The sequence below is a fragment of the Heptranchias perlo genome, chromosome 18 (assembly GCF_035084215.1).
Source record: "Heptranchias perlo isolate sHepPer1 chromosome 18, sHepPer1.hap1, whole genome shotgun sequence".
In the NCBI taxonomy this organism is placed as follows: Eukaryota; Metazoa; Chordata; class Chondrichthyes; order Hexanchiformes; family Hexanchidae; genus Heptranchias; species Heptranchias perlo.
This window is the reverse complement of record NC_090342.1, coordinates 21,692,734-21,957,135: the sequence shown is the minus strand read 5'-3', so window position 1 is coordinate 21,957,135 and position 264,402 is coordinate 21,692,734. Positions and strand designations below refer to the sequence as shown.

General features: G+C 41.6%; 2 protein-coding genes and 4 long non-coding RNA genes across 9 annotated transcripts; 4 read left to right on the top strand and 2 right to left on the bottom strand.

Annotated features, from left to right (window-relative positions):
* Positions 1 to 28,885: 28,885 nt before the first annotated feature.
* LOC137334661 (uncharacterized) lies at positions 28,886 to 148,644 on the bottom strand. 3 transcript variants are annotated; one of them, XR_010966201.1, is made up of 5 exons: positions 148,457 to 148,644; positions 146,074 to 146,226; positions 142,694 to 142,797; positions 84,518 to 85,301; positions 28,886 to 28,954 (listed from the first exon to the last, which is right to left on the bottom strand). It is a non-coding gene; the product is annotated as an uncharacterized lncRNA (long non-coding RNA). The 3 variants fall into 3 exon arrangements; XR_010966199.1 differs by lacking the exon at positions 28,886 to 28,954 and adding an exon at positions 60,566 to 60,886; XR_010966200.1 differs by lacking the exon at positions 28,886 to 28,954 and adding an exon at positions 81,822 to 81,951.
* mdm1 (Mdm1 nuclear protein) lies at positions 30,620 to 70,140 on the top strand. Of its 2 annotated transcripts, XM_067999499.1 has the most exons (15): positions 30,620 to 30,747; positions 33,567 to 33,681; positions 35,625 to 36,016; positions 39,735 to 39,869; positions 50,005 to 50,181; positions 50,709 to 50,857; positions 53,583 to 53,673; positions 54,040 to 54,078; positions 54,386 to 54,561; positions 55,017 to 55,307; positions 58,296 to 58,459; positions 59,306 to 59,439; positions 60,689 to 60,935; positions 62,382 to 62,450; positions 69,686 to 70,140. In XM_067999499.1, exons 1-15 carry the CDS (start codon positions 30,730 to 30,732, stop codon positions 69,799 to 69,801), a joined length of 2,313 nt encoding a protein of 770 aa, XP_067855600.1. In that variant the 5' UTR covers positions 30,620 to 30,729; the 3' UTR covers positions 69,802 to 70,140. The 2 variants fall into 2 exon arrangements, with proteins under 2 accessions (XP_067855600.1, XP_067855601.1); XM_067999500.1 differs by lacking the exon at positions 54,040 to 54,078.
* LOC137334663 (uncharacterized) lies at positions 84,606 to 85,440 on the top strand. Its single transcript, XR_010966202.1, has 3 exons — positions 84,606 to 84,686; positions 84,782 to 84,844; positions 85,153 to 85,440. It is a non-coding gene; the product is annotated as an uncharacterized lncRNA (long non-coding RNA).
* A 13,285-nt stretch (positions 148,645 to 161,929) lies between the features above and the next one.
* Positions 161,930 to 163,919, top strand: LOC137334659 (interferon gamma-like). The gene is made up of 4 exons (XM_067999501.1): positions 161,930 to 162,522; positions 162,790 to 162,861; positions 162,952 to 163,152; positions 163,245 to 163,919. The coding sequence occupies exons 1-4, from the start codon at positions 162,292 to 162,294 to the stop codon at positions 163,359 to 163,361; spliced, it is 621 nt and encodes a 206-aa protein (XP_067855602.1). The 5' UTR covers positions 161,930 to 162,291; the 3' UTR covers positions 163,362 to 163,919.
* Positions 163,920 to 177,421: 13,502 nt separating this feature from the next.
* Positions 177,422 to 207,972, bottom strand: LOC137334970 (uncharacterized). Its single transcript, XR_010966286.1, has 4 exons — positions 207,928 to 207,972; positions 207,004 to 207,179; positions 196,786 to 196,978; positions 177,422 to 177,885 (listed from the first exon to the last, which is right to left on the bottom strand). It is a non-coding gene; the product is annotated as an uncharacterized lncRNA (long non-coding RNA).
* LOC137334969 (uncharacterized) lies at positions 199,193 to 202,583 on the top strand. The gene is made up of 3 exons (XR_010966285.1): positions 199,193 to 199,234; positions 202,305 to 202,361; positions 202,456 to 202,583. It is a non-coding gene; the product is annotated as an uncharacterized lncRNA (long non-coding RNA).
* Positions 207,973 to 264,402: the final 56,430 nt, after the last annotated feature.

Below are 264,402 nucleotides of genomic sequence, written 5' to 3'. Positions count from 1 at the left end.
TATGTAGGCAGTCCTGCCTATGAAGCTGCATCTTGCAGTTTGGACAAACCCGCATCTAACTGGTACTTTAAACGTCTGACTCTAAATACAATTTTATCTTCTTTCTGCTCTCACTGTTATTTTAAACACAGTGGGGGAGAAATTGGTTCCTGTCACACCCGATTTCTGGGCGAGAAGTAAGAGTTGGGGGAATCAATTTCTGGGCACGTGAGATCACCCGGAATTGGCAGCCAGTGATTTCCGAGTGCCCGCCTAAAACAAACGGTGAGCCCTTGAATAAATAAAACAAGTGAGTTAGACGCAGAAATTCAGCTGAAAGGGTATGGTTTGGTAGTTATTACAGAAACCTGGCTACAAGCTGGGCATATTTGGGAGCTAAATATTCCAGGCCATAGGATCCTTAGAAAGCACAGGGAAATTAGGAAAGGAGGAGTAGTAGCAAGATTGATAAAGAACACAATTAGAGCAGTAAAAAGAAGGGATTTCAGTAATGGTGATCAGGCAGTGGAAACACTATGGGTAGAGTTAAGGAACAGCAAACAATGCAAGACTCTAGTAGGAGTTGTCTACAGATCTCCTGATAGTAGTGGTGTGGTGAAGGATGTATAAATACGGACGTCAAGGAAGCATATAGCAAAAACAATATGGTTACAAAGGGAAGATTTTAATTTTCACATAGACTGGGAGAAGCAGAACAGCTCAAGTAGTAAAGGCAATTAATTTCTAGAATGTATTTGGGACAGTTTTCCAGAACAATATGCTTTAGAACTGACGAGAACAGGCCATACTGGATTTAGTGATGAGTAATAAACCAGAATTAGTTAAGACTCTGACGGCAAGGGAAATCTTGCAAATAGTGACCATAATATGTTTTAATTTAGTTTTAAGTTTGAGAGGGAGAAGGGAGACTCACAAACAAAGGTTTTAAATTTATGGAGGGCAAAGTTTGAAGAGATGGGAAATGAAATGACCAGAGTAAACTGGGCTGAAATGTTAATGGGTAAACCTACAGACAAATGGTGGTAAATATTCAATGAAGTATTTGGTACAATACAAAACCAGTACTTATCCCTAAAAGGAAACGGCTTCACTCATGTAGTTGAACAACCATGGTCAATAAATAAGGTAAGAGACATTATTGAGCTAACAGAAAAGGCTCACACAAATGCATGGAAAAGTGGAAATCCAGTGGACTGAGAATGCTATAAAAAACAACAAAGGGATACAAAGAAAGTATTAAGAGGTGCAAAAAAGGATATCAAAGGGATTTCAAAGCTAATAGCGAACGTTTTTGTAAATATATTAAAAGAAAGAAAGTGGTGAAGGGGAATGTATGCCCATTAAGGACAGATGCAGGCAAGACTATATTGGACAATAAGGAAATGGCAGACTTCTTAAAAGAGTATTTTGTATCTGCTTTCACAGTAGAGGAAGAGGACAAAATACCAGAGGTGCAAGGGAACCTAAAAATAAGTCAAGGAGAGGAACTTAGTGGCCCTAATATAAGTAAAAAATGGTAATGGAGAAAATAATGGGACTTAAAGTAGACAAATCTCCAGGACTTGATAGTTTCCACCCCAGAATATTAAAATAAATAGGTGTGCAAATCGTAGGTGCGTTAGTCAGAATTTTCAAAAGTTCTCTAGATTCAGGAACTGTCCCTCTAGATTGGAAAATTGCACATGTCACTCCGCTTTTTAAGAAAGGAGAGAGAGGGAAACCATGGAATTATAGACCAGTTAGCCTACAATCTGTTGTGGGGAAAATACTGGAGTCTATAATTAAGGATAGGGTGACTGAACACCTTGAAAATTTTCAGTTAATCAGAGAGAGCCAGCATGGATTTGTAAAAGGTAGGTCGTGCCTGACAAACCTGATTGAATTTTTTGAAGAGGTGACTAAAGTAGTGGACAGGGGAATGTCAATGGATGTTATTTATATGGACTTCCAGAAGGCATTTGATAAGGTCCCACATAAGAGACTGTTAGCTAAGATAGAAGCCCATGGAATCAAGGGAAAAGTACGGACTTGGTTAGGAAGTTGGCTGAGCGAAAGGCGACAGAGAGTAGGGATAATGAGTAGGTGCTCACATTGGCAGGATGTGACTAGTGGAGTCCCGCAGAGATCTGTCTTGGGGCCTCAATTATTCACAATATTTATTAACGACTTAGATGAAGGCATAGAAAGTCTCATATCTAAGTTTGCCGATGACACAAAGATTGGTGGCAGTGTAGATGAAAACATAAAATTACAAAGCGATATTGATAGATTAGGTGAATGGGCAAAACTGTGGCAAATGGAATTCAAGGTGGGCAAATGTGAGGTCATCCACTTTGGACCAAAAAAGGATAGAACAGGGTACTTTCTAAATGGTAAAAAGTTAAAAACAGTGGATGTCCAAAGGGACCTAGGGGTTCAGGTACGTAGATCATTGAAGTGTCATGAACAGGTGCAGAAAATAATCAATATGGCTAATGGAATGCTGGCCTTTACATCTAGAGGACTAGAGTACAAGGGGGCAGAAGTTATGCTGCAGCTATACAAAACCCTGGTTAGACCGCACCTGGAGTACTGTCAGCAGTTCTGGGCACCGCACCTTCGGAAGGACATATTGGCCTTGGAGGGAGTGCAGCGTAGGTTTACCAGAATGATACCCAGACTTCAAGGGCTAAGTTACGAGGAGAGATTACACAAAATGGGGTTGTATTCTCTGGAGTTTAGAAGGTTAAGGGGTGATCTGATCGAAGTTTATAAGACATTAAGGGGAATAGATAGGGTGGATGGAGAGAAACTATTTCCGCTGGTTAGGGATTCTAGGACTAGGGGGCACAGTCTAAAAATTAGAGCCAGACCTTTCAGGAGTGAGATTAGAAAACACTTCTACACACAAAGGGTGGTAGAAGTTTGGAACCCTCTTCTGCAAACGGCAATTGATGCTAGCTCAATTGCTAATTTTAAATCTGAGATAGATAGCTTTTTGCCAACCAAAGGTATTAAGGGATATGGGCCAAAGGCAGGTTTATGGAGTTAGATCACAGATCAGCCATGATCTTATCAAATGGCGGAGCGGGCTCGAGGGGCTGAATGGCCTACTCCTGTTCCTATGAGAAACCAGGTAACTACAGACCTGTCAGTTTATCATCAGTTGTGGGGAAGTTACTGCAATCGATCATCAGGGAGGGAGTGACTGAGCACTTGGACAAGTATGAGTTGATCAAAGGAAGGGAGCATGGATTTGTGAAGAATAGCTCATGTCTGACTAATCTAGTTGAATTTTTTGAGGAGGTCACTAGCATGATGGATATGGAAGTGTCTATGGATGTTGTCCATATGGTAAGAGGCAATTGATAAGTTTTTCCACAAGAGATTATTAGCAAAAATGAAAATGTGCAGAATTAGAGATAACCTTGTGACATGGGCTAGTAATTGGTCGGGAGCTAGGAGACAGAATGTAGGGTTCAAGGGAATGTTCTCTGATTGGCAGGATGTGACAAGTGGCGTTCCCTAGGAATCTGCACTGGGGCCTCAGCTTTTCACCATATTAATAACTTGGATGAAGGAATAGCGCTGTATATCCAAATTTGCAGATGACATTAAGTTAGAAGGCACAATAAATTGTGTAGATGGGAGCAGAAAGTAAAAGGGAGAAAGACAGACTAAGTGAGTGGGCAAAACTATGGCAGATGGAGTTCAATGTGGGGAAGGGAGAGGTCATCCACTTTGGATCCAAGAAAGATAAATCAGAATATTTTCTTAACGTTGAGAGACTAGGAGCTGCAGAACACTAAAAGCTAGTGCACAGGTACAAAAAGTAATCAAAAAAGTGAATGGAATGTTGGCCTTTATCTCAAGTGGATCGGAATACAAAAGTGAGGACGTAATACCCAAATTGTACAGAGCCTTGGTCAGACCCCATCTGGAGTACTGTGTTCCATTTCTGGGACTGAACCTCAGGAATGATATATTGGCCTTGGAGAGGGTACAGCGCAGAATAACTAAAATGATATCGGGCCTTAAATGGTTAAATTATGAGGACAGGTTGCACAAATTTGGCTTGTATTCCCTTGAGTTTAGAAGGTTGAGCGGTGACCTAATTGAGATGCTCAAAATGATAAAGTGATTCGATAGGGTAGATACAGAGAAACTATTTCCTGTGATGGGGGAATCCGAAACAAGGGGGCATAATCTTAAAATTAGAAAGGTAGAATGTGGTTGTAGATGGATTGGATCTGCTTGGAGATCGGTCATCAGTGGTGTCCTGCAGGGATCCGTGTTAGGACCGTTGCTGTTTACTATTTTTGTTAAAGATCTAGTTGTAGGTGTTGCAACTACAAGTTGCAAGTTTGCAGATGACACCAAGATATGTGCAAGAGTCAGGACTATAGATGATGCTCTACTACGGGCAGATCTAGATGTGCTGGGGGATTGGGCTTGTGTCTGGCAAATAATGTTTAACTTGGAAAAGTGCAGTGTTATGCATATGGGCAGGGCGAATGCTGAACATATATACACCCTTCAAGGAAAAGTACTAAAGCCGTTGGAGAAAGAAAGAGATCAGGTCGTTCTAGTGCATAGATCTCTACAGGTTCATGACCAATGCTCTGAAGCAATAGCTACAGTGAATAGAGTGCTAGGGTGTATTTATACAACATTTCACTATAAGACAAGCATGCTATTTTGTTCTTGTACAAGACCTTGCTTAGGCCTCAGTTAGAATATTGTATCGAGTTTTGGTCACCTCATATGGTGGGTGATATACTGAGGCTTTGGAAAGGGTGCAGAGGAGGGTCACAAAATTAATTACCTGTTTAAAGCATCTTAGTTACCAATGCATCCTAGGTTGCTGAGGGAAGTAAGGGTGGAAATTGTGGAGGTACTGGCCATAATCTTCCAATCATCCTTAGATGCGGGAGTGATGCCAGAGGACTGGAGACTTGCAAATGTTACACCCTTGTTCAAAAAAGGGTGTAAGGATAAACCCAGCAACTACAGGCCCAGAACAGGACACAACACTCCAGTTGTAGCCGAACCACTGTTTTATAAAGGTTCAACATAACTGCCATGGCTTTTATACACTATGCTTTCCATTTCTTTCCCCCAAATTAGCCTGGGTTTTTATCTGGTTTTTCGCATCTCCCAGGAGATTACATGGCGTTCGGGTGGGGTGGGGGGTGTATATATTGCGAGGCACAAGGCATCGCAGTTGTGTGTGGCAGGCTGGATGGGCTAGTGGATCTTTTCCTGTCTGTCATTGCCCATATGTTCTTAGAACTTGGCCATTTAGGAAGCACTTTAAGGAGTCAAACCAAATTTGATTGGTGACTTGAGAGATAATTACACCTGATGAGGGTTACATTGGATAGCCCCCGAAAACGGGCGCTGGGATCGTGGTGCGCAATTAACCTGTGTCCAGTTGTAGGGACGCAGGCAGCACGTAACATTCGTGCTGCCTGATGATTTAAATGATTGCTGTGCACAGCCAGCGTCACCTGCGCTGGGATTGGCTGCATGCATCATCAGGGGGCCTCGATATCGGGAGTGGCTAGCATTACTTAAAGGCGGTATGTACCCTTAAAGGGGAGGTGCAATGTGGCTGCGGGCAATCCTTTGGGAAGTAACTCTGTGCTGGAAGATGGTAAAGAATGGCTAAGCCTGCGAGAAAGCGTGCACCAAGGTTCTTGGACGGTGCACTAGAGGCCTTGGTGGAAGAGGTGGACAGACGGAGGGGCATCCTATATCCGCAGTGGGGGCAGGAAGCCCTCCAGGTATATGCTCAAGAGGCAGTGGGAGAAAGTTGTGCACGAGGTAAATGCCAGGAGCACTGCACCATGCACATGGATGCAGTGAGGAAAAAGTTCAATGATTTGACGTGAGTGGTCAAGGTGAGTGAGTTCAACTGTCAAGTGGCATATCCTACCAACTGCACCACCAGCCTCATCCACTGCTCCACACACCACACCCCCCCACCACTCACCTACCAACAAACTCTTTCAATTGGTATGCAACCCTTCGAATCAGATGCTGCATCTCACCCTCACACATTACCACTCTTGCAAGCTGCACACCCACAACTCACAGGTCACACACACTGGTAACTATTCAACCATGACATGACAGGCACATCACCCAAACTCTTGCGAGTCACTCACTGACACACTTCCCTCTTTCTTGCAGGAGAAGGTGGCGCACAACAGTAGGCAGCAAGGAAGAACTGGGTGGGGGAGGACAGGCACACCTACACATCCTCACCCCATGGAGGAGACAGTGCTGTCCATCATTGGACAGGCCATCGCTGTGGCTGTGGCCACTGGCGGTGCTTGAGGTATCGATGATGAGGGTCTCTGCATGCCTAATCCTCCTTCTCGCTTCCCACTTCTTCCTCGGCCCACAATCTTTTCTGACTTATGTGCTGCAGATAGTGTAAGCATGCAAGTCTTACTTTCTCCTCTCCTCGCACCACAACTCAACCCGTGTCCCTTTGTCATTTCAGATACCCAAGAATTGGAACCAGCACAGTCAGAGGAGGCAGAGGAAGATGACAGTGATGAGGCAGACACACTGTCATTCGATCTTACACTTGCAGCCACTAGCTCAGATACTGACACTGCGCATAGTTTAGTGGCTAGGATAGAGGAGGGATCTGCACGTGGTGAGACACCGGGCACAAGTGCGCAGGAGCCGGGGCGGGGGGTACAGATGCCGCAGGTGCCAGCTCATCGGAGGGCGGAGTCGCTCACTAGTTCTGCTGCAGAGGAGTCAGATGATGACTTCGATGGGCCAGGCTACAGAAGAAGGCTGATGGGCGTACACAACCAAATGCTTGGTGCACTGGAAAGCCTGTGCACTATGTCGAGCATGGAGGAGTCCAGCTCCAATTTGGCACAGGACTTTGCACAGAGCTTGGAGCCTATCCTTTCTTACATGGAGCGGGTGGTCACCTCCATCAGCACTCCTGTGGAACCCACCATGGTGCAGCATCTGATGATTGATGTCACACCTTCCATTGCAGCACAAACATCTGCCATCAAAGGTTTGACTGTTACATTTAAAGCTCAGACTGCTGCCTTGGAGGCTCAAACTGCTGCTCTGGGTCCACTGTGGAACGGGGCTTCCAGGGCATCACAGCAGTCCAGCAATCTGTTCTCCAGCAGATCACCAGGAGTGCTCAGGCGCCGCCCCGGGAGAGTGGCAGTGGCTCCATGGAAGATGAACCTGCTGTCCTCTCTCAGGATGACAGCATTCCTGCTCCCACTCCGCCAGTGCCAGCCCAGAGCTGCTCTAAGGCCATCTGCACTCTTCTCCATTGAAGGTCAGCAACTTTCCACCACCCATGTTCCAGCCACTAGGCATGCATCTCGTAGGAGCACTAGGAAAGGTAAAGGCACGCGAAAGACAGGCACTAAGGGAATGCACAACACTGAATAGTATCGGTTTGTTTGAATCATTTCATGTGTAAATCTATAAATGTGGTTATGAATTTGTATTTGGTGTTGGTTTTCATTTCTGCGATGAACTGAGGGAGGAAGCAATGTGTAATCATAAGGAGGACGATTTGATGGTCATCTGGGAGAGGAAAGGTAAGGAATGCGGGACTGTTGGTGAATGGGGAGGTGTCGTTGAAGTTACTGGTATCACTCTTTAATAATCTGATCACGCAGAGCCTTGGCAGACAGGGCCTATCTACCCTGTGGCCTCCCTGCCGCTTCCTCCAACGTCTCCTCCTCCTCCTCTTTTTCTGCCTCTTGCTCAGGATCTCACCAGATAGGCGGTGGCAAGGCTGTTCCTTCATAATAGCGAGGTTGTACAGCATGCAGCATACGATGACAAATCTTGATATCTGCTGAGTGCCGCAGGGATCCTCCAGAGCAGTCCATGCAGCTGAAGTGTTGCTTAAAGATGCCTATGGTATGCTCTATGATGTTCCATGTGGCAGCATGGCTCTCACTAAATGCCTGCTGTGCACATGTGCATGCTTTCCGGACTGGAGTCATGAGCCACTTCATGAGGGGACAACCCTTGTCGCCCAGTAGCCAGCCTTTGACTTGCCGTGCTGGTTGAAATATAGGTGGCACGTTGGACTGCTGCAGAATGAATGAATCATGATTGCTGCCAGGATAGCGGGCATTCACCTGCATGATGCCCTGCACATTGAGGGAGTGGAATCCCTTTCTGTTCATGAATATGGCCAAATTCTGATGTGGAGCACGCATGGCAATATGCGTGCAGTCAATGGCACCCTGCATCACGGGGAAGCCTGCAATGCAAACAAACCCTTGTGCTCACTCATGCTGCTTGTCTGTGACACAAGGGAATGAGATGAATTTGTTGCAGAGTGCGTACAGAGCCTCACTGTTCTCCCTTATACAGTAGTGCACTGAAAACTGCAAGATTTTGCTTATATCTCCAGCAGCAGCCTGAAAGGAGCCAGAGCCGTAAAAATTAAGCGCCACGGTTACCTTGACAGCCACAAGCAATGCTGTCCTTGCCCTGCTCTGAGGCTACAGTTGTGGCTGCAGCAGTTGACAAATTTCAGTCACGACCTCTTTAGTGAACCGTCGGATGCACTGGTCATCGCTGAAGTTGAGGTAAGAGAATTGGTCCTTGAAGGCCCTCATTGGATATGGCCTTCTGCTGAGTGCCTTGCGCCTCCTCCTCCTCCTCCCTCTTCTGGCAACTTGTCCTGCTCTGCGTGGTCTCCCTGCATGTTCTCAGCCATGTTCAATTCCCAGATGAAGCTCTAGCAGGCCACCCATGTCTGGAACTTTGGTCACACACTATTTTAAATGCCACTAACAATACTGCAAGACCAGCCACACTACTCGCTATAGAATATTGCAACTTTCTCCATGTATAGGAAACTTCCACAAACACGCATAATTGTACCCGCAGCCGGAATAACTAATCCAGCAACTAACCTGTAACTCCTGCATGATCCCTTTAAATAGCATTGGGGGGAGGTCCTTCATGCCATTTAAGTCCTGTTCAGCTGTGCGACTTTAAGACAGTGCATTGTCTGAAGCGTGGAGTTACAAAATGCCGTCGGCTGCTTCAAATCAGTGTTGCACACTGATTTACGTCATAATCTTCCTACTCTACACACTGCCAGCATTTGTTAGGTGCGCAACCACCTTTACCAAGATAGTGTCCTGTGCACTTCACATCGGAAGTGTGCACGCATCTCAGACGCCATTTTCGGGCTTAGGAATCCACATAGCGCCTACAAAATGGGCGCTACACGGCCCAATTTCACCCCCATTACATCTGATGTTATATATTTATACATATATGATTCCATTTAGTTCTATATCTTGCCACGTAACTGCCAGTTAAGAGAGCTACTTAAGAATTCATATCACTGTGACAGACAGAAATATATTTGTAGAAGTATAGCTTTAGGAAAGTTTGAATGTGCTACGGTGATAGACACTGCTACTGAATTCAATTTTTTGCACACAATATCCAGTTGAGAAAAGGCTGACAATTAACCGAATCTTGAAAACAAGGAACGTGCGGGTGATGCTCTCGAAGGGAAGGCACACGTTGTGGAATACTGTCAGTAGTGAAGTTCCAGGAAGAGGATTTTCCATGAAGAGAATTTCAAATACACACTTAATTTGCATTTTTATAATGTCAGGAAATCCAGCTACCGGACCATAACACACATTAATTTTATGTTAGACTTCAGAGACTAGAAAGATATTAACATCATCTGTAAATCTCACTATGATACAAATTTCATAGCATGGATTCAGGAATTATGAGAGATTATATAACTTGATAACGTTTCATGAATAATAAAATAAAAACTAGCCGTATGTAAGAAAAAATATGGGCTACATTATACTCGGTTTATGAGGCAGAGATAACAGACATTAAAATGAGTAAATAAAAGGAAACCTTAATCACTCCCATCCTCTAATTACTTCAGAGTAGTACATGTTAAATTCAGTCCAAAAATGTTCTTAAATTGCAGTTGCAAGTATGCAAGTATGTTTGCGACAGGTTGAGAATTTTATAACAAGTTTATATTACAGTTGAGTTGGCATAATGTTAAATAGCCTATTGTTATAATCCGCATAATGTTATACTGATGGCTGGTCTCGGCTGTGCTTGGTATGTTTTATACGCATTTGAGTTTGTGTATTATTATAGCCATATAATGTTATAATTTGTCTAATGTTAAGCAGATTTACGATCCTGATCAATAAAAGGTCGAATAATCTTATACCGTATTTCAACCAACAACTCACATTGTGGAGATTAGGAGAGACATTTTCTGGTCGTAAATAGAGGACCATCCCCCTTACTCCAGGGGCCTTGTGTTGGATGGATCAAAAAATTGTTATACTCAATACACTCGGTACCCAAATGTTACAATAAAATGTTACAATATCTAATTAACCAACTGTCAGCCCACAGGTGCAGAACTTCACTGGATCATCAACCCCACCAAACATTGAAGCACCCACAAAGCAAGGCCCATAAACCCAACAGAAGTTGTGCTTTTTTTAAAAGTGAGTCTCCCTCTGCGGGTTCAGCGGGCAAAGGCACCGGTCCTTGGTCTGTTCTGATTCCCTGAAGGTTTAAAGATACCTCAATGCTTAGCTCTGATTCGGTGTATAGCTCTCTCTCTGTTGGCGTGTAGCTCTTTCTCTTTGTCAATGTGTAACCCTCCAAAGTTTTCATTGCATGTTTAAATTTTAATGCCTGCAGATTGGCCTGACCAGACTGTTTGCTCGCAATTGCTTCTTACAAGGGCAGGGCTTCCTGTGAAGGGTGGTTATTTAGGATAGGCTGATACAGTACAGTATTTTAACACCCATGGTGGCTGTTATTTTGTGAAAATGGAATTAAATGAAGAAATAAAGTGCACAGATCTGAATTTGAGCCACAAGTATAAAATTATCATTTTAACCGAACCTTCTGGGTGGGTTTGGGTCAGACGCCCGTTACACCCTGCTTCATTTTACTTTCCATTGACTTCAATGGAGAATAAAGTAGGGCAGGCTGTAAAACGAGCAGCTGACCCAAACCCGCCCGTTTCCCACCCAACGGGTTAGGTTAAAATTATCCCCGCAGATTGAATTAGCAAAAGAGTATGGTGTCACTCAGGCAGCCATCAGCAAAATCTACAAAGAATAATGGGATTCTGTCTTAAAAAGGGTCAGAAGCAGAGATTTCAGAAGAACATAAGAACGTAAGAAATAGAAGCAGGAGTCGGCCAATCGGCCCTTCGAGCCTGCTCCGCCATTCAATAAGATCATGGCTGATCTGATCCTGACCTCAAATCTAAATTCATGTCCAATTTCCTGCCCGCTCCCCGTAACCCCTAATTCCCTTTACTTCTAGGAATCTGTCTATTTCTGTTTTAAATTTACTCAATGATGTAGCTTCCACAGCTTCTTGGGGCAGCAAATTCCACAGACCTGCTACCCTCTGAGTGAAGAAGTTTCTCCTCATCTCAGTTTTGAAAGAGCAGCCCCTTATTCTAAGATTATGCCCCCTAGTTCTAGTTTCACCCATCCTTGGGAACATCCTTACCGCATCCACCCGATCAAGCCCCTTCACAATCTTATATGTTTCAATAAGATCGCCTCTCATTCTTCTGAACTCCAATGAGTAGAGTCCCAATCTACTCAACCTCTCCTCATATGTCTGCCCCCTCATCCCCGGGATTAACCGAGTGAACCTTCTTTGTACTGCCTCGAGAGCAAGTATGTCTTTTCTTAAGTATGGAGACCAAAACTGTATGCAGTATTCCAGGTGCGGTCTCACCAATACCTTATATAACTGCAGCAATACCTCCCTGTTTTTATATTCTATCCCCCTAGCAATAAACGCCAACATTCCGTTGGCCTTCTTGATCACCTGCTGCACCTGCATACTAACTTTTTGATTTTCTTGCACTAGGACCCCCAGATCCCTTTGTACTGCAGTACTTTCCAGTTTCTTGCCATTAAGATAATAACTTGCTCTCTGATTTTTCCTGCCAAAGTGCATAACCTCACATTTTCCAATATTGTATTGCATCTGCCAAGAGACATGAAACAGTTCCGCATTTCTAAACTCAATGACGTTGGAACAGAGCTTCGTAAATGATTCAAAGCAGCGTGTGATAAAAACCTCTCTGCAATTTCAGAACAAATTTTTATTGGAAAAGGCCATCAAAATCGCAAAAGAAATCGGGTTTAGCGATCTCTCTAAAGTCAACCTGAGATGGATCAAGAGATAGAAATAAGTTCATGCCTTAATTCATAAGAAAATGGTCAGAGAAGCCAATGAAGTGACCCCTAAATTGATGAACAAATGGCTTTCATCAAATCTGCCTGCATTACTTCAAAAGTGCCAACCTTGTGAAGCGGGATTTTTCTAGAAGTTTCTTCCAGGGGGGCTTGCACCTTTTGCGAAAGGAAGCGCATTGGTGGGAAATAGAGCAAGAAGCACATGGCTCGTCTTCTGGGCACTAATATGGATGGATCTGAGAAGCTGCCTCTTCTGTTTATTGATAAACGTGAGTGGCCAAGATGTTTCAAAAATGTTTGATACTGCCCTGGAGGCGAGATTTACCATTGCAGTTGGCGATCTTGGATGACTTATGATTTTTGAGGAGTATTTTTGACCTCTGGACAGAAAATTTTGAGCTCATTTTCTATGAAGAGAATTTCAAATACACACTTAATTTGCATATGTATATTAATTATTATGGATAACTGCCCTGCGCATCCTGAAACCGCTGGTCTAACAAATGTGGAACTTGTCCATCTTCCAAAGAATCCCACTTCTAACCTTCAGCTAATGGACGCTGGAGTTATCAAGCTTTTCTAGGGTCATGATCGGAAGTTTCTGTAAAGAACATACAAAGCCGAGACTGAATTCTCGATCAGTTTGCTGGTTGCTATGAATTTCATTGCTAGAAGTTGGGATCTTGTGATTGCAAACTACATTTGCTATGCGGGTAAGGTCAGCAAAGAAGTGCAGAACTTGGTGGAGTTCAAAGAAATTGAAGCTGACCTAGAGCTGCAGAGCATATGGGAGCGACTTCAGCAAGCAGGACTGATCCCTGCTGACTATAGTCTGACTATATCGCAGTTGATGACTCTTTGAGCACCCGAACAAATATTGGAGCTTTGAGCCCACCTGAGACAGAATGAAATAATGAAATGAGTGGGGATAGTGAGAATTTTAAAGAGGATGGCATTGCTCCTGATCGTCCGACTCCAGCAGCATCTCTCAAGTTGCTTTTGGAGATTATACACAATGCTCATCTAGCGATTTGTTTGACTCAAAAATGTTGTCTAGTTTGGCAAAAATTAAAGAAGCATTTGGTCGTGATTCAATTTCAAAGATAAAACAGTCCAAAATAACTGATTGTTTTAAAAAAGAAACCTTATTACAGTGAAATTACGTTAAATACTGGCTTTTTGTTTTTTTTTTTCTTATCCTTGAAATTGTAAACTCTGAAAATGTTCATAAGGAAAGATCCCCTATTGTTATAGTATGTATAATGTTATAATTTTGACTGGTACGACAGAGTATTACATAAGGGCGGACTGGACTAATTTGGTTTTTAGAATACTGCAAACTATATTGTTTGCTTGAATAATTTTATATTATATATGTCTGGAATTAAGAATATATGTATATTTTTGCACCTTTTTACTTATCAGACTGATTGTAAAAACATTTTTTAACTACTATTATCAAACAGAATAACTGTATAAATGAAAATGCAATCGTAATGTGTTGATTTGGGGAGAAAAAACATCACCATGGAAACTATAACTGCAGATAAACCGTCATTATGCAAAATTAAGAAGCCAAATTGTTGAGAAAAGTTTGAGTATACTTAAGATATAAGATAACAGCAAAGCAAAATGATAAATTATTTTCTAGAAATGATTTCACCATATAAGTATGTTTCAAATTAAAAGCAAAAATACTGTGGGTACTGGAAATCTGAATTAAAAATAGAAAATGCTGGAAATACTCAGCAGGTCAGGCAGCATCTGTGGAGAGAGAAACAGAGTTAACGTTCAGGTCAATGATCTTTTGTCAGAACTGGAAGAAGTTAAAGATTTAACAGTATTTAAACAAGTTAGAGACTTAATAGTTTTTAAACAAGTACAGAGCCAGGGAAAGAAGGAGGAGGGGAAGGAAAGAACAGAAGGGAAAGTCTGTGATAGAGTGGAGGGCAGGAGTGATTAAATGACAAAAGGGATAATGGTACAAGGCAAAGGGGGTGGAAATGCGACAATTAAAGGAACAAAAGATGGGTTTGTAGGAGCTGTAAATGGCAACAACAGAGTCATTACCAGCAACTGCTGTCTGAAAAAAATGGAAGCAGTGGTTATGATCTGAAGTTATTGAAATCAATGTACTCACTTTTCCTGACCTGGTTAGGTCATTGAAACGCATCCTGCACTGCACCCAACTGTGGGAGATGTTGCCACTGCTGGTCACCTCCTCTGCCATCTCGAGTCAGGCCTTCTTGGTGGCAGAGCAGGGTGCTTCCTCCTGTCTGCAGGTACAGCGTCTCCCTCCTCCTCCTCACCCTGGCCGGTAGCACCTCAAGTGAGGAGTCACTGAACCTGGGTGCTGGCTTGCTCCTCTGTTGCTTCATCTCCTTCAATATCTTCTTTCTCCCACAAAAGCCATTCTAGCAATGGTTCTTTTAATACTCCAGCTGACAGCATGTCATTCGGGTGCACAGTGTGCCCGCTGCGCAGCTTGGAGGCGCCAAACCCAGAAGCCACATTAATGGCCTTCAATTACGTTGCGATTGCTGGAGAAAAGGTAGGAAAACTTTTTCCAGGTTTCCCACGCCGCCATGCTAAAATCATGCCCCTGGCTGCAAGCTGTCATTAATGTATATTCTGTAGCCATATTGGGGGAGGAATTCCAGTGCAAAACGGGCAGCGCAATTGGAACGTGCGCCCGAAGATGTCGACCTGAGGTCCGATTGAAATTGGGCCTCAGGCCTCATTTGCATTAAACAGGTAAGCTGTGAATGCAATCGGGTGTCCTGATGTAGCTCATCAGTTAGGGCCTAAACAATTCAGGCCGGAATTTACAAATGACTGTACTCTGAGGAGTAAAAATGCAAATTTAATCAAGTAAAATTTCAGTATGTTTGTTTAGTGTATACAGTATGTAAGTTAATTAATGTAGATGCAGGATATCACACCAAAGACGATGCTATATGGGAGTTTTCACAAGTGATAACCACTGCAACCAATATGTGCCAAAGCCAAGAGGGATGCACGACTGAATTTCTCATCACAATAATATTTTTACCTTTACTGGAACCAGTCATCATTTTCTCAACTACTGAAAGCACCACTAACATCTAAAAAAAAGTGGTGTAAAATTAGCCTTGGAACATAACTGTTAGAATAACATGAAAATAATTGTTTATTGTTATCTGCTGAGTTCAGGGTGAAAGATCCTTTGGCTGCTTATGAGATTGCAACTTCCTGCCTGTTTTGGAACTTTAGCACTCAACACACCATTAAATAGAGTGGTACTCACTCCCTGTGTAAATTTCTAAATGATCATCTGACGTATCTCAGAGTTCTAAGAATAATATCTTGGGGCCGATTTTCAGATGGCCGAGCGGGTGCGTTGGGGGCGGGGGGCTTCCTAAAATGGCGGAATCCCGAAGCGGGTTCGGAGCCCGGCTCCAACCCGCTGACTTCTGGGTTCTGCAGCGACGCGTTCAGATGCGCGCGCAGCTCCTGCATGCGGGATTCCTACCGGCAATTAAAGCCAGCGGGATGCTACTTTACATCGTTATTTAAATACTTGAGGTACTTGATAGACCTCATTGAGTGGAGATTTTGGTAGGGGTGCAATTTTGAAGGATCCTCAGCATGTTTCCTGTGCAGTGGGAAACACTCCCTGTTGGAGCAGACGTGTTTCAGCTAGCAACCAGTGGGAGATGCAAAGGATTATTTGACAGGTGGGGGAAAACCTCATGTATTGCAGCAGGGCACTCTGTCACTTCAGACAAAGTTTTGGCTGCAACACTTTTGTCTTTCCGCTCAAAATTCTTAATTTATACCCAAAACTCTGCTGTGCAAACACATTTACCTACTTTGCAGACCCCCTCAAACGCACACGTCAGGATCGGGGGGACGCCATAGCTGCATTCATCACTTCATCCGAGGACGAGCAACATCACCAGCCTTGCCACGCATGCCGTCCACCTCCACCACGTAGAGTTCCACAAAACAGTGCTGCGCCACAGGCACCTGCACAAAATAGTCGTGCAACTACACATGCACCCACTATAGGGTGAACCAATAGGTGGCATCAAGTGTGGGTGTTCATAGTGAACCTCATGAAAGGGACTTATTACACAAGCCAGTCAAGAATGGCCAAGACGTGGCAGTAGTGGTGACAATAATAATATTTAATGCGCCATTAACAAAAATCAAATATAAATAAAAAATATGACAAACCGTCAAACACCCTTGTGCATCCCCTTTGTGCTCACAAAACCTTTGCCTTACGCTTACGAGTACTCCTGCATGGTGCTTCCCCTGTGGCTGCAGCAGAGGTAGTGGCAGGTTGCTCTTGTTCATACCCTGACCGATTAGATGTTTTGGGCCTTGCCCTCTGGGTTTCGGTGCCCATGAGGGCCCCTCCAAAGACTGCTTCACCTGCACCTGTGCAGGGGAAGACTTGGCCACATGGAAAGGAGGCAGCATTGCTGGTACTGGTTGAGAGGGAGGCAACGGGTGAGACGTGGGAGCGCTTTGAGTGGCGTCCCCACTTCCATGTCCTCTTTCGCCATCATCCCTCTCCTGGGCCAGGCCTACATCACTCCTACCACCCTGCTGGACGACAGTTTGGAGGGCATATGTGAAGTCTTTTAAGACCAGTGCCAGAGTATCTGCCTGCCTGTTTAAGGCAGCAGAAAGTTGCTCACCCTGAGTCCGAAGGGCCATTGTCAGGGCCTGAATGGACTCATTGGTGAGCCGTGCTTGAAGCCTTCCCTCCATTGCAGACATTCCCGCACTTACCCGCGACACTATCTCAGAGATGCCCTCACGTCTCTGTGACAGTATCTCAGAGATTCCCTCCTGTACCTGTGCCACCATTCCACTCATGCAGGAGTTGGACTCCTCCATCCTCTGCACGATTGTGGAGAGTGCGCGTGGCACCTGTTCCAGCACCTCGCAAATGTGCTGCTGCCCCTCCATCATTCTCCTTTTAAAGGATGGCCCCCAGGGTTCAGCATCTGTGTCCACCTGAGCAGAGCCTGGAGAAGAGTGCTCCCACCAACGCGGACTCTCCACAGCTGTCCCTGCCACCAGTGTCTGTTTGTGCTCACGTGTGTGGTGACCCAACTAACTGAGGACAGGGACCCACCGAGGTGTGTGTAGCTGCGCTGGTGGATGGCTCGCTCAGATGTGACGGTGCCCCCTCAGAGGCCGGCAGGTCCTCTGAGGAAACTCCCTCCGCCGTCACAGCAGTCGCTGAAGGCCCTGTAAGAGAACAGAAGGCAATATTAAGCATGATGACAGATGTTGAGGTGCTGAAGATGGCAAGGCATGTTAACATCATTTGCTATTGTGAGTGCTGAATGTTAAAGTTCTCTCACCAGCCGTTTGTCGGGTGGCAGTCTCAGTGTCCCCGACAGACAGGCACTTGAGGGTGCAGCTTAGTTAAGGAGCCTCCTGCTCCGTGTCTGTAAGAACGACTGATATTGCGGCCCCCTTCTGGTCTTCGCCCTCTCCCGTGCATTCTGGGCTCTCTTCTCCTATAAGGGGAGAAAGTAGAGAGGTGTGAGTGAGGAATGGTGACGTGGCAAACTGCTGAATGCATTCGTTTGGGTGAGGCTGACCGTGAAAGAGGTGCATCAGAGGGTATGAGACAGAGGCACGACATTGTAAGAGGATTGGGTTGAGTGGTAGTGGTGGGATGAGCACTGGGGAGGTGAGTAAGTGTAGGTAAGTTGATGATGAGGTTTGAGTGGGTGTGAGGAGTGATGTGATAGAGTAGTGTTGGCAGTGCAGAAGGAGTTGTGGGGTGGGGGCGGTGATGTGGAAGACGGAGTGTAGGAGAATGAGTAAGTGTACTCACTTTGGCTGACCTAGTTAGGTCATTGAACCGCTTCCTGCACTGGATCCATGTGCGGGAGATGTTGCCGCTGCTGGTGACCTCCTCTGCCACCTTGAGCCAGGCCTTCTTGGTGGCAGAGACAGGCCACTTCCTCCCGTCCACTGGGTAGAAAATATCCCTCCTCCTCCTTACCCCATCCAGTAGGACCTGGAGTGAGGCATCAGTAAATTTGGGAGCAGCCTTTCCCCTGGTCTGCTCCATTCTGTATTTTTGGTTGTTAGCTGCAGGAGCAGCTTTGGAGGACTGCCCCTTTAAATAGGGCTCCTCCAGCTAACAGCCTGTGATGCGGGTGCGCAGTCCGCCCACTACGCAGATTGACGACGGGAAGCCATGGTAAGTGCCTTCAATTTATCCGCGATCGCGTGGGGAATGGACCGATTTCACTGGGCGGGTTACCAACGCGCCCAGTTTCCCTCGCCCCCCCCCCACCCCCCCGCTGCCATCCTGCCTCCCTCGTAATATCAGGGCCCTTCTGTGAAAAGTAACAGGTGGCCCTTTAAACTTTTGTTGGCACTGGCCAGAAATTGCTCCCAAAATAACGGAGGATTTCAACAGCGCTTTCAGCTTTTAGTGGTGAATTGAAGGAGCACATTCCTGCATTTGCACATGCTGTGGGGTTCAAAACCCCTTTAACAAAAGGCATTTGAAGGAAAGGGTCAACTGTACCCCTTTAAAACAAAGACATTTGAAAACCTGCAAACACAGTAATGAGGTAAACTGTGTTCTCGCAAATCCTGTTTTTCCCTGACCTGATGGCATTGGACAAGTATGAGTTTCGGGATCGAAGACATTGTACTGCGGATAGATATCTAGATTATTAAATAAATAAGCTAGATGGATAATATTGAGCTTAAAGCATTGTCGGGCTTTCAAAACATAGGCTTTTGAAGCACAAGCTTTTCAACACAGCAGGGGTAATGTAAGAAAACGCAACAAAGGCTTCGGATCAGGAAAGCAATGATAGGTGCGAAATAAGCATGGGCCTCTCATTCCAATCTGGTAATCCGTCCAAAAGAACTGGGATTTGTAAACCATCAAATAGTATTGCACCAGCATATGGTCAAATGGTATAAGCAATCAAAATTGGAGACGTAAGGACCATTAAGAATGTCTATGCATAGAAATGAAAGGGGCTATACTCTATATGAAAGGCCATAAACAGAGACAGTAAAGGGGCCTTTTACAACCCATCGTTCAAGCACACGGTCTTTTCTACATCAAAGTGTCTCCAGTCACATGATCAAAGCCTAAACTGTCAATCATCGAAGTATGTTAATGATTGAGGCATTGCAACAGGGAACGATTGGACAAAAAGAATGACCCTCCCCAATCCTACGTCCTATTGGTAAAAAAAATATAAAAAGAAGACTTTGAGAGAAGAACAGTTTCTTCTCTTCTTCACCACCCGCCAGTCACAAGGAACGCACACTGCAGTTGAACATTATGCAAGAAGAAGAGGACCTCGAGGACTGAAGAACTGATCAACGTTCAGGCCCAATGAGCAAAAGCCTTGGTTTAAAGGTTGTATATGTATTAATGATTTGCCTGATGTGTGTATGAATTGTTAAGTCATTACATAATAATGTTGCAAATTATTAAGTGTATAACGGAATTTTATAGAGGAAAGTCATATGTATGGTTTGATTTTGCTTCATGAATGCTCGTATGAATGATAACAACATTAAATAATTACCTTTGATTAACGAAGCTACCGTCAGTGAGGGTGACTTTCTTTGCTTGACTATTCGTCCAGTGTCCAAGAATCACACAAAATAAGGAATTCCCTACAATGCGCAGTAAAAGGTGGAAATCATGAACTTGCTCCTAGTGGTTCACCGGCGATATGACAGCTTTGAATTAAAGGGATATTGCACGCCGCAATCATAGAAATCATTGAAAAAGCGCAAACTTGTATATCTGTCAAGCCGGAAAGTAACTAATTACGCCACCAAAAGATACGCTTAAAAATACCTGGTCTAAACTAAGTTTTAAAAGCACAGTTAGTCTTAATGACGGCCAAACAACTAAAAATTAACTTTTAAAAATGTGGAGTCTCATATTAAAAATGATGTAATGTAAAATTAAATTAAAAAAAAAAATTTTACCCTTCTGTCTCTTTAATTTAATTCAATTATTTCTTTGGCTTTTTATTAAAAAAATGTAAAATTTTCGTTTACAATGACATCCAGAACACTAACTTTAAATGAATGAAGTCTGCTTGTCTGTTTGAGCAATGCAGCCTGAATCTGTGGGCGTGACTTGTCTTCCTGACAGATTTTGTGGGCGTGTCTTTTCACAGACGTTTCCAGCCGTGTGGCAACTCTCACTGCTCAGAGGCTGGGTTGATAGTGCACGTTTTGTTTAAAGTTCAAATTCAAGCAATTGGACGCCACAGAATCCGCAATAAGTATTTTTGTTAATTAAATTCACAGGAGCTGCGGTGATTTCTGGCTTTTTTTAAATGGAGACTTCCCATTGAAAAGAAAGAAAGAACTTACATATAGCGCCTTTTACATCCTCAGGACGTTCCAAAGCATTTTACAGCAAATGAATTGATTGTTTTTAAGTGTACTCACTTTATGTGGGTAAACAGTATATATTTTTTTTAAAGTTGTTCACCAGACCCTGGCTTACTGCAATGAAATGCTACTAAATAGATAAGTAGACTGTAGTCTTCCTCTTGTGCCAGTGACAGAAGCACAATGGAAGTTGATAATTGAATACATTTCTTTACATTATTGGTGCTGATTCTTCAACTGTATTTTAAATATTTCCTAACATTCAGTACAATAACATCCTGCACTTATACAGTGCTTTAAACAGAGTACAATTTCCTAATGTGCTTCATAAGGTGACGATTGAACCTAAACAGAGGTAGGGAGAGAAGTTAGGAAGGTGGCTGCAGGTATGGATGAAGAGGTCGTATTTTATGGAGGCTTCACAGAGATGAACAATTCATTGAATGGGTATTTATTAAATTAATTCAATAGAGCAAAAGGAACCAATGAGGAAAGAATCATGAGAACATACCATGGGTGGGTGTGAAGGATACCTAGGGGTGAATTATGGTAATAACAGTTAATACACACACAAGTGGTATTTTCTGCTTTAGTGAGTGCAGTAATATTGGTAAATTAATTCAATCAATCAAATGCTCACCAAAATCAAACAAAATCAATAAATTTCACACCATTAGCCATCGGACCTATCCACTGGTGATATAAAAAGTTAAAAAAGGGTAAAATACTACCCACCAGAAAAAAAGCATGTCTTTGGAATCCTGAACAAGGCCAGTTTGCTAGGAATGTTTTAAGAAGGTGAAATGGTAGGAGACTAGGCGCTACAATGCGTTAGACACTTTCACCTCACTGGCCTAGATTCGACTCCAGACCAGATTATAGGGATGAGATCTTCCTCTATGTTGGCTGTAAATATCCTACCTGAATTCAGTTTAGGCAGCCTCAGTTTGGTTGCTTACATGAACTTCCTCTAATTTGGCACTGAATGGACAATATAAAGGATAAATAGGCACGGTGTGGGAACTGGAAGAATGTCACATTGCTGCAGTAGAGGATGCTCTTCTGTCGTTGGGGCCGAAGTACGTTGTTGAGGCAAAGTAGAGAGATCTTTACTCTGCATTAATGATGCTGTACCTGTCCTGAGACTGTTAACAGTTTGTGCCTGAAATGGGAAAATGATCCATTTCCCAGCACCAATAACATTCACCTCGAAGAGCAGAAAAGGCACACAAAAAATCTACGCCTAGAAATTAGATCGCGTTGCGTTCATTTTTCAGACCTGAAACAGGTGCCTAAGGGTCTAATCTTCTATTGATGACACTTCAATTGGCTGTGATGGGCGACCTTGAATGGCTTTGGGCTTTGAGAGTCCGGCTGCAGACTGCAACATCTCTGCAAAGGCCAGGGCAGTTTGGCCCAACTGGCTGTGTGGAACTGGCAAGGACACTGGCAGAGTGTGTGGCAAGACAGCAGGTACCTTTCTCATGGAGCCAAGGCCACTCTCCTGGTGTTGGGCCTCAGGACTCCTACTGCTCTGCGTGAGAACACAGTGCAAGAGTGATGTGGTCCTCTGGAAGCCCCTGTCAGTGCTGGACCCCAGGCCCACAATGTCTGCAGTCCATCGCAGCAGCGTAAATGAACATTGACATCTTTGTACATAGCAACTGATTGAGGGCAAAAAGTTGTCAAGATTTGAGCCCGATGTTTTGTCCATTGTTTTGCCAATGACACAAAGATAGGCAGCATTGTAAGCAGTGCAGATGGAAGCATAAAATTATAGGGAGATATTAATAGATTAAGTGAATGTGCAAAACTGTGGCAAATGGATTTCAATGTAGGCAAGTGTGAGGTCATCCACTTTGGACTTAAAAAGGATAGATCAGAGCACTTTCTAAATGGTGAAAAACTCAAAATAGTGGAGGTCCAAAGAGACTTAGGAGTCCATGTACATAGATTATTAAAATGCCATGGACAGGTACAGAAAATAATCAAAAAGGATAATGGAATGCTGGCCTTTATATCTAGAAGACTTGACTACAACGGCGTAGAAGTTATGCAACAGCTATACAAAGCCCTGTTTAGACAGCACCTGGAGTACTGTGTTCAGTTCTGGGCATTGCACCTTAGGAAGGATATTGGCCTTGGAAGGAGGGCAGCGTAGATTTATTAGAACAATACCTGGACTCCAAAGGTTAAATTACAAGGAGAGATTACACAAATTAGGATTCTATTCCCTGGAATTTAGAAGATTAAGGGGTGATTCAATCGAAGTTTTCAAGATAGTAAGGAGAACTGATAGGCTAGATACAAAGAAACTGTTTCCGTAGGTTGGGGAGTCTAGGACTCCCTTTGCCGGCCGTGTGTAATTAGACATGCATGGCTTAATCTTTGAGACAAGCATATGCTACTGGCAGGATCAACCAGGTCGCTGAACCGCACTTGCAATATCACAGACATCGAGCTAGGACTTGCAGGAGTGAAGTTAGGAAACACTTCTACACACAAAGTGTGGTAGAAGTTTGGAACTCTCTTCCACAATCAGCAATTGATGCTAGTTCAATGGTTAATTTTAAATCTGAGATTGATAGATTTTTGTTAACCAAAGGTATTAAGGGATATGAGGCTAAGTTGGGTATATGAAGTTAGGTCACAGATCAGCCATGATCTCATTGAATGGCAGAAAGGGCTCGGGGGGCTAAATGGCCTACTCCTGTTCCTATGTTCCATTGACTATGAATGGGCAAAAACAATCTAGCACTTATGTTAATTAAAAGAAAGAACAGTACTCTTTAACTATTATGAATTTTTTTGTTTATTCTCATATCTCTTGTTTTTTTTGTAATTTGGACAAAATATTTTAAATATAAATCTTAATTACGATATGGAACTACTTAGCCTCAGATAGTTCAGTAGTTCCGAGATGGAGGTGCTGGTAAGCCTGTCACCACAAAAATGGGGTCAGGTTGCAGCTGGCCATAAGTTTGCAGCTGCAGTGTCCGCAGCAAGCCTATATTAAAGGCGATAGTCCCGGAGGAGTGCCGCGTGAGCTCTTTATATTATTTATTTTTAATTGAAGCTACTTTAAAGAAAATATGCTCATGGACGAAATTGCAGTATTATCCACTGCACTGCAATGGCTAATGCTACAAATTTCCTGTCTATGGTATACAGCTCCTTCCTTACAGCTTACTATGAAATGCCATTTTTCCTTTGTATCATCTGTTGGGTAAATTAAATTCCACAAATAGAAACCTATGAACATTACAAACCAACTAGATTCAATGACACAGCAACAGGATGAGGTTCAGCTGAGTAAAAATGTAATTAGAGGAGTGGAGCACTATTAATATTGAGTGCCTTGTCTTTTAATCCAGCTTCGTGCAGCTTTTAATCATTGCTTGAAGACAGTAATTAGAATTACAAATTCAGCAAATCTATTTTGGAGTCCATATTTAAGGCACTTCTGGTAAAGAGGTTTACTAATATCTAGGTAGCTGTGAATATGCATTATTAGCAACCACCTGAATAAAACATCCCATTATGATTAAAGATCTTAAAACTATCACTTGAAGTAATTTCAATATCAATGCATTTTCAGCCATTTTAAACGGTTTTGGACACTTTTCATAAGAATGCAAAAATTCTTAGGAACAGGAAAAGTCTATTAGGTACAACCACCCGATCCCTTTTCTGGCAGCTTGGCCTATGAATGTTGCCATAGAAACAAAGTTATAGTGCAGACGAGACCAGCTATCATAAATTAATGTGGATTCAACTAAATGACAGAGAGACATTTCAATAATGGTCAGTGAAAAGTAAGCTCATCACATGAATGTAAATTTAGAGATTTATGAATGGGATATGCACTCTTTTAGCTTATGTACTGAACGAGACGACATTATATACTCCTATTGAAAGTTAATTTAATTCTGTAATAATTTTTTTTAAAGTTGTAAAACTCAAAAACTAAACAAAAAGATAACTATTATTGAGTACAAAGAATATAACTATTATATTTTTATATTGTTGTACAACTTACAATCAAAACAACAAAAAAATGATGCTGCATGCAAAAAATGTTATGCTGGTATCAGGATTACCACCAGAGAGAAAAGATAATAATATACTGTACAAACAGCAGTTACTTTTGCTGCACATCAGCATTAAACTGAATAATTTAGCATTTAACGGTAAACAAAATTAGCATCACAAGAAGAGAAAAACTCCGTACACTGTATATATTCACAATATTTTATATTTTAAAAAATACGTTCACACCCTGCATGATAGCCTAACTTTAATTTTCAATTGAGTTTAAACTTTAAAAAACTGAATTAGAATCAGAATGGTTACAGCACAGAAGGAGGCCATTCAGCCCGTTGAACCCATGCCGGCTCTCTGCAAGAGCAATCCAGCTCATTGCACTCCCCCACCCTTTCCCCATAGCCCTACAAATTTTTTCCCTTCAAGTACTTTCCAATTCCCTTTTGAAGGCCATGATTGAATCTGCCTCCACCACCCCCTCAGGCAGTGCATTCCAGATCATAACCACTCGTTGCGTAAAAAAGTTTTTCCTCATGTTGCCTTTGGTTCTTTTGCCAATCACCGTAAATCTGTGTCCACTGGTTCATGACCCTTCCGCCAATGGGAACAGTTTCTCTCTATCTACTCTGTCTAGACCCCCCCTCATGATTTTGAACATCTCTATTGAATCTCCTCTCAACCTTCTCTGTTCCAAGGAGAACAACACCAGCTTCTCCAGTCTAGCCACATAACTGAAGTTGTTCATCCTTGGAACCATTATAGTAAATCTTTTCTGCACCCTCTCTAAGGCCTTCACATCCTTCCTAAAGTGCAGTGCCCAAGTCCAAGTCATTCATATATATCAAGAAAAACAGTGGTCCCAGCACCGACCCCTGGGGAACACCACTGTATAGCTTCCTCCAGTCCAAAAAACAACCGTTCACCACTACTCTCTGTTTCCTGTCACTTAGCCAATTTCGTATCAATGCTGCCACTGCCCCTTTTATTCCATGGGCTTCAACTTTGCTGACAAGCCTATTGTGTGGCACTTTATCAAACGTCTTTTGGAAGTCCATATACACCACATCAACTGCATTGCCCTCATCAATCCTCTCTGTTACCTCATCAAAAAACTCAATCAAGTTAGTTTCACACGCCTTGCCTTTAACAAATCCGTGCTGGCTTTCCCTAATTAATCCACACTTGCCCAAGTGACTGTTAATTTTGTCCTGGATTATCGTTTCTAAAATTTCCCCACCACCGAGGTTAAACTGACTGGCCTGTAGTTGCTGGGTTTATCCTTACACCCTTTTTTGAACAAGGCTGTAACATTTGCAATTCTCCAGTCTTCTGGCACCACCCCCGTATCTAAGGATGATTGGAGGATTACGGCCAGCACCTCTGCAATTTCCACCCTTACTTCCTTCAGCAACCTAGGATGCATCCCATCTGGACCGGGTGACTTATCTACTTTAAGTACAGCCAGCATTTCTAGTACCTCTTCTTTATCAATTTTTAGCCGATCCAATATCTTAACTACCTCCTCTTTTACTGTGACTTGGGCAGCATTTTTTACCTTGGTAAAGACAGATGCAAAGTATTTAGTACCTCAGCCATGCCCTCTGCCTCCATGCGTAGGTCTCCTTTTTGGTCCCTAATCGCCTCCACCCATCCTCATACTACCTGTTTACGATTTATATCCCTTTAGAAGACCTTTGGATTCCCTTTTATGTTAGTTGCCAGTCTATTCTCATACTCTCTCTTTGCCCCTCTTATTTCCTTTTTCACTTCCCTTCTGAACTTTCTATATTCAGCCTTGTTATCACTTGTATTAGCAACCTGACATCTGTCATAGGGCCCCTTTCTCTGTTTCATCTTACTCTCTGTCTCTTTCGTCATCCAGGGAGCGTTGGCTTTGGTTGCCCTTCCTTTCTCCCTCGTGGGAATGTACCTAGACTGTACACGACCCATCTCCTCTTTAAAGGTCGCCCATTGTTCGATTACAGTTTTCCTTGCCAATCTTTGATTCCAATTTACCCGGGCCAGATCAGTTCTCAACCCACTGAAATTGGCCCTCCTCCAATTAAGTATTGTCCTTTTCCATAGCTAATCTAAACCTTATGGTACTATGATCACTGTTCCCTAAATGTTCCCCCACTGACACTTGCTCCACTTTATAAAACACTGGTTAGGCCTCAGCTGGAGTATTGTGTTCAATTCTGAGCACCATGCTTTAGGAAGGATGTCAAGGCCTTAAGAGGGTGCAGAAGAGATTTACTAGAATGGTACCAGGGATGAAGGACTTCAGTTATGTGGAGAGATTGGAGAAGGTGGGGTTGTTCTCGTTAGAACAGAGAAGGTTAAGGGGAGATTTGATAGAGGTGTTTAAAGTCATGAATGGTTTTGATAGAGTAAATAAGGAGAAACTGTTTCCAGTGGCAGATGGGTCAGTAACCAAAGGACACAGATTTAAGGTGATCAGCAAAAGAACCAGAGGCAACATGAGGAAACGTATTTTTTTAACGCAGCAAGTTGTAACAATCTGGAATGCACTACCTGAAAGGGTGGTGGAAGCAGATTCAATTGTGACTTTCACAAGGGAATTGGATAAATAACTTAGGGGAAATAATTTACTGGGCTGTGGGGAAAGAGCAAGGGAATGGGACTAATTGGATAGCTCTTTCAAAGAGCCGGCACAGGCATGATAGGCTGAATGGCCTCCTCCTGTGCTGTACCTACTATGATGCTTCATACCCCAGAACCAGATCCAGCAATGTCTCCTTCCTTGTTGGACCAGAAACGTACTGATCAAGAAAGATCTCCTGAACACGCTTCAGAAATTCTTTCCCCTCTCTGCCCTTTACACGAACACTATCCCAGTCATAACCGAATTATGTCATTTTGGAAAATAGTGTTTAATTCAGTTAATTTGTTAGTACACCCAGCAGCTTTTAATTAGTTCTTAAGTGTTGCAATGCTGAACAGAAAATTTAGTACTCAGACTTATCACAGTAATCAAAGGCAGCACAAAAAGGATAATCTTTTCCCAGCAGATAAGCTCATAATATAAAACATGAATAGTTAAATTCTAATTAAAAAGTTATAGACACCAAATACCATTCATTAACAATTGATTTCATAACTGTACTACTTCATTTAGCATGTGACATTTCAACCTATTAACCTGGCTTATGGTTTACTAATCACATAGTGTGTAGAGCTTGACCAAGCCATTAGGTTCATAGCAATCCATAGCTATACATGTTCTTGATGACTGGATATGACAGGGATTATTATTCATCTCTTTCTCATGAGATAATATTGGGGGTAATCATGATCCTGCTTTGTCCAGGAGTGAACAGGAATATAATACATTTTTATTTTGGGGTGGGCAGCATTCTCCAGTGGCTTCGTGGAACATAAATCCAACAACAATCAAGACACCCAAGAATACTGGTGAAAAGAAATGAGGAGGTGCTTCCAGAGTGTTTTCCTAATGAACATACTTTTATTTTTTTAGTTTTAACTGTTCAAATTGCATTAAGGGCATTGATCCTATTTTTGTTTATACTAAGGTTTCAGTAAGTACATTAGAAATTAAACACACATCAATCATTTACTAAAACATATTGCAATAAACAGTCACTGGCCCTGAATTTTCTGGATTGACCTACACAGAAATTACACTGAAATTTAAACTGGTTTTTGTGCCAATCTTGCCAATGGGAACTTACGCCAACACTTCTTGCGAGGCTCATTTGCCTACGTCACAACGCAGATATAAAGTATTTTATAAGCTATTTTTAAAATGGTGTATTTCTCTCAGAAAATACTGTATGTGTCTGTATTGCTATTTAGTGGATTTTTGGTAAATTCAGGAAACTTGCATGTGTGGAGTGTGAAATAGAGCATTTTTGACATTTCACAGCAGCAGTGTTGCATCATTTAATGGTCTGGCAGGAACCATTTGCATAATGAAGGGAAGTGTGAATCTCAGTTGTCCAGTTGAGATTCCTGACATTTTACCACCAGGCCAACTGGAGAGGGACTTATTTCTGGTTTAGACTTTCATTTCTACATGCAACTGAAAACACAGCGGCTCCATTGCCATGTCCAGTACAATGATTAATTTGCACAGTTTTACCATGGTGTCAATCACCCAACACTAGTGTCAAAAAACCATTGTTAACATTGTTAAAGTCTACGTTATTCAGAATTACCTTCTGAGGTTGTTTCACTTGAGTGATACTGGCCATGAACCAGAGTACATAATACCTATTTTTTTTCTGTTTAACAGATGGAGGAAAAATTGTTAATTTTCACATAGGCAACATGGACAGTTTGCACCCAATTCAGTGTATATTTTGGTCTACATATCCCAACAGGAATATACATACACCATCACTGTTTTGAGGCTGAGCATCTAGCAGGTCAATAAACAAATTAAAAAGCTTTAATAAAATGCAGATATCCATTCAACAAAAATGCACCCAGCAGAATTGATTTTAGGAGTGTAAATAGAAATAATACATTAGAATTGCAATAGCTTGTAATGTATTCAATTACATTCCTCCTAACCAGAGGCAGCGTGGTTAATTCAATTGTAATTTATTTTGTTAAATTATTTCCTGAACAGGACTTACGCTTTTCATTTGGAATACTTAGCCATCACTGAAAGTTAATGCTATCTATTTTATGTATAATAAATTTTATTATGTTAAATAAATATGAAATAAGAAACAAACTGGACAAGCTAGCCAGTAATGAGTCCTGCAACATGTTCCCTCTTGATAATTTTGACTCAATGTCACAAAGTTTAAATTGCCAGTTTTGCTTACTTAAAAAGATCAAGGCGGCTTGTTTGTTTGTTTGAATTAGCAGCAGTGTTCTTTTGATGTGGAAGATCTATTTTGCTCTATTGGATAGATTTTGTCTATCCATTATATGATATGCTCAGATCTTTGCATTATTTGACATTGTATTCAGTGCATCTGTTTTTCCATTGTCAATTGTATGGCTTGCTTTTCCATTAGAGATTATCTACATCAAAGGAGTTAATGCAAGTGATGGCTTTGACACCTGCAAGATTAAATGCTGGAGTTTGAAGCAGAGCTGTAGTTTTTCTGAATTATGGTATCAGATGAAAGGCAGAGTTTATTTCCCTATTTGAGGAGGGTAATATGATATGATTTGCCAATCCAAAGTTTTAAGAGATGAAACTGACTGAGGGAGTGCTGCATTGCCAGAGATGCCATCTCTCAGGTGGATGTAAAATATCCCATGGCACTATTTTGAAGAAGAGCAGGGGGGTTCTCCCTGATCAATATTTATCACTCAACCAACATCACTAAAATAGATTATCTGGTCATTATCAATTGCTGTTTGTGGGACCTTGTTGTGCACAAATTGGCTGCTGTGTTTCCTGCATTATAACAGTGACTACACTTTAAAAGTATTTCATTGTCTGTCAAGCACTTTGGGCGCCCTGAGGTCGTGAAAGGCGCTATATAAATGCAAGTCTTTCTTTTTCTGTTTCACAATGGACAAAAAATGAAAGTTTTAAAAAAAGTTGCAAAATAAAGACCAGGTCTTATAGCTGTTTCACCATTTTACCTTTCAACAGCCATGAACCGTCATCAAATAAAATACTGCTTTACCAAGAATAAACTTTATTCATTAAACAAAGCAAAATATATACAAATATAGTTTTTAAAAATCTGTACGGTCTTAATCATAGTTCAAAGGCACTTCTGAGATACATCATTCCCGGTAGTGTTGGCATTGATACACTCAAACAATGCTGGATAAATAACAAACATTGCTGGATAAATGACAATGAACCAAACTGTGCCTTGTGCTGGCGGCGGTCCCTTTAAGAGCGAGGCTCGCAGAAATCCGGCCGTTGATTGGTTGAAAGTCGGACCCGCTCTCAGTGCGCCTGCGCGTGTCGAGGGACGCTGTATTCGTCAAGGAAACGGGGAGAGGAACAGACGCAGTAACGGGTGAGGTCGGCGGGATAGAGACATCAACACACACAGCCCTGGCAGCGGCAGCAGGGAAAATGCCCGTGCAATTCAAGGTGAGATCTCTGCTCTTTGATTTTAAAAAAGTCGGATTTTAATAACACGGCCACACAAACTGGTGGAGAAGGTCCCGCGGCCGTGCCGTCCTCCAGGCCCTGCCTGGCAGGGGTTTTCTTTGACATCAGTGTTTTATTGTAAATACATGTAGTAATCCCGAAGGAGCACGGCTTCCAAATTGTGTCATTGTATTGCAGCAGTGTTTGTTTGTGTGCTAACAATCAATGTAAAACATTTTTTTTTTGCACAATGCACGAAATGGTTATTCGCATTAATACAGCAAGCCTGCCAGAGGTTAGCAGACCCAATTTGGGATATTTAAGCAGGCGATAGAAAAGCTCCAGATGTCTTGGAAGGGATTACAGACATCAGCCAGTACCCACGAAAAAAATAAAGAAAAATCAGTTTTCATCCCCGGTTTTAAAGAAAAAACACTTCCTATAATCCTGCAAAAAAATGCCTCTGCAGATGAGGATGATTATTGCTGTGTGCAGGATTATGTAAGAAGCCCAGCATGGATTCAACGCTAAATATGTTACTGTTGCTACGTAATACCTATATATACACACAGACCATCTGGCTATACTTCCGGTCTAATGACAGATTTAAATTAATAGTTTGGATTTGATCTCAAAGGTGATTGTTAAAACAGATTCCACCCGAATATTTCACAAATCTTAATTTAACTTTCCATTGCACCTTACGAAGTGGTTGAGCCACTTATACTGGACGGAATGTGGGGAGAGTATTAGATTTAAATAATATTTATTATTGACGCCTTTGAAGACAAATAAGGTCCAATAGACGTTATGTTCCTATCCTAAACTGAGATCAGGATTATGAATGTATCAGGATGTCTTTGCACTACAGATTAAAATGGAAATTGTCATTTTAAAAAGCAAATTCATCAGAGCATGATTTACAGCTTGGCTTAGTGGTAGCATCATAGATGCTGGAGTCAAAAGGCTGTGAGTTCAAGCCCCACTTCAGGGCTTAAATACATAATCTAATACTTTACTGCAGTACTGAGAGAGTGCTGCATTGTCTGAGCTGCTGTCTTTTGGATGAGATGTTAAACTGAGGCCCTGGCTGCCTATTCTGATGGATGCAAGATCTAAATGGGGTAGACAAGCCGAGGGATCTGGGGACACAGATACACAAATCACTAAAATTAGCGATGGAGATTAATAAGGCCATAAATAAAGCAAAGCACTGGGGTTCATTTCTAGAGGGAAAGAATTGAAAAGCAGGAAAGTTATGTTAAACTTGTAACCTTGGTTAGACCACACTTGGAGTACTGTGAACAGTTCTGGTCTCCATATTATAAAAAGGATATAAAGGCACTGGAGAAGGTACAAAAATGATTTACTAGGATGATATCAGAACTGAGAGGTTATACCTATCAGGAAAGATTGATCAGGCTGGGACCGTAGAGAAGATGTTTCCACTTGTGGGGGAGACCAGAATGAGGAGCCATGAATACAAGATAGTCACTAATAAATCCAATAGGGAATTCAGGAAAAACTTCTTTACCCAAAGAGTGTTTAGAATGTGGAACTTGCTATCACAAGGAGTAGTTGAGGTGACTAGCATAGATTTATTTAAGGGGAAGCTAGATAAACACATGAAGGAGAAAGGAATAGAGGGATATGTTGATGGGGTTAGATGAAGAAGGATGGGAAGAGGCTCGTGTGGAGCATAAACACTGGCATGGACCTGTTGGACCGAATGGTGTGTTTCTGTGCTGTACATTCGATATAATTCTATGTAAAGAGATCACACAGCCCAATTCAAAGAGCAGGGAAGTTCTCCCCGGGGTAGTCAACCCTCCCGGATTGTCCGGGAGTCTCCCAAAATTGAGAATTGATCTCCTGGACTGTGCTGCGTACAATCTGGGAGAAAATAGGGAAAATAGAGTTGATGCACACACTAGTGCACCAATGAGAGGAGACAGAGTTTTGACAGGTGGGTGCAGAGGCCAGTCCTTGGCAGTGCTGATTTAGTGCATGTGAGTGGGCCAGTGAGCTGCACTAACGTGGCAGTTATCAAGCAAAACTGTAATTTAATATATCCAAGTGGCGTGAGCAGAGCAGCCCGTCACTCACGGCCTGGGATGAAAGAACGCATCTCTCGGGGGAGGTGGGGGAAATTGGGGAGCGCATCTCTCGGGGAGATGAGGGATTATTCATGGGGCACTCAGAAAATTTCCCGATTTTCCCTAAACCCATTATACCCCTGCCAGTGAGTAAAAACACTTTTATAGGTTCACGGGGAGCAAAGATACAGGGGACCCAACCTTTGTAAGGTAAATGCAATAATGTTTGAAAACTGTGGCAAGTGTCCTGTGATCAACTCTCAAGGAATATGTCTAACCAGAGTTGGCAACCCTAGTTCTCCTGGTGTCCAGACCGACATATATCCTTTAATCAACGCCATCAAAAACAGACTAACGGATTGTTCATCTTATTGCTGTTTGTGGGACCTAGCTGTGTGTAAATTGGCTCCCATTTACCTACATAACAGTAGTGACTACACCACAAAAGTAATTCTTTGAGTGAGATGAGTTTTGGGACATCCTGAGGATGTGAAAATGTGAAAGGTGCTGAGTTCTTTCTTGCACCTTTCTTGACAAGTCATTGTTAGCGACCATTAAAATCTGTTTTTAGATTGTGATAAGTGTTAGGTATTTTTGGTCCTTTACATAAGCAACTTCACTTGAGAAAAAGATTTTAGTTTTTCCAGTAATTGAAACAGAATTCCAACTTTAGCTGAATTTTGAAGATTCCACTAAATTATATTTTGTCTACTTACTTCTTAGGGTTTAAGTGAATACAAACGAAATTTCAAATGGAATGACTCCAAGAGATCACGCTCTTGTAGTCCTTTTTCTGAGCAGAAATTACCATGGGCAGGTCTGCCTTCAGAACAGCTGGGTAAGCCTGAAATATGTAAGATGTTTTCCAATAACCATTTTTTGTCATAGTAACCTAAATTAGTTCAAAATTGTCCATCCAGGGGTGTATTGTAGTGATTCAGTGTGATTTCTTCTCTCCCACTACCCCTTCCTCCCTATTTTCAAAATTTATATAAATAAATTGCACACTGGCATAAGAAGAATGATATTGAAGTTTGCTGATACCAAATTGGGGGGTATAGCAAGCTACGGGAAAGAATGCAGGACACTGACAGGTTGCCAGAGTGGACAGATACATGGCAGATGTAGTTCATTGCAAAGAAATGTGAACTCATACATTTTGCGGGGGGAAAGAGAACAGTGAAAGGAAGTATACGCTAAACGGTAAGATTCTTAACAGATTGGAGGAACAGAGAGATCAAGGGATGCAGATGCATTGATAAGGTGGGTGTGCAGGTAGAAAGGCCATAGAAAGAGTAAATGGGATTCCTGGTTTATATATAGGAGGAAGTGATGTTGAATTTGTATGAGATATTGGTTAAGCCAAATTGGAGTATTGCCATCCTAATATAGGAAGGATATTAGAGCTATGAAAAGGGTACAGTGAAGATTCATTAGAATAAGGTTAGTTATGAAGAAAGGCTTGAAAAATTGTTTACCCCCTCCCCCCACACACACTCACTGGAACAGAGAAGGTTAAGGGGGATCTAGAAGAAGTTTTCAAAATTATGAAAGATTTTGAAAAGGTAAATAAGGAAACAACAACAACAATAACTTTTTGCAATCATATAATGTCTTTAATAGATAAGGTCCCAAGGCACCTCATAGAGGCGTAATCACAAATAAATAGGCGCTGAAAAAAGGGGGATATTAGCATGGGTGACCAAAAGCTTGGTCAGAGATGGGTTTTAAGAAGGGTCTTCAAGGAGAGGGAGGAGGAGAGACAAAAAGGTTTAGGGAGGGAACTCCAGAGCTTGGGACCTAGACAGTCTAAGGCACACCAATGGTAGGGTGAAGGAATGGGGAGGATATTCAAATGAACAGAGAGTTTGAGGAGGGGGGAAGGGAGATAGTTGTAGGGCTGGAAAAGGTTACAGAGATGGGAGGGGGTGAAGCTATGAAGGGATTTAAACACAAGGATGAGTATTTTAAATTTGAAACATTGAGGAACCAGGAGCTAATGACGGTCAGAGAGGCCATAGGTGATGGGTGATCAGGATTTGATGTAAGAGAGAATACATGCAGCAGGGTTTTGGGAGTAGCTGAAGTTTATGAAAGGCGGAGGATGGGTGATCGGCCAGGAAAGCATTGGAATAGTCGAGTCTGGTTGTGACAAAGGCATGAATGAGGGTTATAGTGGCAGATAGGCTGAGGTAAGGGCAGAGGTGGGCAATGTTCCGACACCGGCTCGCTGGGCCGAATGACCGCCTTCTATGATTCTAAGTGGAAGTAGGTAGTCTTTGTGATGGACAGGATATGAGGTCAGGTGCTCAGCTTGGGATGGAATTGGGCGCTGAAGTTGCAAACAGTCAGGTTCAGCCTGCAACAGTGGCTAGGGAGGGGGAATGGAGTCAGTGACAAATTTGTAGGAAGGGTGGAAGTCTATGGCTTTGCTCTTCTGATGCTTAGCTGGAGAAAATTGCAGTTCATCCAAGACTGGATTTTAAGATGGAGATTGAAATCATGAGGATGAGGAGTCACTCAGTGCAGAGGCTGAGAGGATATTTCGGGGAGAAACTTTGGGTGTAAAGATTGTTCCGGGGTTAGTAAATCAGCCACAAAAGTACATAAATTCAGGATTATCTCGAGATGAAAAAAGGGGAGGGGGGTAGTTAAAAGCAGTTTTTGCCACAGAACATTGTTATGCTTTAATGCCAATGGCTATTGAGGGAGAATCTATAGCATGATTTAAAATGGAATTGGTTATATAAAAAAGGATTTAAAATATCTCTTGTATTTCAGGGAATCCAAGGGAACCAAGTTTCATCTCAAAGAAACGAGTGCCGTACTACAGACCTCAAGTTTCACAATCTTTTCACTGGGACTGGAGCAGTGATTCTGGAAGCAAATTTCATGAACCAATACCCAAAGTGTCTGAACTAGTGAAATCACAGACTTCTGTTTTCAATGAAAGAGTGACTGAGAAGGCTCAAGAGGCCCAGGAAGAATGCAAAACTCCTAATGCACCCCGAATATCTAAAGTTGCCAGATCACGGTCTGCAGACTGCCGTTTGCACTCAGTGTTAGAACCATCAGTGGCCAAAGACAAGCAATTGGCTTCAGATGCTCAGAAAGAAAAGGAAGACAACATGTCTTCTAGAAAAGAAGGTGCAGATAAGGCAGTTGGTAATGGCGTAAGTAGGAACAATGATTATTAAAGAGATGTACTACTGTTTTTTAGTCCTCTCGTGTACGTTATATTTGATAACTGTCAATGAAATTTCTGCAACTCTTACCTGCAATCATATTCTGGTCCTTCTGAAAATTTCAAAAGCAATGTTCAAATATTTTTAAATTAAAAAAAAACAGAATTAGTACCATAATACCTTGATGGAACTTGGTTTCATTTACTTTGAGCTTAATAAAAAGTCAAGATCATTTAAAGCAACTGTACATCTTTATTAAAGGTGGTTAGTGGTAGAATTATTAATATTATGATTATTCCACCAGTTAGATAATCAGCGAAACTATTTTGCATGTAGCCAGGTTTAGCATTCTGGCTTTGCACTCCTGCCCACCATTAACCTGATCCTATTTCTCAGGCGCACACCTATTAGAGTTCAAAAATGTGCTTATCCAGAGGAAGGCAGGATGGCTGGATCATGAATAGATTCCCTAACTAAACCATACTGTCATAAAGAATGAGAGACATTTATATTGGAGAGACATTTATATAGAGTACCAGTTGGTTTTCTAAACTCACCCATTATTTTGTAATTGCAGGGTGGATTCACAGCACTAAAATAACTATGCATGTGCAGTTGCTCAAAAAGTCAGGTTCTTGACTAAGTTTCTGGGTGGAAGGTTCTTGCAAGCCAGAAATGTGAAAACAACTTTGTTGGATTGTATGGGTGGATTGAAAGTTCAGCTTGCCCTAAACATTTGATATCAGAGACCCTAATCCTGTTATATAAATACAGTACAAATTTACATTAAAAAAATCCAGGATGCTCTTAAAAAGAGTTTTGCATGTTTGATATGTTTAGATCATCAAAAAAAAATCAAAATATTGTATACAGTATGGAATAAAGATACATCTTTTCCAGTTTCACTGGGTTCCACCACATGGATGTAAAACACCAAATTCATTGGTGAACTTTTACTAGCTAATCCAAGATCATGATTTGAGTTATCATAATCAAGCAATAACATGCTCACTTTAGATTGACATTTAATATAAAATAAAAGGTACTACACAGATTAGTCAGAATTCTGACCATCAATCTGTGGGCTTGTTTTATAAGCTATTAATTATTATTCAAAAAGACAGGTTTCTATGTTAAGCATCTAATCTTTGTTCACAGTACAGTAGTTAAGTGGAATCTTTCATACAACTAATGGATAGCTGTAGAACACTAAAGTTGCTGAGGTACCTGAAGACACATTGGGGCAGAAATTGCTCCCGAAATAATGGAGGTGCTCAATAGCGCTCTCTGTTTTCTGTGGCGAATCAAAGGAGCAAGTTGCCGTATTTGCACATGCACAGTAAAATGTGGAAATCGCGAACTTGCTCCTATCGGTTTGCCGGTGATTTGACAGCTGCGAATTAAAAGGGACATCGCACGCTACAATCATAGAAATCACTGAAAAATCGCAAACTTGCTCATCCGCCCAGCTGGAACGTAACTAATTACGCCACCAAAAGGTACGCTTGAATATACCAGGCCTAAACTAAGTTTTAAAAGCACGATAACTCTTTGACTGCTAAACAACTAAAAATTAAATTCCGAAAATGGAGTCTCATATTGCTCCTTATTTTAATAGTTTTTGGTCATTTACATTTTTTTTTAAATTTAAAAATTAACTTTTTTTTTTACTTTTCCCTTCTGTCTCTTTAATTTAATTATTTCTTTGGTTTTTTTATTAAAAACATTGTTGTTTACAATGACTTCCAGAATACTAGCTTTAAATGAATGAAGTCTGCTTGCCTGCACGTGGGCGTGACTTCTCTTCCTGACCGATTTTGTGGGCGTGTCTTCTATTCTCACAGACATTTCCATGTGAATCAACTTACGCTGTTCAGAGGCTAGGTTGATTGTGCACAATTCTTTAAAAGTTCAAAATCATGCAAGTTGATGCCACAGAGCCCGCAGTAAGTACAATCATAAATTTATTTTGCAGGAGCTGCAGCGATCGTTGCCACACCACTCTGCGCAAGTTCTGGCCCATTGATTGATCGGAACTGACCAATAAAAAATTAGTCTTACCCACAGTGGTTTGTGATTGGTTGGTACTCATGAGTTGTGAGTGATATTTTAAAAGGGACACAGCTGCAATAAAGAATATTTGGCAATCTTTTTGTACACTCACAATGTGATGATTTAAATTGTTTTGAAATGCATCATCATACCACTAGCAAGTGATGCCAAAGCAATGAAAATGCAAACATTTCTTCCCCAGTCCACCCCCCCTCCCCCCATCAAAATGGATGGGAGGAAAAGTTTGCAAAGTACTTTTTCAACAAAGACAGTGCCTTTAATTCAAATCTCTTAGCCGGAATAGCCCAAGAATTCCAAATCAGTTCCATTTTCAAATTACAATTAATGACTGTACATTTTTGTACCTTTTTACTTTTGATTTGCCATTGTTTTTACTTTTGCAGAACATTGCAACTGGTTGCTTATTAGAAAATAGTATATATGGAGCAGTTTGGCACCTGGTACACAGTTATGAGTGCCTCATGGATGATCCTGAGAGTCATATTAATTGTTGACAGTTATATTGTTATTATGGGACTAATGATTTCATGAGTCTTTAGGAACCTTTGGACCTACTTATATACTTCGTAATGTAAAAATAAAATAAAATCCCTTATTTCATCTCTGTTCTGATAGTAGTAAATGGGCTTGGAAATTAAAAATTAGTAGCTATACCTCAGAGACAGACACTACTAATTTTCTATATTTTTGTTTATCTTTCAATCTCTTTCCCACTTACTGTGCCCTTTTCTGGTCTTTTCCCTTTTCTTTCCCATTTTGTCCATTTCCCCCTCTAGCATTTTGGCATTCTTTAGGTATATTCTTTGCTTTTTCTCTCTCACTACATTTCCCACTGCTAACTAGCTCCCACATGGCTGCATGTTATGATTGTCCCCATTTCATTTGGCCATCGTGGCTCCTTATCCCAATTATTGCAGGACATTTCCCAGTGAGGGAATTTCCTTAGCATTGCTTGGTGCTCGCTGCTGGCATCATAGTCATATGCTGACAACAGCAATGATTTGCCAAATATACTACTTTTGTTTGTCTTCTATCCAGCTGCAAATCATGGCTCATTAACTTCTTGGCGACTACTGCTGTCATTAGCAGTGTCATTTTTAGCTTGCTGTTAAGAGTCACCAGAAGTCAGAACTCCTTTCAGTTGTGGCTACACTAAAGAGAACTCCCTTCTTGTTTCCCCATTTGCAGCTTCTGGCTAGGGAAGCATTTTTCAACTCTAGGGAAGGGAATTCTTCACCCAGACCCTACATTGGTGGCAGGTCAAGTCCTCTGTAACTCCTCTGGCATTAACAGGTAGGAGAGAGAGGATGGAGGCTAATTTTAGTTTAAAGTCAATATAACAAACTCATTTAGAAATATATTTAAGTAATGGGGAAGTCATTTTAATTTCAATTTTAAATTAAATGTAGGGAAAAGGAGCACTTATATTAATGTGTGGGATAAGAAATATAAGCAGAAAATTTAATTCCATCATAACACAACTTGAGGAAACAAAGACTTTTAATTTACTGTCTATGGTTCTCTGTGCGCAGTGACTCAGATTTCCCCTTTAATAAGTAAAGTTTCCTATGGATGCGTTAAAATGAGAAAAATCTGCCTTCAACATTAAAGATGGTCTTCCTGTAATCGATAGGTTAGCTATGTACTTCAGAAAAAAGCAGGGTTGAAGACTGTACCACGGAAGAGTTTAGGGAGAAGCTCCGAGTACCAGAGACAATTCGCTTGGAAGAATCAGATGGACAATTCCCCATTAGTGGCTGCAGAACAGGTATTGTTCATCTTGTTTTCTGTTTCATAGAGCAGTCTAGTTAGTAAATGTCCAAGGAAGATAGTAATAACTTCATTCAATTAATGTACAGAGCCCACGAAAATGAAAACTAAAAATGTGCTCGTAATATAACCTGGTCTAAGAAATATGGCAGTCAATCATCATACCACATCAAAAAAAATGTTATGTATTATAATTTTTATCTACCATAATTCTTTGAGGTTAATTTTACTTTACACTTTTTAACAAAAACAGAATGGATTTCTAAATTCAGTTGGCCCTGTAACTAGGTCAGCTGGATTGACAGCTGTGATGATGAGCTTATGTCTATAAATGTACAAAAAGCAATATTTGAAACAGGGTCCAGTTGCAGATGAGTGGTAATGTGCTGTTTCAGTCTGATCATCTCTGTAACATACGTTAGATTTTTGAAAGAAATGCAATATTTGTACCAAATTAAGAAATACAGCTCCTTAAGTTGCAATAACAATAACATCTTGCATTTATATAGCACCTTTAACACAGGAAAACATCCCAAGGCACTTCACAGGAGTGTAATCAGCCAAAGAAGGAGCTTTAGGAGGCGTTACTAAACGCTTGGTCAAAGAGTTAGGTTTTAAAAAGTTGCAATTATATAGCATCTTTAATATAGTAAACCATCCCAAGGCGCTTCACAGGAGCGTTATCGAACACAATTTGACACCGAGCCACATAAGGAGGTATTAATTAGGACAGATGACCAAAAGCTTGGTCAATTGGGTTGGTTTTAAGGAGAGGTTTAGGGAGGGAATTCCAGAGCTTAGGGCCAAGGCAGCTGAAAGCACAGCCGCCAGTGGTGGAGTGATTAAAATCAGGGATGTGCAAGAGACCAGAATTGGAGGAGCGCAGAGATCTTGGAGGGTTGTAGAGCTGGAGGAAGTTACAGAAATAGGGAGGGGCGAGGCTATGGAGGGATTTGAAAACAAGGATGAGAATTTTAAAATTGATGGGTTGCCGAACCGGGAACCAATGTAGGTCAGCAAGCACAGGAGCGATGGGTGAACGGGACTTGCTGCGAGGTAAGATACAGGCAGCAGAGTTTAGGATGAGCTGAAAGTTATGGAGGATGGAGGCCGGCCAGGAGAGCATTGGAATTGTCAAATCTAGAGGTAACAAAGGCATGGATGAGGGTTTCAGCAGCAGATGAGCTGAGGCAGGGGCGGAGACGTGCGATGTTACGGAGGTGGAAGTTGGCGGTCTAGGTGATGGAACGGATATGTGGTCGGAAGCTCATCACAGGGTCAAATAGGACGCCAAGGTTATGAACGGTCTAGTTCAGCCTCAGACAGTGGCCAGAGAGAGGGATGGAGTCGGTGGCTAGAAAAGGGAGTTTGTGACAGGGGCGAAAGACAATGGCTTTGGTCTTCCCAATATTTAATTGGAGGAAGTTGTGGCTCATCCAGGACTGGATGTTGGACAAGCAGGCCGAGAACAAAGAGGCAGTGGAGGAGTCAAGAGAGGTGATGTTGAGATGACTAGTGTCGTCAGCGTACATGTGGAACCTGACGTCTTGTCTTCGGATTATGTCGTCGAGGGGTAGCATATAGATGAGAAATAGGAGTGGGCCAAGGATACATCATTGGAGGACTCCAGAGGCAACAGTGTGGGGGCAAGAGAAACCATTGCAGGAGATTTTCTGGCAAAGACTGGATAGGTAAGAGTGGAACCAGGCGAGGACAGTCCCACTCAGCTGGACAATGGAGCAGAGGCGTTGGAGGAGCATGTTGTGGTCAACCGTGTCAAAGGCTGCAGAGAAGGATGAGGAGGGATGGCTTATCACAATCACAGTCATGGAGGATGTCAATTGTGACTTTGATTAGTGCCATTTTAGTTGGAGAGGTTCAAATATGGAGTTGCAGGAAAGATAGGCACAGATTTGGGAGGCAACAACACATTCAATGTCTTGAGAGGAACGGGAGGTTGGAGAAGGGGTGGTAGTTTGCAAGGACAGAGGGGTCAAGGGTAGGTTTTTTGAGGAGGGGGGGTGAAGATGGCAGAATTGAAAGGAAGGACGTCAATACTTGAGGGAATCGTTTACAAGATCAGCTAGTATGGGGCCAGGAAGGGAAGCTGAGCGGTCAGCAGTTTAATGGAAATAGGGTCGAGAGGGCAGGAGTTGGGTCTCATGGACAAGATGAGCTCGAAGAGGACATGAGGGGAGATAGGAGGGAAACTAGGTGTGTGCCATATATGTTCACGTGCCCCTTGTACTTAAGGGAGTGAAGATGGGGTCCACACCAGGGGGGACGAGTAAGGATTTTACAGGGGACAAGGGCATCAAAGGCGGAGGTGAGATTGTGATTGAGCAGATCCAAAGCGATAGAAGTATCATGGCGAATGAAGGGCCAAAGGCTAGACAGTTCAGAGTTTGAAAGTGTCATTGTAAGTGACTTGGGGGAAGAGTTTCTTTCAGGGGCAGATGCAGAAGGAAGTGTCGTTGCAAGGGGTAAGGGAGATGTGAGTGGTGAGGTGTTAAAAGGAAGTGATCAGAGATAGCCTTGTCTGTGATGGAGACGATGAGAATAGAGAAGTCATGATAGATGGCAAGGTCGAGGGGTTCGCTGTGAATATGGGTAGGAGAATTTATATGGCTGGAGAAGTTCAGAGAGGACAGGGAACTCAGAGGAGAGAGGGCAAGGTGAGTCGAGATGGAAATTGAAATCAGCAAAGATGAGGAGTCACTCATACGGAGACTGAGGGAGAAATGGACTGAGGATATTTGTGTGAGAAACATGGGTGGGCGGTCGAGAACAAAGATTTTATAGCTGCTTCCTCTGTGCATTGAGGTTTCAGTTATTGTAATTACTATTTTTGCTTTAAACTTAAAAAAAATTGTACACGGTAAACTAATCACATAGAATGCATTAATAGTGGTGGTGGGGGAAATGTTTTGAAAGCATCCTGGATCGAAGTCTATATATATTTGAATCCTAATTCAGCAACAACAAAAACAACTTGCATTTATATAGCGCCTTTAATATAGTAAAACGTTCCAAGGTGCTTCACAGGAGCATTATCAAACAAACTCTGACACCAAGCCACATAAGGAGATATTAGGACAGGTGATGATTGAAGAGAAAGGTTTTAAGGAGCATCTTAAAAGGAGATAGAGAGGTGGAGAGGTTTTGTGAAGGAGGCCCAGAGCTTAGATATACAATGGTGTTCCCCAGGAGTCGGTACTAGGACCACTGTTTTTTTTTATATATATTAATGATTTGGACTTGGGTGTACAGGGCACAATTTCAAAATTTGCAGATGACACAAAATTTGGCAGTGTAGTAAACAGTGAGGAGGACAGTAATAGACTTCAAGAGGACATAGACAGGCTGGTGGAATGGGCGGACACATAGCAGATGAAATTTAACACAGAGAAGTGCAAAGTGGTACATTTTGGCAGGAAGAATGAGGAGAGGCAACATAAACTAAATGGTACAATTCTAAAGGGGGTGCAGGAACAGAGAGTCTTGGGGATATATGTGCACAAATCTTAGAAGGTGGCAGGAGAGGTTGAGAAAGCGGTCAAAAAAAGCATACGGGATCCTGGGCTTTATAAATAGAGGCATAAAGTACAAAAACAAGGATGTTATGTTGAACCTTTATAAAAGACTGGTTGGGCTACAACTGGAGTATTGCGTACAATTCTGGCACCGCACTTTAGGAAGGATGTGCATGCCTTAGGGAGGGTGCAGAAAAGATTTACTAGAATGGTTCCAGGGATGAGGGACTTCAGTCACGTGGATAGACTGGAGAAGCTGGGGTTGTTCTCCTTAGAGCAGAGAATGTTGAGAGGAGATTTGGTAGAATCATAGAAAGGTTACAGCACGGAAGGAGGCCATTCAGCCCATCGAGTCCGCGCTGGCTCTATGCAAGAGCAACCCAGCTAGTCCCACTCCCCCGCCCTATCCCTGTAGCCCTGCTATTTTTTTACTTTCAAGTACTTATCCAGTTCCCTTTTGAAAGCCATGATTGAATTTGCCTCCACCACCCCTTCAGGCAGTGTATTCCATATCCTAACAACTCGCTGTGTAAAAAAGTTTTTCCTCATGTCACCTTTGGTTCTTTTGCTAATCACCTTAAATCTATGCCCTCTGGTTCTTGACCGTTCCGCCAATGGAATCAGTTTCTTTCTATCTACTCTGTCTAGACCCTTCATGATTTTGAATACCTCTATCAAATCTCCTCGCATCCTTCTCTGTACCAAGGAGAACAACCCCAGCTTCTCCAGTCTATCCACGTAACTAAAGTCCCTCATCCCTGGAATCATTCTGCACCCTCTCTAAGGCCTTCACATCTTTCCTAATGTGCGGTGCCCAGAACCGGTATTCCAGTTGTAGCCGAACCAGTGTTTTATAAAGGTTCATCATGACTTCCTTATTTTTGTACTCAGTGCCTCTATTTATAAAGCCCAGGATCCCGTATGCTTCATCAACCTGCCCTGCCAACATCAACGATTTGTGCACATATACCCCCAGATCTCTCTGCTTCTGTACCCCTTTTAAAATTGTGCCCTCTAGTTTATATTGCCCCTCGTTCTTCCTACTGAAATGTATCACTTTGCATTTTTCTGCGTTAAATTTCATCTGCCACCTGTCCGCCCATACCACCAACCTGTCTGTATCGTCTTGTAGTGTAAGGTGATGGATTAGCTCTGTTAATAAAGGATGAAATTAGTACAATAGTGAGAAATGATTTAGGCTCAGAAGATCAAGATGTAGAATCAATTTGGGTGGAGGTAAGAAATAGCAAGGGTAAGAAATCACTGGTGGGAGTAGTCTATAGGCCTCCGAACAATAGCTACACTGTAGGGCAAAATATAAATCAAGAAATAATGAGGGATTGCAAAAAAGGTAATACAATAATATTGGGCGATTTTAACTTTCATATAGATTGGACAAATCAAATTGGCAAAAGTAGCCCTGAGGATGAGTTCATAGAGTGTATGCGGGACTGTTTCTTACAATACGTTGTGGAACCAACCAGGGAACAGACCATTTTAGATCTGGTAATGGGTAATGAGACTGGATTAATTAATGACCTCAAAGTAAAGGATCCCTTAGGAAACAGTGATCATAATATGATGAATTTTACATCCAGTTTGAGAGTGAGGATCTTGGATCTGAAACTACTGTACTTTTTTATAATTCGTTCATGGGATGTGGGCGTCGCTGGCAAGGCCAGCATTTATTGCCCATCCCTAATTGCCCTTGAGAAGGTGGTGGTGAGCCGCCTTCTTGAACCACTGCAGTCCGTATGGTGAAGGTTCTCCCACAGTGCTGTTAGGTAGGGAGTTCCAGGATTTTGACCCAGTGACGATGAAGGAACGGCGATATATTTCCAAGTCGGGATGGTGTGTGACTTGGAGGGGAACGTGCAGGTGGTGTTATTCCCATGTGCCTGCTGCCCTTGTCCTTCTAGGTGGTAGAGGTTGCAGGTTTGGGAGGTGCTGTCGAAGATGCCTTGGTGAGTTGCTGCAGTGCATTCTGTGGATGGTACACACTGCAGCAACGGTGCACCGGTGGTGAAGGGAGTGAATGTTTAAGGTGGTGGATGGGGTGCCAATCAAGCGGGCTGCTTTGTCCTGGATGGTGTCGAGCTTCTTGAGTGTTGTTGGAGCTGCACTCATCCAGGCAAGTGGAGAGTATTCCATCACACTCCTGCCTTGTGCCTTGTAGATGGTGGAAAGGCTTTGGGGAGTCAGGAGGTGAGTCACTCGCCGCAGAATATCCAGCCTCTGACCTGCTCTTGTAGCCACAGTATTTATGTGGCTGGTCCAGTTAAGTTTCTGGTCAATGGTGACCTCCAGGATGTTGATGGTGGGGGATTCGGCGAAGGTAATGCTGTTGAATGTCAAGCGGAGGTGGTTAGACTATCTCTTGCTGGAGATGGTCATTGCCTGGCACTTGTCTGGTGCGAATGTTACTTGTCACTTATCAGTCCAAGCCTGGATGTTGTCCAGATCTTGTGCATGCGGGCACGGACTGCTTCATTATCTGAGGGGCTGCGAATGGAACTGAACACTGTGCAATTGTAAACCTAAATAAGGGCAAATTACAATGGCATGAGGACAGAATTGGCTAAAGTGGACTGGGAAAACAGATTAGAAGGTATGACGGTGCACAAGCAGACATTTAAAAGGATATTTTATGACTCAACAAAAATATATCCCAGTAAGGAGGAAAGACTCCACAAGAGGGGCTAACGAAGGAAATTATGGATGGTATCAAATTAAAAGAAAAGGCATACAACGTGGCAAAGATTAGTGGTAAGCCCAAAGATTGGGAAAACTTTAGAAACCAGCAGAGGAGGACTTAAAAAATAAAGAGGGAGAAAATAGATTATGAGAGTAAACTGGCAAGAAATATAAAAACTGACAGTAAGAGCTTTTACAAGTATATTAAAAGGAAGAGAGTAGCTAAAGTAAGTATAGGTCCTTTAGAGGATGAGACTGGGGAAATAATAATGCAAAACAAAGAAATGGCAGAGGCATTGAACAGATATTTTGTATCCGTCTTCACAGTAGCAGACACTAAAAGCATACCAATAATAGCAGATAATCAAAGGGGAGGGAGGATCTAAAAACAATCATTATCACTAGAGAAAAAGTACTAGGCAATCTAATGGGTCTGCAGGCTGACAAGTCCCCTGGACCCGATGGCTTGCATCCGAGGGTCTTAAAAGAAGTGGCTACAGAGATGGTGGATGCATTGGTTGTAATCTTCCAAAATTCACTAGATTCTGGAAAGGTCCCAGCGGATTGGAAAACCGCAAATGTAATGCCCCTATTCAAGAAAGGCGGGAGACAGAAAGCGGGTAACTATAGGCCAATTAGCCTAACATCTGTCATTGGGAAAATGCTAGAATCGATTATTTAGGAAGTAGTAGCAGGACATTTAGAGACTCAAAATACAATCAAGGAGAGTCAGCATGGTTTTATGAAAGGGTAATCGTGTTTGACAAATTTATTAGAGTTCTTTGAGGAAGTAACGAGCAGGTTGGATAAAGGGGAACCAGTAGATGTAGTGTATTTGGATTTCTAAAATGCATTCGATAAGGTGCCATATAAAAGGTTATTGCTCAAGACAAGAGCTCATGGTGTTGGGGGTAATATATTAGCATGGATAGAGGATTGGCTAACTAATAGAAAACAGAGAGTTGGGATAAAGGGGTCATTTTCAAAATGGCAATCTGTAACTAGTGGGGTGCCGCAGGGATCAGTGCTGGGGCCTCAACTATTTACAATATATATCAATGACCTGGATGAAGGAAGCGAGTGTACTGTGGCCAAATTTGCTGATGATACAAAGATAGGTGGAAAAGTAAGTTGTGAGGAGGACACAAAGTATCTGCAAAGGGATATAGATAGGTTAAGCGAGGTGGGCAAAAATTTGGCAGATGGAGTATAATTTGGGAAAATGTGAAGTCATCCACTTTGATAGAAAGAATAAAAAAGCAAAATATTATATAAAAATGGAGAAAGACTACAGAATGCTGCAGTACAGAGGGATTTGGGTGTCCTCGCACATGAAACACAAAAAGTTAGCATGCAGATGCAGCAGGTAATTGGGAAGGCAAATGGAATGTAGGCCTTTATTTCAAGGGGGATGGAGTATAAAAGCAGGGTAGTCATGCTACAACTATACAGGGTGCTGGTGAGAGCACACCTACACTACTGCGTACAATTTTGGTCCCCTTATTTAAGGAAGGATATACTTGCATTGGAGGCGGTTCAGAGAAGGTTCACGAGGTTGATTCCGGGTATGGAAGGGTTTTCTTATGAGGAAAGATTGAGTAGGTTGGGCCTATACTCACTGGAGTTTAGAAGAATGAGAGGAGATCTTATTGAAACATATAAGATTCTGAGGGGGGCTTCACAGGGTAAATGCTGAGAGGATGTTTCCCCTCATAAGGGAATCTAGAACTAGGGGGCATAGTCTCAGAATAAGGGGTCGCCCATTTAAGACAGAGATGAGGAGAAATTTCTTCTCTCAGAGGATTATTAACCTTTGGAATTCTTTGCCCCAAAGAGCAGAGGAAGCTGTGTCGTTGAATATATTCAAGGCTGAGTTAGACAAATTTTTGATGAGCAAGGGAGTCAAAGGATATGGGGAACAGACGGAAAAGTGGAATTGAGGCCAGAATCAGATCAGCCATGATTTCATTGAATGGCGGAGCAGGCTTGAAGGGCCAAATGGCCTACTCCTGCTCCTATCTCTTATGTTATGTTCTGTTCTATCACTATCCTCCTCACTGTTCACTACCCTTCTGAGTTTTGTGTCAAATGCAAATTTTGAAATTATGCCCTGTACACCCAAGTCCAAGTCATTAACATATATCAAGAAAAGCAGTGGTCCCAGCACTGACCCCTGGGGAACACCACTGTACACCTCCCTCCAGTCTGAAAAAACAACTGTTCACCACTACTCCCTGTTTCCTGTCACTTAATTCTGTATGCATGTTGCTACTGCCCCATTTATTCCATGGGCCGCAATCTTGATGACAAGCCTACCATGCCATACTTTATCAGATGTCTTTTGAAAGTCCATATACACCACATCAACTGCACTGCCCTCATCTACCCTCTCTGTTACCGCATCAAAAAACTCTATGAAGTTAGTTAAACACGATTTGCCTTTAACAAATCCGTGCTGGCTTTCCCTAATCAATCCACACCCGTCCAAGTGACTTAATTCTGTCCCGGATTATCGTTTCTAAAATTTTCCCCACCACCGAGGTTAAACTGACTGGCCTATAGTTGCTAGGTTTATCCTTACACCCTTTTTTGAACATAGGTGTAACATTTGCAGTTCTCCAGTCCTCTGGCATCACCCCCTTATCAAAAGGAAGATTAGGGCCAGCACCTCTGCAGTTTCCACTTTTGCTTCCCTCAGCAGCCTAGGATGCACCCCATCCAGACCGGGTGCTCTATCTACTTATCTACTTTAAGTACAGCTAGCCTTTTTAGTACCTCCTCTTGATCAATTTTTAGCCCATCCAGTATCTCAACTATATCTTCCTTTACTGAGATTGTGGCAGCATCTTCTTCCTTGGTAAAGACACATGCAAAGTACTCATTTAATACCTTGGCCATGCCCTCTGCCTCCATGAGTACATCTCTTTTGTGGTCTCTAATCGGCCCCACCCCTCCTCTTACTACCCGCTGGTAGAAGTGTTCAAAATCATGATGGGTTTAGGTGAAGTAAATAAAGAGAAACTGTTCCCATTGGCGGAAGGGTCGACAACCATAGGACACAGATTTAAGGTGATTGGCCAACGAACCAAAGGTGATATGAGGAAAAACCTTTTTACGCAGCGAGTAGTTATGATCTGGAATGCGCTGCCCAAAAGGATGGTGGAAGCAGATTCAATTGTGGCCTTCAAAAAGAAATTAGATAAATACTTGAAGGGGACAACATTTGCAGGACTATAGGGAAAGAGCAGGGGAACGGGGCTAAATGGATTGCTCTTACAAAGAGCCGGCACGGGCTTGATGGGCCGAATGTCCTCCTTCTGTGCTGTAACCATTCTACAATTCTATGATTCTAGGGCCTAAGCAGCTGAGGGCACGGCCGCCAAAAGTGAAGCGATTAAAATCGGGGAAGCGCAAGAAGCCAGAATTGAAGGAACGCAGAGATCTCAGAGGGTTGTAGGGCTGGAGGAAGTTACAGAAATAGGGAGGGGCGAGGCAACGAAGGGATTTGAAAACAAGGATGAGAATTTTAAAACTGAGGGGTTGCCGGACCAGGAGCCAATGTAGGTCAGCATCAGAGGGGTGATGGATGAAGGGGACTTGGTGCGAGTTAGGATACGGGCAGCATCAGGGGAACTATTGTCTGAATGAACAGTGTGATGACATTGAATACACTAACAGCTCTGCATCAGCTATTCTAGTTAGGCCAAACAAAACCAATACTTTTGGTAATATTTCTGTCTCAATAGCATTTAAGTTAGCTAGATCCATGTGTGCATCATATCGAATAAAACTTTAATTTATACTTAAGCAAGTTAGAGCTGTATTTTTATTAGAAAATTCCTTGAAATGCAGCAGTATTCCAACTTTATTATTTATAACATTAAGAAATATTGTCCCTGTTTCCAGATTATTCACAGCAGAAATAAGGAACTTCCTCCGTTTAAATTGGGTAAGGTGTACAGTGAAACAGAATATTCAAGTCAGTTTAAAGGTATGCAACCACCTAAAGGACCACGCTTGCGTAAAGATGTTGAAGGAAAAGAAGCTTTAGCATTTGAACTGGAAAGTCATTCCTCACTAAAGGTAATTGTCTGTTTGTGGTCAAAAAGAAAGGTAATCTATTTGTGAACCTGCTGAACATGTCTCAAAACGTCTCTTCCTGTTTATTCTTTTGTCACCATTCCCCAGCTGGGAAGGTTGACAAGCAAAGTGCTGTCAGCTCTCTGTAATTGGCTATTAGATGATTCCTTCCTTGCAATTTTCAACTCTTTCCTTGTAAGGAAACAGCTTTGACCACATGTTGTTCACCAATGTACAGTGCTGCCTACACAAAATATGTCACTCGTATGATCGAATTCTTTTGTATCTATTCTTTAAAAGACACTCACAAATACATCAAAAATATTTAAAATATTTGAAATCTATTTGAAATATTCTTTCATCAAAATCATGTTTTCAGCATTTTCTCCCTTTTTTCCAAAAACATTTTGGATATATTGTAAGACAGTATCAGAATAAAAGGAATATAACTTTAATTTTTTCAGAGTTGTGAAAAATCAGCTGTGAATCCTTTGTTGTCTGCCTCTGACTTTGAATTTTCATTTATTCAGTGTAATAATCTGAAGCCTGCCCACCCTAAATCAACAGGCTCAGCCTCAAAAGACCAGCAACAGGAGGCAGAGGTACAACCATTTCAAGACAAACAGCTTCTAAACCAACAGAATCCACAGAAACCCTTTTTCTCACACAAAGGTCTCAGGTATGTAATAAGGGAACAGCTATAATTATGGGGGATTTTAACTATCATATTAACTGTACAAATCAAATTGGGCAGGGCAGCCTTGAGGAAGAGTTTATTGAGTGTATTAGGTATGGATTTCTTGAGCAGTATGTAACTGATCCTACAAGGGGGCAAGCAACCTTGGACCTGGTCCTGTGTAATGAGCCAGGATTAATTAATAATGTCCTAGTTAAGGATCCCCTTGGAATGAGTGACCATAACATGGTTAAATTCCATATCCAATTAGAGGGTGAGAAGGTTGGTTCTCAAACAAGCGTACTGAGCTTGAATAAAGGAGACTATGATGATATGAGAGCGGAATTGATTAAAGTGGACTGGGAAAATAGATTAAAGGGTAAGACGGTACATGAGCAGTGGTGTTCATTTAAGGAGTTATTTTACAACTTTCAAAAAAAAAAATTCCACTGAGGAAAAAAGGGCGTAAAAGAAATGACAGCCATCCATGGCTAAGTAAAGAAATTAAGGATAGTATCCGACTAAAAACAAGGACATATAAGGTAGCCAAACTTAGTGGGAGGATAGAAGATTGGGAAGTCTTCAAAAGACAGCAAAAAGTAACTAAAGGATTGATTAAGAAAGGGAAGATAGATTATGAAAATAAATTAGCAAAAAATATAAAAACAGATAGCAAGAGTTTCTACAGTTATATAAAAAGAAAAAGGGTGACTAAGGCAAACGTAGGTCCCTTAGAGGATGAGACCGGGAAATTAATGGTGGGAAACATGGAGATGGCAAAAATGCTGAACAAATATTTTGTTTCAGTCTTTACGGTAGAGGAAACTAAGAATATCCCAACACTGGACAAACAGGGGGCTCTAGGGGGGGAGGAGCTAAATATGATTAAAATCACTAAGGAATTGGTACTCAGTAAAATAATGGGACTCAAGGCGGATAAATCCCCTGGACCTGATGGCTTACATCCTAGGGTCTTGAGGGAAGTGGCAGTAGGGATTGTGGATGCTTTGGTAATAATTTTCCAAAATTCTCTGGACTCAGCAAAGGTCCCGGCAGATTGGAAAACTGCTAATGTAACACCCTTATTTAAAAAGGGTAGTAGGCAGAAGACTGGAAATTATAGATCAGTTAGCCTAACATCTGTGGTGGGTAAAATTTTGGAGTCTGTTATTAAGGAGACAGTAACGGAACATTTAGATAAACATAATTTAATAGGACAAAGTCAGCATGGCTTTACGAAGGGGAAGTCATGTCTGACAAATTTGCTTGAGTTCTTTCAGGACATAACGTACAGGGTGGATAAAGGGGAACCAGTGGACGTAGTGTATTTAGACTTTCAGAAGGCATTCGACAAGGTGCCACATAAAAGATTATTGCTCAAGATAAAGAATCACTGGATTGGGGGTAATATTCTGGCATGGGTGGAGGATTGGTTATCTAACAGGAAGCAGAGCGTTGGGATAAATGGTTCATTCTCGGACTGGCAACCAGTAGCCAGTGGTGTTCCGCAGGGGTCGGTGCTGGGTCCCCAACTCTTTACAATCTATATTAACGATTTGGAGGAGGGGACCGAGTGTAACATATCAAAGTTTGCAGATGATACAAAGATGGGAGGGAAAGTGGAGAGTGAGGAGGACATAAAAAACCTACAAGGGGATATAGACAGGCTGGGTGAGTGGGCGGAGATTTGGCAGATGCAATACAATATTGGAAAATGTGAGGTTATGCACTTTGGCAGGAAAAATCAGAGAGCAAGTTATTATCTTAATGGCGAGAAACTGGAAAGTACTGCAGTACAAAGGGATCTGGGGGTCCTAGTGCAAGAAAATCAAAAAGTTAGTATGCAGGTACAGCAGGTGATCAAGAAGGCCAATGGAATGTTGGCTTTTATTGCTAGGGGGATAGAATATAAAAACAGGGAGGTATTGCTGCAGTTATATAAGGTATTGGTGAGACCGCACCTGGAATACTGCATACAGTTTTGGTGTCCATACTTAAGAAAAGACATACTTGCTTTCGAGGCAGTACAAAGAAGGTTCACTCGGCTAATCCCGGGGATGAGGGGGTGGACATATGAGGAGAGGTTGAGTAGATTGGGACTCTACTCATTGGAGTTCAGAAGAATGAGAGGCGATCTTATTGAAACATATAAGATTGTGAAGGGGCTTGATCGGGTAGATGCGGTAAGGATGTTCCCAAGGATGGGTGAAACTAGAACTAGGGGGCATAATCTTAGAATAAGGGGCTGCTCTTTCAAAACTGAGATGAGGAGAAACTTCTTCACTCAGAGGGTGGTAGGTCTGTGGAATTTGCTGCCCCAGGAAGCTGTGGAAGCTACATCATTAAATAAATTTAAAACAGAAATAGACAGATTCCTAGAAGTAAAGGGAATTAGGGGTTATGGGGAGCGGGCAGGAAATTGGACATGAAGCTGAGTTCAGATTGGTCAAGGCCCTGTGGGTGGCGGAGCGGGCCCAGGGGCTGAGTGGCCGGGTCCTGTTCCTACTTCTTGTGTTCTTTAGATTTGAGGTTAGGATCAGATCAGCCATGATCTTATTGAATGGCGGAGCAGGCTTGAGAGGCCAATTGGCCTACTCCTGCTCCTGTTTCTTATGTTCTTATGTAGGTATGCATCATTATAGTTATACTGTACATTTTAAATGTAAAATATGATTTATCACATTCATTTGTACAAATTATAATTCTTATAATTTTGTGTATTTTTCAGAAACATTAAGTCTGAATATAAGACTAACTTTCGGTCTCCTGGTCAGTATGAGTACAGGGAAGGAGAATACAGAGCAAGTAATCCTGAAGGGGTAGGTAAATGATGGATTGCAGCATTGCTATCAGTGCTTGTTTCTAACACTAGTGTGTGAAATTAATTGCAGCCTTTTATAAGGTCAATTAATTTGCAAATTGCCTAACCTTTAGAAGCAAATACCTCATTCATAGTGATGAGTATTAATACAAATGAATTTATCTACTCCTTTTGAAGATTTGAATTCACCTCAATGTATTTTTAAAAATGGCCTTTAGAGGGCGCTATTGCATGGTAGTACAATTCCTCAGTCAATGCATATTGTGAATTCTTGTTGCTTTGTTATTTTCAATTTTGAATATATATTCTATTGGATTTTCAAAACCAAACCATTTTAAACTTATCTTTACCTTCTTTTTTGTAGGGTACCGAAAGCAACCTAAATTCCCCTTGGTATGCTGAGGTTGGTTTTTAGATTGCATTTTTAAAAAAAATGCATGTTTTTGTTTTTATTCATTCATAGTTAGCAAGAATTTTTTTAAAAATAAAGTAATTATAATTAGCAACTACCTTGCACTTTAGTAGCATCTGCAGTTTCTGTGGCTAAAAAGGCAGCAACTGTTTTCTGTACTTAGCAAAAACAGTTTGCTCTTTTGTAAGTAGATTTTAAAACTACACCATATTGAGCATAACAGGAGCAGAACAATTTTAAAATTAGAAAAAAAAGTGATGAGAGCTACTTAAGTTTTTCTTCTGCTCTGATGTGACAGGTGAAAGAACTTCGAGAGAAAGCTGAAGCCTATAAGAGGAGAGCACTGGGCACTCACTTCTCCCGGGATCACCTCACTCAAATTCTGTCTGACCAAAATAAGTTCTGGGAGGTGTCCTCGACATCTGATACTGAAGAATCAGTCAGTGATAGTGTCAAAGCTCTGGACCTTGCAAGGTACAGATTAATGAGCAATGATCCTGGACAAGTTCATTAAAAGTATTTTGTACATATCAACCAATAGATCATATTTTTCAGAATCTTTTCCATGCATGCTGTCACAGCAGAAGGAAAATTAATATGTTTGAATAGTCTAAATCTTTTTGGTGGCAGTGGAGTTTTGTTTTGAAAGCATCAAACGTGGATTGATTTTCATCCATCATTATATGAATATTGCAATGCTTTCTTGTGCAACACTGCAAGAGTCTGGTTGCTCAACTTTGAAAATCTTTCAAAAAATATTAATGTTAAATGCTCTTACTATACATATGCAAAGAAATTGTAGATTATCTAAAACATGCCATGTAACTGTTGCTGCAATATCCAGCTAAATGACACACAAATCATTTCTTCATATTGCTAGTGTATGGAAGATATTCCCTGGGCAGTGAAATATATGTTCATATTTTTAGAGCAAGAGAAACTCAGAATATTTCTAGCACAGAGAGACAAGAGACCCAATCTGTCTGCGTAACAGAAAGTACTACATCCCCACAAAAGACCACACCAAAATACAATGATACGGGAGAAAATGGTATGTCAGATGTTCCTACCCTTCCAGTCAGCAGAAAATTGGCATGGAATGATGAGAAAGAGAAGTCATGTGCAGCAGAACTACCAGAAGGCAACCAAGAACAAAATGATGAAACTGAGAAGGAAATGGGAGTTGAGGGAAATGCAGAAATGGAAGCAGTTGTTGAAAGGTAACCATTAGTTAATGAAAATGTGTATTAGATCAAAGGGAGGGGGGTTGAAAAAAAACTATTAAAACGAGGCCTAAACTTTGGAATGAATTTAGCTAAAATATCATCCTTTTATATAGTCAAGATCACTTGACTCCTTTCAAATGTAGACAAAAAATGGTCATTATACTTCCATGCAAGTGATCTTTGTCTTTATCTCCCCACTTTAGACCTACTCAATTGGAGGAGGGCCAATTTCAGTGGGATGAGAACAGATCTGGCCCGGGTAAATTGGAATCAAAGGTTGGCAGGCAAAACTGTAATTGAACAGTGGGCGGCCTTTAAAGAGGAGATGGTTCGGGTACAGTCTAGGTACGTTCCAACGAGGGAGAAAGGTAGGGTAACCAAAGCCAGAGCGCCCTGGATGACAAAAGAGATAGAGAGAAGGATGAAGCGGAAAAAAGGGGCGTATGACAGATGTCAGGTTGATAACACAAGTGAGAACCAGGCAGAACATAGAAAGTTCAGAGGGGAAGTGAAAAAGGAAATAAGAGTATGAGAATAGACTGGTGGCCAACATAAAAGGGAATCCAAAAGTCTTCTACAGGCATATAAGTAGCAAATGGGTAGTAAGAGAAGGGGTGGGGCCGATTAGGGACCATAAAAGAGATCTACTCATGGAGGCAGAGGGCATGGCTGAGTTACTAAATGAGCACTTTGCATCTGTCTTTACCATGGAAGATGTTGTTGCCAGAGTCTCAGTAAAAGAAGATATAGTTGAGATACTGGATGGGCTAAAAATTGATAAAGAAGAGGTACTAGAAAGGCCAGCTGTACTTAAAGTAGATAAGTCACCCGGTCCGGATGGGATGCATCCTAGGTTGCTGAGGGAAGGAAGGGTGGCTATAATCTTCCATGATGTGGAGATGCCGGTGATGGACTGGGGTTGACAATTGTAAACAATTTTACAACACCAAGTTATAGTCCAGCAATTTTATTTTAAATTCACAAGCTTTCGGAGGCTTCCTCCTTCCTCAGGTAAATGTAAAATAAATAAAATTGCTGGACTATAACTTGGTGTTGTAAAATTGTTTACTATAATCTTCCAAACATCCTTTCGATAAGGGGGTGGTGCCAGAGGACTGGAGAATTGCAAACGTTACACCCTTGTTCAAAAAAAGGTGTAAGGATAAACCCAGCAACTACAGGCCAGTCAGTTTAACCTCGGTGATGGGGAAACTTTTAGAAAGGGTAATCCAGGACAGAATTAACAGTTACTCGGACAAGTGTGGATTGATTAGGGAAAGCCAGTATGGATTTGTTAAAGGCAAATCGTGTTTAACTAACTTGATAGAGTTTTTTGATGAGATAACAGAGAGGGTAGATGAGGGCAGTGCAGTTGGAGTGGTGCATATGGACTTCCAAAGGGCATCTGATAAAGTACCGCATGGTAGGCTAGTCATCAAGATTATGGCCCATTGAATAAAGGGGGCAGTAGCAACATGGATACAGAATTGGCTAAGTGACAGGAAACAGAGAGTAGTGGTGAACGGTTGTTTTTCGGACTGGAGGGGGGTGTACAGTGGTGTTCCCCAGGGGTCGGTGCTCGGACCACTGCTTTTCTTGATATATATTAAATGACTTGGGTGTACCGGGCACAATTTCAAAATTTGCAGATGACACAAAACTTGGAAGGATAATGAACAGTGAGGAGGATAGTGATAGACTTCAAGAGGATATAGATAGGCTGGTGGCATGGGCGGATACGTGGCAGATGAAATTTAATGCAGATAAATGCAAAGTGATACATTTTGGTAGGAAGAACGAGGAGAGACAATATAAACTAGAGGGCATAATTCTAAAAGGGGTACAGGAACAGAGAGATCTGGGGGTATATGTACACAAATCGTTGAAGGTGGCAGGGCAGGTTGAGAAAGCAGTTAAGAAATCATACGGAATCCTGGGCTTTATAAATAGAGGCATAGAATACAAAAGTAAGGAAGTCATGGTTCGGCCACAACTGGAGTACTGTGTCCAGTTCTGGGCACCGCACTTTAGGAAAGATGTGAAGGCCTTAGCGAGGGTGCAGAAGAGATTTACTAGAATGATTCCAGCAATGAGGGACTTTAGTTACGTGGATAGACTGGAGAAGCTGGGGTTGTTCTCCTTGGAACAGAGAAGGTTGCGAGGAGATTTGATAGAGGTATTCAAAATCATGAAGGGTCTAGACAGAGTAGATAGAGAGAAACTGTTCCCATTGGCGGAAGGGTCAAGAACCAGAGGGCTTAGATTTAAGGTGATTGCCAAAAGAACCAAAGGTGACATGAGGAGAAACTTTTACACAGCGAGTGGTTAGGATCTGGAATGGAATGAGGGGCTGGTGGAGGCCGATTCAATTATGGCCTTCAAAAAAGGAACTGGATAAGTACTTGAAAGGAAAAAATTTGCAGGGCTACGGGGAAAGGGCGGAGGAGTGGGACTAGCTGGATTGCTGTTGCATAGAGCCGGCGCAGACTCGATGGGCCGAATGGCCTCCTTCCGTGTTGTAACCTTTCTATGATTCTATTTATATTAACTGTGGTAATTACTGTGTTGCAATTGTACTGCTAATTAATAAGCATGGAATTGCAGGTTCAGATATTTGTTCCATGTACTTGGTTGAGGAGATAATGCAAAGCTATCTGTGGGTCTTTTACTGAAGATCTCAAAGTGAGAATGGTCCTAATTAAAGTATTTTAGCTTTATAGAAATTAAAAATAGCTTGCACATGTATATTAGTGCAATTTACTTAATTTAATTAATTGTTTGCTCAATATAAGTTTGGAATTCTCTATGTAAAATATAAGGTTTTTTTCCCATTGGCCGTTAACAACTGCACCATTGGGAAAACTCATCTTTTAAAAAAGTTATTTTATTTTATTCTTGCACAAGTTCCTTTCTTGTCAATCAAATGGACCGATTGTTTAATATTGTATTTTATACAGTTCTTAAAATTCATTAAATTTCTAGAGAACCAGCCCCTATAAACAGACAAGATGTGCCAACAGTAAATTCAGGCTCCAATGAACAATCAGAATTTGGTTCTGATGCAGGTGGACGACTGCCTACCCCAAAGCTGAAGACAACCGGTGGAGCCCAACGAACTCATCATGATCTGACCACACCAGCTGTTGGTATGACCATTTCTTAATTTAATACAAATAATATGTTTTGTTTACAATAACCGTAGATATTCAGTTTTTTGTTGCACATTTAGGTGTGATTTCAAAAGTTGTGGAAATCTGTATATGTAATAAAAGCTTTGACTAACACTTTTCCACTAAATTAAAAGGTAGTTTTGTATGCTATTTTGGAGCATCTCATTCTAAACTTAGCTTGCTCTGCTGCCTATCGTGCTTTGTTTCTGCTGCCTATCCCAGCTTGCTCTACTGCCTATCGTGCTTTGTTTCTGCTGCCTATCCCAGCTTGTTCCTCTCTTCTTCCTCACTCTGGCTGCTTCTTGGACCATGTTTCCACTTCTTCTTGCTTTCTAGGCCAGAGTTGTATTCTGGGAAGTAAGCATATCCATACTGGCTAGCATTGGCTTACCACTGTTCAGTTGCATGAATAAATCTCATTTTTATTAGTGGAATTCTGAATCCCCATCACCTAGAGAATCATCAGAAATGAAAACAGAATGTGAGAAGTAGTCGGAATGAGCAGAAATATGGGCAAGAGAGAGAGAAGTGAAGAAAGCTTGGAGGACGTTAGAAAACCAGCAAGATTGCATCGGGACAATAAATTCTAATGATAGGCAAGGTCTTCTGAAAGTAAGATAGATGTTCCCTGGAATTCTGGATTGGTATAAAACGTTTTGTGTGTATTGCCATTTCTAAAATTGTAGATATTTTATGTACGTGGTCCGGTCGGGTTGTGGGGGGGGGGCGTTATATAAAGAACCTAAATCTCATCTGCAAGCCTCAACAGCCTAAACATCTGATAATTATTAAGTCTTCATTTTAATAATTTTTCTCCACCAGGGGGTGCTGTATTAGTTTCTCCTTGTAAAGTCAGATCACCATCACCCCATCGTAGAAGGACCCAGCCTCCATTGGGAAAATCATACTCGCCCTATAAATATTTATCAGAATCACCAAGCAAAAAACTTACAAAGGTACAGAAAATTCAGAACTTTTATATGAGGGACATATTAGCTCCCAGTCAAATTTAAAGGGTCACCCTTACCAGTTCCCTTGACAGCTTAGCTGGTTAAGACAGTGAATAGCTGAATTACACAGTCCAGATGGTCCAAGGTTCAATCCCATCTGTGACCAGTCAGCTGATCTTAGTTAGTGTACCAGTCAGGGAGATTGAATTGAAATCAGTGCTCCTTGATTAGGGAAGGGCATGTTGCTAATGACTTCTGCTGGAAGTCTGCATGTGTGGCCAATAGTGAGGACAGATTTGGGAGACAGTGATTCTCCTGTGCTCAAATAGCCTGCTGAAACTCTGGGTCTAAGCTCACATACGAATGACCCCTTGGGCAAGGTATTAGAGGGCATCTGGTGCCCGTGGAACTGTTTCAAGAAGGGAAAAACAGTAGTGCTACTCATTTTTTTTCCCCCTTTGGAGAATGGGGATTGGGGATTTTAAAAAAAATGAAATCCCTGCTCCAAGGGTTTGGCTTCAGACCATCATTTTATATTTACTGTAGTGTAAACTATTCAGATGTGATCTTCACATGGCTATTTTAAGTTTTAAACTAAACTTCTTTTAAATGTCTGCTTTGATGTCATTGAGTCATTTCAAGCTTCTAATTTCAAACATGGTAAAACAACATGAAAGGTTAAAAGAAGAATGAGGTCCCTTTTTAATACTGTTTGAGATATGACAATTATAAATAGTTTTAATTAAAAAGTAGCACAGGAGACTACAATTAGTAAGTAAATATGGTTTAAGCTAAGATACACATCCTCTAAATGTTCTATCCATTGCAACCAAAATACTTGTATTCAGCTGGTATCTAGACAAGTGACTCTTCTTCCCATGATCTTAACTTGCATGAGTGCCTGCAAGCTGTTTGACTGCATCATAGCCAAGCCCAATTTTATTCTTAATACCCACACGCTTTCCAGCAAGAGTTATTGGATAACAATCAGAAGTGGGAACCCCAGATGATTTCCATCCCCTCCTGCTTAGCCACTAAGCCATTGTCGTGCCCAGCTTGCTGTCCAGGATGAAGTCAGATAACCTGGGATCTTCTGGCCAATATGGCTCAGCATGACACTATTTACCCACAAAGTCACCGAGGGAAGCTAATATATCAGATAATTCTGTAATCTTTGTTGTTGCAGCAACATTTTTATACAACATATGATTTGAATAGTACATAACAAAAAAAATGGTCTTTCTGTACCACTTAGACTGAATCACTACAACAGTCCCCAGCAGCTGGTGTTAAGACTTGTGATCCTATTCCTTTGAGGGAAGAAGACGGGCCTACAAATTTCAGTAGTCCATCTCATGTAAAGACCGTACCTTCTATTCTAGCATCACTGAAGTCCCATCCTGCTTTTGATCAAAATTCTGCTTCAGTCACTGTTTCACCATCGAGGAGCTACCTGCATCGGATACAAGGAACACTTAGACATCCAGAGTTCCAACACAATGGTAACATGTTAAACTATCAATATTCAGAAGGACATAGACAGACTGCTGAAATGGAGAGGCAATTTAAACTAAATGGTACAATTTTAAATGGGGTGCAGGAACAGAGAGGCCTGGGGGTTACGTACAGAGATCTTTGAAGGTGGCAGGACAAGTTGATAAGGCTGCCAGAAAAGCATATCGGATCCTGGGCTTTATTAATAGAGGCATAGAGTACAAATGCAAGGAAGTTGTGCTAAACCTTTATAAATCACTGGTTATGCCTCAGTTGGAGTATTGTATCCAATTCTGGGTACCACACTTTAGGAAGGATGTCAAGGCCTTAGAGAGGGCACAGAGGAGATTTACTAAATTGGTATCAGGGATGAGAGACTTCATGGCGACATCAGAGAAGCTGGGATCATTCTCCTTAATGCAGAGAAGTTTACAGGGAGAGTTAATACTAGCGTTTAAATGGTGAAGGGTTTAGATAGAGTAAATAACGAGAAACTGTTTCCACTGGCAGAAGGTCGGTAACCAGAGAACACAGATTTAAGGTAATTGGCAAAAGAGGTGAGATGAGGAGACTTTTTTTAAAACACAGTGAGTTATTATGATCTGGAATGCACTGCCTAAAAGGGTGGTGGAAGCAGATTCAATAATAACTTTCAGAAGGGTATAGGATAAATACTGGAATGGGAGAAAATTGCAGGGCTATGAGGAAAGAACAGGGACGTGGGACTAATTGGATAGCTCTTTCAAAGACCCGGACAGGCACGATGGGCCAAATAGCCTCCTTCTGTGCTATAAGATTCTATGATTCTAGAAATTTTTGTCAACTGTAATGTTTAAATTTTTGAAACATTTACTAGCCGTCAAAACCTGTTTTATCTAATGTGTAAATTGTAAAAACAAAATTGAATTAGGGTATATAGTATATTTAGGAATCAATCAATGTCTACTATGCTGGAGAGGTGAAGATAGACAAGTTGAAGAATTTAACATTTGATCATGTGCTTCCCTGTGGTCTTGTCCTTCAGTTAGGCTAGAATTTTCAGTTCCCTAGTATAGCACAATTACAGGTAGCTGTCCAATCATTCTTACCTCTTAATGTGAAGTTGATGATACAGTGCCTTGTTCTCTAGAGACATAAAAACTCAGTTCTTTTGTAAACTTTGGTAGTGAATGTGATGTGTTGGTTGCGGTAGTGTCCATACTATGAATTGAGTAAGATTGGCCTGTATGTTCTTCTGTATTAATATATTTGTTAGGAATTGTAATGTTTCTTGCAGTAAGAGCACTGTACTTGAAAAAGTTGCAAGGAAGTGTAGATATTTCCTCCAAAAGTATGCAGTATTGCTTGAGGGTTATGGGGGTTTAACAATCTGAAGAGAACTGTATTTATTATTTTTAAAGCCTGGCTGTGTATTGGGAATCAATATTAACTTCCTTTTTTAACTCCACTTGAAGGCAATACTGGAGGACTAAGGACCAGTCTGCTGAGGACACAATCAACAGACCCAACAGCTGCTGATAATGGTATTTATATGGTTTTCAACTTAAAACAAAAAAATTGCTTGCTATGAACTAATGCCATGTCAGAACCATCTTATAGAATTCAAGTTAATTATGACTCAAAAACCACAGCTGTAATCTCACTTCAAATATGATTCTCATAGAAGTTATGCTGTTGTCTAACAGAGCTTATACAGAGTTGTATCTGAAGTGGTATTTGTGACTGTTAATTACATTCAAATAGCTTGGGGAAGAAGGGGAGGGAAAGATTAATTACATAAGTCCATCTACAGGAAACAGGAAACATTAAAGATGAGTTTATTCAATAAAGAGCAGCTCGAAAAACAAATAGAATTAGAAGTTTTGAAAAAACAAAACCTGGAGTAAGCTAGCATTTTGGTGGATGATGCTTATCTTGAAATGCGTCAATGCGTCAAGATATTGGTTTCTTTCATTCTGTCACAGTACATAAGGGGTTAAAAACCCCTCACAGAAAAGGTAAAACTTACTTTGATACATAACCAAACATTATTGTTTAGGCCTGGTGTCTGAGGAGGGCCAAGCCATTCAATTCAAATACAAGCATCTTGCAGATTTGCACAATATTGATCGGCAGCTCTTTTGGAATTTAGCATAGACATATTTAAATTGTTCCAGTCATTTGTGATGAGTATTTTTAAGCATGTCTTGTAAACCTGAGTGGTCTGTCTGAAGCTATCAGAAAGGAATAGATAGGCCAGAGAGAGATTCCGTGGACTGTCAGCAACAAACCCCCATGCAAAGATTAATAACGAAGAACCAGTTAGCTTAAAATTGCAGTTTAGTGTAGCCAACACAACTGTTACTTTTGTCTTAAAAGTAGGGATAATCAAGTCTTTATCTAATGCAAATTTACAGTGTGTCATTGTATCTGTTCACTTAGCCATTTATTGTTTAATAAATCTGTTTGGCAGTTTTTAACCTAAGCCGCCATTTGGTGAAGTGTCTTCTGCACTGTCTTCTGAAGTCAAGGAAGATCACATGATATAATCAGTAAGCTGAAATACAATGAAGAGGGTTCTCTGTTTGACCACTGAGCTTGCTACAGATTATTTAGATATTAGGAAGGTAGAGGTACATTCCAAGTCATAGAGGGTGAGAGCTGACCTACGGGAGTGATCTAGATATTTTTCTCAGCTTCAGCATCTCAGAATAAAAACCCCAAAAACGTACAAGTTTGTTCACCATCACATTTTAGCCTCACCTTTTTTTCCCACATATCTGTATTTTTGGTATTAGCTTTTATTAGGACTATCTTGAACTAGACTAATGGAGAGGCAGTGGGATAACCAAATAAGAACATAAGAATTAGGAGCAGGAATAGGCCATACAGCCCCTCGAGCCTGCTGTGCCATTCAGTAACATTATGGCTGATCTTCGACCTCAACTCCACTTTCCTGCTAGATCCCCATAGAGTCCAAAAATCTGGCGATCTCAGTCTTGAATATCCACAGCCCTCAGGGGTCGAGAATTCCAAAGATTCACAACCCTCTGAGTGAAGAAATTCCTCCTCATCTCAGTCTTGAATGGCCGCCCCTTTATCCTGTGACTATGCCCTCTAGTTCTAGACTCTCCAGTCAGGGGAAACATCCTCTCAGCATCTACCCTGTCAAGCCCTTTCAGAATCTTATATGTTTCAATGAGATCACCTCTCATTCTTCTAAACTCCAGAGAGCTTAGGCCCATTCTACTCAATCTCTCCTCATAGGACAACCCTCTCATCCCAGGAATCAATCCAGTGAACCTTCATTGCACTGCCTCTAAGGCAAATATATCCTTCCTTAGGTAAGGAGACCAAAACTGTACACAGTACTCTGGGTGTGGTCTCACCAAAGTCTTGTACAATTGCAGCAAGACTTCCTTACTCTTATACTCCAACCTCTTTGCAATAAAGGCCAACATACCATTTGATTTCCTAATTGCTTGCTGTACCTGTATGTTAACTTTCTGTGTTTCGTGCACAAGGACACCCAAATCCCACTGAACACCAACATTTAATAGTTTTTCATCATTTAAAAAATATTCCGTTTTTTCCCCACATTTCCCCACATTATACTCCATCTGCCACCTTCCTGCCCACTGACAACCTGTCTATATTCCTTTGCAGACCCTGTGTCCTCCTCACAGTTTCCTTTCCCACCTAGCTTTGTATCATCAGCAAACTTGGATACATTACACTCAGTTCCTTCATCCAAGTCATTAATATATAGATTGTAAATAAAGGAGGCCTCAGCACTGATCCTTGTGGCACCCCACTAGTAATGGCCTGCCAACCTGAAAATGACCCATTTATTCCTACTCTCTGTTTTCTGTCCGTTAACCAATGCTAATATATTCCCCCCCAACCCCATGAGCCCTTATCTTGTGTAACAACCTTTCATGTGGCACTTTATCAAATGCCTTTTGAAAATCCAAATATACTACATCCATTGGTTCCCCTTTATCTACCCTGCTACATCCTCAAAAAACTCTAATAAATTTGTCAAACATGATTTCCCTTTCATAAAACCATGTTGACTGCCTAATCATATTATGATTTTTTTAAGTGCCCTGTTACCATGTCCTTAATAATGAATTCCAGCATTTTTCCAGTGACTGATGTCAGGCTAACTGGCTTGTAGCTCCATGTTTTCTCTCTCCCTTCTTTCTTGAGTAGCGGTGTTACATTTGTTACCTTCCAATCCACTGGTTCTGTTCTAGGATCTAGGGAAATTTGGAAGACCACAACCAATGCATCCACCATCTCTGCCGTGACCTCTTTTAGAACCCTAGGATGTAGGCCATCAGGTCCAGGGTATTTGTTGGCTTTTAGTCCCTTTAATTTCTTCAGTACTTTTTCTTTACTAATATTAATTACTTTAAGTTCCTCACTCTCATTGGACTCTCGGTTTCCCACTATTTCTGGTATGTTTTTTGTGGCTTCCACTGTGAAGACAGATACAAAATATTTAACATCTCTGCCATTTCCTTATTCCCCATTATAATTTCTCCTGTCTCAGCCTCTAAAGTGACCCACATTTACTTCCGCTACTCTCTTCCTTTTTACCTACTTGTAGAGCTCTTACAATCTTTTTATATTTCTTGCTAGTTTACTCTCTCATTCTATTTTCTCCCACTATCAATTCTTTGGTCATCCTTTGTTAGTTTCTAAAACTCTCCAATCCTCAGGGTTACTACTTATCTTGGCACTATTATAAGCCTCTTCTAATCTAATACTATCGTTAACTTCTTTAGTTAGCCACGGATGGATCACTTTTCCCGTGGAGTTTGTTTTCCTCAATGGAATGTATATTCATTGAGAATTATGAAATATCTCTATAAATGTTCACCATTGCTTATCTACCGTCATATCTTTTAATCTAATTTCCCAATATACCTTAGCCAACTCATCCCTCATACCTATGTAATTGGCTTTGTTTAAGTTTAAGTCTCTAGTTTTGGACTTCAGTACATCACTCTCAAACTCAATGTGAAATTCTATCATATTATGATCACTCTTCCCCAGAGAATCCCTTACTATGAGATTACTAATTAACTCTGTCTCATTACACAAGACAAGATCTAAAATAGCGTGTTCCCTGGTTGGTTCCACGATGCATTGTTCTAGGAAGTCACCAGGGCCGGATGGATTGTTTCCTAGGCTATTGAAGGAAGCCAGGGAGGAAATAGCGGATGCTCTGAGGATCATTTTCCAATCCTCACTAGATATAGGGGAGGTACCGGAGGACTGGAAGACTGCAAATGTAGTACCATTGTTTAAAAGGGGTGCGAGGGAAAGGCCGAACAATTATAGGCTGGTCAGTCTTACCTTGGTGGTGGGCAAACTATTAGAATCAATACTGAGAGATAGGATAAACTGTCACTTGGAAAGGCATGGTTTAATCAGGAATGTTCAGCATGGATTTGTTCAGGAAAGGTCATGCCTTACAAATCTGATTGAATTCTTTGAGGAAGTGACAAGGAGGATTGATGAGGGTAGTGCAGTGGATGTTGTCCACATTGATTTTAGTAAGGCATTTGACAAGGTCCCACATGGCAGACTGGTCAAAAAGGTAAAAGCCCATGGGATACAGGGAAATGTGCGAATTGAATCCAAAATTGGCTCAGTAACAGGAAACAGGTTAAAAGTTGATGGATGTCTTTGCGAATGGAAATCCGTTTCCAGTGGTGTGCCACAGGGCTCAGTGTTGGGTCCCTTGCTGTTTGTGGTATATATTAATGATTTGGACTTGAATATAAGGGGCATGATTGGCAAATTTGCAGATGACACAAAAATTGACCGTGTAGTTGATAGCGAAGAGGATAGCTGTAGACTCCAAGAAGATACCAATGGGTTGGTGGAGTGGGCGGAAAAGTGGCAAATGGAGTTCAACCCGGAGAAGTGTGAGGTAATGCACTTAGGGAGGGCAAACAGTAAAAGGGAATATGCAGTAAACAGGAATATATTGAAAGGGGTAGAGGAAGTGAGAGACCTTGGAGTGCATGTGCACAGGTCCCTGAAGGTGGCAGTACAGGTAGATAAGGTTATGAAGAAGGCATACGGAATGCTGTCCATTATTAGTTGAAGTATAGAATACAAAAGCTGGGATGTAATGATGAAACTGTATAAAACGCTGGTAAGGCCACAGCTGGAGTATTGTGCGCAGTTCTGGTCACCACATTACAGGAAGGACGTAATTGCTCTGGAGTGAGTGCAGAGAAGATTTACAAGAATGTTGCCATGGCTTGAAAATTGCAGCTACGAGGAGAGATTGGATAGGTTGGGGTTGATTTCCTTGGAGCAGAGGAGGCTGAGGGGAGACTTGATTGAGGTGTACAAAATTATGAGGGGCCTAGATAGAGTAGACAGGACTTACCTGTTTCCCCTAGTGGAGAGTTCAAGAACTAGAGGACATAGATTTAAGCTGATTGGCGGAAGGATTAGAGGGGACATGAGGAAAAACTTTTTACCCAGAGGGTGGTGGGTGTATGGAATTCGCTGCCCGAATTGGTGGTAGAGGCAGGGACCCTCAACTCTTTTAAAAAGTACCTGGACCTCCACCAAAAGTGCTGTAAGCTACGGACCCGAGTGCTGGAAGGTGGGATTAGAATGGGCACCTGGTTTTTCTAGAGCTGGCGCAGACACGATGGACCAAGTGGCCCCCTTCTGTGCTGTATTTATTCTATGGTTCTATGGAAACTGTCTCGAATGCATTCCATGAACTCGTCCTCCAAACGACTTTTGCCAATTTGCTTTGCCCAGTCTATATGAAGATTAAAAGTCCCTCACGATTATTGCATTACCTTTGTTACAAGCTCCTCTTACTTCTTGATTAATACTCTGTCCAACAGTGCAACTACTGTTAGGGGGCCTATAAACTACTCCCACCAATGTTTTCTGCCCCTTGATATTTCTTATCTCCACCCATACTGATTCTAATTCCTGATCTTCCCACCCAAGATCCTTTCTCACTGCTGTCCTTATGTCATCCTTTATTATCAGGGCTATTTCCCCCCTCCTCCTTTTCCATTTTGTCTGTCTTTTCAAAAAATCAAGTACCCTGGAATATTTAGTTCCTAACCTTGGTCACCTTGCAACCACGTCTCAGTAATGGCTACTAGATCAAACCCATTTATCTCTATTTGTGCCATTAATTCGCATATTTTGTTACAAATGCTTTGTGCATTCAGATAAAGCGCCTTTAATTTTAACTTTTTACTATTTTTCTCTGATTTGACTTTATTCGCTGATGCACTATTACCGTTAAACTCTGCTTATCAATACCCAAATCGCTACACTGCTCTGTTGCCTTAACTTTTCTCTTTAGATTTATAAATTTCCCCTCACCTGAACCCCCAATTCTTCTCTTCCCCCCCCACCCCCCCCACCTTTTTAGCTTAATGCCCTATCTTCAGCCCTAGTTATTCGATTTGCTAGGACACTGGTCCCAGCCCGGTTTAAGTGGAGCCTGTCCCAATGGAACAGCTCCCTCTTTCCCCAGTACTGGTGCCAGTGCCCCATGAATCAAAACCCCTGTCTCCCACACCACTCTTTTAGCCACGCATTTAACTCTCTGATCTGATTGACCCTCTCCACGCTTTATATCCGTGGGCCCCCACGCTTTATATCCCCACCGCTCTCGCTTGTTCTTGCCACTTTTAATACCACCAGGACAAAATCTTCACTACAAGTGCACCCCCTCATGGGGTGGACACGACAATACACCACAAACATAAATGGCTCACCCAAACTAATGTATACAAGATAAAAGTAAATCTAAAACATAATCTGGTTTCTTGATTTGATGCTACACAGGTCACGGAAAGCTTCAATTAAAACCAAAATGTTCACCCATTTCTAGTCATTTCTCCTGGGATGGTAAATACAAGGTCTTGCATACTGCTCTTTCCATCGCCTTACATCTCACATTGTTAAGATGGGTGATGATTAAGAATGCATACGTAAGCAGTATTCACTGTTTCCTTGACACTTTTGGCTTTCACTTGAATGTGTTCCATTGAAAGACTGCGATAATACATTCCAACTATGATTTTTTCCAGTAAACTGTATTTGTTTTATGATTATTTATTCATGTTGTGTTATAGTACAGTGATAAGGTTTTGTCCAATGAACAAAGCAAAAAAATGAATATTCGGGTTACAGTCCACACATTTTTCCAATCAAATACAGGGAATCTCTCAGCCATTTTGAAGTCAGCAATAGTAATGTCTATGGTACTATGAAAAGAAAAATGTATAAGTGCAGTAGAAGTGAAATTATCTACCATATTTTAATGTATATGGAAATGGAATAAGTTTGAAAGACATTAGATTAATTGTTGCACAGAGTTTCCAATGTATGCGATAATAAGGAGCAGTAGGAAGTTCGATGCTGCTGTGTAGGTTACATAGAGTCTACAGCACAGAAACAGGCCATTCGGCCCAACTGGTCTATGCCGGCATTTATGCTCCACATGAGCCTCCTCCCATCCCTCTCCTTTTTTTTGGTTGATTCTATCTCAGGTCCTGACTCTAATCCATGTTCAGATAACTTAAATTGGTGTAACCTAATAAAACTGAGATACATTACTTTAAGGCAACAGAGTGCTGATTCGAATCAGGACTCTGCCATTTTGTCCAAAGATATGTTCTACATGAATTTGTAGAAGTAAAGGTGTTTTAAAACTATACTACAAAAAAAACTAAAATGTGATTCAACCCTGCCTTTTGCTGTCTTTCAGATGATGATCGAATGTCACAGATATCTGCACGATCAGCAGCATCCAGCTCACTTGCCTCTCAAGTTCTTGAGCGTGCTCAGAAAAGGAGAGATAATTTCTGGGGCAAGAGGCCATGAATTAAACTTTCAAACAGTGTTTGTTACCTAGAGGGATGTGTAGGTTTTGTTGAGGATGTGACTTTTTTTTATAAAAACATGAAAAATTTATTCACTTCAACTTTAAATATGAATGTTTGTTTTATGTGTGTTAAATGTTATCTTTTTTCCCCTTTTATTTGTTATTTAAAAAATGTTTGATTTATGTTGATCCATGTGTGTTCATGCTGAGAGCTAAAATTCAAGTTTTGATGGCTGCCAGTATTTTACTGTAAAATACATTGTGTAATTAACAATGCACACAAGCTAATTTCTACTACACAAAGAATGGAGAGAACATTACTAAGTATTACTGTCTGTACAAATGGAATGTGTATACAGTAATTTTAATAAAGTATTTTAAAAAACATATGAAGGTTATTTGAAAATAATTCATTAGTAATCTTGTATTAATGGCCATCTTTATGTGGGAATTGGTCTTTAATGCTAGTTTGACACTACTGTTGTGACAGTGCCATATTCTCTTGGACACTGATTACATTCTAAAAGTGCACTATAAAACTGACAAATGTATACTGATGCTGAAAGCTGCACCTGCAATGAGATGACTAGAACCAAGGGTTTTGCACCAATAATGACATCCACCAGCTGCAGTGTTAAGGCAGCCAGTTCCAGGACTACTTAAAAAAAAAGGTGAGTATTTAAAAATAACTAGTGGCCTGCTATGCTGCCATTTACACTTTGACAAGAACTGATAAATCTTTTTCAATAATTAACAGCAGCAGATGGCAACCAGTGAACAGAACTCTTATTCAGAGTTCTGCCTCTCCTAACTTCATTGCTGTTGAAAATGGAATTGCTACTGTACTCAGTGCAGTAGAGAAGGTACAAAACAGCTCCAGACCTATCAACCGTAACTAACGGAATCCAATGCAGAATGTGACTATTATACATAGTTTAGATTGTAGAACCACTTTATGAAGCTTCTGCTTACTGTGGAAACTGCCCTGTTGAAAGTGTTGGGCAACATTACCCAATTCCACTTGCATCACATTTGTTTTAAAGTTGCCAATAGCAACTACTTATCCAGGGACAGGTACTTTTCCCAGTGTTGCCACTGGACTTATGTATTAGTATCAACGTGCTACAGCAGGAGTGACCAAGCTTTTTATTTTTGTTAGATACTTGGGTGCATATCAAGGGGAGCCTCAGGGCAGCCATATTTAAAATTTTAATCTATGTTCCCATTAATTTGCACATATTTCAAATTGTTGATACTATCAGAGGATTTATCCACCAATTGGGCAACAGCAGTAGGAACAGGCATATCCAAGCCTCCAGGCACAGGAAATTCAAACAGAACAAACTAGTAAATAATACAAGCACAAATAGAACAGAATTACCTGGGCTTACATAAGAACATAAGAAATAGGAGCAGGAGTAGGCCATATGGCTCCTCGAGCCTGCTCCACCATTCAATAAGATCATGGCTGATCTTCGACCTCAACTCCACATTCCCGCCCGATCCCCATATCCCTTGATTCCCTTAGAGTACAAAAATCTATCCATCTCAGCCTTGAATATCTTCAATGACTCAGCATCCACAGCCCTCTGGGGTAGAGAATTCCAAAGATTCACAACCCACTGCGTGAAGAAATTCCTCTTCAGCTCAGTCTTGAATGGCCGATCCCTTATCCTGCGACTATGCCCTCTAGTTCTAGACGCTCTAGCCAGGGGAAACAATCTCTCAGCATCTACTCTGTCAAGTCCCCTAATAATCTTATATGTTTCAATGAGATCACCCCTCATTCTTCTAAACTCCAAAGAGTATAGGCCCATTCTACTCAACCTCTCCTCATAGGACAACCCTCTCATCCCAGGAATTAATCTAGTGAACCTTCATTGTACTGCCTCCAAGGGAAGTACATCCTTCCTTAGAAAAGGAGACCAAAACTGTATGCTGTACTTCAGGTGAGGTCTCACTAAAGCTCTGTACAACTGTAGGAAGACTTCCTTACTCTTGTACTCTAACCCCCTTGCAATAAAGGCCAACATTATGGGCTGGAAATTATAGGCCAGTTAGCTTAACATCTGTGGTGGGTAAAATTTTGGAGTCTATTATTAAGGAGACAGTAACGGAACATTTAGATAAGCATAATTTAATAGGACAAAGTCAGCATGGCTTTATGAAGGGGAAGTCATGTCTGACAAATTTGCTTGAGTTCTTCGAGGATATAACGTATAGGGTGGATAAAGGGGAACCAGTGGACATAGTGTATTTAGACTTCCAGAAGGCATTCGACAAGGTGCCACATAAAAGATTATTGCTCAAGATAAAGAATCACGGGATTGGGGGTAATATTCTGGCATGGGTGGAGGATTGGTTATCGAACAGGAAGCAGAGAGTTGGGATAAATGGTTCATTTTCGGACTGGCAACCAGTAACCAGTGGTGTTCCACAGGGGTCGGTGCTGGGTCCCCAACTCTTTACAATCTATATTAACGATTTGGAGGAGGGGACCGAGTGCAACATATCAAAATTTGCAGATGATACAAAGATGGGAGGGAAAGTAGAGAGTGAGGAGGACATAAAAAACCTGCAAGGGGATATAGACAGGCTGGGTGAGTGGGCGGAGATTTGGCAGATGCAATATAATATTGGAAAATGTGAGGTTATGCACTTTGGCAGGAAAAATCAGAGAGCAAGTTATTTTCTTAATGGCGAGAGACTGGAAAGTACTGCAGTACAAAGGGATCTGGGGGTCCTAGTGCAAGAAAATCAAAAAGTTGGTATGCAGGTGCAGCAGGTGATCAAGAAAGCCAACGGAATGTTGGCTTTTATTGCTAGGGGGATAGAATATAAAAACAAGGAGGTATTGCTGCAGTTATATAAGGTATTGGTGAGACCGCACCTGGAATACTGCATACAGTTTTGGTCTCCATACTTAAGAAAAGACATACTTGCTCTCGAGGCAGTACAAAGAAGGTTCACTCGGTTAATCCCGGGGATGAGGGGGCGGACATATGAGGAGAGGTTGAGTAGATTGGGACTCTACTCATTGGAGTTCAGAAGAATGAGAGGCGATCTTATTGAAACATATAAGATTGTGAAGGGTCTTGATCGGGTGGATGCAGTAAGGATGTTCCCATGGATGGGTGAAACTAGAACTAGGGGGCATAATCTTAGAATAAGGGGCTGCTCTTTCAAAACTGAGATGAGGAGAAACTTCTTCACTCAGAGGGTGGTAGGTCTGTGGAATTTGCTGCCCCAGGAAGCTGTGGAAGCTACATCATTAGATAAATTTAAAACAGAAATAGACAGTTTCCTAGAAGTAAAGGGAATTAGGGGTTATGGGGAGCGGGCAGGAAATTGGACATGAAGCTGAGTTCGGATCGGTCAATGCCCTGTGGGTGGCGGAGAGGGCCCAGGGGCTATGTGGCCGGGTCCTGCTCCGACTTCTTGTGTTCTTTAGATTTGTGGTTGGGATCAGATCAGCCATGATCTTATTGAATGGCAGAGCAGGCTCGAGGGGCCGATTGGCCTACTCCTGCTCCAATTTCTTATGTTCTTATGTTCTAACATGCCATTTGCTTTCCTAATTGCTTGCTGTACTTGCATACTAACTTTTTGTGTTTCTTGTATGAGGACACCCAAGTCTTTCTGAACACCAACATTTAATAGTTTCTCACCATTTAAAAAATATTGTTTTTCTATTCTTTGTACCAAAGTGAATAACCTCACATTATATTCCATCTGTCACCTTCTTGCCAACTCACTTAATCTGTCTATATCTCTTTGCAGACTCTGTGTCCTCCTCACAGCTTACTTTCCTACCTAGCTTTGTATTGTCAGCAAACTTGGATATATTACACTCAGTCCCTTCATTTAAGTCATTAATATAGATTGTAAATAGCCGAGGCCCAAACACTGATCCTTGCGGCACCCCACTAGTTACAGCCTGCCAACCTGAGAATGACCCTATTCTGTTTTCTGTCCTTTAACCAATCCTGTATCTGTGCTAATATATGTTACCCCCAACCCCATGAGCTCTTACCTTATGTATCAACCTTTTACGGGGCACCTTATTGAATGCCTTTTGAAAATCTAAATATACTACATCCATTGGTTCCCCTTTATCTACCCTGCTAGTTACATCCTCAAAAAACTCTAATAAACGTCAAACACAATTTCCCTTTCATAAAACCATGTTGATTCTGCCTAATCATATTATGATTTTCTAAGTGCCCTGTTACCACTTCCTTAATAATGGATTCCAGCATTTTCCCGATGTCAGGCTTATTGGCCTGTAGTTCCCTGTTTTCTCTTTCCTCCCTTCTTGAATAGCGAGGTATCATTTGCTACCTTCCAGTCCACTGGGACCATTCCAGAATCTAGAGAATTTTGGGCTTTGAGGCTGCACTTTGAACACCCTTGCACAATAGCAAAAGGTGACACATGTGCCCATACACTTTAATATTGTACATTACACGCATGTGATACTCTTGTAGTGCATTTATACTGTAACTATAGACTTGTTGGTTTGCAGCAATATATAAGAGACCGTATAAAATGCAACTGGTTGGGACCTGATTTGGGAAGGAAGTGGTGGTGACCTCTGGGAGGAAGTAGTTGTACCTCTGCTTCGGGTTGACACCAAATGGAAAATTGCCAGATTTAACAGTGCTGTGGGTCTCTTTGTGCCTAGACACTTTTTAAACTTGCTCAAAACTTACCTAAATGCAGAGATCATGGGTGTTGCGATCCACATTCTTAAAATGTAAACAACCAAATGTGGCACTGTGTGTATGGAAGTTCTAATTCGACCATGCAATATAAACATAGTTTTGGCTGGGTGGAACCTACAGTGTAGCTACTGGTCTCAGACAAGTGTTATAACCATGAGGGTACAGTAGTATAATGGTTATGTTACTGGACTAGTAATCTATAGAACACGAGGTCAAATCCCACCATGGCAGTTTGAAAATTTGAAGTCAGTTAAAACAAATCTGCAGAGGAAAAGCTGGTACCAGTAAAAGTGACTACGAAGCTGTCGGATTATCATAAAAACCCAACTGGTACATTAATGCCCTTACCCAGTCTGGCCTATAGGTGTCTCCAGTCCCACACTGATATGCTTGACTCTTAACTGCCCTCTGAAGTGGCCTTGCAAGCCACTCAGGGTGTTTCAAATCACTAGGGATGGGCAATAAATGCCAGCCTTGCCAGCGACACACATCCTGGGAATTAATTTTTAAAAACCCTCAAAGTGCTCTCTTTGCAAAGCTCTGAAGGGCAAAATCTGTAACTGTGCTGCTGGGTGTTTTTAAAAATAATTTGTGAAAACAATGCTTCATCAATGGCTAGAGAAGCTTATGTATAAAGCAACAAGAGCAAAAGGGTTTTGCTGCCTTTAAAGGGCAAGAATGGGCACTTCAGCCTCTCACATACAAGCAGCAGAAAGCTATCTCCAGCAAATTGCTCTTCATTTATTCTGTTGTTGAACACAAAGAGTGAAAGCACTTTTTCCAATGGTGCATACTGACTACTGGCACTACTACCACCAGTTGCCACATTACGACATTGTCAATCTTCTACCTTCTCTGGAGCTTTTGTTGGCTGCAGTGACAATATAAGTGAGCCACAGTACAGCTTGCACTGTTGGAAATAACAATAGTAATAGCCAATATTTTGCTGCAGCAGGACATCCAACAGCACCTGCCATTAGATTTGTTTGTGCACGTTTAGGTTTTAAAAATGTTTGCGTGGCAAGTTGCTGGAAGTGCGAGCTGATAATGGCGCAGCGAAGGAAATAGAGCATCTGGCACTTGAGTGAACAGGACAAGCAACTGTGTATCTTTTTAATCAATGAGATTGAAGGATTGAGAAATAAACAGTGGAAGGAATGAGAAGGAAGTGTAAATTAGATTGGGTGAATTCAATGTCAAGTCAGGTACAGAAAGAGAAATAAAGAATGAAAGAAAGATTGGATTAAGAGAGAGAAAAAAAGAGGCCTAAAGGAAAAGTAAAAAAAATTAATACATTTTAAAATTGATATTTTTAATATCTCCAACAACAATTAATACCTGAAGGAATGAGACTTCACATTTGTAATAGTTAACTTTCAGTGCCAGAGGTTGATTGGCAGTAATTAACACTTATTGGCAGTAATTAATATTTAGACCTCCAATCAGGTTTCCACTCCTGCCACAGTACTGAAACGGCCCTTATCAAAGTCACAGATGACATCCTACATGACTGTGACCATGGTAAACTATCCCTCCTCATCCTTCTCGACCTGTCTGCAGCCTTTAACACTGTTGACCACACCATCCTCCAACGCCTCTTCTCACTTGTCCAGCTGGGTGGGACTGCTCTCGCCAGGGTCCATTCTTATCTATCTAGTTGTATCTAGAAATCACCTGCAATGGCTTCTCTTCCCACTCCCGCACTGTTACCTCTGGAGTCCCCCAAGGATGTATCCTTGGCTCCCTCCTATTTCTCATCTACATGCAGCCCCTAGGCGACATCAACCAAAAACACAATGTCAGGTTCCACATGTATACTGACGACACCCAGCTCTACCTCACCATCACCTCCCCCGACCCTTCCACTGTCTCTGATTTGTCACACTGCTTGTCCGACATCCAGTACTGGATGAGCAAAAATTTCCTCCAACTAAATATTGGGAGGACTAAACCCATTGTCTTCGGTTCCTGCTACAAACTCCGTTCCCTAGCCACCGACTCCATCCCTCTCCCTGGCCACTGTCTGAGGCTGAACCAGACGTTCACAACCTTGGCATCCTATTTGACCCTGAGATGAATTTCCGACCACATATCCGCTCCATCGCCAAGACCGCCTACTTCCACCTCTGTAACATCGCCCGTCTCTGCCTCTACCCCAGCCCACCTACTGCTGAAACCCTCATCCATGCCTTTGTTACCTCTAGACTTGACTATTCAAATGCTCTCCTGGTTTGCCTCCCATCTTCCACCTTCCATAAACTTGAGCTCATCTAAAACTCTGCTGCCCGTATCCTATTTGGCACCAAATCCGGTTCATCCATCACCCCATGCTCGCTGGCCTACATTGACTACAGGTCCGGGAACACCTCAATTTCTCATCCTTGTTTTCAAATCCGTCCATAGCCTCGCCCCTCCCTATCTCTGTAACCTCCTCCAGCCCAACAACCCTCCAAGATCTCTGCGCTCCTCCAATTTTTGCCTCTTGCGCATCCCTGATTTTAATTGCTCCACCGCTGGTGACTATGCCTTCAGCTACTCAGGCCCTAAGCTCTTGGAATTCCTTCCCTAAACCTCTCCGCCTCTCTACTTCTCTCTCCTCCTTTTAAGGCACTCCTTAAAACCTATCTCTATGACCAACCTGTCCTAATATCTCCTTATGTGGCTCATTATCAAATTTTGTTTGATAATTGCTCCTGTGAAGCACCTTGGGACGTTTTTACTACCTTAAAAGGCATTATATAAATGCAAGTTGTTTTGTTGTTAAAAGGGTACTTATGCATGTAATGACATGACATTTAACTTTCTGTGACGAGTTTAGTTCATATCCATGCACAAATACAGCAACTTCACAACATTCAATGCATGTCAATGGTGACGCTGTTGGCAAAATGCCATTTTCATGAAGCTAACAGCAGAGCCGCGAAACTCGGACACCAACTTTTGTATATTGGCATTTAACCACGCACCTGCCTCTCGCCTGAAGTTGCTGTACTATTTACGCATAAATAAAAGGGAGTGCAATTATCCTCACTGTTACTTTGACAGCAAAACCTGACCCAATATAATTCTCAACAGTTATAGAAACCAATTCTTTTTTTTAAAAAAAGTCAACAGATCAAAATTGAATACCAGCATACAATAGCAAATTTGTTATCTCGAAGGAGTTTTAGAAAAAAAAGGAAATTAATTTCAGATGTCAACAGTTCTAGTCACAGATTAATTGGTGTAGTATTTTATTAGTGACCGCATCTTTCTCTAAAGTACAATTTCAGGTTTAACCGAAGCCAAAACTGAAAAAATAACATTTTAAAAAATGCTTATTTTTAAATTCCTGTATACGTGCATCTTATAATGTCGAGAAGTGACGCTTACTTATATAATTCGCAAATATAAAACAAAAAGGTGTTTTTTTTCCATGCTTGCAACTATAGAGATTTGCATACTCGCTAAACAACTTTCCAGGAAAGCACTGCGACTCCCCTGACGTTTCCTCTGTCAGCTACAAGCAGTGATCGAAAGCTGTGTGCTTTGGTTTAGTGGAGACTGCCCTGCGGTACACGTGCAGCTCATTTGGAAGCGCTACGTTTACAGGGAAGACTGGGGAACTCCGCTGCGGGGCTGGGTTCGAATGGCCAGCGGTTTCCTATTGGTATGGCTGGGAAGGTTGCAGAGCAGCGCCGAATGGACAATTGACATAAACTGCGGACAAAGCCGGGGAGTTTCAGCATCGGATACAAACACATGTGCATATAAACACGCACGTGCACAGACAGAGCAAGGCACTGAAATAGTTAATCCAACCTACGCACAGAGCATGTGTGTGCTCGCCTACAAGATCAAATTTCAGCGCCCTTGCTCCCTTTAGAGGCCACTATTCAAACATTTTCTATGACAGACATTGTTCACAGGTTGTTAATATTAAAAATGTTGGGAGTGACATGTTGGTATAATGGTTACAAATTTGTTGGAACGTAGAGTTGTTTATTTTAAGAGCCATTTACATCAAAATAATTTTGTATCCATAATTGTATCAAATTTCTAATACATTGGCCCAGAATTTGCATCTCGTGGCATGCCCGTTTGTTAGATTTTTTTCCTCACCCTTTTGCTTGAAAAAATTTTGCATCTCAAATTGCTGGACATGCAAGCTGATTACCATGCCACCGTTTCAATTGTTCCCTTTCTGGGCTGGAGAGGTAGAGTGGCATTGCAGGAACATAAATCTCATCATCAAAAGGGTCCATACATCGTTAAGTAGCAGCCCCAACTTTCTGCGGGGAGTTTAATTCATTTCAACAGCGCAAAGGCAGCAATTTCTTGAAACTCATGGGGTGGTTGGCCGCCAGCTCCCATTATCGTGAGGCTAATGGCAGAGTGGAGCAATTCGTCCAGATGTTTATGGCATTTCGCAACTCATGGCGTATCTTTGCCATAAATTGCTGGGTTATTTTCACATTAATAACAGCGTGCGCATTAAATTCACCGTTATTTACCCAGCAAATTCAGGGCCAATACCTGCTTTTAGAATGATGCAAATTGCTAGCATTGAGTTATATTGCCTTGTTTGCACTGTGCTGCAGTCACGAAAACCAAAAAAGATTACATTTATATCGCACCATTTCACAACCTCAGAATGTCCCAAAGCGCTTCACAGTCAATGGAGTAATTTTTGAAATGTAGTCACTGTTGTAATGTAGAGAAAGGTAGCAGCCACTTTGTGCACAGCAAGGTCCCACAAATAGCAATGAGATAAATGACCAGATAATCTGTTTTAGTGATGTTGGTTGAGGGATAAATATTGGTTGTTCCTAGCATCAAGACTGTTCAACATACCAGTTGATCTTTTAAGACAACCAGTTAAAGATTTAAAAAATAGTAAAGAGTAGCTGCCATTTTAAAAGAAGATATGAATACCAGATTTGAACGAACTTGAAGGAAAACATACAGCAGGGTTTTACTCGTGGGTCTCAGACAGCTGCTGAAATTTCTGATGTTATAAAAGAGTCCATTGAATAATCTACTCTTTTTTGATATAATTGTAGTTTAAAAATTGTTTAGCTGATGACCTAAGCTCTTTTAAACATTATTAATTAAAACATTGGTTTCACATTGGTTTTAGTTACTGCATCCAGTGAAGACAAAGCAACTTGAGACTTTATCCTCAAAATGGAATTACACCCGATATATATATTTTTTATATTAATTCTTGGGAAATGGGCATCGCTGGTAAGGCTGGCATTTATTGCCCATCCCTAGTTGCCCTGAGAAGTTGATGGGCCACTTTCTTGAACCGCTGCAGTCTGTGCAGTGAAATGCTGTCACAATGATGTTAGGTAAGGTGTTCTAGGATTTTGATCCAGCAACAATGAAAGATTGGCGATATATGTCCAAGTCAGAATTGCATGTGATTTGGACTGCAGCTTGGAGGTGGTGGTGTTCCCATGCACCTGCAGCCTTTGTCCTTCTAGGTGGTGGAGATTGCGGATTTGAAAGGTGCTGCTGAGAAGCCTTGGCAAATTGCTGCAGTGCATCCTATAGATAGTACACACCGCAGCCACAGTACGCCAGTGGTGGGGGGGGGGGGGGTGCCAGGGGAGAGGAGGGACGTTTAAACTAGTGAATGAGGCACCAATCAAGTTGACTGCTTTGTCCTATAGGGCTTCTTGAATAATGTTGCAGCTGCACCCCTCCAAGCAACTGGACAGTATTTTATCACACTCCTGACTTATGCGTTGTAGATGGTGGAGAGACTTTGGGGAGTCAAGAGGTGAGACACTCTCCACAGAATACCCAGCCTCAGACCTGCTCTTGTAGCCATGCCATTTATGTGGTTGGTCCTGTTGAGTTTCTGGTCAAATGGTAGCCCCCAGAATATTGATGGTGAGCGACTGGGCGATGGTAATACCATTGAAAGTCAGGAGGATGTGGTAAGGTTCTCTCTTTTTCGAGATGGTCATTGCCTGGCACTTGTGTGGCACGAATGTTATTTGCCACTTATCAGCCCAAGCCTGGATGCATGTGGGCTTGGACTGCTTCATTTATCTGAGGAATTATGAATGGACCTGAACATTGTGTAATCAGAGAACAGCCCACTTTTGACCTTATGATGGAGGGAAGGTCATTGATGAAGCAGCTGAAGATAATTGGGCTGAGGAAGCTGCCCTGAGGAACTCTGACACCAATGTCCTGGGACTGAGATGATTGACCTCCAACAACCACAACCATCTTGCTTTCTGTCTGGTATGACTCCAGTCATTGGAGAGTTTTCCCCCTGATACCCATTGAATTCAGTCTTACGAGGACTCCTTGGTGCCATACTCAGTTGAATGTTGCCTTGATGTCAAGGGCAGTCATTCTCACCACATCTCTGGAATTCAGCTCTTGTGTCCATGTTTGGACTAAGGCTGTCTTGAGGTCTGTAGCCGAGTGGTCCTGGTGGAATCCAAACTGAGCATCGGTGTGCAGGTTATTGGTGAGTAATTGCTGCTTGATTGGACTGTTGACCTTTCCTTCCATCACTTTGCTGATGATTGGGAGTAGGCTGATTGGGCATTAATTGTGGGCAGGATAATCCTGAGCAATTTTCTACATTGTTGGGTAGATGCCTGGATGTAGTTGCACTGGAACAGCTTGGCTAGGGGCGTAGCTATTTCTGAAGCTTTGGTATTCAGCATTACAGTCAGTTGTTATCAGGGTCCGAATCTTTTGTTTTGTCCAGCGCACTCAGCCATTTCTTGATTTCACATGGAGTTAATCAAATTGGCTGAAGACTGGCACTTGTAATGGTGGGGACTTCAGGAGGAGGCCGAGAAGGAATATCCACTCAGCACTTTTGGCTGATGACATTTCAGCCTTGTCTTTTGCATTCACATGCTGGGCTCTGCCATTATTAAGAATGGGGATGCTCATGAAGCCTTCTCCTCCGGTTATTTGCTTAATTGTTCATCACCATTCATGACTGGATGGGAATAGGACTGCAGAGCTTTGACATGATCTGTTGGTTGTGGGATCGCTTAACTCTGGTAATGGAGGAGTGATGGATGGTAATGGACGAGTGATGGATATGTGGGGCCATGAGGTTACAGACTGTGGTGATGTACAGTTCTGCTGCTGCTGATGGCCCACTGCGCCCAGTGGATACCCAGTTTTGAGCTGCTAGATCTGTTCTTAATCTAAGCCACTTAGCATGGTGGTAGTGGCACATGATATGAGGGAGGACGTCCTCAGTGTGAAGATGGGACTTGGTCACCACAAGGACTATGCAGTAGTCACTGTCATGGACAGCTGCATCTGTGATGATTAGGTTGGTGAGGACAAGGTCAAATTGGTTATTCCCTCGAGTTGGTTCTCTCCACATGGCTACCCAATTGGGCAGCAGTTACACTTCATCTTGTGTCGCTCTGACATGGAAACTATTTTGCAGTACTGCAAGATATGCAATAATAAATGTCATAATAAATGAATGATTGTTACTCATAGTAATACTATGTAGGTCTGTAATAAACGTAGAAAATGCTGGAAATATACAGCAGGTCAGTCAGCATCTGTAAAGAGAAAAGACAGGTTATGACATTTTGGTTGTGTACCCTTTCATCAGACCTGTTGAAGGGTACACACCCAAAACATCATAACCTGTCATTTCTCTTTACAGATGCTGACTGACCTGTGAATTTACAATATTTTCTTGTTTTATCTCAGATTTCCAGCATTTGCAATTTTTCTTTTATTTTACTAGTTATGTCTGCGTTCATTCTCTGCTACAATTTCTAACAAATCATGATTATTGATCTAAAATGAAAGAATTATATACTTTATTGCAGAATAAAACAGAGTTTAAAAATAGTTTTTTAAACAGAACTATTTAAGGATTTTTCCATTAAAAAAACAATAATCAATTAACAGCAACTTGCATTTATACAGCATCTTTGGTGAAGGTAAACAGTGAGTTTTGGGAGAACTAAGTGCACTGCTGGGTGGTGATGATACACTTGTCGACTTTAGAGAAATTTTTGAAATGGGGCAGTAATTGGAGAGGATGGATGGTTCAAGGGTGGGTTTTTTGAGGAGAGAGGTAATGACAGTGACTTTAAAAGGAAGAAGCACAGTGGCTGAAAAAAGGGAGGCTTGAACAATGTTGACAAGCACAAAGGCCAGAAGAGGTAATTGATAAGTGGAGAGTTCAATAGGAGGAAATTGAGGGAGCAGGAGCTGGGTGTCATGGAAGAGTTCAGAGGGGGTTGAGGGAAAGAGAAACTGCAGAATGATATAGGATTGGATGGAGGGTGGGTATGGGAAGGACGATAGGACAGTAAAAAAGGAGAGAAGAGGGATTGGTAGTGAAAGAGGCAGGCTGCACAGATGGTCTCAATTTTAAAGATGAAAGAATCTATGAGATTTTTACATTTGGTAAGATACTTTGTTGGAATCGGTCCTTATCTAAGCTACATAATGTCACAGTATATGTCTCCAATTGACTCTGCTGTGACTGTTGCACCACATAATCTGGTGATAGACCTTCTAATGCAAAAAGTGTTGGGTTTAATTTTGCAAATAGGTGTGTAGTAGAAAATTCTTATCTTTTGTTGAGGGGACCCAGATGAAACGTGAACTTTCATTGTCTTATGCCTTTCTGAACCAAATCCAACAATGGGATTTAATATTGCTCACAATTAACACTTAGGATGGCGAAACCTTTTGAAAACGTATCAAGTTTATAACTACCACGTTTAGCCCTTCGTTTCAACCGCTTACCATGAATGCAAATAGAACCTTTGGGAAGAAAACGATGCTAATATCTACAAACCCTTCGATGCTTTGGTGAAGATCCCGGTGGGAAACATCGAATATGACAGTTATTCTGCCTGTCACTAAGGAAAACGTTAGATTGATACATTGTCTTCGAAAATTAGATGGCAGAGGATCAAGGACGATTTGTTTTTTTAAGTCCGCCTGGGGGCTCTCTAGACTTACTACAATCTGTAGGACGGCCCATGTGATCAGCTTTTAAATAATAAATGTTCGTGCATTTCGTTCAGGGTGTGATATATGTATAGTAAGAGACTAGTTAGAAAATATACCATTACAGGTCAATAATTCAAAATAATCAAACACAATATCTGAATAGTCCTTTTTTCAATTAAAAAAGCTGACGTAATGACCTTACTCGAACACTATGAATTTGCACATTCAAAAAATCCGGCATATTACCTGCAAGAAAGCGGAAACTTGCTGAGTAAATGGCATACGTCATTAGGTCAGGGAAATTTTGTACTACCTAAGGAAGATATATAAACAATGCAAGTCGGTGATAGATGCAGAAAAGTAGGAGGCGAGGAAAACTTGGTAGCTTTACGATCTCTTCACTTTGGTTGTCAGCCTCATCTCAATCGTGACTACGTGCAGAAAAGTAAAACTCTTTTGATTTGCAAGTGCTAGATCTGTCTGGTAGATTACTTTCACAATGTATTCCCTCAAGAATATAGCAGTGTTGGTGCTTGGTTATTTTGCAATCATGGTTAATTGTGCTCCATGGTTGAAATCAAAGCGATCTAACATGGTTTGCCATGTGGAAGAACACTTACTACGACATGTGAGACACAAAGTCCATGCCCTGTCTAAAGAGGTAAGTAAAGGTTTCTGTCTTTCAATATACACCATGCAAACCATTGTTGTGTGGCCTTTAATGATATTAATTCAAATTAATCATTTGCACAGGCTCAGAAGTTCGACAAAGATACTAGCACGAGACTGATAGGAAAGGATCTATTTCAAGGACTCGAGGTATAACTGCATTGCTACTAATGTTCTTTAAACTGATTGAATACGAGTTCTTTTTTGGAGAGTAAATAAAAGATTCATGGTTTATTTTGCAGGGACCTGGTGGGTGCTACGTGCTCAAAGAGGTGATTGACTTCTACCTTGGAAACGTTCTGGCATCCAAAGAATTGCATAACAAATACTCACATCTAAATGAGGTCACGGAGTTTCTTACCATTCTGATGAAACGGCACATGTCTGATTGCGTAAGTGTTTCCTGTTCTGATTGACACACTTTTGCAGAACATGTACTAGACACTGTCAGCTTCTTCAAAAGAAAAGTAAAATAGGTAGCGTCATGATACTCCATTTGGAGGAGAAAATGCTCAGATCGAGATACTACGGTAAAAAATTCAGAGGGTCGATTAGAAGTAAGACAAACTATAGCATAAATTGTACTGACTGCATGTAATTGAATTGATTGTGTCCTCCTTTCCAGGATGCAGAAGATAAAACGCAAGCAAGCGACAACATTAGACTACTGAAGCAGAAACTGAACAAGGTAAAGGTTTAAACAATTTATGCACATTTTGCATATTCAGATAATTGGCATAATGCAATCATGTCGATATTTTTAATTCTCCCCACTTATGACAGTAACCATTTCTACATATCTGATTATTTTACCTTTTAGGTCCATTACTCTTAACATTAACATTCGTATAAGACCAAGAGTCAAAATAGAATTGATCTCACCAGAGTTCAGCTGTATGACATTCAGTCACCTCAGTTCTATGCTCTATGTAGAACTGCTTAATTTTCGCCAGTGAATTCCACTGATTGATTTTTCTTTTTACTGACTTCTTCCAGCTCGGCGAGACGAGGGAGGCTAAGGTTGTAGGAGAGCTATTCATGTTGCTTCAGGAGATAGGTGCCCATTGCTCAGCACCAAGCACGAAGAAACCGGACCACCAGAGAAAATCAGGAGCTGATGAATGATGGAAGCAACGCAAGGAGCCCTGTAAACACCATCAAGAAGCAATAATAGTTTTCTAAGGATGCATTTTCTTAATTTAACAACGAAGAATATTTATTTCGGATATATTTATTGTGTGTAATGTTATACACATCATTGTATTTACTTACAGTAAGTTATGTGTAGCAATCAGCATTGCCAATGGACACTTGGAATATTACATTGTTACACGTGTTTGGCAGAAAATCGAAGATTGTGTTTTTAAAACTTTTAATAAATATTTGTAGTAAAACAGGCTACGTAATATGTGTTCATTTTTTCTAAGTTATGTCGTGGAACTGTTTTCTGCAGAAAATGTTCTCTATGCAGCAAAACATGTCCTATGAAGCGTTATAATTTTTGTTGCAAGCTCAAAACTTCCTATGGAGAACTGTTTATTGTAATACTTTACAAATAATAAATTATCACTGCAGAAAATAAACTGGTATACAATTTTCTGTCTTAAAATTGGAAGGCACTATTAAACTGAACTCCAGTTGAATTGAGAAAAGATCCCATTTCTTGTATTTAAATAAATTTAATGGTAAATAATCTGAATGTGGTCAAATCCGCTGAAACACTTAGGTTGTGTCAATCACAACTTGCGAAAAATGCTCATATCTTCTCCGTTAAACCTAATTGCTAAGACATGTATAAAGCGAATGATTAAAACTGTTTTGAACAGTTTCTTAAACGAATTCCCTTTTTTTCGATCTGAGCGATTTTATAAGTGCTCAATGGAATAGGAGTCTTTAAGGAATGATTCCTTCCTGTCTACATCATTTGTAATCATTTTAAAAAATAGAAGAACCAGTTAATTAGAACCTGTAAAAAGTACAAGGATTCTTTGATTATTTTAAAACATATCTATTCTTTTGCCATCTACAACACAAATAACGGTAATCATATTTTATCAAGCGCATGTCTTGGATTGGATTTCAGCAACCGAGACAGTGTTTTCACTACATAAGTACACACACACACACAACACACACAACGCGTTGGAAATACTCTTGGAATTAAAATGATGTCACAGATAAAGCTCAGTGGAGTCATAGAATTATTCCTAAAGTCGCAGGCCGGTAGAAGTATTCCAACAATGATGACACACAATAAATAATGGAAAGATACAGTTTGACTTCATGTTTTCAGGTCACACAACACACAGAACCCAAAAGGATGAATTTATGCTCATTTATATGTGCAGAAGGAGGACAGGAAACATGAGGGAAGGTTTATTGCGATTATGTAATAGAGTGCATTTTAACCATTTAAAAGGGCACCATCTTCATTATAAAGTGTTGGGCAAAGCTTGCTCTCTTCAACATAACCTGACAACTGAAATCATGCACATACACTGATGCTATTGCTTAATTGAGCAGCCACTCGTCTGTATTTGCAGAAAGATTGCCATTCCTAATGCAGTCATTCTGTGTACAAAAGATACAACTGTTTCAATATCATTAAATTGTGTGATGCCCACATAAAACATGGCAGTATCATGAGGAAAGTCATGGAGAGGTGGCTGGGTTTCTTCTTGTTCAAGATGGTCATTATGTGGCGCAAATGTTACCGCCTTGTGTCCGCCTAAGTTTGGATGTTATACAGGTCCTCCTGCTGTAGGCTTGCATGGACTGCTTCATTAGAGGAGTTGTGAATGGAGTTGAACATTCTGGAATCATAAAAACATCAAGAAATAGGAGCGGGAGTAGGCCATACGGCCCCTTGAGCCAGCTCCACCATTCAATAAGATCAGGGCTGATCTTCGACCTCAACTCTACTTTCTGGCCAGATCCCCATATCCCTTGATTCCCTTAGAGTCCAAAACTATATCTATCTCAGCCTTGAATATACTCAATGACTGAGCATCCACAACCTTCTGGAGTAGAGAATTCCAAAGATTCACAACCCTCTGGGTGAAGAAATTCCTCCTTATCTCAGTCTTAAATGACCGATCCCTTATCCTGAGACTATGCCCCCTAGTTCTAGTCAGGGGAAACAACCCCCTCTCAACATTTACCCCGTCAAGCCCCATCAGAATCTTATATGTTTCAATGAGATCCCCGCTCATTCTTCTAAACTCCAGAGAGTAATAGGCCCATTCTACTCTATCTCTCCTCGTAGGACAACAATCTTATCTCAGGAATCAATCTAGTTAACCTTCATTGCACTGCCTTAAAGGCAAAGATATCCTTCCTTAGATAAGGAGATGAAAACTGTGCACAGTACTCCAGGTGAGGTCTCACCAAAGTCCTGTACAATTTTTTTTTTCTTTATTCGTTCATGGGATGTGGGCGTCGCTGGCGAGGCTGGCATTTATTGCCCATCCCTAATTGCCCTTGAGAAGGTGGTGGTGAGCCGCCTTCTTGAACCGCTGTAATCCGTGTGGTGAAGGTTCTCCCACAGTGCTGTTAGGAAGGGAGTTCCAGGATTTTGACCCACCGACGACAGAGTATGTGCAACTAGGGACTAAATTAAAAAGCAGAACCACAAAGGTAATAATCTCCGGATTATTACCTGAGCCACGAGCAAATTGGCATAGGGTAAATAAGATCAGAGAGATGAAGGTGTGGCTCAAAGATTGGTGTGGGAGAAGTGGGTTTCAATTCATGGGGCACTGGCAATAGTATTGCGGAATGAGAGAGCTGTTATGTCAGGATGGGCTTCACCTGAATAGGAACATAGGAACATAGGAACAGGAATAGGCCATTCAGCCCCTCGTGCCTGCTCCGCCATTTGATAAGATCGTGGCTGATCTGTGATCTAGCTCGTTATACCTGCCTTTGGCTCATATCCCTTACTACCTTTGGTTGCCAAAAACTATCTATCTCAGATTTAAATTTAGCAAATGAGCTAGTATCGATTGCCATTTGCAGAAGAGAGTTCCAAACTTCTACCTCCCTTTGTGTGTAGAAATGTTTTCTAATCTCACTCCTGAAAGGTCTGGCTCTAATTTTTAGACTGTGCCCCCTACTCCTAGAATCCCCAACCAGCAGAAATAGTTTCTCTCTATCCACCCTATCCGTTCCCCTAAATATCTTATAAACTTCGATCAGATCACCCCTTAACCTTCTAAACTCTAGAGAATACAACCCCAATTTGTGTAATCTCTCCTCGTAACTTAATCCTTGAAGTCCGGGTATCATTCTAGTAAACCTACGCTGCATTCCCTCCAAGGCCAATATGTCCTTCCGAAGGTGCGGTGCCCAGAACTGCTCACAGTACTCCAGGTGCGGTCTAACCAGGGTTTTGTATAGCTGCAGCATAACTTCTTCCCCCTTGTACTCCAGTCCTCTAGATATAAAGGCCAGCATTCCATTAGCCTTATTGATTATTTTCTGCACCTGTTCATGACACTTCAATGATCTATGTACCTGAACCCCGAAGTCCCTTTGGACATCCGTTGTTTTTAACTTTTTACCATTTAGAAAGTACCCTGTTCTATCCTTTTTTGATCCAAATTGGATGACCTCACATTTGCCTACCTTGAATTCCATTTGCCACAGTTTTGCCCATTCACCTAAATCTATCAATATCGCTTTGTAATTTTATGTTTCCATCTACACTGCTTACAATGCCACCAATCTTTGTGTCATCGGCAAACTTAGATATGAGACTTTCTATGCCTTCATCTAAGTCGTTAATAAATATTGTGAATAATTGAGGCCCCAAGACAGATCCCTGCGGGACTCCACTAGTCACAAGCTGCCAATGTGAATACTTACCCATTATCCCTACTCTCTGTCGCCTTTTCCCTCGATTCTATGGGCTTCTAACTTAGCTAACAGTCTCTTATGTGGGACCTTATCAAATGCCTCTGGAAGTCCATATAAATAACATCCATTGACATTCCCCTGTCCACTACTTTAGTCACCTCTTCAAAAAATTCAATCAGGTTTGTCAGGCATGACCTACCTTTCACAAATCCACGCTGGCTCTCTCTGATTAACTGAAAATTCTCAAGGTGTTCAGTCACCCTATCCTTAATTATAGACTCCAGCAATTTCCCCACAATAGATGTTAGGCTAACTGGTCTATAATTCCCCGGTTTCCCTCTCTCTCCGTTCTTAAAAAGCGGAGTGACATGTGCAATTTTCCAATCAAGAGGGACAGTTCCTGAATCTAGAGAACTTTGAAAGATTATAGTTAGGGCATCTGCAATGTGCTCACCTACTTCCTTTAAAACTCTGGGATGGAAACCATCTGGTCCTGGGGATTTGTCACTCTTTAGTGCTATTATTTTCTTCATTACTGTTGCTTTACTTATATTAATTTTATCGAGTCCCTGTCCCCGATTCAGTATTAGTTTACTTGGGATTTCCGGCATGCTATCCTCTTTTTCTACTGTAAATGCTGACGCAAAGTAATTATTCAACATGTCCGCCATTTCCCCATTGTCAATGACAATATCCCCACTTTCAGTTTTTAAGGGGCCAACACTGCTCCTGACCACCCTCTTTTTCCTAATATAACTATAAAAGTTATTCGTATTGGTTTTGATATCCCTTGCAAGTTTCTTTTCATACTCTCTTTTTGTAGCTCTTACTATCTGTTTTGTGACCCTTTGTTGATCTTTGTATCTTTCCCATTCGCCAGGATCTGTGCCATTTTTTGCCTTTTTGTATGCCCTTTCCTTATGTCTTATACTGTCCCTTACGTCTTTAGTTGTCCAATGCTGTTTTTTTTGGAAAGTAGAGTTCCTGGCCTTCAGGGGTATAAACCGGTTCTGTATCTCGTTAAATGTTTCTTTAAACATTTCCCACTGATCATCAGTCGTTTTACTCATTAACAGATTTGCCCAGTTTACTGTGGACAGTCTCTGTCTCATCCCATTGAAGTCGGCCTTACCCAAGTCTAGAGTCTTAGCAGCTGATTCACTTTTTTCCCTTTCAAACATTACATTGAACTCGATCATGTTATGATCGCTATTGGATAGATGTTCACGCACAGTTAAGCTGTTAACTAAAGCTGGTTCATTATTCATTACTAAATCTAGTATGGCTTGCCCCCTTGTTGCCTCTAGGACTGCTGTAGAAAACTATCCCGGACACATTCAAGAAATTCACTACCTTTCTGACAGTTGCTAGTCTGCTTTCCCCAATCTATGTGAAGGTTAAAGTCCCCCATTAAGACCACTATGCCTTTCTTACATGCTTGTCTAATCTCTACATTTATACAATCTAGCACTTCAGAGCTGCTGCCAGGGGTCCTATACACAATTCCCACTATAGTCTTAGATCCTTTCCTATTTCTCAATTCAACCCATAAGGTCTCTGTTGGCTGCTTACCTCTCATTATATCCTCCTTTATCATTGAATTGATTTCATCTCTAATCACTAAGGTTACTCCTCCCTCTCTTCCATTTTCCCTATCTCTCCTGTAGACCTTATAACCCGGTATATTTAGTTCCCAATCCTGACCATCCTGCAGCCATGTCTCAGTAATAGCTATCATGTCATACCCTCCAATTTGAATTTGAACCTGTAGTTCATTTAATTTATTCCTTATTCTCCGTGCATTTGTATATAGAACTCTTAGTTGGACCACACACCCTAGCCTGACCTTCAGCTTTGATGCTGGGTTAATCGCCTTACGCCTTCTAGTTTTCACTTTATCTGTAGTGTCTAAAGTACACTTTCTTTCTGCTGCTCTATGCTTTTCCCTTTCACTTGTTCTTGAACAACCGTTTGTACTCTTTGTATTGTAAATTTCCCCTGGGTCTTCCCCTCTCTTGCTGCTCTCAACTTTATTCCCTTCTGTCTCCCCACTCAGGTTCCCATCCCCCTGCCACTCTAGTTTAAACCTTCCCCAACAGCATTAGCAAACACCCCCGTGAGGACATTTGTCCCGGTCCTGCTTGGGTGTAACCCGTCTTGCTTGTACAGGTCCCACCTTCCCCAGAACCGGTCCCAATGTCCCAGGAATCTAATCCCTCCCTCCTACACCATCTGTGCAGCCATGCATTCATCCTGTCTATTCTCCTGTTCCTATTCTCACTAGCATGCTGGGACTAGTGTTCTGGTGAATCAAATAACTAGGGCTACAGATAGGGCTTTAAACTAAATGGGGGATGGGGGGAGGGTCCAGGTGGGGGGAAATTTAGAATGTTGAAGAGAAAGGCAAAGAAAGTAGTACAGGGAAGAGATAGGGGTAATGACAACCAGAGTGTGTTAGGAAGGGACAGAGCGAACAAACATCAGAGTGCACCAGCAAATGGGGTCAGAGTAGGAAAAAATGGTAAAAAGACAAAATTAAAGGTTCTTTATTTGAATGCTTGCCGCATTCGTAATAAGATAGATGAATTCATGGCACAAATAGAAACAAATGGGTATGATCTCATTGCCATTACAGAGACGTGGTTACACAGTGACCAAGGTTGGGAACTGAATATTCAGGATAGGAAGAAAGGAAAAGGTGTTGGGGTAGCTCTGTTAATAAAGGATGAAATTAGTACAATAGTGAGAAATGATCTTGGCTCAGAAGATTAAGATGTAGAATCAATTTGGGTGGAGGTAAGAAATAGCAAGGGTAGGAAATCACTGGTGGGAGTAGTCCATAGGCCTCCTAACCATAGCTACTCTGTAGGGCAAAATATAAATCAAGAAATAACGGAGGCTTGTAAAAAAGGTAATGCAATAATCATGGGCGATTTTAACTTTCATTTTGATTGGACAAATCAAATTGGCTAAAGGAGCCCTAAGGATGAGTTCATGGAGTGTATTCAGGACTGTTTCTTGGAGCAATACGTTGTAGAACCAACTAGAGAACAGGCCATTTTAGATCTGATAATGAGACAGGTTTAATTAATGACCTCAAAGTAAAGGATCCCTTAGGAAACAGTGATCATAATATGATGAATTTCACATCCAGTTTGAGAGTGAGGATCTTGAATCTGAAACCACTGTATTAAATCCAAATAAGGGCAATTACAATGGCATGAGAACAGAGTTGGCTAAAGTGGACTGGAAAAATAGATTAGAAGGTATGACGGTGGATAAGCAGTGGCAGACATTTTAAAAGATATTTTATGACTCAACAAAAATATATCCCAGTAAGGAGGAAAGACTCCACAAGAAGGGTATACCAACCATGGATAACCAAGGAAGTTAAGGATGGTATCAAGTTAAAAGAAAAGGCATACATTAGTGGTAAAGGTTAGTAGTAAGCCTGAAGATTGGGAAAGCTTTAGAAATCAGCAAAGGAAGACTAAAAAAATAATAAAGAGGGAGAAAATAGATTATGAGAGTAAACTGGCAAGAAATATAAAAACTGACAGTAAGAGCTTTTACAAGTATATAAAAAGGAAGAGAGTAGCTTAAGTAGGTATAGGTCTCTTAGAGGATGAGACTGGGGAAATAATAATGGAGAACAAGGAAATGGCAGAGGCATTGAACAGATATTTTGTATCTGTCTTCACAGCAGAAGACACTCTAATCATACCAATAATAGTAGATAATCAAGGGGCAAAGGGGAGGGAGGATCTAAAAACAATCACCATCACTAGAGAAAAAGTACTAGGCAATCTAATGGGTCTGCAGGCTGACAAGTCCCCCAGACCTGATGGCTTGCATCCAAGGGTCTTAAAAGAAGTGGTTACAGAGATGGTGGATGCATTGGTTGTAATCCTCCAAAATTCACAAGATTCTGGAAAGGTCCCAGTGGAATGAAAAACCGCAAATGTAATGCCCCTATTCAAGAAAGGAGGGAGACAGAAAGTGGGTAACTATAGGCCAATTAGCCTAACATCTGCCACTGGGAAAATGCTGGGATCAATTATTAAGGAAGAAGTAGCAGGACATTTAGAGACTCAAAATAAAATCAAGGAGGGTCAGCATGGTTTATGAAAGGGAAATTGTGTTTGACAAATTAGAGTTCTTTGAGGAAGTAACGAGCAGGGTGGATAAAGGGGAACCAGTAAATGTAGTGTATTTGGATTTCCAAAAGGCATTTGATAAGGTGCCACATAAAAGGTTACTACTCAAGGTAAGAGCTCATGGTGTTGGGGTAATATATTAGCATGGATAGAGGATTGGCTAACTAACAGAAAACAGAGAATTGGGATAAAGGGGTCATTTTCAGGATAGGAACATTGGAATAAAGGAACAGGAGTAGGCCATTCAGCCCCTCGAGCTTGCTCCGCCATTGATAAGATCATGGCTGATCTGTGATCTAACTCCATATACCTGCCTTTGGCCCATATCCCTTAATACTTTTGGTTGCCAAAAAGCTATCTATCTCAGATTTAAATTTGGCAATTGAGCTAGCATCAATTGCCGTTAGCGGAAGCGAGTTCCAAACTTCTACCACCCTTTGTGTGTAGAAATGTTTTCTAATCTCACTCCTAAAAGGACTGGCTCTAATTTTTAGACTGTGCCCCCTACTCCTGGAATCCCCAACCAGCGGAAATAGTTTCTCTCTATCCACCCTATCTGTTCCCCTTAATATCTTATAAACTTCGATCAGATCACCCCTTAACCTTCTAAACTCTAGAGAATACAACTCCAATTTGTGTAATCTCTCCTCGTAACTTAACCCTTGAAGTCCGGGTATCATTCTACTAAATCTACACTGCACTCCCTCCAAGGCCAATATGTCCTTCCGAAGGTGCGGTGCCCAGAACTGCTCACAGTACTCCAGGTGCGGTCTAACCAGGGTTTTGTATAGCTGCAGCATAACTTCTGCCCCCTTGTACTCTAGTCCTCTAGATATAAAGGCCAGCATTCCATTAGCCTTATTGATTATTTTCTGCACCTGTTCATGACACTTCAATGATCTATGTACCTGAACCCCGAAGTCCCTTTGGACATCCATTGTTTTTAACTTTTTACCATTTAGAAAGTACCCTGTTCTATCCTTTTTTGATCCAAATTGGATAACCTCACATTTGCCTACACTGAATTCCACTTGCCACAGTTTTGCCATTTCACCTAATCTATCAATATCCCTTTGTAATTTTATGTTTTCATCTACACTGCTTACAATGCCACCAATTTTTGTGTCATCTGCAAACTTAGATATGAGACTTTCTATGCCTTCATCTAAGTCGTTAATAAATATTGTGAATAACTGAAGCCCCAAGACAGATCCCTGCGGGACTCCACTAGTCACATCCTGCCAATGGGAGTACCTACCCATTATCCCTATTCTCTGTCGCCTTTCGCTCAGCCAACTTCCTAACCAAGTCCGTACTTTTCTCTCGATTCCATGGGCTTCTATCTTAGCTAACAGTCTCTTATGTGGGTCTTTATCAAATGCCTTCTGGAAATCCATATAAATAACATCCATTGACATTCCCCTGTCCACTACTTTAGTCACCTCTTCAAAAAATTCAATCAGGTTTGTCAGGGACGACCTGCCTTTCACAAATCCATGCTGGCTCTCTCTGATTAACTGAAAATTCTTGAGGTGTTCAGTCACCCTATCCTTAATTATAGACTCCAGCATTTTCCCCACAACAGATGTTAGGCTAACTGGTCTATAGTTCCCTGGTTTCCCTCTCTCTCCTTTCTTAAAAAACTGACTGACTTGTGCAAATTTCCAATCTAGAGGGACAGTTCCTGAAACTAGAGAACTTTGAAAAATTATAGTTAGGGCATCTGCAATGTGCTCACCTACTTCCTTTGAAACCCTGGGATGGAAACCATCTGGTCCTGCTGATTAGTCACTCTTTAGTGCTATTATTTTCTTGGATGGCAATCTCCAGCTAGTAGGGTGCCACAGGGATCAGTACTGGGGCCTCAAACTATTTACAATCTATATTAGTGACTTGCATGAAGGAAGCGAGTGTAATGTGGCCAAATTTGCTGACGATACAAAGATAGGTGGAAAAATAAGCTGTGAGGAGGTCACAAAGTGTCTGCAAAGAGATATGGATAGGTTAAGTGAGTGGGCAAAAAGTTGGCAGATGGAGTGTAATGTGGGAAAATGTGAAGTCATCCACTTTGGTAGAAAGAATAAAAAAGCAAAATATATAAATGGAGAAAGACTACAGAATGCTGCACTACAGAGGGATTTGGGTGTCCTTATACATGAAACACAAAAAGTTAGCATACGGATGCAGCAGGTAATTGGGGAGGCAAATGGAATATTGGCCTTTATTTCAAGGGGGATGGACTATAAAAGCAGGGAACTCATGCTACAACTGTGCAGGGTGCTGGTGAGACCATACCTAGAGTACTGTGTACAGTTTTGGTCCCCTTATTTAAGGAAGGATATATTTACATTGGAGGCGGTTCAGAGAAGGTTCACGAGGTTGATTCTGGGTATGGAAGGGTTTTCTTATGAGGAAGGATTGAGCAGGTTGGGCCTATACTCACTGGAGTTTAGAAGAATGAGAGGAGATCTTGTTGAAACATATAAGATTCTGAGGAGGCTTGACAGGGTAAAGCTGAGAGGATGTTTCCCCTCATAGGGGAATCTAGAACTAGGGGGCATAGTCTCAGAATAAGGGGTCACCCATTTAAGATGGAGATGAGGAGAAATTTCTTCTCTCAGAGGGTTGTGAACCTTTGGAATTCTTTGCCCTAAGAACAGTGGAGGCTGAGTCATTGAATATATTCAAGGCTGAGTTAGACAAATTTTTGATCAGCAAGGGAGTCAAAGGATATGGGAAACAGGTGGGAAAGTGGAGTTGAGGCCAAAATCAGATCAGCCACGATCTCATTGAATGGTGGAGCAGGCTCTAAGGGCCAAGTGGCCTACTCCTGCTCCTATCTCTTCTGTTCTTATGTTTAACCTGCTTATCTACCTGTTCTGCTACCTTCAGGGATCTGTGGACATGCATTCCAAAGTCCCTCACTTCCTCTACACCTCTCAGTATCCTCCCATTTATTGTGTATTCCCTTGCCTTGTTTGCCCTCCCCAAATGCATTACCTCACACATCTCTGGATTGAATTCCATTTGCTACTTTTCTGCCTAACAGCTTTCCTGCAGTCAATAGCTTTCCTCCTCACTATCAACAACACGGCCAATTTTTGTATCATCTGCAAACTTCTTAATCATGTCCCCTACATTTAAGACCAAATCATTAATATATACCACAAAAAGCAAGAGACTTAGTACTGAGCCCTATGGAACCCCACTGGAAACAGCCTTCCAGTCACAAAAACAACCACTGACCCTTTGCTTCCTGTCACTGAGCCAATTTTGGATCCAACTTGCCACTTTCCTTTGGCTCCTATGGGCTTGTACTTTTTTGACCAGTCTGCCATATGGGACCTTGTCAAAAGCCTTGCTTAAATCCATGTAGACTACATCAAATGCACTACCCTCATTGACTCTCTTTGTTACCTCCTCAAAAAATTAAATCAAGTTAACAAATCCATGCTGACTGTCTTTGATTAATACGTGCCTTTCTAAGTGACGGTTTATCCTGTCCCTTAAAATTGATTCCAATAATTTGCCCACCAACGAGGTTAGACTGATTGGCCTGTAATTATTCGGTCTATCCTCTCTCCCTTTTTAAACAACGGTACAACATTAGCCGCCTTCCAATCCTCCCGCACCATGCCTGTATCCAGGAAGGATTGGAAAATGACAGTCAGAGCTTCTGCTATTTCTTCCCTTGCTTCTTTTAACAGCCTGGTATACATTTCATCCAGGCCTGGTGATTTATCTACTTTCAAAGATGCTAATCCGCTTAATACTTTTTTCTGTCACTATGTTTATCCCATCCAATATTGCACACTCCTCCTCCTTAACTACAATGTCTGCATTGTCCCTCTCTTTTGTGAAGACAGACGCAAAGTATTCATTAAAAACCATGCCAACATCTTCCGCCTCCACACAGAGGTTACCTTTTTGGTCTCTGATTCTAACTCTTTCCTTAGTTATCCTCTTGCTGTTAATGTATTTATAAAACTTGTTGAAGCTCTTAAAATTTGTTTTTATATCTTTTGCTAGTTTACTCTCATATTCTATTTTCTCCCTTTTTATCTTTTTTTTCCTCTTCCTTTGCTGGTTTCTAAAACTCTCCTAATCCTCAGGCTTACTACTCTTCTTTGCAACATTATAAGCCTCTTCTTTTAATCTAGTACTATCCTTAACTTTTTTCGTTAGTCACGGATGGATCACTTTTCCTGTGGAGTTTTTATTTCTCAATGGAATGTATATTCGTTGAATATGTTGAAATATTTCTTTAAGTGTTTTCATTGCTTATTTACCGTCATACCTTTTAATCTAATTTCCTAATCTACCTTAGCCAACTCATCCCTTATACCTATGTAATTGGCTTTATTTAAGTTTAAAACTCTAGTTTCGGAGTTATGTATGTCACTCTCAAACTCAACTGAAATTCCATCATATTATGATCACTCTTTCCCAGAGGATCGCTTACTATGAGATTACTAATTAACCCTATCTCATTACACAAAACACAATCTAAAATAGCCTGTTCCCTGGTTGGTTCCACAATGTATTGTTCTAGGAAACTGTTTTGAATGCATTCCATGAACTCATCCTCCAGGCTACCTTTGCCAATTTGATTTGTCCAGTCTATATGAAGATTAATGTCCCCCACGATTATTGCATTACCTTTGTAACAAACTCCTATTACTTCTTGATTAATGCTCTGTCCAACGGTATAGCTATTGTTAGGGGGCCTATAAACTACTCCCACCCGTGTTTTCTGCCCCTTGTTATTTTTTATCTCTACCCATACTGATTCTACCTCTTGATCTTCCCAGCCAAGATCCTTTCTCACTACTGTCTTTGTGTCATCCTTTTCCATTCTGGCTGTCTTTTTGAAATGTCAAGTACCCTGGAATATTTTGTTCCCAACCTTGGTCACCTTGCAACTATGTCGCAATAATGGCTATTACATCAAACCCATTTATCTCTATTTGTGCCACTAATTCATCTATCTTGTTTTGAATGCTTTGTGCATTCAGATAAAGCGCTTTTAATTTTTAACTTTGTCCCATTTTCCCCTGCTTTTGACCTTATTCGCTGATGCACTATTACCATTAAACTCTCTGAGGGAAAAAATTGGATAAGGCCTGTATTTGGGCGGGGATAGCGCGATCCGCTGTTACCCCGTGTCCAACGGCCCCTACGCAGGCAGGACGAGACTTTCGTCATGCCTGAGGACTTACCTGCAATCTGCGTTGGAAATCAGCATTGAATGAGGATTTCATGCAATTCACACTTTCCACCAGCAGGGTGAAGCTCCAATCTCTTAAAGGCAGGCTGCATGCTAGCAATCTCTTAAAGGTAGCTGGTACCTTTGATTTGCTGAAAATAACAGTCTGCTGTCTGCACGGAGTCTGAACGGAGATCAGACATCACACATGTAAAACATAGATGCTGGTCCCATCCCTTTGTTTACACACTGATGAGTTATGGTAAAATGTTGAATAAAGGTTGCGCTCCACTAAATCCCACATCCTCCAATCGGCACACCAGACTTCACCAATCTGCCGATCTGAGTTTGTACCAGGCCTGCGAGAGTCCATGCACCAAGGTTCTCTGTTGATGCACTAGAGGCCTTGGTGCAAGAGGTGGACAGAAGGAGGGACATCCTATATCCGTGAGGGGTGGGGGGGGCAGAGGGCGGGGGCAAGAGACCCTCCAGACATATATCCAAAAGGCAGTGGGAGGAAACGGGGGACCAAGTCAATGCTATGTTGAATATTTCAAAATTTTCAACATGAATGCAGTGCAGGAAGAAGTTCAATGCTTTGACATGAGTGGTCAAGGTGAGTGAGGTGAACTGTCAAGTGGTGTCTCCTACCAACTGCACCACTAGCCGCATCTACTGCTCCATGCACTACATCCCCATCACCCACATACCTACAAACTCTTTCCATCAGTACTCAACTCTTCCAATCAGGTGCTTCCCTTACACATTACCACTGTTGCAAGCCGCCCATCCACAACTCACAGGCCACACACACTGGCAGCTTTTCAACCATGACAGGCTCATCACCCAGGCACACGTCCCGCTTTCTTGCAGGAGAAGGTGGCGCATATCAGGAGGCAACAAGTTGCAGAAGTGGCAGTGGCATTTAGCCCTCAAGCCTGTTCCGCCATTCAATGAGATCATGGTGGACCTGTGACCTCACTCCATATACCCGCCTTAGCCCCATATCCCTTAATACCCTTGGTTCACAGAGATCTATCAATCTCAGATTTAGAATTCACAATTGAGCTAGCATCAACTACTGTTTACAGAAGGGTGTTCCAAACTTCTCCCACCCTTTGCTCGTAGAAGCATTTCCTAACTTCACTCCTGAACGGCCTGGCTCTAACTGTTAGGCTATATTGATCTCAGAGGGTAGTAGGTCTGTGGAATTTGCTGCCCCAGGAAGCTGTGGAAGCTACATCATTAAATAAATTTAAAACAGAAATCGACAGTTTCCTAGAAGTAAAGGGAATTAGGGGTTACAGGGAGCGGGCAGGAAATTGGACATGAATTTAGATTTGAGATTAGGATCAGATCAGCCATGATCTTATTGAATGGCGGAGCAGGCTCGAGGGGCCGATTGGCCTACTCCTGCTCCTATTTCTTATGTTCTTATGTTCTTATATCCCCTAGTCCTAGTATTCAAGTATAGGAGACCTCCAAAAACAGTTCCAAATGTCTCGGCGGCCAGAAGCAATAATCCAACCACTAACCTGTCAATCCTACATGCTTCCTTTAAATAGCGCTGGTGGGGGTCCTCCAGGCACTCTAAGACACATTCAAATGGTCGGGGTTAAGACTGCGTGCTGAGTCCCAAAATGATGTCTATCAATTTAAATCAGCATTGCACACTGATTGTATCCATTTTCTCCTTACTTTACATGCTTCCAGTGTTAGTCATCTGCACTTGCGCTAACTTCTATGGTGTCCGCGCACTTCACACTGAAAACGTGTGTGCGCAGCCAAGATGCCATCTTGGCACTTCAGGAGGCCGTGTTGCGCCGAAACAACGGGTGCTACACAGCCCAATTTAATGCCCTCTGTCCCTTCCTGCGATATTCTGCTTATCTTTACCCAAATCTCTCTGCTATGCTCTGTTGCCTTGACTTTTCTCTTTAGGTTTATAAATTTCCCCTCATCTGACCTCTACCTCACCCCCCTTTTTAGTTGAAAGCCCTAGTGAATCAATTCGCCAGGACACTGGTCCCAGCCCAGTTTAAGTGGAGCCTGTCCCAACGGAACAGCTCCCTTCTTCCCCCAGTACTGTTGCCAGTGCCCCATGAATCAAAACCCCTGTCTCCCACACCAATCTTTGACCACTCATTTAACTCTCTGATATGCTTGACTCTATGCCGAGCGGACTGCCCTACTCATGACCTTTTGCGTGAAGAAAAGTCATTAATGAAGCAACTGATGATGGCTTCCCTGACGATCTCCTGCTTCAATGACCTGAGGCTATGATCATTTGCCTCCAATAACCATAACCATCTTCCTTTACGTCAGCCATAACTTCAGCTATTCGAGGTTTCCCTTTGACCTCACATTGACCTCAGTTTTTCTAGGGCTCCTTGGTGCCATACTCGGTCGAATGCTGCCTTGATGTGTAGAACAGCTACTCTCACCTTTCCTCTGGCATTCAGCTCGTATTGACACTATCAATCTCATTACTGATTACCCAAGGTCACAATAGTCATTAGGTCTGTGCCAGTACATTTATACAGAGGCTGTGCGATCTAGAACCCCCATAATTTCATCTGTTTAAGTTCTAGTGCAATTTGCATGAAAGCAGACTTCCATATGAATACGTCAATCATGTTGATGCTCTCAGTATTCGAGTGACTAAGAGATTAACTTGAATCATATAGAAATAAAACACTCATCCAGCCTAGATTCATGGATCTGATATGACATAACAAAGCTGTACACAATGTGAACCAATAGCTAAAACAGTTTTATGCACTGAATATTGTACCCTTTGTGAAAGAAAGTATTACTTTTTAATCTGAAATTCAGTAAAAAGATTACATCGCAATGAAAATGGAGAACAGAAAGATTTGGGGAAACTTGAGTCCGAATTCAAATGAGCATCCAGCAAACGTGTTGCTTCATCTTTCATGCTGCTGCACCAGTTATTCATCGAAACAAACCATGAATGAAACCACCTATTAAGCACAAACTACTTATGCTGACAGGTTTAAAGAAGATGCACCCACTTATGGAAGCTGAGTGTTGATTTGAATAAGACAGCTCATAAGGCAACTTGCTTAATAATGTCAGAAGTAATGGGGGGAACAGATCATGTCCATCTTAAAATCATTTTGTAAAAAATTGTTACTCAGAGTGTACAGAACAGTGTTTCTTATAAAACTGTACTGGACTCAGTATCTGTTCATCACTGTTGCAATACTTTTATTAAACAGGCTGCTCTACAGTCAGGTTTTACAATCAGGAATCTGTCAACAGATATTCTTGATGGCATTGGGGCGACACAGCAAGCAATGAGGCTTCACCATATAGTGATGAAAGATCCTACCCATCTCTATAAAGTAGTTGTCCACTGCTTTCACGTAAGTGGAAATATTCACTTTGAAATTACCTTACTGTGTCAGTATAATGATGAGAATGAATTAGTACTATGAACCAGATGATGGGAAGCTGCTCTGTGTATCAAAGACATTAAATACAAATTTTTTGGAGGTTGAGGTTATTCTATATATAATCCAATACCAAAGATTTTGAATGTACTGAACAACAACATGCTTTGCAGAGGCTTAACATTTCTTTTTGAAGAGTCATAGAAAAGATATATGAAAAAGAATGAGCAGAATATTGTGCGTCAGTGGCCCATAGAAATAAAGATGCCATTTAATTTAATATATGGGACAATTTCCCCACACCCAATGTGCATCCTCATGAATGGCATTAATATTTCTTATGTTGTCAATAACATTCTATTATTTAAGAAGGCAGAAACCAGAAAACTGCAGACCTGTCAGTTTAACATCAGTTGTGGGGAAGTTATTGAAATCTATCATCAGAGACTGAGTACTTGGACAAGAATGAGCTGATCAAAATGAGTCAGCATGGATTTGTGAACGGTAGTTCATGTCTGACTAATCTAGTTGATTTTTTTGAGGAGGTCACTAACATGGTGTATGGGGGGTTGCATAAACATGGCTTGTATTCCCTTAAGTTTAGAGGGTGGATAGATGATCTAATCGAGGAGTTTAAAATGATAAAGGGATTCAATAGAGGAGATATAAAAAAACAATTTCCTTTTATGGGGGAATCCAGTACAAGGAATCCCAATCTTAAAATTAGAGCTAGGCCATTTAGGAGTGAAGTCAGGGAGCACTTTTTCACAGAAAGAGCAGTGAAAATCTCAACCTCTCTCCCCCAAAAAGCTAGGTCAATTGGAATTTTCAAGACTGAGATCGATAGATTTTTGATGGGTAAGGATGTTAAGGGATATGGAGCGAAGGAAAGTAAGTGGAGTTGAGGTGCTGATCATCCATGATCTAATTGAATGGTGAAACAAACTCGAGGGGCTGAATGGCTTATTCCTGTTCCTATTTTTCCATGTTCATACAATCATAGAAAGCTTACAGCATAGAAGGAGGCCATTCGGCCCATCGAGTCGTGCCGGCTCTATGCAACAGCAATCCATCTAGTCCCACTCCCCTGCCCTATCCCCGTAGCCCTGCAAGTTTTTTCCTTTCAAGTACTTAGCCAGTTCCCTTTTGAAAGCCACGATTGAAACTGCCTCCACCACCCCTCTGGCAGTGTTTTTATGTTTCCTATGTTTCCTAAAAAACACTGGGAACCAGGGAACAATTACCAGACTGACCAGGTAAACACTTCATGAACAATCACATATCCATGAACTTTTTTGTTCAGTGCACAAGTTAGATATCCTTTCTAATTTTCAGTTCAACAGTTTGACATCATTTTTGTCAGATTTCTTCACATAGGCATAGACATTATAGAGGCAAAGGGAGAGAGAAAATGAATCGACCTCACCTGTTCTCATGCAACCCCAAATAGCTGACTCAAGAGTGCCTTCATCAGTAGAGGCCAGGGAACATGTCACTTGAGCACCATATTGGTCAAGATTGGTGTATGGTGAAGCCAAAGGGGGAGGGGATTTAACAAAAGGAGAGGTTATAATGGTTCGGACATTAGAAACTATAATAATTATTAAAGTGGTTCACCATTTATTGCACAAGCACTATGCCCAATATTTATTCAATGGTTCTAGTTGCCATATTTGTCTTTTATAATAGTCCTTTTTGAATAGATGGATGCAATTAGCTATTTTCTACAACATTTTGCAGCTTTAAATGTGGTGCACTAGATTATGTCAAATGCACCCAACATTGCTAAGCACGGACTCGTGCATGCACTAAGTTGCCTATTTCAAAAATAGAATCAATACCACCAAAAGTTGTTTCTAGGAATGCTAGATTCTACAGATGTGCAGAGAAGCTTGATTCTTAAATTAGCATCAGTTGATGTAAAACTCCAATCTGGTGCAAAGCGACATTTTAAAAAGTGCTCAGGCGGATCATTAGACCAGCTAAGAACTTTTAAATTTTGTATCAAATCTTTTAAATGTTATGAGAAAACCTGTACTCCCACTGCTCTTTCCTAATATTAAAAGAAAATAGCTGCACTTATGTTACAGTTATAGTGTAAATGCAGCCTACATGTAGAGTTAGGGCCCTGATACTGGAACAAAGGAGAGTGAGAATCCTAGTGGAGGGCAGGGATCACAGTCCACTTCACTTCTCAGTGAAACCAAGCCATTGGATTTACACAATGGTAAATGCAATCTCAAATTTAAATAGAACTTAGCAATTGGGTCATAAGTGCTGCAGTTATACTGTGAGTAATAGTTTTACACGGGCATTTCCCTTAACAGGACAGAAGTGTATGCTTTCTCCAAACTTTAAAAGCATCCAAAAGTAGCCTTGTACCTGGATGAAGGACCACCTGGGTACTTTATGCCTTTGGCATCACCCTCATGTTATGCTGCACCCAAAACTGATATCATGTGAGACTCCCTGCTGGAGATTGTGCTGCCACTTTAGCTTTGATGCGCACTAAAAACCATTTCATATCATCAACATATCAACTTGTATTTATATAGCGCCTTTAAAGGAGAAAAACATCCCTAGGCATAAGGAAAAAAGTGGACATTGAGACAAACAATAAGATATTAGGAAGGGCGACCAAAAGCCTGGTTAAAAAGGTGGATTTTAAAGGAGGAGAAGCAGATGAAGAGATGTCACAGACTACTACAATGAGAGGTGAAAACTGTGACATCAAAAAAATTGTTTGCAGTGTTTTTAAAGGAAAAATGCAAATATCTCATATGAAAAATTCACTGGCCGGAAAATTGGTTTGGGCTTGTTTTTGAGCCCAAAATGGCCCAAGAGCGCACTGCAGAAGCTGGAGGCCTGAGGCCTGGAAAGTATGCTGATGAGGCCTGATCAGCATATTTCCAGCGATCTATGAGCACCTGTCTCGCCTGTAGAAGCAGCTCACCGGTGTACTCGCCTCCAGTTTAGGCCAGCTGCCTCGCTAGCACCAGCCCCCAGGAGCACTCCTACTCCTCCTGGCTTCACAAGAAGGTAAAGTAAATTTCAAAAATTTACGTTTTTGTTGGCGGCCGCAGCAAACAATGCCTGGCATACTCCGCTCAGTGCTGACAAATTTTGCTGATGGGTCCTTAAACAGGCATTGGGCCCTCATTAACATTTGCAAGGACATAATGCCTGTTTCAGGCTGCCACCAGGGAAGCCTGGAAAGTCATCTTTACCAATATAGCATACCCGTAACGCTAGCACAGATCGGGCGCCGGATGTTGCTCCTCAAAATTGGTCCTTTCCGACCCTGTTTTCTGCCAGGAAAATGGGTGGAACAATGTCCATTTTCTCCCCCACTATCTATTAAACAAAGCTAAATACACCCAGTGAATTTAAGGCAATTATTCTATCTTTTATTTCAAATGATAATTATAAATCACTAAAAGCTTCGCTTTCTTACTTTTGATCAGACAAAAACTCCTGAGTTATATTACTGAGTTAATTTACTGAGTTCTCTATGAATTTTATATTGCAAACATATACAATCACATACTATTTCTTTTACAGGAAGTACAAATCATTTGTATGGAAGACATACATTATTTATGCAGCTGTTGTACCCATCGGAAATGTTTGAAAAATAAATCAGTTTCTTCAGTAACAACATAGTTTACCATGCTTTCAAATTACAGTTCCACTGCTGTGGTAGGGTATAAAACCTGCCTTGTTTGCACCATACAGTAGAGAAGTAGACACTGATAAGTACAGTAACATATTGAATAAATAATCTTTATCACAGTATAAACTATACACATTGCAAATAGAAGAGGAAAAGGTATAATCTGACACTCCTGTATCCTAGCCCTCATATGCTTATCAGATACAAATCTTCAGCTAAACCCAGACCATACACATTACTTTTAGATACTTATCCTTGTTCTTACAGATGTGTGAAGCATGCAAATTACTGTGTTAGTGTGGAAACTCCTTCAATCTCATCAAATTTACAGCAGATTGAAGTTCGAACGTAAGTATCATTAGACATTATGATAACTTAAACAGGTTATGCCATTCAATCATAAACTAAATTCCAGAATGAGAATTTGTACCATGACGTTGGAAACATTTTAAATGGCTCTATGACCATAAATTATAATCCCTGTGCTGACTGTACAAATGTGAAAATTGGCCCAGCTGTGTATTGGTATTATTGCTGTTATTATATAGGGCTTTCTGAAATTACATTTCTAATAATACTAAGCATTGGATGCACTTGACAGTGAAATGGATTATGCTTGGAATTTCTGTTCTAGTATTATTTCACTGACAAATGTACCTATTGTTCAGATCAATCACTTGCATTTTCACTATAGCTTTAGCACAAATGTTAGTTGTGTTGGTACAAAGACAATTTGTGCTTAGCTGTATGCAGTAAAATTGTTTATGCCAGCCATGCATTTACCCTCCTTCCAGTCCCAGTGTTACAAACCTACTGTGACTTAAGCAACGAGATGTGCTAAGCTACTCTTGATACTCAAGCAGCCTATCACTGAATTTTCCCCTTGTGCTGCTACAGATAGCCATGAAGATACATTCAGATTAAAATTTGCCTCAACTGTCTGCTTTATGTTCATTTAAAATTGGTTATTGACTCCGCTTTCTCCATCCTCCAATTTTCCTTCTAATTTTCTCTCTTTACCTTTCCTGCCATCCAGTAAATTAGGTGGATATACAAATCCAGGGTCAGTGCCACAAACCATGCAGTGCATTGGAGGAGAGTGATTGGATTGGCTTAAATACAGAATACAGTGTGGTTCAGTTTCTTTTTATATCTGGTTAACCCTACAGAGTTAAATAAAATGTTACAATATTTGTTGCTCTGCTCAGGTAGCTCAGTTCTGGCATTTAGATTTCATATAACCTTAAAGAGGAAGTCTTACTATCTGTACCCATCAAAAATCAATAAGTTAAAAGAATTATGATTAGGGTAGTTTGATAAAACGTAAGGAAATTCTGTTAACTATATATCATTCACACTCATTTTAACAAAAATATCTGCAAAACAGATAGACACAGAAACAAAACAATATTAAAATTATTTATTCTTTTTAAATTTTGATTTTTCAATGAAATACTGAAGTCCTTCCTTCCTGATTTATTTTTCAATTTTGGTTCAAATCTGTGCTCATCAAGATAAAATATATCAATACCGCAAAATATTAAAATCATAGAGTAGAATTTTACAGCACAGAAGGTCACCATTGTGCTGGAACATCTATCCACTTACTATCATTCCCCTACCTTTTCTACTTTTACACTCAGGATCAACATTTTTTACTCCCAGATCAGGTATATCATGGATAAAGTGTACAATAAAGGATTCTATACATGGGCCCAGCAAAAAAACCTTAATTCTGCTTCTGAAGAGCAAGCAACATCACCAGAGTAGCATTTCCATTTCCCATTCCAGCTATTTTATGGCCAATCTGAATGAGATTTCAAAGTATGAGCAGTTTAATACTAATAACTTGCTCTCACCTGGAACTGAATTGAGACAACTTAAAATGAATTTACTTTAAGAATTTTACACCATTCAAACAGAGCAAACTTTCATCATAACCAGTGGAGACGTAGAGAAAAATGGATTTGGATAGTGGTAGGTTAGAAATTAGACATAAATATATTGCCAGCAAAGATAGAAAGTTGACACGCTCTGATGGGACCCCATTAGTTGATGTCATTGGAGGGTGACTATTGCACTGTTTTACTGAAGAAATTAGGGACATACAAGGATCTATTGTGGAGTTCTCTAAGTGCTGTTACTTTAAAAACAAATAGCTTAAAGAAGAAAGTATCGACCTGGGTTGCATATAGGGATGGATATTTAGTTTTCCTTTGTTTACCTGTAATTCGCTGCCTTACAAACTCAACTATTAGTTGTAATCTAGGTCAGAGGCTCTGAAACTGTCGATATGAGAGTGCTAGCAAATCTAGTTCAAACTAAATGGATGACTAAACTAGTGAAGTTGGAGTCTGATTTCCTGCTTTCAGGTCATTAACTTTTGGATTGATGCAAAATGTTTGCATTTTACATGTGTATAATATATAGTCAGCAATTTTGAAGTTCAAAACTGCACCAGTGAAATATTCTTTTTGAGTGAAGAATGTCTTCCTCTTCCAAACATGGATTCTAATCTCTTCATTAACAATCTAAATTCTATTTCAATATCTAGTGATATACTTAGAAGTGAGGTAGGCAGTGGTACCTGAAAGTTTCTAGTAAAATGATTTGTTTGAAAGCATATTTGTTTTTTCTAATTTTTCTTCCCTTTCTCCCCTCTTCTTCTGAAGGCACGGAGCCATGCTGGGATATAGTTCCATGAACACTGACAGATCTCCAATATCTGACCCAAATGATTCTTCATGCACGAACACAGACCATGTGTGCTGACAAGCTACTTGACCGTAACAGCCAAGTCTGATTTTGTATTCACTCAATGTTCAACATGTGTAATATCCATCATAGGTTATTGGATTGCAGTCTGGTGTAGGAACCTTGGCTGATTTTTCACTTTTGTAGCTCAGCGACCATTTGTTGTGCCCCAACCCCAGATTCAGTTGTTTGAACTGGCATTTTGTGATGTCAAATAATATAACTGCCTTCACAGGGAAGGAGCAGCTGGGTAGGCAAAAAACAAGGCTGCAAGATGTCAGTCCTAAGTGATACAATATGGAAGATAGTCTGTTGAAATTATTCATTAACAGTTTGGATATCTTCATTTATTATTTCTAGAGCATCTTTAGATATTAAAATAATTCAACAATAAAGGTCAACATTTAAAAATCAGCATATTCAACAACTGTTTCCAATGGATAATCCTATATGCAAACCTGTGATGACATTACACTAAAAGTTCCACTGTGCATATTTTAATGGCCTCCATATTGTGAGTAAAATTAATTAAGGAAATGTCAGAAATAATTGCCAGAATATAATGCATCCATGAATCTTTTCTCAACAAGCTTTATACTCTTTTCATTGCAGTAACAGTTATAATATTAATTATATGCGACTAGTGAGAAAGCACAATATTATTTCAAAACTTTAAATTTCAGCATCCCAAAATTAATTTTAATTAATTAAAAAAAACAGTTCCATGAAACATAATTAAAAATGAATCAGTTTCCAGTTTTGTTACTGATTGAGATACAGCAAGGTAGAGCTCATTTAATTTGATTGTCCATAGAGCTGTTATTTAGGCATGCTGGACTTCAGGCAGGTATCAACAACAGCAATTTGCTTTTATAAAGCGCATTTGTCACACTGCTTGTCCGACATCCAGTACTGGATGAGCAAAAATTTCTTCCATCTATAGATTGGGAAGAATGAAGCCATTTTCTTTGGTCCCCGCCACAAACACCGTTCCCTAGCCACTGACTCCATCCCTCTCCTTGGCCACTGTCTGAGGCTGAACCAGACCGTTCACAACCTTAGCTCCTACTTGACCCTGAGATGAGCTTCCAACCTCATATCTGCTCCATCACCAAGACCATCTACTTCCACCTCTGTAACATTGCCCGTCTCCACCCTGCTGAAACCCTCATCCATGCCTTTGCTACCTCTAGACTTGACTATTCCAATGCTCTCCTCGCCGGCCTCCCATCTTCCACCCTCCATAAACTTGAGCTCATCCAAAACTTTGCTGCCTGTATGCTAACTCACACCAAGTCCCCTTCACCCATCACCCCTGTGCTCGCTGACCTACATTGGCTCCTGTCTCGATTTTAAATTTCTCATCCTTGTTTTCGAATCCCTCCATGGCTTCGCCCCTCCTTATCTCTTAACCTCCTCCAGCCCTTCAACCTTCCACGATCTCTCTGCTCCTCCATTTCTTGCCTCTTGCACATCCCCGATTTTAATCGCTCCACCATTGGCATCTGTGCCTTCAGTTGCCTAGGCCCTAAGCTCTGGAAATCCCTCCCTAACCTCTCCGTCTCTCTACCTCTCTCTCCTCCTGTAAGACACTTCTTAAAACCTACATCTTTGACCAACCTTTTGGTCACCTGTCCTAATATCTCCTTATGTGGCTCGGTGTCAAATTTTGCTTGATAACACTCCACTGAAGCACCTTGGGATGTTTTACTATGTTAAAGGTGCTATATAAATGCAAGTTGTTGTTGTTATTGTTGTTCAACATAGTAAAATATCCCAAGGCGCTTCACAGGAGCGTTAGCAAACAAAATTTGACACCGTGCCACATAAGGAAGTATTAGGACAGGTGATCAAAAGCATGGTCAAGGTTGAGGTTTTAAGGAGTGTCTTAAAAGAGGAGAGGTAGTGAGACGGAGAGGTTTAGGGAGGGAATTCCAGAGTTTAGGGCCTAGGCAGCTGAAGGCACAGCTGCCAATGGTGGAGCGATTAAAATCAGGGATGTGAAAGAGGCCAGAAATGGAGGAACACAGAAATCTCAGAGGGTTGTTCGACTGGAGGAGGTTACAGAGATAGGGAGGGATGAGGCCATGGAGTGATTTGAAAACAAGGCGTTCCCGGACCGGGAGCCAATGTAGGTCAGCGAGCACAGGGGTGATGGGTGAAGGGGACTTGGTGCGAGTTAGGATATGGGCAGTAGCATTCTACCAGCACTCTGTCTTGCTCATGACCATAAGATTGAGGGATATATAGGAGTACAGCCTAAACTGTCTGAATAAGGGAATTAAGACTCACTTTAGAGGTCTAGTGCTGTGTGTGGGAGTGAGACCTGGAACAGACTCGTTGCTGTGATTTGATGAGCTTTGAATTTTGGAATGATGTCACTAGATTGGTCAATAATTGTATTAAAAGACTTTTATTTTTGTTGATTTGGCTTAAAAGCTTTTTTGTTAATTTGTTGAAATACATTTAACTAAATTCATTCAGGCATTAGGTATTTTAATTTGAATAGCAGTAGATGTACCAAAACAATTAGTGGCTGTAGAGCAGTTCCTGTATTAGGCAGTATAAATTGAGGTGGGGGTGGGGGGTGTTGGAACAGAGGGACTACACCATAATCTGATTATACAACATCATGATCTGTAGGGTTATTGAGTCTGGGGTAGTCACAAGCACCAAATTAGGAGGAACCAAAGATGGAGAAACTACTCCTCTAGCAGTAATTTTGAGGGTGCAATGCACCAATAATCTGAGTTAAATTCCAGATCCCGGCCCATTATTTCATGACTGCCTTGCTCAGACTTGTTTATTGGCAGATCAAGAATAGGCAGAAGGGGAGTCAGGGCTTTGCTACTTTCTTTTTACATCATGATGGTGCACATACACGGAGTTAACCTGGAGAGCAGCTGCAATATTTCCCAGCTTTCCCACTTCATCATCTTTGCATCAGTGCAACAGATTTTCAAACCTATATGGATCTTTAAGTGTTGTCCAAAAAAGACCTGTAAAGGACATTAATTTTCCATTAATTAAGATAAACTGCTACTAACAGGAAAGAGTACCAGGGTGTTGGCAGGGTTGTGTCTGAGAGCACATCCTTGTGTGTCTCAGGCTTGCTTCCTTAATTTTGCACAAATGTTGATCCCTATTGGGAATATGAGGGCCCAGGATTGCTTTCTGATGTGTGGACCCATATATAGCACATGATATTTATACTGTGATTGTCCAAAGTTGGATATGTGGGAGTTTCTCACAAGATGGGCTGAGAAGTTATTTCTTCACAGGTGTTTGTTTCATACCATTACTAGTTCTGACCCAGTTCATCACCTCGGACCGACACAACTCTACAAAAGTCATACATGTGCATTTTTAGTTGCTGTGAAATGAAAGTGCAAACTGAATGTGCCACTTTTTGTGGTTTTAGACGTTAAAATCTAACCAGAAAGCCCCAATTCTAGGCATGTGTTAACTGCATGATGAGTAATCTTTGTTTTGCTATTGCAGACATCACATATGTCTTCACCACATTTCCAATCTTATATATGTATTTTTATCTTTAAAGTTCTTAGTTAAAAGAATGCCCTTGTTCTAAATATATTAGGGGCTATGTTTGGTTAGTGGTCACTGCCTTGGTGCTTAATCCAGTGGAGAACAGGGGAAATTAAGTAGCAGTAAATAGCACTTCCATTGGAGATTACAGATCTACGGTGGCTCCAAAATGGAGCTGAAATCTTTAACATTAATTTTCTTTTATTCATGCTAGTATGCTTGTTAAAGTCAATCATGGTCAGTGTGAAACATTATTTGCTCCAATGACACTGCCCTCTGCTAATTTTTACTTAAATACTCCACTTGTTTGCTCCTACTTTGAATAGATATTAAAGTAACAAAAGTGCAGCACACGCTAGACAGTTTTCAGCATGAGCAGCATTGCTCCTGTTTGTTTTTGGTGCACAAGAACAGAGGGCAAAGGGCGGAATTAGAGTGTGCAATGCATAAAAGTCTCACAGCCCCTGCCGTTAGAAACTCATGGAAGCATGTATACTGCCTCGGGTGCCACCTACCTGGATATGACTACAGGACATTGTGTGGGACACCTACATTTAATCATGATGTGGAGATGCCGGTGATGGACTGGGGTGGACAAATGTAAGGAATCTTACAACACCAGGTTATAGTCCAACAATTTTATTTTGAAATCACAAGCTTTCGGAGATTATCTCCTTCGTCAGGTGAGTGAGTGAAAGGTTCTCAAATTGCATATCTTATATTAGGCTGGGACACGCTCACACCAATCAAAGGTGTCGTTGGTGTTCAGACAGGTCAGCCATGGAAAACAGCTCTGAATACACAATGGGCCAGACCACAAAGCCATTTAATCAGGGAGAAAGTCAACTTAAGGACAATCTTGGGGAACCCCCAAGGGTAACTGACCACTGTGAGCATGGCTCTGCCTGGGACCATTATCCTGCATTTATTTTTGTTTCTCAGTCCTTTCAGCTGCTATTGGGGATTTAACAGGAGCTAGCTGGTCCATGGTGTAGCAATGCATCCACAGCCACTGTGGATCTGCTAGGTTCAGCACCATGCTACGTGCACTTCGGCACTGAGCCTCAGCAGCAGAGCCCCAGACAGGAAGGCTTCTTTGAAACTGACAGTTTCCAAAGGCTGCAAGGCATTATCAGTTACACACACATGTCATTTGGGCTCTGTCAGGCCAAATTATTCTAAACAAGGAAATTACTCAGTCAATGTGCAGATAGTTTCTGATATCAACCTTAGCATCCTCTATATTAGTACCAGGTTTCTGGGAACTGTCATGATTCTTACATTCCACGATAGTCCAAAATTCAAAATCTTTTCCGCAGGGATGATAAGCTGTATGGATGGGTACTTGGTGATTCCAGTTATCCTCATTGACTTTGATTGATTACACCATGTTGCCATTGCATCCAGCAGGAAAAGCATTACAATAAGGCCCATGTTAAAACCTAGATGCTCATTCAACAATGTTTTGGGGTCTTAAAGCAAAGATTCACTCAGAGGATCACCTTACAGCAGTCATAAAGGTGTGCATGCTGTATAATGTAACAAACAAGCGCGGCATCAGCATGCATCACATTAATAAGCTGATGCCTCTGGCATCTGAGGATGTGGCTGCTGTGGATGAGAATTTACTGCCTGACACCATAACAGCATGAGGAGATAATTGCCATATTCTTGTTCTGAGCCCCAACATTGGCATTGTTAAGATATCTGAGGGCAGTGGTGACTATTTATTTTGCTTGTCCTTTTCAGCACTGTTGTTGGCCTGCACAGCTTACACCAAAAGCATCACTTTTCATTACAGCTGATGGCTGCCGAGTATTTGAAACCATTTGAAGGCAAAATTCCATTGTGAGATGGAGTTGATCTTGTTGTTTCCTGCTTACTTCTTGCACTCTGACAGATGCGGAGTAGCTGTGTGTGCAACCCTAACTTTGCACATGCTACAACTGTGTTCTCGGAGATTGAAGATACAATGCTCATCCTTTCAGGATGTGCATTGGCAGAACCCCTGCTCCATGGTTCTAGCCAGTTGCCCTATACCGGTGATCATCTGGGTCATGCAGTCCCACAAAGCACTTAGACATTCACTCACACTGTGCTCCCTGGTGCTGAATGACCTTTTAGTGTCAATGATATGTTACAGCATTCTCCATTCCAATGATTCTGCACTGAGATCTCCATCCCTTGGCAACACAGGAGTGGTAGCAGGTGACATGGTCCTACTGCATTTTTCTAATCCTGTCCTGGATGCACCTCAAACCTTATTCTGTATGACTACCACTGGATGAAGAGTGCTCTTGTTCAGGATTTAGGGTGCTCATGCTGCTGCTGCTAAAGGAAATGGTCCATGAAAAGTATCATGAAGGTGACTGTAGTTTAATGGATGTGTGAGGCTCTTCCATCTCAACCTTCATGGCATTGAGCCAAAGTTTTTAACTGCAGAGAAAGAGAAAAATAAGCAGTTGCATTCATGCTGCAATTAACTGACAGTCACAGCAATTACACTGCTGCATAAATTTGAAAGCTATGTAGACCTACAATCCTCAGATCATACACCAATGATACATGGGGAAAGGGTGGGGGAGTGAGACTAGCTGGATTGCTCTTGCAGAGAGCCAGCACGGACTCAAGGGGCTGAATGGCCTCCTTCTGTGCTGTAACCATTCTATGATTCTAAGCAGATACCTCTTTATGCTGGGACCTGCACCTTTTGGGAGCCAATTCCAGAGAACATTGCTGGCTCAATGAATATAAGGATATGTTCTCCCAAGTTTATCCCTCAAGTGACTGTCACATATGCCCTCTGGCATTATTTGACATCTTGTTCTGCAGTAAGCAAATTGATGGAAAACTCACTTTTATATGACAAATGCATAACATTTGTCATATCTTCAGTTACATGCCTCTTGCTTTGTTTCAGTGACCAACTTCTCAAATGGTTAAATTTTCCAAATTATATTTCTGCAAAAGCCATACAGGCATTCACAATTTCCCTGCTCTTGCCCACAATTATCCTTAGCTTTATCATCACATTAGTTTTTTCTCCCTAAAAGCACACAGTTGTCACGATAACAACATTACTTTCCTAAGTGTATAAAAAGAATGCCTGTATATGATGTAAAGCAATGTAGATTACAAGTGTAAAATAAATGCATTTACTTTGGTGACCTTCTTGATGTCAGTGGATGCCTGCTGGACCTACTTACCTTTCAGCGAGCCTTAGGGTTATGTAACCCACTGACCCAAAGGTAAGAAGTTCATCCTCAAACACTTCTGTTGCTGGAGGAGACGTGTTTCCTATGAGATTCAGCCATAATGCTACTAAGTCTAACAGCTCTGTTTTCCGCCGCTGTTTTAGCTACCACACTATCTTTAATTCCAATTATGATGGCTATTAAGGTCATAGATAGGCACTTGACATCCCTGCTTCTCACTGATTGTTTTTCTGCTGCTAAAACAAACAGTAGTGATTTATATGATCACAAAATGGAGGTCAGGAGAGGAATCCTGTTGCCATTAGCTGATGCTAATTATTTTACTTAATGGCACATTTGCTACTGTTGCCTCCAGATGCAGAGAAATTAGCCCAAGATAATGAACAACTGGTGAAAAATACAAGATTTCATTTTGCTAGATGCCATTTCTAGTAGAGAGCCTTGCTCGATGAGAGTGCAGAGTTGAGAACTAAGTGCAGAGGTCGGTGCATCCAATTCATGGTGATTCCAATTTTCCAATGATTCATTTTAATTACCAGAAAATCAGAAGCACTACAAATTGGGCACACTGAAACTAGGAGGGGTAATCAAATCTGAGGAGGCAACTTGGAAGCTAAAAAATGAGTTGGACAAAATGTATACGTGAGTCGAATAATGGCAAATTTGATTTAATATGGGCAAGTGTAAGGTACTGGACATAAGAAGAAATAAAATGGGAGGCATAAATACCTCATGAAAAGTGTGAAGTGGCTAGGATTAAATTGAAGAAGATTTAGGGTTTTCATAGACTCAATACGTCCTTCCACTACAAAGCAGCAACCAGCAAAGCATATGTAAGGCTGAATTGTACAACTAAAACAATAGAATGTAGGTCAGAGGAAGTTATACTCAAACTATATAGTATTCTGATCAGGCCATACCTTGAGTTCTGGTCTGATCAAGACACAAGGAAGGGATTCAAGCCTTGGAAATAGTTCTGGGCCAGTGATCACTAACATGAATGGACTGAAATATGAATAAAGACTGGGTAAACTTGTGCTTTTCAACCTTGAAAGGAAGTGATTGAGAGGTGACCCTATGGAGGTATATAAAATAGTAAACAGTATGAAAAAGATAGGTCTGGGAAATGACTTCAACTTCAGAGTAAGGCAAAAGCATTCAACCTAGTTAAAGGCAAATTTAGGACTGGTGCCAGAAATTTCTTCACATAAAGATCAACAAATGGAATGAACTTCTAGATAGAACATTACTTTCTGATATCCTGATCTCTACTCATTTCTACAATCTGCATCCCCATTGAGCAAAATTCTGCATTGGAAGTCTCACAAGATTTACCTTATAAAGATACATTGATTGGGCCTTTGAGCAGACTAATGCAGATTTATTGCTGGGTTATATTTATGTGTGGGTAATATCTAGGCCTGGTATCTGTCTTTCACTGTGTTTTTGTAAATTAGAAACTTAGACTCGACCTTTATAAGACAGCAACGTTTAATAAAGAGAATCCTTAAAGCAGCAGAATCTATTTTTCTGACCAACAGTTAACTTAGCAGATACTTTATCACCAAGGCTAGCTGAATCGAGTTTATTACATTTCAAATGTGGATTAGATTAAAGGTGGTTTGTTATGTGACGATGAATTAAAAACAGTGTAATGCTGGTGATCTTGGGCCCCAAGACAGTACTTGAAAAGTAAACTTGGTCTTCTGAAGAACCTCTGATGTGGCAATGAATTGAAAACCTCACGGTTCTTGGAAGCATGAAGCAGTTGAGCAGTTCCAGTAAGTTTGAAGGTGAGACACGTCACAGACCTAAAAGCGGATTTCTTCAAAAGTGAAATCGGAGGCATGTATCACCTCTCATAGAAAAAAAGTCTGTGGGGGATCAAGATATTTTAGAAACAGAAATACAAACAAGTAGTTTAACGGTGCACATAAATTGATCTGTGTCTAAAGGCAGGAAAGAGCAGCATTGGTATCTTGCAAGTTCGGGCTTCGGTTTTCTTTGCTGCACTGTTCTTGGTCAATGTTTGTATTTCTTACTGTGCAAATAGACAAAGAATGTGTTTCATAAAACACGTCAGTATCCACATTCAAACAGCTGAGCAGCATGGTTCTCACTGTGACAGCATCAGTTCCAGTGAGTGAGTTATTGCCCATTTTGTCTTTCTGAGGATTTCACTGTTAAGGGAATATTAAATTCAATGATTCTGAACTACTTACGTGGGAAACTAACTATTTTTGATTCCGGATTTATTTTGCACAGAGCGCAATGACGGACCGAGAGATGAACAAAAAAACCTATTGATAAAAATGGTATGTTTAACTAGAAAAATCGTAGAATCTTACAGCATAGAACAAGGGTACAGAGGAGATTTATGAAGATGTTGCCAGGATTGGAGAACTTTAGCTATGAGGAAAGATTGGATAGGCTGGGGTTGTTTTCATTGGAACAGAGGAGGCTGAGGTGTGATTTAATTGAGGTGTATAAAATTATGAGGGGCCTAGAAGGAGTGGATAGGAAGGGCCTATTTCCTTTAGCAGAGGGGTCAGTGACCAGGGGGCATAGATTTAAAGTAATTGGTTGAAGGATTAGAGGGGAGCTGAGGAGAATTTTTTTCACTCAGAGGATGGTAGAGGTCTGGAACTCACTGCTTGAAAGGGTAGTAGAGGCAGAAACCCTCAACTCATTGAAAAAGTACTTGGATGTGCACTTGGAGTGCTGTAAACTACAAGGCAATGGGCCAAGTGCTGGAAAGTGGGATTAAGCTGGGTAGCTCTTTTTCGGCCTGCATGGACACAATGGGCCGAATGGCCTCTTTCTGTGCCTTAACTTTCTATGATTCTCTGGTTCTATAAGGCCATTCGACCTATCGTGCCTGTGCCGGTTCTTTGAAAGAACTATCCAATTAGTCCCACTCACCCGCTTTCTCCCCATAGCCCTGCAAAGAAAGATGTCCCTTGCGAGAATGGAATACAATCAAACTGACGTTTTAACAAGGGAACAAGGGGATGTAGAATAGGTTAACAGACTTGAATGTTGACCTTCAAAGTTGTTGATATCTTATTCGAGAAAGGAATAGAAGGATATCCTGATAGGGTTATGAAGTAGGGAGGGGATAGGCCAGTTGGATAGAATGGCCTGTTTCTGTGCTGTAGTTTCGATGTAACTCAACATTAAACGCGTACTTTATAAAAAAAAAGATTCCTTACATCTATTCAGATCTAAATTCTTTATGAAAACCGCTAACTTTATGCTCCCCCAACTAAGAACTCTACGGATCCTACATTATAAACAGGGTGCTGGATTTCTACCTGAAGGATGTTTTCCCAAAGTCCACAGAACTTGGCCTTAGGGCTCACAACATCGTCAGTTCTCTTCCCACTCTCCACACCCACCTGAAAAAATGCCGTAAGTAACTGCACAGCAATAAACCACAGAACCAGGTTGATTCCGGATCACTCCGATACTGATATCGATCACAATCTACAGGTTACTAGACAGCTTTTTTAAAATATCAAGAACAAGCTCTTATCTCACACACAGGAAGTGATAATTATCATATATCGGAAAGAATATTTTTGTGTACTACCAGATCTGCGTGGAATACAACATTTTCATGCGTGTAAGATAAAGTACAACAAAACCTCGATAAGATCAATTCAGATTAGTGAAAAGAGAGAAACCGGGCATTGTATTTAAATACGGTATGAGCCCGTTATGCGTCTGCGCCTTTAAAATTGACAGTTCTATGAGCGGTGACTATAAAAGGGCTCCATCGCAGTGTGAAAGTTAACGCTGTAGCATCTTTTCCCTGTGAAAGGCCTAAATATATATTAAAATATAAGATAAAAGCTGGTTCCAAGTGTGTAGTTAGTAATAACCACTGGCTCTGGTTCTTAGTTCTTTGGTTCTTAGATGAATAAACTCATTTACATTGACAGATAGCTAGAAAACAAGAGGCCCAGAGACTTACATCTGAAACAGTGTTACTTACAGTTCCAAGATAGCCTGTACTGGTCTTTATGCATGGATATGTAATCATGCCGTTTTATTAATATTTATTTTAGTTAGTTACATCATTACAAATAAATATGCAACTTTAACTTTATGAAATGCCACCGAGAATATTTTTTTATTTTAAACTCCGTCACATCCATGTAAAACACCAAATAAAGAGGGCAATGCAGTTGCTGTGTATATGCACAATGTGTTTTTTAAAATTGTGTACACATTATTTTATATATTTTCCACATAAATTATTTGAAAGTATTATCTTAATTATAATAATGTTTTCTTAAAGTTAAACTTGCCAAAAAAGTATGAATAAATAATTTTTTTTATTCGTTCACGGGATGTGGGCGTCGCTGGCAAGGCCAGCATTTATTGCCCATCCCTAATTGCCCTCGAGAAGGTGGTGGTGAGCCGCCTTCTTGAACCGCTGCAGTCCGTGTGGTGACGGTTCTCCCACAGTGCTGTTAGGAAGGGAGTTCCAGGATTTTGACCCAGGGACAATGAAGGAACGGCGATATATTTCCAAGTCGGGATGGTGTGTGACTTGGAGGGGAACGTGCAGGTGGTGTTGTTCCCATGCGCCTGCTGCTCTTGTCCTTCTAGGTGGTAGAGGTCGCGGGTTTGGGAGGTGCTGTCGAAGAAGCCTTGGCGAGTTGCTGCAGTGCATCCTGTGGATGGTGCACACTGCAGCCACAGTGCGCCGGTGGTGAAGGGAGTGAATGTTTAGGGTGGTGGATGGGGTGCCAATCAAGCGGGCTGCTTTATCTTGGATGGTGTCGAGCTTCTTGAGTGTTGTTGGAGCTGCACTCATCCAGGCAAGTGGAGAGTATTCCATCACACTCCTGACTTGTGCCTTGTAGATGGTGGAAAGGCTTTGGGGAGTCAGGAGGTGAGTCACTCGCCGCAGAATACCCAGCCTCTGACCTGCTCTCGTAGCCACAGTATTTATATGGCTGATCCAGTTAAGTTTCTGGTCAATGGTGACCCCCAGGATGTTGATGGTGGGGGATTCGGCGATGGTAATGCCGTTGAATGTCAAGGGGAGGTGGTTAGACTCTCTCTTGTTGGAGATGGTCATTGCCTGGCACTTGTCTGGTGCGAATGTTACTTGCCACTTATCAGCCCAAGCCTGGATGTTGTCCAGGTCTTGCTGCATGCAGGCTCGGACTGCTTCATTATCTGAGGGGTTGCGAATGGAACTGAACACTGTGCAGTCATCAGCGAACATCCCAATTTCTGACCTTATGATGGAGGGAAGGTCATTGATGAAGCAGCTGAAGATGGTTGGGCCTAGGACACTGCCCTGAGGAACTCCTGCAGCAATGCCCTGGGGCTGAGATGATTGGCCTCCAACAACCACTACCATCTTCCTTTGTGCTAGGTATGACTCCAGCCACTGGAGAGTTTTCCCCCTGATTCCCATTGACTTCAATTTTACTAGGGCTCCTTGGTGCCACACTCGGTCAAATGCTGCCTTGATGTCAAGGGCAGTCACTCTCACCTCACCTCTGGAATTCAGCTCTTTTGTCCATGTTTGGACCAAGGCTGTAATGAGGTCTGGAGCCGAGTGGTCCTGGCGGAACCCAAACTGAGCATCGGTGAGCAGGTTATTGGTGAGTAAGTGCCGCTTGATAGCACTGTCGACGACACCTTCCATCACTTTGCTGATGATTGAGAGTAGACTGATGGGGCGGTAATTGGCCGGATTGGATTTGTCCTGCTTTTTGTGGACAGGACATACCTGGGCAATTTTCCACATTGTCGGGTAGATGCCAGTGTTGTAGCTGTACTGGAACAGCTTGGCTAGAGGCGCAGCTAGTTCTGGAGCACAAGTCTTCAGCACTACAGCTGGGATGTTGTCGGGGCCCATAGCCTTTGTTGTATCCAGTTCACTCAGCCGTTTCTTGATATCAGGTGGAGTGAATCGAATTGGCCGAAGACTGGCTTCCGTGATGGTGGGGATATCGGGAGGAGGCTGAGATGGATCATCCACTCGGCACTTCTGGCTGAAGATGGTTGCAAACGCTTCACCCTTGTCTTTTGCACTCACATGCTGGCCTCCGCCATCATTGAGAATGGGGATGTTTGCAGAGCCGCCTCCTCCCGTTAGTTGTTTAATTGTCCACCACCATTCACGACTGGATGTGGCAGGACTGCAGAGCTTTGATCTGATCCGTTGGTTGTGGAATCGCTTAGCTCTGTCTATAGCATGTTGCTTCCGCTGTTTAGCATGCATGTAGTCCTGAGTTGTAGCTTCACCAGGTTGGCACCTCATTTTTAGGTACACCTGGTGCTGCTCCTGGCATGCTCTTCTACACTCCTCATTGAACCAGGGTTGATCCCCTGGCTTGTTGGTAATGGTAGAGTGAGGAAAATGTCGGGCCATGAGGTTACAGATTGTGCTGGAATACAATTCTGCTGCTGCTGATGGCCCACAGCACCTCATGGATGCCCAGTTTTGAGCTGCTAGATCTGTTCTGAATCTATCCCATTTAGCACGGTGGTGGTGCCACACAACACGTTGGATGGTGTCCTCAGTGCGAAGACGGGACTTCATCTCCATGAGGACTGTGCGGTGGTCACTCCTACCAATACTGTCATGGACAGATGCATCTGCGACAGGTAGATTGGTGAGGACGAGGTCAAGTAAGTTTTTCCCTCGTGTTGGTTCGCTCACCACCTGCCGCAGGCCCAGTCTAGCAGCTATGTCCTCCAGGACTCGGCCAGCTCGGTCAGTAGTGGTGCTACCGAGCCACTCTTGGTGATGGACATTGAAGTCCCCCACCCAGAGTACATTTTGTGCCCTTGCTACCCTCAGTGCTTCCTCCAAGTGGTGCTCAACATGGAGGAGGACTGATTCATCAGCTGAGGGAGGACGGTAGGTGGTAATCAGCAGGAGGTTTCCTTGCCCATGTTTGACCTGATGCCATGAGATCTCATGGGGTCCAGAGTCAATGTTGAGGACTCCTAGGGCCACTCCCTCCTGACTGCATATCACTGTACCGCCACCTCTGGTGGGTCTGTCCTGCCAGTGGGACAGGACATACCCAGGGATGGTGATGGAAGAGTCTGGGACGTTGGCTGAAAGATATGATTCTGTAAGTATGGCTATGTCAGGCTGTTGCTTGACTAGTCTGTGGGACAGCTCTCCCAATTTTGGCACAAGTCCCCAGATGTTAGTAAGGAGGACCTTGCAGGGTCGATTGGGCTTGGTGTTTTGCCGTTGTCGTGTCCGGTGCCTAGTGGTCCGATGCCGGGTGGTCCGTCCGGTTTTATTCTTATTATGACTTTTCGTATATACAACAGCATCCATACCTCACTGCTGTATATTTAAAAAGAATGAGCAACAGTGGTGAACAGTAGGGATGTTAGAGGTGTAATACTGAACCGTAATGAAGATAGCATCAATTTTTACTAAGGTATTAATTAAAAGATCTGTATGTGATTTTCAGCTAGGTCAGCCCAATGGTGTAACATGGGTGCTGCTGGCTGCCAACTGTATTCTGCAGTTACTGTTGTTAGAACGATTGCTGTTTAACTGCAGTAAAAGTGTGATGTGGTAACTAGCCTTACTAAATATGAATGGGTAAAAAGCTGATGAAGTACTGGAAACACAACCCTCCTGCACCAATACATCTCTGCCACTTTATTGCAATTAATTCTGGACTTTACAAAAATTATGTTGAATTATTCCAGCAGAATTTAATAACCTAGATGCATTACTATAACAGTCACTACCACAACATCATTAACCTTTCCATCACCAAGACAACAGAAATATATTTTTAAAAGTAACAGTTTGTACTGACCTGAAAATTTATCTGAAATTTACTATATATTATCTCTCCATAATCCTGCATCAGTGACAGTATTAATACCATTCTGTACATGTCCTATAGCATTGCCCTTAACTGTAAAGGCAGAACCTAATAAACCAAAAAGCACAATAGGCAAACAGTATCTCAAATGTAAACAGTAGAACAAATAAGAATTTGGTTACATTAACAGAATTTTCTTGTGTTTTTAAAAAAAAAATAACACTCAACAGGGAATAATTTGAAGACATTGACCCATTCTTAGGCATCAGGCTCAAATTGATTAATCACTCAATTCATGCTTGTGTTTTAATGTCCCAATTAAGCTGTAGTATTGCAATTAACTTTATAGCTTCCTTTATTTTATAATTAAACTCATAGCTGTGACAACAATTAAAGCTAGATGAACTGTATGTTTGAATAGCCATGAGTTGAAAAATACTCCCATAAATGTACTGATATATTTCAAGAGTACCTGCATTCAACAGGGTTTGTTGGATTATTCAAATTACAGAAGCCTGTTTTCAAAAGAAATAAATGGTATAAATGGTTTTAAGGTAAAGGCAAATTGTGTTTAACTAACCAGATATAGATTTTTGATGAGGTAACATAGAGGGTAGATGAGCGCAATGCAGTTGATGTGGTGTATATGGACTTTCAAAAGCTTTTGATAAAGTGCCGCATGGTAGGCTTATCATCAAGATTGCAGCCCATGGAATAAAGGGGGCAGTAGCAACATGGATACAGAATTGGCTAAGTGACAGGAAACAGAGAGTAGTGGTGAACAGTTGTTTTTCGGTCTGGAGGGAGGAGTACAGTGGTGTTCCCCAGGGGTCGGTGCTGGGACCATTGCTTTTCTTGATATATATTAATGACTTGGACTTGGGTGTACAGGGCACAATTTCAAAATTTGCAGATGACACAAAACTTGGAATGGTAGTGAACAGTGAGGAGGATAGTGATAAACTTCAAGAGGATATAGACAGGCTGGTGGCATGTGCGGACACGTGGCAGATGCAATTTAACGCAGAAAAATGCAAAGTGATACATTTTGGTAGGAAGAACGAGGAGAGGCAATATAAACTAAAGGGCACAACTCTAAAAGGGATACAGGAACAGAGAGATCAGGGGGTATATATGCACAAATCATTGAAGGTGGCAGGGCAGGCTGAGAAAGTGGTTAAACAAGCATACGGGATGCTGGGTTTTATAAATAGAGGCATAGAGTATAAAAGTATGGAAGTCATGATGAACTTTTATAAAACACTGGTTTGGCCACAACTGGAGTATTGTGTCCAGTTCTGGGCACCGCACCGTCAAGGCCTTAGAGAGGGTGCAGAAGAGATTTACTAAAATGATTCCAGGGATGAGGGACTTTAGTTATGTGGATAGACAGGAGAAGCTGGAGTTGTTCTCCTTGGAAGAGAGATGGATGCGAGGAGATTTGATAGAGGTATTCAAAATCATGAAGGGTCTAGACAGAGTAGATAGAGAGAAACTGTTCCCATTGGTGGAGGGATCAAGAACCAGAGGACATAGATTTAAGGTGATTGGCAAAAGAACCAAAGGTGACATGAGGAAATACTTTTTCACACAGCGAGTGGTTAGGATCTGGAATGCACTGCCCGAAGGGATGGTGGAGGCAGATTCGAACATGGCCTTCAAAAGGGAACTGGATAAGTACTTGAAAGGAAAAAAATTGCAGGGCTACGGGGATAGGGCGGGAGAGTGGGACTAGCTGGATTGCTCTTGCATAGAGCCGGCGTGGACTCAATGGGCTGAATGGCTTCCATCCGTGCTTATCCTTTCTATGATTCTAACATAACTTCCCTGCTTTTGTTCTCTATGCCTCTATTTATAAAGCCCAGCATCCCATGTGCTTTTTCAACTGCTTTCTCAACTTGTCCAGCCACCTTCAAAGATTTGTGCACGTATACCCATAGGTCTCTCTGTTCCTGCACCCCCTTTAGAATTGTACTATTTACTTTATATTGCCTCTCCCCGTTCTTTCTGCCAAAATGTATCACTTCGCACTTCTCTGCATTAAATTTCATCTGCCATGTGTCCGCCCATTCCATCAGCCTGTCTATATCCTCTTGAAGTCTATTACTATCCTCCTCACTGTTTACTACGCTTCCAAGTTTTGTGTCATCTGCAAATTTTGAAATTGTGCCCTGTACACCCAAGTCCAAGTTATTAATATGTATCAAAAAAAGCAGTGGTCCTAGTACTGACCCCATGGAACACCACTGTAAAACTTCCTCCAGTCCGAAAAACAACTGTTCACCACTACTCTCTGTTTCCTGTCACTTAGCAATTTCGTATCCATGCTGCCACTGCCCGTTTTATTCCATGGGCTTCAATTTTACTGACAAGCCTTATGTGGCACTTTATCAAATGCCTTATGAAAGTTCACATACACATCAACCGTATTGCCCTGATCAACCCTCTCTGTTACCTCATAAAAAAACTCAATTAGTTAGTTAAACACAATTTGCCTTTAATAAATGCATGTTGGCTTTCCTTTATTAATCCATACTTGTCCAAGTGACTATTAATTTTGTCCCCAATTATCATTTCTAAAAGTTTCCCCACCACCAAGGTATTTGCCTGTCAAATAATTCCTACATCAATTATACCTCTCAGCATTTAAAAAACCCGAGTCATGGCTCTTGTTTTTCTCTGCAGAGGAAAATCCATGACAGAAGCGGATTCATAGGAAGAAATTCCATTCTATGGTGGAAGCATACTGCACGTGAAACTGCCTCAGTTGAGGCAATACTAATTTCAGAATTGTTGTGGATTTCTCGGCTCAAGAACATTTACAGGGATTCTTAGTAATAATTGGACAAATTCTGTTGAATTCTCAATGGAACAATAGGATGCTGCAAACAACTCTCAAACCAGCAGTGTCTCTGTTGGTGGAACAACCTTGTAAGAAAACCTTTTGCTTCCTGCTATCCATTGTATTGGTTTTACAATTTTAAAAAGTCAATAAAGGGAAAGAACTTTGGTCATCCATAGATACTAAAGGGGGAATTTTAACTCACGAGTGGTTGGCCGGCAGAACACATGGGCTGGCCGCCAGGGAGGTGCTGCATGAGGCCAGGTCCATTTTAACAGCCGGACCTCATTAACATAGATGTGACGAACGGGCGCCCAGATGCAGCTCGCCCGGTTCCAGCTGATGAATATCGAGCAACCCAGAGGGCGTTCGGCCGGCACTCAGGTAAGTCTTCGGAGCGCCGGGACGGGTCGGTTAGGGTTTTGCTTACGCGGAAAGAGGGGGAGCGTGAAGAATCAGCAGTCCTGTTATTAGTGAGAGAAGCTTGATATCCTGAGCATCACAAACAGCAATACGAATATTTGTCAGTTGACTTCTTGCAGGAAGCAGATGAGAATGAGTCCGCTTCTAGCTCCTGAACCTTTTCTGGAGGAATGCTATACGATTGATTTAAACTACTTTCACATTGAACATATGTGCAAAGATTTTTTTTATGCAGCTTCAGTTCTAGCTTCAGAAAAGACTGCCCATTCATTATACTGATCATCAGAAAGGATCAGTTTGTGTTTTTTAAACTATGCCGACTAAAATATCCTGCAACCATGGAAATAAAATTGATTAAGGGTACTATTATATTGACACTTCCACGCAGAAGTAGTTAATACAAATATGGTAGCATAAATCCAGACTCAGATCCTCACAACACTTGGGCTTGACACTATGTGGAGTGTAAGTTCAATGACCTGTAAAGCCAGGTGTAAAAGGGCTCAAGTCGACCTTCTGAGCACTTTATAAACTTACAGCAGTCTATATTAAAACAAATACTTTGAGAAGATGGAAGCACCTGCCCTTGCTCTGAAAACATGAAAAATGGACTGGCAGAGTGTAAACACACCTGAACAGAGCTCTCTCCTGGCAGGAGGAGTACAATTCAAAGTCAAAGGCAGCCTGCAATACAATATGGGTCTTGCTGGCTGGCCTTTGCACGTCGCAGCTGCCAACCTCAGACTGGTAGTATAATATAACCACATCCTGAAGCTCAACTACTGCATAGAACCCCAGGAGATTCTTTGATGACTCTGGTGGAGAAAGAGGGGAAAAAAAGACTGATAGTTTTCTTCACCGATGATAATTAAGGGTCACAGGTAAATTGAGTTCCAGGATCCCGCAATGTACGTCAATTCATAGCATACCATTGCATTAAACTGCATCAATGCTGCTACTTTAGTTCTAAGAGGCTCGCGGTTCAAAATTTAAAGAATGAAATATCATTCTTTTATGAGTCAGAAGTAGAAGTGTATTGTAACAAGATCGGCAATCCTGCTGACTCCTGTTAGACACAAGTAAATCAGAACTATGCCTAACTTCAAAAAACAAATCCAAGTAACTCAGAATAATCCTAATTCCTTTGTTACATAAAAATCTTTAATTCCTTAGTTACTAATATGTTAATAAATGTAAAATTAGTTACAGCCCACAAAAATAAGAGGATAGTTTATTCTATTTTATTTCAGAGGTGATAACATTTAAAGTTTACTTAAGTGACCTCTGGTGCAAAAGAGGTTTTATTGTGAGCATGAAAATATCAGCTTAGCAGAATCTGTAAACTAATTTGTACATTTATCTCATAACAGTCAGCAATGAAAACTGATCTCCAGCAGAAGTTCCAAGAGTTGCTACAAACTTCAGTCTCCGAAGGTGAAAGATGGTGATCTAAACATCTACATAAAATAATCTCTGTGAAGGTACAATCTTACTTAATTTGTTTCACAGGTTATAACATCATTACCGATAAATAGTAATTTAAAGGAAAGATATATGTCAAGGCTTTTACTTAAGGTATTCAAAATGTTCATTTAAAAAAAAATTTGAGGTGTAATGTTTTTCTTCACACTAACCTAAAACATGTCACTATATCTTTGTAAATGATTAAATAGCTGACTGTATTCCCCTCACAAATATTTATTATTTTGGAAGGATTAGAAGGGACATGAGGAAAAACTTTCGTACCCAGAGGGTGGTGGGTGTATGGAATTCGCTGCCCGAATTGGTGGTAGAGGCAGGGACCCTCAACTCTTTTTAAAAGTACCTGGACCTGCACCTAAAGTGCTGTAAGCTGTAGGGCTATGGACCGGTGCTGGAAGGTGAGATTAAGAATGGGCACCTGGTTGTTTTACGAGCCAGTGCGGACATGATGGGCCGAATGGCCCCCTCCTGTGCTGTATCTTTTCTATGGTTCAATGGAGTTTTTTGATTCCTTGATTATCTTACAGGTTTTATTTTGTTATTTATATTAGAGTTTCTGAGTAAAGTTTATTTAGCGGTGGACTGGTAAAGCATCAAATTCCTAACTGGGAGACTGTCGTTCTTGAGTAGATCATCTAGGTAGGCAATGGGAAGTTTTTTTTATTCAAATGCACCTCCTGGTGGCCTGACTAGGTAATGACATTGTTTGTGCAACTGTCCAAAAGCTGAAACATTCTGCTATCCTAACAAAGCACAACAGCATGATCTAGAATAGAAAGCTTGGTGGTTGGGTTTGGGGGGTGGATATTAAATAAAATAATAACATAAAATAAATGCAAACACAAAAATATATTTCATGGCCACTGAGTAAATTAAAGGGAGTTTTGGCACGAACCTGGAGCTCAGTGCTAACCAGGAGAAGAATCTCTTTGGTCGTGCTATGTAGTAACATTGCAGATGCATTTAAAAATAGGGGTGAATTACAGTGGGGTTCTCCTGATCGTCCGTCATAACTTTGGTGGAAGATCTGTGGCACCAAGGAGAAGTGGTGTAAACAGCTTTTAAGCTCTTTCTCTGGTGTTTCTGCGAATCTTCCATTGAAGGTACAGCAGCAAATGGTAAAACCCCCGCTGAAATTCAACTCCAGTGGAGTCGGTTTTAACTTTTGGATACCCGACTGACTGAGCGCACTGGTGGCCCACCCTTTCCGTTGACGAAGAGGCCGGAGCCATCCTGAGACCCGGGCCTTATTTAAATGGTACCAGTAAGCTGTGGGCTGGCACCAAGGTAAGTCCGCGGTGCGGGGGAGGGGGAACCCAGGATGGCAGCGGCTCAGATTATTTTTGTGGGGCCCGGAGGAACACTCTTTCTTCTATCTGGCTCCACAAAATAATTTAAAACTCTTCAGGGGCCTCTATGGCTCCACCACTGGTGAAACTGGTGAGAATGTGCACAGTGCAAACTCTAATGAGTTCTGTCCTAAAATGGCAATCGGGGTCCTATGTACATCATAGACTCCAATTTTCATATTAAAAGGGGCCTATTACCTAAAATGATAGGTGCTTCGGCTGTCCAGTGGTAGGCCCCTATGAAAGTGGCAATGGGCTGAACATTGACGTTAATGGGGCGGAAAGAATGTGCTTACAAAGTCACTACACATAGCCCTACCAGAGCAATTCTTGCCCTTAGGTGATCAAATTTGAACTAGAAGAGAACAACTGATTCTGGTTGGACAACCTTGTTGTAACTTTATTTATTCCCCTCATTGCACAAGGTATGTCTCATTTTCTATTCTATCCTCTGGCTTCAGAGGTACTGGTAGAGATACAACACTTTGCCATTGCTTGCGAAGGTTAAAGATCACCTGGCTAATAAGAATCTGTGTGGTCATTTCTCCACAACAAAATACACTTTCCTCACCAACTTTTGTTTTTCTTTGGAGGAGAAAAGATAGTGAGGAAAGTATATTTTATGTTCTACCTAACTGTCCATTCACAATTTTTTCTGCCTTTTTAACCTTTAGACTGTGGTACATACTCAACTTTTCTTTCAATGTTGTTTTTCATCCTTTAATGAGGCTAGTTCTTACTTAATACTACTTAACAGTTTTTATATATATTAAATAGCATGAAAATGAAAACTTGCACTTGGACTTGGTTCTTGCACATTCCTTAGCGTGGGTAAAATATTTCTCTAAGATCTATAACGTGATTTCTTCTGTCCTAATTAGGATGGGTAACAACTATCACCATTGGGAACCTGAGTTACTGTGGTAGAACAGGGCTGGTGGCTACTCCATGAACAATGTCATAAATGCAAAAAAATTAATTGTATTGGCATACACACAAAATAGTGAGAATCAACATAACATCTTATAAATCTCAGTCAATTTTTTTGACCAAATAATATTAACATTTCATTTTGTTCTTTTTATGGTGTAATCTTTCTTAGAAGCTTTGAAGCTTTGGAAGATAAGTATCTACCAGCCCTTCCATCGATCTATCATTTTTCACTTTTTTTCTCCTTTAAAAAGGAAGATAATTTTATAGTAACATATGATTGATAGCTTTGCCAATAGAGTTTCTTCCTGCCATCCAATTTTGTATATCGTTTTTCTTTTTGTAATGACCAACTAATTATTTGTAGTGTCTTCAAAAAGTAATAAAACTTGGTTATGATTGATCTCTATGAAACTGGTGAGGAGAAATTTTGTAGAGCAGACATGTTGAATCACTGAGTCCTTATTGGCTACTTGAAGGGCTTTCCTTCTTTTGCAGGCAAGCATGCTAAAGTTTAAATAGAAGCTGCACCTCTTTTAATCAGCATCAACTGTGGAACTGGTTGTGAAACAAAGCGTGGTAAATAAGGTTGGTGAGCTGCATGTGCAAATAGCCTCATAGGAATATGATGTAGTGGCGATAACGGAGACCTGGCTCAAAAAAGGGCAGGATTGGGTACTAAATATTCCTGGATACAAGGTGTTCAGGAAAGATAGGCAAGGAAAAAAGGAGGGGCTGTGCAGTATTGATTAAGGAGAATATTGCAGTTCTGGAGAGAGAGGATGTCCTTGAGGGGTCAAGGACAGAGTCTATTTGGTTAGAGTTAAGAAACAATTGAGGTGCCATTACACTGCTGGATATATTCTATAGGCCACCAATTAGTGGGAAGGATATAGAGGAGCAAATTTGCAGGGAAATTACAGAGAGGTGCAAAAACTATAGAGCAGTGATAATGGGGGACTTCAACTATCCCAATATAGACTGGGATAGTAATAATGTAAAGGGCAATGAGGGGGAGGAATTTCTGAAGTGTGTTCAGGAGAACTTTCTTGATCAGTATGTTTCTGGCCCAACGAGGAAGGAGACATTGCTGGATCTGGTTCTGGGGAATGAGGTGGGTCAAGCGGAGCAAGTGTCAGTGGGGGAATATTTAGGGAATGGTGATCATAGTATCATAAGATTTAGATTAGTTATGGAAAAGGACAAGGAGCAATCTAGAATAAAAATACTTAATTGGAGGAGGATTAAGAACGGATCTAGCCCGGGTAAATTGGAATCAAAGATTGACAGGCAAAATTGTAATTGAACAATGGGCGGCCTTTAAAGAGGAGATGGTTTGGGTACAGTCTAAGTACATTCTCACACAGGGGAAAGGAAGGACAACCAAAGCCAGAGCTGCCTGGATGACGAAAGAGATAGAGAGCAAGATGAAGCAGAAAAAGGGGGTGTATGACAAATGTCAAATTGATAATACAAATGATAACCAGGCTGAATATAGAAAGTACAGAGGAGAAATGAAAAAGGAAATAAGAGGGGCAAAGAGAGAATATGAGAATGGACTGGCAGCTAACATAAAAGGGAATCCAAAGGTCTTCTAAAGGCACATAGATAGTAAATGGATAGTAAAAGGAGGGGTGGGGCCGATTAGGGACTAAAGAGATCTATGCATGGAGGCAGAGGACACAGAGGGCTCAGTCCTGTCGAATGCACATCCTGTGCCATGTGGGCAGTCCAGAACACTTCTTATGTCCTGGACAACCACATGTGCAGGAAGTGTCGTCAGCTGGAGGAGCTCGAGCTCCAGGTTTGGGAGCTTGAGCAGCGGCTGGCATCACTGCAGTGCATCCGCGAGGCTGAGAGCTACATAGATAGCACGTTTCAGGAGGTGGTCACCCCGCAGCTTAAAAGTGTGCAGGTGGAGAGGGAATGGGTGACTGCCAGACAGACAAGGTAGTGCAGGAGTCCATTGAGTGCATCTCACTCTCTAACCGGTTTTTACTGGTGAGGGCAATGGTTCCTTTGGGGAGTACAACCAGAGCCAATTCCACGGCATCTTGGGTGGCTCAGCTGTATGATGGAGGAGGGGCAAGGTCAAGAAAGCAATAGCAATAGGGGATTCGACAGTTAGGGAAACAGACAGGTGATTCCAGGATGGCATGTTGCCTCCCTGGTACCAGGGTCAAGGATGTCACTGAGCAACTGCAAAACATTCTGAGGGGGGAGGGTGAACAGCCAGAGGTCGTGGTCCATATCGGTACTAATAACATAGATAGAGGGATGAGGTCCTGCAGGCAGATTTTAGGGAGCTTGGAAAGAGATTAATAAGCAGGACCTCAAAGGTAGTAATCTCCGGAATACTCCCGGTGCGACGCGCTAGTGAGTACAGAAATAGGAGGATAGTGCAGATGAATGCGCGGCTGGAGAGATGGTGCAGGAGGGAGGGCTTTAGATTCCTGGGGCATTGGGACCAGTTCTGGGGAAGGTGGGACCTGTACAAGCAGGACGGGTTGCACCTCAACAGGGTTGGGGCCAATATCATCGCGGGGAGGTTTGCTGTTGGGGAGGGTTTAAACCAGCTTGGCAGGGAGATGGGAACCTGAGCGTAGATTCAGAAGGGAGAGAAGCAGAGCTGGAAATGAAAGGCAGCAAATTAGTAAGCGAGTTTGAAAGGCAGAGGAAGCAAAGGTTAGAAAATAGACAACAAAGGAGTTTGGCAGTGCTTAATGGTATATACTTCAATGCAAGGAGTCTAGTGAATAAGACAGATGAGCTGAGGGCACAGATAGACACATGGAAGTATGATATCATAGCTATTACTGAAACATGGCTTAAAGAAGGGCAGGAATGACAGCTCAACATTCCTGGTCACAGGGTTTTCAGATGAGCTAGAGGGGGGATAAAAAAGGGGGTGGCAATATTGGTTAAAGAAACAATTACTGCTGTGAGGAGGGATGATATGTTATAAGGATCATCAAATGAGGCCATATGGATGGAACTGAACAACAAAAAAGGGGCAATCACACTGCTGGGAGTATACTATAGACGCCCAAACAGTCAGAGAGAGATAGAAGAGCAAATATGTAGGCAAATTTCTGAGAAGTGCAAAAACAATAGGGCAGTAACGTAGAGAATTTCAACTGCCCTAATATTAACTGGTATAGAATCAGTGTAAAAGGTATAGAGGGCGCAGAATTCTTAAAATGCATTCAGGAGAACTTTTTCAGCCAGTACGTAGCAAGCTCAACAAGAGAGGGGGCAGTTCTGGACTTAGTTTTAGGGAATGAAGCTGGACAGATTCATTTCCTAAAACTAAGGGGTTATGATCATAATTCAAATAGATTTAGCGTAGTTATGGAAAAGGACAAAGATAGACCAGGAGTAAAGGAAGAGATAATGAGGGTTTAGAGCAAATATGATCCCACAAAGAAAAAGGGTGGGACTCCTAAATCTAGAGCCCCTGGATGTCAAGGAGCACACAGGGTAGGATAAGGCAAAAAAGGGAAGCTTATGTCAGATACTGAGAGCTCAATACTGCAGAAAGCCTAGAGGATTATAAAAAGTGCAGGGGTGAAATTAAAAAGGAAATTAGGAAAACGAAGAGCGGGCATGAAAAAATATTGGCAAGTAAAATCAAGGAAAACCCAAAGATGTTTTATAAATACATAAAGAGCAAGAAGATAACTAAGGAAAGAGTAGGGCCTATTAGAGACCAAAAAGGTAACCTGTGTGTGGAGGCGGAAGACGTAGGTATGGTTTTTAATGAATACTTTGCGTCTGTCTTCACAAAAGAGGGGGACGATGCAGACATTGTAGTTAAGGAGGATAAGTGTGAAATATTGGGTGGGATAAACATAGTGACAGAGGAAATATTAAGTGGTTTAGCATCTTTGAAAGTAGATAAATTGCTAGGCCCGGTTGAAATGTATCCCAGGCTGTTAAGAGAAGCAAGGGAGGAAATAGTGGAGGCTGTGACCATCATTTTCCAATCCTCTCTGGCTACAGCTGTGGTGCTGGAGGATGGCTAATGTTGTACCATTGTTTAAAAAGGGAGAAGGGGATAGACCGAGTGATAATAGGCCAGTCAGCCTAATCTCGGTAGTGAGCAAATTATTGGAAACAATTCTGATGGACAGTATTAATCATCATTTAGAAAGGCACGGATTAATCAAGGACAGTCAGCATCAATTTGTGTCTGACTAACTTGATTACATTTTTTGAGGAGGCAACAAGGAGGATCGATGAGGGTAGTGTGTTTGATGTAGTCTACATGGATTTTAGCAAGGCGTTTGACAAGATCCCACATGGCAGACTGGTCAGAAAAGTAAAAGTCCATGGGATCCAAGGGAAAGTGGCAAGTTGGACCCAAAATTGGCTCAGTGGCAGGGAGCAAAGGAAAGTGGTCGACAGTTGTTCTTGTGACTGGAAGGCTGTTTCCATTGGGGTTCTGCAGGGCTTAGTACTAGGTCCGTTGCTTTTTGTGGCATGTACCAATGATTTAGACTTAAATGTAGGGGGCATGATTAAGAAGTTTGCAGATGATACAAAAATTGGCCATGTGTTTGATAGTGAGGAAGAAAACTGTAGATTGCAGGAAAATATCAATGGACTGGTCAGGTAGGCGGAAAAGTGGCAAACAGAATTCAATCCGGAAAAGTGTGAGTTAATGCATTCGGGGAGAGCAAACAAGGAAAGGGAATAGACAATAAATGGTAGGATACTGAGAAGATTAGAGGAACAGCGGGACTTTAGAGTACATGTCCACGGATCCCTGAAGGTAGCAGGACAGGTAGATAAGGTGGTTAAAAAGGCATATGGGATACTTCCTTTTATTAGCTGAGGCGCAGAATATAAGAGCAGGGAGATTACGCTAGAACTGTATAAAACACTAGTTAAGCCACAGCTAGAGTACTGTGTAAAGTTCTGGTCACCACATTACAGGAATGATGTGATTGTATTAGATAGGGTACAGAGGAGATTTACGAGGACTAGAGAATTTTAGCTTTGAGGAAAGATTGGATAGGCTTGGGTTGTTTTCTTTCGAACAGAGGAGGCTGAGGGGAGATTTAATTGAGATGTATAAAATTATGAGGGTCCTAGATAGAGTGGATAAGAAAGACCTATTTCCCTTAGCAGAGAGGTCAATAACCAGGGGGCATAGATTTAAAGTAATTGGTGGAAGGATTAGAGGGGAGTTGAGGAGATTTTTTTTCACCCAGAGGGTGGTGGGAGTCTGGAACTCACTGCCTGAAAGGGTGGTAGAGGGAGAAACCCTCATCCAATTTAAAAAATACTTGGATATACACTTGAAGTGCCATAACCTACAAGGCTTTGGACCAAGTGCTGGAAAGTGGGATTAGTCTGGATAGCTCTTTTTCGGCTGGCACAGACATGATGGGCCGAATGGCCTCCTTCTGTGCCATAAATTTCTATGATTCTGTGATTTCTGTGATTCTATTGCTGAGGTACTAAATCAGTTCTTTGCATCTGTCTGTACCAATGAAGAAGATGCTGCCAAAGTCACAGTAAAAGAGGAGGTAGTTAAGATACTGCATGGGCTAAAAATTGATAATGAGGTGGTACTAGAAAGGCTGGCTGTACTTAAAGTAGATAAGTCACCTGGTCCAGATGGGATGCATCCTAGGTTGTCGAGGGAAGTAAGGGTGGAAATTGCAGGGGTGCTGGCCATAATCCTCCAATCCTCCTTAGATATGGGGGTGGTGCCAGAGAACTGGAAATTGCAAATATTGTATCCTTGTTCAAAAAAGGGTGAAAGGATAAACCCGACAACTACAAGCCAGTCAGTTTAACCTCAGTGGTGGGGAAGCTTTTGGAAACGATAATCCGGGACAAAATTAATAGTCACTTGGACAAGTGTGGATTAATAAAGGAAAGCCAGCATGGATTTGTTGAAGGCAAATCACGTTTAACTAACTTGATTGAGTTTTTTGATGAGGTAACAGAGAGGGTTGATGAGGGCAATGTGGTTGATGTGGTGTATATGGACTTTCAAAAGGCGTTTGATAAAGTGCCACATAATAGGCTTGTCAGCAAAATTGAAGCCCTTGGAATAAAAGGGGCAATGGCAGCATGGATACGAAATTGGCTGAGTGACAGGAAACAGAGAGTAGTGATCAACGGTTGTTTTTCGGACTGGAGGAAGGTATACAGTGGTGTTCCCCAGGGATCGGTACTAGGACCACTGCTTTTTTTGATATATATTAATGACTTGGACTTGGGTGTACAGGCACAATTTCAAAATTTGCAGATGACACAAAACTTGGAAGTATAATAAACAGTGAGGAGGATAGTAACAGACTTCAAAGGACATAGACAGGCTGGTGGAATGGGCACATGGCAGATGAAATTTAATGCAGAGAAGTGCAAAGTAATACATTTTGGCAGGAAGAATGAGGAGAGGCAATTTAAGCTAATTGGTACAATTCTAAAGGGGGTGCAGGAACAGAGAGACCTGGGGTTTATGTACAAAAGTCTTTGAAGGTGGCAGGACAGGTTGAGAAAGCAGTTCAAAAAGAATACAGGATCCTGGGCTTTATAAATAGAGGCATTGAGTACAAAAGCAAGGAAGTTATGTTGAACCTTAATAAAACATTGATTCAGCCACAACTGGAGGATTGTGTCCAATTCTGGGCACCACACTTTAGGAAGGATGTGAGAGAGGGTGCAGAAAAGATTTACTAGAATGGTTCCAGGGATGAGGGACTTCAGTTACGTGGATAGACTGGAGAAGCTGGGGTTGTTCTCCTTACAGCAGAGAAGGTTGAGAGGAGATTTGATAGAAATGTTCAATATCATGAAGGGTTTAGATAAAGGAAATAAAGAGAAGCTGTTGCCATTGGCAGAAGGGTTGAGAACCAGAGGACAGATTTAAGATGATAGGCAAAACAACCAAAGGCGACATGAGGAAAAACTTTTTTACGCAGCGAGTAGTTTTGATCTGGAATGCACTGCTTGAAAGGGTGGTGGAAGCAGATTCAATCATGGCTTTCAAAGAGGAATTGGATAAATACTTGAAGGGAAAAAAATTTACAGGGCTACGGGGAAAGAGCGGGGGAATGGGACGAACTGGATTGCTCTTACAAGGAGCCTGCACGGGCTCAATGGGCCGAATAGCCTCCTTCTGTGCTGTAAACATTCTATGATTCTATAGTGTGAACATTGCACTAGGCAGCTCACTGTGTGAATGTGAACTTTTATTGAATAGCTAAAATATGCAAAGCACAATTACCAGAAGTAAATGGCCGTGCAAGTGCAATCAATAGTAACCCTCGTATTATATTGCTTACCCACATTTTGCAGCTTTGAAACTACTTCTGATGACTATGCGCTTGCAGAAGTGCATTTTACTGCAACTTTTAAAGGTGCATTGTGCTGGACTCATGCCACTGGCCAAACACGCTGATAATTCCTAGGGCAGGAAGGACTCCCCACCAATGTACCCCTAAATTAATGCACTTGCATCACAGAAGCGTAAGCCTCCTTACTGCATCACATATCCATCAGAAAACCTGGGGCAAATGCAAAGCTGGCACACAGGGTTCCCACTACAGTTTTCCGCTCCCAGAGAATTGCAGTAAAATTTCAGCACTCTGATTGATCCGTGGGAATCACAGATCCCATGCTTCAGTTACTCTTCTAGAAATTTGATTACTCTGTGGAAACCACGAGACCAATGCCTGCAATTAGCTGCTTACAGCATTGCCAAGTCGGCCAGAGAGCAACAACCATTAATGATCACTGATCTGTATGGTACAGTGAGGGAAGCAGAAACTTGTGGAAAGAGGAAGAAAAAGAATTAGTGACAGAGAAATACAGAGACAACAATGAAAAAGTATTCAAGAAGTTTACAGAAAGTGAGAGAAAGGGGAGACAGAAAAAGTGGAAAACAGAAAGACAGAGGGAAACGGAAAGGATTATAGAAACAATCTGAGCGACAGATAAAAGAAGATACATGCATTTTGTTTTATTTAGTTGGTGAACAGCATCACTGAAGATCAACTAGCAATTTAAAATAACGATTCATGCAAATAAAATATTTATATAATACACAGAAATTTCTCAATACATGAAAGTGTTGCAGCAATTGTTCAACATTATGTAGACTGAGTTTACATAATGAATGAAAAGAAATCTATAGTAGAGTAGTCCAAAATCAACTCCCATAATAACGTGACAATAGAATTTGTATCTAAAAAAGTTGATATAACTTTAAAAAGTGCCACAAAAGCAATATTTTTACCACTACAATAAAGAATCAAAAAAGATTTTAGTTATGAATTTCCTTAGGGCTCAGGGTACAATTCTGGGATAAAGTTTATTTTTATTTGTTCAAGGGATATGGGCGACGCTGGCAAGGCCAGCATTTTATTGTCCATCCCTAATTGCCCTTGAGAAGGTGGTGGTGCTGAGCCGCCTTCTTGAACCGCTGCAGTCCGTGTGGTGAAGGTTCTCCCAAGTGCTGTTAGGAAGGGAGTTCCAGGATTTTGACCCAGCGACGATGGAGGAACGGCGATATATTTCCAAGTCAGGATGGTGTGTGACTTGGAGGGGAACGTGCAGGTGTTGTTGTTCCCATGTGCCCACTGCCATTGTCTTTCTAGGTGGTAGAGGTCGTAGGTTTGGAGGTGCTGTCGAAGAAGCCTTGGCGAGTTGCTGCAGTGCATCCTGTGGATGGTACACACTGCAGCCACAGTGCGCCGGTGGTGGAGGGACTGAATGTTTAGGGTGGTGGATGGGGTGCCAATCAAGCGGGCTGCTTTGTCCTGGATGGTGTCGAGCTTCTTGAGTGTTGTTGGAGCTGCACTCATCCAGGCAAGTGGAGAGTATTCCATCACACTCCTGACTTGTGCCTTGTAGATGGTGGAAAGGCTTTGGGGAGACAGGAGGTGAGTCACTCGCCACAGAATACCCAGCCTCTGACCTGGTCTTGTAGCCACAGTGGCTGGTCCAGTTAAGTTTCTGGTCAATGGTGACCCCCAGGATGTTGATGGTGGGGGATTCGGTGATGATATTGCCATTGAATGTCATGGGGAGGTGGTTAGATTCTCTCTTGATGGAGATGGTCATTGCCTGGCACTTGTCTGGCACGAATGTTACTTGCCACTTATCAGCTCAAGTCTGGATGTTGTCCAGGTCTTGCTGCATGTGGGCACGGACTGCTTCATTATCTGAGGGGTTGCGAATGGAACTAAGCACCGTGCAATCATCAGCGAACATCCCCATGTCTGACCTTATGATGGAGGGAAGGTCATTGATGAAGCAGCTGAAGATGGTCGGGCCGAGGACACTGCCCTGAGGAACTCCTGCAGCAATGTCCTGGAGCTGAGATGATTGGCCTCCAACAACCACTACCATCTTCCTTTTGTGCTAGGTATGACTCCAGCCACTGGAGAGTTTTCCCCCTGATTCCCATTGACTTCAATTTTACTAGGGCTCCTAGGTGCCACACTCGGTCAAATGCTGCCTTGATGTCAAGGGCAGTTACTCTCACCTCACCTCTGGAATTCAGCTCTTTTGTCCATGTTTGGACCAAGGCTGTAATGAGGTCTGGAGCTGAATGGTCCTGGCGGAACCCAAACTGAGCATCGGTAAGCAGGTTATTGGTGAGTAATTGCTGCTTGATAGCACTGTCGCCGACACCTTCCATCAGTTTGTTGATGATTGAGAGTAGGCTGATGGGGCGGTAATTGGCCGGATTGGATTTGTCCTGCTTTTTGTGGACAGGACATACCTGGGCAATTTTCCACTTTGTCGGATAGATGCCAGTGTTGTAGCTGTACTGGATCAGTTTGGCTAGAGGCTCAACTAATTCTGGAGCACAAGTCTTCAGCACTACAGCCAGGATGTTGTCGGGGCCCATTGCCTTTGTTGTATCCAGTTCACTCAGCCGTTTCTTGATATCACGTGGAGTGAATCGAATTGGCTGAAGACTGGCTTCTGTGATGGTGGGGATATCGGGAGGAGGCTGAGATGGATCATCCACTTGGCACTTCTGGCTGAAGATGGTTGCAAACGCTTCAGCCTTGTCTTTTGCACTCACGTGCTGGACTCTGCCATCATTGAGGATGGGGATGTTTTATAGAGCCTCCTCCTCCTGTTAGTTGTTTAATTGTCCACCACCATTCACGACTGGATGTGGCAAGACTGCAGAGTTTTGATCTGATCCATTGGTTGTGGAATTGCTTAGCTCTGTCTATAGCATGTTGCTTCCGCTGTTTAGCATGCATGTAGTCCTGTGTTGCAGCTTCACCAGGTTGGCACCTCATTTTTAGGTACGCCTGGTGCTGCTCCTGGCATGCTCTTCTACACTCCTCATTGAACCAGGGTTGATCCCCTGGCTTGTTGGTAATGGTAGAGTGAGGAAAATGCCGGGCCATGAGGTTACAGATTGTGCTGGAATACAATTCTGCTGCTGCCGATGGCTCACAGCACCTCATGGATGCCCAGTTTTGAGCTGCTAGATCTGTTCTGAATCTATCCCATTTAGCACGGTGGTAGTGCCACACAACACGTGTGGATGGAGGAGATCCAATGGGGATAGGAAATCTGGTGGGACCTGGAAACACCGGGCTTGATTTTAACTCCCATGTGGGACTGCGGCCGAGTGAGCATCCGGCCCGTCCGGAAGTGATAGCGGGAAGGCTCAGTTGATTTTTACAGCGGGGTCTCATTAGCATCCTGCTTGTTGACTTCCTGGCCAAAAGGGCCAGGAAGTCAGCAGTACGCTGCTTCCCGGCCGCTAAAATCGGGTATTAGGAGGCCACCACCAGGGACCCAGGGGAACGGTGCCCGGCACAAGGTAAGAGGGGAATCCCAGTCGGGGATGAGGATCCCTGGGGAAGGGGAGAGCCATGGTTTCCTTCGGGTGCAGGGAGGAGCACTCCTGTTCCTTCTGGCCCACAAAAAAACTTAAAAAAACACTTACCTTGCTGTGTCTCTTCTGGCCCTGGCTGCTGTTCCTGGCAGATTTGACCTGGCGGGGAAATCACCACTGCACCTCTGTTCAGGCCTCAGGTTAAAATAGTATATTGGGCCCTGATGACATAATTGAAACCCGATCTGCATATATAAAGAGGACCCTGCCAGTTTGGAGCGTGTGTCCTAGCCGTCTGCAATTTTAAAATTTCAGCTGGCCAGATCGGGGCAGGAAAGAGTGGATTAGGGTCCATTTTAACTGTCCTCCCGCCTGGTTTCTGCCAGGTAGATCAAGTTAAAGTCGACCCCACTGGGTCTCCATCCCGTAGAGTGAGCAAAGGGAAGTTGTGCCCGCCTGTAGATGGCTGACATGTCAAAGGAGGTGGGGCCAGTGGGGTGACATAACTCACCAGATATCCCACGGTTCTTGCCTTCTTTGTGGCAAGCAGCCTGGAAGAGCAAGTTATTGGTGTCCAGGTCTGTGGATGAGCAGATGTGGAGCCTACAGGGGTTGCCAGGATGGGTTTAGGACCTGAAAGACCACCGAAGATATCTGGAGCACAATTTTTAATTGCCCATCTTAGTAAGGGGGCCAATTAACAGTTGTCATTGACCTGTGAAGCCAGGCCCGCCTGCTGCTCATCAACGTTGCTTCACAGCACTGCTCTTTCCTCATTCCCCCACCCCCCTCTAGTGGCACCCAAGATACGCCCATTCTGGTACAGCTGTTTGATGGAATATTTAAAATTAGGTGACTCCTTCCCAGATACACCGGCGGGGTCAAGAGCAGAGTTCACTGGTGCAGTAGGATTTCTGCCCTTCCACATCTACGACAGCGGAGTGTATCCAAGGAATTCTGGCCCCTTTCTCTATCAAAAAAGGTCTATTTATTCACACATTAACCCCTAAAAATTGAGAATATGTTTGAAACCATAGCAAGTATGGACATTAGCTTTCAAATACTGAAGCTGTGGCAAATAAATTACCTTGTAAAGTTGAAGATGGATTTTTTGCAAGGTTTGATTCATGTACTGAGTGTATGTCTGCAAGGGTTTTCACTGCAGTGAGACTCAAGGGGGCACTATTATAAAAGAAGAGTGTGTTTATCGCTCTAAGAAAATGCTTCCTGTGGGTGGGTGCACTGTGTGCCAGTCTCAATTATCAGTAAAGTTATGCAAGATCATTGGGTGCAAGAACATATGATTGCTCGGTGGCTGTATTTCTGCAGCCTGTTAACATTCTGAGTAAGCAAATCCAACCAGATAGCAACAATCGTTTTTTTTAGCAGATTGATGCAAGCTTTTGTTCGAAGCATTGTTGTTTCCAAAATAACCAGCAGGAAATAGCACTGACATGATGCAGCAACACCAACAACTTGTCTTAACTTGCTGCTGAGTGCAGAACAACCCACAAAGCACAAAATTAGACTTCAGCTACAACCACTGCAGTTGTAACGGATAAGAGGTCACTTCATTAAACCTGTGCTAAACAGACAAATAGTTCTGCAACAATAATTACTTTTTCATAATTACTTTTCAGTTTGTTTAACAATCTCTTATTTTTTTCAGTATGGTGACTATGTAGCATTCACACTTACGAATGGTGTTGAATCTCCTTAAAGCTATGCATGAAGTTCTGACATTGTGTGGCTTTTATTCATGTGCTGAATTGAAACTTCTTTGATCCAATCATACTTTGGAAACAAAAAATCAAAGTGATTTCTGACAAATAAGCTTAATAGTGTCTGCCTAATTCTTGTGTTTATGTAAAAATTATTGTCATAAAAATATAGCAACCAAATTATGCTGGCAAAATATTCATAACATTCAATGTTAATATGTGATTTCATATTTTTTTTAAAATGCCATACAGAATACCAGTTTTTGATGTATGCATGCTTTAATATTCCTAAATTGTCAGTACCTGGTCAGTGCAGTCTCTTTGGGAGCGCTGTTGGAATCCTTGGAATTTTCAAAATGCTATGGGGAGCAGAGATGCCGGGGATGTTCTAGTTAATGTCTAGTTTCCTGGAGGTAAAAGATACAGATCAAAGACTCACTCCAGCATAAGACCAGTAGTGTTAAGTAGTGTATAGTACTCCTATTCCATGGGTAGTTGCAAATTGGAACATTTCAAATTTTCAGTGCAGTGCTATTTGCAACTAATGGTAAATATATTATAAAGTTGCCCTTTAATGAACTGGAGTAGATTTCAGTTAACTTGCAATGGGAATGCAAGTTGTTAGTCATTGATTAACTTTCCTAAAATGGTATCCACTCACTTATTTTCCAAACACTCAAATAATTACGATAAGAGCTTCAGCTGTTTCAGCTCCACTCTTTGAAATTCCTTTCCTAAACCCTCCACCTTACAACTTCTTTTCCTGGCTTTAAAAGCTTCCTCAAAACCTATCTCTTCAACCATCTCTCCTAATTCTTGTGCTCATTTCTCCTTTGTGAATCATCTTGGGATCACTACTAAGTGCAATTTGTTAGTTATTTGAGAATCCCTAGAAGGTAGCAATGGGCACATCTTTTTTAATGTTGTTCAAGTCCCATCCCCACTCCAGTACTGTCATTATTGGTAGAAAAAAATGCTCTATTTGGCCGACTGCTTTTGGCACTCTTGATCTGATATCACTGATACTCGGCAGATTCCATTTCAGGTACAACTGTGATGAAAGCGGAATCATTCTGGATTCAGTTGCACAGTGAGGCCTTATAAACAAGGCATTACTGATATACTGATATTGGCATCATTCTAATATGAAGCACAGGCATGATGAGTTTGCTTACTGGTATAGTCATGGCATCGGGGGGAAGTCGGCAGAAATTGTACACTGTCAGGTTTCCCCAGGAGGGGGATACATTGCTCCATGAACATAGTAAAGTAAATATGATTGCCTGGAGTTTCCGCTTTGGGCGAAAATTGCGCCAAAAAATTGCACTAGCACATTTTACGTTGAGTTTCCGCTAAAATGCATTAACATAATCACAAACGTAAAATCTGCCATGAATCAGCTTAATTCGGCAGTTTAACATAGTTTCTTTATTATTTTTGCAATCAAAAACATTCATTGATGCATTTAAGAGATATAGTTAAGAGTGCAGTTTTATTAATACAGCTGAAAATGGGTTTATCACTAAAAATAAGCATTTTTAATAAAGGTGTCCAGTCTTCTGCTTGTGAATAACCTGATTTAAGCTCACTGAAAAAGACTAAAAAAAAACTATACTGAAGCATTTCCTACTTTCATTGCTGTACACTAGTCAGTTTCTTAGTAAATGTATATCTTTTACTATTTAAAAATGTTTAAACCATGTCTATTAGTGCCTTTGCGCCTAAGGAAACTAGCTTTAAAACCCTCCTCGAATAGCTGCAGGCTGGTGCAATCAGCAGAAACTCACCATCCTCGTTATTTCGAGCAGGGGCGTGGCCAGCTTTGTGGGCGGGGCTAGTTTCAGCGATTTTTTTTTTTTCGCCAGCACTAAAGATTGCAGAAACTCAAATTACGTGGGAGCAAATTACGCCTGACATAATTCAAACTTCCGCGATGTTTTGCGCTGATTCGGCCAGCACAATCTAACGGAAATGCTGGGCTGATGTATTTGATCTAAGTTTGACTTATAAACATGACCTCATCGATTCACTGGAAATAGAGTGGCTGAGAGAAATATGATAATGTTCAAAACTGAGATTAAACATCTCCAATGCCCCATTTTATTAAATGATTCAGTTTTGAAATGCATATTACAATATAGGTATCAATTATCTAAAGGCTTACTAAAGTACAAAATGTAGTGAGTGAAGCTTTATGCTGTGGGGTGTTTATTGTAATGGAGGGAAATTATATCTGATCTGGTTTTTAGTTGCAGAATATTCTAATTAATTGCAGCACTGAGTTCTGATAGTTCAGGTAACCAACTAAGGGCTTCCTCTGTGTGATGGTTTGTGATGGAGGGTGAGCAAATAAAGCTTTCTTGAATGTGACAAGTATTTGTACTTAAGCTAAGAAGTGAGTTGTATTAACACTAACGTTACCAAGCGAGCTTATGACAAATTTGCCTACTGTATGCACTGAAGCCTTCCAACTATCCTCTCACTGGTGCCTAGAGTTTGAAGTGAGAGCAAGCAAATAGGAAGGGACTATGTTAGCTCATTTTAAAAAAAACAATAAACACGCTTTTGGTGGTGGCTGCTTGCTAGGTCGCATCTGTGCCTGGAAAACCTAAGTGGAGCAGGCCCGATGCCTGCTGTGCTCACAACTGTCCAATTTCCCTGATGGGTCTTAAAACAGTCGTTAGGCCCCTCATTAGCATATGCAAGGAACCTAATTCCTGTTTTAGGTGACCGCCCCTGATGCTTGGAAAATTGCCAATTTCGGGACGGACATTTTACAGGTATAACCTTGAAGTGCAGGACATTGGTCCCTGAAATTGGGCCTCATTGCATCCATTTTATGCCCGTAAAATGTGTTTTAATTTTTTTTAGACGCTTTTCTGTGAATTTCTAGTATTCGTAAATTTATTTTGAAGCATTTTAATGACTGTGCACATTACATAACTTTATTGTCTGCCATGTGCACAGTCATGGCTTCTTTCATAAACTTTCTGCAGGGAAACATTAAATACACCAATAACCACTAACTACACAACGGAAAAGCCTGTTAACTCAGGTTACAGCGTCACAGGAAACAACTGTCGGCTAATATATATATATAAAAAAAGTGTCTTGTCTGCAAATAACATGGTCTTTGACAGTTACTCATACAGGACAAATGCATATGTAAATTTTAACTCAGCTCATACCACATGTATGCACCAATAGAATAACTTGTTTGACTTCCTTAGCTGTGTAATCTAATGTTTGACTAGATCCAGAGTCCACACATGCAAATGAACAGAAAGTGCCCTGTGATATCCCACAGTGGAACACATAGCACTAAAACATAGTGCGCTGTCTCTGCTAAATAATTCTTTTTTTAAGGTTAGGATTTAATTATCCCATCCAATGTTTAGCAACACAAAAGCAAAAAAAGTCTGTATCAAAGTTCAAAAGTAATATTAAGTTGACAACCCTATTGAAAACTGTTTGTGTTTTAAATAAAACCCCCGTTCTGACAGGCAATGTAATGTATGTCAATATATTTACACAAACACAGTAGATATAAAAAATAAAACAGAATCAATGAGTTTTTAACACAGATGAACAACATCTTTCATGGATTTTAAATTTTAGTTAGAAATTCATTTCAGAGATATTGGTTAGAGATGGAGAGTTGCGCAGACATGACGAATACTTACTAAACCATGAGTAATGAAATCATGAATGTTTCTTTTCAACTTTTCCTAACTGATATGGAAGAAACTCCTTATCTGTTTCAGTAGCTGCCTTGGTAACATCAGATCTCATATGTGGTTACCCAAAATGATTTTCCGTTGCATGAAAGGTGTTTTCTGTGAAATTATAATACAATTAAAAAGCTCAGATCCAAGTTCAATGCATGATTTAAAGGGCATGAAAATAATAGGAAATGTGAGTGTTACATTAGTCAAAAGGGGTACACCGGAGATGTACCGCTGCCCATTAAATACCATTACTTGTTGGAAAGTAAGCAGTCTTCATTTTCAAATTGCGGTTAACAGATGAGTGACATATGCTAGCAAAATCTTTTAAATGAGAAATATAATATTTCAGTCCTCATTTTCTGAAATGTGGTGGGTGAATCATTATGTCATAAAGGATAATATATTATCTCAAGTACATATATAAAATATTTAAATTATAAAATAGACTGTGCTTTACAGCTAAAATCTTGTTTCCTGTTTTTGGATAGTATTTGTATTTCTCTGTACATTTGATCACTGTTCCCCAAATGCTCCCCGACTGAAACATGCTCCACCTGCCCCACTTCATTCCCCAGAACCAGATCCAGCACTGTTTCCTTCCTGGTCGGGCTGGAAGCACACTGTTCCAGAAAGTTCTCTTGAACACATTTCAGGAATTTCTCCCCTCTTTGCCCTTTACACTGTTACTGTCCCAGTCTATATTGGGATAATTGAAGTTCCCCATTATCACTACTCTATAGTTCTTGCATCTTTCTGTAATTTGCCTGCAAATTTTCTCCTCTATTTCCTTCCCACTAATTGGTGGCCAAGTAATGTAATAGTTCCTCTATTGTTCCTTAATTCTAACCAAATAGATTCTGCCTTTGACCCCTCAACTACATCATCCCTTTCCAGTGCTGTAGTAGTTTCTTTGATCAATACTGCCATCCCCCTCCTTTCCTTCCCTATCTTTCCTGAATACCTTGTAGCCAGGAATATTAAGTACCCAATCCTCCCCTTCTTTGAGCTAGGTCTCTGTTATAGCCACTATATCATAGTCCCATGTGGCCATTTGAGCCTGCAGCTCACCAACCCCATTTACCACGCTACGTGCATTTACGCATATGCACTCCAATCTCATAGATTGCCTCACATTTGCCTCCTGTCTGTTCCCTCCTATTTCTGAACTATTCTTTACCCTAGTGCTACTTGTCCCTCCCAGTCCTCTGTGCACCTTGTTTCTCCTCTCTAATGTTTCATCCTGGTTCCCAACCCCCTGCCAAATTAGTTTAAACCCTCCTCCACAGCACTAGTTAACCTCCCCGCGAGGACATTGGTCCCAGCTCTGTCGAGGTGCAACCCGTCCATCTTGAATAGATCCCTCCTGTCCCAGAACGGGTCCCAGTGCCCCAGGAATCTGAAGCCCTCCCTTCTGCACCATTGCCCCAGCCACGCATTAACCTGTCTTATCCTACTATTCCTATACTCACTAGTGGGTGGCACTGGAAGTAATGCAGTGATTATTACCTTTAAGGTCCTACTTTTTAACTTCCTCCTTAGCTCCTGAAACTCTGACTGCAGGACTTTGACCCTTTTGCTTCCTATGTCATTGGTTCTCACATGGACCACGACTTCTGGCTGTTCCCCTCCCCCCCCCCCCCCCCCCTCAAAATGCTCTGCACCCTCTCAGTGATGTCCTTTACCCTGGCACCAGGGAGGCAACACACCATGCGGGACTCACGTTGGCGGTTGCAGAAACGCCTGTCTATCCCTCTGACTAGCTAATCCCCTATAACAACTGCATTTCTTGTGCCCCCCTGTGCAGCCGAGTCTCCCATGGTGCCATGGATTTGCTCCTGACTGCACTCCCCCGAGGTGTCAACACCCTCACTGGTATTCAACACTGAATACTGGTTTGTGAGTGCCACGCTCCCAGGGGACTCCTGCACTCTGCCTGTTCCTCCTAGTCTGTCTGGTGGTCACCTACTCCCTCTCTGGCAGAACTCTCTGTAGCTGCAGGGTGAGTACCTCCTGAAATGTGCTATCCACGAAACTCTCAGCTTCCCATATGCACTGTAATGACACCAGTCACCCCTCAAGCTCAGGAACTCTGAGCTCGAGCAGTTGGCGGCACTTCCTGCACGTGATTTTCCAGGACACACAAAGTTCCCATATGACGCAGGATGTACAGGCCATGTTAGCTAACAATTACTTAAACTATTTGTTTAGCTTTAAGGCACTTTACTATTTATCTGACACTAAAGCACTAACCACTAAAAAGCACTAACTAACCACTAAAAAACACTAACCACTAAGAACAATAACCACTAAGATCACTAACCAATGAACAAAAACTTACTGATTTATCCTCAGCACTCCTCCTTGTCTTGTGACGTAATTTTTTGACTTTTTCTTGATTTTTTGATTCCTCGTGGGACTTCCTTTATGCTCTGCTCAGTCTTAGTCTATAGTTCTTTGGTTTAAATCACTAAGCACCTCCTTCCCCCTCTGCACCTAATTTCCACATTCACCAAAGTCCCAGTTTAAAGTCCTCAATCTGTTAGAAATTCACACTGTTAGAGGTTCACTCTCTGACTTTACCACTCTCTGTGCTCAAACTCTGTTACAATTAGACACTGAATAATTCAGCAGCATACTATGTTAAACTTTTAAGTTATTCATTAAGTTCAGCTGGGTTCACGAGTTGCACTTAGTAAACTTCAGTAGCAATAGCACTTATCTAGCAACACATTCATAATAAACAGAAACTACATTGAACTAAGTTTGCACATACACAAATAATAATTTTACACTTGTAAAATAGGTACAGTGGCAATGAATTTCTAAGCCTACATGTTTAGAAGAGCTACTTATTTAAAGAGGCTACTTTCAAAGTTGCCAACTCAACTATCACCTGCTTTTAATAAAACGTTTTTACTTTCTGTTATTTTCCATTTATTTTGAGATTCAGATAAGTATTTCCAGTCGCTGGTAAATATATTTTCATACATGCTGTAGCTTTTTTTGGCAAACATTTAACAACTTTTTTTATTATTTGTATATGTGCAATCTTAGCTCAATGTGGTTTCTGTTTGTTATGAACGTGTTGCTAGATAAGTGCTATTGCTACTAAAGTTTACTTTTATGCTGTTCTGCAGTACTTGCATTAAGTAGAATTGTGGCATTTCAATTTTTAGTGTTGTGTTCTCACTTTTGAATCTCGTTCTGTGCTCGCTCCAAATCCTTGCTACTTTGCAGCTCAGTTGCTTTCTTCTTTGCTCAGTGCTACATATTTTTTTACAAGAGAGATCACATTTCCTATCTGCAGCATCTGAATAAAGCAAATTTGTGGCAAGTGAATATTTAATGCTGGGTTACTGTTTTTTCATATTTTCTGGCCATCATTCTTGATTTCCAGAGTTTGTATCACAATGAGTAGTACACAAATGATATATGCAGAATGGATTAGGTAATGCAGAAAACCTCTCCAGACTAGAGCCATATATCTTTTAACATCTTCCAGTTTTGACGAAAGGTCTTCGACCTGAAACGTTAACTCTGTTTCTTTCTCCACAGATGCTGCCTGACTTGCCGAGCTTCTCCAGCATTTTTTGTTTTTATTTCAGGTTTCCAGCATCCGCAGTATTTTGCTCTTGATTTAGAGCCACATGTTGTGTATCTTTGTGGATTACACATATCAGACAATTATCTGGCTGCCTTGTCTGAGATCTGTATCTGTTGTGTGTATCATGCTGTAAATGCTAACTACAACATCCGCTATAAGACTTTGCACTTATAGAAGATGAATAAACACCAAAATTTTTACATACTCTTGTTCTCTGGCAGGAACACAAGATAAATATAGATGAGGAAGACTATTTGGTCTAACTTAACTCATCCAACTGGCTATTGAATGACTCTAAGATTTGCACTTCCACTACTATTATTGGAAATCTATTCTGAGTGTTGATTGCTCTGTGTGCAGAAATTCTTCTGACAACTGTCTTGAATTCACCTTTCACTATTTTTAACCTATGCCCCACTGAAAAGCAGAGAAGTTATATTAAACTTGTATAGAACCTTGGTTAGACCAAACTTGGAGAACTGTGAATAGTTCTGGTCTCCACATTATAAAAAGGATATAGAGGCATTGGAGAAGGTGCAAAAAAGATTTACTAAGATGACTGAGGGGTGACCTGATAGAGGTCTTAAGGATTTGAAAGGTTAGACGTAGAGAAGATGTTTCCACTTGGGGGGGAGACCAGAACTAGGGGCCATAAATATAAGATGGTCACTAATAAATTCAATAGAGAATTCAGGTGAAATTTCTTTACCCAGAGAGTGGTTAGACCGTGGTACTCACTACCACAAGGAGTAGTTGAGGCGACTAGCATAGATGCATTTAAGGAGACAGATGAAGGAGAAAGAAATAGAAGGATATGCTGATAGGCTTAGATGAAGGAGGAGGCTCGTGTGGAGCATAAACACCAGCAAGGACCTGTTGGGCTGAATGGCCTGTTTTATGCTGTACATTCTATGTAATTCTATGTGATCCACTATCTCGGCCTGCCTTCAAGTAGTGTTCTGCATTTGCTTTTTTTATACCACTTAATATTTATATACTTTTACAAGATTCTTGTTATGTTTTTTGGGCCTTCACTTTAGATATTTTCCTCAGATCCTGTGTCTCAGAGCATTAATGTTGGTGAGCCTTCGTTCCCTATGACCCAGAGTGTGCATTTCCTTATTGTAGTCAATTTTGACTCTGTTCAATGTTTGAGACTGATTCCATAATGGTTGATAGCCATATGATTTTATTTAGCACAAGCAAGAATACCTTACAGTATTTAAGTGGCAGTTTACAAAGCACAGTTGAGAATTATATTATCCCGTTGTCCTTTGGGTAGAAGCTGCAACCTCGTTCCCCATTCCTTCATGCATGTACTCTTGTTTTCATTTACCTGCCTGGGACTTTCTTTTTCTGTCCTCTACCCTGAGTCTGAGTAGGGGCTGACTACTTATACACTGAGTTAACCCCTAGCCCCCCTTTTCACTGCAGCAAATTTAAGCCACTTATAGATGGTTCCCTTATCAGCACTTTTAGGGCCCCATCAATCGATCTTCCTTGATTCTGGAATGTAGTTGCTTAGCAACATGTTCGGACATACAGGCCCATCCTTTGTTTCACTGCTTTTGCCTCAGATAGCATGGTTGTGTGTTTTTAACCACGAGTATTACTGCACTATGGCTGATTCCTGTTGTTTCTCACCTATAATCCTGTTAAGTCTAACCCTTTGAATTCTAGTGAGCTGGGAAATGAACAAATCTAGCAGCCCAAAAGTGAGCATCCATGAGGTGGGTCATCATCAGCAGCAGAATTGCATACAGCTATAATATGTAACTTAATCACTTAGCACATCCCTCACTCCTTCATTACCATCAAGCCAGGAGATCAACCTTGGTTCAATGGGGACTGTAGAAGGGCATGCCAGGAGCAGCACCAAGTATACCTTAGAATGAGGTACTAATCTAGAGAAGCTACCCGGGTGCTAAATACCAAAAGCAGCAGGCCACAGACAAAGCTTAGCGTTCCCACAATCAATTGATCAGAGCAGCTCTCCGTCACCCTACCACATGCAGTCATGAGTCATGATGGGAAATTAAGGACTAATGAAAGGAGATGGCTCCATGGTCATCCACATTCTCAGCCACGGTGGAGCCAAACAAGTGAGTGCAACAGTTGAGGTTGAAGTATTTAGAGTGTCTTCAGCTAAACTGCCAAGTGAACAATCCTACTGAGCCTCTTCTCAAGGTTCCCACCATCATAGATGCCAATTCGGCTCATTCCATGTGACATCAAGAAGCAGCTGAGCAGACTGGACTCAGCAAAAGCTATGGGCCCTGACAACAAGGGATGATGACTGTGGTTGTTGGAAGCCAACCATCTCAACCACAGGACATCGCTGCTGGAGTTCCTCAGGCAGCTTCCTTGGCCCAACCATCTTCAGCTGCTTCAACAATGATCTTCCCTTCATCATAAGGTCAGGAGTGGGGCTGAATCCCTTGGATGGTGCAGTTGCAACAACACTCAAGCAGATCAACATTATCTATGACAAAGCAGTTGCATGATTAGCGCCCTGCCACTGAATGCAAAATCCATCCCCTCCACTACCAGTGCACTGTGGCTGCAGTATGTACTATCTACAGGAAGCAATGCAGCAACTTGCCAAATTTACTTCAACAATACTTCAGAGCCATACTGGTGGGGGTGTCTGCTCAAAATATTTAAGTTGACCCCACCCTGACCCTGGATACTCCATACTCCGTCTGGTCCAAGAGTGGAGGCCAATGGCAGATTCGGATTCTTGCTCAGCTGCATTTACACCACTGAAGTCAGCCCAAGGATTTTTGGCTCCATTATTAACAAACCCATTTATGATTTTACTCATCTGATGCCTAGAGTTATGAGTTGAAGGGACAATGTCCTACCTGCCTCCGGTAATATATATCATCCTCTGAAATAGAGGCTATCCTTATTGCAAAGTAGTATGTAACTACATTTCTTTTTTAATTTGCTGGACACAAGGCTACAAAGGTGTTAACAGAGCTTTCGTGGTCTTAAAGCAATCTCTGATGGTAACTAAAATGATACTTTGCATTTCTCTGTTTAATACAATAAACACATAAATAAGTTTTCTGTGACAAATGAAGATAAATGCAATATTAAATTTAGCAGAATTTACCAGCAGAATTTACAAAGAGCAAAAAAATAAGAACGAGCTTGCACTTATACAGCACCTTTCACATCCTCAGGATGTCTCAAAACATTTTATAGCTGGTGAAGTACTTTTGAAGTGTAGTAAAGTAAGGAACCAACACCACAGCTAATTTGCGCACAGCAACGTCCCACAAACAGCAATCAGATAAATGACCAGATAATCTGCTTTAGTGATAAATGTTAACTCAGACACTAGAGGAACTCCCTTGCTCTTCTTTGAATAGTGGAATGTTGTATATGTATCTGAGAGGTGGTGAACAGGGCTTCAACTTGACTTCTCAACCAAAAGGCAGTAGAGCAGAAATTTGTCTCGGGTGGTAGCGTAAAATGGGCGCAAGCGAATCGGCAGCCTGTTTATACTCCAAAATTTCGGGTGGAGTGTAAATGGGCTACCAATGGGCTGCCGATTCACTGGCAACATTTTGCGATGACGCCTAAGATGGATTTCTACCCCAACATCTCGGACAGCGCAGCACGCCCTCAGTAATGCACTGGAGTGTCAGCTTAGATTATCTGCTCAAGTCTCCGAAGTGAGGAATGAGCCCAAATTTTCTAATGTAGAGGCAAGCGTGCTGCCATTAGGTCAAGGCTGATATAACAATGGTGTTGATCCATACTGAGGTCTATAATGCTGCCAAGAAGAGTAGTAAGCTTGAGGATTGAGAGAGTTTTAGAAACCAGCAAAGGACGACCAAAAAATTGATAAAAAGGGAGAAAATAGAATATGAAAGTAAACTAGCAAGAAATATAAAAATGGATTGTAAGAGCTTCTACAAGCATGTAAAAAGGAAGAGAATAGCAAAAGTAATGTTGGTCCCCTAGAGGCTGAGGCAGGAGAAATTATAATGGGGAATCAGGAAATGGTAGATGCGTTAAACAAATATTTTGTATCTGTCTTCACAGTAGAAGACGCAAAAAGCATACCAGAAATAGTGGGGATTCAAGGGGCTAATGAGAGTGAGGAACTTAAAGTAATTATTATTAGTAGAGAAAAAGTACTTGAAAAACTAATGGGACTAAAAGCCGATAAATCCCCTGGACCTGATGACCCACATCCGAGGGATATAAAAGAGGTGGCTGCAGAGATAGTGGATGCATTGGTTAAGATCTTCCAAAATTCCCTAGATTCCAGAATGGTGCCAGTAGATTGGAAGGTAGCAAATGTAACCCTGCTATTCAAGAAAGGAGGGAGAGAGAAAACAGGGAACTCAGGCCAGCTAGCCTGACATCAGTCATCAGGAAAATGCTGGAATCCATTATTAAAGAAGTGGTAACAGGGCACTTAAATCATCATAATATGATTAGGCAGAGTCAGCATGGTTTTATGAAAGAGAAATCGTGTTTGACAAATTTATTAGAGTTTTTTGAGGATGTAACTAGCAGGGTAGATAAAGGGGAACTAGTGGATGTAGTATATTTGGATTTTCAAAAGGCGCTCGATAAGGTGCCACATAAAAGGTTGTTAGGCAAGATAAGGGCTCATGCAGTTGGGGGTAACATATTAGCAGGGATAGAGGATTGGTTAATGGACAGAAAACAGAGAGTAGAGATAAACGGGTCATTTTCAGGTTGGCAGGCTGTTTCTAGTGGGGTACCGCAAGGATCGGTGCTCGGGCCTCAGCTATTTACAATCTATATTAATAACTTGGATGAAAGGACTGAGTATAGTGTATCCAAGTTTGCTGATGATACAAAGCTAGGTGGGAAAGTAAGCTGTGAGGAGGACACAGAGTCTGAAAAAAGATATAGACATGTTAAGTGAGTGGGCAAGAAGGTGGCAGATGGAGTATAATGTGGGAAAATGTGAGGTTATTCACTTTGGTAGGAAGAATAGAAAAACAGAATATTTTTTAAATGGTGAGAAACTATTAAATGTTGGCGTTCAGAGAGACTTGGGTGTCCTGGTACAAGAAGCACAAAAAGTTAGCATGCAGGTACAGCAAGCAATTAGGAAGGCAAATGGCATGTTGGCCTTTATTGCAAGGAGGTCGGAGTACAAGAGTAATTAAGTCTTACTACAATTGTACAGGGCTTTGGTGAGACAGTTTTGGTCCCCTTATCTAACGGAAGGATATACTTGGCTTAGAGGCGGTACAACGAAGATTCACTAGATTAATTCCTGGGATGAGAGGGTTGACCTATGAGGAGAGGTTGAGTAGAATGGGCCTATATTCTCTGGAATTTAGAAGAATGAGAGGTGATCTCATTGAAACATATAAGATTCTGAGGTGTCTTGACAGGGTAGAAGCTGAGAGGTTGTTTCCTCTGGCTGAAAAGTCTAGAACTAGAAGGCATAATCTCAGGATAAGGGGTCGGCCATTTAAGACTGAGATGAGGAGGCATTTCTTCACTCAGAGTGTTGTGAATCTTTGGAATTCTGTACCCCAGAGGGGTGTGGATGCTGGGTTGTTGAGTATATTCAAGATGTGGAGATGCCGGTGATGGACTGGGGTTGACAATTGTAAACAATTTTACAACACCAAGTTATAGTCCAACAATTTTATTTGAAATTCACAAGCTTTCGGAGGCTTCCTCCTTCCTCGGGTGAATGTTGTGGAAATGAAATCCTCGAGCCCTTCGCATTTATAAATCACAGAACAATACCTGGTGATTACAGATAGTCTTTCCAACTGCCCGTTGCCAAGGCAATCACGGTGTGCAGACAGAGAGGTGTTACTCGGTGGCCTTGTAGGTAACACCTCTGTCTGCACACCGTGATTGCCTTGGCAACGGGCAGTTGGAAAGACTATCTGTAATCACCAGGTATTGTTCTGTGATTTATAAATGCGAAGGGTTCGAGGATTTCATTTCCACAACATTCGCCTGAGGAAGGAGGAAGCCTCCAAAAGCTCGTGAATTTCAAATAAAATTGTTGGACTATAACTTGGTGTTGTAAAATTGAGTATATTCAAGGCTGAGATGGATAAATTTTTGGACTCTAGGGGATTCAAGGGATACGGGGATCGGGCAGGAAAGTGAAGTTGAGGTTGAAGATCAACCATGATCTGATTGAATGGCGGAGCAGGCTCGAGGGGCCGTATGGCCTACTCCTGCTCCTATTTCTTATGCTCTTATGCCTGAGTTATAGTACATGTGGCATGGCCATATGTTGGGGTGGCATAGCCTTTTGTGCTGTTTGTGCGACCTTGCTATGTGCAAATTGGCTGTAGTGTTGGTTCCTTACTTTACTTCCAAAGTACTTCACCAGCTGTAAAATGTTTTGAGATATCCTAAGGTTGTGAAAGGTGCTATATAAGTGCAAGCTCTTATTTCTTTTGCAAAATGTACTATACAACACTGCTAATTTCACAAAGTTTGGTGCCAGTAGTAAGATCAATTGGAGAAAATGTTGCTATTAATATTTATCAACTGCAGTATAACAGTCTATGCAATATAACCAACAATCTGCCCCACAATGCACCAAGTAGTAATTTATTTAAATTACTTTGCTTTCCTTTTTTAACAAAAGCCAATCAAAATTTTTACATTTAAAAAAAGAAATCTTGTTTTTGCGCCCAAATAGTTAGGCTGGTACACATCCACGAAACCACCGCAAGGGAAATTAATCCCTTAATTAATTAATTATATCCTGCTCTCATTACTCTTTCAGACTTTCAGCTGCTGACTTTATGCTTTTTACACAATTAATTTCAGCACTAAGTTAAACTCTGGTTTCACTTTATTATAGTTCAGCAAAGAAATTTTGCACCAAAAAACATTTGTTTGTTTTTTCAGGCTGCAGTGTGTGCATGGTACACTATAGCTCACCTACGACCCCTCCAAAAAGTACCAGTAAGATTGTAGTTATACCACAGATAATGACTGCAACCAGTATCTTCTACTCGTGTTGTGCATTTGTAGAATGATCTCAGTCTGACCAGATGCAATAACAATGGAGCTCTGTGAATATCAACTTTGAAGCATATGCAGAGCTGTAGTCTCTAGGCAGGTCATTTTTAATATCAGGACAGAGCAGGTGTGGGTTTCTGCTTTATCCATATGTTAGGAAGATTCCATGCAAAGTTTTAAAAGATCTAAGATGGTCCAATGGACTGTCAGGGCATTTTTTGAATGCGGTTGTACACCAGACTGGAGTTATACCGCAACTGGCCTCACAACATGTGTTAGGCCGGGACCTGACATTTTAGCTCGACTGTTACTTTTCATATTGATGCACAGTTGAAACTAGTTTCAGTCTCAAAACTGATAGTAACAGTATAACTTTGACAATAAAGACGTGTAAAATCATTTAGGCAAAATTTTGACAGACATGGGTACTGCTTACTAATGCCAGTTAAAATAATCATTAACATAATGACATGGCTTTCTGAAACTGTTTTTGAGCAGAAAGTTGGTCCAACCTTCTCACAAAGATTAGTACAAAGGAGGGAGGACATTGGGTTCATTTACCTCATCCTTCTGTAAAACCTATGATCCTCCCCATCACAGCAGCCAACTGCCTCTTGAATGATGTCTCATTTTGCCTCCACTACCCCACCCAGAAAACCATTCTGGTATCACTGTATGTGTGAAAAGGTGCTTTTGACATTTTTTTTACCAGTTTGTATTTATACCCTCTTGTCCTGCAGTCATGGTATAACTTGAAATAAAACTTAGAACTAATCTTTTCCATCCTTATATAACTCTGTAAGGTGCCCATTCATATGGTCCCTTTCAAGGCTGAAAAGTCCAAGGGATGGAAATTCCTTTAGACCCAAATGCTTGCTAGGCCACATCCACGCCTGGAAAACCTGATGTCTGCTCCCCTTAGGGCAGTCTAATTTCCCTGCGGAGTCCTAAAATAGGCATTAAGCCCCTGATTAACATATGTAAGGGGCTTAACGTCTGCCCCAATTTCGGGTTGGACGTCTTCTAGGAGTCCTTAGGGCACAAGACATCGGTCCGTTTTCTTGTGTGTTACCTCCCAGTTCATTTGCTCAAACTCTTCTCTCATTGCCTTCAAGTTAGGCCTTTTAAAGTTGTATACCTGAGTACTGATTTGTCTTATTACTTTATGCCTTATCAAGGCCCTGAATTTACTCGATGTCAGTTACACCATAGTTACATGTAGTTTCAACAGCAGAAAGAGTTATATGTAAGTTTCCTGGGGCAGGTTAACTTAAATATTCTGGTATAACTTGAGTGTAGAAACTGTCCTGACATCCCTCCCCCCAGCTGAGGCATAGAATATGAGAACAGGGAGGTTATGCTAGAACTCTATAAAACACTAGTTAGGCCACAACTTGAGTACTGCATCCAGTTCTGGTCACCACATTACAGGAAAGATGTGATTGCACTAGAGAGGGTACAGAGGAGATTTACGAGGATGTTGCCAGGACTGGAGAATTTTAGCTATGAGGAAAGAGTGGATAGGCTGGGGTTGTTTTCTTTGGAACAGAGGAGGCTGAGGAGAGATTTAATTGAGGTGTATAAAATTATGAGGGGTCTAGATAGAGCGGATAGGAAGGACCTATTTCCCCTCGCAGAGAGGTCAATAACCAGTGGGCATAGATTTAAAGTAATTGGTAGAAGGATTAGAGGGGAGCTGAGGAAACATTTTTTCACCCAGAGGGTTGAAGGGGTCTGGAACTCACTGCCTGAAAGGGTGGTAGAGGCAATAACCCTCATTGCATTTAAAAAGTACTTGGATGTGCACTTAAAATGCCATTACCTACAAGGCAATGGACCAAGAAAGTGCGATTAGGCTGGATAGCTCTTTATCGGCCAGCACAGGTACGAAGAGCCGAATGGCCTCCTTTTGTGCTGTAAATTTCTATGATTCTATTCTATGAAAGGGAGAAACCCGTATCAGCTATTAAGATTCTAAATTTAGGTAAGGCCGACTTCAACGGGATGGGATAGAGACTGTCTACATTAAACGGGGCAAATCTGTTAATGGGTAGAAGGTCAGTGGGAGGTGTTCAAAAAAGAATTTAAAATGATACAGAACCAGTTTATACCCCTTAGGGGCAAGAGTTCTACTTGACAAAAAAAACAGCCATGGACAACAAAAGAGGTAAAGGACAACAGAAAACTAAAAGAACAAGCATACAAAAATGTAAAAAATAGCAGATCCTGGTGACTGGGAGAGATACAAAGAACAGCAGAGGGTGACAAATTAGATAGTAAGAGCTACAAAAGGGGAGTATGAAAAGAAACTTGCAAGGGTTATCAAAATCAACACAAAAATTTTTTTCAATTATATTAGGAAAAAGAGGCTGATCAAGAGCAATATGGGCCCTTAATAGCTAATAATGGTGATATTGTAAATGAAAATAAGGAAATGATGGACATGTTAAATAATTATTTTGCATTAGTATTTACAGTAGAGGAAGAGGATAGCGTACCCAACTAAACTAATTTTGAATCAGGAACGGGGACTCACCATAATTAACGTAAGCAAATTAACAGTAATGAAGAAAATAATGGCACTAAAGAGTGGCAAATCCCCAGGACCAGATGGTTTCCATCCCAGGATTTTAAAGGAAGTAGGTGAGAACATTGCAGGAGCCCTAATTACAATCTTCCAAAGTTCTCTCAATTCAGGAACCATTCCTTTAGATTGGAAAATTGAACATGTCACTCCGCTATTTAAGAAAGACGGAAACCAGGGATTTATATACCAGTTAGCCTAACATCTCTTGTCAGGCAGTTACTAGAATCTATAATTAAGGATAGAGTGACTAAACACTTTGAAAATTTTCAGCTGATCACAGACAACTAGCATGGATTTGTAAAGGGTAGGTCATGCCTGACAAACCTGATTGAATTTTTTGAAGAGGTGACTAAAGTAGTGGACAGTGGAATGTCAATGGATGTTGTTTCTATGGACTTCCAGAAGGCATTCGATAAAGTCCCCCAATAGAGACTGTTAGCTAAAGTTGAAGCTCATGGAATTGAGGGCAAATTACTGACCTGGTTAGGAAATTGGCTAAGTAGCAGGAGACAGAGAGTAGGGATAATGGGTGGGTACTCAAATTGCAGGATGTAACGAGTGGTATGCCACAGGGATCTGTGTTGGGGCCTCAACTAGTCACTGTATTTATTAACGACTCAGATGACAGGATAGAGAGCCACATATTCAAGTTTGTCAATGACACAAAGATATGCAGCATTGTAAGCAGTGTAGATGGAAGCATAAAATTACAGAGAGATATTAATAGATTAAGTGAATGGGCAAAACTGTGGCAAATGAATTTCAGTGTAGGCAAGTGTGAGGTCATCCACTTTGGACCTAAAAAGGATAGATCAGAGTACTTTCTAAATGGTGAAAAGCTCGAAACAGTGGAGGTCCAAAGAGACTTAAGGGGCCTACGTACATAGATCATTAAAATGTCATGGACAGGTACAAAAAATAATCAAAAAGGCTAATAGAATGCTGGCCTTTATATCTAGAGGACTAGAATACAAGGGGGTAGAAGTTATGCTGCAGCTATACAAAGCCCTGGTTAGACCACACCTGGAGTAGTGTGTTCAGTTCTGGGCACCACACCTTAGGCCTTGGAGGGAGTGCAGCGTAGATTTACTGGAATGATACCTGGACTTCAAGGGTTAAATTACGAGGCAAGATTACACAAACTAGGGTTGTATTCCTTGGAATTTAGAAGACTAAGGGGTGATTGATCGAAGTATTCAAGATAATAAGGGGAACTGGTAGGGTAAAGAGAAACTATTTCTGCTGGTTGGGGAGTCGAGGACTAGGGAACATAGCCTAAAAATTAGAGCCAGGACTTTCAGGATTGAAGTTAAGAAACACTTCTACACGCAAAGGGTGGTAGAAGTTTGGAACACTCTTCCGCAAATGGCAGTTGATGTTAGCTCAATTGTTAATTTTAAATCTGAGTTTGATTGATTTTGTTAATCAAAGGTATTAATGATGTGGAGATGCCAGTGATGGACTGGGGTGGACAAATGTAAGGAATCTTACAACACCAGGTTATAGTCCAACAATTTTATTTTAAAATCACAAGCTTTCGGAGATTATCTCCTTCGTCAGGTGAGTAGTGAATGCATTAAGGTAAGTGAAGGTATTAAGGGATATGGGGCTAAGGCGGCTATATGGAGTTAGGTCACAGATCAACCACGACCTCAGTGAATGGTGGAACAGGCTCGAGGGGCTAAATGGCTTACTCCCATTCCTATGTTCCTACTCATTCCTATGTCATTGGTTCCTACTTGAACCACAACTTCTAGCTGGTTTCCCTCATTGCAGAAGGGTTTCCAGTGTAATCCGGTGCTATGTCAGGAGCATGAGAAAGTGACCTTGTGGTCTGATATTCCCCAGCCCCAGAAACGAATGGAAAAAAAATGCAACTTTTTTTGCAACTTTTCAGTACAGAATCCTGCTGAGCAAGGCTTTCCTTGTGGAAAGATTGCTGATTTGTCTGAATTTCCAAAGGGGGTGATTGCCTCAATTGTGGAACCAAAGAGCTGACTTTGACGAGGTGTGAAAACCTCCAGTTTCAAACTGACTCCCTTGAGTCACGTGAGTTACTGGCACAAGCAAGAAGTGAATTAACATTTAACACAGTCGCACACAAAATCTGCGCAATTGCTTTACTATTAAATGCAACATACTTGAAACCAGCAGCATAGAAAGATCCGAAGAGTTAGCAGGTTCCTTTGGGATCCGTTGATACTCTGGCAAGTCCAATTACAAAGTTTGATTTCAAATACATGTTGCAACAGGCTGAATGGTGGGGATCGGCCTAAAGGGTAGACAGTAGAAAGTAACTCGTTCCAGTCCCTTAATCCCTTTCCATAAAGTTTTATCTGAGCAAAATGAATAGTTTGTTTGACAACCGAACTTCAAGAGACGTGCTAACTTGCAGTAAAAGTCTGCACAGCAACTGTTGGTAATGTCGATCAAAATCATAGATTTAAATTTAATCCTAAATGCATGAATTGTTTGGAACGAATCAGCATTATTCGGTTTCACACCATTGAGTGCTGGGGGAATTTTAGTTGACTGAATATTCATTTTAAGGGTCTCAAACGTTTCATGATGACTTTTGTCCATTTCCTCCACAGTCGCACGTTTTATCATATATAAAAAAATCATTACTCAAAAAGGTTACCTTATACGCCAGTGGTGACGATTCCTTGAGACAGGAGAGGCCCGCCCAAACACAAAGATTTTCCCACACCAAAGAATGCTATGTACTAACATTCTTCGAAGGATCCCTGAAAACTCAACAGGGCGGACAGCTCAGGGTCTACGTAATCTGCATGGGAGATGTGTCAACTTGTCGTTTCGTTTGAAGGAAATTATTAACTGAAACCTCACAAACCAAACCTCAGGGCTACACCAACGTTCGTCCCATCCTATCTAACACCATCTGAACTTCAATGAATTGCGAAGCAAGTGTGAAGCGGGTATTTTTGACGAGCCAAAAATACACAAGTGGCAGGTATAAATGCAAGAAGGAACAATGCTTGGCATCAGTCCTACTCGAGCCAGATCCGAGCAAACACACAGAGACATAGCAGTGACTTTGCTTGATTTCAGACAGTTTGAACTTCTCGAATCCATGATGTTTTTGGCTTGTTTCATCTTTGGTATGGTCAGTAGCCTACTATCAGGCTCTGTAAGATGTGCGCCCCTACAGTCAATGGAGAAACCACTAGAACTGCTGAGGCAACACTTCGTAAGTACTGATATTAATGTTTAACAATTTGAACAGGCATGTCATTCATAATGTTACGCTTGATGTAGTGCAACATGATTGCTCATGTTAAACACGAATGAGATACAAGAGTTATTGGTTAAATAATGCATAATTTGAGTAAAGTAAAGCTCCAATTAGATTGCTCGACTTACTCTACATGAAGTTGTTGAGTTGAACGTAGCTTTATAGTGCAATCGTTTATGTTTGGATTCTCATTGTACGACTTGTGATTCAAACTGTTTCTAGAATATAAACCATCCCGAGGTTGCTGAAGGAGGGGCCAAGTTTACCAAAATACTTTTGAACTATAAGTCACAGGTGAGATTCTGCTCAAAATGTTTTCTTGTATTTAAACACAAACCCATTTCCATCGCCGTATTCATCTAATTTCTTCTATTTGTCTCCCAGTCCCGTGAATCAGGCATTGTGTTGACCGGCATAGCGAGATGGTATTTAGATTTATTTGCGAACATCGTTAAGACCCATCAGCACGACGAAATCAAGCAGCAAATTGAAAAAGTTGCGAATGGCTTGCAAGAGTGGTTGCAATCTGACAAATACAATGCAACGGGTCTCCTCAATGATCTCAGCGAATTAAAGAATATTAAGGTAAGCACCCGTCCGCACCTCTGCTTTCACACTGATTTCTCAGTTTGACAATTATTCGGATGTATATTTATGTTTACCTTTATCTTTAACAGTGGGACGATCAATTGGTTCAGCGCAAAGCAATCCTTGAGCTTCAAATATTACTGCAAAAAATGGATGCGATTGGGAAGAGAAGACGCAAGAGGAACATGGGAAGGCAGAGGACTTAAAGATTATTTTACTGCAGTCGCAAGACATATGTCTGTAACAAGTCAAAAGTTAACATATTTATTTCATATTTAATAATTTATATTTGCTGTAATGACAAGTTTATCATAATATTGTTAATCTTACCAATTGCTCTCTTGTATCAGTGGACTTTGAGTATTTATTAGGAATTCCACGTGTCAATTAAGGCGAAACTTTTACAGACCTAAATACCATTGCAATGCGGTAATCATTTTTAATATTTTATTTTTGCTTTTGATCAAACACCACATGGCCTAAAGCTTGACATGTTAGAATACAGGTAGAACCTACAACTACTTGTTATATCTCAGCAGAATATCATTAACCCTGGAACAATAATCATGCTTCTTTCATTAAACAAAATAGGGAATTGTTTACAAAGACTACAGCCTAAATTGTAAAAGTTTCATCTTAAAAAGACAGTGTGCAATATATACTTTTTTTTTTAAAAAAAGAAAATTTAAAATCTACTTTTGTCAGATCTGTGTCTGAATTGTCTTGTTATTAATTAACAGAATAAAAGATATAAATTTATTTTATATTCTGAGGTTGTGTCTCTATGCAAAACACGTGTTAGCCATTGTAACTTTAATCAAGCTCTTCTAAATAAGTAGTCAAAACAAACCTGACCTTCTGACCATCAAGCTAAATTGCCAGATGAAATGTCATTGGATCTTGCTAATCAGAGATGTTTTAATAAATGGATAAGTAATAAATGGACAGAAGAACGAACCTCAATGGATGTTAATACTGATTAAAAAGGCTAAAGGCAACCCTGTAGGATATGACTGAAGAACTTACCAATACAAAGTTTATTTCGGAAAGGAAAGATACGTATCTTATGGAACAATAACTTCACTCTGGAATAATGCAAAAGCCTTCAGTGAAATTTGCCATAATGTTACCAGAATGATGGATATCTAATGCATGGATGCAACGAAGTAAAGCATTGAAAATGGAAAGTGAAAATTGATGCAAAATCATGTGGGGTTTTGATAGAGCAAGTAGGGAGAAACGGTTTCCTTTGGCAAGTGGGTCATAACCAGAGGTCATGGATTTAAATTGGCAAAAGAATTAGAGGTGAAATGAGGAGAATTTTTTTCACAGAGGTTTGTTAAGATCTGGAATACACTACCTGAAAGGGTGGTTGAAGCAGATTGCATCGGAATATTCAAAGGCAATTTGACATGTACTTGAAGAGGGCAAATTTGTAGGGTTATGGGGAAAAAGTTGGCGTATGAGACTAAATTGGAAAGCTCTTTCAAAGACCCAGCACAAGCATGATGGGCCAAATGGTCACCTTCTGTGTTGTAAGATTTCATCATTCTATGATGGTTATTCACTAATGCTGTTGGCTGAGGTAGTAAACCAACCTCATGTGCTATTGTAATGCCTAGTTAATCTGTTCAAAAATGTTTCACCAAATTCTGTGAGGTTCAATTAATGTTAAAAGAGCACAGGAAGATGTTAAGTCTTACCCTGGTCTCCTTGGTTACCAGTAAATGATGCTTACAATAATTTCCATATCCTATCCTGTGGTCAGCAATCAATGTTGTAGATGTGGGTTTATATAGAGCAGGAGGAACAATGGCCTGGAATTTCCTGAATGGCACAACGTGGAAGTTAGACTCAGAAATGTGCCAATTCCCAAACCCATTCTGTTGATGTCAAGTTACCCTCAAATTTCCAGTGAATCACATTAGAATATGCCTGAACGTAAAATGGGCAGAAATCAACATAAACAATCGGGGCCCAAAGAAAGCGTCAAACTCACACCAGATATTTCTTCTTTAAATATGAAAATTAAAGTTTCAACTCATTTAACCATCATTCATGCACATCAGGCACAGCATGTTTAACAACCTGCAATTGAGTAGCTTTTCAATTTTTAATGTGACTTATAATTATGTCATAAAAATCTATTCAAAGAAACAAAATACAGAATAGTTCTCCGAGGATAATTTAAAAAAACGCTAAAAAATCATAATAAGACGCCAGAAAAATGACTGTTTCCTACTGCTCTGAAATCTGGTCAGATTTTGAAGAGAGCCTCTGAGCAAGCGCAATTGCAGGAAATGTGCATATAATGCCCTGTAACTTGGGGGCAGGGCCATTATTATAGGCGGAGATGCATTTGGATGGAGGGATCGATAGATGATCGTAAAGGCACTTGGAGATTTGGGCATATTGTATTTACGCCCAAAATTCCACGATCTTTTAGGCTGTGTATTTGATTTGCACCCAGTTTGTGTGTATCTGGGTGCAAATACGCAGGAAATCCCAGGCTAACCTTTGAAGAAATTATTCAAATATAGTAGAAGACAAACTAATCATTATAATGTTTTGATTTGACAGTTTGTGAAGTCAGCCTGCACAATAAACATAAAGATATGATGCAAAAGAACAGCCAGGAAAATAGTACACTTTCCCAAGCGCTCCCAAGCTTGAATAATGGTATGTAATTCCAAAGATAGAAATGCTTTCAATTTTCTTTTTACTTATTTTATGATCCTAATGATTGTGCTTATTTAATAGGTTTGCAAAAGTTTCAAAGAAGTTCGTTGAGGGCTTGATAATCATTTGTTTTCAAAAACTGGAATAAATAGCTTTCTTCGGTTCAAATTAACATACTGCTATTAAAATTGAAATATGTGATTTATGGAAAAGGTAATTTTGTTAGTGGTAACAGCAAAATATTAGCCAATCACAATAGGCCTGCAATAATAAAGTTTTAATGCTTCTTAAGCAGCTAACAAGTCACTTAATCAAAATAAATGCCCAAAAGTTTACTCGTCCCAAAGCAGTTGTACTTGTGGTAGAAAATAGCCTTACGCCAGCAGAGAGAGTCCCAGTTTACTCACAAGATTTCTTGTTCAAGAATGAGGTGAATTGCAATACAGATAAAGATTTGAGTGCAGTTATATGGTTAAATTTGGGTTGGTATGAAGCTGTTTTGGTTGTATATTGATGAGTGTATAACTTGTGTGTTGGGGCAGTGATTTAATTCCTGAGTGTGCTAAAGACTAGCTCCAAGTGGTTGTTTCACATTATTCTATGTTCATTGCGGATGCAGTAAGACTTCAAGCCCAGCATGAAGCCGCATTTTAAAAATGTCCAGGTGATGCACTGGACCTAATACAAACTTCATAAATTTATTTTTCAGTGTTTTTAATGTCACAAGAAAGTGGATGTTCCAGCTTGTGCTTTCCTAACTTTAAAAATGAACGGCTTGGGAAACGGAGCTCCGTGCTTGCATCTAGATAAAATGCACGGTGTTCCTTTATCACTGACCTCAATGCAATTTTCAGTAACCCCTGCAACTCAGGTTTGCCTACCGAGCGTCAAATTTTACATGTTGGTCTGGGAAAATCTCATTTGCTTTTATCCTACTTCTTATGTGGTCATTCTTTCCTGTTGATTTTACCTCAGTTGCAGTTTAAGTTGCACCACTTGCCTATATGACACAGTAACTGACCACCTTCAAACTGTCAGGACTTTTGCAACTAGAATTATGCCGGAAAGAAATGTTGCTTGGGGTGAGTACCAGATATTTGCACCCTGCACATATATAGTTTCCATATTTACATACTAATAACAGCTTTTGATCAGTCTTTTATATTTTACGTAGTTTCCAATGGCAACAAAGTTTTGTCAAAAAGATCAGGGCCGACTCATATTATTATATAAATCAAAAGAATGAAATTTCACATCATACGTCCTACTGATTTCCTTTAATGTTAATTTCTTGTATGAATTTACCACTTCTAATTGACATCCTATTTTAAATCCCCAAGTTTTTTTTGGTTAAGATTATTTCAAAATGTAAGATTCCATTAAAACTGTGACCAAACACAAACAACTGAAGTAAAAAAAACTCCACTGGTATTTGGGAAACATATCTGCAAGTTTTTGTTTCAAAGGGGAAGGAACATCTAGGGCTTCACAGTATTCCTCTATTTTATAGACAAAAATAATAGTCAAGGCAACTTTTTTTTGAGGTTTTAGTAAAAATGGCAAGTTTCTTACCAGCATGGTGACCCTCAGTTTGGGCATCCCTCTTTGTTAGACTGCTCTGGTAATATTCAATTCCAGAAAGCAGTGCTGGGTGTGGATGGAAATTTCTCAGCCTGTAGCATAGCTTCCCAGGGCTTCACCTCCAGAAGAGGTTAGGAGATAACCGCCTCAAGGGTCTAGCACTGGCACAAGTGGAATGGACCATATGGTCTCCTTTTCTATGATTCTGTGATAAGTAGTATTGATGGTTTTAAAAGTCTGTAAAAGGCAACTGGAATATAAAGACAATGGGAATTATAGGGCTTTCAGTTTTAAGCTAATGGGGAAAGAATGAGTTAGATTAAGAAATGATTCTCTTGATTCCAACACATTGAGGCTGCAGGGGGGAGGAATAGCATATGGAGTATATTTGGAGCTTAGGAGTATTGAAAAAGGGAAATTTAGAGGAGCAATAAGCATAATAAAACAGCAAGGCAGGAATGGCTATGATGGAAAGAGAGGTTGGAGGTTAAAGGTGAGAGAGGGATCATCTATTAGATGACAATATTTTTTCACTGTCATGTCCAGTAGTTTAAGTGGAGTGTCAATAGGGAATCCCCAGAAGTCAAGGCAGCATTCAAGTCTTGGAGTATCTTGGACTTTACAGGAAGTTAAGAATTTTTTGAGAGAAAAAGAAGTATCTGGCACAAAAGAGGAAACCACCTTCTTGGAGGGTTTCATTACACTATTTCTAGAAGGTAAAGATTCACTTTCTAGAAGCAATGTAAAAAAAAATACGTCAGAGCTTAGAATGACTACTTAATACTGTAATTTTTGTTAAATAATTCTGACCTGAAAGTACTGGAATTCTTCTTATAAAGTAGAATTTGGTATGGCCACTGGCAGTTTTAGTATTGTTGTCTGATGTGGTATTGCGTCATTGGGCTATTTCAATTTTATGATAATGTAGAATAGAAATGAGGGTCTTTGCCTCCTGTTACATGACCAATTTTGAGAAGATACAACACTGTTTTGAGTGCATATTGAAGCTTAAGTGGCAATAGAATTTAGTAGTCTGATTAGCAATCTAACTTTGGAGCATGCAAAAGCAAGGTAAACTTGTGCTGTGGGGGAGGGTTTAAACTAATTTGCCTGGGGATGGGCACCAGAATGAAACATTAGAGAGGAGAAACAAGTTGCATAGAGGGCTGGGAGGGACAAATAGCACATGAGTAAAGAATAGTTCAGAAATAGGAGGGATCAGAGAGGGGAAAAATATGAGGCAATCTAAGATGAGTTTGGAGAGCATGTGCATAAATGCACGTAGCATGGAAATAAGGTTGGTGAGCTGCAGGCTTAAGTTACCAAATGGGACTATGATATAGTGGCAATAACAGAGACCTAGCTCAAAGAAGGGGAAGATTGGGTACTTAATATTCCTGGCTACAAGGTATTCAGGAAAAATAGGGAAGGAAAGAAAGGAGGGCGTGGGGGGAGTGGTGACAGTATTGATCAAAGAAATTATTAATGCACTGGAAAGGGATGATATTACATCAAAATTACAGTTCAGAAACAGGCCATTTGACCCAACTGGTCTATGCTGGCATTTATGCTCCTCACGAGCTCCTCCCTTCCTACTTCATCTAACCCTATCAGCATACCCTTCTATTCCTTTCTCCTTCATGTGCTTATCTAGCTTCCTCTTAAATGCATCTAAGCTATTTGCCTCAACTACTCCTGTTTCACATTCTTACCACTCTTTGGGTAAAGATGTTTCTCCTGAATTTCCTATTGAATTTATTAGCAACTATTTTATATTTATGACCTCTACTTTTGGACTCCTGCACAAGTGGAATCATTTTCTCTACGTGTACCCTATCAAACCCTTTCATTATCTGAAAGACGTCTATCAGGCCACCCTTCAGCCTTCTCTTTTCTAGAGAAAAGAGCCCCAACCTGTTCAGCCTTTCCTGATAAGTGTAGTTGAGGGGTCAAGGACTGAATCTATTTGGTTAGAATTAAAGAACAATAGAGGAGCTATTACGCTACTGGGTTTACAATATAGGCCACCAAACAGTAGGAAGGAGATAGAGGAGCAAATTTGCAGGCAACTTACAGAAAGATGCAAGAACCATAGAGTAATGATAATGGGGGACTTCAATTATCCCAATTATAGACTGGGACAGTAACAGTGTAAAGGGCAAAGAGCTGGAGAAATTCCTGAAATATGTACAAGAGAACTTTCTTTAACAGTATGTTTCCAGCCCAACGAGGAAGGATGTAGTGCTGGATCTAGTTCTGGGGAAAGAAGTGGGGCCGGTGGGGTATATTTCAGTGGGGGAGCATTTGGGGAACAGTGATCACAATATCATTAGGTTTAGAATAGTTATGGAAAAGGACAAAGAACAATCAAATGTGAAAATACTTAACTGGAGGAGGGCTAATTTCAGTGAGTTAAAAATGGATCTTGCCCAGGTGGATTGGAATCAAAAATTGGTAGACAAAACAGTAATTGAACAATGAGAGGCCTTCAAGGAGGAGATAGCTCAGGTACATATTCCCACAAGGGGGAAAGGAAGGCTTTCCAAAGCTAGAGCTCCATGGATGACTAAAGATATACAGATTAAAATAAAAAAGGTTTATGATGATTGAAAGGTTCATAATACAGTAGAGAACCAGGCTGAATACAGAAAGTACAGAGAAGATCTATAAAAGGGACTAAGAGAGGCAAAGAGAGAGTATGAGACTAGATTAGTGGCTAACATAAAAGGGAACCCAAAAGTTTTTTATAAACATTTAAATGGTAAAAGGGTAGTCAAAGGAAGGGTGGGACCAATTAGGGACAAACAAGATCTTCTTGTGGAGGCTGAGGTACTAAATGAATACTTTGCATTGGTCTTCACTGAAAAAGAGGATGCTGCCATTGTAGCAGTAAAGAAGGAGGTAGTAGCGATATTGGATAGGATAAAAATAGATAAAGAGGAGGGACTTAAAAGATTGGCAGTACTCAAAGTAGAAGTCACCCGGTCCAGATGGGATGCATTCTAGATTACTGAGGAAAGTAAGGATGGAAATTGCAGAGGCTCTGGCCACAATCTTTCATTCCTTGTTCGATATGGGGACATGCCAGAGAACTGGAGGATTGCAAATGTCAAACCCCTGTTTAAAAAGGGTATTAGGGATAAACCCAGCAATTACAGGTCAGTCAGCCTAACATCGGTGGTGGGGAAACTATTAGAGACAATAATACAGGACAAAATGAATTGGCACTTGGAAAAGTTTGGAATAATAAATGAAAGTCAGCATGGATTTGTTAAAGGAAAATTGTGTTTGACTAACTTGATTGAGTTCTTTGATGAAGTAATGGAGAGGGTTGATGAGGGTAGTACAGTTGATGTTGTGCATATCGACTTAGAAACATAGAAAATAGGAGGAGGAGTAGGCCATTCAGCCCTTCGAGTCTGCTCTGCCATTCAATATGATCATGGCTGATCCTCTATCTCAATACCATATTCCAGCTCTCTCCCCATACCCCTTGATGCCTTTTGTGTCTAGAAATCTATCTATCTCCTTCTTAAATATATTCGGTGACTTGGCCTCCACAGCCTTCTGTGGTAGAGAATTCCACAGGTTCACCACCCTCTGAGTGAAGAAATTTCTCCTCATCTCAGTCCTAAATGGCCTATCCCGTATCCTGAGACTGTAACCCCTTGTTCTAGGCCCTCCAGCCAGGGGAAACATCCTCCCTGCATCCAGTCTGTCTAGTCCTGTCAGAATTTTATACGTTTCAATGAGATCCCCTCTCATTCTTCTAAACTCTAGTGAATACAGGCCTGGTCGACCCAATCTCTCCTCACATGACAGTCCTGCCATCCCAGGAATCAGTCTGGTGAACCTTCGCTGCACTCCCTCTATGGCAAGTATATCCTTTCTTAGGTAAGGAGACCAAAATTGTACACAATACTCCAGGTGTGGTCTCACCAAGGCCCTGTATAACTGCAGTAAGACATCCTTGCTCCTATACTCAAATCCTCTTGCAATGAAGGCCAACATACCATTTGCCTTCCTAACTGCTTGCTGCACCTGCATGTTTGCTTTCAGTGATTGGTGTACAAGGACACCCAGGTCCCTTTGTACATCAACATTTCCCAATCTATCACCATTTAAATAATACTCTGCCTTTCTGTTTTTCCTTCCGAAGTGGATAACTTCACATTTATCCACATTGTACTGCATCTGCCATGTATTTGCCCACTCACTCGACTTGTCTAAATCACCTTGAAGCCTCTTTGCATCCTCCTCACAACTCACAATCCCACCAAATTTTGTGTTATCAGCAAACTTGAAAATATTACATTTGGTTTCCTCATCCAAATCATTGATATATATTGTGAATAGCTGGGGCCCAAGCACTGATCCTTGCGGTACCTCACTAGTCACCGCTTGCCACTCAGAAAAAGACCCATCCTACTTTCTGTTTCCAGTCTGCTAACCAATTTTCAATCCATACCAGTATATTACCCCCAATCCCATGTGCTTTTAATTTTGCACACTAACCTCTTATGTGGGACTTTATCAAAGGCCTTCTGAAAATCCAAATATACCACATCCACTGGTTCTCCCTTATCTATTCTACCAGTTACATCCTCAAAAAACTCCTGTAGGTTTGTCAAACACGATTTCCCTTTCATAAATCCATGTTGACTCTGTCTAATCCCATTGATATTTTCTAAGTGTCCTGTTATCACATCCTTTATAATAGACTCTAGCATTTTCCCTACTACTGATGTTAGGCTAACCGGTCTGTAGTTCCCTGGTTACTCTCTCTCTCCTTTTTTAAATAGTGGGGTTACATTTCAAAAGGCATTTGATAAAGTACCATACAATAGACTTGTTAGCAAAATTGAAGCCCATGGGATTAAAGGGACAGGGGGAGCGTGGATACAAAATTGGCTAAGGGACAGAAAGCAGAAAGTAGTGGTAAATGTTTTTCAGATTGGAGGTACGTATACAGTGGTGTTCCCCAGGGGTTAGTATTAGGACCATTACTCTTTTTGATATATATTAATGACCTGGACTTGGGTATAGAGGGTATAATTTCAAAGTTTGCAGATGACAAGAAACTCAGAAATATAGTAAACAATGTGGAGCGTAGTTACAGACTTCAGGGAGACATAGTCAGACTGGTGAAATAGGCAGACACATGGCAGATGAAATTTAAAGCAGGGAAGTGTGAAGTGATACATTGTGGTAGGAAGAATGAGGAGAGGCAATATAAACTAATTGATACAATTTTAAAGGGAGTGCATGAACAGAGAGACCTGGGGTGCACATACACAAATCTTTGAAATTGGCAGGACAAGTTGAGAACGCTGTTAAAAAAGCATATGTGATCTTGGGCTTTATTAATAGAGGCATTGAATACAAAAGCAAGGAAGTTATGCTAAACCTTTATAAAACACTAGTTAGGCCTCAGCTAGAGTATCGTGTCCAGTTCTGGTCCCACACTTTAGGAAGAATGTCAAGGCCTTAAGGAGGATGCAGAAGAAATTTACTAGAATGGTACCAGGGATGAGGGACTTCAGTTATGAGGTGAGACTGGAGAAGCTGGGGTTGTTCTCCTTGGAACAGAGAAGGATAAGGGGAGATTTGATAGAGGTGTTCAAAATCATGAATGGTTTTGACAGAGTAAATAAGGAGAGACTGTTTCCAGTGGCAGAAGGATCGGTAACCAGAGGACACAGATTTAAGGTGATCGGCAAAAGAGTCAGAGGCGACATGAGAAAACATTTTTTTATGTAACGAGTTGTAATGATCTGGAATGCACTGTCTGAAAGGGTGGTGGAAGCAGATTCAGTAGTAACTTTCAGAAGGGAATTGGATAAATACTTGAAGGGAAAAAAATTACAGGGCTCTGGGGAAAGAGCAGGGGAGTGGGACTAATTGGATAGTTCTTTCAAAGAGCTGGCACAGGCACAATGGGCTGAATGGCCTTCTCCTTTGCTGTACCATACTATGTACTATGTACTGACACTGCTTGTGTTTCACACAGGAAGCAGCATAACTAGTTCAGTGTGAAGGTCCAAATGGTTTCGGGAACTTTTTAGATTTATTTAGAAATATTTTTCATGCCTGCTGTCTCCTAACATTAAAACTAGCCAACTTGGTTTCAAAGCTTGGGGTGTCCAAGGACACAAATGCTATGTTTCTTTATTTCTGAGCTCAGTGCAACCTGCAGTAAGGGACAGGCAGCAGTGTAATCTGAGGATATTTCACTTAACATCCCACTTTACAGATGCTGGTCTGAAATTGGTATCTGTAGTATAACTCCAGCCTAAGTACTGACAAAATATTCAGCTTTCAATGGATACAGAACAAATCAAAATTTGAAAGGGATTATGGCCCAGAATTTCCTGGAATGGTGGCGTATGCTGTAAATTATGTTGTTTTGCACGTCAATGTTCCTGTTGCGAACTTATGCCACAATTTCCTGGAAAACTTATTTGTATACACTAAGCATAGTGGCGAATCAGGGCCTCAGAATTGATGAAGCCAATAGCTGACCCCATCTGTATCAATGAACTAATTAAGCAGATCAATATTGGCATGACCTGAGTCATAGAATTCTGAATTTCAGATTCGTTCACTGTGCTGAACTTGATCACTTGCAGAAAACTGTTTGAGTTTTGGACACACTCAGCAGCTGAATTCAATTTTCAGGAACACCCTAAGTTAGAGATTTAGTTTATTTACTATTTATTTAGAAGATGATTTTAGTAATTTAAGCTACCTAAAAAGTCTCAGATTAAAAAACCCTCTTTTCTATCAATGGCATGTGTAGGCACTTTAGTGTCTTACGCAATGCACTCAATATACACTAACTCTAAGACAATGATGAAGAAGTGTTTTGGTGGGTTTTATGTAAGGAAATATAGTTTCCACATAAATTCAGTAATAGTGATTAAAAACACACAACCATGCTATCTGAGGCATAAACAGTGAAATAAAAGGATGGGCCTTTATGTCGCTAGGCAATCACATTCCAGAATCAATAGACCTTGACTCATGGTACCACATGTACTTTTGATATGTAACTTTTACTGTCTTTATATGATCACCTTTCTGTATTAATCAAACAGTATATAGAATATATAGTAACTAACTCGCATTTATGGATTTTGTAAGTTTTGTAAGGCCTTTTGCTTCTAAGGTAATGAACACTGGTGGAGATTCCTAACATAAACAATTGCAGCCACAGAATGAGACAGTTGTCCAAGCTGCTAACATAACAAGGAGGCCTCAGAATTAATGGCTTGGGAACAGACAGGGAGTAAGATAACAGGTCCAAGCCACCGGCTTCGGCCTTGAAGTGAAGATAAGTTGGAGGGGCAGGCCCCTCTAGTGCTGAAAGCCAATGACTGGTCAACCAGAGGATATGACATTTTGATGGCCACTCAATCACCCCTTGCCCGTGAAATGTAGAGATAAGGGGCTCGATCTTCGGACATCCGAGAGGGCGGGTTCGTGGCGGGGGGGGCTCCAAAAATCGGGGATTCCCAGGGCGGGTCCGGAGCCCGGCTCCAACCCGCCCACTTCCGGGAGCCCCAGTGACGCGCTTAGTTGCGCGCAGCCCCCGCATACGAGACTCCCGCCGGCAATTAAAGCCGGCGGGATCCCACTTAAACCAATTAATTAGATAGTTCAGATCATTTACAGACCTGATTTGTAGGATATTTAAGGAGGGGTGGGATTTTCAACTCAAATGAGACTGGTTCCCGTACTGCGGGAAACACTCCCAGTTGAAATGGATGTGTTGCAGCCACCAGCCTGTGGCAGCTGCAAAGGTCCATTTGACAGGTTGGGGGGGGGGGGGGGGGCGGGGGAAGACCCTCACTCATTGCAGGACAAAGTTTAGCCTCCACCACCCTCCACCTATCAATAAAATTCACAAACTTGCACACTTACCCTGGTGTCCAGACATATTTACCTACCTTGCGGACCCCCTCAGATGTACATCTTCTGGATGGGGGCCGCCATATTTGCAGTCATGACCTCCTTGGAGGACGAACAGCATCACCAGCCTTGCTGGCCACTCCATCTGCCTCTGACACATGGAGCTCCACAACACATTGCTGTGACACATCCACCTGCACAGCAGGAGGGAGGGCAACCGCAGAGAGAGATGCATAGCAGAAGGCACTGCCATCGCCGCAGGGTCTACAGACTGAGGCTCAGCTTCCTGGACCTCTCTGAGCAGCAGTGCACATGGAGGCTCAGAGTCACTCGACATGTAGTCGTGGATATCTGCAGCCTCCTTCATGCCGAGCTGCTCCCGGCTGGCCCGAGCACCATCTTCTTACCTATCTCTGTCAAAGTCACCACTGCCCTCAACAACTTCTCCTCCGCATCCTTTCAGTGTGCCACCGGGGACATGGCCGGCGTCTTTCAGTCGTCTGCACAAAAGAGCTCTGCAGTGACACAATGGGTGGCATCAGGTGTGGGTCTTCATGGTGATCCTCAGGAAAGGGCATTATTGCACAAACCAGACAAGGTTTGCAAAGATATGGCAGTAGTGGTGACAATATAATATGTAATATGAGTTGATCAGAAATAAAATATAAGTAAAAACCATGACAAACCCTCAAATATCCTTGTGCATCCCCTTCATGCTTACAACATGTTTGCCTTACGCTTCCTACTACACATCTGTGATGCATGCCCTGTGGCTGCAGCACAGGTAGTGGCAGGTTGGGTGAGGCTGACCGTGAAAGAGATGCATGAGAGGGTGAGCATGAGACGGAGCCACGATATTGTATGGGGATTGGGTTGAGTGGTATTGGCGGGATGAGTACTGGCGAGGTGAGTAAGTGCAGGCAAGATGAGGATGAGCTTTGAGTGGGTGTGAGGAGTGATGTGATAGAGTAGTGTTGGCAGTGCAGAAGGAGATGTGGGGTGGGGGCGGTGATGTGGCAGATGGAGTGTAGGGGAATGTATAAGTGTACTCACTTCGGCTGACCTACTTAGGTGATTGAAGCGCTTCCTGCACTGTATGCTGGTGCGTGATATGTTGGTGGTGCTGGTGACCTCCTCTGCAACCTCAAGCCAGGCCTTTGTGGTGGCAGAGGCAGGCCACTTCCTCCCGTCCGCCGGGGAGAAGGTCTCTGTCCTCCTCCTCCTCACCCCATCCAGTAGGACCCGGACTGAGGCATCATTAAACCTGGGAGCAGCCTTCCCCCGGGGCTGCTCCATGCTGTAATTTTGGCTCCTTTCTGCAGCATTAGTCAGTGGAGGACTGCCCCTTTAAATAGGGATCCTCCAGCCGACAGCCTATGATGCGGCTGCGCAGTCCACCTGCTGCGCAGCTTTCCAGCATGAAACCCGGAAGCCTAGGTAAGTGCCTTCAATTAGGCTGTGATAGCGTGCGGAGCACCCCGAATTCACTGGGCGCGTTACCCACGTGCCCAGTCGACCCCCCGCTTCCAACCCGCCTCCCTCCTAAAATCGAGCCCAAGAAGTGGGCTGACTCTTTTTCCTTTGTAAAAAGAGATACACGACGCCTCATTGGCCAACTCGCCCTTTAGAAAGACCCCAATAGGGTAAACACCTATGTCAGTAACAGCCCCTGTGCCGTCCCCCAAAAGTAGCATAAAAGAGAGACCCCTTGCTAGAGTCAGGTTGTAGAGGACAGAAAATAAGGTACCTAGCAGGTAAACGAGAACAAGAGCACGTGTATGAGGGAACATAGGATGGAGTTGCGGCCTCTACCCAAAGGACAACGGGGTAATATAATTCTCAATTGTGCTTTGTAAACTACTGCTTCAATACTGTAAGGTATTGATTCATATTTGTGCTAAATAAAGTCATATGGCTATTAACCATTATGGAGTCAGTCTCGAACAGTTGAACAGAGAGTCAAATTGACTACATTTAGCTCATAACTAAAGATATCAAGAAAGAACAGAGATTTTATTTTATATTAAGCAATTATTTTGAACGCATAAATTTAAATACATTCACAGATCAAATAAATTGATTTAATGACTTTGTACTTAACTTGAGAGCTCGACTTCACAATGTACACAATGATAACTTATTTTTCACAGTGAAATGTCAAAGCCTGTTTTTATTATATATACATAAAAGTCCATTCACATGATTCCAGACCGCAGAGATGAAGCTCCACAGCTTTTATGGTCCTCCGAGGCTGAAAATCACATGGAAGCCATAAATCATGTGAATACCAGGTGATCAAGGGCCCCCCATGCCATTATTTTTCAGTCTATGTGGCTGGGTGAGAAAACTAGCATAAATCCAAGAAATTTGCAATCGCCATTGACGTCAATGTTACACAGTTTCGGCGAAGGTATTGGCAGAATGGTGCAAAAGTCCCAGGAAATGATGGTGATGCATGAATAACGGCATAACTCACTTACGCCATAACTGCCTGAGTCTTGTGTGCTGGAAAATGGACCCAAAGCCCAAGATGGCGCAAGTTTCCAGGAAATCCTGGGCCTACATGTTTATTTTATAAAGAAAACATTTTGTATTATTTATGATATGTTAATTTGTATTAACTTCAAATAAATATTATTGACTCACCTGTATTCTTAACCCATAATGCAACAGAGTACTTGCTTACACTTTTTGACCTGCATCGAATTTTAATCACCACCTTGATAAAGAAGGCGTTGTTAACAGTTTTGTTATTTTCTGCACAGTCAAACTGAAAGTCATCTTTGTGATAACGCCTGTGCATTGTATAAAGTACAGGAAAATTGTACCACATGAAAATGTAAGGATGCCAAAAGAAACTTCTCTACTAAAATCTGCAAGAGGTTCTGAGATGCAGCTACAAAATAGCTGTTCAATGACCAAAGATGCTTCATAGGAAAGTACGATCAAGCTACACATACGGATTTCCTTGTATCAAAGAAATAATTGGGTTTTCTTCAACAATTAGCTTTGTTTGCCTGTATTTTCCAACTGAGCAGTATTGAATAGTGTAAATTTATTGTTTGACTTTACCATAGAGGAGTCAATTACCACTCCATGAGTTCTTAATATTAATTTAAAGCATTTGTCTTGCCACAGTATCACAGTGTGCATTTGCCTACACAAGATATTACTGATCCTATAATCATTTCGACTGCCTATGTAAGCTGCCATTCACAAATGTGAATGCTTTCAATATGAATTTATATTTTGACTTAAATTTTCTTAATTAGCCCTTTAATGGATGGGTATAGCTCTTCAGATGTGCACCATGACCTGGTTGTCTCTGTAATCTCCTTTCTCTTATGGTTGGGGAGAATCATGGGGGCAAATTTTAACAGGGAGCTGGGAAGAGGGCGGGGGGGTTAATTCCTGATGGGAAACCCGGAAGTACAGGTTTCTCGGACGTCCTTACGATATTGACATAATGATTGTCTTTCATTTTTTTCCTATAGGTTTCCTGCCCGACAGGCCAGCCAGATTGACAGGCTGGCTGTCAGTCGGACGGGAGAGCAGCCAGGGAGTGGATGCCAGCAGGTAAGTCTTAGATTGGGGAGGGAAAGGGGGAAGAGAGGGTCAGGGTCGGGGGTCATTGGGTGTGTCAGTTCTCAGGGGGGTTCAGGTGTCACGGGGGGGGGTCCATCATCGGGGGGGTCAGTCATTGTGGGGGTCGGGGGTCATCGGTGAGTTGGTCATCGGGGGGTGAGGTCGGGTGTCATTGGGGGGTCGGTCATCGGGGGTTGGGGTCAGGGGTCATTGGGATCGGTCATGGGGGGGGTCAGTCAACGTGGGAGTCGGGGGTCATCGGAGGGTCGGTCAACGGGGGGTTATCAGGGGCTCAGTCATGGGGGTGTCGGACATTGGAGGGTCGGGGGTCGGGGGGTTGGTCATCACGGGGGTCGGTCATCAGGGGTCGGGGTCGGGGGGTCATCGGGGGCTCGGGGTCGGGGTCATCGGGGTACGGGGTTATCGGGGGTGGTTGGTCATTGGGGGTCGGGGTCATCGGGAGGGTTCGGTCATTGGCAGTGGGGTTAGGGGTCATCGGGGGGTCAGTCATTGGGAGAGTCATCGGGATCGGCGGTCATTGGGGGGGTCATCAAGGACTCATTCATGGGGAGATCGGACATCGTGGGGGGATCGGAGATCGTGGGGGAAGGTCGGAGATCGTAGGGGAGGGTCAGAGATCATAGGGGGGTCGCAGGTCGTGGGGGGGTTTGGAGATCGTGGGGGGGTTCGGAGATCGTGGGGGGGTTCGGAGATCCTGGGGGGGTACGGAGATCGTGGGGGGGTTCGGAGATCGTGGGGGGTCGGCCAATTGTGCGTGTGGGATTGCAGCAGGTAGGCTAGTTGGGCCTGGAGGAAACACTCCTGCTCCTCCTGGCCCACAAGCAGTGCAATATAGGCTTTCTTGCCTCCTCAGCGTGAAGCAGAAGGCCCAGCAATCCCGGCCCCCAGGGGTTAAAAATGAAAAACCTGTCAAAATGAAGATCCGCGGCCTCCTTAAAAGATTTTACTGACCGACCCGCCTCCTGAGAGTGAGTTGGTTGCCCACCCCTCGACCCGCCTCCATTAAAACCAGAAGTGGGCAGGTTGGAGGCCGGTTGGGGTCGGCTTTGACTTTTTTTTACGATTTTTACCTTCCCACCCGCCTCCCAACCCAATTTACCCCATGGTGAGAAAAGGTTTGGGTAACCTCACTTTAGATGAAAATTGTCATGTTTTTGCGATTATTAGGAAATCATTATTCTTTTGACATCTCTGAGAGCGATTAAGGGAATCGGATATATAAATTGGTGCTGTTAGTGATCTCTGTCTTTGTTATCTGACCCCTTGTGTATTCAGTATTCTTGGATGTAATGTGTCCCTGACTAACCTGTCTGAACACCATCCACTCCTTTGATTGCTGTGATTATCTCTCTGCCGAGATGTGATAACGGGCAGTTGGAAAGATTATCTGTAATCACCAGGCATTGTTCTCTGACTATATATGCGGTGCCTTTATGGAACCCTTCACTCACCTGACGAAGGAGCAAAGCTCCGAAAGCTTGTGATTTCAAATAAAGCTGTTGGACTATAACCTGGTGTTGTACGACTCCGTACAACAGTCAGATCAAGGCTGATCTTCGACCACAACTCCACTTTCCTGCCGCATCCCCATATCCCTTGATTTCCCCAGAGTCCAAAAATCTATCTATCTCAGCCTTGAATATATATTCACAACCCTCTGAGTGAAGAAATTCGTCCTCATCTTCGTCTTAAATGGTTGACCCTTTATCCTGCGACTAGTTCTAGACTCTCCAGCCAGGGGAAACAACCTCTCAGCATCTACCCTGCCAAGCCCCCTCATATTCTTATATGTTTCAATGAGATCACCTCTCATTCTTCTAAACTCCAGACAGTTTAGGCCCATTCTACTCAACCTCTCTTCATAGGACAACCTTCTCGTTCCAGGAATTAATTTAATGAACCTTTGTTGCACCGCCTCTCAGGCAAGTATATCCTTCCTTAGATAAGGAGACCAAAACTGAATGCAATACTCCAGGTAAGGTCTCACTAAAGCACTGTACAATTGTAGTAAAACTTCCTTACTCTTGTACTCCAACCCCTTTGCAATAAAGGCTAACGTCATTTGCTTTCCTAATTGCTCGCTGTACCTGCATAATAACTTTTTGTTAAATCTCATATTTAAAATTAACAATTGAGCTAATATCAATTGCCGTTTGCGGAAGAGAGTTCCAAACTTCTACCACCCTTTGCGTGTAGAAGTGTTTCCTAACTTCACTCCTGAAAGTCCTGGTTCTATTTTTTAGGCTATGTCCCCTAGTCCTAGACACTCCAACCAGCAGAAATAGTTTCTTTCTATCTACCCTATCAGTTCCCCTTAATATCTTCAAAACTTCGATCAAATCACCCCTTAACATTCTTAATTCCAGGGAATACAACCCTAGTTTGTGTAATCTCTTCTCACAATTTAACCCTTGGAGTCCAGGTATCATTCCACTAAATCTACGCTGCACTCCCTCCATGGCCAATATATTGTTCCTAAGTTGCAATGCCCAGAACTGAACACAGTATTCCTGGTATTGTCTAACCAGGGCTTTGTATAGCTGTAGCATAACTTCTACTCCCCTGTATTCTAGTCCTCTAGGTATAAAGGCCAGCATTCCCTTAGCTTTTTTGATAATTTTTTGTACCTGTCCATGATATTTTAATGATCTATGTACATGGGCCCCTAAGTCTCTTTGGACCTCCACTGTTTCGAACTTTTCACCATTTACAAAGAACTCTGATCTATCCTTTTTAGGTCCAAAAGTGGATGACCCCACACTTACCTACATTGAAATCCGTTTGCCACAGTTTTGCCCATTCATTTAATCCATTAATATCTCTCTGTAATTTTATGCTTCCATCTACACTGCTTACAATGTTGCCTATCTTTGCGTCATCGGCAAACTTGGATATGTGGCTCTCTATCCCGTCATCTAAGTCGTTAATAAATACAGTGAATAGTTGAGACCCCAACACAGATCACTGTGGGACACCACTAGTCAGATCCTGCCAATTTGAGTACCTGCCCATTATTCCTACTCTCTGTCTCTTGCCGTCAGCCAATTTCCTAACCGGGTCAATAATTTGCCCTCAATTCCATGAGCTTCAACTTTAGCCAGCAGTCTCTTATGAGGGACTTTATCGAATGCCTTTTGGAAGTCCATATAAACAACATTCATAGACATTCCCCTGTCCACTACTTTAGTCATATCTTCAAACAATTCAATCAGATTTGTCAAGCATGATCTACCCTTTACAAATCCATGCTGGTTCATAAGAACATAAGAAATAGGAGCAGGAGTAGGCCATACGGCCCCTTGAGCCTGCTCCGCTATTCATTCAGATCATGGCTGATCTTCGACCTCAACTCCACTTTCCTGCCCGATCCCCATATCCATTGATTCCCCTAAAGTCCAAAAATCTATCTATCTCAGCCTCGAATATACTCAATTACTCAGCATCCACAGCCCTCTGGGGTAGAGAATTCCAAAGATTCACAACCCTCTGCGTGAAGAAATTCCTCCTCATCTCTATCTTAAATGGCTGACCCCTTATCCTGTGACTATGCCCCCGAGTTCTAGACTTTCCAGCCAGGGGGAACAACTTCTCAGCATCTACCCTGTCAAGCCCCCTCATAATCTTATATGTTTCAATTAGATCACCTCTCATTCTTCTAAACTCCAGACTGTATAGGCCCATTCTACTCAACCTCTCCTCATAAGACAACCCTCGCATCCCAGGAATTAATCTAATGAACCTTTGTTGCACCACCTCCAAGGTAAGTTTATCCTTCCTTAGATAAAGACACCAAAACTGTATGCAGTACTCCAGGTGAGGTCTCAACAAAGCCCTGTACAATTGTAGTAAGACTTTCTTACTCTTGTACTCCAAACCCTTTGCAATAAAGGCCAACATACCATTTGCCTTCCTAATTGCTTGCTGTACCTGCATGCTAACTTTTTGTGTTTCTTGTACCAGGACACTCGAGTCTCTCTGGACACCAACATTTAATAGTTTCTCACCATTTAAAAAATATTCTATTTTTCTATTCTTCCCACCAAAGGGAATAACCTCACATTTCCCCACATTATACTCCATCTGTCACCTTCTTGCCCACTCACTTAACCTGTCTATATCCCTTTGCAGACTCTTTGTATTCTCCTCAAAGCTTATTTTCCCACCTACCTTTGTATCATCAGCAAACTTGGATACATTACACTTGGTCCCTTCATCTGAGTCATTAAAATAGATTGTAAATAGCTGAGGCCCAAGCACTGATCCTTGCGGCACCCCACTAGTTACAACCTGCCAACCTGAAAATGACCTGTTTATCCTGACTCTCTATTTTCTTTCCGTTAACCAATCCTCTATCCATGCTAATATATTACTCCCAACCCCATGAGCGCTCATCTTGCGTAACAACCTTTAGTGTGGTATCTTATCGAATGCCCTTTGAAAATCCAAATATACTACATCCACTTGTTCCCTCTTATCTACACTGCTAGTTACATCCTCAAAAAACTCGAATAAATGTCAAACATGATTTCCCTTTCATAAAACCATGTTGACTCTGCCTAATCATATTATGATGTTCTAAGTGCCCTGTTACCACTTCCTTAATAATGGATTCCAACATTTTCCCGACGACTGATGTCAGGCTAACTGGCCTGTAGTTCCTTGTTTTCTCTCTCCCTCCTTTCTTGAATAGTGGGGTTACATTTGCTACCTTCCAATCTACTGGGACCATTCGAGAATCTAGGGAATTTTGCAAGATCATAACCAATGCATCCGCTATCTCTGCAGCCACCTCTTTTAGAACCCTTGGATGTAGGCCATCAGGTTCAGGGGATTTATCAGCTTTATTCCCATTAGTTTCTCAAATATTTTTTCTCTATTGATATTAATTACTTTAAGTTCCTCAGTCTCATTAGCCCTTTGGCTCCCCACGATTCTGGTATGTTTTTTGTGTCTTCTACTGTGAAAACAGATACAAAAAATTTGTCAAACGCATCTGCCATTTCCTGATTCCCCATTATAATTTCTCCTGTCTCAGCCTCTAGGGGACCAACGTTTACTTTTGCTACTCTCTTCCTTTTTACATACTTGTTGAGGCTCTTACAATCCGTTTTTATATTTCTTGCTAATTTACTTTCATATTCTATTTTCTCCCTTTTTATCAATTTTTTTGTCCTCCTTTGCTGGTTTCTAAAACTCTCCCAATCCTCAAGCTTACTTACTCTTCTTGGTAACATTATAGGCCTCTTCTTTTAATCTAATACTCTCCTTAACTTCTTTAGTTAGCCACGGATGGATCATTTTTCCCATGGAGTTTTTAGTTCTCAATGGAATGTGTATTTGTTGAGAATATTGAAATATTTCTTTAAATGTTTGCCATTGTTTATCAACCGTCATATCCTTTAATCTAATTTCCCAATCTACCTTAGCCAACTCGCCCCTCATACCTATGTAATTGGCTTTATTTAAGTTTAAGACTTTAGTTTTTGACTTAAGTACCTCACTCTCAAACTCAATGTGAAAGTCTATCATATTATGATCACTTTTTCCCAGAGGATCCTTTATTGTGAGATTACTAATTAACCCTGTCTTATTACACAATGCAAGTTCTAAAATAGCCTGTTCCTTGGTTGGTTCCATGATGTATTCTAGGAAACTATCTCAAATGCATTCCATGAACTCGTCCTCCAGACTACCTTTGCCAATTTGATTTGCCCAGTCCATATGAAGATCAAAATCTCCCACAATTACTGCATTATCATTGTTACAAGCTCCTATTATTTCATGATTAATACTCTGTCCAATGGTATAGCTACTATTAGTGGGCCTATAAACTACTCCCACCTGAGTTTTCTGCCCCTTGTTATTTCTTATTTCCACCCATATAGATTCTACTTCCTGATCTTCCAAGCTAAGATCCTTTCTCACCACTGTCTTTATGTCATCCTTTAGTATTAGGGCTACACCCCCTCCTTTTCCATTCTGCCTGTCTTCTCTAAACGTCATGTACCCTGGAATATTTAATTCTCAACCTTGGTCACTTTGCAACTAGGGGTTCGATTTTTGCACCCGCGATCGGGTGCGTTCGTGGCGGGAGGCTGTGAAAATCCGGGATTCCCGGGGCGGGTCTGGAACCCGGCTGCAACCCGCCCACTTTCGGGTTCCCCAGTGACGCGCTGACATGCGCGCAGCCCCCGCATGTGGGACTCCCGCCGGCAATTAAAGCCAGCAGGGTGCCACTTAAAGTGCTGAAACAGGTACTTCAGGTTGTTTACAGACCTGATTGACCTGATATTTTAGGAGGGATGGGATTTTGAAATGAACTGAGACTGTTTCCCGTACTGGGGGAAGCACTCCCATTCAAATGGACATGTTGCAGCCATCAGCCTGTGGCAGCTGCAAAGGTCCATTTGACATGTTGGGGGAGGGGGAGACCCTCACTCATTGCAGGAGGCCACTCTGTCACTTTGGACAAAGTTTGGCCTCCACCACCCTCCTCCTAACAATAAAATGCATAAACTTGCACACTTACCCCGGTGTCCAGACACATTTACCTACCTTGCGGACCCCCTCAAACTTCCGGATGGGGCCGCCGTAGCTGCAGTCATGACCTCCTTGGAGGGCGAACAGCATCACCAGCCTCACCGGCCACGCCGTCCACCTCTGACACGGAGAGCTCCAAAACACAGTGCTGTGACACATCCACCTGCACAGCAGGAGGGAGGGCAACCACAGAGAGAGATGCGTAGCAGAAGGCACTGCCCTCGCCGCAGGGTCTACAGACGGAGGCTCAGCTTCCTGGACCTCTCTGAGCAGCAGTGCACATGGAGGCTCAGAGTCACTCGACATGTAGTCGTGGACATCTGCAGCCTCCTTCATGCCGAGCTGCTCCCGGCTGGCCTGAGCACCATCTTCTTACCTGTTGCTGTCAAAGTCACCACTGCCCTCAACAACTTCTCCTCCGCATCCTTCCAGGGTGCCACCGGGGACATCGCCGAGGTCTCTCAGTCGTCTGCACAAAAGAGCCCTGCAAATACACCTACATCCACTCTGCAGTGACACAGTGGGTGGCATCAAGTGTGCGTGTTCATGGTGAACCTCATGAAAGGGATCTATTCCACAAGCCAGTCAAGAATGGGCAAGACGTGGCAGTTGTGGTGATAATAATAATATTTATTGTGCATGTGAAAGAAAACAAATATAAATGAAAAACATGACAAATCGTCAGACACCCTTGTGCATTCCCTTTGTGCTCACAAAACCTTCGCCTTGCGTTTCCGGGAACCCCTACCTGTTGCTACCCCTGTGGCTTCAGCAGAGGTAGTGGCAGGTCCATGCTCTGAACGATGAAATGCTTTGGGCCGACGCCCTCTGGGTTTGGGTGCCCGTGAGAGCCCCTCCAAAAACTGCTCCACCTGCGCCTATGCAGGGGCAGACTCGGCCACCTGGAGAGGGGGCAGCATTGCGGGCACTGGTTGAGAGGGGGGGCAATGGGTGAGACGTGGGAGCGCTTTGAGTGGCGTCCCCATTTCCATGTCCCCTTTCACCATCATCCCTCTCATGGCCCAGGCCCACATCACTCCTTCCACCCTGCTGGACGGCAGTTTGGAGGACTTGTGTGAGGCCTTGGAAGGCCACATGTAAAGTATCTGTCAGCCTGTTCAAGGCAGCAGAATGTTGCTCACCCTGAATCTGAATGGCCGTTGTCAGGGCCTGAATGGACTCATTGTTGAGCCATGCTTGACGCTCGAGGGAGGCTAGCCTTTCCTCCATCGCAGACATTCTCGCACCTACCCGCGACACTATCTCAGAGATGCCTTCACGTCCCTGCGACACTACCGCGGAGATACCCTCTTGTACCTGTGCCACCATTCCCCTCATGCAGGAGTTGGACTCCTCCATCCTCTGCACGATTGTGGAGAGCGCGCGTGGCACCTGTTCCAGTACCTCGGCAATGTGCTGCTGCCCCTCGATGACTCTCCTTTTCATTCTGGCCCCCAGGGTTCAGCATCTGTGTCCAGCTGAGCAGAGCCTGGAGAAGAGTGCTCCCACCGACGTGGACTCTCCACAGCTGCCCCTGCCACCAGGGTTTGCTCGTGCTCACATATGCGTGGTGACTCACCATGTGCAAGCCCAACTAAGTGAGGACGGGGACCCACCGAGGTGTATGTATCTGCGCTGTTGGCAGCATGGCTCAGATGTGATGATAGACCTTCAGAGGCCGGCAGGTCCTCTGAGGAATCGCCCTCCACAGTCACGGCGCTCACAGATGGCCCTGCAAGAGAACAGAAAGCAATATTAGGCATGTGGACAGATGTTGAGGTGCTGCAGATGCCAAGTGATGCTGAGATCATTCGCTATCATGAGTGCTGAGTGTTAGCTTTCTGTCACCGGCCGCTTGTGCAATCCCAGCCTCGGCATCCGCCAGGGACAGGCACTCCAGCGTGCGGCTGATGTCCAATGCCTGCTGCTCTGCGTCCGTTAGGACCACCTGGTGTGGCGGGCCCCCTCCAGTCCGTGCCCGCTCCCGGGTGTTCTGGCATCTCTTCTATCAAGGCAAAACAAAGAGGCGTGATTGAGTGATGGTTGCATGGTGAACCGCTGTATGCATTGGTGTGGTTGGGGTTTAGCGTGAAGGAGATGCATGGGAGGGTGCGTGTGCAACATAGCCATGATATTGTATGAGGATTGGGTTGCGGTGAGTATGTGCAGGCAAGGTGAGGATGATAGTTGAGTGGATGTGAGGAGTGATGCGAGAGCGCTGTGGTGGCAGTGCAGAAGGGGTTGTGTGGTGGTGGAGGTGATGTGGAAGACGGAGTGTGGGAGAATGCGTAAGTATACTCACTTTGCCTGACCTGGTTAGGTCATTAAATCTCTTCCTGCACTGGACCCAGGTTTGTGGCACATTGCCGCAGCTGATGACCTCCTCGGCCACCTCCAGCCAGGCCTTCTTCGTGGTGGAGGGAGGGCACTTCCTCCCATCAGACGGGAAAAATATTTCCCTCCTCCTCCTCACCCCATCCAGCAACAGCTGGAGTGAGGAGTCTGAAAATTTTGGGGCAGCCTTCCCTCTGGCATTCTCCATGGTTCAGCATTGGTTGTTTGCTGCAGGAGGAGCATTGGTGGACTGCCCCTTTAAATAGGGCTCCTCCAGCTGACAGACCTTGCTTGGCATTCGCAGTCGGCCCGCCACGCAGCTTACCAGTGGGAAACTCGGAAGCACAGGTAAGTGGCTTCAATTAGCCTGTAATTGCGTGCGGAGCGCAATGATTTCACCCGGTGTGTTACCCACGTGCCCAGTTGACCCCCCGCTGAGAACCCGCCGCCCTGCTAATATCGAGCCCCATGTCTCTGTAATGGCTATTAGATCAAACCCTTTTATCTCTATTTGTGCAACTAATTCGTCTATCTTGTTACGAATGCTCCATGCATTCACATAAAGAGCCTTTAGTTTTGACTTTTTACCATTTTTTCCTGCTTTGACCTTATTTGCTGATGCACTATTATTGGTAAACTCTCTGTCCCTTCCTGCCACAGTCTGCTAATCTTTATCCAAATCACTACACTGCTCTGTTGCATTGACCTTTCTCATTAGATTTCTAAATTTCCCCATACCTGACCCCTTCCCCCTTTTTTTAGTTTAAAGTCCTATTTCTCTGATCAGCTGAAAATTTTCAAGGTGTTCAGTCACTCTATCCTTAATTATAGACTCTAGTAATTTCTGGACAACAGATGTTAGGCTAACTGGCCTATAATTCCCTGGTTTTCCTCTCTCACCTTTCTTAAATAGCGAAGTGACATGTACAATTTTCCAATCGAAAAGAATGCTTCCTGAATCGAGAGAACTTTGGAAGATTATAGTTAGGGCATTTGCAATGTTCTCATCTACTTCCTTTAAAATCCTGGGATGGAAACCAACTGGTCCTGGGGATTTGTCACTCTTTAGTGCTATTATTTTCTTCATTACTGTTAATTTGCTTACGTTAATTATGGTGAGTCCCCGTCCCTGATTCAAAATTAGTTCCCTTGCATTTCAAGGCATGCTATACTCTTCCTCTCCTGTAAATACTGTTCATTTCCTTATTTTCGTTGACAGTATCACCATTTATCAGTTTTTAAGCGGTCTACATTGCTCTTGAGCACCCTCTATTTCCTAACATAATTGTAATTTTTCTTTGTATCTCTCCCAGTTGGTAGGATCTCTGCTACTTTTTGCATTTTTGTCTGCTTTTTCTTTTAGTTTTATGTTATCCCTTACCTCTTTTGAAAGAACATAAGAACATAAGAAATAGGAGTAGGAGTAGGCCAATCGGCCCCTCGAGCCTGCTCCGCCATTCAATAAGATCATGGCTGATCTGGTCCTAACCTCAAATCTAAAATCATGTCCAATTTCCTGCCCGCTCCCCGTAACCACTAATTCCCTTTACTTCTAGGAAACTGTCTATTTCTGTTTTAAATTTATTTAATGATGTAGCTTTCACAGCTTCCTGGGGCAGCAAATTCCACAGACCTACCACCCTCTGAGTGAAGAAGTTTCTCCTCATCTCAGTTTTGAAAGAGCAGCCCCTTATTCTAAGATTATGCCCCCTCGTTCTAGTTTCACCCATCCTTGGGAACATCCTTACCGCATCCACCCGATCAAGCCCCTTCACAATCTTATATGTTTCAATAAGATCGCCTCTCATTCTTCTGAACTCCAATGAGTAGAGTCCCAATCTACTCAACCTCTCCTCATATGTCCGCCCCCTCATCCCCAGGATTAACCGAGTGAACCTTCTTTGTACTGCCTCGAGAGCAAGTATGTCTTTTCTTAAGTATGGACACCAAAACTGTATGCAGTATTCCAGGTGCGGTCTCACCAATACCTTATATAACTGCAGCAATACCTCCCTGTTTTTATATTCTATCCCCCTAGCAATAAAAGCCAACATTCCGTTGGCCTTCTTGATCACCTGCTGCACCTGCATACTAACTTTTTGATTTTCTTGCACTAGGACCCCCAGATCCCTTTGTACTGCAGTACTTTCCAGTTTCTCGCCATTGAGATAATAACTTGCTCTCCGATTTTTCCTGCCAAAGTGCATAACCTCACATTTTCCAACATTGTATTGCATCTGCCAAATCTCCGCCCACTCACCCAGCCTGTCTATATCCCCTTGTAGGTTTTTTATGTCCTCCTCACTCTCTACTTTCCCTCCCATCTTTGTATCATCTGCAAACTTTGATATGTTACACTCGGTCCCCTCCTCCAAATCGTTAATATAGATTGTAAAGAGTTGGGGACCCAGCACCGACCCCTGCGGAACACCACTGGCTACTGGTTGCCAGTCCGAGAATGTACCATTTATCCCAACTCTCTGCTTCCTGTTAGATAACCAATCCTCCACCCATGCCAGAATATTATGAATTTAGGCCCCTTAGCATCCATAATTCATTGAGCATTTGGCCAGCACGTATTTGTGGCAAGTTGTGGTTATTATCTTTTGTCATTGGTCAGAACATTGAATACAGGAGTTGGGATGTCTTGTTGAAGTTGTACAAGACATTATTAAGGCCACACTTGGAATACTGTGTACAGTTCTGGTCACCCTATTATAGAAAGGATATTATTAAACTAGAAAGTGTGCAGAAAAGATTTACTAGGATGCTACCAGGACTTTATGGTTTGACTTATAGGGAGAGGTTGGATAGACTGAGACTTTTTTCCCTGGAGAGTAGGAGGTTAAGGGGAGATCTTATAGAAGTCTATAAAATAATGAGGGGCATAGATAAGGTAGATAGTCAAAATCTTTTCCCAAAGGTAGGGGAGTCTTTAACGAGGGGGCATAGATTTAAGGTGAGAGGGGAGAGATACAAAAGGGTCCAGAGGGGCAATTTTTTCACTCAAAGGGTGGTGAGTGTCTGGAACGAGCTGCCAGAGGCAGTAGTAGAGGCGGGTACAATTTTGTCTTTTAAAAAGCATTTGGACAGTTACATGGGTAAGATGGGTATAGAGGGATATGGGCCAAGTGCAGGCAATTGGGACTAGCTTAGTGGTATAAACTGGGCGACATGGACATGTTGGGCCGAAGGGCCTGTTTCCATGTTGTAAACTTCTATGATTCTATGTCAGTGTGACTCGTAATCAAGTAAAAGTCATGAAATGAGGTTAAAAAAAAGGAAATATATTTGTAAATTGTGTGCCAATATTCTCAGATTATGTTCAGGTGTTTTCCTGTAGAATATACAACAAATGGAACTGTGTTCCTGCTGGTCGGTCAGGAAGTAGCAGTAGCAGCAAGCTCCGAATTGCTTTAATGGGACAAATGTTAAAACACCAGGACAAGAAACAGGTTACAGTATCACAATTCTGGGATGTGCAGTACTAGGGGTAATTTTGACCTTGTGCGATAGTGTAAAACCAGTGATAGCGAATCAGCAGCCTGTTCTACATCTCTCCCAATTTTTATTTCCATTGAAGTGATTGTGTTTCCCATTTAAGGGAAATTTTTGTTGAAGGCTGCACAAAAGTTTCCTGCTGGTTCAGCTGCTTGCGCTGATTGTACACTGGTTTTACACCAATGCTTGCACGAATGGATATGAAAATAAGCATACCAAGGAACCTTCTGTCTCTCTCCCTCTGGATGCCAGCGGCAGTTGTAATACTTTTTTTTAAAAAAGGTACAACAGCAGTATTAATCGCTTTGAGGGAATTCCAGGTCATAGTTTTCAAATTTAAAAAATTGTTTTTAAAAGAGCAATTTTAAAAGGTTAACATGCCCTCCTTTTATTTCTGTTACCTGGCATCGAGCCCAGCCTAAATTCGTGGGATTGGAGTTTCATCCTTTCTGTTGGCTGTAGGGGACCGGGGGCAATTTTTAGCATGTGTAAAATGGAGGGATTTCATGCAAATGTTTTAAGGGGCTGTACACTAATATCCAAGCAGGCTCAAATCTGTTCGGAAAGGACATGGATTTGGGCTGTTATGATGTAACCATTTGCGTAAGAGACTTTAACACCTGGGACTATCTTTCCTAGCAGTTATTTACAAAAGGCAGTGCAGGCTTTCATTCAAGCTTTGGAAAGATCTAGAGCTCAGAGCTGTTCAAGGTCTGTAGGCTAGACCAATCACTAAGTTTCTTGAGCTTCCATTTGTGACTATTTTGCATCAAGGCACTACAGCAGGTGTACTTAAAAATCACTATGTGATTTTAAATGTGTTTCCTGTTTAAGGGAAATTTTTGTTGAAGGTTTAAATTATTTTGAAAGTAATGCAGAATAGTTAGAAGCTAGTTTACGAAGGTAAATGGTTATCTGTAATTGCCTCACAGATTGATGCACTGTGCACAGGAAAGCAAAAGCATCCTGCCCACTGAGGTTTGAAAATGTGCCTGTGTCTCACGAATTTTGTATTATGTACTTGTTCTGCAGTTTTCTGTAAACTGCATGTGTATATCTCAACTGGAGAATTATTACATTTGGACAAGCGTATTTTGGAAAAAAAAGCATTGAAACATCTACGCAACTTTGTTATATTTCCTAAGAAAATCAATTGCTTATTGATCTTATTATGTAAGTATTTATGAGATCCTAAAGTTTGAGTGGAGGGTCAAATGTTGTGGGCGGAGTCAAAGATACCTAATGTGGGGTAGCTATGTACTCCTTCTTAACAAATTTTACTTTAAGCACTGACTGACAGCCCCCTGAGATTTGTGTCAATGAAGTCTTCAATCCAATGGTGCCAGATGTAAGGGTGTCATCTACATAGGGATGATCTTAGAAATAGACTTGTTAGAAATAAACATTTTCAATATAGGGCTTTACAGAAATGCAATATAACCTAGAAAGCAAGGATAGTATTTTAGCTTAAACCGTGCAACTAAAGTTATATTGCAAAGTTTTCAAACAGGCTAACAGTCAAGAGAAGGACTAAATCAAAATATCACTAGTTTGGCTGACAGGGTAAATTTATGTACAGAATATGAAAGTAAATTAGCAAGAAATATAAAAACAGATTGTAAGAGCTTCTACAAGTATGTAAAAAGGAAGAGAGTAGCAAAAGTAAACGTTGGTTGCTTAGAGGCTGAGATAGGAGAAATTATAATGGGGAAATCAGGAAATGGTAGATGCGTTCAACAAATATTTTGTTTCTGAGTTCACAGTAGAAGACACAAAAAACATACCAAAAATAGTGGGGAACCAACGGGTAAATGAGAGTGAGGAACTTAAAACAATTAATATCACTAGAAAAAAAGTACTGGACAAACTAATGGGACTAAAAGCTGACAAATCCCCTGGACCTGATGGCCTACATCCTAGAATTCGAAAGGAGGTGGTTGCAGAGATAGTGGATGCATTGGTTGTGATCTTCCAAAATTCTCTAGATTCTGGAACCGTCCCAGTGAACTGGAAGGTAGCAAATATTATCCCACTATTCAAGAAAGGAAGGAGAGAGAAAACAGGGAACTACAGGCCAGTTTTAAATGGTGAGAAACTAGTAAATGTTGGTGTTCAGAGAGACTTGGGTGTCCTTGTACAAGAAACACAAGAAGTTAAGGGGACATGAGGAAAAACTTTTTTACCCAGAGGGTGGTGGGTGTATGGAATTCGGTGCCTGAATTGGTGGTAGAGGCAGGGACCCTCAACTCTTTTAAAAACTACCTGGTCATGCACCTAAAGTGCTGTAAGCTGCAGGGCTACGGACCGGGTGCTGGAAGCTGGGATTAGAATGGGCACCTGGTTATTCTTCGAGCCGGTGTGGACACGATGGGCCAAATGGCCCCATTCTGTGCTGTACCTTTCCTATGGTTCTATGATTCTAACCTGCAGGTACAGCAGGCAATCAGGAAAGCAAATGGCATGTTGGCCTTCATTGCAAGGGGGTTGGAGTACAAGAGTAAGGAAGTCTTACTATAGTTGTACAGGGCTTTAGTGAGACCTCACCAGGAGTACTGCGTACAGTTTTGGTCTTCTTATCTAAGGAAGGATATATTTGCCTTGGAGGCGGTGCAATGAAGGTTCACTAGATTAATTCCTGGGACAAGAGAGTGGTTCTATGAAGAGAGGTTGAGTAGAATGGTCCAAAACTCACTGGAGTTTAGAAGAATGAGAGGTGATCTAATTGAAACATATAAGATTAAGAAGGGGCTTGACAGGGTAGATGCTGAGAGTTTGTTTCCCCGGCTAGAGATTCTAGAACTAGGGGCATAGTCGCAGGATAAGTGGCTGGCCATTCAAGACTGAGATGAGGAGGAATTTCTTCACTCAGAGGGTTGTGAATCTTTGGAATTCTCTACCCCATGGCCTGTGGATGCTGAGTCATTGATTTTATTCAAGGCTGAGATGGATAGATTTTTGGACTCTAGGGGAATCAAGGGACATGGAGATCGGGCAGGAAAGTGGAGTTGAGGTCGAAGATCAGCCATGATCTGATTGTCGGAGGAGGCTCGAGGGGCCGTATAGCCTACTCCTGCTCATATTTCTTATGTTCTTATCCATGAGATACACTGACAATTTTTTACATCTTCTTTTGGATTTCATCTCCGTTTGTTCTTACTCTTATATTAAAAGAAAATTATTTCTATGGTATGATGCACACTGTGATAGAATGATATCTTCACACACTGAACATGTTAGTGTGTATTGTTCTGTACTCACATCACTTTAATTTGTCCCAATCCCTTTCAAACGCTATCAGTCTTCCCTGCATTCCTGCCCCCGCAATGTTACCCCAAGAGTCCCCCAGGAATCTATCTTTGACCTCTCTCCTCTTCCTCATCTATATGTTGTCCCTTGGCGACATCATCTGCAGACAAGGGGTCAGCTTCCACATGTATGCTGATGACACTCAACTCTCTCGACCCCTCCACTGCTCTGTGCTGTCAGACTGCTTATCTGACATCCAGTCTTGGATGAACCGCAATTTCCTCCAGCTAAACATTGAGAGGAAAGAAGCCATTATCTTCGCATCCTGCCACAAACTTCATACCCTTGTCACCAACTCTATCTCCGTTTCCCAGTCATTGTCTCAGGCTAAACCAGACTGTTCGCAACCCCGGCATTTTTTTTGACCCCGAGCTGAGCTTCCAATCCTATGTCCTCTCTGTCACAGAGGTTGCTTAATTAGACCTCTATCATACCTCTGCTGCTAAAACCCTCATCCACGCCTTTGTTGCCTCCAGACTCAACTTTTCCAATACTCTCTTGGTCGGCCTACCATCTGCCACCCTCCATAAATTTCAGCTCATTCAAAACTCTGTTGCCTGCATCTTATCCTAGAGATCCCCTATATTCCTGAAATAGAAGTCAGGAAAGACCCAGGAGCCTCCATAGCAGCAATAGATCAAACTGCTAAATTGAGTGACTGTGACGATAGAGAGAAGGTATGAATGATACTGGATGCTCGTAGCCCCGAGGTATTCAAGTGTTTGGCAGCAGGGATACGAGCAAGCAAGCAGGGATGGGCGGATACGATAGCTGCGGTCTGGAAAGCAGAGGGGATAGGAGATAGAGGAGATCAGGCTGCGTTGCAAGCTTTGAAGCAAGAGAAAGATGGAAGGACCGTCACCCACATCAGGCTTGGGTGAAGGTACAGACTGTGAGCTTGAGACTTTGAGTCAGTACAGAATAGGGTTAAGTCACAAATATCAAAAATTGAACTGTCTGTACTGTCTCTGTAAGAAGCCTGTCCTAATCATGAGTGCTTTCTTTTTGAAGTTGTGGGCTACGCCCCCTTTTAATACTTGTTATGTGCTTTCCTCTTTTGTGTAATGTACTGGGTTTTAGAAAGAACGTGCTATGTTGATAATTTTATCTGTTTGTCTTGTGTTTAACATCTGTTTGTCTTGTGTTTAACATCTGTTTTGTCTTAATTCTGATATTGCTGAATTAAAATTGGAGTTATTGAGGTTAGCTGACCTATTAATTTGTGGAAACCAGACTTTTGCTGTGACCAAGTAAAATTCTGGTTCTTATAAAATGTGAGCATCTCAAATTCTGGACATGAGATTATCACATAAAAATTGGCATTTTGAATTTCTTAAATGCTTAATGGTTTCAAGTAAATGTCGAATGATTTGAAGTTTAAGTTGTGTTGAGCATTGGTGATTGTGAATTAATCTGTTTAAAGTTGTGTTGAGTATTGGTGAGTGTGAATTGATGTGTAAGGAGTTAATGTATGTAACTGTAAATCGAAGAATGATATCTTGTTGTCAAGTACAGGGCATCAATTCCGATAATTTTGGGATAATCATCGTGGTTGTACTAAAATGTGATAGCTGTTAGCTCTGACAGCATCCTTTTTATCTTGTGATTGGCTGTGGTCAAAAAAAAAGTGGCCGAAAAACAGAAGGAGAAAAAGGATATCTCATATCTCCTTGATAGGAAAAGCAGGAAACCTAGAACAGCTTGAAGAGTTGGTTAAGATCATACCCACAAAAAATATGTGGAGAGGAATGAATTGGAAAGCTTTGGTTGTGTTATGGCAAGGACAGCAAATTATAAAACTTAAGAAACAATTAGAAACTACAATTAGAAATTGAGAGCAACCTCAACGAAAGTTGATGGAACAAAATTTGAGGTGGGAATCACAACAATCTGGAAATACTGGACTAACTAAAAACTAAAATGAACGAAGGGAAATGCTATCTCCCGTTACAAATGTTTTAACAAAAATTTACGGGAGAGCTACGTTGACATACACTGAGAACGCAGTGTGTGTCTGATAGTGGGCTTTTGAAAAAAAAAGTTAACCCCTTCCAAGGACATGGACATCTGTTTTTAATTCACCAAGCAACAATCTTTGCATTTATTTAAAATAATTAACAAAATAAGATTTAATTGTAAATGAAAAGATGAGATGCAGCTTTAAAAACTTACGAGTTACAGTTGCAGGATGGTCTCTGGTTATAAGTTAATTTGAACTTCTTTGAAGCACCGTGCTATTGTGATTGATTCCTCCCCCACCCTTTGACAAGCAGGAAGTATTGCTGAAGTTAAGTATTTGGACTGAACTAGTTGGTCTGACATCTTTTGAGCATCCAGCATTTCAATCTGGTGGAGTCACAGCTTTCTGAAAGTGGAAAGAGCAGTTACTGTAAAAACAGTTTTATTGTCTCTTGATAAAAAAAAATGATTTTTGTTAAGTTCAAAGTGAAACACCCCCTTTCTTCAGGGGTGCATGTTAAGGACCGTATGATTAAATCAGGCTAGGCGGTGCTCTCTCAAGACACCAACCTGAGAGTATGACCATGAACAGGTTTACTCAAGCTCTGCCCTATCAATTGGCCACAATAATAAATGCTGGCACAAGTTCGGTCCTTATGTAAAGGGTCTTGAAGTGGGGGATAAGGTGATGGTAGAACTGAACAATGTCACAGGAAAGTGGGCAAAGAAATTTGAAGCACCCTTCTCCATAATAGACAAATTGCGTAATAATGTGTACGAAATTCAGACTGATAAAAAGGATAGGTGGGTACATATTAACCAGACTAAAGAAGTGGCAGGGACAGGATACTGAAACGATACATGCCATCATCCCTATAATCCTTTTATGGCTTATGGACAATGACAATGTACAAGTTGAGGAGGACGAGACTGCCTCCACTGACTCCAGAAGGACATTCCCAGGCTTTGAGCCTTTAATAACATGGGATGGAGAGTGGGAGTTCCAACATTCTGAACCCTCCTCACCTGAGGGAATAAATGAAATCAAAAACATAAAACATTTTTCTTAATGTGGTTACATCTTAAAAACACAAAAAGGACTTGGAGTTGGAAATTCCAAAGTCAGCTGTCCTATGTACATGTGTGTGGGAGAGACAGGGTTAATTTCAGTCAGGCTGCGAGCTCCAGAGAGAGAGAGGGCGAGATAGGACAGAGAAGCTAGGTAGTCTCTCATGTTTTCTTTTCTGGATTTGTTTCAGGTAAAGGAATTATTCCTTTGGACAACAAAAAAACAATAAATGTTGAATTGACAAATTAACCCCTTGGGCTCTCAAGAAGAGCCACAATGGATTTTTTGTGTTTCTTTTAAAACAGGTGACCATGGTTTTTGGGACCTCATGAGTGTTGATGGTGCAGGATTACCAAGAGTAGCTCTTTGACATAAAATGGCTTCACAAAGTTATGGAGCAACCTTTGTTGGAGAAATGTTAGCACAGGAAATAATCCAGTGGTGTTAAGAATTTAAGACCTTATCGGCAAACATCGGCAGCTATCAAACGTCATAGCGTGGTGATGTTTTGGACTAAGACTTAAGACTTGGATTTCGATAATTCAAAATGACATAGAGAAGGAAAAGCAATTATCAAGCCTTGATCCAAGTTGCTTTTCCTCTTTTGAAAATGTTTTGACTTATTTTGCTGTAATCCATTTATTGTCTTTCACGACAGAATGCCCGATGAGGGGAGATATGGGAGTTACATCCAAAAGTAATCACAAGCACTTCTCTCTCAACTGTAAAACCACAAAGCCTGTAGCCATTTGTTTCTGAAATTGGAATTGATAAGAAAAATTGATATGAGTTGCTGTTCAAGCACTCAAATTGGAAAAATTTAGCTGTTGTTTAAGGAGATAATCAAATTATATTTTAAAATAAAAGTCCAGTCTAAATGGTTCCTATCCAATGCTGTGTGACAAGGAAGAATTCTTTTGGGAAGGGAAATAAAACTGTACATTGACAAGTCCTGTCAGCCCAACAATACTGCTCTCGAATTGGGATAATTTTGAAATGATGGAATGAACTCAGGCACAATGTAACGGGATATTTTGGGAAACGAAGTGGTTCAAGAAGGATTTAAGTAAAATAAATAAAAAATGTATTGGGATAGTTACTCGACTGTAAATATTGTATTGGACAGTAAAGTTCCTCCAGGGCTCATGATTGGCAATATAATGGGATGGGTAAAATTGGATGAGAGGAAATGATTGAGAATTAAAGATAGAAACAGGGAAATTGCATCATCAAATGGAAATTTCTCTAAAGTCATTCACCTGGGCATGATTTAATAAAGATATCAATCTGGCATAAATGTACAATCTAGTGAAAGTCAGGAAAGTGTAGTTGAGAATAGTAAATTGGAGATGGTGTGTACTTGCCTATACTGAACAATGAGAAAATTGCATTTCATAGCCTGGCCACTACCCGAGACATGGAGACCATGCAGGGGGAGATAAGCAAAGACCTCCAGACACCCCTAACCTTTTTGATAAGATAACCTGAAAGCCCAAGAATGGCTACAGTGGACATGAAAGATACAAATGTATGTTGCCACCATCGGAAACGGAAACCAGGATGAAGAACATGATTATAAAGGTCTATGGCCTGGTGAGTTATTGGAACCTCTCTTTAAACAAACCAGTTGCTCTTACAGGATTGAATCTTACTGGACTTATGACGTGTGCCATGGAAAACATGTTCGGAAATACCATAAGGAAAAAGAGACCGGTCAGCAGAAAGTTAATATCCAAGAACATTACCTATGATATGTTGCTGGTATGCGGAAATACACGAAGAAGATTTACTGAACAATGGGTCTCAGACATGCTCAGTTACTTGACGGCAGCACAACATGAAATGGTTAACATGGCTCAGGAAAGTGAGGAAACCTTTTAAGCAAGGCACTGACACATGCTCCATAGAGAAACCGACTAATTAATGAAACAATCAGTTGGTACCAAATTGTGATTGAAATTAAAGTAAAGAGGGACATAGTAATTTGGATTTCCAAAATTTAGGGTTAAGTTCCTTTCTATTAACAATGAAATTGGGAGGAATAATACTTAGAAAATAGCCACAAGATGGATATTTGTAAAAGGAGAGTTGGAGAATCTTTTAAGTCCATGATTTCTTGGTATTATGATACACTTTAGGTTTCTGTATTAACCAAATGAAATTTAGAAGCAATATGTATATTTCTATGTGTTTGAAGATGACGTTTAGTGCCATCCTAGAGGCCACTAATCATTAGGGAGGTGGTGGCATCACTGGTGGAAGGCACAAGGAGTCACCCAGAGGTATATCATACTTGGGGTTGAAGATAAGGGCTCATTAATAAAAGGTTGTTAGTGCTGGTGGGAACCAGAAAGGAGTGTTGCTATGCCAGATGTTAGGAGGAAGGGAGTAAGATTGATAGCCTCCCTTTTGAGACTGAGGAGATGATTGATGGGAAGCTTATACAGAGTTTACTATCTTTGAAACATATATAAGTGAGGTACTTTTTGGTAACGAACCAGAACGTTCTCGGGACACGGTTGGACTGTTCATAGATCAGGCCTTCGGTGGTGGACTCTGGGATCTGTGGTTTCGTGAACAATAAGCCAGGTTGTATCAATTTAATCAGCATACTTAATTGTACTATTGTATTTTAAACATCTTTGTAACTTGTTATAACTTTTTAATAAAGCTATTATACTTTGGCACCAACAAAGTGCTTTATGGCCTTTATTAAGGACCAGAACAGTTTAAGTAAAAGGTATATTGGTTGATATATTTTTACTTACAGAGACTTAATTAAAGACATGCTATTGCATAAGTTTCAGAGAACTTTAATCATTTGATAACTGTGTGGGGAAACAGTTAGTTCTGCAAAGGAAAACATCTGAGTGTACATCATCCTTTCTCACTGGTACAAATTATACACAAACAGACAGAAATAAAATTAAAGGTTTCACTTGGTAGAATGGCAATTACACAGAACAAGAATGAAACTATTGATAAGATAATGAAGTAAGGCAGTTATATTTGTTAGCCCAATGGAAAAAGAGCTTGTTAAGTAAGGAAAACTAAAGTTATTTATAAAGGATAAGTCAATTACATTCTCCTTATATGGAGTTTCATTGCAACTTCTATTTAATTATGTAATGCAGAACTGTATGGATTGTAATGTAGAGGGAGTGAGAGGAATGTATAAAAACTGGCAGTTTGTAATGAGCATTTGGATTTGTAAAAGCCTAAGATATTAAGCTCCCCAACCAAACTATTAGGTGTGGTTGTAAGTATGACCCTTTAAGTGTATATATAAGTAGTACTATTGCATGTACTATATGCTTAATAAACCTATGACACCTGACTTCAATGTTCAAGAGCCTTATTGAAAACCTTATGCTAACAATTTAGTTTTTGAAGTCTGGACAGTTGAATTTCAGCTCTCTTTAAGAGGGAGTCTGTGATAAAGTTTGTCTCCTGCAGAGTTGCAAGCTACAGCTGATAGCATCATCAAATGCTACACAATGTTTTATTTTAATTTTCTTATCAAAGATTTAAAAAGTTCAAAAGATCCTTCAACTCTGGCAAATAAATGTTATGGCTGATTAGGGCAGATAAAGCCATAAACAGTTATCACACTGATAAAAGACTGAAAAAGCGCATCTGGGTACTTGGAACTGGTGAAGTCCTAAATAAATTCCTACAAAAGTGGGGAATGAGTAAATTGTTGATTTCTGAAGTGTTTTCTGCCAAGTCAGTGTCAGAATAAAGATCTTACTGATAATCACCTGGTGAGATAGCAACATCACAATTTTAATAACTTTCACTTCTCTTTCGGTAGTATGATGATTATCTGACACCACACCAAGGAGTATTATCAGTGATTTCTAAGCTCTAACCCACGCCGAGTACCTTTTGAGTGACAGGGAAATATCAGTGCACAAGCAGATAAAGGTGACCTAGATAAGTGAAGGGGCTCTCCCCACTTCCGTGCCGTAAACAAAAAGTTTTTTAAAAATGGAAATTTTAAATCAATTGTCCCACATTCCTCCCCGTGGGGCGAGGAAGGGGAATCTGAACATGACGTGATTGTGAAATGAGACTTTCCGGGGGCATCTCTTGGCATCCCAGGCTATAAATTGGGGAGGTACCAGGCTTCCAAACCGCTGTTAGCAGTGAAAGTGAGATTGTGCAGCAGGTCGCTCATCAATATCGTTATGATCTCCCCGACCGCTTGGCTCGTATTGGCTTCCATCCCCGGTATTGTAGGAAATCTTGGGTCGGGCTGCAAACCAAATGTGCCAGATGAGCTGATCAAGGACTTTTGCTCGTGTGTGGAAAGGGTCACCAAGAAGGTTTGATTTATCTCCCAGAATGATTTCATGATCGCCTTTCAAATTTGCAGAAAATTTTTTAAAAATGCTTAAAATGTTTGTTTTTAAGCAGTTTGCAGAGATAGATGTCATTATCTTTCACGAAGTTTTTAAATACCTTTGAAGGTGCACATAGAAAGCTCAATTGTGTTCTCGGTGGTTTACCATTTTCCTCATGCGTGTAACGTTAGTTAAACTAAACGGTCATCGGCTTTTAATGGCAATTTCGGAAAAGAATCGTTCTTTACACTCAGAGAAATACATTCTCTTCTGCGTATAAAGTGCGCCACATCATCCTTTCATTTGTATTTTTCCAGATTACTGGGACTGATGGCCGAATCCTACCACAGTTCTGCGAATTTGTGAATATGACAGTAAGTTTATTTATGCATCAATGGTTATTAAATATTCTTATCTATAAATCCCCACTTAGTTTTATATCGTTAAATGTTTACCATTACTTTACAGAGAAAGGGCAAATGTACTGTTATGAAGAAGGCTTTGAGATTCTATCATGTTTTCTTGAAAAAAAATCTACAAAACTTATCAGTACCTGAAGCTGTCAAAAGGGATCTATCAAAAATCAAAGATTATATCCAGATCATAAATTCAACCACAAAATGTGTAAGTTTGCTTTATTTTTCTATATCTATCCATTCTAGATAAGCACCCTATCAAACTACCTCTCTTGCAATTCATTTGGACAAGACTCCATTCTGTGAGCAGTGGTGTAGAGGTAATACTAAAAGTTGGCATACTATACATTATGTACAGGATTTTATTTTCCATGGGAGAGGGTCTGGAGGCATGCTCCCCCAGAAATTGTTGATCTTTTATACTATATTTGGTGCATTTTGCAGCATTTTGGATTATATTTTATATATACATAATAGTTTCTGATGTGTATAATACTTCATATGAAAGAATAAACAACAACTTGAATTTATATAGCACCCTTAATGTAATAAATCATCCCAAGGCGCTTCACATGAGTGATTAACAAACACAATTTGACACCGAGCCACATAAGGAGATAGTAGGACAGGTGACCAAAAGCTTGATCAAAGAGGTAGGTTTTAAGGAGCATCTTAAAGGAGGAGAGAGAGAGGGGTAAAGAGGTTTCGGAAGGGAATTCCAGAGCTTACGGCCTCAATGGTGGAGCGAAGAAAATTGGGGATGTGCAAGAGGCCAGAATTGGAGGAATGCAGAGATCTCGGAGAGTTGTAGGGCTGGAGAAGGTTACAGAGATAGGGAGGGGGGTGAGGCTATGGAGGGATTTGAAAACATGCATGAGAAACCCACTAAACTGGACTGTAAACTATAATGGTGAATCATATATGTTATTATAATCTAATAAGAAAGTAATATTCTTGTTTCTTGATCCTTATGTGGTGCTTTACTACTACCCTTTATCGGTCTAGAAATTACCGTTGGTGACATTACTGTATTCCTCTGTCCACTGTTTAATCATATGTGTTAGTTAATTTATTTTACATGGATAAACACCTCAGTTACAATAGAGAAGAAAGGAATGTTATACAAATACATTTAGCGTCCTGCCGCTAATATTGGCAAATGTAATTTCTAGCCTTTGGTCTCACAATGAATCACTGATAATATCATCAGATAGTATATAAAAAAAACTCTTCATTACAGTGACCAGCATAGGGCCTTACCATCTTTATCAGAAGGTGGCTGCAAATATCACCTCCACCTTGTGTTATTTGCCATTCTGTACTTCTAAGCCAGGTCTGTAGCCTTCAAAAATGAAAAGTGCGTATACTCAGTATACCACATCCCTATCTGTGAGTGAGCAAATACATCCATCTGGTAAGATTAACCTAATGTAACATTGCACAGGAATTTATGATAAGGCATCTCCCAGAAGAAACACAAAAATTCATCAAATTCAAACAACTATTTATTATATTACAGGGGCGGTGTAAGTCATCTAAGGATCACGCGGCAGAAAAAGCCATGGAGAAATTACAAGCAAAAAACCTTATGGTAATGGGTCTTTTACAACTACATTTAGATTATTTTAGATTTATTTAAAGTAACGACCTGCAATGTTGTTAATTATTCTGAAAGCATTGCTTTTCTTTAGTCTCAATTCCTTTGCAAACCCTTAAAATGACAAAGCTGACATATTTTCATTTATGTTTACTCTTAATTATTGATGCTAAGGTTGCAGTCCAAAAGGCAGTAGATGATAAGAATGGGTATACATGGAGAGGTTGATGGAGAATGCTTTCACAGCCCATTTACAGTGGAGAACTGCTTCCTAAAATAGTTCTCCAATGCTGGCTCCCAGCCTTGCTGCAGTTGAAACTGTCTTATTCATATTCAACAGTAACCCAAAATTGCCGATTAACTTTAGAACAAGTGCACGTTGAAAATTTCAAAATTGAGACTGATAGATTTTTGTTAGGCAAGGGTATTAAGGGTTACGGAACCAAGATGGGTAGATGGAGTTAAGATACAGATCATAAGAGCATAAGAAATAGGAGCAGGAGTAGGCCAATCGGCCCCTCGAGCCTGCTCCGCCATTCAATAAGATCATGGCTGATCTGATCGTAACCTCAAATCTAAATTCATGTCCAATTTCCTGCCCGCTCCCCGTAACCCCTAATTCCCTTTACTTCTAACAAGATCTAACTGAATGGCGGAACAGGCTTGAGCGGCCGAATGGCCTGCTCCTGTTCCTGTGTTCACCAAATCGTTTTAACAGATTTGCTACTTTTTCATCATTGCTGGTGCCTGATGCCTGGGGAATGTCTCGACAGTAGTAGTAGAACAGCAGTAGCGGAATCACTTTCTGAGTTGTATGAAGGTTGGCAGGGGTGCTTCAGCCGCTTACCTCACTGGTAACCTTTAAGTTTGAGATTGGTTGTTTCTCTTTCTGTTAGACTGAAGCTGAAGTGTTGCTGATGTCAGAGATGGGATGCCATCGCCTTCTCTATCACTTCTGTTGGCACCAGCACTTGTGAATTGTAGCCTTGCATTTCTATCTCTCTGTTGGGTCCCAAACTGTTGCCATTCATAGTACCAATTTAAGCAGTGTAATTATCTCTGCTGTGCTACCTCTAGTCCTGTGCATCAGTCCATTTGATGGTGCCAAACCTATCATTACATGACTGATATCTTGTGTTCCTCCTGTGATCTGCTGTGATTTGTGTTAACCTTTTACCCTCCTCCTTGCCATCAGCTCTTGTGATAGTCCCTATTCCTTCAGCCCCCATGCCTTTTCTCCTCAGCTGACCCCCCAAGCCCATATGCGCAGTAACAACAACTACTTGCATTTATTTAGTGCCTTTAATGTAGGAGAACATTCCAAAGTACTTCATGGACCTGTAATCAAAAAATGAACACTGAAGCAAAAAAGATATTAGGAGGGCTGATCAAAAGCTTGGTCAAAGAAGTGGGTTTTAAGGAAGGTCTTAGAGGAGAAGAGGGTGGTGGAGAGGTAGAGGGGTTTAGGAAGGGAAGTCCAGAGCAGGGCGTGTCATACTTGAACATCCCTCAGCCCCATTGCTTCCCACTCACTGCCTATTTAATCTAATAGTGAAGAGACAGAGTTTAAAATAAATATTGGAGAGGTGATTTACATTTTTAATTACTTGTAGGAAATTTCATGTTTAATTTGAAACTGAAGGGGCCTTTAAATATTCAGCCTCACAGCACATCCATCAGCTGAAATTTGAAAAAAAGGCCTGGCCAGAGAGTACAAAATTGTGTGGAGCTGCTGGTTGTTTAAGAGTGAAACAGGCACAATGTACAAGATGTCACCATTATAAACATCTTCTGAACTAATCCTGACTACTTTAAAACTAAAAATAATTACGGCAGGAAGGTTACCTGTTGCCAGATATCTGCCAAAAGTGTTTGTAACCAGTTGCTAGGAGATTGACCTGGGTTAACTCACTTATCCAATTTCCCCTCTCTGCCCATGGGAATTTTACACCTCTTTCTGTGTAGGAGGTGCTTGCTTCTGTTGGACGCCTTCCCTTCATGGCCTACTTAAGAAATCACCGTATTTGTGGGCACAACCCACATCCTAATGTTTTACAGAGCAGAGCTTAAGTTGGGTTATTTCGCATCTATTTTGGGCACACTGATGCTATGGACAGCAGTAAGTCCATGCAAACATAATTGTAGCTTTGCACTATTCTTACTATGACAAGATATATAGATTCCAAAAAAAATTATTTTGATTGATATCTGTGGTAAATATTTTAAACAGGTTTTTCTGAACCTAAAACAGAACCTAAAAAAAGTCTATTCTTTATCACTTACTTGCCGAGGCGTAAAATATAAGAGCAGGGAAGTTATGCTAGAACTGTATAAAACATTGGTTAGGCCACAGCTTGAGTACTGCGTACAGTTCTGGTCACCAAATTACTGGAAAGATGTGAGTGCACATCTCACATCTGATGATGAGAGATCAGCAGAGAGGTTAAAGAGGAGATTTATGAGGATATTGCCAGGGCTGGAGAATTTTAGCTATGAGAAAAGATTGGATAGGCTGGGGTTGTTTTCTTTGGAACAAAGGAAGCTGAGGGGAGATTTAATTGAGGAATATTAAATTATGATGGGATTAGATAGAGTGGATAGGGAGGACCTATTTCCCATAGCAGAGGGGTCAATGGCCAGGGGGCATAGATTCAAAGTATTTGGTTGAAAGATTAGATGGGAGCTGAGGAGAAATGTTTTCACCCAGAGGGTGGTGGGGGTCTGGAACTCACTGCTTGAAAGGATGGTAGAGGCAGAAACCCTCAACTCATTTACTCATTTAAAAAGTACTTGGATGTGCACTTGAAGTGCTATAATCTGCAGGGCTACAAACCAAGTGCTGGAAAGTGGGATTAAAAATTAAACTGGATAGCTCTTTTTCGGCCAGAACAGACACGATGGGTCGAATGGCCTCCTTCTGTGCCATAACTTTCTATGATTCCGCCCCTCAGGAGCCAGAGATAATAGACCTGATGCACTCAAGAAATAACAATTACTAATTACCTGTACTTTTGGTTTAAAATTTCCAGGTGATGGGCTCTTCGCATGCCACTGTGTCAGAGATCATCTTTCAACTCTATGCTCTTCGAAATCTCCTTCTCGAAATAACCAACAAGCTGCCTTTCACAGGATGTTAATCCTCATAGTTGGCATTTTTGCTGATTATACAGCTTTTTAATCTGCTATCGATTTTAAGAACACAAGAAAAGTCAAGGAAGAAAATGGTTATCCAGCCCTTTGAAGCTCATCCTTCTAGAGCCTAATTCTTCCATTATAGCATCCATCTGTATTTGAGGTAGTAACCAGTGCATTTAAGCAATGTAATACATTTGTATATAAACAACATTCCTTTATTTATCTTGAATTAATCAAAAACATTATTAAAATGGTGAAATTGAAGGAAGTATCCAGCTTCATTTTTGATGCACAGACTTTTAGTAATGTATCTGAATTGTTTTTCATTATGGTATTCTCCTAGTCATTTATTTGATGTACTAGTGGTCACTTAGCAACATTCAATTTTTGAGAATGGTAAGTTATTTTGTAATGAGAGAGGTAGATTATGTACAGTTTTCTTTCAGAAAACTGCAGTCACTCACTGGTTTTTACTTTCACTGCTCAAACTTTCAGTGGTCCAGCTGTAAATTACATATTTGATTGTGTCAGCAGGGTCAGGGGCAGCAAATGACGTAGAAGAGCCTAGAAATCTAGTGCTAAGTCTCTTAAAGGCACCTGTTTTCTCCTAAATCTCTAGGTCATATAAACCCCTTGCTTCTGTCAGTGTCTGTACCGTGTGTCAGTGAATGGATTTAGGACTTCACCTCTGATTTACAAATGGTTAAAACATTTTGCAGTGAAATATGATAGCAAATACGACAGATATATGATAATTTGTCAAAATTGATTTTTACGGGGAGCTTCACCTACCTGAAGTGCATATCAGGATTTCAGATGCATGCCTCCCATTATCTTCTGTCCCTTTAAAAATAATGGATGAAAAGCTGCGGGAAGCTTGTGATGAATTTCTGACGCACATTCCCAGCAGTTGAAGCTCTGCACTGGGAGCACAAATTTGTAAAGTTAACCCATAGTGAGAAATGCATTTCTTTTAAGACTTCCTACAGCTGTGTTGGGCCTCAATTTCTGATATTTTTAAATTAGATATTTTCTGTATGGATAACAAATGTTAAATATTATGTTTTCAAGTAATCCATTTTTCAGTGTAAACATTATACAAAAGAAAGGAACATCTGAGTGAGAGTGTGGATTGGTCACAGATTAACTTGAATAATATTGCATATATAATAAACTTAATCACTTCTATCCATAACATATTGAGTATTCTATGTTCTTGCTTGTTTTACTTAATGGTTTAAATTTCTTCTATACAATACTACGTGTCCTCTGGCTCTTTCTCCATCAACCTCCTTTGCTATCTGTTGAAGCTCAGCCCATTGGTGTGCAGCCTTGGCGTTTTGCTTGACTTTGAGCTGAGCTTGAAACACCATATCTAGTCGGCCACCAAAACTGTCTTTTTCCACCTCGGGAACATCGCCCACTTATACTCTGACCTCATTTCCTCCATTGCTGAAACTCTCCTACATGCTTTAGTCTCCTTGAGGACCAAGCAGTGCTCACCTTACCAGCCTTCATTCTTCAGAAACTTTATCTTATCCAGAACTCTGCAATCTAAATCTTTTGCTATACAAGTTACACATACTCAACATCCCCATCCTTGTCTGGCTCTGGTCTCCATGTTACAAAAAGGATATAGGGGCACTGGCAAAGGTGCAAAAAAGATTTACAAGGATGATAAGAACATAAGAAATAGGAGCAGCAATGGGCCATACGACCCCTCGAGCCTGCTCCGACATTCAATAAGACCATGGCTGATCTTCTATCTCGCCCACTTTCCCGCCCAATCCCCATATCCCTTGATTCGCTTAGAGTCCAAAAATCTATCGATCTCAGTCTTGAATATACTCAATGACTGAGCATCCACAGCCCTCTGAGGTAGAGAATTCCAAAGATTCACAACCCTCTAGTGAAGAAATTCCTCCTCACCTCAGTCTTAAATGGCCAACCCCTTATCCTGAGATTATGCCCCCTAGTTCTAGACTCTCCAGCCAGGGGAAACAGCCTCCCAGCAACTACCCAGTCAAGCCCTCTCAGAATCTTATATGTTTCAATGAGATCACATCTCATTCTTCTAAACTCTAGAGAGTATAGGCCCATTCTACTCAATCTCTCCTCATAGGACAACCCTCTCATCCCAGGAATCAATCTAGTGAACCTTCGTTGCACCACCTCTACGACAAGTATATCTTTCCTTAGGTAAGGAGACCAAAACTGTACGCAGTACTCCTGGTGTGGTCTCAACAAAGTCCTATACAATTGCAGCAAGACTTCTTACTCTTGTACCCCAACTCCTTTGCAATAAAGGCCAACATGCCATTTGCCTTCCTAATTGATTGCTGTACCTGCATGTTAAATTCTTATGTTTCATGTATGAGGACACCCAAATCCCTCCAAACACCAACATTCAATCGTTTCTCACCATCTAAAAAATGTTCTGTTTTTCCATTCTTCCTACCAAAGTGAATAACCTCACATTTCCCCTCATTATACTTCACCTGTCACCTTCTTGCCCACTCACTTAACCTGTCTATATCTCTTTGCAGACTCTTTGTGTCCTCCTCTTACTTTCCCACCTAGCTTTGTATCGTCAGCAAACTTGAATACATTACACTCCGTCAGTTCATCTATTCATTAATATAGATTGTAGAAATCTGAGGCCCAAGCACTGATCCTTGTGGCACCCCACTAGTTACAACCTGCCAACCTGAAAATGACCCGTTTATTCCTAATCTCTGTTTTCTGTTCATTAACCAATCCTCTATCTACCTTTTGTGTGGCACCTTATCGAATGCCTTTTGAAAATCCAAATATACTATATCCACTGATTCCCCTTTAACTACCCTACTAGTTACATCCTCAGAAAATTCTAATAGATTTGTCAAACATGATTTCCCTTTCATAAAACCGTGTTGACTCTGCCTAATCATATTATGATTTTCTGAGTGCCCCGTTACCACGTCCTTAATAATCGATTCCAGCATTTTCCCGACGGCTGATGTCAGGCTAACTGTCCTGTAGTTCCCTGTTTTCTCTCTCCTTCCTTTCTTGAATAGCGGGGTTACATTTGCTACCTTCCAATCCACTGGGACTGTTCTAGAATCTAGGGAATTGTGATACCAGAACTGCGAGGAAAGACTATCAGGAAAGACTGAACAGGCTGGGGCTCTTTTCTCTAGAAAAGAGAAGGGTGAGGGGTGCCCTAAATGAGGTCTTTAAAATTATGAATAGGTTTGATAGGGTAGACGTAGAGAAGATGTTTCCATTTGTGGGGAGTCCAAAACTAGGGGTCATAAATATAAGATAGTCCACTAATAAATCCAATAAGGAATTGAGGAGAAACTTCTTTACCCACAGAGTGGTTAGAATGTGGAACTTGCTACCACAAGGAGTAGTTGAGACAAACAACATAGATGGATTTAAGGGGACACTAGATGAGTATATGAAGGAGAAAGGAATAGAAGGATATGTTGATAGGGTTAGATGAAGTAAGGTGGGAGGAGGCTTGTGTGGAGCATAATCACTGGCATAGACGAGTTGAGCCGAATGGCCTGTTTCTATGCTGTAAATTCGATGTAATTCCTATTCAATTTCAACAAAATAATTCTCAAATCTCCCACCACATTTGGGAAATCCTTTCCAGCCCACATACTCTATTCCTCTGAATTTGGATTCCTGCTTGTACCCACCCCTCCACATCACCATCAGATGTCATTCAGCTATTGCACCTCTGTCCTCTGCAATTCTCTTCCAAACCTGCTTTGGCTTGATGTGTGTGTTCCGGTTGGTGATGGGAGATTTTTATTAAGGGGGGCTATGGAGGCAGAATGAAATGATGGCTTTTATGAAAAGGCAGTGTAAAATGTCATTCAATGTTTAATGGGATCTGGTATATCAGCCTGGAGAAGTTATTCTTTATAAGGTTGCTCCTGATGCTTAGAGCGACAGGAGGCGTGTTGCCATCAGTCTGTTGTGAGCCTTTTGCAGGGGCATCTTCTCTTCATGTCCTGTGACATCTGGTTGCTCTTCAGAGTAATGCATTTGGACACATTGGGCCAGACTAAAATTACATAGCATGCACCAGTCCATTGCAATTTGGGAGACATGCACTGTAACGTACTAAAGGGCCACACCAGACCTGTCAGTGCATCTGAGCCAAGACTTCAGCATAGCGATCGTATACTCCACGATGACCCCTGTGTTTGCATGAACCTTGTTATAACATTTCTCAGCTTGGCTCCTTGGGTCATTAGCCACAGCTGAAGAGACTATCACTGCTTTCCAAGAATCCAGCCACTAACTTCTCCTTGGCCCTGGAATATAGCAGGTATACACAACTGTCTCAGCACAATGGAATCATGGCAGTTTCCTGGACATTTCATGTTGATGTACATTATTCTATGAAGGTGGCCATGTAAGACATAGCATCAACAAAAGAGGTCCAAATTCTAATATAGGCCCAGTTAATGGCACCCTGAACCCTGGGAAATCCCACCAATCTGTAGAAACACACAGCCCTCTCCCACTGAGTATCAGCATCCATTGGGAGGTTTATGAGTTGGCAGGTCTGGTGAATAATGTATCTGCAACTTCACGGATGCACCTTCGGATTGTGGACTGTGGTATATCACAGATGTCCTCTGTGGGATCTTGGAATAGTCCAGGGGCATCAAAATTGAGGGCAATAGTTACTTTCACTGCTTAGGGAAGTGTGCTCAGAGTTCTGGAGGCAGAGTGGAGGTCTGCAAGCAGCATGTCACAGAGCTCTTGGATTCCACTTTTAGGGAAGCAAAGCCTCCAGATGAACTCCTCCTGGGTCAGGTTCCGAAATCTGTGACAGGATCGGTACCTTCTGATGCCCAGAGACCATGAGATGGAGAACAGATGCTTTTGATATAGTCAGACCCTCCTCGTCTCCCTCTGTTGCTCCAACTCTTCACCTTCCAATGCTGCCAACTACAGGGAAATTCCTCGAGGGAATGCCATCTTCAGATTGATGCTCATGTTGCCGGGGAAGGGTTGGTCAGAATTACAGTAGGCTCCAAAATATCAGAAAATACACAAAATCTGGTACCAAAAGTCAACATATTCTGGAGGGACCTGCCCCCATAAAAAATAATCTTCATGCCTTCAGCACTCACATTCCCCTCAAGTAATTTCTAATTCACCACTGCTCCAGTGCAGTAAAAGTGATGGAATGTCAGATGTACCTGTAGTGTAGGTTATACCAGCCCATGTCTCACTGCTCTCTTAGTCTAACTCCTTGATCTCATGTCTATATTCAGAGCAGTTCTTGAGCTTTTTTGTAGCTGTTGGACAGCTTTTGCTAGTTTGCTGGGTTGGCATATATGGGTGGGCCTGCATTTTGGGTGAGCTGCTTCTGTCCAGCACTGAGGCAATGTGGTCCCAGGAGAGTCTACCCTAATACTGTAAAACAAATTTACAAGACTGCAATTGTTAAAAATGAAAGTTTCATTAAAGCAGCTTTTTAGATAGTTGCTGCAAGGTGCTTGCTTTATCATGCTCCAAACATTGACCCAGAAATTGCTGTGAGTGGCGAACGACCGCCGCTCGCCACTCCTTACATACTAACCCATATTGTATCCACGGTCTTTACTTCCTCCAATGCAAACCTGAAAAGAGTCCAGCGTTAACTCCCGCGAACCTAGGACCTATGTGGCTGACGAGAAGACAAGAAGACGGAACGTACTGCCTGAAAGGGGGTGGAGGCAGATTCAATCTCAGCTTTCAAAAGGGAATTGGATAAGTACCTGAAGGGAAAAAATTGCAGGGCGATGGGGAAAGGGCGGGGGAGTGGGACTAACTGGATTGCTCTTACAGAGGGCCAGCACAGGCTTTACGGGCCGAATGGCCTACTTCTGCGTTGTAATTATTTTATGATTTTATCTCACCCCTCGACCAACAGATTGCAAAATCGTTGACAAGCCGTGAAGAGTCAAAACTTTGAAGTGCAAGCTACAACAGTCAATCATTGTAAAAACAGTTAGAGAGAGGGCAAGAAATAGCGAATTAAAAGACAGAGATAAAAGAGACAGAAAGAAAAAGTAAAAAAATTAAAATTTTTAATTAATTTTTTTAAAAGAATGTCCAACAACTATTAAAATCGCAATGAATGAGACTCCACATTTTTAAAATTTAATTTTCACTGCCAGGGAGATTGTTTGGCAGTCAATAAGACTTACCATGCTGTTAAAAATTAGTTTGGGCCTGATATATTTGATCATACCTTTTTAAGTCTATTTTATTGGGCACTTAGCACATTCCAGCAGCAAGTTCATGCTCCCCCATTGATTTCAATGGCGAGCCAGCAGGTGAGCTGTCAATCCGCGGAGCTCGCACATCGCTGGTGAACCAGGAAGAGCAAGTTCTGGATTTCTGCGTTCGACTACGCATGTGTGGTCACCAGAGCTTGCTCTTCGATTTCGCCTTTAATAACAGTGAGCGCTGTTAGGCTCACGGTTATTGTAAAAGCAATTTCTGGCCCATTGTTTCACATCTCACTGGTGACAAGACACTCAAATCCTCCATTCCCATACACGAGGAGTTTTTGCAGCTCTGATGTAAGATGTGGAACATTTTAGATTGGGGAAAATAGAACTGACTGTTCACACTATTTGCCTGACTGCCTGTTTGCTTCCTAAGTGACCTTCAGATGCAAGTGAGCATACTGGCCTAGTCACCCACTCACCCAGCTGTGGGAAAATTTACAGTGAGCTGCAACATCAAGAGGACAAAATGGGCAGAATGCAGTCTCTGCCTCAAACCACATATTTGCGAAAAAAAGGTGTGAAGATAAGAATCATTTATTATTAAACCTTTGAAGAACTGAGTCATATATTTTAATAGCTAATGAATCTACTGTGCGTGAATCAAACTAACTTGGAATGGAAATGTTGAATGCATTATATGAAAGAAAACAGGATAAATGTTTTTAAATTTCAATTTTTTGATTTTTTTTTTGCTATCAATTTGAGGAACATCAGGATTGGGGAATGCAATCCTTTTCCACTTTTGACACCCAATATCAGCATCAAGAGCTCCTGAGCCAGTTATAGCACGGGCCAGATGCAAAGTAAACATCCACTACTCTACTTGACATTGGCCTAGAATGAGTAGAGGCAATATAAACTAAATGGTACAATTCTAAAGGGGGTCCAGGAACAGAGAGATCTGGGGGTACATGTGCACAAATCTTTGAAGGTAACAGGACAGGTTGAGAAAGCGGTTAAAAAAGCATACAGGATCCTGGGCTTTATAAACAGAGGCATAGAGTACAAAAGCAAGGAAGTTATGTTGAGCCTTTATAAAACACTGGTTCGGCCACAACTGCAGTGTTGTGTCCAATTCTGGGCACTGCACTTTAGGAAGGATGTGAATGCCTTAGGTAGGGTGCAGAAAAGATTTACTAGGATGGTTCCAAGGATGAGGGACTTCAGTAATGTGGATAGACTGGAGAAGCTGGAATTATTCTCCATACAGCAGAGAAGGTTGAGAGAAGATTTGATAGAAGCATTCAAAATCATGAAGGGTTTAGATAAAGTAAATAAAGAGAAGCTTTTCCCATTGGCAGAAGGGTCAAGAACCAGAGGACACAGATTTAAGGTGATTGACAAAAAAAAAACAAAGGTGACATGAGGAAAAACTTTTTTACGCAGTGAGTAGTTATGACCTGCCTGAAAGGGTGACAGATGCAGATTCAATCGTGGCTTTCAAAAAGGAATTGGATAAATATTTGATTAGAAAAAATTTGCAGGGCTACGGGGAAAAAGCAGGGGAATGGGACTAACTGGATTGCTCTTACAAAGAGCCGGCACAGGCTCAATGGGCCGAATGGCCTCCTTCTGTACTATAACCATTCTATGATTCTAGTCTATGATTCATGTTTAAAATCTCTTCATCCTCATGTTTAAATCCCTTCATGGCCTTGCTCCTGTCAACCTCTGTAACCTCCTCCAGTCCTGTAACCACATCCTCTGAACCCTCTGTTCCTCTGTCTCTGACCTCTTGTGCATCTCCACCATTGGCAGCTATGCCTTCTGGCTGCTCCACCCTCTGGAATTCCACCCCTAGACCCTTCCGCCTTACCATCTCCGTGTACTCCTTTAAGACCCTGCTTACAACCTACCTCTTTGTTGAAGCTTCTGGTCACCTACCCTAATATCTCCTTCTTTAGCTTGGTGTCCATTTTTTTGATTTCGCCTCTGTGACGTGTCTTTGGATGTTTTATATGCATGCCCCCTACCACCTAAAATAACCTATCCAACTGGACTGATTCATGTATCATTTTATAAACTTCAATCATATTCCTTTTACACCTGCCTTTCTCTAAAGTAAATAGCCCTAACTCTAGGAATTTATCCTTGTAAGTAACAGTGCTTAGGTTAGGTATCATTCTGGTCACATCTCCCTGCACTTTCTCTAGAGCTTCGATATCCTTTGCCATGTGCAAGAACCAAAACTGGCCACATTGGCCAAGTGCAGATGTACTAAAGCCTTATATAGCCTAAGTATCGTGCGTTTTGTTTTATATTCAATGGTTCTAACAATATATCCCAAACCCTACATTCTTTCTGTGATAGGATAAATTGTACATGATTTGATGAAGGAGTGAGCTTGATGGGCCAAATGACCCTCTTTTTGCTCTATGCTTTAATATTTTCCGATTCCTATTTGTAAACTTCAAGCACCTGCATGGAGTAAAACATAGGCAGGAATCACATAAAGGATAATTTCATGAATTTGTGCTCCAGGTGTGAAACTTTGCCCACCAGGTGCATGTATTTAGAGTTCACTGGATGGAAAATGCTGGGGCAGGGCATCAGAATTCACTTATGGTGGGTGAAGTTCTGCATCATCATCATCAATTTGTAAAATTACCCTTATACTAATTTTAAGGATAGAATATGCAGCCAATCAAAACTGATTTCATATGTATGTCATGAGTTGGCACAAGCAGCATTGAGAAAGAAGGAAATGTTTTTAGACGTGGTCCTGTAATGTTGGCATAGACAAGCAGAAATTATTTAGAGAATAGAAACAGAAATTAATACAGCACATAACAAATGCTTCATTTATAATGTCAATCCTACAGAGATTTAAAAAATTAAAAAATTAAAAAAACCTCTATGAACAATTGACTACCTGCGGGAGTTAGTCTCCACAGTTTCATCGTTCCTTTTCTGAGCCTCCAAGGTTGAGTGGCATGCCAGGACCATAAATCACCCCGTTAACAGGGTGCTTACATCATGAACCAGCAACCCTAACTTTCTGTGGCGAATTTAATTCGTATTTACGGTGCAATGCAGCAATTTCTTGAAACTCATGAGGAGGTTGGCGGCAAGCTCCTGCTTTTGCGAGGCTAACAGCAAAGCAGCCAAATCATCCAGCAATTTGTGGCGATTCTGCTGGGTTTTTTACGCACTAATAACAGCATGCGCCGTGAACTCGCCATTATTTTTCCAGCAAATTCTAGGCTATTATTAAGGAGGAGATTTGCTTTGGATGGACAACACCCTGTCATTGAATGGAGTGCCCAATAGAGGGAGCTGTTCATTATTACCTGTAATGTATGAGGGGATTGTAGCCAACCAAAAATAGGGAAGGAGCAGGCAGTCAAGAGTTGGGAACTATCATGCCAGTAGTCTCTAATCATAGAATAGAATCATAGAAGTTTACAACATGGAAACAGGCCCTTCGGCCCAACATGTCCATGTTGCCCAGTTTATACCACTAAGCTAGTCCCAATTGCCTGCACTTGGCCCATATCCCTCTATACCCATCTTACCCATGTAACTGTCCAAATACTTTTTAAAAGACAAAATTGTACCCGCCTCCACTACTGCCTCTGGCAGCTCGTTCCAGACACTCACCACCCTTTGAGTGAAAAAATTGCCCCTCTGGACCCTTTTGTATCTCTCCCCTCTCACCTTAAATCTATGCCCCCTCGTTATAGACTCCCCTACCTTTGGGAAAAGATTTTGACTATCTACCTTATCTATGCCCCTCATTATTTTATAGACTTCTATAAGATCACCCCTAAACCTCCTACTCTCCAGGGAAAAAAGTCTCAGTCTATCCAACCTCTCCCTATAAGTCAAACCATAAAGTCCCGGTAGCATCCTAGTAAATCTTTTCTGCACTCTTTCTAGTTTAATAATATCCTTTCTATAATAGGGTGACCAGAACTGTACACAGTATTCCAAGTGTGGCCTTAATAATGTCTTGTACAACTTCAACAAGACATCCCAACTCCTGCATTCAATGTTCTGACTAATGAAACCAAGCATGCTGAATGCATTCTTCACCACCCTATCCACCTGTGACTCCACTTTCAAGGAGCTATGAACCTGTACTCCTAGATCTCTTTGTTCTATAACTCTCCCCAACGCCCTACCATTAACGGAGTAGGTCCTGGCCTGATTCGATCTACCAAAATGCATCACCTCACATTTATCTAAATTAAACTCCATCTGCCATTCATCGGCCCACTGGCCCAATTTATCAAGATCCCGTTGCAATCCTAGATAACCTTCTTCACTGTCCACAATGCCACCAATCTTGGTGTCATCTGCAAACTTACTAACCATGCCTCCTAAATTCTCATCCAAATCATTAATATAAATAACAAATAACAGCAGACCCAGCACCGATCCCTGAGGCACACCGCTGGTCACAGGCCTCCAGTTTGAAAAACAACCCTCTACAACCACCCTCTGTCTTCTGTCGTCAAGCCAATTTTGTATCCAATTGGCTACCTCACCTTGGATCCCGTGAGATTTAACCTTATGTAACAACCTACCATGCGGTACCTTGTCAAAGGCTATGCTAAAGTCCATGTAGACCACGTCTACTGCACAGCCCTCATCTATCTTCTTGGTTACCCCTTCAAAAAACTCAATCAAATTCGTGAGACATGATTTTCCTCTCACAAAACCATGCTGACTGTTCCTAATCAGTCCCTGCCTTTCCAAATGCCTGTAGATCCTGTCTCTCAGAATACCCTCTAACAACTTACCCACTACAGATGTCAGGCTCACCGGTCTGTAGTTCCCAGGCTTTTCCCTGCCACCCTTCTTAATCAAAGGCACAACATTTGCTACCCTCCAATCTTCAGGCACCTCACCTGTAGCTGTCGATGATTCAAATATCTCTGCTAGGGGACCCGCAATTTCCTCCCTAACCTCCCATAACGTCCTGGGATACATTTCATCAGGTCCCGGAGATTTATCTACCTTGATGCGCGTTAAGACTTCCAGCACCTCCCTCTCTGTAATATGTGCACTCCTCAAGACATCACTATTTATTTCCCCAAGTTCCCTAACATCCATGCCTTTCTCAACCGTAAATACCAATGTGAAATATTCATTTAGGATCTCACCCATCTCTTGTCGTTCCGCACATAGATGACCTTGTTGATCCTTAAGAGGCCCTACTCTCTCCCTAGTTACTCTTTTGCCCTTTATGTATTTGTAGAAGCTCTTTGGATTCTCCTTTGCCTTATCTGCCAAAGCAATCTCATGTCCCCTTTTTGCCCTCCTGATTTCTCTCTTAACTCTACTCTGGCAATCTCTATACTCTTCAAGGGATCCACTTGATCCCAGCTGCCTATGCATGTCATATGCCTCCTTCTTCTTTCTGACTAGGGCCTCAATCTCCCGAGTCATCCAAGGTTCCCTACTTCTACCAGCCTTGCCCTTCACTTTATAAGGAATGTGCTTACCCTGAACCCTGGTTAACACACTTTTGAAAGCCTCCCACTTACCAGACGTCCCTTTGCCTGCCAACAGACTCTCCCAATCAACTTCTGAAAGTTCCTGTCTAATACCATCAAAATTGGCCTTTCCCCAATTTAGAATTTTAACTTTTGGGCCAGACCTATCTTTCTCCATAGCTATCTTAAAACTAATGGAATTATGATCACTGGTCCCAAAGTGATCCCTCACTAACACTTCTGTCACCTGCCCTTCCTTATTTCCCAAGAGGAGGTCAAGTTTTGCCCCCTCTCTAGTCGGGCCATCCACATACTGAATGAGAAATTCCTCCTGAATACACTCAACAAATTTCTCTCCATCCAAGCCCCTAATGCTATGGCTGTCCCAGTCAATGTTGGGAAAGTTAAAGTCCCCTACTATTACCACCCTATTTTTCTTGCAGCTGTCTGTAATCTCCTTACATATTTGCTCCTCAATTTCCCGTTGACTATTTGGGGGTCTGTAGTACAATCCTATCAAAGTGATCTCTCCCTTCTTATTTTTCAGTTATTGAGCTGCCAGTTCTGCCCCTCCCTTAGCCATGTTTCAGTAATAGCTATAACATCCCAGTCCCATGTACCCATCCACGCCCTGAGTTCATCTGCCTTGCCCATCAGACTTCTTGCATTGAAATAAATGCAGTTTAATCTAGACTTCCCTTGGTCTTTGCCCTGCTTTCTTAGACCATCTGTCCAGTCATGTTTTGTACACTCTCCCTTACTGCCTTTTGTTTCTGTCACCACTTTACTTCCCACTGACTTCCTGCATCGGTTCCCATCCCCCTGCCACATTAGTTTAAACCCTCCCCAACAGCACGAGCAAACACTCCCCCTAGGACATTAATGCAAAAGGAAATGGAGAAAACTAGTTTAACTGGAAAGTTAACCAGCTATGCATTTGTCTTCCAATCAACATATTAATGCAAGTTCTTTCTTTTTCTTTAACAGTGAAGCTGCCTAAAGCTAACTCTGCAGGTCTTGATTTAGTCAAATAATAAATCCTGTAAAGCTCAAGAATATACATAAATATTATTTTCATTTAAAGGAAATAGGTGAGAAAATTGCAGATGCTTTAGCCATAATCTTCCAAAGCTCTCTTGATTCAGGAATTGTCCCTTTAGATTGGAAAATTGCAAATGTAACTCCATTATTTAAGGAAGATTAGAGAGAGAATCCAGGAAATTATAGACCTGTTAGTTTAACATCAGTTATGGGGAAGTTATTGGAATTTATAATTAAGGACAGAGTGACTGAGCACTTAGAGAAATTTGAGCTGATTAGAGAGAGCCAACATGGATTTGTAAAGGGTAGGTCATATCTAACGAACCTAATTGAATTTTTTAAGTAACTAAAGTAGTAGACAGAGGAATGTCAATGGATGTAGTTTATATGGACTTCCAGAAGACATTCGATAAGGTTCCACATAAGAAACTGTTAGCTAAAATTAAAACTCATGGAATCGAAGGTAAATTATTGACCTGGTTAGGAGGTTGGTTAGGCAGTAGAAGATAGCGAGTTAGGATAATGGGTATGTACTCGAATTGTAAGGAAGTGACTGGTGGTGTCCCACAGTGATCTGTACTGAGGCTTCAACTATTCACTATATTTATTAACGTCTTAAATAACACAGTAAGTGTTATTGTGGCTGCAAGACCAGGTCAGAGGCTGGGTATTCTGTGGTGAGTGACTCACCTCCTGACTCCACAAAGCCTTTCTACCATCTACAAGGCACAAGTCAGGAGTGTGATGGAATACTCTCCACTTGCCTGGATGAGTGCAGCTCCAATAACACTCAAGAAGCTCGACACCATCCAGGACAAAGCAGCCCGCTTGATTGGCACCCCATTCACCACCTTAAACATTCACTCCCTCCACCACCGGCGCGCTTTGGCTGCAGAGTGTACCATCTACAAGATGCACTGCAGCAACTCGCCAAGGCTTCTTCGAAAGCACCTCCCAAATCCGCGACCTCTACTACCTAGAAGGAGGAGGGCAGCAGGTGCATGGGCACACCACCACCTGCATGTTCCCCTCCAAGTCACACACCATCCTGACTTGGAAATATATCGCCGTTCCTTCATCGTCGCTGGGTCAAAATTCTGGAACTGACTACCTAACAGCACTGTGGGAGTACCTTCACCACACAGATTGCAGCGGTTCAAGAAGGCGGCCTTCTCAAGGGCAATTAGAGATGGGCAATAAATGCTGGCCTTGCCAGCAACGCCCACATCCCATGAATGAATAAAAAAGAGAGCCATATATCCATGTTTGCCGATGACACAAATATTGGTGGCATAATAAGTAGTATGGATGGGAGCATAAAATTACAAGAGACATTGATAGATTAAGTGGCGGGCAAAACTGTGGAAGATGGATTTCAATGGAGGTAAGTGTGAGATCATCCATGGTCGACCAAAAAAGGATTGATCCGAGTATTTTTTAAATGGTGAAAAGTTAGGAACAGTGGAGGTCCAAAGAGGTTTAGGAGTGTGTGTACACAGATCACTAAAATGTAGTAGCCAGGTACAAAAAATAATCATAAAGGCGAATGGAAAGTCAGCCTTTATAACTCGAGGGGTAGAATATGAAGGGGAGTAAGTTTTGCTACAACCATACAATGCCCTGGTTAGACCACACCTGAAGTCCTGTGTACAGTTCTGGGCTCCACACCTTAGAAAGGATATATTGGCCTTGGAAGGAGCGCAATACAGATTCACCAGAATGTTACCAGGAATCCAAGGGTTAGATTATAAACTAGGCTTGTTTTCCCTGGAATATAGAAGGTCAAGGGGTGATTTGATTGAGGTTTTTAGGAATTGACAGGGTAGATAGTGAGAAACTTTTTCTGCTGGTGGAGGAGTCTAGGGCAATGGGACATAACCTTAAAATCCGAGCCAGGCCATTCAGGAGAGAAGTTAGGAAACATTTCTTCATGCAAAGGATGGCAGAGTTGTGGAACTCTCTCCCACAAAATGCAGTAGATGCTAGCTCAATTAATAATTTTAAATCTGGGATCGATAGATTTTTGCTAGCCAAGAGTATTAAGGGATGTGGAGCTGAGGTGGGTGGATGGGGTTAGGATACAGATCATGATTGCATTGAATGGCGAAACAGGCTGGAGGGGCTATTCCTGTTCCTATATTCCATAAACTGCTGGGCAATGAAATGCCATAGATGAAAAACCCTCCATACATTGCTTGGAAAAATTAATAGCCGGGATACATAGATTTTTTTCCGCCAAATTTCTGTGCTCATCAAGGCGAGTGATGCTAGGGAAATGAAACTCTTCCCATTTCAGATACCCAGTGTCAGCATCAAGCACTCCTAGGTCAAGTATAGCTTAGCTGATTACAGAGTAAAGCTCCCTCAACTCTGCCCCAATTATGTGCCTCAGCTTTAACTTCAGAAGAGCACCTGTGTGACAATATTTCTATTTTCTGCACCAGCCATCGTGTAGCCTCTCTGAGTGAGATTGCCAACTAGTGCTAAAGTAAGCACTAGGAACTGAATCAAGACTGTACAAACAGCCAGCAGACAGAGGAGACTTTCATACCGACAGTGTGGGCTAGATTTGAAGCTTGGCTCCAGAGGTGAAAGGCTAGTGTCTAAACCATTGTGCCACCCAGTTCCTCCAACTATTTTTTTATAGGCTGGCATGAAAATGGGCATTGTAGGCACAAAGTTCTCTATAGACCACTTAGGGAATCAGTACTATGGATGCATAGCCCTCCACAGATTGCCTGGAAGATACATGGAAGACGCAAAGTTCTCCATTGACTGACAGATGAAACTAAAGCTGTAGATGAATAATTCCTCATAGGAAAATGGATGTCAGAAGCTCATTGTAAACAAAAACTAAAATTGAGTTCTTATTTACAAAAAAGGAAAACATAAAGTATTTTTGTAAATATTTGTTTCTCCTTAATCTCATTTGACATAAGGAAAATGATTAGATAACACAAAGCAGGTAAGAAGTTATTAGTTTATGCTGCAGCTGAAAGAGTAGCTGAGAGCAACAGCATAAGTGGTGAACACTCCATTATTAACGTGGAGTTACATGGCTTCACTGGAGAGCCATATGCTTTGATCTTTAACCTGTAATTTATTTATTTATTTCAAATAATTTTGCTTTATTATTGATTTCTGCATTAATGTACATGCTTTATCAGGTCATGGTGCAATACAAATGAACAGAATACAAGCTGCCTTGCAGGTTCCATGGAATTTGCAGGTACATACATTGAGAGTGCAATACAATTCTTCGCACTTGGATGGAGTTTACTAATTGGCAGGGCAATATCATTCCTGATCAGGAAGCTTAGGTAATTATGGGGAGGGAGGCTGAGACAGAGAGAGACAGAGAGAGGGAGAGAGACAGAAAGACAAAGAGAGAGAGATAAGGAGAGATGGAGTGACAGAAAAACAAAGATATGGAGGGATGGAGAGACAGAAAGACAGAGAGAGTGAGAGAGGGTGAGATATTGTTAGGTGCTGATTGCTGAGAGGGCTGTGGGGTAGTGATTTGTTTATTCAGTGATTGGTCTAGGAAGCACCTTGGCTGTGAGGTTTTGAGGTGGCCCAGAGCAAGTGGACCCCGGTAGTCCTTTTATAATATTATGCCAGCAGTACCTACAATAACAATAGTTGCAAAAGTAATTGCAGTGGCAGCAGAGCCTAAGCAAAATCAGCAGTAGTGAATATTTCTTTTCAAAATTATCACCCTCATCATTATTAATTTTAGATTCTCCATCTGAGAAGGCACCAGGTAATCTGATTCCAGGCTTTTGCCAATTTTACTCAATTTTATCATTAGGAATCACATATGATTGGCCTAAGCTGATTTTCTCTTCTGCCTGTAGGCTAGTACCTTGCTATCTCCCAAAATGACATAGTCAAAATCAAAAACTTGTGATGTGGGAAATTCCAGGATCAAACTTTCAATCTACCCTTCCATGGCACAGCCATCTTGGAAAGATTTCGGTAACCATACCATTTTTATAATGTGCTTAATACTTATCTTTTGGTCAAGGCATTACGAGGGGTACGATATTCAACTCAATGTAGCACTCCATATTCTAAGTAGTACTGATTGTCACAAGTTATTTAAAGAGTAACAGGAGATCCATTATAATAATAGTAATAAAAAAAAATTGAAACAACTTGAATTTCTTCATATATCATATGGCATTTGCAACCAATTAGAAACAAGGAAAATTTGAGTGGGTAACAATAAGACTAAGACCAATGAGAACTGCCTGGCAGCTGCTCTACCAATAGCAGTTGTCCACAGCCTTTCAAAGCTGCAGCAAGCCCAGCTGCCTGGGAACTGAACCTGATGTAATCTTTTCCATTTGTAGGAGTCCTGCAATGTAGGGAGAGTGCAAATGCCCTGAATTCACCTTTTTATACATTGGTCTGAATTCACAGTATCACTGAAACAACAGTGGGGAAGGTTCATACAAGGCAGCAATGTAAAACCCACACTGAAGAAATGTGTGGGCTGAAGCACAGCTACCCAGGACCAGAAAAAAATGGGAACCATTATGTCCAATATTGTTACTGGTGGCCATTTAAACTTCTTGTCAACAGCACTGTAAAGCCAGAGAACAAAATCACCTCGTAAGGTGTTCTGTATTTCTGAAGTCATATATGCCTTCTAATTTATACTATGGAAGTGCCTCAAATAGCAAGCCACTGTCAGAAGCACTTCCATGGCATGAAAGGGGTATAAATCTCTGGTGCAGTCCAGAGCTTCAGTCTGTGGAACTTCACTCTGTCACAGAAGAAAGCTGCACTCTTAGTGTGTACAGAATAATGCTTTTGTTCATGTGATCTTTTGGCCTGCATTTGATATTATAGAAAGAATAAAAGAACTTGTATTTATAAAGCACTTTCCCTGGCCTCAGGACATCCCAAAGAGCTTCAAAATTACTTTTATGTAGGCAAATATGGCAGCCAATTTGTGTATAGCAAAGTCCCACAGACAGCAATGAGATAAATGATTTTGGCAGTATTGATTGAGGGTTAAATGTTGGCCATAACACTGGGGGAACTCCCTGTTCCTCTTTGAACAGTGCCATAGAATCTTTTACATTCACCTGAACAGGCAGACGTTTAAAGTCTCATCCGAAAGATTGTTTCTTCAACAATGCAACACTTCCTCGAAACAGTGTCAGCCTAGATATGTGCTCAAATCCTGGTTTAACCAGTAGCACTTCACAGTTCTATAGTGTGCAAGGGAGTTATGAGACTACTTTTTCAAATAGAAAATGTCTTCCTTCAGTCAATGTTACAGTTAAATGAATCAATTTTACTATTGGCTCTTGAGTATCTGGGTCAGTGGACACAATGCCAGTAGAAACTCAGGATACAAACTGGGTCAGTGGAAAATTGTGACACTTGACTTAAGCTATCTTGCCATACATCTTCGCCTCCACAGTTTTTACTGATTCTGTTTAAGCTAAAATATGTAGGCATGACAATGGCAATCCTGTTCAAAAATCCCCCAAACTCTGCAAGCCACAAATGTGTGCATCTGAAGCTATCTCTTAAGCAAATTGACTGTGATGTTAACAGCTTTGGAGACTGCAAAAGAATTCATTATTTGAAATACACGTTTTAATTATTAGTTGGGGATTTATTTGGGAAGAGAAGTTCACAGAATGTTGATAAGATTTGTATGGCTACAAAAAAAACAGAACATAAGGAAAGATCATTGGGTCAATTGAAGCTCTTCTCTCCAGTACATTAACTCTCCCTTCATGACATCTAATTGGATTTGGAAGAATACCATCCATTCCATTTAATATTTGAGCTAGAGCAGCCTACTGGGGGGCCTTTGTTAATGTTGTTGGGCATTGAAGTTGCATATATGCAGAGGCCTCAAAAGTCATGTCTGCACAGAAGCGAAAAAATATGGAGGTTGAAGGCCCATCAGAAAAAAGCAAGCTCAAGGAAAGGAACAAAACTCAAGCCTCATGCCCTTGATAAAGTACAGCTTAGATTTTCCAAATCCATTGCTGGCGGTAACCCACTTACAATAAATTGGCTAGTGTTGGTGTCAAAAAATCTGGGGGGAAAGTTATTTGACTGATCTCCAACAGGACATTGGGAATTTTATTGGTAACTTTAAATTGTATTTATGGTGGGCAGAGGGTGTCCAATCACGATGCTTCAGGCATCACAACTGTGCAGGGTAGGCTTGGTGGGCCAGCTGGTCTTTTCCTGCCCGTCCTTTTCATATGTTCATATTTAAATTTTTAAGTATTTATTATTTTATAAGATTTATATTTTAGATGTTTTTAGTTAGCTGGCTGAGGAAACAGCTAGGTTTCTGAGTACAAATTGCTGGTGGGGAGCCTTACCTGTCCCCAGGCCTATTGGGTAATTGTGGGCATGCTGCCCATGAGTTACCGATATTCATGGCTGGTGGAGGCACCCAGCATCAGTCCATACTCAGAAAACGTGCCTGTACAAAGAAATCTGAAAAATTAGTTTGAGTGATTTGATTAGTTGGTTTTGTGGTAATTGCTGGTGTCTAATTGTTGGCTTTAAACAAATCTGAAAAATTTGATTGCTCATTTTGTGGGGTTTGCTGGTTGTTGATTCCTACCTATTTTTGGGTGAAAGAGTTGGTGGTTATTTATACTTTTAAGGTGTGACTTCGGAAAGACAGCATGAAACTTAAAAAATTACAGCTGCCAATGTACCTCTAGGTTTTGTGCATATGTACAGATATTAAAAAGGAACCATTTCTTTCAAATTACTGAGTGTTACAAGTTCATAATTATTCCTACAAGCATGAGATTTCCCATAGCTCAGTCAGGATCAGAAACATCATGTGAGGAATCATACGCTTGACCCTATCACTTTGTGGCTCATTTCTTTTAAATACACCAACATCTGACACCTCAGCCTCAAACATAAGCAGAAGAAACATAAGAAATAGGAGCAGCACTAGGCCATACGGCCAGTTGAGCCTGCTCTGCCATTCAATAAGATCATGGCTAATCTTCTACCTCAACTCCACTTTCCTGTCCTATCCCCCTATCCCTTGATTCCCTTAGTGTCCAAAAAGCTATCAATCTCAGTCTTGAATATACTCAATGACTGAGCATCCACAGCCCTCTGGGGTGGAGAATTCCAAAGATTCACAACCCTCTGAGTGAAGAAATTTTTCCTCTTCTCGGTCCTAATTGGCCGATCCCTTATCTTGAGACTATGACCCCGAGTTCTAGACTCTCCAGCCAGAGGAAACAACCTCTCAGCATCTACTCTGTCAAACTCTCTAAGAATTTTATATGTTTCAATGAGATAAGCTTTCATCCTTCTAAACACCAGAGAATAAAGGCCGATTCTGTTCAATCTCTCCTCATTGGACAACCCTCTCATCCCAGGAATCAATCCAGTGAACCTTCATTGCACTCCCTCTAAGGCAAGTATATCCTTCCTTAGGTAAGGAGACCAAAACGGTACACAGTGCTTCAAGTGTGGTCTCACCAGAGTCCTATATAACTGTAGCAAGACCTCCTTACTCTTGTACCCCAACCCCCTCGCAATAAAGGCTAGCATACAATTTGCCTTCCTAATTGCTTGCCGTACCTGCATGTTAACTTTCTGTGATTCGTGTACAAGGACATCCAAATTCCTCTTACTACCAACATTTCTTAGTCTCTCACCTTTTATAAAATATTCCGCCTTTCTATTCTTCCTACCAAAGTGGATAATTTCACATTTCCCCATATTATACTCCATCTGCCACCGTCTCGCCCACTCACTTAATCTGTCTATATCCCTTTGCAGCATCTTTGCATCCTCCTCACAGTTTACTTTCCCATCTAGCTTTGTATCGTCAGCAAACTTGGATACATTACACTTGGTCCCTTCATCTAAGTCAATGATATATATTGTAAACAGCTGAGGCCCAAGCACTGAGCCTTGCGGCACCCCTCTAGTTACAACCTGCCAACGCGAAAATGGCCTGTTTATTCCTACTGTCTGTTTTCTGTCCGTTAACCAATCCTCAATCCATGCTAATATATTACCCCCTATCCCATGAGCACTAATCTTGTGTAACAACCTCTTGTGTGGCACCTTATCGAATGCCTTTTGAAAATCCAAATACTACATCCACTGGTTCCCCTTTATCTACCCTGCTACTTACACCCTCAAAAAAACTCTAATAGATTTGTCAAACACGATTTCCCTTTCATAAAACCGTGTTGACTCTGCCTAATCATATTATGATTTTCTAAGTGCCCTATTACTATGTCCTTAATAATAGATTCTAGCATTTGTCCTACTACGGACGTCAGGCTAACTGGCTTGTAGTTCCCTGTTTTCTCTCTCCCTCCTTTCTTGAATAGCGTGGTTACATTTGCTACCTACCAATCCATGGAGACCGTTCCAGAATCTAGGGAATTCTGGAAGATCAAAACCAATGCATCCATTATCTCTGCAGCCACCTCTTTTAAAACTCTAGGCTAGAGGCCATCAGGTCCAGGGGATTTGTTGGCTTTTAGACCCATTAATTTCACCAGTACTTTTTCTTTACTAATCCTAGAAACACAGAACCATAGAAAAGATACAGCACAGAAGGGGGCCATTCGGCCCATCCTGTCCGCGCCGGCTCGAAGAACAACCAGGTGCCCATTCTAATCCCACCTTCCAGCACCCGGTCCGTAGACCTGCAGCTTACAGCACTTTAGGTGCAGGTCCAGGTACTTTTTAGAAGAGTTGAGGGTCCCTGTCTCTACCACCAATTCGGGCAGTGAATTCCATACACCCACCACCCTCTGGGTAAAAAAGTTTTTCCTCATGTCCCCTCTAATCCTTCTGCCAATCAGCTTAAATCTATGTCCTCTAGTTCTTGAACTCTCCGCTAGGGGAAACAGGTACTTCCTGTCTAATCTATCTAGGCCCCTCATAATTTTGTACACTAAATTACTTTAAGTTCCTCAGTCTCACTAGACCCTTGATTCCCCACTATTTCTGGTGTGTTTTTGTGCTTTCTGCTGTGAAGACAGATACAAAATATTTGTTTAACGTTTCTGCCATTTCCTTATTCCCCATTATAATTTCTACTGTCTCTGCCTCTAAGGGACCCATGTTTGTTTTCGCTAATCTCTTCCTTTTTACATACTGGTAGAAACTCTTGCAATCTGTTTTTATATTTCTTGCTAGATTACTCTCATATTCAATTTTCTCCCTCTTTATTAATTTCTTGATCATCCTTTGCTGATTTCTAAAACCCTTCCAATCCTCAGGCTTACTACTCTTTTTGGCAAGATTGTAAGCCTCTTCTTTTAATCTAATGCTATCCTTAACTTCTCTACTTAGCCACGGATGGATCACTTCTCCCGTGGAGTTTTTATTCCTCAAGGGAATGCATATTTGTTGAGAATTATAAATTATTTCTTTAAATGTTCGCCATTGCTTATCTATCATCATATCATTTAATCTAATTTCCCAATCTACCTTAGCCAACTCGCCCCTCATACCTATGTAATTGACTTCGTTTAAATTTAAGACACTAGTTTCAGACTTAAATACATCACTCTCAAGCTCAATATGAAATTCTATCATATTATGATCATTCCACCCCAGAGGATCCTTAACTATAAGATTACTAATTAACCCTGTCTCATTACACAACACTAAATCTAAAATAGCCTGTTCCTTAGTTGGTTCCTTGACACATTGCTCCAGAAAACTGTCACAAATGCATTCCATGAACTTGTCCGCCAAACTACTTTTGCCAATATGTTTTGCCCAGTCTATATGAAGGTTAAAGTCCCCCACGATTATTGCATTCCCCTTGTTACATGCTCCTCTAAATTCCTGATTTACACTCTGTCCAACACTACAAATTAGTTAGGGGGCCTATAAACTACTCCCACCAATGTTTTCTGCCCCTTGTTATTTCTTAGCTTCACCTATACTGATTCTACATCCTGATTTTCTGAGCTAACTACGGCCTTCATTTCATCCTTTATTATCAGGGCTATCCCCCCTCCTTTACCATTTTGCCTAGCTTTTCTAAAAGTCAAGTACCCTGGAATATTTAGTTCCCAACCTTGGTCACTCTGCAACCATGCCTCAGTAATGGCTACTAGATCAAACCCATTTATCTCTATTTGTGCCATTAATTCATCTATCTTGTTACAAAAGCTTCGTGCATTCAGATATAGTGCCTTTAATTTTGACTTTTTACTTAGTCATTAATGCTCTATTATCTTTGTTAGACTCTCTGTCCTTTCCTGACACACTCTGCTTGTTTTTACCCATATTGCTACTCCACTCTACAGCCTTGACTTCATAGAATCATAGAAAATTTATAGCACAGAAGTAGGCCATTCGGCCCATCGTGTCCGCGCCGGCCGAAAATGAGCCACCCAGCCTAATCCCACTTCCCAGCACTTGGTCCGTAGACTGTAGGTTATGGCACTTCCGGTGCATGTCCAGGTACTTTTTAAATGTGATGAGGGTTTCTCCCTTTACCGCCCTTTCAGGCACTGAGTTCCAGAACCCTGCCACCCTCTGGGTGAAAACATTTTTCATCAGCTCCCCTCTGATCCGTCTACCAATCACTTTAAATATATGCCCCCTGGTTATTGACTTATCTGCTAAGGGAAAAAGGTCCTTCCTATCCACTCTATCTAGGCCCCTAATAATTTTGTACACCTCAATTAAATCACCCCCTCAGCCTCCTCTGTTCCAAAGAAAACAACCCCAGCCTATCCAATCTTTCCTCATAGCTAAAATTCTCCTGTCCTGGCAACATCCTTGTAAATCTCCTCTGTACTCTCTCTAGTGCAATTACATACTTCTTGCAATGTGGTGACCAGAACTGTACGCAGTACTCAAGCTGTGGCCTAACTAGTGTTTTATACAGTTTTAGCATAACCTCCCTGCTCTTATATTCTATGCCTCAGCTAATAAAGGAAAGTATTCCGTATGCCTCCTTAATCACCTTATCTACCTGTCCTGCTACCTTCAGGGATCTGTGGACATGCACTCCAAGGTCCCTCACTTTCTCTATACCTGTCAGTATCCTCCCATTTATTGTGTATTCCCTTGCCTTGTTTGCCCTCCCCAAATGCATTACCTCACACTTCTCCGGATTGAATTCCATTTGCCACTTTTCTGCGCACCTGACCAGTCCATTCATAGCTTCCTGCAGTCTACAACTTTCCTCCTCACTATCAACCACACGGCTAATTTTTTTATCATCTGCAAACTTCTTAATCATGCTACCTACATTTAAGTCCAAATCATTATTACATACCACAAAAAGCAAGGGGCCTAGTACTGAGGCCTGCGGAAACTCATTGGAAACAGCTTTACAGTCACAAAAACACCCGTCGGCCATTACCCTTTGCTTCCTGCCAATGAGCCAATTTTGGATCCTACTTGCCACTTTCCCTTGGATCCCATGGGCTTGTACTTTTTTGACCAGTCGGCCATGTGGGACCTTGTCAAAATCCTTTCTAAAATCCATGTACACTGCATCAAACGCAATACCCTCATCAACCCTCCTTGTTACCTCCTCTAAAAATTCAATCAAGTTAGTCAGACACGACCTTCCCTTAACAAATCTATGCTGTGCCTTTCTAAGTTACGGTTTATCCTGTCCCTCAGAATTGATTCCATTAATTTGCCCACCACTGAGGTTAGACTGACTGGCCTATAATTACTCGGTCTATCCCTCTCTCCATTTTTAAACAATGGTGCAACATTAGCAATCCTCTAATCTTCCGGCACTACACTTGTATCCAGGGAGGATTGGAAAATGATGCTCAGAGCCTCCACTATTTCCTCCCTTGCTTCTTTTTACATCCTGTGATACATTTCATCCAGGCCTGGTGATTTATCTACTTTCAAAGATGCTAATCTCCTTAATACTTCCTCTTTTCTCTTTAGACTTATACATTTTTTTTTCTCTTTAGACTTATAAATTTTCCCTTACCTGAACCCTCCCCTATCAAAGCAGCCTAAAATGAAAATGTTCATACACAAATTTGAGAACTTAAACTTTACAAATTAGTGAAAGTTTCCATGACGATCCCAACAAACTTCAAAGTTTCGAGTAGGAGGCATAATCACCAGTGATCTACAAAGAATTTAAACAAAGTAGAATTAACAATATAGAAGAAAACCTGTACTTATCTGACTTCAACTTTCCTTGTGTTAAATGGTCCGATGGTGAACCGTCTGGTGTAGTGGGGAGAGCAGCTGAGAATTTTGTAGACACTACAAATGATTGTTTCCTTACACAGCATGTTGGTGAGGCAACTAGGGATAAACGAATTCTAGATCTGGTTTTGAACAGTGACCGTAGTGCCGTATCAAACCTCATGTGGGGGAGTATCTGGCTAGCTCTGATCATAATATAAATTAGGTTTAATCTTATTGGCCAATCCAAGGCTGCAGCCAATCTAATGCTGGTCCCAGATTTTAAGAGGGCTAACTTTAAAAAATGGCTGAAGAACTGGCAAAAGTTGACTGGACAACCCTACTAGGTAGGCAATCAAGCATTGAGGACAAATGGGTTCTATTTAAAACCATTCTCAAACAGAATGAAACCATACATGTCCCAATGGGTAAAAGAAGGACACATGGTAAAACAAAACCATTATGGTTGACGAGGAATGTACCAAGGTAAATTCGGTCAAAACAGAAGGCATTCTACACTCTTACGGCAAGTAACTAGCAGGAGAACAGGGAAAAGTATTGCATGCAATTAAGGAAGAATAAAACAGCCATAGTATTAGCTAAGAGATCTCTGGAAAAGAAGATGGTGCATAATTGTGGCAGTAAAAGCAAAAGATTTTTTAGCTATGTCCGTAGTCATTAGATGATAAAGGACCATATAGGGCCACTAAAGGATACTGTAGGGCAGATTCAAACTGATTCCTAGGCTATGGCAGAGTTGCTAAATGAGTATCTTTCATCAGTCTATACTCCTGTAGATGATGCTTATATTCCAGATGAGGGGTGCTTAGTATTGAATAGCTTTATTAATATTAAAATAGATAGTAATGCCATCTTGGATAGGTTAGGAAAGCTCAAAATTGATAGGGCTCCAGGTCCAGATAATATTCATCCAAGGGTGATTAAAGAGATGGGACAGGTGCTCTGTGAGCCCCTTGCTCGTATCTTTAATAGTTCAATAGAGTAAGGGATAGTTCCCTTAGACTGGAAGCGAGCACATGTAGTTTCTATTTTCAAAAAAGGGGACAAATCAGAGCCAGGGAACCACAGGCCTATCAGCGTGACATCAATTATTGGGAAGATGCTAGAAGGGATCATAAGAGATGCTCTTTATGATGACTGGGAAAGGGAAGGGGCCATTAGAAATACACAACACAGCTTCCAAAAAAAATAGGTTGTGCCTAAAAAAATTTGATAACGTTTTCTGAGGAAGTCACTAGGGTAGTTACTTGACCTCGTCCTCACCAATCTACCTGTCGCAAATGCTTCTGTCCACGACAGTATTGGTAGGAGTGACCACTGCACAGTCCTCATGGAGATGAAGTCCCGTCTTCGCACTGAGGACACCATCCAACGTGTTGTGTGGCACTACCACCGTGCTAAATGGGATAGATTCAGAACAGATCTAGCAGCTCAAAACTGGGCATCCATGAGGCGCTGTGGGCCATCAGCAGCAGCAGAATTGTATTCCAGCACAATCTGTAACCTCATGGCCTGGCATATTCCTCACTCTACCATTACCAACAAGCCAAGGTATCAGCCCTGGTTCAATGAGGAGTGTAGAAGAGCATGCCACGAGCAGCACCAGGCGTACCTAAAAATGACGTGCCAACTGGTGAAGCTACAACTCAGGACTACATGCATGCTAAACAGTGGAAGCAACATGCTATAGACAGGGCTAAGTGATTCCACAACCAATGGATCATATCAAAGCTCTGCGGTCCTGCCACATCCAGTCATGAATGGTGGTGGACAATTAAACAACTAACGGGAAGAGGAGGCTCTGCAAACATCCCCATCCTCAATGATGGCGGAGGCCAGCACGTGAGTGCAAAAGACAAGGCTGAAGCGTTTGCAACCATCTTCAGCCAGAAGTGCTGAGTGGATGATCCATCTCGGCCTCCTCCCGATATCCCCACCATCGCAGAAGCCAGTCTTCAGCCAATTCGATTCACTCCACATGATTTCAAGAAACGGCTGAGTGCACTGGATACAGCAAAGGCTATGGGCCCCGACAACATCCCAGCTGTAGTGCTGAAGACTTGTGCTCCAGAACTAGCTGCGCCTCTAACCAAGCTGTTCCAGTACAGTTACAACACTGGCATCTACCCGACAATGTGGAAAATTGCCCAGGTATTTCCTGTCCACAAAAAGCAGGACAAATCCAATCCGGCCAATTACCACCCCATCAGTCTACTCTCAATCATCAGCAAAGTGATGGAAGGTGTCATTGACAGTGCTATCAAGCAGTACTTACTCACCAATAACCTGCTCACCGATGCTCAGTTTGGGTTCCAGACTTCATTACAGCCTTGGTCCAAACATGGACAAAAGAGCTGAATTCCAGAGGTGAGGTGAGATTGACTGCCCTTGACATCAAGGCAGCATTTGACCGAGTGTGGCACCAAGGAGCCCTAGTAAAATTGAAGTCAATGGGAATCGGGGGAAAACTCTCCAGTGGCTGGAGTCATACCTAGCACAAAGGAAGATGGTAGTGGTTGTTGGAGGCCAAGCATCTCAGCCCCAGGACATTGCTGCAGGAGTTCCTCAATGATGTGGAGATGCCGGTGATGGACTGGGGTTGACAATTGTAAACAATTTTACAACACCAAGTTATAGTCCAACGATTTTTATTTGAAATCTACAAGCTTTCGGAGGTTTCCTGTTCCTCAGGTAAATGTTCCTCAAGGCAGTGTCCTAGGCCCAACCATCTTCAGCTGCTTCATCAATGACCTTCCCTCCATCATAAGGTCAGAAATGGGGATGTTCGCAGATGGTTGCACAGTGTTCAGTTCCATTCGCAACCCCTCAGATAATGAAGCAGTCCGAGCCCACATGCAGCAAGACCTGGACAACATCCAGACTTGGGCTCATAAGTGGCAAGTAACATTCGCGCCAGACAAGTGCCAGGCAATGACCACCTCCAACAAGAGAGAGTCTAACCACCTCCCCTTCACATTCAATGGCATTACCATTGCCGAATCCCTGACCATCAACATCCTGGGGATCACCATTGACCAGAAACTTAACTGGACTAGCCATATAAATACTGTGGCGACAAGAGCAGGTCAGAGGCTGGGTATTCTGCGGCGAGTGACTCACCTCCTGACTCCACAAAGCCTTTCCACCATCTACAAGGCACAAGTCAGGAGTGTGATGGAATACTCTCCACTTGCCTGGATGAGTGCAGCTCCAACAACACTCAAGAAGCTCGACACCATCCAGGACAAAGCAGCCCGCTTGATTGGCACCCCATCTACCACCCTAAACATTCACTTCCTTCACCACCGGCGCAATGTGGCTGCAGTGTGTACCATCCAAGGCTTCTTCGACAGCACCTCCCAAACCCGCGACCTCTACCACCTAGAAGGACAAGAGCAGCAGGCACATGGGAACAACACCACCTGCACATTCCCCTCCAAGTCACACACCATCCCAACTTGGAAATATATCGCCATTCCTTCATCGTCGCTGGGTCAAAATCCTGGAACTCCCTTCCTAACAGCACTGTGGGAGAACCTTCACCACATGGACTGCAGCAGTTCTGGAAGGCAGCTCACCACCACCTTCTCAAGGGCAATTAGTGATGGGCAATGAATGCTGGCCTCGCCAGCAACGCCCACATCCTATGAACGAATAAAAAAAAGGGTAATCCGGTAGACATTGTCCACCTGGACTTTCAGAAGCCTTTGATAAGGTACCTCACACTAGGTTACTTCACAAGATAGAATCCTGTGGTATCAATAGAAATTTGACAAGCTGGATTAGGAATTGGCTCCAATCCTGCAGCCAAAAAGTCGTTGTTAACGGATATGGTTCAGCTTGGAGACATGTTACTTACTAGTGGTGTCCCCCAGGGATCGGTCCTAGGCCCACTACTCTTCATGGTCTTTATTAATGACCTGGACAGTGATGTTGAGAGTATGGTAAGTAAGTTTGCAGATGACACCAAAATCTGTGCAAGGGTTAAGACGGTAGGGGAGTGCAATCAAATCCAAAAAGATTTAGATGTGCTAGAGGAGTGGGCCACACGTCGGCAAATGGCGTTTAATTTAGATAAATGTAGTGTCAAGTATGTTGGTAGGGCCAACACAGAATACACGTATCATTTGCAGGGAACAGTACTGAAAGAGCTTGAGTGACAAAAAGATCTTGGTGTTGTTGTACACTAAAGGTTCATGATTAATGTAGAGAAACTGTAGCTAAAGCTAACAAGGTATTGGGTTGTTTTAATAGAACCATTCGGTATAAATCAAAGAACACCATTTTGACACTATACAGGTCACTGGTCAGATCGCATCTAGAGTACTATGTTCGGTTTTGGTCCCCCCATGTGGTGTGTGATGTAATGGCCTTGGAAAAGGTCCAGAGGAGAGCTGCAAGAATGGTTCCTAACTGAAAGAATCTCAGCTACTCAGATAGGCTTAAGGTACTTGGTCTATTTACTTTAGAGCAGTGTAGACTTAGAGGTGACCTGATAGAGGTCTAAAAAATAATTTAAAGGCTGGATAGCGTCCCTATTGATAGATTATTCCAGTTTAACAGGTTGGGGAGGACCAGGGGACACGAGTTTAAACTATGGAAACGTAGGAATAGACTGGATGTTAGACTGGCGGAAGGATTAGAGGGAACATGAGGAAAAACTTTTTTATCCAGAGGGTGGTGGGTGTATGGAATTCGGTGCCCAAATTGGTGGTAGAGGCACTCTTTTAAAAAGTACCTGGACCTGCACCTAAAGAGCTGTGAGCTGCAGGGCTACGGACTGGGTGCTGGAAGGTGGGATTAGAATGAGCACTTGGTTGTTCTTCGAGCCGGCGCAGACAGGATGGGCTAAATGGCCCCCTTCTGTGCTGTATCTTTTCTATGGTTCTATGGTTAGGCGGTTCTTCTTTTTCCAGAGAATTGTGAGCCTCTGGAATACATTGCCGGCTGGTGTGGTGGGTGCTGACTCTCTGCATGCTTTCAAGAGGGAGCTGGACCAGTTCCTGACTGGGGGAGAGATTGCATCATATAGAAAGTAATTGTCTTTTTAGATATTTGGTCCATGTGATCTCCTGGACTGGTTTTGATCGCCTGAAGGGGTCAGAGGGGAATTTTACAGAGTATTTTTTCCCTTATTGGCCCTGAGTTGTTTCTGTTTTTTGCCTCTCCCAGGAGATTTTACATGGTTGTGGGAGTGGGTGAGAGGGTGGGAGGTCAGGTGGAGGGAAGAAGTGTTTAGCCATGATGGTCCGGCCATCAGTCTTGATGGACTAAGTGGTCTTTTCTTGCCCGTCAATTTCATATGTTCATGTGATTAGTTTGTTGTTACAACTACCACCCACCTTGTGATCAGATCAATATCTTTTACAAACATAATTTTGTCACAATGCTTTTGACTTCCTGAATGAACTCTGACATCTGTCACTGATTGAAATTGACAAGAGCAATTTATGTCAAACTATGATTCTTTTAACTAAGTAACATAATGATGAAAAGGGCATTTTTTAGCTGAAAGAATTTTGTTATTAGTTAATAATGCAATTATATTTTGATTAATGTGTACTTTGCAAAAATGCTGTCATGTTAAAATGCTCGGCTGCTACGTTGAGGGAGCTGAAAACATGCAGACAATTTCATGTAAAGTTTAACCCTATGTTATTTTGAAACATATATGACTCTCCACATTGCAGCATATCTGTGAGGGTAAAGGGTCACCTTGGATTCTTCTGTAGGTGTTGGACTACCTAGAAATCCATTGCACCCACACGTAGCTTACTGGAAATGTCATCTGGTAGGCAATAAGTTTACCGTAAACACTCTGTCAATGTCACAGTTAAAGCTGACCACAGATTCTGACATTTGAAAGGTTTATGGCTGCAGACACCAAACAGACAGGAAGCAAGTATACATAAACTGAAATGCACCACAACAATTCACAGTGTGATATTCATAGAATGTATATACTGTACAAACTATTCAACATTCTTAACATTCTGACAATGCATTATTAAACTTATTAAAATACACTAGTAGATATCTTGTGTAGCTTATAAAAAGAAAAAAAGGTCAAAGTCAAGATGAAATGTAAGTGCCCAGCACTGACATTTGTAATTTTTGGATTCAGATTTTTTGTACTGGCAGACAGACACTGTGCATACTTGGCTACAGGCCCACAATGCCAAAACAAAGGCCTATCGCAGAACCAATACAGTTTCTAAATCCTACGCATTTCCCCAATTTTGCAATAGTCTTTGATGGTAATAGCAACCAAAACTTTCATAACATTAGTGAGCATTTATATTGGAACACACATTCTTTGCATCATGATTTAACACTAATAATCATGAGAATGGTAATACAAAGAATGGATGCCAAAGTGGCCTGATAGACAGTTACCCGCAGATCCGACCAAAGAACACACCCACCAGCTCAACAAACTGATCAAGACCTTCGATCCAGACCTTCAAAGCATCCTACGCACTCTCATCCCACGTACTCCCCGCGTGGGAGACTTCTACTGCCTCCCAAAGATACACAAAGCCAACACACCCGGACGTCCTATCGTATCAGGCAACGGAACCCTGTGTGAGAACCTCTCTGGATACGTCGAGGGCATCCTGAAACCCATCGTACAGGGAACCCCCAGCTTCTGTCGCGACACTACAGACTTCCTACAAAAACTCAGCACCCACGGACCAGTTGAACCAGGAACACTTCTCACCACGATGGACGTCTCGGCACTCTACACCAGTATCCCCCACGATGACGGCATCGCTGCGACAGCAACAATACTCAACACCAACAACAGCCAATCTCCAGACGCCATCCTACAACTCATCCGCTTCATCCTGGATCACAATATCTTCACCTTCGATAACCAGTTCTTTACCCAAACACATGGAACAGCCATGGGGACCAAATTCGCACCCCAATACGCCAACATTTTCATGCACAAGTTCGAGCACGACTTCTTCACTGCACAGGACCTCCAACCAACGCTATACACCAGATACATCGACGACATTTTCTTCCTATGGACCCACGGCGAAGAATCACTGAAGAGACTACACGATAACATCAACAAGTTCCATCCCACCATCAAACTCACCATGGACTACTCCTCAGAATCAGTTTCTTTCTTGGACACACAAATCTCCATCAAAGACGGGCACCTCAGCACCTCACTCTACCGCAAGCCCACGGACAACCTCAAGATGCTCCACTTTTCCAGCTTCCACCCCAACCACGTCAAAGAGGCCATCCCCTATGGACAGGCCCTACGAATACACAGGATCTGCTCAGACGAGGAGGAACGCGATGGACACCTACAGACGCTGAAAGACGCCCTCGTAAGAACGGGATATGACGCTCGACTTGTCGATCGACAGTTCCGACGGGCCACAGCGAAGAATCGCATAGACCTCCTCAGAAGACAAACATGGGACGCAACCAACAGAGTACCCTTCGTCGTCCAGTACTTCCCCGGAGCGGAGAAACTACGCCATGTTCTCCGCAGTCTTCAATATGTCATCGATGACGACGAACACCTCGCTAAGGCCATCCCCACGCCTCCACTACTCGCCTTTAAACAGCCACCCAACCTCAAACAGACCATCGTTCGCAGCAAGTTACCCAGTTTTCAGGAGAACAGCGTCCACGACACCACACAACCCTGCCACGGCAACCTCTGCAAGACATGCCAGATCATCGACACAGATACCACCATCACACGAGAGGACACCACCCACCAGGTACATGGTTCATACTCCTGTGACTCGGCCAACGTTGTCTACCTCATACGTTGCAGGAAAGGATGCCCCGGAGCATGGTACATTGGCGAGACCATGCAGACACTGCGACAACGGATGAACGGACACCGCGCAACAATCGCCAGACAGGAAGGTTCCTTCCCAGTCGGGGAACACTTTAGCAGTCAAGGACATTCAGCCACCGATCTTTGGGTAAGCGTTCTCCAAGGCGGCCTTCGAGACACACGACAACGCAAAATCGTCAAGCAGAAGTTGATAGCCAAGTTCCGCACCCATGAAGACGGCCTCAACCGGGATCTTGGGTTCATGTCACGCTACACATAACCCCACCAGCAAAAAGGGGAAAAAAAATTATGTTTTTAATATTCCCTCTCTCTCTCTCTCTCTCTCTGCCATTTGGGTTTCTTTCTGTCTCTCTGTGTAATTGACACAATGTATATCCAGTGTACTGGGACGTGCTGTTCTCCGTGACTGGCCTGTTTGAATAACAACGACACCTTTTGATTGGTGTGATGCTGTCCCAGCCTAGTATAAGATATGCGATTTGAGAACCTTTTCACTCATTCACCTGACGAAGGGGATAATCTCCGAAAGCTTGTGATTTTAAAATAAATTTGTTGGACTATAACCTGGTGTTGTAAGATTCCTTACATTTGTCCACCCCAGTCCATCACCGGCATCTCCACAAAGTGGCCTGAAGTATTTACTGATCTGTTTCATACTTGCTGAACTTAACACTGGACTCCCAGTTAGGAAAAGGAGATAAAAGACGCTTGAAACATTACATCACATCACAATCTTCCCTACAGCTTCCAATTCTACCAGCTAAAAGAAGCATGAATCCATGGCATAGAACCAATAGTTTTCATTTCCCTGAGGTGGAAGAATTGGCAGAAAATACAATCACAAAGTCTTAATTAACTTTTGGCAAAATATGCTATGGGAAGATGTACAGATGGGCAATGAATGTTAGCAATAGCTAGGAGATGGCTTTATTTGTTGTACAAATTTTTTTTTTACAGATTAGCAGTTTGAACAGCATTAATAGAAAAATAAAGGCCCAATTTTACAGGAGATCTGTAGAAATACAGTTACCGGCCCTGAGTTTCCTGGACACTTGCTTTGAAACAACACCATAAAGCCGATTTTCAGCACAAAAGATTGAGGAAATTCAGACGCAAGTGACTTATGCCAGTTTTTACATTACGCTCAAGTTTCCTCAATCTTTTGTGCCAATTCCACAAAACCTCCGCTGAGATCCTCTGCCGCTCATTAACATAGCTCTGCCTCCCATGCAAAAGAGCAACTCGTGAATTTTCTGTATTTATGCTAGATTTAAGTTAAAACATTTAGATGCAGTAGAGCCCAAAGTCACTTTTTATGGAGTTTGACAGCGATTTTTTAGTTGATATTTTAAAACTGTTTCTTACTGAGGACTGCACTGCATTTTTTATATCTTTGAATGCTTTTTTATGGCATTCAAATTACATTAAAAATTGAAAAGCTTCCACGATTGCATTGTCTGAACATTAAAAGCAAAATATTGCGGATGCTGGAAATTTGAAATAAAAACAGAAAATGCTGGAAAAGCTCAGCAAGTGAGGCAGCATCTGTGGAGAAAGAAACAGAATTAACGTGACCTGAAATGTTAACTCCACAGAAGCTGCTTGACTTGCCAAGCTTTTCCAGCATTTCCCGTTGTCTTGAACATGTTGTGCCTGATTTGCATAAATGATGATTTGATGGCTTCAAACTTTAATTTTCATAGACAATGAGGGACTTAAAGAAAGAATATGCCATAAATTCTGTGCTTTCCTCGGGCTCTGATTGTTTACGTTCATTTCCGCTTATTTATGCTGCTTTTTACATTCCGGCATATGTTAATGAGAACGGCAGGACATCTTGCTGTATCAGTCAGCAAGATCAGCCTAAAGACCAGCGTAAATCTCGGCATATCTTTCAATTTATGCCGATTCAGGAAATTCTGATCATCACAGCTCCAGGAGATTACTGCAGGAGTTCCTCAGGAAAGCAGTCTTGGCACAATGATCTTCAGCTGCTTCATTAATAACCTTCCCTTCGTCATAAGGTCAGGAGTGGGGATGGTTGCTGACTGACTCCACAGTGTTCAGTTTATTCACACTTCCACTGATAATGAAGCAGCCCACACCAGCCTAAAGCAGGACCTCGATAATATCTAGGCTTCGGCTGAAAAATGTTCTGTTTGAGTTGGTGTTTGTGTCAGGTGGAACTTGTGACCATGAGAAATGATGTGGAAAGGATAAGCATGATGTGAAAAAAGGCACCATTGAGAGTTTCAGCAGCAGTGGGGATGAGATAGGTGGGCAATTTTTGGAGGTGGAAGCAGGCGGTCTTAGTGATGTACTGGATACTGGGTTTGGAACTCAGCTCAGGATCATGCAGGACATCAAGGTAGCACCCCACTGGATTGATATGTTGATAGGATGAGAAGAAGTGAGGTCGGAGGAGGCTCATGTTTCTGTGCTGTAAAATTCTATGTAATTCTATGTAATGACCAGGCATCCGGGGAGGGGAAAGGGATCTGGGGCCAATGAGTTTCTGGTGGGAGCCAAACAGGGTGACTTCAGCCTTAAACTGAGTAAGACTGTGAAAATGGGCTGGTTATTGTCAATGGAGGACATAGGCTCTCCAATCAATCTACTCTTGAGACTAATGTGAAATCAGCAACCCTCCTTCATGGTCTGGGATGGAGCCATTCAGAGATCTCTTGAGCTATAAAAAGGCTTTCTTTCTGTTGGAGTGGGAAGGATGTTATAAAGTCTGCATCAACTTTAGCAATGGATTAACACCCTGCCTGTGGCAGCACCCTGTGGGCATGTTTTGATGAGCACGATTAATGAGGGAAGGATGGGAGGCATTTCCAACCTACCCAATTGAGTATTAAGGACAGAACAACCATGTTTTAAGGAAGCAAATCAAAGGACAGAAATGCCTTATAATGCTTGTAGTCAGTAACAGGAGATTAATATTCTTGTAGTTTGGTTCTCTGATAAAAGTCACTTTGCAGATTGGCAATGCTTAGTGAATAGCATGTGCCGAGTAACTTGCTGGTTTACACCTCCGGATGAATGATTTATTTAAGGAATCAACCCAGTTTGCACAGCTGCACCTCCATTTGCATGGTTGATGAGGTTACTGAGCAATATTTGCAGTTTCATACGTCCGCTTAGGTGCAGAGTGGCAGTATTTAGCAAACTGTAAGGAACATAGTATCATCGTAGGTATAGCACAGGAGGAGGCCATTCAGCCCAACGTGCTTGCTCCTTGAAAGTGCTATCTAATTAGTCCCATTCCCCTGCTCTTTCCCCATAGCCCTGTAAATGTTTTCCCTTGAAGTATTTATCCTATTCCCTTTTGAATGTTACTACTGAATCTGCTTCCATCACCCTTTCAGGCAGTGCATTCCTTGTTGATTGCAAGGGGATTAGGTTACAAGTGTAAGGAAATCTTGCTGCAATTGTACAGGGCTTTGGTGAGACCACACCTGGAGTACTGTGTACAGTTTTGGTCTCCTTACCTACAACGAAGATTCACTAGATTGATTCCTGGGATGAGAGAGTTGTCCTGTGAGGAGAGATTGAGTAGAATGGGCCTATACACTCTGGAGTTTAGAAGAATGAGAGGTAATCTCATTGAAACATAAGATTCTGAGAGGGCTTGATAGGGTAGATGTTGAGAGGCTGTTTCCCCTGGCTGGCGAGTCTAGAACTAGGGGGCATAGTCTCAGGGTAAGGGGTCGGACACTTAGAATGAAAGGAGGAGAAATTTCTTCACTCGGAGGGTTGTGAATCTTTGGAATTCTCTACCCCAGAGGGCTGTGGATGCTCAGTCATTAAGTATATTCAAGGCTGAGATTGATAGATTTTTGGACTCATGGGAATATGGGGATCAAGCGGGAAAGTGGAGTTGAAGTTGAAGATCAGCCATGATCTTATCAAATGGCACAGCAGGCTCGAGGGGCCGTATGGCCTACTCCTGGTCCTATTTCGTATGTTCTGCACCCTCTCTAAGGCCTTGACAACCTTCCTAAAGTGTGGTGCTCGGAAATGAACATAATACTCCAGCTGAGGGCTAACCAGTGTTTTATAAAGGTTTAACATAACTTCCTTGCTTTTGTACTTTATGCCTCTAGTAATAAAACCCAGGATCGCATATGCTTTTTTAACAGCCTTCTCAACTTGTCCTGCCACCGTCAAAGATTTGTGTATGTGCAGCCCCAGGTCTCTCTGTTCCTGCACTCTCTTTAAAATTGTACCATTTAGTTTATATTGCCTCCCCTTATTCTTCCTACCAAAATGTATCATTTCACACTTCTCCACATTAAATTTCATCTGCCATATTTCTGCCTATTTCACCAGTCTGTCTAAGTCCACCTGAAGTCTGTTACTGTCCTCCACGTTGTTTATTACATTTCAGAGTTTTGTGTCGTCTGCAAACTTTGAAATTATACCCTCTATACCTGAGTCGAGGTCATTAACATATATCAAAAAGAGCAGTGGTCCTAATACTGACTCCTGGGGAACACCACTGTATACTTTCCTCCAGTCTGAAAAACAACCGTTCACCACTACTCTCTGCTTTCTGCCCCTTAGCCGATTTTGTATCCACCCTGCCACTGTCCCTTTAATCCCATGGGCTTTAATTTTACTAACAAATCTATTATGTGATACTTTATCAAATGCCTTTTGAAAGTCCATATACACAACATCAACCACACTACCCTCGTCAACCCTCTCTGGGACTTTATCAAAGAAATCAATCAAGTTAGTCAAAGACGATTTTCCTTTAACAAATCCATGCTGACTTTCATTTATTAGCACATACTTTTCCAAGTGCCAATTAATTTTGTCCTGGATTATTGTCTCTAAAAGTTTCCCCATCACCAACTTTCGGCTAACTAGTCTGTAATTATCAGGTTTATCCCTCTCCCCTCTTTTGAACAGGGGTGTGACATTTACAATCCTCCAGTCCTCCAGCACCATCCTCATAGCTAAGGAGGATTGGAAGACTGTGGCCAGAGCCTCCGCAATTTCCACCCTTACTTCCTTCAGTAACCTAGGATGTGTCCCATGGACTGGGTGACTCTTCTACTTTGAGTACTGCCAATCTTTTAAGTGCCTCCTCTTTATCTATTTTTATCCTATCCAATATCGCTACTACCTCCTTTACTGCTTCAATGGCAGCATCCTCTTCTCTAGTGAAGACTGATGCAAAGTATTCATTTAGTACCTCAGCCATGTCCTCTGCCTCCACAAGATTTCATTTTTTGTCCCTTCCTTTGACTACCCTTTAATATTTATATGTTTATAAAAAAACTTCTGAGTTCCTTTTATGTTAGCCACTAATCTATTCCCATACTCTCTCTTTGCCTCTCATTCCTTTTTTAGATCTCCCCTGCACTTTCTGTATTCAGCCTGGTTCTCTACTGTATTATGAACCGTACATTCGTTAGAAGCCTCCTTTTTCTGTTTCATTTTATTTCTATATCTTTCGTCATTCAGGGAGCTCTAGCTTTGGATGCCGTTCTTTCCCCCCTTATAGGAATGTGTCTACTCTGTACCCGAACCAACTCTTCCTTGAAGGTCTCCCATTGTTCAATTACTGTTTTGCCTACCAATTTTTGATTCCAATCCACCTGGGCAAGATTATTTTTTAACTCACTGAAATTAGCCCTCCTCCAGTTAAGCATTTTCACATTTGATTGTTCTTTGTCCTTTTCCATAACTATTCTAAACCTAATGATATTATGATCACTGTTTCCCAAATGCTCCCCCACTGAATCATGCTTCACCTGCCCCACTTCATTCCCCAGAACTAAATCCAGCACTGTTTCCTTACTAGTTGGGCTGGAAACACACTGCTCCAGAAAGTTCTCTTGAAAAAAATTTCAGCAATTCCTCACCCTCTTTGCCCTTTACACTCTTACTGTCCCAGTCTATATTGGGATAATTGAAGTCCCCCATTATTACTACTCTATAGTTCTTGCATCTTTCTGTGATTTGCCTGCAAATTTGCTCCTCTATCTCCTTCCCACTATTTGCTGGCCTATAGTATACACCCAGTAGCGTAATAGTCCCTCTACTGTTCCTTAATTTTAATTAAATAGTTTCTGTCTTTTGCCCCTCAACTACATCATCCCTTTCCAGTGTTATAATAGTTTCTTTGATCAATACTGCCACCCCCTCCTTTCTTTCCTTCCCTATCTTTCCTGAATACCTTGTAGCCAGAAATATTAAGTACCCAATCCTCCCCTTCTTTGAGTCAGGTCTCTGTTATTACCACTATATCATACTCCCATTTGGCGACTTGAGCCTGCAGCTTACCAACCTTATTTACTATGCTACATGCATTTACGCACATGCACTCCAAATTCATCTTAGTCTGCCTCACATTTGCTCCCCCCTGTCTGATCCCTCCTATTTCTGAATGCTTCTTTACTCTAGTGGTATTTGTCCCTCTCAGTCCTCTGTGCACCTTGTTTCTCCTCTCCAATGTTTCATCCTGGTGCCCATCCCCCATGCTTTGTAAATACCCTTCAAATTGAAATGGGGATGCTTTGCTAAAAGTTTAGAGAAAAACAAATATATGGATGAATGAATAGAAATCAAATGAAGGGTAAAAAAACAATGGTTCCCTAAGTCACTGGATATTCTTTGCTGCCATTCCTTTCCAGCACATTCTCAGCCAAGAATAACAAGGGCAGAACAGAGCATCACAAATGTGTTAATTTGTCTGCATCTGTCTTCTCTATCACTCTCTAGTACAGTAGAAACAATTATTCAAATTGCAAATTAGCACCACCGATCTAATTTTGTACATAAAAGACTGAAATTTGCCTATGGGTGTGTGTTAGATCATCAAATGAAATAAAAAAGCACAAGCTACAGTTATAAACTGCAATGAATAACATATAGAATAACAGATTTTCCACCACAAATTATGGGGGTACATTTGCATTTTGGTCTGCAGTGCTCCTCTGGGGCCCACAAAAATAATCTGGGCCGCTGCCACCTTGGGACACCCCTCCGCAATTTACCATACTGGCGGTCGCTCCGGCCCGATCTTGAGGCCTCAATCCGACGAGCTGCACCAGGATGCACATTTGGCGCCCCGCAGCTTGCTTGCCAGATTTAAATGATTGTAAACAATTTTACAACACCAAGTTATAGTCCAGCAATTTTAAATGAAGATTTAAATGAAGCCAAGGTCTCAAAGCCGCTGGAATGAGCGGCCGACCAACGCGCTCCGCTCCAACCCCCTCCCCGACTCTTGGAAATTACCAGAGGGCTGCTGCTGACAAGGCAGGCGGCCCGAAATTTGGGCGAGCTACCTGTGGAGGCGCGACAGGTGCTGGCAGCTCGCCCCGAATATGTCAATGAGGCCCGATCGAGACCCAATTTCAGGCCGGCCTTGGGCCTTCCTGTTTGGGATTCACAACATACACAAGGCTGGATGACTAAGAGAATAACCCCCCCCCGCTGTCTCTACCACCAAACCCAATCAGTATGAGCAGCTCTCAATCATTTTTTTCCCCCTTCCATTTCTAGGATTAGTTGAACATAACTCACCAGTCAACATCAGCAATGTCTTGCTCAAGAGGGCAGTTGAGGCAAAATGTAGAAGAAATATGCTGCCGTGGTGACCAATACACTGGGTTACTGGTCCAGGCTGACTAGTGACCAAAGGTTTCTGATACCGGCACTTTGCCCGTCATTACTAAGGTCAAAGATCAGTCCTCTAGCATCAATTTATTTCACCCCAAAAATTGCTCTCTCACTCTTTTCCCTTATCTTTAATTCTTTATTTTTTTCCCCGCTCTGTGCGGTGGTTTTTTTTGTGTTCAATTAAGGGGAAGGCCATCAGGAGCGTACGTCCACTTTTGGCACTAGCTGTCAGCAACCAACAGCACCAGATCAGGTACAGTATTAATCCTATGTAGCATAAAGCTGGTCTGCCCCAACAATGTGCCTTAATACAAAAACAGTGGGTTCAGACTGCTCAAACTCCTTTCTTTTTGGACTCTTACCTCTAGCAAATGAAGAAGACTTTCATCTCATCATTTTGGGCTAGATCTGAACGCAAGTCCTAACAGTGAAAGGAAAGTATCACAGCCCACTTTACTTTATCATTAGTCCCTTATTCCTTTCATTTTTGCTTCTCCTTCTTACACAATGGGTTTAGCCATACTGAAGAAGTAAAACTGTTCTATTAGGATTATGGAGCAGTTTATCATAGTACATAAAAGAACAGCAGTTTTGATATCTACTGTACAACATTAACTTCTCTGTGAAACAGTTCCCTCAACACATTTCTTACTGCATGCAGCATATCTCAAATCAATTTTATTATAAAGTAAAAAGAATGTTTTCTTTGACTGATCTCTAATTATCAGCTTCACCTCCTTCATATCAATCTCTGAAAATAGTTGGATTGGAAAAGTCTGTATGTAGCGCCACCTCCTGATATTTAATGGAATTTTTCAATTGATGCAGGTTGGTGCCAATAGAATAGATTTTACAATCAGTTATACCCAATTACTAGATGTAAAATGGGTACAATCAGTTTGAAAAAAATAGTACAGATCTGCTCTGCCAGATTTCTGCTTATTTAGTGCCCTCATCCAATTTTCAGTTCTGGTTTTGTACTGACACCCACCCTTTCTCAGTTAGTTATATTAAAATTATGTCCCGATCATGTTGTTTAGACATTCATGCAATTTCCATGCACTTAGGCCAGTACAAAAGCATAGGGCCAGTAGCAGTAATGGTCAACTCAAGATTGCCCCTTCTGCCTCTTTCCAGGCATGCTGCAACGCCCTCCCATGGGAATGGTGCCTTGAAGTGGCAAGCAGGGCCACATTTCTTGCTGCTATCTAATTCAGACTTTGCCAGCCAACCAACAGAAATTTGGAGTTTTGTTCCGTTCCATCATTTGGCCACAGATTTAAGGGATGAATTTCCACAGGGGCTCTTCCAATCGTCCACTGTAACTTTGGAGGAAGAGTCAGAAACCCCAGAAAAATGACATAAATGCTGTTTACACCATTATTCTGGGATTTCCACAATTCCTCCGCTGAAGTTACGACGGATGAACGAGAGAACCCCCATGGAAATTCACATCTTTGGTTTCCTGTCTCCACATTTGTTGTGCCAGCCACTGGGCTTTGCCAGTGTGTTACCCAAAAAGCCTTTGCAACAGCTAAAATATACATTGGCAAATTTAGCAGCCTTTCTTAAGGTGACCAACATTTTTACCCCCATATATGGCCACTTGCCTTTAAGTTGCCACATCCCTTAAATTTACACTTTATGCCTTGCTTAGGCCACAATCGTTCTATTACCTGTGGCTACATATCCCTTAAATTTACTCATTACCTCTTCTAAGTAGAATGTTAATGGATGCTTTCACTCCCTCCCCCACCCACTTCTGCTGCACCAAGCCCAATATGGGCTGAGAGCTCTCCCATACTATGTAAATTAAGTTGACCCCACTAAATCAGGTGGAGTCAACACACTAACAATTGAGTGAGTATTGATAAGCCATCAAAATAACACCTGATTGGAAAATCTACCCCCCGTATGTCTCCCACCAAGTCAATAACTGGGGAAAAAAACTCTCATTGTTGGAATTAATGCCACCTGATGCTACACAGCTGAAGATCATGACACTAGCCTTTATTACCCTTTTTAGCCATTTCCGCTGTTTCTCTGGCGGTTCTGCCAATTTCCCACTGAAGTTACAGCAGGAGATTGGGACAACCCTTGCAGAAATTCAGGGCCTCTATGTTTATTCATTATACAGAACTTAACAGCAGAAGGCGAAGTACTGACACATTAGTAACCAATGCCCCTTCATAGCACGCAGCCACTTTTAAACATGCTTTGGTAAATTTATGCTCATGTCTTTCCACTGATAAAATTTCTCCACCTCGTAAATGGGATAGTTTTACCAGCAGGGAGGTGAAATTGGTGGCTGGAAGCAATGCTTCACCCACTCCTTCCTCCCTGTGCTAGTGCTATAAGGGGTCATTTTTATGAGAAGCAAAATAACACAAAAAACAAAATGCTGCAGATGCTGGAAATCTGAAATAAAAAAAGAAAATGCTGGAAACACTCTGCAGGTCAGGTAGCATCCGTGGAGGAAGGTAGGGTTAATGATTCAGGTCTGTGAGCTATCATCAGTTCCCATAATTTTTAGGAATTCGGGTATGCATGATCCATGTTTTTCCGGCTAAAAATTAATGCATGGTTGGCATCTGCCCAAATTCTCGATGTGCTCCCAACAGGCAAAGCTCTGCTTCAAGAGCAAATTTGTAAAATTGCCCCTACAATGGTTTTTCTCATGCTCAGTTTATGGAGCTTTACCAATGAATGTATTGGAATTCACAAGTGCCAGTTTTAAGCTAAAATAATATGAAGCAGTATGTAAAGCCAAAGAGGTTGTGAAAGGCACTTTCTTATAGGGCCTGAATGCATAAAATTAATGCCAGAAGGTCTGTGACCAAACTACTCGATTATAAAGTCTGAAGCATGAAAATAACAGAGAGAAACTTTTGAGACAAAGGAGAGAAGGGCTGGTCTAAGGTTCCTTATATAGTTTAAGGGGAAGGCCTGTCCTCCACAATAAATTTTGCCATCCTGATCTCCCCCACAAATTATTTGTAACTTCACAGTTTCAATGAATTGAAAAGGATTCCAATGCAACACCTTCCAATTTTAGTGACAACTGATTCTGTTATTTGTCATGAAGATGGACATGGATTGGGACGTCCAATTTTTCCAAGAATGTCTTCAATTTCCCAATAAGACAGACACGACGCACATTTTAACTATACTTGCTGTAGTTAGCAAATTTGGCCTATTCCAATTTCTTTCTCCCTGTCCTACAAAAAAGTACTTTTCGATCAAGGGAGGGAATCTCTCAACCTGAAAATTGGACACATTGGGCTCAATTTTAAAACCGAGCCAGGAAGGGGGGCGGGGGGTGGGGGGGGAATTCAAATTGAGGACGGGAAACTCATTAGTACGAGTTTCTCGGACGTCCTTACAATTTTGACGTAAGGACGTCTTTTATTTTTTTTGTTGGTTTCCCGTCTAACTGGCCTATAGGTCAGGCTGGTCTCAGTTGGACAGGAGACCAGCCAGGGAGAGGGCGTGTTCAGGTAAGTCTGCAGATAAGTCTTTGTTTGTATGGATGATGGGGGGTGCACGAGTAAGCATGGGGGGCATGGGTGGGCACGGGTATGGGGGCATAGGGTTGGCATGGGTGGGCTAGGTTGGCATGGGCAGGCATAGGTTGGCACAGGGGTTGTGAGTCATGGGGGAAGGGATCGGGGGTCAGTCACAGGGGGGTTGTCGGGATCGGGGATGATCGCGGGGGTCCGCGATCGTTGAGGGGGAGGATCGGGGGTCAGGGGTTGGAGGATCGGAGTTGGGGGGAAGGATCGGGGTCAGGAGTCGGGGGAAGATAGGGATCAGGGGTCTGCGATCGGGGGGTCCAAGATCGGGTTTGGGTGTCCGCAATTGTTGGGGGGTCATGCCGGTAGGCTTGTTGGGCCTGGGGGAAGCACTTCTGCTCCTCCGGGCCTACAAGTTGTGCCTTTCTAGGCACCTACCTGTTGGTCTCGGGCCTTCTCACCTCTTTTTACAAGGTGTAAAACAGAAGGCCCATAAATCCCGGCCCCCAGGGGTTGAAATCAGGAAGTCCAGAGGAATGGAGGCCCGAAGCCTCCTTGAAAGGTTGTAAGGCCTGACCTGCCTCCTGGGGGGCAGGTTGGTCCCCTGCCCCTCTTCCCGCCCCGGTGAAAACTGGAAATAGGCGGGTTGGGAGCAGGTTTGAAATGGTGATAATTTTCAATGCCCCCCTGCCCCAAACACACCCATTTTTCACTTTGAAAATTGAGCCCATTGTTGTTAATTGTATGATTTATATCACTTAGTGTTAATTGTATTAAGGTGGTGGGTATCAATTGTGGACTCTCTTGTATCCTTTTTATAGAAGAGCTTAGAAAGGGCCTGGGATGTGTGTAAGGGGAAATCTCTGTGACTAAAGGTTGGAAGTAATTAAATAACAGGCTCTGGTATTCTATCCTTCACCACGTGGCTATCTTATTTTAACAATAGTGGCTGATAATACTGTTCTGGAGCAGTGTCATTGGGTTCATTCCCCTTTAGGTGATGCAAACACCTGAACTAAAATGAGCTCACCATTTTGGAGCCAGTGGATTTAAATCATTTCTGGCACTTCAGGCATGTAGCTCATGATGCACTGGGAGCACTAGACCTGGAATTATGAACACTAGCAGCCAGTGACAGTCTGCTGTATGCCAATGGAATATCTAATGCATTTTCTGGAGGGGGGATATTCTTATGCTTCTGTACAATAATCTTGTAAATAAATTTAACTACTAATTTTAACCTGAATGCATCAGTCTAACAGTGTGATATTTGCTGCCTTTCAGAGTGGACAAATGAGTATATTAGACAGATCAGGTGGTCTCTGGTGTGTAACTGTGCTAAAAGGGAAATTGCTTATGGCAACAGCCTTTTTGATGTGGACATGAGTTAAAAGTGTTCAGGAATAGCTTCGATTTGATTTGTTCAATAAGCTAGACATTATAGTTATAAAAGAACATGAAATAGTAAAATCTATAGGGGAGACTTTTTAGTTTTATTTTTCAAACATGTTTAGCAAGCTGATGATGCCTTCAAGTTGCTGGCTATTTTATGTGTTTGAATGTGAGATGAAGAGGGCCAAAAGATTGACTTTGCGAAATAGCATCGTGTGAAAAATATAAGGATGAGTGAACTGATCTCTGAGCTGTACACATATCTTTTAATTGCTTCACAAAGCTGGTAGAAAAACTAGGGTATACTGAGATTTTAATGGGCCAAATCCTCGTGGAAAAATAATGGCGAGTTCACGACACATGCTGTTATTAATGTGCGAATTTCCAGAAAGTTCAGGAGAAGAAATATGCCGTGAGTTGTGAATCTCCATAACTTGCTGGTCAGCGCAAATGGCAGCTCACCCTCAAACTCCCTGTTATTTTTCAGAACTTGCTGGATTTGCACATTAATTGCTCATTAAACTTGGCACAGAAAGTTAGGGCTTGTACTTAACAGCGTAAGTACACTTTTAACAATATGATAATTGTTATTGCAATGCCAATCAACCCCTCTGGCCCAGAAAGGGAACAATTTAAACTTCAAACAGTTCAACGTACATATTTCCAAGATACTTCTACCTTAAGGGACTAAGTTCTCCTGCTATAGATATCCCTTAGATATATAAATGACTCATCTCGAGAGTTCTGATGACATTGCAAACCAGATACTGATGGGTTTTGTAATCTGCCATCAGATTAGGCAGCTCTTGTTCTGGCCCACTAAATATGCAGAGTCAGGTCTGTGGGTTTTTATTCATGAGGAAGTTGAAGGGGATTTTGGCACCACATTTTATGGGAATACCACAAGATAAGAACCTTCTGGGAGAGTTATGGGGCAATGTTTCAGACATCATAATGGAAGCAAGCAGGGAGGTAGGCTCTGTGCCAATTCCTGGGCTGTGCTACTAATATGGGGCAACAAGTCAGATTTCAAAAGTGATTGTGTATCAAGTTAAAGTCTTAATCAAAAGAAAGGTGGGGAGGTTGGCTGAAGAATTCCATCTCTAACAATTTTGCTACCACATCGTGATGTGACCACATCCTCCGTTTATTCATGCACGCGTAGCCATGAAAATTGAGGATATGGACAAAGTGTGGCCCCACATGAAAAAAGGGCTCCAACAAACCTTGAATTGGAATGATGGTATCAACCAAGGCAAATGGGGGAGAACGGTGCATGGAGGTCATTGCTCTCCATGTGAGGGCATCTTTTTGTCAAGACTCTGACTGAAGTATAAAAGTGTGCTTAGAGTATACCAGGTCCTGCAATGTTCCAGCAATCTCTCAATGCATTCTCTAACAGTTGCATCTTAAGGCATTTGGGAACTTTTGAATACTTCAAGCTGAGGTTTTAGTACAACGTGACTTATTGCTTTACAAGTTTCCAGTTCATTTCTAAACTTTTGATGTATAAAATTTTTAACAACCCTGTGTGACCCTTATCGTACAGGAAGAGCACAAAAAGGTGTTAGTAAGCTTTTGACCTGAACCACAGGTTCAACTTAATATTAAGCTAAATGCAAGAAATCCACCTGTTAGAATTTTTTTTGCTGTTCGAGCCTTTCTCAAGTAGTGGGGAAATCCACTTCTTATTGATTTGTCAAACATCCCCTGTGGATCACATACTCATCAGTATTTGTATGGTTCACTCTGTGCTGAATAGAAATTCCAAAACACAACTGAGATTTTAACCTTTTGCCCAAAACAATTCAAATTTTTGGTATGTACTAAGAATCCATCCAACGTGGGGGCATAACCTTAAAATTAGAGCTTGGCCATACAGGGGTGATGTCAGGAAGCACTTCTTCACACAAAAGGTAGTGGAAATCTGGAACTCTCTGTCCCAAAAAGCTGTTGAAGCGAGGTCAATTGAAAATTTCAAAACTGAGATTGATAGATTTTTGTTCGGCAAGGGTATTAAGGATTATGGAACCAAGGCGGGTAGATGGAGTTGAAATACAAATCAGCTATGATATAATTGAATGGCAGAACAGGCTCGAGGGGCTGAATGGCCTACGCCAATGTTTTATACAGCTATTCATTAATACAGGTGGCCCCTAATGGTTTGTTTTGTCCCTCCTTTTGCTACCCTGTATTTTACCCTGGCTCCTTCCATCATAAAAATGTATATTAGGGTAGGCTGGGGGAAGAAGGCTTCTTATGAGTGTAGGTAATGGAGGACCGAAACTAGAACACACAATTTCTACATGGGTGCCAGTAGCTATAAATGTGTGGAAATATGGAAGGCATGTGTAGTATAAAACCAGGCCACAAGCATCACTTGTTTAAAACTAAGGAACTGTAGCATTGAACAACTATATTACTTATAGCTAGAATACCAGGACCAATGGAGAAACATGTAAGTTGTTGTCCGTTAGGTACCAAGTTATTTGAGAGTTGTGAGAAGGAGCAGAGTGCAGTAATCTAGATAGCAAAAGTCATGGCCCATCTGAAGATGGATCACCTAGGGAAAGAACATGCAAAATCTACTCACATCATGGCTTCATCTATCAAAGGGAAACCAATGGTTCGATTGAAACATCTTATCTGCTAACATTACACCTATAGTAGTCCTGAAATGAAAAGTTAATATTTTAGAAAAATAGGAGCAATTACTTGTTTTAGTAACAAGCATGCTTAGCAGGTTGATGATGTCAATGAGATGGTAAGCTGTTTTTATTGTGTAAATGCAAGTTGCAGGATAAAGAGTGGAAAACTGAGCCATAATAATGAAAATATCACACAATTTATTATTTTATTTTTATTAGTGTTACTCTCATAATTTTAGATTGTGTTGTGAAATGCAATGTAGTACCTATGGTGGAGGTTGAGGGTGTATTGTTTGTATCCTACATATGGAAAATGAATGCAATTGCCCATGAAAAGCACGTCAGCTTATATTTAGCCTGCTCTGAAGCTTAAAGCTAAACTAATGAGTCATAATACGCTTTCATTGCTGCTAAACTGATGTTATCATAAAGACACCCTTTCTGCATCTGTCAGAATGTTACATTTGCTGCACATGAAACTAGTATAAGTCAGCTTTAAGGGCCCCATCAAAAAGAAAATCAAAACCATGTTTCATTTTGACTATTGCAGTAAGAGTTTCTGAAATTCAAAGGCACTTTTTGTTCCTGTTACTCAGGGTAGATTTTCTGAATTTGGAATTAGCACTTCCATAGCTTATTTCCACACATTTATGGTTATTGACACCCATGTAGAAGTTTTCAAGATATTAAGGGCAATTGATAGGGTAGATAGAGAGAAACTGGGAAACTGTTTCCGCTGGTTGGGGAGTTGAGGACTAGGGGATATAGCCTAAAAATTAGAGCCAGGACTTTCAGGAGTGAACTTATGAAACAATTCTACACGCAAAGGATGGTAGAAGTTTGGAATTCTTTTCCGCAAATGGCAGTTGATGCTAGCTCAATTGTTAATTTTAAATCTGAGATTGATAGATTTTTGTTAACCAAATGTATTAAGGTATATGAGGCTACGGCAGATATATGGAGTTTGGTCACAGATCAGCCATGATCTCATTGAATGGTGGAACAGGTTTGAGGGGCTAAATGGCCTACTCCTGTTCCTATGTTCCTAATGGACAGAAATTTGTGTGGCAGTGGCACATCTCTGTGCCCAAATTCCCAATATGCACATCCGTCATGTGAATCTCTGTTATATATAGCAGCACTTATATATATTAAATCTCTTCTCTGACTGCTGGCCTTCAATACTAGGTAAGCGGGTGACATATTACAGCAACTACCAGACTCACTATTGGCACAATAATACTATAGTATTAAGACATTACACATTATAGTTATAGAAAACAGAATGTATAACTTTGCAACCAATTGCAAATCTTTGTGATGGACTAAATAGAGAATAATGGGCAAACTGAAGCTATTACAACACAATTATTCCACTGATGGATTTAGATGGCATTATGAACATCTGTGGGTTCTAACTAACTGTTGGTTAAACTCTAAAATGAGATTACAGCCTTCAAATCACTTCTATAACTGGGAATTTCCTCAGAGCTGTTGCCGTAACTTTGCCACACTTTCAGCAAGATTGGGTTTTTATGACAATCCAACAGCTTCATGGTCACTTTTACTGGTACCAGCTTTTTATTTCCAGATTCCAGTGTCATTATATCATTAAGGTTAGTGTATCATTTTGTTAGGGACACAATAGAAGTATGCTTGGGCTGAGGGAGGGGGCTTCCAAGTTCAATTGAAATGATTTTCCTGTAAATGTTGAATTTGTCTCGTGCTGCATGCAGCAAGACCTGGACAACATCCAGGCTTGGGCTGATAAGTGGCAAGTAACATTCGCGCCAGATAAGTGCCAGGCAATGACCATCTCCAACAAGAGAGAGTCTAACCATCTCCCCTTGACATTCAACGGCATTACCATCGCCGAATCCCCCACCATCAACATCCTGGGGGTCACCATTGACCAGAAACTTAACTGGGCCAGCCGTATAAATACTGTGGCTACTAGAGCAGGTCAGAGGCTGGGTATTCTGCGGCGAGTGACTCACCTCCTGACTCCCCAAAGCCTTTCCACCATCTACAAGGCACAAGTCAGGAGTGTTATGGAATACTCTCCACTTGCCTGGATGAGTGCAGCTCCAACAACACTCAAGAAGCTCGACACCATCCAGGACAAAGCAGCCCGCTTGATTGGCACCCCATCCACCACCCTAAACATTCACTCCCTTCACCACCGGCGCACTGTGGCTGCAGTGTGTACCATCCACAGGATGCACTGCAGCAACTTGCCAAGGCTTCTTCGACAGCACCTCCCAAACCCGCGACCTCTACCACCTAGAAGGACAAAAGCAGCAGGCACATGGGAACAACACCACCTACACGTTCCCCTCCAAGTCACACACCATCCTACCTTGGAAATATATCACCGTTCCTTCATCGTCGCTGGGTCAAAACCCTGGAACTCCCTTCCTAACAGCACTGTGGGAGAACCTTCCCCATACGGACTGCAGCGGTTCAAGAAGGCAGCTCACCACCACCTTCTCAAAGGCAATTAGGGATGGGCAATAAATGCTGACCTCGCCAACGACGTCCACATCCCATGAACGAATAAAAAAAAAGGTGATCATTGGAAACTTCAGCACCAGACTTACAAAGCCGGAAAACCAAACCGGAGTTACTGCCTCTAGTAACAATTGTATCTGAAAGATCTAAAGGTTGCAATGATGAAGCGAAACAGATACAGTCTGATAAAAGATTATCACAACTTCTGAAAGAAGATAAGCATATAGATAGCACATGGCAAAATACAAAATAAATCATCTTTTTCACACAATTTTCACACAAACGTTACATTTGTATTTGACCCCTTTTTCAAATAAATTTACAATAGAAATAAGCTATAGAATAGCACTTTGACATAAAGTACCTGATCATCATAATAGGACTTCCTGTTGTGTGCTTTTTAATATACATGTCTGGTTACAATATAAATATTTGATTAATTGATAGCTGAGGAGTACTCAGTTGCAATATGAAGTGATATCAGAGCACTTTGATGCAATAGCAGAAGGTGATTTAACCAGCAAGCCTTGGAAATTTGTTAACAATCTCTCTAATAATATAAATAAACTTACCAACAGAGGTTGTTGACCAATAACGTCTCTGTTAACTTAGATGGTATCGCCAAAAAAAACAGACTTATCATTTCATGGCTAAGCCCAACAGGAATTGATAGAATTTATCCAAGCAAACTGTTGTGGTCCTTCATATTATTTTTTACAAGTTCAATTGGCATGTATCATGATCTTATGTGCAGTAATTACAGTTTCACATGAATCAAGAAGTGCACGTTACAAATTCAGTAGTCTATACTTACTACCCAGACACTTTGGGGTAAATTTTAACCCCACGAATGGGTGGGTTGGGGGCGGGTGGGAAGGTAAATGTATTAAAAAAAGTAAAACCTGACCCCAACCCGCTTCCAATCTGCCCCCTTCCGGTTTTAACAGAGGCGGGTCAAGGGGCGGGTGACCAATCCGCTCTCAGGAGGCAGGTTGGTCACTGAAATCTTTTAAGGAGGCTGCAGGGCACCATTTTAACAGGTTTTTATTTTTAACTCTTGGGGCCTGTGATTTCTGGAGCTTCTGCTTCATGTCACGTAAGAGGAGGTGAGAAGGCTCAGATCAACAGATAAGTGCCTTTGTTGCACAGCTTGTGGGCCAGGAGGATCAGAAGTGTTTTCTCTAGGCCCAAGAAGCCTACCTGCCGTGATTCCACACATGCGATCAATCAATCTCCAGCCCCCCATGTCCGACCCCCACCCCGCCCGTGATCTTCAACTCCCCCCTGTCCGACCCCACCTACAATCTCTGACCCCCCCTACAATCTCTGACCCCCCCCACAATCTCCAACCCCCTGATGACTGAGCCCCTGATGGCTGACACCCCGACCCCCACCCCCCAACCCCGATCTAAGACTTACCTGCTGGCATCCGCTCCCTGGCTGCTTTCCTGTCCGACTGACAGCCAGCCTGTCAATCTGGCTGGCTGTCAGGCGGAAACCTACAGAAAAATATTGAAAGACGTCCTTGCGTTAAAATCGTAAGGACTTCTGGGAAACCCATACTTCCGGGTTTCCTATCAGGAAATCCCCCCCACACACCCCTGCCCTCTTCCCGGCTCGCTGTTAAAATTTAACCCCTTAGTACTGTTGACATTACTCAGCTCTATAGAGCTTTTAAAGCAGAAAAATATCCCAAAGCATTTCATTGAGGCATAATCAAAAAAATGTATACTTGTTTGATACTAACTTATTTCCTATTTGCCCCAGGCTTCATAAATGTTATTGCTGAATCTAATGCTACACGTAAATGATCTCCACCTTACTCTTGACAACCTGATCACTCTTCCCAACATAACTCCTAAAAAAATTTGTCCCTATGTTTTTCTTTCTTCTTACTCTCTGTTGCTCCCGCTCACTTTTTTTCTACCTGAGTATTTTCTTTGTTTCTCTCCCCCACTCCGAGTATCTCCTCTGTTTCAGTACCTATCAGGCATATGTTTGCATCTGTGCAACAAATTCAGGAAAATTATCGGTACAAAATGAAATTCAGAGTGAATACTGACACCGCTGTGCCAGCCAATGAATTGGAGCCGGGGTGGAACTACAGCAAACAGTGTTTCCCGAGTACAGCAGGATTATTTCTGCAGCAAAATGCAGTGAGTGGAGAATAGTTACATAATGGGCCAGATTTTGCTCTCAAAATAATGGTGAGGCTAATAGCGTTCGCCGATATTTATGCACAAATGGTGCAGCAACTTCAGGCGAGGGGTAGATGCGCAGTTAAACACGGATATCCGAAAGTTGCTGTCCGAGTTGTGCCGCTCCACCATTAGCTTTGTGAAAACAGCATCTCACTGTCTGCCTCACCATTGAAATGCATTGAATGGCGTAAAGTTGCTGTATTTGCATGGTGGATACAAACTAAACTCGTCACAGTCTTGTCATTTCAAGTCTAATTACTCTTTTAATAACATGATAAGTGTTAATTATTGCCAGTAAACTTCTCTGACACTGAAAATTAACTATTACAAGTATGGAGTATCATTCCTTCAGGTATTAATTGTTGTTGGAGATTTTAAAAACATAAAATTTTAAATTAATTTTTAATTTTCCTTTGTCTCTTTTTTCTCTCTCTCTTAATCCAATCTTTCCTTCACTCTATTTATTTCTTTTTCTGTATCTGATTTGACATTGAATTCACCCACTCTAATTTACATTTCCTTCTCAGTCCTTGCATTGTTTATTTCACAATCCTTCAATCTGATTGGTTAAGGAGATACACAGTTGCTTGCCCTGTTCACTCAGGTCCCAGATGCCGTGTTACCCTTGCTGTGCTGTTATCAGCTCGCACTTTCAACAACTTGCCATGCAAAAAATTAAAAAACCTAAACGTGCAAGGCCAAGCCTAACTAATGGCAGACGCTGTCAGGCACCTTGCTACAGCAAAATCTGGCCCAATACAATTTACATGCATAAAACCAATCCAAGTTACTTACAGCAGTGCAGGCTCCAAGCGTGATTGACAGGGGAATTACCCAATCATCTCCATTCTGTTTGGGACTTATGGTGTCATTATAAGCAGCCAATAAAATTATACGATAAATATCAGCCACGTAATACTTTGGAACTAGGTAAATGATGCTAAGGCTCGACAATGGTATTATTCTAGAATATTTCTTTGAAAAGCTGCTTTTTAATGACTACTTTTTAGTGGCTGCAGTGTTCTAATGATTTAAGGCATGACACAAATGTGTGCTAGAATGTGTTTTTGTTTGGCCACAGTTTCCACCAGCACTCTTCTGTCAGAATAGGCTGAGGTCTGCACATTACAGGATTATGAGTTGATCCTGTATCATTTTGCTGCAGGTAGTGGGTAGTGAGAGTTAGCCTCAATGCCTCTTTCCAGTTTCCTTATATTGGTGGGTGGATCAGGTCCTGCTCCCAGAGCAAAGTAACAGAGTGGGTTTAATGAAGGTAGTGCAGTAGATGTATATATGGACTTTCAAAAGGCATTTGATATAGTACCACATAACAGACATATTCAGAAAATAGAAGCAAATGGGATTAAAGGGACAGTAATAACTTGGGTACGTAATTGCTATGGGATAGGAGGCAGAGAGTAGTGGTGAACAGATGTTTTTCAGACTGGAGGGAATTATGCAGTGTGGTCCCCCAGGGGTCAGTATTAGGACCATTACTTTTCTGGTTATATATAAATGACATGGACTTGCGTTTAGGGAGTACAATTTCAAAGTTTGCGGATGATACAGAACTTGGCAACGTAGTAAATACTGCGAAGGATAGTAGCAGACTTCAGGAGGACAAAGACTTTTGAAAGGGCAGACATGTGGCAGATGCAATTTAATGCGGATAAGTGTGAAGTGATGCACTTGGGGGGAAACAACAGGTGGGGTGTGGGACTAAATTGGACAGTTCTTTCAAAGAGCCGGCACAGGCATGACAGGCCAAATGGCCTCTTTCTGATCTGTAAGATTCTATGATTCTACATCCTTTCTGTGATTTCGGATGTTATGCAGGAGTGCACTGAGAAGTAATGGGTGGAGACATGCCCTCTGGATGTTCTGTGCTACAGAGGGAATGAAAAATTGCTATTGTGCAAGTTGAAGAAGGCCAAGATTGTGGCTATTTAGATCTTCAATGTATGTACTTAAAAGTAACCTGTAATCTGCAACTTCACTGTATTCTACAATGATTTAAGAAAATGTCTAAATTTAGTACTCAACACAAAAAAATTAAATACCAAACTATGACTTCCAATCAGAATACGTCAGGATACAATGGCCTAGAAATTGAATAGCACCTGAAAAAAGTGCGCTATGTGGCCCAATTTCTAGACCAATATGATTTTACAATTTTTATTGGCCAGAATATGGAGTAACAACTGTTTTACCATCAGAGACTGGAGTTTCTATACAAATGATGCCACAAGAAAATGTGGGACAGCTTTAAAAAGTTGCCAATACCTAAGCATCCATCAGTGAATGCTAGAAATGTCATTGTGAGTATTTTTGAATGTTGGGACCATTAGACTCAGTGCTACGATATCAAACTTTGGTGGGTCTAGCCTCTCTGAGATTCCAAAATAATGCAGAAATACTAATAATGAATTTTCAGTGCATTTTGGTTTGCTAGAATAGGGAACATTAGGTTGTTTAAAGCAATCTACCATGTTTCATTCTTTAATCAGCTCTCTGACTTTGATTACAGCACAAAACACATTTGAATGCTCATTGTTATCTTCACATTCTCCCACAAGTTAGGGAGATTAGAATGAAACCAGGAGTGGGAAAATCTGAGCCCCAATTACTGATATTTAATAATAATCATGAGCAGTATTTAACACACTCTGTCTACATTAACCAAATCTGAGCCATTTAAAGTGCACAAACCTTTCTAGAAATAAAGGAATAAAATAATTTCAGACACATTCAAAAAGCTGCAAGTGGGTTGCAAAATTCTTGTAACCTTAAATACCTAACAGTTACATACATACATACATACAAGTTTACAACATGGAAACAGGCCCTTCGGCCCAACATGTCCATGTCGCCCAGTTTATACCACTAAGCTAGTCCCAATTGCCTGCACTTGGCCCATATCCCTCTACACCCATCTTACCCATGTAACTGTCCAAATACTTTTTAAAAGACAAAATTGTACCCGCCTCTACTACTGCCTCTGGCAGCTCGTTCCAGACACTCACCACCCTTTGAGTGAAAAAATTGCCCCTCTGGACCCTTTTGTATCTCTCCCCTCTCACCTTAAATCTATGCCCCCTCATTATAGACTCCCCTACCTTTGGGAAAAGATTTTGACTATCTACCTTATCTATGCCCCTCATTATTTTATAGACTTCTATAAGATCACCCCTAAACCTCCTACTCTCCAGGGAAAAAAGTCTCAGTCTATCCAACCTCTCCCTATAAGTCAAACCATCAAGTCCCGGTAGCATCCTAGTAAATCTTTTCTGCACTCTTTCTAGTTTAATAATATCCTTTCTATAATAGGGTGACCAGAACTGTACACAGTATTCCAAGTGTGGCCTTACTAATGTCTTGTACAACTTCAACAAGACATCCCAACTCCTGTATTCAATGTTCTGACCAATGAAACCAAGCATGCTGAATGCCTTCTTCACCACCCTATCCACCTGTGACTCCACTTTCAAGGAGCTATGAACCTGTACTCCTAGATCTCTTTGTTCTATAACTCTCCCCAACGCCCTACCATTAACGGAGTAGGTCCTGGCCCGATTCGATCTACCAAAATGCATCATTTTGAAAAGGAAATGCTTGCTGTGCAATGTGGGTGCCAGTGTTTTGATGAGGAGGCAATATTCTTCAGTTTATTGTGAGTACTGTGCTACACCTTTCCCCTAAAGAATATGCATGGTGTCAAAAGTTTAACTCATAATTTGGATTATTTAAAAAGAGTATGATTCTCACAGCCCTTTATATCAAAATTATTGACATCAGGGAAATATTTATAACCTCATCAGAGAAAGCATTTTCACTACTGTATGTATCTGAGCTTTGGTTTCAAACTGACCCATTATAATAGTCTAAAATATCATTTTATACTATAAACAGAAATATGATGGTTACCTGAATTTAGTGCTATCTGTTATCTGTTAGTGCTTTCTGGTCCAGATACGCAAAAAAAAAACTAATAGCAGAGACACTGCACCAATATACATAATGAGTGAATACTTGTACCAATGTATGTAAAGAGTATACTTCCATCTCAGTCTAACTTACTCAGGGTATGATCTTGATCTCTTTTATCATACCAAGTTTTGTTGGTATGTTAATCAGAGTTGAAGAAAAGCAGCTTATTGAGGTATAGAAGGCAGGCTACCAATCAGCAAGGCCACTCAATATGCTGGAATCAAACTTGACAATACATATAGCTTGAGCTGTGTCTGGTCTCGCATAGAGAAAGAGAGACGGTGGCATTATATAAATAGAGATATGGAACAATTTACCAGAGGGGGTCATTGAAACAATAGTCAAATGTACTGAAGAGATAACTAGATGCATTTATGGAAGAATTTGGTGAGATGCAGGAAAGTGGAGTTCTGAAAAGCAAAAAGAGGTGGATTTGTTGGCCTAAAATTTCTTTTTGGGAGAAACTTTATAAATTTGTACTCCTGGCACAGAATTTCCCCTGCTGGGGGTGTAGATTGGAAATTTGAACACGCAATTAATGGATTAACAAGATTAATGGATGGAAAAGAGTGGGGAG

Coding starts and splice junctions, on each gene's coding strand:
- LOC137334659 (XM_067999501.1), top strand. CDS start 162,292: ATGCAAGAAGGAACAATGCTTGGCATCAGTCCTACTCGAGCCAGATCC. Junction 162,523..162,789: donor AACTGCTGAGGCAACACTTC/GTAAGTACTGAT, acceptor AACTGTTTCTAG/AATATAAACCATCCCGAGGT. Junction 162,862..162,951: donor TTTTGAACTATAAGTCACAG/GTGAGATTCTGC, acceptor TTTGTCTCCCAG/TCCCGTGAATCAGGCATTGT.
- mdm1 (XM_067999499.1), top strand. Junction 36,017..39,734: donor ATAAGGCAGTTGGTAATGGC/GTAAGTAGGAAC, acceptor TGTAATCGATAG/GTTAGCTATGTACTTCAGAA. Junction 59,440..60,688: donor CAAGCAAAAAACTTACAAAG/GTACAGAAAATT, acceptor TGTACCACTTAG/ACTGAATCACTACAACAGTC.